At 36.4% G+C, this 288,358-nt stretch overlaps 15 protein-coding genes across 21 annotated transcripts; 4 read left to right on the plus strand and 11 right to left on the minus strand.

The window, feature by feature from the left end:
- Nucleotides 1-5,632: 5,632 nt before the first annotated feature.
- Nucleotides 5,633-15,877, minus strand: LOC106073848 (phospholipase A and acyltransferase 3-like). The gene is made up of 5 exons (XM_056041437.1): nucleotides 15,731-15,877; nucleotides 11,162-11,312; nucleotides 8,360-8,540; nucleotides 6,825-6,954; nucleotides 5,633-5,788 (listed from the first exon to the last, which is right to left on the minus strand). Exons 2-5 carry the CDS (start codon nucleotides 11,274-11,276, stop codon nucleotides 5,651-5,653), a joined length of 564 nt encoding a protein of 187 aa, XP_055897412.1. The 5' UTR covers nucleotides 11,277-11,312; nucleotides 15,731-15,877; the 3' UTR covers nucleotides 5,633-5,650.
- On the minus strand, nucleotides 13,025-14,808 carry LOC129928163 (histidine-rich glycoprotein-like). Its single transcript, XM_056041128.1, has 2 exons — nucleotides 14,769-14,808; nucleotides 13,025-13,896 (listed from the first exon to the last, which is right to left on the minus strand). Exons 1-2 carry the CDS (start codon nucleotides 14,806-14,808, stop codon nucleotides 13,025-13,027), a joined length of 912 nt encoding a protein of 303 aa, XP_055897103.1.
- Nucleotides 15,878-17,096: 1,219 nt separating the features above from the next.
- LOC106052945 (phospholipase A and acyltransferase 2-like) lies at nucleotides 17,097-25,703 on the minus strand. Of its 2 annotated transcripts, none has more exons than XM_013208411.2 (5): nucleotides 25,577-25,703; nucleotides 20,525-20,661; nucleotides 18,935-19,121; nucleotides 18,086-18,215; nucleotides 17,097-17,374 (listed from the first exon to the last, which is right to left on the minus strand). In XM_013208411.2, exons 2-5 carry the CDS (start codon nucleotides 20,637-20,639, stop codon nucleotides 17,252-17,254), a joined length of 555 nt encoding a protein of 184 aa, XP_013063865.1. In that variant the 5' UTR covers nucleotides 20,640-20,661; nucleotides 25,577-25,703; the 3' UTR covers nucleotides 17,097-17,251. The 2 variants fall into 2 exon arrangements, with proteins under 2 accessions (XP_013063865.1, XP_055897413.1); XM_056041438.1 differs by lacking the exon at nucleotides 25,577-25,703 and adding an exon at nucleotides 21,016-21,056.
- A 6,609-nt stretch (nucleotides 25,704-32,312) lies between these two features.
- LOC129928209 (phospholipase A and acyltransferase 2-like) lies at nucleotides 32,313-43,072 on the minus strand. The gene is made up of 5 exons (XM_056041439.1): nucleotides 42,919-43,072; nucleotides 41,548-41,713; nucleotides 40,264-40,450; nucleotides 36,534-36,663; nucleotides 32,313-34,035 (listed from the first exon to the last, which is right to left on the minus strand). The coding sequence occupies exons 2-5, from the start codon at nucleotides 41,660-41,662 to the stop codon at nucleotides 33,925-33,927; spliced, it is 543 nt and encodes a 180-aa protein (XP_055897414.1). The 5' UTR covers nucleotides 41,663-41,713; nucleotides 42,919-43,072; the 3' UTR covers nucleotides 32,313-33,924.
- A 441-nt stretch (nucleotides 43,073-43,513) lies between these two features.
- On the minus strand, nucleotides 43,514-49,225 carry LOC129928164 (phospholipase A and acyltransferase 3-like). The gene is made up of 4 exons (XM_056041129.1): nucleotides 48,986-49,225; nucleotides 48,365-48,548; nucleotides 47,318-47,504; nucleotides 43,514-43,579 (listed from the first exon to the last, which is right to left on the minus strand). Exons 1-4 carry the CDS (start codon nucleotides 49,098-49,100, stop codon nucleotides 43,514-43,516), a joined length of 552 nt encoding a protein of 183 aa, XP_055897104.1. The 5' UTR covers nucleotides 49,101-49,225.
- Nucleotides 49,226-61,110: 11,885 nt separating this feature from the next.
- LOC106052946 (phospholipase A and acyltransferase 2-like) lies at nucleotides 61,111-68,563 on the minus strand. Its single transcript, XM_013208412.2, has 4 exons — nucleotides 68,355-68,563; nucleotides 66,598-66,784; nucleotides 64,425-64,554; nucleotides 61,111-62,466 (listed from the first exon to the last, which is right to left on the minus strand). The coding sequence occupies exons 1-4, from the start codon at nucleotides 68,476-68,478 to the stop codon at nucleotides 62,323-62,325; spliced, it is 585 nt and encodes a 194-aa protein (XP_013063866.2). The 5' UTR covers nucleotides 68,479-68,563; the 3' UTR covers nucleotides 61,111-62,322.
- Nucleotides 68,564-74,204: 5,641 nt separating this feature from the next.
- On the minus strand, nucleotides 74,205-84,007 carry LOC106068629 (phospholipase A and acyltransferase 3-like). Its single transcript, XM_056040338.1, has 5 exons — nucleotides 83,855-84,007; nucleotides 82,166-82,355; nucleotides 79,459-79,645; nucleotides 78,871-79,000; nucleotides 74,205-77,260 (listed from the first exon to the last, which is right to left on the minus strand). Exons 2-5 carry the CDS (start codon nucleotides 82,302-82,304, stop codon nucleotides 77,138-77,140), a joined length of 579 nt encoding a protein of 192 aa, XP_055896313.1. The 5' UTR covers nucleotides 82,305-82,355; nucleotides 83,855-84,007; the 3' UTR covers nucleotides 74,205-77,137.
- A 65-nt stretch (nucleotides 84,008-84,072) lies between these two features.
- LOC106052472 (probable peptidyl-tRNA hydrolase) lies at nucleotides 84,073-93,531 on the plus strand. The gene is made up of 5 exons (XM_056040332.1): nucleotides 84,073-84,367; nucleotides 88,747-88,951; nucleotides 90,747-90,846; nucleotides 91,956-92,001; nucleotides 92,157-93,531. Exons 1-5 carry the CDS (start codon nucleotides 84,131-84,133, stop codon nucleotides 92,565-92,567), a joined length of 999 nt encoding a protein of 332 aa, XP_055896307.1. The 5' UTR covers nucleotides 84,073-84,130; the 3' UTR covers nucleotides 92,568-93,531.
- Nucleotides 93,532-94,732: 1,201 nt separating this feature from the next.
- Nucleotides 94,733-111,580, minus strand: LOC106062173 (cilia- and flagella-associated protein 157-like). Its single transcript, XM_056040324.1, has 11 exons — nucleotides 111,392-111,580; nucleotides 110,710-110,900; nucleotides 109,308-109,429; nucleotides 106,092-106,241; nucleotides 104,236-104,389; nucleotides 101,561-101,828; nucleotides 100,217-100,347; nucleotides 98,344-98,494; nucleotides 97,616-97,824; nucleotides 96,147-96,327; nucleotides 94,733-95,037 (listed from the first exon to the last, which is right to left on the minus strand). The coding sequence occupies exons 2-11, from the start codon at nucleotides 110,856-110,858 to the stop codon at nucleotides 94,906-94,908; spliced, it is 1,647 nt and encodes a 548-aa protein (XP_055896299.1). The 5' UTR covers nucleotides 110,859-110,900; nucleotides 111,392-111,580; the 3' UTR covers nucleotides 94,733-94,905.
- Nucleotides 111,581-116,359: 4,779 nt separating this feature from the next.
- LOC106062986 (putative leucine-rich repeat-containing protein DDB_G0290503) lies at nucleotides 116,360-142,725 on the minus strand. Of its 4 annotated transcripts, none has more exons than XM_056040318.1 (12): nucleotides 142,121-142,725; nucleotides 137,926-138,047; nucleotides 136,719-136,868; nucleotides 133,064-133,217; nucleotides 130,744-131,011; nucleotides 129,921-130,051; nucleotides 128,678-128,828; nucleotides 126,336-127,159; nucleotides 124,425-124,578; nucleotides 119,892-120,103; nucleotides 118,696-118,843; nucleotides 116,360-117,277 (listed from the first exon to the last, which is right to left on the minus strand). In XM_056040318.1, exons 1-12 carry the CDS (start codon nucleotides 142,294-142,296, stop codon nucleotides 117,053-117,055), a joined length of 2,715 nt encoding a protein of 904 aa, XP_055896293.1. In that variant the 5' UTR covers nucleotides 142,297-142,725; the 3' UTR covers nucleotides 116,360-117,052. The 4 variants fall into 4 exon arrangements, with proteins under 4 accessions (XP_055896293.1, XP_055896294.1, XP_055896295.1 ...); XM_056040319.1 differs by having other exon boundaries at nucleotides 124,425-124,566; nucleotides 142,121-142,724; XM_056040320.1 differs by lacking the exon at nucleotides 136,719-136,868.
- A 2,846-nt stretch (nucleotides 142,726-145,571) lies between these two features.
- On the minus strand, nucleotides 145,572-176,237 carry LOC106057287 (cilia- and flagella-associated protein 157-like). Of its 2 annotated transcripts, XM_056040323.1 has the most exons (11): nucleotides 162,280-162,437; nucleotides 160,511-160,713; nucleotides 157,556-157,677; nucleotides 156,211-156,360; nucleotides 154,664-154,817; nucleotides 153,322-153,589; nucleotides 151,471-151,601; nucleotides 149,121-149,271; nucleotides 148,595-148,875; nucleotides 148,072-148,261; nucleotides 145,572-146,988 (listed from the first exon to the last, which is right to left on the minus strand). In XM_056040323.1, the coding sequence occupies exons 2-11, from the start codon at nucleotides 160,657-160,659 to the stop codon at nucleotides 146,869-146,871; spliced, it is 1,716 nt and encodes a 571-aa protein (XP_055896298.1). In that variant the 5' UTR covers nucleotides 160,660-160,713; nucleotides 162,280-162,437; the 3' UTR covers nucleotides 145,572-146,868. The 2 variants fall into 2 exon arrangements, with proteins under 2 accessions (XP_055896298.1, XP_055896297.1); XM_056040322.1 differs by lacking the exons at nucleotides 160,511-160,713; nucleotides 162,280-162,437 and adding an exon at nucleotides 175,920-176,237.
- A 230-nt stretch (nucleotides 176,238-176,467) lies between these two features.
- On the plus strand, nucleotides 176,468-188,695 carry LOC106071362 (rab9 effector protein with kelch motifs-like). The gene is made up of 5 exons (XM_056040330.1): nucleotides 176,468-176,578; nucleotides 177,647-177,922; nucleotides 180,913-181,813; nucleotides 182,596-182,823; nucleotides 183,907-188,695. The coding sequence occupies exons 3-5, from the start codon at nucleotides 180,991-180,993 to the stop codon at nucleotides 184,101-184,103; spliced, it is 1,248 nt and encodes a 415-aa protein (XP_055896305.1). The 5' UTR covers nucleotides 176,468-176,578; nucleotides 177,647-177,922; nucleotides 180,913-180,990; the 3' UTR covers nucleotides 184,104-188,695.
- A 154-nt stretch (nucleotides 188,696-188,849) lies between these two features.
- LOC106071361 (NF-kappa-B inhibitor-like protein 1) lies at nucleotides 188,850-195,022 on the minus strand. The gene is made up of 5 exons (XM_056040331.1): nucleotides 194,539-195,022; nucleotides 193,198-193,310; nucleotides 192,203-192,342; nucleotides 191,057-191,174; nucleotides 188,850-190,009 (listed from the first exon to the last, which is right to left on the minus strand). Exons 1-5 carry the CDS (start codon nucleotides 194,700-194,702, stop codon nucleotides 189,426-189,428), a joined length of 1,119 nt encoding a protein of 372 aa, XP_055896306.1. The 5' UTR covers nucleotides 194,703-195,022; the 3' UTR covers nucleotides 188,850-189,425.
- Nucleotides 195,023-195,348: 326 nt separating this feature from the next.
- On the plus strand, nucleotides 195,349-198,801 carry LOC106071363 (probable palmitoyltransferase ZDHHC24). Its single transcript, XM_013231454.2, has one exon. The coding sequence runs from the start codon at nucleotides 195,521-195,523 to the stop codon at nucleotides 196,391-196,393; it is 873 nt and encodes a 290-aa protein (XP_013086908.1). The 5' UTR covers nucleotides 195,349-195,520; the 3' UTR covers nucleotides 196,394-198,801.
- Nucleotides 198,802-213,579: 14,778 nt separating this feature from the next.
- Nucleotides 213,580-279,405, plus strand: LOC106063610 (fez family zinc finger protein 2-like). 2 transcript variants are annotated; one of them, XM_056040328.1, is made up of 7 exons: nucleotides 213,580-213,856; nucleotides 216,368-216,843; nucleotides 235,429-235,545; nucleotides 268,905-269,074; nucleotides 270,893-271,381; nucleotides 271,686-271,836; nucleotides 279,014-279,405. In XM_056040328.1, exons 2-7 carry the CDS (start codon nucleotides 216,657-216,659, stop codon nucleotides 279,187-279,189), a joined length of 1,290 nt encoding a protein of 429 aa, XP_055896303.1. In that variant the 5' UTR covers nucleotides 213,580-213,856; nucleotides 216,368-216,656; the 3' UTR covers nucleotides 279,190-279,405. The 2 variants fall into 2 exon arrangements, with proteins under 2 accessions (XP_055896303.1, XP_055896304.1); XM_056040329.1 differs by lacking the exon at nucleotides 213,580-213,856 and having other exon boundaries at nucleotides 216,304-216,843.
- Nucleotides 279,406-288,358: the final 8,953 nt, after the last annotated feature.

Consider the following 288,358-nt stretch of genomic DNA (forward strand, 5'->3'; position numbering starts at 1 on the left):
CCGAAGATCCTGAAATTAAAAAATCCCTGTCTTCACCAGGATTTGAACCCCGGTCACCGGTTCGGAAGCCAAGCGCTTTACCGCTCAGCCACCGTGCCTCGAACCATGTAGATGTTTAATTGAATAAAGACTCCTATTTATACAGAATTGTAAAGAAAATAATGAAGATGGTAAGAAATCCCTTGTTTATGTAAATAAATCTATTTGTTTATTTCTTATTGAAAAGCTAAAGTAAAGTTCCACTTGCAGATGGACCTTAGGATCAAGGGCAGTGAAAGTTAATCTCATCTGTTTCTTTGGCCAAAGTTTAACAAGCAGAGCAGTGGCGTAGCTATGACTTTGCCCTTATTTAGGGGCCCGGGGGGCTTGACCTATTTGGGGGCCCATGCATTTTTCGTAATATTTAATATTTAATGTAGAAAACACTCAATTCTCCCCCTCCCACCACCCACCCAACCCAACCAGAGCTCCGCCTCTGGAGCAGAGTTTCAGTAAACCAGCACAACGACCAACCGCCTTTACTTTCCCCAACTTAAGTCAATTACACATTAGAGTATGGTAAACTCAGGGGCGCCATAAAAATCCCGGATTTCAAAATCCCAGTCTTCACTGAGATACGAACCCAAGACCCCAGGTTAGGAAGCCAAGCGCTTAACCACTCAGCCAGCGCGTGTACAGACAGAAACAGTCAGCTGATAAAAGCTTTGTAAAACGTATACACTTAAAAAAACAACACTGACCTATAAAAATACCCCAGTGTTTGTACCAGCCTCTATCAAATTTGACTCGATCGCCAATTCTCATTTTTTTCAAAACGTCTGTGTTGTAAGAGACATTGACAGCCATAACCAGCAAAGTTGGTGTCTGAAAAGTGTGAACAGTTGGGACTTACTGCAAACTGCTTCATTCAGTATTTATATTTTGTAATATGTTGGAACTTAGTTATTAAAAAGCGCCTTCATTATAAAGTTTACTGAAATGATCTATTGTTGTTGTTTTTTTTTTTTTATTAAACTTAAATTGTTATTGCGGAGCTTGGCTTCTGTTTCCCGTGTTCAAATCCCTGGTAAATTAGACATTAACTCTTTCTCTCCGTAATTATTTACCGCATTCTGGTGGAATCAACGCTGGTATCGTCAGTTAGGAGAGAAAGAGTTAACAGACTACTCTAGACGGCTTTAGAGCGAGGCAGCTTTTAATAAACGTAGAGATTTAGCTCCACGAAATTTAACTCTTTCTTCCGTAATTATTTACCACATTTTGGTGGAATCAACGCTGGTATCGTCAGTTAGGAGAGAAAGAGTTAAGAACTTCAAATTTGCATAAGGATCCCCTCGTTTGAAATCAATATCCTTGACTCAGGTTAAATCTATTGTCTGCTCCAGGTCAAAGTCAATTATTTATACGTTCAGTGAGTCTTTAATGAAAGTCTTTCCTAAATTAGTTGCCACTCTCCTTGTGGATGGAAACTCTTCATGAGACCCTTTTAAAAAGTACAGAACAATTGGTAGATGTCTTATTAAAAGCACTGGCTCTGTACTGGGTATAACTGCTACGAACCAGAACGTAATGATTTGCTTTCATTGTCTTGTCACTTTATTCCAAAAGGTGAACACTGTCACAGTCCAGTTTTAGAACCCCTGTGACATGAAGTGACAGTCACCTATTTTAACATTCCGTGCTGGCAAGCACGTGAATAAGTGAATAAGTTAAAGGACTCTAAAATAAGGGTCAATGTTAACCAGTTAGTGAAGAACTCCAGCAGAGAGTGACCGTAATATAATTTTCTCTGTCTGTAATATGTACCATAATGAATTTGATCTGATGTTAACTTGAGAGATTTATTCGGACTTATATTGTGAACATTTCATTGATGTGATTACTTATTCTACATGGCATGAGCAGCCAGTATTTATTGGTTTATATTTTGTGACGGCTGAAGTCGCCAGTATCTTTTGTGAACTATATTTTATATGTAATAAAATTCTTGTCTGCTACAAGAGCGTTTATTAATAATTCGGAACGTTTGTGCTTGGAGAGTTCAGTACGTTAGTGTTCTCACGCACCTGCAAATCTAGTGCGTATGAGAAAGCATTTAATTAAGGAACATTACAGCAATACCTACAACACCCAGAGGCATTCGCGTCGTCACGCCTACAACCAAAACCAGGCAGCGACAAACACCCACAAGAAGTTTAACATGCAGTCTGTAAAACGCTGAATATAGCAGGATACACATTTTAATGGTATAATTCTCGTCTGTCCATTGTGTTCCTCCTCATGGAAATTAAAGACTTAGTAAAAACACGGCACTGTGAATAGACCTTGTTTTTAATGATTTAACTGTATAGAATTTAGCCCTTGTTATATAAAGGGAGAGTGATTCTTAAAGGATTTCGGTCAAGACATAGCCTAAATTGTGCCGATGTGCCTAAACTCAAAACTCAAACTCAAAAACAACGGCACGCTCCAAAGTCTCTATATAGTTTTTTTTATATGGCTGCCCAGCTCTTTCCTGTCCTCTCGGCTTCAGCTACTCACAGCGTCGCCACGTTCTTCTTTGCGTTCCTCTGTGTCTTGTACAATGGGGGTTCCATTCTCATCTTAACTATTACAGACATTACTTCCAAAAAAAGAAGATAATTACGTCCTACGCATTTTAGGTGTCTATCTAGTCATGCATGTTGACCAGTGACTTAAACTCTAAGGCCCGTCTAGCTCTGTTGTTTATTCTTTTCAAAGGGTGTGACCAATCGATCTCCAGTTTCTCTCTAAGATCAGCAGCTCTATATTTCTCTCTCCACCCCTGTCCCACAGTTGGGTGATTTCTTCTTTGTGGTATTTTTTAAACATCTGTTGATGAAGGTCTGACCTGCACCCCATCTTAATCTTTAGAATCGTTGGGCTGGCTACATGACACCCTCGTTAACCGTAGGCCACAAAAACAGATTATCATCTGCCCTATAGACCACAAGGTTTGAAAGGGAAACTTAACTTTTTTCTTTTATGTCGGCAATGTTTGTGAACAAAAATTAGAGTAAATAATGTATTTTTACAAAGCTTATACCAACTCACTCTGTCTGCCTGTCTGTCTGTCTGTCTGGTAAAAAGATTGCACACATTATTTCTTCCACAGCCAATCTTGGATTAAGCTAACATTTTGCACAATTATTTCTTTTAACTGATAACACAAGCATCAAATTAAACAAAAATAGTCAATTAGTTAATTAACTTTTGGTAATTTATTATTTTGTTTGTTATCTTGAACAAGGGAAAGAAACAGTACTTGACAGATGTGGTGGTATAAGTTGAATGAATCCCCTTGAGGACTTTTGAGCCCCGAGTGAATCCCTAACCCTTTTTAGACATTACAAAAAAAAAAACGATCATGTAAACATTCACCAAGATACCCCCCCCCCCTTCTTTCCTCCCCTTACACAGCTGGTCCAGGCAAGTGATAGGATCATAGCGCAAGACAAAGCCAAAAGCTAAACAAAAACAATTGGTATAAATATTTCTCTCTCACAGATTTATTATGTCTAGGTCAGTTATCTATGTAATTACATGGTCCAAATTAATGGATACAATTACGCTTAATATAAGCTTTTATGTTTGTAAAATGTTTTACATAATTCGGATGTTCCTTCAGAGCTGAAGATAGCTTACTCCCTAGTCCAAACCTCCCGCAGGACGACGTGGGATGGGAGCGGGCAGGGTTTGAACCCTCGACCGTCGATAAATCCGAACGACAGTCCAGCGCGCAAACCACACGACCAGGCAGCCATTTTAAACGTCTTTCACTGCGAACAATCTTGCACTGATAGAACTTCCGGTTCCTTTTCGTTCATGAAAGATTTTCATACATGTTTGAAAAAAACTAAAAATTGCAAAGCTTTTTCGTGTATCCAGTGTACAAAATAAACAAAGTGTTCAAAAGCTAAAAGATATCAAATAATGTTTGGATATATTTTTAGAACTGGAAAATTTAATTTTCGCAGCTCCGCCTCTAGTAGCACAACATAATTTCAAAAAGCAGGAAGCACTAGACGTTTAGGAGGCACGGTGGCTGACTGGTAAAGCGGTCCTGGGTTCGAATCCTGGAATCTTTAATTTCGGGGTCTTTAGTGCGCTTTTAGTCCACCCAGCTGTAATGGGTACCTGACATTATTTGGGGAGAAGTAATGGCGGTTGGTTGTTGTGCTGGCCACGTGACACCTTTGTTAACCTTGCGCCACAGAAACAGATGACAGTTATAACATCTGCACCGTAGATTAAATGGAAACGACTTACTTGTCTGAAAGCACTTTCACTCTATGACTTTCAAAACTATACGGGCATCTAGCTAGTGGGGATTAAGGAGACAGTGACTCTAAGAGTAACTGCTAGGAATTAAATCGTTAACATTAGAGCTCATTTCTTTTTATTTTAGTTGGCAACAGTAAAGTTTATGTCATTGATAGTGTTGTGATACACCTAGGAATCTCCAGCGCTCTGCATATCTGCAATTGCGTATTGTCGTAGACATATTGTATTATAAATGTATGGAATATTTAAATTAACACTGGTTCTCTAAATCATAATATTTGGCGTACACAATTTTCTGTAATATTTCATTAACTACCTGGTGTTGTTTTTTATTAAATATAAATTAAAATAATTAAAACATAAATATAATATTTTTTAAAAATAAAATATAAGAAATACAATCAAATTTTATAGCGCATGTTTAAAGAATTTTCGCTTACCTCCCCTCCCCCGTTTCCAATATTTTTTTCTCTGCCTACGTTCAAAGTAATGAAATACAACAACAACGAAAAAAAAAAGCTGAAGACCCTAACCTTACTCACCTCCTCCCGTATAAAAAAATTAGAATACAGTTGGTTTATTTTTTTTTTATATGAAAGGGGGCATAACTAGATTATTGGTCTCACCTAAAGGGTGGTTCCAAAATATATCCGTGTTGTTCAAAGTTCAAACAATCGCAAATCAATAAATCGAGAACAAAGAATAAGTAGTGTGTATGGAATAGAAATAATTATTTCATTTTCGATGTTGTTATTACGTAGTAGGGTACAGTTTTAAATTATTAAAATTCAAAAAGGAATTTGTTATATTACATTGTAAATTTCAATTCATTCATCATCTATGTTTTTTTTTTACATCCTGATGGAAGGACTAAGTGACAGTTGACTTTGAACATGTACAGTCACCTTTCAGTCTCGCGTTTTACTATATCCACTGTCATCCTACATAAATCTTTGGCTATGGGCGTAGTACTCTCTGCAGCTGTGGAAGCGTTTTCATCTTACAATTAAGTTCCCATGTTTATTCCAACATTGTATGTCGTTAAATATATAATTTATCATGTTTATTATCTCCCTTCTACGCCCAAATTAGCACATCACAATTCAATAACAATACGGCTGGTTGATGTTAGCAATAAAAGTATATAGTATAATCAATAAAATCATTAACATTTTTAAAACTATTTAACATCAGACAACATAGATATTCGACCTACGACCTGCTATGCCATCCAGTCTATTGAAAAGTCTGCCCACAATGCAGAAAATCAGTTAAATTAAAAAAATGCTAACATATAATTTTGGATGGACCCATAGCCAAAACAAAATTAAGAATCAATGAATGTTTAATGTCTTTCTTGTTCCTCCATTTTGTCGTCAGACTTCACGACGTTGTAGATGAAGAAAGCAACTAACAGTGCTCCTGCTGTGAACGACTGGCTGGCGAAGGCGCCCAGCGCCCCTAGAATTAGTGTCCCGTTCACCTGGTTAAAGTAGAAGACAAAAAAATGTGTTGATATATTTGTCAACTAAGTTAGACCATCGTTTCATGCTTAACATAGTTCTAAACTGGATTTAACCCCTTCTCTCCTAGTTGACGATGCCAACGTTGATTTGACTCACAAAACTAAATTGGTTTTTGGATTTATAAACTTTAATTTGTGTTGTGTAAAAAAACAAAGCATGCATTCTCCTATAATTCAATACCAAATATAACATTTTCTGATAACTAACAAAAAAGTTATTGAAGTTTATATCATATCAGGATAGTGAAATACAAATGAGCAAAACGAATAATACTATCAGAACGAAAGAAATAAGTTACGAGAGAAAGAGTTAAAGTAAAGAACCCTTTTCAGACCTTGCGGTATGTATGGCAGATAATGTATTGAGGATGTCATGTGGCCAGCACAGCGACCCACCACCTTCTCTTCCCCCAACTCAGGCACCCATTAGAGTTTGCTGGACTCAGTGGTTCCCTAACAAGGACGAAGGTTTAAATTCCGGTCTTCCACGACATTCGATCCCGAGACTCCGTGCACCAAGCGCTTGACTATTCAGTCTCCACGACGTCCTAGACTAGATACTATACAAGTTATATAATTTCTTTAAAAAAAATCATTTTTACTTAATGTTCAATATAGTAAACTAAATAGGCCACTTCCCATTCTCGGATCAAGTTGAAACTTTGCACAAGTGTATTCATTGTACTTTAAGTAATACGTCAGATACCCTAAACAGGTGAGAGTTGGGTACCGAGTGGGGACCAAGAGTGAGCCAAGCTACCCTCAAAAAGAGGGTACGACTGCCTGTCCACTAGAGGTGCTACCCCTCCTAGATACCCCATACACCCCAATACAATAATCGAGCGTAGCTGTAATGGCACGAATGCTGTAACTCGATCCCCATGCACGAACCCAAGCCTCCTCAGTTCGGTAATCACGTGGTCTGTATCACTCAGCTATTCATTCTAGTTTTAACCTATTTACATATAAATGTTTTTTTCTGTTTCCAAGTTACCTGATCACTGATACGTTTCCCATATCGGCACCAGTTAGCGAAGTGCTCACAATTGGAAAAGAAGATGTTGTATTTGATTTTTCCAAGTCTGCTTGTAGCTTTCGCTACTATCACGTTAGGATCGAGGGCTCTAGGAATGACAATATAAATCCTAACAGTAATCTTACTTAAGAGCCATTTTTGTCTAGGTAAGATAAGTTTAAACTAAACTACACAGACCCATTTTAGTTTAGGTAAGATAAGTTTAAACTAAACTACACAGACCCATTTTAGTTTAGGTAAGATAAGTTTAAACTAAACTACACAGACCCATTTTAGTTTAGGTAAGATAAGTTTAAACTAAACTACACAGACCCATTTTAGTTTAGGTAAGATAAGTTTAAACTAAACTACACAGACCCATTTTAGTTTAGGTAAGATAAGTTTAAACTAAACTACACAGACCCATATTAGTTTAGGTAAGATAAGTTTAAACTAAATTAGACAGACCCATTTTAGCTTAGGTAAGATAAGTTTAAACTAAACTAGACAGACCTACTGGTTAAAGACAATCAGGGAGTTCCGGCTCCCGTAACTCTAACGTGGAGCCCCAGCAGAAAGGTAGATAACTCACGTGCCCAAAGAGCTCTGGAAATTAAGCATTTCATGTTCTGGTCTCAGGGGCGGGGATTCAAAAGAGGCACTGCCTCAGCCCCCTACCCCCGAAAAAAAACCGCCGCCATGCAGTTTCTCATAGGAATTATCTTATTTGACTGACAGTCCTCTCTGAGAGGACCTCTCAATAAATTGGAAGGTACCAATATGATTATAAAAGAATTTTTTCCAGGATGGGGGCCCTTCTGCTGTATAGCAATCATGTCCAAACTTTGGATACATAGTGAGACCAAACCATAGCAGGTGTAAAACCGAACGAGAGGTTCCCTGTTCAAATGTTGGTGAAGACCGGGATTTTGAATTTCGGGATTTTTTTAGGACGCACCTTAGTCAACCCAACCTGAGTTTAGCTGAGGAGCTTTGTGCTGGCCACTTGACACCCTCGTAAACCGTTGACAATTGAAAAAGATGACATTTACGCTATCTGCCTTTTAGATCAAAATTTTTGTTAATTATTTTAAATGATTGTTATTGTGTTAAATAGTGTACATAAACTTTTGTTTGCTTTAGCTGAAACGTTAAAGTTTAGAGAAACGCGTGGCGAGTGGCTAAATACGCTTGAACTTGGCTTGGCTTGGCTACCTATGGAGGGGACTGGAGGTTCGTCACCAAATTCGAGCAGAGTTGTGTTTACTGAGCGCCTGAAGGCAGCACGAAAGAACATTCTCCTAGATATCCCCTCCCCCCACTGGTCCACAAGTATAAAAGCTATATTTTTATAGAGTTTAATAAAACTTTAAACAGTAGTTAATATCATAGCCTCATGAAAGTAAAGATGGATAACTTCATAATTAGCACATAGGTTCTATACAAACGAACCAAATGTCTAAGTGCTTTACTAGTCAACTTCACTTGCATATATATTTTCTGAACAAACTTACTTCCACGTTGAATCGGCACTATTGTCTATGTCAGCTTTGTCGTTCCCTGCGACCTTCCAGAAATCATCGATGCGAATTTCAGCTTTGCTGTAGCGTTGACCTCCAATGCTGAAGAAATGTATGCTAGTGGAACCCATACCATCATTGTCTTCGCCTGCCATATGGACAATCTGACCAAAGCCTGGGCGGGAAGATAAAGTTTTATGTTATTTTAAAAAATAACATGCCTACAGTAATTTGTAGTTGTCAAGTTTTACTTTTTCACATTTTTTTTCTAAATTATGATATTGTAATTATTATTGTTATAGCTTTTATATAGCGCCACTTTCATGCTTATAGCATGCTCAGAGCGCTTTTGGTCCAATCTCATTTGTGGACCGGTGGGGGGGAGGGGGTATCTATGAGTTGGTTTTCCATGCTGCCTTTAGGCGCTCAGTAAACACAACTCTGCCCGAGTCGGGTGTCGAACCTCGAGCCCCCTTCTAGGTAGTCAAGCCAAGCCAAGTTCAAGCGCACTTGGCCTCTCGAGAGCTATGCAGGCCTTAGAGTGGAACCCCCAGAGACGCAGAGGAAGACCAAAAATAACATGGCGACGTAGTGTACTCGAAGAAGCAGAGAAGACCGGGAAGAGCTGGGACACCATCAAAAAGCTAGCAAGAGACCGTGGAGAGTGGCGTGTTTTTGTCGAGGCCCTATGTTCCATGAGGAACTCAAAGGAGTGATGATGATGAATAACTTAAGTGAGGCAACTCAACGAGACATAGACGTTTATTTACACGACATCGCAGGTACACAAAACAACATCTATCTTAGGCAAAGTCTCTCCATATTGGCTCTCGACTTGGGCGGAAATCGTTCTCCTCCTCTAATGTTCACATCCTTTCCAGTCTATTCTATAACAGTGCGCCCCACTGTACTGGCCTGGATGGCGGTGCGCATGGCAGAGTTATAACAATATTATAGCTTCCTTGTATGGCACAGTTTTTAGCAAATTGTCAAAACTAAAAAAGTAAATAAAAAAGTAAATAAAAAAGTAAAGTTACCCATGCGTTCTACAGAGCAGATGATGTAAAGGTCATCTGTTTCTATGTCTTATGGTTAACAAGGGCGTCGTCAGTTCAAAACAAAGAACAGCAGCGTTCAGGTACCCAGTAGATTTGGGTAGACTCAGGGGCGTTTTAAATTAATTAAAAATCACAGTCATCACCAAGATTCGAAATTGAGACCTCTCGTTTAGAAGGCCAAGCACTCTAGCCCTGAACCACCACTCCTCAAATCTTACTCAAGATAAATAAAATGAAGCCTTCATTAAACAAATATACCCACAAAAAATCTTAAAAAATATATGGAAATAAATAAAATTTGTAGAGGAACATTACTCATTGGCCTCCTTCAGTTGTAGAATGACTATGGTTCATCTCGAAAACTTTTTTCATGTGGTTGTGGGGCCCTATATTGCATGTTAAGGTGGCTTTCCCTTTGGTGGTAGAGGAGCTGGCCAATTTCCGTGTGGCACGCTTTTCTTCAAGAGCTGAGGCCCATGTTTTCTCGCTGTCCATAGCTTTCTTGGTCACCGTCTCTCTCCAACTAGTGCGGTCTAAGGCTATGTCTCCCCAATGGTCAGTATCAATGTTCACTGATTATAAGTCCCTTTTTATCACTCAACGTAATGGAGGTGGGGGCGACCAGTTTTTCTTGAGCCAGACGCAAGTTGTCCGTACAGAATGATTTTTGGGAAGCGATTGTTCTCCATCCGGCGAACATGTCCGAGCCAGCGCAGGCGGCGTTTCCAGAGGACCGTAAAGATGCTGGGAAGGCCCGTTCTCGCGAGGATCTCAGTATTACACACTTTTTCTTTCTATGTTATTCTTAAGATCCTTCGAAGGCAGCGCAATTGGAATGAGTTTAGTTTCCTCTCTTGCTTTGTGTAGGTAGTCCACGACTCACTGCCGTATAGTAGCGTGCTAAGAACGCATGCCTTGTAGACCTCCATTTTGGTCTCTGTGGAGAGCGTCTGGTTTTCCCAAACTCTTGGTCGGAGTCTAGCGAAGGTTGATGCGGCCTTCCCTGTGCGTTTTTTTACCTTCTCTTCTAGTGACTGGTCACCTTGGATTGTAGACCTAAGGTAGCAGATTCGTTTACGGCATCTAGCTTGTTATCGTCAATGAGGATGGATGGTGGTGCTGTAGCAGTTGGTCCCATAACATTAGTTTTCTTTGTGCTAATGGTTAGGCCATACTCTTTGCAAGCCTTAGAGAAGCAGGAGGAGCATGCAAGTTAATAAAGGAAAATAGTTCATAAAAGTAAAGCCATTGTAGAATATCAAAGATTGTAGAGATCTTGCGTAAAATAGAGATACAGACAGACAAAAGGAGAGAGAGAGTTGTGTGTGCCAGGACTGCGATTGTTCTGGTTCAAACCCTGTCACCACCACCCCCTGCAGCCCGGCAAGAGGTTTGGCAAGAGAAGTAATAATCTTCATGTCTGACGGAAAGTTTACAACCAAAAACACAAACTTAGTTAAGAGTGAGAGAGAGAGAGAGAGACAAAAGAGAGAAAACGAAAGAAAGATAAAGAGATAGAGAGACGGTTTTAAAACGATAGAAAAAAGGAGAGAAAATGAGAATGAGAGGAGAAGGTAGAGCAAAAAAGAGAGAGAGAACGAAAAAAGAGAGCAATATATATAGAAGTAAAAAAACTGGAGAGATGAAATGGCTAGAGACCGGTTTTTGGTAGGAGAGAACCAGAGGAGTTATTTATGGCTAGATAAAAAAGAGAAAGTAACTCTACAAAGCTTTGTACCAAAATAAATGGCCCAGTGCTTGTACACTCCCCTTGAGAACTTCACTCTATCACCGACGTTTAATGTATTGAGAACTTGTGTGTTGTGTTCATAATGATTTGCCACTGATGCCATAATGATCACCAAAGACTGTCTGATGTTACACAAGAACTGAAAAAAAAAAAAGTTAGGCTTCTATTAGACAAAAGAAATAAGTACCAAAAAAAAATTCCCTTTTCAAATCTTGCGAACATTTTGTAACGCTTGTAGGTCTCAATGGCCAACGTTAAACAAGCTCAAGAACAAACCCTTTGTGTCTAGCCCTGGTCTCCAGAACTCTAAATCAGTGTTTCCCAAGCCCTGTTCCGAGGAATCCTTTGTGTCTATCCCTGGTCTCCAGAACTCTAAATCAGTGTTTCCCAAGCCCTGTTCCGAGGAATCCTTTGTGTCTATCCCTGGTCTCCAGAACTCTAAATCAGTGTTTCCCAAGCCCTGTTCCGAGGAATCCTTTGTGTCTATCCCTGGTCTCCAGAACTCTAAATCAGTGTTTCCCAAGCTCTGTTCCGAGGAATCCTTTGTGTCTATCCCTGGTCTCCAGAACTCTAAATCAGTGTTTCCCAAGCCCTGTTCCGAGGAACCCTTTGTGTCTATCCCTGGTCTCCAGAACTCTAAATCAGTGTTTCCCAAGCTCTGTTCCGAGGAATCCTTTGTGTCTATCCCTGGTCTCCAGAAATCTAAATCAGTGTTTCCCAAGCTCTGTTCCGAGGAACCCTTTGTGTCTATCCCTGGTCTCCAGAACTCTAAATCAGTGTTTCCCAAGCTCTGTTCCGAGGAACCCTGGTGTTTTGCGAGACATGACTAGGTGTTTCACGAACTACTGGTGGAATAATTAACTAGACCATCACGCCCGCTCACAAAACAAAACACGATTTTAACACAAAGTAATATTTTAGACTAAGACTAAGACAGCTTTATTGATCCTTAAGGAAATTAGTTGTGATTACAAGGAATCTTTTCTCATATAAAGACAACACAACAGAAACATACACATAAATACTACAGACACAACATAATGAGTTCATTCAGCGACTACACACAGGTAGTCTTAATTCTTGCAAAAACTTCATACACTTTTCTGCTAACCTACTACGTCAATAACACGTTTATATTGCCCTTGAATAGTGTACATGTTGAAAATAAATTACATTCTAGTTGAGAGAAGAAAAACAAAATTCGGAAGTGACCTCATTCACCAATCGTTAACAAACAACATTCAGCCACGAGATTCTGTATCTCTTCTATACAAATTACGATCTACTTTTAATACACAATGGCTATCACGTGACAGTTTTTTCCCCGTTGTTTTATCAATATTATCACGTGACTAAAAGTTGTTTGTTTACCATTGGTGAATGAGGCTTTATCAATATTATCACGTGACTAAAAGTTGTTTGTTTACCATTGGTGAATGAGGTCCATTGGCACCATTAGTGCATTGAGTACAAGAAAAAAAAATAATATTTTACACTATAACACACCCCTCCCCTTTTTTTGTCTCTACACGGGCTGATTTCTTTGAATGGGGCTACTTTAGAGATACAGTCTGCTTCAAAATAAATGTCATCATGTATAGAGATGTTTAAATTATTTATTGTAAAATTATTTATTCAACAAAATTAACAAATTCTTATGTCTAATGACACTTGTCTTGTATCTCTTATCTTATATCTCTGATGTGCTGCTTACACATCACAGGTCTTATGTCGGCTAAAAGTAGGCCTACATCTTTGATAGCCAAACTATACAAACATGTTATAGCCTACTGTCCGTCACATGCGATACAATATGAATACTAACTATACGCCGTTCTCTCATTAAGAAGATTAATGATTAAAGATGTGATGTTCAGTGTGTTCTGGAGTAAGATGTTCAGTGTGTTCTGGAGTAAGATGTTCAGTGTGTTCTGGAGTAAGATGTTCAGTGTGTTCTGGAGTAAGATGTTCAGTGTGTTCTGGAGTAAGATGTTCAGTGTGTTCTGGAGTAAGATGTTCAGTGTGTTCTTGAGTAAGATGTTCAGTGTGTTCTTGAGTAAGATGTTCAGTGTGTTCTGGAGTAAGATGTTCAGTGTGTTCTGGAGTAAGATGTTCAGTGTGTTCTGGAGTAAGATGTTCAGTGTGTTCTGGAGTAAGATGTTCAGTGTGTTCTGGAGTAAGATGTTCAGTGTGTTCTGGAGTAAGATGTTCAGTGTGTTCTGGAGTAAGATGTTCAGTGTGTTCTGGAGTAAGATGTTCAGTGTGTTCTGGAGTAAGATGTTCAGTGTGTTCTGGAGTAAGATGTTCAGTGTGTTCTGGAGTAAGATGTTCAGTGTGTTCTTGAGTAAGATGTTCAGTGTGTTCTGGAGTAAGATGTTCAGTGTGTTCTGGAGTAAGATGTTCAGTGTGTTCTGGAGTAAGATGTTCAGTGTGTTCTGGAGTAAGATGTTCAGTGTGTTCTGGAGTAAGATGTTCAGTGTGTTCTGGAGTAAGATGTTCAGTGTGTTCTGGAGTAAGATGTTCAGTGTGTTCTTGAGTAAGATGTTCAGTGTGTTCTGGAGTAAGATGTTCAGTGTGTTCTTGAGTAAGATGTTCAGTGTGTTCTGGAGTAAGATGTTCAGTGTGTTCTGGAGTAAGATGTTCAGTGTGTTCTGGAGTAAGATGTTCAGTGTGTTCTGGAGTAAGATGTTCAGTGTGTTCTGGAGTAAGATGTTCAGTGTGTTCTGGAGTAAGATGTTCAGTGTGTTTACGCCTGACCTATATCGAAGGTGTCGATTCACGTGTTTCTCAATGTTGTTCTTACTATGTTGTGTCGGTCATCTATCAGTCATCTATCAGTCTTCTATAAGTCATCTATCAGTCTTCTATAAGTCATCTATCAGTTTTCTATAAGTCATCTATCAGTCTTTTTACCTTTAAAGTGCTTTTTAATTGTGGAACATTTCAACATAACATGTATACACGGCAACGTTATATACAGATACCCAACTTCACTAGCTGACTTCCTCTCTTCTTGTTTACACACTCGTCACTTCCCCCAAGTCCCCTAACTCTCCGATACCCAACACTTGACCGTGTGTCACAGTTGACCAGACACAGTAACCGTGTCACCACAGTCATCTATCAGTCATCTATCAGTCTTCTATTCGTGCTAGTACTTTTGTAGTTCTATTTGAAACTTCTGTGCTTGTAATTAAATTATTAGAGATAATATAACAGATAAATACAATGTTTAAAATGACCCAGTTGTGACCTGTCAATATTAATGTCACACTGCAATTTTTAGTCAGGGTTTTGTTTCCTTAGGTCTCAAACATGTGTCCTGTGACATTTGTAAAAAAACTGCTTCCGACTTTTTCCTTTCTCAATTGATAGAACTTAAAATATTATTATGAACCCAAGCGACTCAAAGAAAAGAAGCTAATGTAAACAACTTTTTTTTTTCACTCAATAGAACATGCTGACGAGATGATAAGGAGGAAACTCACACACAACAGTTGACAAGTCCAGGACTTGCCTCAGTCATAAAGTTCTCTGCATAATAAGCAGCTCTTTGTTACTTGATCACATCATAGCCGCCCCTGTCACATAGTACTCTGCATGTTGATCAGCTCTTTGTTACTTGATCTTATCATAGCCGCCTCAGTCAAAAAGTTCTCTGCATGTTGATCAGCTCTTTGTTACTTGATCACATCATAGCCGCCTCTGTCACATAGTACTCTGCATGTTGATCAGCTCTTTGTTACTTGATCTTATCATAGCCGCCCCTGTCACACAGTTCTCTGCATGTTGAGCAGCTCTAGTGACTTGATCTTATCATAGCCGCCTCAGTCACACAGTTCTCTGCATGTTAAGCAGCTCTTTGTTACTTGATCTTATCATAGCCGCCCCTGTCACACAGTTCTCTGCATGTTAAGCAGCTCTTTGTTACTTGATCTTATCATAGCCGCCCCTGTCACACAGTTCTCTGCATGTTGATCAGCTCTTTGTTACTTGATCTTATCATAGCCGCCCCTGTCACACAGTTCTCTGCATGTTAAGCAGCTCTTTGTTACTTGATCACATCATAGCCGCCCCTGTCACACAGTTCTCTGCATGTTAAGCAGCTCTTTGTTACTTGATCACATCATAGCCGCCCCTGTCACACAGTTCTCTGCATGTTAAGCAGCTCTTGTTCCTTGATCACATCATAGCCGCCTCCGCCGTGACAACATAATAACTCGGTACTGTCTCGGGAACTTTTGTCGCACACCTCCTTGGGCGTCAGCTTACTTTAACTCTGGCAATAACACTGCAGCACTTAAGTAACCCAGATAAGTTCTTCTTCTCCCCTTGGGGATTTAAGGAGATTTATGAGTTAAACGCATATCCTTTTGTTACCCTTTCAGATTGTATTTTTTTTTTGTAATCTCCATTGGGTCCAATACTGATCTATATATACTTGTATTTAATAAATACAATTGGAGGTGAACATGACACAGTTTTGAACAAACTTAGTTCTAAATCTAGATCTAGTTCTAAAACGTACATTTCTTAAGATTAAATCTGTTCATTTACCTAGATCTACACCTGGTGTAAATTCGTGTGCTAGAAATGGACATGAAATCATAACAGAAAGAAGTCTCTGGGGACAGCTTGAATACTGAACATCTACTAGTCCCTTCTCGTTCTAGCTAGATCATGACCTAGATCAAAGTCTATTCCACAGCTGTCTTTTAAATGTGCAACAATTGTGAGAGAGATGGCAGTCATGGGGAATCCCCATAATATCGAGTTGTATCAACAATTACTATCTTATTGGAGATTTTCATTCACTGCCGAAAAACTATAAATAGCTCGCATTATGGTGTATCCGGCGTACAAAATAATGAGGCTTGTCATCGAGTTTGAAGGGTTTCATATATATGAGTGTTTATTATATAGCAGTACATCTTATTTTTCAGGAAAATGCTGGATATCAGATACCAGGAAAATACTGATTTTGTTTGTATTTAAAGACATGACTTACTATCAAAAGTCAGCCTTCAAGGAACAGCAGAGTTGGCGCGAAAAAGTGTCGTCCAAAGAAAATCCGGCTGTAAAAGCGTAATAGAATGGACCGACCTCTCTCTTGATATCCTGCTAAGAACAGCTGCTGCCCGGGAAAAGTGAACGGATTGGGTTACGCGGACCGTCACAGCACCCCTGGGACGAAAGTCAAGGGACAGGTGAGACAGAGACAGTTACAAATGAATGGTATTTAGTTAACACACAATATAATTATTAGGCACACAAAATTGTCACAGCCTCGTTTGAGACTCACTGTGACGTGAAGTGATCAACTCGTGTTCTTTTCACAGGAAAGCTCTCGGTCTAAAACTGACCACGAAGTGAAAATTGTTTTTTTTTGTTTTTGTTTTTTACATGTTTCGGATGTTCCTTCAGAGTTGAAGATAATTACTTCCTAGTCCAAACCTCCCGCAGGCCGACGGGGGATGGGAGCGGGCAGGGTTTGAACCCTGGACCATCGATAAATCTGAACGACAGTCCAGCGCGCAAACCGCACGACCAGGCAGCCATCCAACAAATGGCAGTTGTTACTTGGTCTTTGTAGAATGTAGAGTAAGGATGTGATACATTTTCAGCAGGAGTATGAATATTGTGAAGTACTATGACTTTATTCTGAACAAGAAGTTGTAACTATATCTGTGATATTATTATTTGAGTGTACATTGTGCCCTTGCTTTTGCGGCTGGTTCAGCCAAGTTATTTATTCTGTAAATCTATCGTCTGCTGACAAGTGTTTTACTTGATGTTTTCTAATAACTGTTGTGCTACACAAGTTGCAAGATCAACATGACATTCGCATTGACTAAGCAAGGAGACACTAAGAGATGAATTACACACTCATAAATATCAATTGTGTTACAAAAATACTAACGAATTATTTTGTTTGGTCGCTAAAACTTTTAATTTTTAATAACAACAACAACAATAATTTTTTGGTTTCAAATTCAGAAATGTTTAGTACATATGTGTGTCCAGATTTAGAAGTCTAGCTTGTTCTTAAATAAAACTGTTTCACGTCAGGCGTCCTCTTTAGTAATTCTCTTCTTCTTCTTCTTCATCTTTGGCATTGGCGAGTGTAGACAAAGCGTAGATGGCAAAGGCACCCAGCGCTATCCCTGCACCCACTGCAACGCCGGTCAGCACATTTTCTACCTGACGACAGAGAAATAAACTTTACAATAGACTTAATTTAGATGGATGTTGCCTTAAAGCTATATGATACAATTTTTTAGAGTTCTGTCACAAAAAAGCAAGATATATAAAACAAAATTCAATAAAAAATATTCTCAATAATGTAGAATTTATTTCCCTGACCTAGTTTACGAGATCTAAACGGTAATGACAGACGGACGAACGGACAGACATTCCACACAAAACTAATAGCGTCTTTTCCCTTTCGGGGGCCGCTAAAAATGGACATTAATGTTAAAATAATATATAATGGAAATATTCTAATTGGGGGCTATTTCAGTTCATTCTCGGATGTATGGATGAATGGATCGATTCTTGCATGGATGGATGTATGGATGGATGAATGGATCGATTCTTGCATGGATGGATGGATGGATGGATGGATGGATGGACGGACGGACGGACGGAGGCAAATTCCTCGTCCCTTATGCTAGGACAAATTTATACAAATGCTCCTTCTTCCCAAGTGCTATTAGAGCATGTAATGGTTTGCCATTAGTCAGAGCTTGGCAGAATTTAAGTCATTGGTTAACATGCATGACTAGATGAATGACGCGAAGGACGTAATCATCTTTTTTTTTTTGAAGTAACGTAAAGTAAAGATAAGATTGACAGACAGACAGACAGACAGACAGATAGATAGATAGTGTAACCTATCAAAGCTAAACGTACCTGTTCACTTTTGCATTGTCCATACCTGCACCAGTTCGTAAAGTGTTCACAGTTAGCTGAGATAATGTTGTAACCTATTTCCCCGATTTTCTCCCTGGCATTGCGCACTATAGTTTGGGGATGAAAGGCTCTAAAAAAATACAACAATATTATTTGTAAACATATCAATGAAACTCATGAAATATGTTAATGTACATATTATTAAATCGTCAACGTTACTTTGTGGAAAGGAAGGGGGGGGGACTTTTTAAGGTGTAAAGAAGGGGTCAAGAAGGATGAATAGATTTTTAGGTTCTTTATGGACTATAACACGGCAATACGGTTGAGCGTGTATAAATGGCAGCTTTATATTAGGACTAGATATCAAGAGTTCAGATCTAGAGGTTATGTGGATGCAAGGAAATGCAATTGTTTACAAGCAAGTAGAGAAGATTAAATTGTAACAACAAAAAAGGGCCCCTATTAGACTATTGAAACTGTTTCACTGCACGAGACAAAGAAAAGACTAGTTTTAATCTTAACTGCTTCAACGGACGGCATAAAGAAATACTATGTAAGAAGGAAGGGCTACAGTCTGGGAAAGAGGGGGGGTATCTTTAGAATTGTTCCCAGTGTAGAACAAAACAAATCTTGTTGTTGTTGTTGTTGTTGTTATGGGCAACCACAATTCATAGTCTGTAAAGTTTGAAGATAACTAAAGGACTGCTCCGTAATAAAGGTAGTTCATCCTTCAGGGATACTACTATTCACGGGTTAAAATTATTTTTTATTAAAAGAAACTCAAAAGAGTATATTGAAGCCCGGGTATCATTTAGTGTTGCTGAAAATAATTGAAACCCAAAAAAATACCTCCATTTTGTATCTAGACTATTGTCTTTCTCAGCTGTGTCTGTCCCGACGACTTTCCAGAAATCCTCAATTCGTACTTCCGCTTTAGCGAACAGTTTGCCTCCGATACTGAAGAGGTTAGTGCTGTTAAATTTAGCGCCAATGCCGTCATCGTCCTCGCCTGCCAGATGAATAATCTGTCCGAAACCTACATTGGAAGATAAAATTTAATATTCAAATTAATTAAGTTTTGTACACTATTACAATATAGGGCAGATTTGTTAAGGTCTTCAGTTTCTTTGGCCAACGGTTAACGAGCAGGGTGTTATGTGGCCAGCACAACGACCAACCGCCTTTACTTTTCCAATTTAATTCAGATACGTATTTGAGTTGGGTGGACTCAGAGGCGCCCTAAAAATCTAGGAACTCAAAATCCAGGTCTTTACCGAGATCGAACCAGGTTCAGAAGCGCCACCGCGCCCCCCCCCCCCCCCTGTACCTGAGAACAAGGGAGTTAGATTGGCAGTTTCTCAATATCATGATACTCTAACTTGATTACAATGCATTTCTTTATGTTAAGGGATGTTTACTATTGATTTTGTGCCCGAAACTGAGTGGCAAAGCGCTTCTGAACCGAATGGTGCTGATTAAAATTTTGAAGGTTAGGATTTTTTAAAACGTCCCCGAGTTCACCCAACAGTAATGGATACCATAAATTAGTTCGGGAAAATAAAGCGGTTGATCGTTGTGCTGGTCACATGATACCCTTATTAACATTCAGCGATAGAAACAGATGAGCTTCACATCCTCTGTCCTATAGACCACAAGGTCTGAAAGACGTCTGTTTACTTTTTACTTTAAGGCACAGTGATCGCCCCTGTGTTTAGTGCCCTGTTATTTAGATTCCGTTCTACAAGTCTTTTTTAGACACTTACTATAGGGGTGTCATAGGCTAAGCAAAGTCAAGGATTCTGCATTGGAAGAAATGCTATTGCTGATTAATCAACATTACTTCTCAACGATGAATAGCAACTGTTAAATTTCTAGGAAAATTGTTAGCGGTTCTTCGAAGATACGAGTTGAATAGAGATATTGTAAAATTATGCATTATTAAATTATAGATACTTAGTTGCTTAGGTAATGAGACGATTTGTTAATTAAATAATTGAGAGATTATGTTGGAGAAAGAGAAAGAGGGAGAGAGAAAGCGAGGGAGAGAGTGGAGAAAGAAAGAAAGAGAAAAGAGAGAGAGGTAGAGAGAGTGATGGGATATGAGAAAGACAGAAAGAGAAAGATAGAGATACAGCGAGAGAAGGAGATAAAAAGAGACGAACAGAGAAATAGAGAAAGAAAGAGTTAGAGTGAGAGGGAGAGAGAGAGAGATAAAGAGAGAACTATATAGAGAGATAGAGAGAGAGAGAGAGGGGGAGAGAGAAATAAAAAGGACTAAAAAAAATAGGAAGACCCGAGAGAGAACAAAATGTGTGAGAGAGAGAGAGAGAGAGAGAGAGGGAGAGAGAGAGAGAGAAAGAGACAATGTTAAGTCCACAGCAATGGTAATAAAACTTGTCATCAAGTCCAAAGATAAATGAGGAACGCAGCAATAATTACCAGCGTAAATTCCCCAGTGTGTGTAGAGTCCTCTATCAAATTTCACTCGGTCACCAACCCTCAGTGTGTCAAGAACTTGTTGGTTATGTAACTTTACAAAAAAAGTTAGCGCCATATTGACCACCAATGGCTGTCACCTCTATTAGAATAGAATGGACAAGAGAAAGGGAAATAATTGATATCAAATTGTACATTCTTATTTTAAAGACAGTACTTTAAAAAGCAAAACTATTTGACAAAGCTTCTACCGTAAAAGACACATATTTAGGTGCATTTTGCAAATTCACCAACATAAGAGTTACAAGTATAGTAGCTTATCAGAATGACTTATAACTTACTCCCTAGTAAGTCACTCAATAAAAAAAAAAAGTTATTCAAGGGGAAGAACTCAACATTTACAACTATATCAATAATATAGATTTTTTTTCTCTTCATCGATAACAATCTAAATAATTATGTATCAATAATTAATTGACTAATTGGTTAATTACCTATTTGATTAATGTTTTGTTAGTTACAGTAAAAACTTAATCCGAGAATGTAAGCGTGACAAATAATGTGGTCAAAGTTTTCACCAGAAAGACAGATGACAAGTCAGAGTGAGTTGTTACATGTTTTTTTTGTTGTTTTTTTTTATGCTTTCGGGAAATCCCGAGGCCAATGTTACCACCGAGACGCCCAAGATTAGGTGTTCAATTTACAGCCTATGATGTCATTTACGGGGTTTTAAAATTAGGAAACGATAACTAGAGACACAAACAATAAGAGTTTTTTTATATTTATAAATAAAATTACTAAAAACTTTATACACTAGAACTTTTTTTTTGGCTTGTCTCAAAAAATAAATTTCACCGAAAACACACTTATCAGTATGTTTTCTGTTTTATTTCATAACTTCTAATGGCGACCAATTTAATGACTTAAAACAAAACGATAAATAATACTAAAGAAGAAAAGACACTCGCTGTTATTGGGTATTGCGAAATGAATATGCAGTACTAACAAACAAAACCATGAACCATCCAGGCTGTAAAATTATAGCGTTATATCTTTGTTATCTTCATTACACTGTTCCTTGTAGTATGTGCTTATGGTGTGCTTATTGCTAAGTATTCCTATTGCATAGGAATGCAATATCCTAAGTGCTAAATTAAATTATGCTATTTATAAAAAACAATATTAATAATAATAAAAATAAAAGTTACCCTTTCCCTAACCTTTCACAACTTGTAGTCTATACGGGGAGATGATTCTGTGGCCCACGGTTAACGAGGGTGTCAGGTGGCCAGCACAACCCATTCTAGCTGGTGGACTCAAAGACGCCCAAAGATCCCAAAATAAAAATCACAGTCTTCACCAGGATTCGAACCTGGGGCCTCCGGTACGGAAGCCAAGCGCTTAACAGCTCAGCCACCTCACCCTCGAGTAACAACATTAATTTAAATTAATATAGCGCTGTTAACAAAAATAATGTTTGCTCAAGGTGCTGTGATAACAAAAGAAACATAATGTAGGCTCAATGTGCTGTAATAAGCAAACATAATGTGGGCTCAAGGTGCTGTAACAAGCAAACATAATGTGGGCTCAAGTGCTGTGATAACAAAAGAAACATAAAGTAGGCTCAAGGTGCTGTGATAACAAAAGCAAACATAATGTGGGCTCAAGTGCTGTGATAACAAAAGAAACATAAAGTAGGCTCAAGGTGCTGTGATAACAAAAGAAACATAATGTGGGCTCAAGGTGCTGTGATAACAAAAGAAACATAATGTGGGCTCAAGTGCTGTGATAACAAAGAAACATAAAGTAGGCTCAAGGTGCTGTGATAACAAAAGAAACATAATGTGGGCTCAAGGTGCTGTGATAACAAAAGAAACATAATGTGGGCTCAAGGTGCCGTGATAACAAAAGAAATATAATGTAGACTCAAGGTGCTGTAATAAATTAGCAAACATAATGTGGGCTCAAGGTGCTGTGATAACAAAAGAAACATAATGTGGGCTCAAGGTGCCGTGATAACAAAAGAAATATAATGTAGACTCAAGGTGCTGTAATAAATTAGCAAACATAATGTGGGCTCAAGGTGCTGTGATAACATAACACACATAATGTGGGCTCTATGTGCTGTGACAGTTTAAAAAGACTAATTGAAATAAACTGTGATGTTCTTCTTGAATGTAGTGAACCATTTGGTTTGTCTGATATCAGTGGGAAGCGAGATCCCTTCCTTTGGGCAGTGTACTCAACAAGCAAAATATTTTCAAAATGCTTTAAAAAAAAACAACAAAGCTTATCTAAAGGGGAAGTACTCGCCCTTGCAATTATATCTATTAATAATGTACTATTTATTTCCTTTTTCGATATCTAACATCTTTTACCAACACAAAAGAGATACAAGACTTCGATAGCAAAGACAAACAGACACGGTAACCCTATCGTGCCCGTGACTATTTCATAATTAAATAGCAACAATTTAAAATAAACTTTTCATATGTTAATTATGGTTTTATCTGGTGTGAATGTATATTTGTTTATATAGTTATAATGTTTTGTTTGATGTAATGCACAAATTGTAAGACAAATTTCCTTACGGACAATAAAGATTATTATTATTATTATTATGTTAGAAATGAACGAGTAGTCATTCTCTGGCGCTGCCAGGGTCGAGTTTCGCTAAAGAGAAACAAAATTCATCGTAGTCCCTTTAACAGTTTCCACTGAGGAATTTTCTGGTGATGTGGCAGGTCTGCAGAAATACCGCCCTCTGACAGGCAACGAGGATGTTCCTAGAAATGTTAAGGGCTTTGAAGGTGTCTGTGAGGTCAGTTGTTATTATCCCCTCGGTTGATATAACAATGGGGTATATTGTTATTTTGGACAATTTCCATAGACGCTTAATCTCCAAGCCTAGGTTCCCATATTTTCTTTGTTTTTCTATCTCAGTTTTTCTTAAATTATGAGACAGTGGTACGGCGATATCGATCAAACAAAATAATTACCAATAATCAATTGACTAATTGGTTACTTTTTTTAATATAGATTCATGTCTTTGTCTATGCTAATGAATAATGTTACCAAGTTTTAACTTGATCCGAGAATAAGTTTCAGTGGCGTAGCTAGGGTGGGGGGGGGAGGGGGGAATTTGAAAATCCCCGGCCCCCACTAGAGGAAGCCCCCAAATTAGTGTTCAAATTTGTTTACATTCAATATTAAATATTACGCAAAATGCAGGGGCACCCATAATATGGCAAATGCCTAGCTACGCCACTGAGAGGTGTGGAAGAAATAGCGTGTACACACTTTTTACCGGACATGCAGAATTAGTCGTTATAAGCTTTGTAAAAAGCCAGCAAACGGTAACTTTTGAAAGAGCAACGGGGGATAACTAGAAGCGCCGAGTCCTTGGAATGCGAGGCTCTCTGAGAGACATACAGAGTGATCCTAGGAGACGAAGGAATTTTATTATTGTTCATACACTGATGTAACCAATCCTTGCACTCTAAGGAAGCCTAAGGAGTGTACGCAAGAAAGCAGTCTGCAATAGGAACCTGGCAGTTTGTGATGAATAGTAAATCTGTAGGCCTACTAAATTTAGACAATAGGAACCTGGCAGTTTGTGATGAATAGTAAATCTGTAGGCCTACTAAATTTAGACAATAGGAACCTGGCAGTTTGTGATGAATAGTAAATCTGTAGGCCTACTAAATTTAGACAATAGGAACCTGGCAGTTTGTGATGAATAGTAAATCTGTAGGCCTACTAAATTTAGATAATAGGAACCTGGCAGTTTGTGATGAATAGTGAATCTGTAGGCCTACTAAATTTAGGCAATAGGAACCTGGCAGTTTGTGATGAATAGTGAATCGGTAGGCCTACTAAATTTAGACAATAGGAACCTGGCAGTTTGTGATGAATAGTAAATCTGTAGGCCTACTAAATTTAGATAATAGGAACCTGGCAGTTTGTGATGAATAGTGAATCTGTAGGCCTACTAAATTTAGATAATAGGAACCTGGCAGTTTGTGATGAATAGTAAATCTGTAGGCCTACTAAATTTAGATAATAGGAACCTGGCAGTTTGTGATGAATAGTGAATCTGTAGGCCTACTAAATTTAGATAATAGGAACCTGGCAGTTTGTGATGAATAGTGAATCGGTAGGCCTACTAAATTTAGATAATAGGAACCTGGCAGTTTGTTATGAATAGTGAATCTGTAGGCCTACTAAATTTAGATAATAGGAACCTGGCAGTTTGTGATGAATAGTGAATCTGTAGGCCTACTAAATTTAGACAATAGGAACCTGGCAGTTTGTGATGAATAGTGAATCTGTAGGCCTACTAAATTTAGATAATAGGAACCTGGCAGTTTGTGATGAATAGTGAATCGGTAGGCCTACTAAAGTTAGGCAATAGGAACCTGGCAGTTTGTTATGAATAGTGAATCGGTAGGCCTACTAAATTTAGGCAATAGGAACCTGGCAGTTTGTGATGAATAGTGAATCGGTAGGCCTACTAAATTTAGACAATAGAAACCTGGTAGTTTGTGATGAATAGTGAATCGGTAGGCCTACTAAATTTAGGCAATAGGAACCTGGCAGTTTGTGATGAATAGTGAATCGGTAGGCCTACTAAATTTAGGCATTAGGAACCTGGCAGTTTGTGATGAATAGTGAATCGGTAGGCCTACTAAATTTAGACAATAGGAACCTGGTAGTTTGTGATGAATAGTGAATCGGTAGGCCTACTAAATTTCAAATCATCTGATAAATTAAAAACAATGTTATCTAAATGTTTAGGCCTACTCAAAGCGTTCCAATGTTTTAATTTTAATGTCAACTTTTCTATTTGAAGAAAAAACATTATTTATTCAATAATTCAAAAAATAATATCCAAAAAATGTCTGCTTAATTTTCTTTTACAGCTTTCATAACTAATCGATTATAATATACATTCAATAATATAATCATTCTGCTTTTAGAAGTTAATATGAAAATTGTGACTGTTATTATGAATATTATAGCATCTAATGTACTTGTAACGGTCTACGAATTTACCTGAGTTGACACTGAATCAAAATGTCTCTAACAACCGAAAGATTCACGTAGCACCAACACACTGTTAATGACCAAGTTATTTATATATCTTGGTTACCTACCATAGTGATTACTAGGATTCTTACATTATCTAAAAATGTGATCTATTGCACAACTGTCTATGTACCGAAACTGCAAGTACATTTCCGCTAAGTCAAACTAGAGGAGCTGAAAGACAAGGTTCCGAGAGATAATTTAATGTACATTTGAGTTGAGCCCGTAGATTATGTTTGAATCAAATAAGAAGAAGCCAATGAGTTGTTGATATCACATTGCGAATATATGCATATCAATCAATACCAAAAAAACAACAACACAACACTATACGTTAGTTCTGAAAACTGAACACAGCTAACACTGCAGATACTCTACACTTTTAACCTGGAGAAGGTATTAAATCTGAATAGGTTTTTGATAGGGTCTTGAATGAACGCCTTAGTGGATTACGTTTATAGCTTGTCAGTGAAATAGACTTTTTGTTTGTTTGTTTGTTTTTTACATTAAGATTTATAATAATCTACGGCATAGTCTTCTGAGCATTGTAAATATGGGTTGATACCTACAAGATGGCGGAATTAAACTTTGCTAGATTTGGAAACCATATTTTCCTGGCAAACTTTAATTAGTAAATTCGAAGTTGTTGACGTAGGCTGATACCTTTAATAATAATATGGCTTGTCTTTGAGTCCGAAGATGAATGAGGAATGCATCATTTAGGGTGGGGGCGTAGCCCCAGCTGTGACCTACATATTTTGCCACAACCAGCGCAGACATAACCATTGTCTTCCAGTGGTCGATTTAGATTTTCTTTCGCCGTCTACGTCTGTCCTCAGCAGATGATTTTCTTTTTGTCTCAAATGTGTATCCCGCGGCCTTTGTAAGTGATCTCCAGCGGTCTCGTTCTGAAGCCGCCTGCTACCAGGTGCTCTCTTCTATGGTGGGAAGCGTGGTCGAGAGGCCAAGTGCGCTTGAACTTGGCTTGGTTTGGCTACCTAGAAGGGGGCTCGAGGTTCGACACCCGACTCAGGCAGAGTTGTGTTTACTGAGCTGCCTAAAGGCAGCACGGAAAACCAACTCCTAGATACCCCTCCCCTCCACTAGTCCACAAATGGGATTGGGCCAAAAGCGCTCTGAGCATGCTATAAGCATGAAAGTAGCGCTTTATAAAAGCCATAAATATATATACGTTTAATACAGTAAAGTAAAACGAAACTCTCCTTTTAGACCTTGCGATCTATGTGGTAGATGATGTAAAGGTCATTCTGTTTCCACGGTTATCGAGGGTGTCATGAGGGCACCACATTGACTAACAGCATTTACTTTTCCCAAATCAATGCCAGGTACCCATTAGAGCTGGGTAGACTCACAAGCGCCCTAAAGCAGCATTCAAACCCGGGCCCCCTCGGTTTCGAAACCAAGCTTTTTACCACTCAACCACCGCGGCTTCTTGCCGCCGCGCCTCCACCTTTAATAAAGAGGAATTAATGTTTGTACAAGGTCTTTGGGGCTTGCAAAGACCTTCCTTCAGGGAACAGTACCAGGAAAAAACAAGAAGAGGCTGAAAGATGAAGCGATGGGAAGACATCATTAAAAAAAATGGACGGGCCTGCCATTGAAAGAGATTCTATCCAAGGCAAGAGACAGAGAGGATGGAGAAAGACGGTCAACATATCATGTGTGGTGCCCCAATGGTCCAACAGATTAAGGGATAGTGTCACGAGTCGAGTCTGTGACCTATTTCGACCAGTTTCTTCTAGAAGCTCAAGGTCAAACCAGTGCAAGTGTCCAGCGTAAACAAGTTAATTTTAGGTATCCAATCAAAGAAAGAGGTTAAGGGAAAAAATAGCACACGTCAGCTTCTAGAAGATCAAAGTTACTAAAATAAGTTTTCACAGGTGGAGAGACACTAATCTTGAATCGTGTTTATACGGCCCATCGTATACTTTAGTTTGAGATACTCTGAAGTAGGCCCATCAGGACAGTCCCACAGGTTGAGATACACTGGAGAATGTCATGGTTTGGGTATATCTCAACTGATAGCATGACTTCAAATGAACTGATAAACAACCAATTAGAACGATGAAAGAAATCACGTGAAGTGTTTTTCTAAGTAGGAGCTATAAATAGACACAGTCTTACATAATCTAAAGAACAGATAGAAAATAACTAACATTAAAATTGTTTACAGAAAAAAACATTAAAGGCGAAGATGTTAAACACCCAGCAACGCAACACTTTGGATGTTTTTAAGAATCGAAAATCTTAAAACACTATTTTTTTAAGTAGATTATGCTAGGACGAATTTGTACAAATGCTCCTTCTTCCCTAGTGCTATTAGAGCCTGGAATGGGTTGCGTGAGCCAGCCAGGAAAACCAGTGACTTGGCAGAATTTAAGTTATCGGTTGGACGTAATCATCTTCTTTTTTGAAGTAACGTCTGTATCTTATAAGATAAGATAAGAAAGTTAAACAATGGATGAAAACACTGTTAAACATGGAATATTAATATGTGTAAACATGAGATAAAAAAAAACATAGCTAAACTTGGAATATAAAAACACACAAACATGAGATATTAAAAATAGGGGGTAAAATTGAGATATTAAAAAACACAGTTAAACCTAGATTCCAACCACTTGCAGATATCGGGGACATTGCGGATAGGATTTCTGTGGTGATTTCCCTTTATCAGGTGATCGTATACGGACATCAAGTTCACACTTATTACTGTAAGCATTCTTATATTCTAAGCTTTTTCGCAACACTCTATCTCATATACACATTTTTCCTGACCTACTTTTTTAATAGAACAAGTGCAGAAAATAAATTGCAACTACTATTTTGGCTTCGTGGGATAAAAAATACTAGAATACAAAGAAAGATTGTGTATACATGAACTCAGAAGCTTCCGCCGTGACAGACGTACGGACAGACAGACAACACAAAACTAATAGCGGCTTTTCACGCTTCGAGTGCCGCTAGAAAGAGTTCTTTAAACCAACATAATACCCACATTTGTTTTTATAAACTGATAGATTTTAAGAAAGGAAGAAATAAACGGAAAGTTAATCATAGACATGCCAGTACAAAGAACTACAATCTCTGTAGATAACAAAACTGTTTGAAAGACTTCTGATAAGAATTTTTAAATTATTGAAGAGAAATGAAATTGAAACTGATTTATAAAGTGAGGTCTGAATAAAAGAAATAAAGAATTAAGATAGGCCAACCTATAAGTTATAACGAATAAAGATAGGCCAACCTATAAGTTATAACGAATAAAGATAGGCCAGCCTTCCAGTTATAAAGACTCCGATAGTTTCGACAAATTGTGATATAATATGTGTTTTGATTTACAGATAATGAATATATGATTATTTTGTTTTTATTAGCAATAATAACTTAGTAATTGATATTTTTCTGACGTAATTTTATTGCGCATTCAAAACGGTCAGACTTTCACCGGGTTTCTATGTGACGTCATACATGCCTATTATTTTAATCTATTGACTTACTGTATTATACGGAAAACCATTTAGTTACGTTTACATTCTCGTAAAAGAAATATATCTTCGTCTAAGCAGTTAGATCTAGATCTTGTAAGCAAATAAAAAAATGCGTATTAAAAGTAGATTTACATGCTTGACTAACCACGGCAGTGTGAATCTTCTCGCCTGACCACTCAACACACAGCAAACACCATAGCTTGGTTGTCTTGTCATGACTGACTACACGTAGTCTCGACTAGCCTTACACTGACCAGCTTGTTCGAATCAGTCAGACCTGCGATCTAATTACTTCTTGGGACAGGGAGGGGCTTGGATAAAAATGTTACTTTTTTCTCTCGAGTTGGTTGTCCTAATGTTTTTATATCTATCTATCTATATATAACTGTACCATAGCGCCTGACTAGGCCGTCACTAAGCCTTACAGCTACTGTAAGAATGAAACGATAGGACTGGTCAAATCTAGTTTGCCTTTCAGTATTGTTGAGGGAAGTGACGTATGCCTAACCTAAAAACAAAATCTCAATGAACCCCGTTTTTTTGGAGATGTCAAGAATTTACTAACTAATTTATTAAATATAAATGTTTCTAAGCATTTAAATAAAAAAAAATGGTAAAATGTTTACTATTACAACTTTTTACGCAGAATTTAAATATGTCAATAACTCAAATTTGAAAAACCATTGGAGTTCCCCTTTAAAAATTTGTTAAATTTCAAGTTTTAAAGAATAAAGATATGCCTAGGGCAGGCCTTAGATAATTGGAGGTATTGGGCGAAATGAATTTGGTAGCCTCAAATGATTTAGAAAATGTAAAAAAATAATCAAAATAAAATTAGGAGATGTAGATCTATTTACATGTCAGGTTAGTGTTCTCTGACAATAACATTGGGCACAAGTTTGTAGCTATTTCTTCTCTAAAAATAATGTTTAGAATACTGTGCGAGGCCCCTACCAATTAGAGGCCTTAGGCGGCTGACTATTTTGTCTATGATAAAGGCTGGTCCTGATAGGTCAACCCTCAAGATCCTGTTGTATTTTCTACCACAAGGCTTAAGAAAGATAACACAACTCTTATTTATAATGTTAGTAACTTATCATCACTATTGAGACACTCTGTATCAATTATTATTATTTTTTTTATTTTTTTTTGAGTGGCTGTCCATTTAAATTTTTATCTTAATGGAACTCTAACACCAAAACGAACGATGACGTGATTGATAAAACAACGAAAAAAAAAAGCTGTCACGTGATAATCATTGCTGTTTAAAATTAGACTGTAATTTGTATAGAAGAGATAGAGAAGCGCGTGACTCGATGTTATTTGTTTACGATTGTTGAATTGCATACAGTCTAAATCAATATGTCCTTTAAGTAAGGGCTAGTCGAAAGCTGCTGTCGGTTGCGATAAGAGACTTTTTTTTTTTTTAACGGAAATTCCCGATTACGTGGTCATAACTTCCTTGGTCCAATCACTAATTAAAATCAATATTAAACGGATCTAGGTCATGCCTCCATTCCACTTTCACTTTCATTGTCAGTCCTTTTTTTAATTGTAGCTAGATCTGTCTCGTGGTCTTGGGGGCCAACAGTTAAAAAAATGTCTGATGATTCAATTGCTAAATTTACTTCCTAATTATATTATCTATCATTTTTTAAAGCAAATGCCTATAATTTCGTTACTTTTAAATAGTTTCTATAATTATTTCTTAATAGAAATAGAGCGTGTTAAATGTAATTTCTTTTCCTCTAAACATCTTTTCTTATCTTATAAAATACAGACGTTACTTCAAAAAAGAAGAAGATTACGTCCTACGCATCATGCATTAAGTCATGCATGTTAACCAAAGACTTAAATTCTGCAAAGTCACTGGTTTTCCTGGCTAGCTCAGGCAACCCATTCCATGCTCTAATAGCACTAGGGAAGAAGGAGTATTTGTACAAATTTTGTTCTAGCATATGGAACAAGGAATGTGTCTTTATCACTAATACGGTGATTCCCCGCGTATTGCTCTGTTCTGCTCTGTTATGATCACGCATGCGCAGCAAGTGTCTCTGAGCTTGTACATAGTATTTACATTCAGTTTCTTTTATAATTTGATTGTTGACATTATGGAGAAAGTTGTTTCTGTATTATTATTATCAAATACAAAAAACAAACCTAATAAAATACTCAAAACGACTTAAAGATAAAGGCACATTCTTGTCATAATACTCAGTTATACTGCTCAGATCAATAACTAGTATGTGAATGTTGATAGTCGGGACTATAATTGACACGCGAATGTCGATAGCCCAGATGTATAACTGTTACGTGAATGTTGATAGCCCAGTTCCATAGCTGATACGTGCATGTTAATAGCCCAGATTTATAACTGTAACGTGAATGTTGATAGCCCAGATCCATAGCTGTTACGTGAATGTTGATAGCCCAGATCTATAACTGTAACGTGAATGTTGATAGCCCAGTTCCATAGCTGTTACGTGAATGTTGATAGCCCAGATCTATAACTGTAACTTGAATGTTGATAGCCCAGTTCCATAGCTGATACGTGAATGTTGATAGCTCAGTTCCATAGCTGTTACGTGAATGTTGATAGCTCAGATCCATAGCTGTTACGTGAATGTTGATAACCCAGTTCTATTACGGGTATGGAGGTGTTGAAAAGTTGGTATGACACTAGTATTTGAGTGCAAAAATCATTATCTGACTTAGACAATTTTTCGAGTTTTAGCACCAACTAAAAGTACTGTAAATAATGTTGTACTAGAACATCTATGTTAGGAATTTGTATTGAAAGTTACTTATGAAAGTAGATTTTGTTTTCATTGTGTTACTTTTATTTTTAGTTTTGGTGCTGCTGCTTGTGACAGTAGATGCTGTTGTATATACCTTTTAAAGGTAATCATCTCTACTCAAATCAAGCATTTCAATTTTGTATGACAAAGGGGAATTACTATAATTTTAACATTTAAACGATTTCTATTTAGATTCGATTACATTGAGGATGATTCAGATAACAGGCGCAATGCACATGGCAATGGTATGAGTTACACATGTACTCTGTCTCTCTACTTTAATAATTAATATATGCAATAGATTCTTTTTGCCTAGGATTGAAATCTTTAACCCCCACTTCTTCCCCCCCCCCCCCTCAAAACAAAAAATGTCAAAAAAAGGTTAAGTCAATGTAAATTATCAATGTTTATTAGTTCATTGAGTAATTATATATATACTTATATAGTATATCCTGAGAGTAATATATACATGTATATAATGAATACTATGTGAATAATGTCTTATTTAGTGGTTACACAGAATTGATTATCGCTCTCACAACATAGCTCACAACCATTGAAGCAAGACCACAAAAAAAAAGCCAAAAGTCAAAAGTCAAAAGTCAAAAGCCAAAAGTCAAAAGCAAAAAGTCAAAAGCTAGAAGTCAAAAGCCAAAAAAAAAAAAAAGTCAAAAGCCAAAAGTCAAAAGCCAAAAGTCAAAAGCAAAAAAAAAAAAGTCAAAAGCAAAAAGTCAAAAGCTAAAAGTCAAAAGCCAAAAAAAAAAAAAAAAAGTCAAAAGCCAAAAGTCAAAAGCCAAAAGTCAAAAGCAAAAAAAAAAAAGTCAAAAGTCAAAAGCCAAAAGTCAAAAGCCAAAAGTCAAAAGCAAAAAGTCAAAAGCCAAAAGTCAAAAGCCAAAAGTCAAAAGCCAAAAGTCAAAAGCAAAAAGTCAAAAGCCAAAAGTCAAAAGCCAAAAGCAAAAAAAAAAAAAAAAAAGTCAAAAGCCAAAAAAAAAAAAAAAAAGAGCCCACAAAAGAGACAGAAAAGAAGCCACTCGACAACTGATGGCACAAGCGAAAATTGAGGTATCCTATAAAGAAAAGTGTGTAATATGTAGATATGTACATTAAAAAGGCCTTGTTAATTGTTCATAAAAAGATCTAGCCTAATGTTGAATCAGTTTTTAATCTTAGGATGTCTCTACAAAATTAAAACACTCACCTTATTACCAAGATTGTTTCAATTTCTCATTAACTTATGTCTGGAGCTTATCAAAAAAAAATTGATAGCAAACTACGCATATCAAAAAAAAATTTTTCGCTTTTGAATTTTATTGAAATTTTATGTTTCAATCAACACAAAGCTTTTGATTTCATTTACTGAGATGTTAAATACTTCTCTCATTGTGTGTGGTACCCATGTTTATTTTTTTGTTTGTTTAAAGAAATAAACAAAAACAGAAAAAGACAACATAATATCTATGTATTGTTCATGGCCAGGGGCGGACTGTCTATATGGGCATTTGGGCAAATGCCCGGTGGGCCGGTACTCAAATGGGCCTAAAGGGCCTTATGAATGCCACTATGGCACGCATTAAATTGTTAAAGGTTTTATAATATTCTCATATATATAAGGGGTTATATGAGCGTCATGCTAGAAACATCTGTTACAGACTACAGTGTAATACTAATTAAATCTAACACATTTTCAAAAATAATGTAATAGCCTACATCCGTAGACAGTGCTATTAGTAGGCTTCATCCTTTTATGGCCTACAAACATAGCGCTTAAAAAGCAACATTAGGGCCTATATTTCTTATAAAGATATAGAGCGTGCATACAGTTATCAATACATTATAAAAAAAATAACCTAGTGATTTTGAGAACAGATAGGCCTATTATATGATATACATTTTATGGGCTGTACTGTTAGAAATGCCTGGGCCGATTTTGATATCCAGTCCACCCCTGTTCATGGCTGCCCAATGTTCTTTGCTTTGATGTTCAATCCATGGAATAGTGGTTTCTTTATTTTCTTGGCTCCTCCTTCTTCATTGACCTAGATATACCGTATGCAACTGCTCCAGCAAATAACAGTAATCCTCCAGTTACAGCTAATCCAGTCATTGCGTTTTCTGACTGTTGAAATGAGCAACTAATATATGGCAATAAAGTATTTGGGGGATATAAACTCAGAAATAAATAGACAGACAGGCAGAAAGACAGACAGATAGATAGATAGATAGATAGATAGATAGATAGATAGATAGATAGATAGATTAGATAGATAGATAGATAGATAGATAGATTGACTGGACAGATTCTTCTTCTTCTTCTTCTTAAACTGTCAGGTAGAGTTGAGCCTTCGGCTCTTGGAACTCTAGCCCAGCAAAAGTGAACAAGAGCTCCCTCTCACCGGCGGGTGGGTCAAACTCGCGGCAAGAGGCTGCGTATAGATCTGCTAAGAGCCCCGCCATTTTTCTTTCTATACCAGGCTAACCGTGCGGGACCGTGACCTCCGTGACCGAAAGCGCCGGCGGGGCACGCCATTTATTATGTAACGGCCCCTTGAGAAACAGCGCCTGGAATGTGACAAGGTTGTGGGAGCTTTTTTACAACTCCGCACAGTGCAATGAGGATGCTCTCGCACCCTTTTAAGCACCCCCACGGGAGTCTTGTTTTGCTACCCTTTAGCCTAATCGTTTCCTCCTACGATAGTTTCCACCCGGGCGCCACTATGAGGCAGGGTAGCATGCCCGTGGACAGACAGATAGATAGATAAATAAATAGATAGATAGATAGATAGATAGATAGATAGATAGATAGATAGATAGATAGATAGATAGATAGATAAATAGATAGATAGACAGACAGACAGGCAGGCAGACAGACAGACATACAGAGAGGAAGGCAGGCAGGCAGACATACAGAGAGGAAGGCAGGCAGGCAGAGAGGCAGGCAGGAAGGCAGGCAGACAGACAGACATACAGAGAGGCAGGCAGGCAGGCATACAGAGAGGCGGGCAGGAAGGCAGGCAGACAGACAGACAGACAGACAGATAGATAGATAGACAGACAGACAGACATATATATATAAATATGTATATATATATATATATATATTATATATATATATATATATATATATAGAGAGAGAGAGAGAGATAGATAGATAGATAGATAGATAGATAGATAGATAGATAGATAGATAGATAGATAGATAGATAGATAGATAGATCATGGGCGTAGCCATAAATTTTTTTTTATATATATATATATATAGCAATGGGGTCTGGGGGAGTTCGCAGCGCTCCCCCAGCGCGGGGCGAAGCCCCGCCGCCGGGCACTATTTCTGGTATATATTCTGAGGTATCTACAGTGCATTATCTTGCTATTAAAAAGTTTTATTTCAAAAACCTAATGTGCTATTCTTACTGACTTAGACCCTCTCGCGCCGTTCGGCGCATTTTCCAGCAAGCTTTTTCCGCAACTCTTATTTTGCGTAATTCATTTTGTCCCGCAAAACCTCATGCGACGCTCTGTCACAACCTTACTAAAGATTCGACTCCCAGTTCGGCATATGATTTCTTTGATTTAGACCCGATCTCTATTACTGACTCCTTAAATCTGTCTTAGCCATCTTTGTTGAGATACATTTAATGATTTTCAATTTCGGCAGAAGACTATTCACACTTTATTAATGGAGCCCAAGCCACTGGTAGACATTTGTAAACTTTCTTGACTACGCTCTTGGAATTACATGCCTGTATTTCGCTTTAGATTTTATATCGAAAAGGAAAGTTTTTTCGTCAAATCATCTGTTGAGGGGTTTTAAACTAAGAAATCTCTGGAGTTTTTTTGTTTTGTTTTTAATTCAAAACCCCATTTAGCTACGATCATAGAATTTGGTGACTATAGTTTGCTTTAAAATAATATTGAAGAGAGAGGTTTTCAACTCAAAAAGCTCTGTAGGGGAATTTTAAACTCAAAACCATCTGGAGGGGTTTTAAACTTTAAAGAAAAAGCCGTCTGGAGGAGGGGGATTTACACTCAAAACCCCTTTGGCTACGCTCATAGATTTTATAGTGTGTAATTTGCTTTTTTTATTTTGAAGATGGGGTTTATCGTAAATTTTGGAGGGGGTTTTAAAATCAAAATCTTCCTCAACTGTGCTGTTGGAATTTGAGGATTGTTGTTTGCATTTTTGTTTTTGTTTTATATAAGAGGGGGATTTAACTGCAAAAACTTCTAGTAAGGGGTTTAAAATTCAAAACCCCCTGTAGGGGGTTTTAAACTCAAAGCCCCCTGGTAGACGGATTTGTATCTCAAAACCCCCTGATAGGGGTTTTTTAAATCTCAAAACCCCCTGGTATGGGGATTTAAACTCAAAACCCCCTGGTAGAGGGTTTTTAACTCAAAACTGCCTCGGCTGTGCTGTGGTAAGTGATGATTTAGTATTAAAATCTCACCTAAAATAAACAAAATGAAAGCAAAAATCAGTCACTTAATTCCGTTCCCCCCCCCCTACATTTCGGGGGGGGGGGTTTGAACCCCAAGAACCCCCCCCCTGGCTACGCCCATGAGATAGATAGATAGATAGATAGACAGACAGACAGACAGACAGACACCTGAACGTACCTGTTCACTTTTGCTCTCTCCATACCTGCACCAGTTTGTAAAATGTTCACAGTTCGCTGTAATGACATTGTAGCCGACCTCACCAATTTTTTTCATGGCTTGTTGCACAATATCTTCTGGTGACAAGGCCCTGGAATAGTACAGGCTTACAAACATTCTACAGCTACAATGTATATGTAGTGATTTTATAATTGAACTCTTACACCAAAATAACAATGAATACAAAGGAATGAAACGGAGTACAAGTAGCATATAGAAAACAGGGCAATATACACATTCATACGTTCATTTCTTATTCTTAAAAAGTAAAAGTAAAGCTCCCTTTCAGACCTTGTGGTCGTATTCTATTATTCTCTTACTGTAAAGCACCATGATATCGATACGTCTGTCCATTAAGCTTGACATACTTAAGTTCTATTACCGGATGGGCCAATGTCTAGATAAGTCTGTGCGCAAAGTGTTCAAGTACGCCCATGTATTTCTTCTTGTTTCACCTTCTTCTTATTTAATTCTATTGTGGGAAGCGTGGTCGAGAGGCCAAGTACGCTTGAACTAAAAAAATGTTTGTAAAATGTTTGACATGTTTCGGATGTTCCTTCAGAGTTGAAGATAGTTTACTTCCTAGTCCAAACCTCCCGCAGGACGACGGGGGATGGGAGCGGGCAAGGTTTGAACCCTGGACCATCGATAAATCTGAAAGACAGTCCAGCGCGCAAACCGCACGACCAGGCAGCCATCCAACTAGGTTTAGCTATCTATGAAAGGGCGCGAGGTTCGAGCAGATTGGTGTTTACTGAGCGCCTAAAGGCAGCACGGAAAACCCCCCTCTGATCCACAAATGAGATAGGACCATAGCGCTCTAAGCAAAGCTCTAATAATAAAAATAATCATCAAATTCTTATTGAATGTATAAAAATTGTCGAGTGTTACAATTCCTTCTGTAAGCGTGATCAGAATAAATAACACTGGCCTCAAAAACGCCCCAATAGAAAGAAAACTACATGGAGAGACCCCTTGATTTGGAAACCACTGCGCAGTTCATCTTATCTTATCTTATATAATACAGACGTTACTTCAAAAAAGAAGATGATTACGTCCTACGCGTCATGCATTTAGTCATGCATATTAACCAATGACTTAAATTCTGCCAAGTCACTGGTTTTCCTGGCTAGCTCAGGCAACCCATTCCATGCTCTAATAGCACTAGGGAAGAAGGAGTATTTGTACAAATTTGTCCTAGCATATGGGACGAGGAATGTGCCTTTATCTTTGTGTCTTTCAGAGTATTTTATTAAATTTTGTTTTTGTATTTGAAGATTATGGTTCAGTGTTTTATGTATTATTGCTACTTTACTTTTGAGCCTTCTGTCCTGAAGGCTTTCTAAATTTAGTGATTTTACTAAAGGTGTTACTCTAGTCAAATGTGAATATTCGTTTGTTATGAATCGCACTGCTCTATTTTGTGTCTGTTCTAGTTTCTTAATGTTTTCTTGAGTTGAGGGGTCCCAAACAGAGGATGCATATTCTATTATTGGCCTAACCAAGGTTAAATAACATTTTAGTTTTATGTTCTTATTTGATTTATAGAAATTTCTTTTAATAAATCCTAATGCTTTGTTTGATTTTTTTGTAGTTTCATCAATATGTGGATTCCATGACAGTTTTTCATTTATTATAACACCTAAGTATTTTGCGATTTTAGTCTGTGTTACTGGTTTGCCATGAATAAGATAAGTGGAATTAATTTGTTTTAGTTTTTTTGTTACTCTTAACAACTGACATTTTTCTGGGTGGAAAGACATGCTCCAATTTGATTCCCATTTCTGTAATTCATCTAATTCTCTTTGTAAAATATCTGTGTCTTGTGTTGTTTTTATTGTTCTATATATTATGCAATCGTCTGCAAATAATCTGACTTTTGTTCCTGAAGTAATGCAATTTGGTAAATCATTTATGTAAATTAAAAATAGTAGTGGACCCAAGACTGTTCCTTGAGGTACACCTGAGTTTACTGTTATCGGTGTTGATTTAGAACCATTTATTATTACAGTTTGTTCTCTCCCTATCAGAAAGTCTTTAATCCACTGATGCAGTGGACCATTAATGCCGAAATATTTTAATTTTTTAAGCAAACTATGGTGGTGAACTTTGTCAAAAGCCTTAGAAAAATCTAGTAAGATAGCATCTATTTGTTCACTATTATCTAAACCTTTTGAAAAATCATCAATTAGTCCTATTAGTTGTGTTTCACATGATCTATATTTCCTAAAGCCATGTTGGTATGGTGTGAAGACATTATGTTTGTCTAAGTGGTTTATGATGTTGCTACATATTATGTGTTCTAGGATTTTACATGTGATGCTGGTAAGTGATACTGGTCTGTAGTTTCCTGGGTCAGATTTTTCTCCTTTTTTAAATAGGGGGGTGACATTAGCTTCTTTCCAGTCCTTTGGTACTCTGCCCTGGTTAAGTGAAGCCTGAAAGAGTATTTTGAACACTGGGGCTAGCTCATTACTTAGTTCTTTGAGTAATCTAGCTGGAATACCATCAGGTCCAGAAGCTTTATTTGGTTTAGTGTTGGCTAATAGTTTTTGAATTCCATTTTCTTGTACTACTATATCTTCTATGTTGTCTACTTGGTTCAAATTCAGTAATATGTCTTTGTCTCCTGGGGCTGAGAATGCTGATGCAAAGTATTTGTTTAGAATGTTTGCTTTAGTTTCATTATCATTATGTATTATGTTATGTTCATCTTTTAATGGCGCTACGCCTGTTGTTTCCATTTTCTTAGATTTAATGTATGACCATAGGTTTTTGTTGTTATCTTTAGATATTACATTGTTTATGTATTCACTCTGCAGCTGTCTGCTTACTTTTTGGGTTAAGTGTTTAATTTTTATATACTTTTTGTAAACTCTTTCTGCATTAGTTTCTTTAAATTTTCTATATAGGTTTTCCTTCTGTTTACAAAGCTTCTTTAGTCTATTATTAAACCAGCATTTATTTATTTTGTTTGATGTGTATTTAGTTGGTATATGATTTTCTATAATGCATCTCATGTGTTGGTCTAGTCATCTGAACACTCCAACATAACAATGAGAACGAGGAAGAAGAAGAAGAAAAGACTATCAGTGAAATTTAATTTTAAGTAGTTTATATTTTCAATAATTATAGCGGTCAAATATAAGATTACCCTGTAGTGCCAAATAGCTAGTAATTTCTTTCCTAAAGATATATATATAAACTGTATCATTTTTTAAAGAAATCGCTACAGCCGTTTTAGAAAAAAAAAAAAAAAGGTTTGTCTTCGAGTCCGAAGATGAGGAATGCAGTTTTTTTGCCGTGGCTACGCAGCCCCAGCTGTGACCTACATACTTTGCCACATCTAGGGCATGCATAACCATTAGTGGTTGTTTAAAGATTTTTTTTCGCCGTCTGCGCGTGTCCTCGGCAGCGGATTTTCTTTTGGTCTCAAATGTGTATCCCGCAGCCTTTCTGAGTGACCTCCAGGTGTCTCGTTCTGAGGCTGCATGCAACCAGGTGCTCTCTTCTATGTTTGTAAGCTAAGGCAAGTCGGTGCCTAAGCTGGTCTTTAAAGCGTTTCCGTGGGGCACCTCTGTTACGTCGACCAACTTGTAAATCACCAAAAAAGACTGCTTTATACGTTCGTCCCCTATACGGAATACTAAATAAATAGATTAGGCCTAAAAATACAGTAAGCCACACTTACCTCAATTTCTTGTCAAGACTATTGTTGATAATTGCCTTGTCTTCGCCGACTACCTTCCAGAAGTCATCGATGCGAACGAAAGCTTTTTTAAACAGTTTGCCTCCAATACTGAACAAATGAGTACTGTTGGAGTTAGCTTTCACTTCGGCGTTATCGTGAGCAGCCAAGTGAATTATCTTTCCTTGACCTGGATTCCAATTAATTTTTTGTTGAAAACATTTTTGAATTCTTTTATTGAGTTTATTATAATTTAGTACATTGTTATGAAATACTTATTATTTAATCATAAGATTAATATATTTTTTTTATAGTTATTTGAAATTATTCTGTGTCAATTTTGATTAAAAGACAGCGCAATTTAATCAACAGAAAGATGACATACCTAGGTTCCTCCCTCTACTAATGTACGTAAGCTGCCCACCAGTGACCACAAAACAGTGGCGTAGCTAGGAGTTCGCCATCATTCGGGGGCCCGAGGTGCTTAACCTCTTTGGGGGCCCCTACATTTTGTGTAATATTAATATTTAATGTAAAAAAATAAATTCGAACACTCATTTGAGGCCCCCTCAATACCAGGGAGTGCTTTAAAATTCTCTTCCCCCCCCCCACACCCACCCTAGCTACGCCACCGGCTCAAAATTAAGTTTCGCGATGGAAGTGTTTATTTGATCTTGATGGTAAAAACAAAGAAATGTCTTCGTCATGTAACTGTAAAGGGAGGTCATTAAAAACAGAAAATATACCCGCCAACTATACTAGTTTGGAAATCCATTTGCAATCATGCAAGCAATTTCTCAACTCAAATCTATCACTAAAACCTTGCAGTAATACACCTGTACAGAACACTAATGTAATTTGCAATATGCAATTTGTCAACGTCGGACGTACATTTACAGCTGTATAGAAGATCTACTGCAGTACACAGTAAAGACTCAATCTTTCATATAAATATAGGCCTACAGATTAAAAAAAATTATAAATCCCCACTTGAGACAATCATGCATATATATCTACATTAAAAATAGGAATCCCCAGACAATATTCAAGGTCTTTGACCTTGTCAGCAGAACCGGTCTGTTTAGAGAGAAACAAGTTACGGAAACTAGTGTCAGCTTTTCATGAAAATATGTACAGTTTGACAGTAAAAATATGAATTCCCAATAAAGACTCAATCATGAATAGAAATTTACAGGAAAAATATGAATCCACAGTTGAGATAAAAGCGCATATATGGATCCCTAGTGGTCATTCAGTTATAAATACAGATCTGAGATGAGCAAATACCTATGTAAATCCCCCAGTGGGAATAAACTACTCGCTTGAACTCAACACGGTCTCCAAGGCGTAGGCTGTTGTAAACTTGTTTATTGTGTGCGTAGTTCTTGCCATGACCAGACATTGTGTGTGTCTTATCGTAGTCTCAGCCTGTGGTCATCGACCAAACAACGTTCTGTAATTAAAATACTTTATCTTTTCGTTTCCTACTAAAATAATAACAATAAATAAATGAATGCAAACACAAGGGCCGCAACTTTCAATAAGTTTATTTTACTGCAGTTCGCAACAAAGGGAACACTACTAGTATCGACAAAGGTACGCAACTCTAATAATACATAAATCAACACCCTTCCTTTTCTATCCAAGAACTATGTTTACTAAAGCAGGGGGTCCAACCTGAGGAAAAATCATGAGCAGGTGACCCATAGGTAGTTCTTAGTGGCTAAGAACTGCCTGATCGTAAAACCATTGCGTGGTTCATCTCAGATATAGGATTAGGCCTACTGCTCTGAACCCTCAGACATGTAAAATAAGAACGAAGAAGAAGAAAGCCTTGTTTTAGCGAATTCAATGTACACAGCTCATGTAAATTCAAACACATGTGATAATCGGGGACCTAGGGGTAGGATTCTATGTTGGCTTTAATCCCCCAACAAACCTAACTCTACTCTAGTGAATTCTCAAAAAATTATTACGTAAAATCTCCTTCGGGGTCCAAAATTGACCCCCCCCCCCCTCCTCGGTTAGGTAACAAAGCGATTAATTATTTTGTTTGTTATCTCGAACAAGGGAAAGAAATTGTACTAGACTGAAGTCTAGTTTTTAACATCATTGAGTAATATACCATGCAGGCCGGGTCGAATTTACGAATAGGCCAGTGTTTCACAAACTTTTTCCTTAACGGAACACTTCGCACATTCTGAGTATTTAGCGGAACACTTGCTTATTTCTTAGAGAGATTAACTCACGTTGTGACCTACTAGTTAATTATTCCAGTAGCTCCTGCAACACCTATTCCGGCCTTGCGGAACACTCGGGGTCCACGAACACAGTTTGGGGAAAACTGCTGTAGGCAACGCAGGCTATAGCTCAAAACCCATCAAGAAATATTTAGCACTGACATATAATATTTAGACTTATAAGGGTCTCAAAAATAGTTTAGGCCTTTTCAAGTCTAAATAATGCATGCAGGAAACACTGAACACTCATAATAACTAAGACTAAGAGGCTTGAGAGTGAAGCTAACTTAAATCGCTCCGACTTAATGAACTTATTTACAATCGACAGAATTAAAATCTTGCCCTTCATTCACTTATTTGATTTGAAACACTGTAATCGTGGATATATTTTTTAAGCAGTCAACTTTTGGCAACTTACCAGTTTGTAACAACTAAGTTCACCGTTGAAGTATTCTCCCTGCTCAAAACAAAAATCAGTTGCGCATGTACAAACTAATAGGGCTTAGGCCAGTGTATGTTATTCAGGTATGAATTCATAAGAGTAACACCCAAAATGATTTTTTTTATTTTCTCAAGAAACGTCATGTTCTATTTTGAAGGAGATCTGGAAATCCCGATGTGATTGTGTAAGTCAGCCTTGTCATATTGTCAATAATGTGTTTTTAAACTGGAGGGGGGGGGGGGCTTGGCTTCATCTTAGCGGGATGCCATGTTGCCAGCGCAACGACCAACAACCCAACATAAATCAGGTAACCATAACAGTTGGGGGGCGGCGGGATTTGAACTCGAGACCAATCGGTTCGGAAGCAATACGTCTTAGCACTCGACCACCCCTACCCCTCCCACTAAACTAATCAAGTGCCGTTTGTCATGCGGTGAAATAAACTGACATGGGCAAATGAAAGCATTTATTGGTTTAAAAAAAAGCCCGACGTAATGTTACAGTGATGCTTCGAAATATAGGGCCTATGTTGATAACTATTTGTCATGATTATAACACACTGTAAATGATGTTAAATGGTGTAGTGTTGAAGAATGCGAATGTCGTGGAATGCTGGGTTCGTGCTTCCTGGGGCACTCTTAACACGTGACAATTATATACACTATAAACTGACTCAAGTCCGTTTCAGCAGACAAATATAAAGTTTATTTTACAACATAATAATAATACTGCACTCCTTGTTAGCGGTATCAAATGTATCCAATATATTGTAATAACTTAAGTGAGGCAACTCAACGAGGACATAGACGTTTATTTACATAGAGACATGACAAACACAAAGGGCATCTGCCTTGAGTGCAGCATCTCCATATTGGCTCTCTCCTTGGGCGGAAATCGTTAGTCTACTAATGACAACATCCGACTTGTTTAGTCACAGATAGTGCGCACCTTCTTTCTGCACTATCTTGGATGGCGGTGCGCATGGCAAAGTCATAACAATATGTTAAGAGTCTCTACATTACAAATCACGTCCGCATCTCAGCGGGTAACACTGTGCAGAAATATAGATTAGCTAATACATGTCTCAAAAGGACCACTGGCAACAACTGCCCACAAGTTACTTTCTAACTGAAATTACTACAGACTTTTCTAAGTCGCTACTGTCCGTTGCGGACTAAAATATACTAGACTGCCTCCTACGGCTACGGAGGATAACACTTTACTGACCACACGGTCCAAAGTATCCCACTTGACTTAACTGACTTGACTGAACTCAAAGTCAACTTTATTCATTCTACTTCCTGTTTTCTACATCAGGAATTCCACGTGTCTTTTAACCTCTTAACATGACATGAACATTAAATCAGGCAATGTCAACTGAGACTGTGTGACACACATCGACACGTGCAGACAACTCTTTCATTATCTATGCTCGTAACAATTGTTACATGGCCATTTCTAAATGTATAAGAAAGATCTCTGTTGGGAAAGAACTGGTCTAAGAAAAATCTTTCTTTTTTTTTTCTTTTGTAAAGAATTGGTGTAGGAAGATCTCTTTTGGGAAAAAAATCGTCTAAGAAAAATCTTTTTTTTTTTGGTAAAAGAAACGGTCTAAGAAAGATCTCTTTTGGGAAATACCTGGTTCATTTAGGTTCAACGAAGTTCTCTCTAGACAGTGTAGCCTTTTGATTAAATGTTTATTTTACTTCTTAACAATACTGAAGCTATATTAAGAAAATATATGACTTCTTTTTAGAAAAGTTATGTTTTTAGAACGGTTTAGTTAAGAAACAATCAAAGTGACATAATTGATCCTATGGGGCCTATATTTTCATGTTTGTTCAAATTAACTAGGACATATAATATTCTTAGTTGTTTCTATTGATTCAATTATTAAATGGAAACAGACCTACGAGCGCTAATCTTGGGTATTTATATTCTATTCTTTAAATAGTTTCTTTATCTTTTTTTCCCCCTGCTTGCTCCACCAAACAGCCTGCATCAATCTGTATGTAAGTATATGTCAACGTTGGCCTGGGTTGGTTAGCAAGTAACCTTTTCTAATCTTTAGAAGTGGCGGGAATTTCCGAAAATAATTTCCTATTTTACGTGGCAGATTTTTTTAATTGTACGATATCTAAATACGTATCATGATATCAAGATACTTCCCATGATATCAAAATACCTATCATGATATTAAGATACTTACCATGGTATCAAAATACTTATCATGATATTAAGATACTTACTATGATATCAAGATACTTACCATATCAAAATATTTTGCATGATTCCAATATGGAATTATATTAAAATATTTATCACGATATCAAGATATTTAGCAAGTTATCAAAATATTTATCATGATATCAAGATACTTATCATGATATTAAGATACTTAGCATATCAAGATACTTAGCATGATATCAAGATGCCTAGTGTAAGCAAATAATACTTATAAGGATCTTCATGATTAATGCTAATCGTGATAAACTCTTTTGCTTCCTAACCCAGGAATCTCGGGTTCGAATCCCAGTGAAGACTTTAAATTGTCATTCTTAGGACGCCATGGATTTCCTTAAACTCTAATGACATGAGTTGGGAAAAGTAAAAAAAGTTAGGTCGTTGTGCTGGCCAGACTACATTCTCATTAACCCTTGGCCTTAGAAACAGATGACCTTTATATCATCAGCTTTATGGATTGCAAGGTCTGAAAGGGGTACATTATTGCTTTGCACTCCTTTGAATTATAACGTTGTAGTCTATAATAACGACAATGACTCATTCCTTCATATAAGGCTCTCGAATAATAATAATAATAATCTTTATTATTCGTGAGGAAATTTGTTTTACAATTGTGCATGACAAGTAACAATAAATAATCAGAGCAAGCAATTGGTAAGATAGCACACATAATATACGGTCATACCTTAGAAATAAAAACAGGGGTTCTCAACCTTTTAGGCTCGGCGACCCCTTTTTACAATCCCCCACTCTGCCTCGACCCTCCCCCCCCGCACACCTATACAGCAATAGAAGAATGGACAAAAACAATCCATTTTTTTCGATGGTCTTAGGCGACCCCTGGCAAATCGTCAATCGACCCCCCAAAGGGGTCGCGACCCACAGGTTGAGAACGCCTGCCTTAGATACTCCTAAACATTACATGTGAAATTAACAACAGCCGTTTACTTTTGTTTAAGTTTTGTATTAGATCTAGGCCAGTGATATCCAAAACTACGGCCCGCAGGTCTGATATAATATTTGTAAAATAGTCTCAGATTTGAATATGCTTATTACGTATTAGTTTAATCAATGAGTTTTATTTTTAACTTGAAACAATTTCATTTCTATAATGCTGATGATCAAATTTCAGCATTTTTTTCTTCTTCGTTGTCGGTACTTCCCAACTGATGCAGAGCGCAAATGGCCAAGGCACCCAGCGCTATCCCTGCACTCACTGTGACGCCAGTAAACAAATTCTCTGCTTGAGGAGAGAAAAATAAACTTTACAAGAGACATGCGTTACATCATAATATCAGTTCTATGGTAGGCTACATGTTTCTCCATATCATTTTCTCTTCTTTTTCTTTCTCGATGTCTTTTATAACATAAGTGGATTTTAAAAAATGTAACGAAATTGGATATAATTGTAATTATCTAAAGTAGGAACATTCTTAATGAAAACAATTAACATAAATTTTGGGGGGAAATAGGCGGGTCGGCTAGTTATAGACAGTAATACTTCTGGGCCTTCTGGCAAGAACATTGAATGGAAATTACGTCAGGGAAGTGAATTCAAACAATCGTTTTGCTTTATTTTGTTTTTCACTTTAAAACAACTAACAACCAATTATCAATAATTCTTTTAAAATAAAACGAGATCATTTTGTAGGCCACTAAATACGATGAAACCAGATTTTCAAAACGTGACGGACGGACAGGCAAGAAACTTTTCAATATCTCTTATAGTTTTTGACATCTAAACGTGACGGACGGACAGGCAAGAAACTTTTCAATAGCTCTTATAGTTTTTGACATCTAAACGTGACGGACGGACAGGCAAGAAACTTTTCAATAGCTCTTATAGTTTTTGACATCTAAACGTGACGAACGGACAGGAAAGAAACTTTTCAATAGCTCTTATAGTTTTTGACATCTAAACGTGACGGACGGACAGGCAAGAAACTTTTCAATAGCTCTTATAGTTTTTGACATCTAAACGTGACGAACGGACAGGAAAGAAACTTTTCAATAGCTCTTATAATTTTTGACATCTAAACGTGACGGACGGACAGGCAAGAAACTTTTCAATAGCTCTTAGGTTTTTGACAGACTGCACAAAAATAATAGTACGTAGGCTGCCAAATATTACCTGTTGACTTTTTCTTTGTCCATACCTGCACCAGTTTGCAAAATGCTCACAGTTGGCGGTAATGAAATTGTAGCCGACCTCACCAAGTTTGGGCATTGCTTGGTGCACTATAGTTTCAGGACTTAAGGCTCTGAAATAGAAAACTTTGGCACACATTAAGCAGCTACAAAGTCTACAGCTAGTGTATTCGTATCAAAACAAGATTACAAAGATATCACACAAATTCAGAGGCGGCCACTGATGGATCCACCCATGAACAAGGATTGTTTAATGACAGAACTATAAATTCACGCAAAAATATATGAAATACAGAAATTTTCTGTTAGTTCCATAGAGATAATTTTTTGAAAATCAAAATAAGATCGAAATAATTCACATTTCTGAATTTAATCATCTTATGTACATTTAAATAGATTGATTACCTAGATCTTTCTAGAGGATGTATCTAAAAATTGCAAACAAGTAAATATGAGACGAATGTGCTCTTATTTTCGATTACTAGATCTAGATTTAAACATTGAATTATATGTTACATAGGTTAGGGTTGAAAAAAACTTTACTTCTTATGACTACTTTACAAAACAACGCATTGTTTTAGCTTTTTTTTTTTGAAAATTTTCACTTTTTTTTTGTAGTGTTAAAAGATCTCCTTGTCCAGTTTAGATATAATGTATATATGTCTGTGATACTGCTTACCCCGAAAACTTTTATTTTAAAAAGTGTTGTATTTTAACGAAACCAAAACTACTTAAATAATGAATTCACTGTACACTTTTAGAAGGTAAAAAGTATCATCAGAACTTTGCACAATCTAAAATAGCTTGCTTGTTATAACTTAATAACTTAATAATAGCTTTGGCGATTTAAACGTGACAGACGGACAGAGAGACTACAAGAAACTTTTTAAAAATGTAATATTTCCTTTTCAGACCTTGCGACCTATACACGAAACTATTTGCGTCCTATTCTCCTTTATGAGTGTCGCTAAACATGGTTACATGATCAATAAATAATTTTTAAAAAGAAAAGAAAAACACGTGAGCTTACTTCAGTTTCATGTCAAGACTATTATTACGGAAAGCCTTGTATTTCCCAGCAACCTTCAAGAAATCATCGGTACCTACTAGAGCCTTTTTATACATTTTGCATCCAATATTAAAATGTGTACTTTCGGAGTTAGCTTGGATTTCTGAAGCATCTTGTGGAGCCAAGTGAATTACTTTCCCTTGACCTAGATTCGAAATTATTTAAATTAGAAATCTTTTTTTTTAAAAATGAATGAATTTTGTTACTTCTACTAAATTTTTCTTATCTTATCTTATAAAATACAGACGTTAGTTAAAAAAAAAAGAGATGTTAACCCATATCTTAAATTATGCAAAGTCATTGGTTTTCCTGGCTGACTCAAGCAACACATTCCATGCTCTAGTAGCACTAGGAAGGAAGTGTCATTTGTATCAATTTGTCCTAGCATAAGACACAAGGAATATGACTTTATCTTTGTGTCGTTTCGAGTATTTTATTAGGTTTTGTTTTGGTGTTTGAAAATTATGGTCCGGTGTTTTATGTTTAATTTATTAGGATCTCGCCGATAATTATGTGCTACTACTAAGGCTACTCAATCATGCATAGAAATCCCACATAAATATTCAATGATGTGAATCTTACCGATATAAATTCCCCAGTGGGAATAAATTCCTCTGCTAAATTCTACACGGTCCCCAGGACTAAGACTTTCTAAAACTCGTTGATTGTGTTCGTCAATGTCACTTCGACCAGACATTATTGTGCCTGTAATCTCCGCCTCTGTTCATTAACCATACTATTTCTTTGCTATTGTGCTAAAAGAAAAGACGCATACAATGTTATTGAACTAATCTAAACAATGATCAATAAGATTTTAACACGAGCCCCAACGTCAATGTATCCCAACTATTCATGTCACGCAAACACACGGCCTTCAAATACATCAACACTTTAATAGAATTTTTTTTTTTCAAAAAATATACAAACAAATTAATATATATCACTTATGCTTTAAGTTAAAACCATTTCAAATGTTATAATTTTGTAGATATAACGTTGTCAAATCGTGGAATATGAAATACGATACAGTCATGGAGAGTGCGATGGCTTCTGAACCTATTATATATAAGTCTCCTTTTTCCAATTAAAATGTTTGACTTACGTATTTGAACTGTTCGTAGTCTGTCAGCTTAGAAAGTACACATCGCACATACAGGTGTAAGTCAGTGAATTCCCAACAACGCCCCGAGGGTCCTATTCGACCCGTGACTTGGTGCTATCCAGCCCAACAAAGTTATGCCCACATAATGAAGACACGGGGAATCGTTGCCAAATGGACTCGACGATTCTCGTTTTGTGGCACATGTGTCGGAAATTTACATTTCATCCAGTCCAAGAAAGTTGGACCCACCCCACAGTGACTGTCATTAAAGCGCTCACCTTCGAGCGTAATACGTAAAATAAATACAAATTTGTTTCCAAACAAAACAAAACAAAAAAAAACAAGGTGTATTCTTTTAAAGGGAATGTGGGAATCTCAGTGCAGGTCCTCTAGAATCACGATTCAAGACTTGCCTTTTTTAAACTTTCAGCACCAATGCTTAATGAGGGTAGCTGAAGATTGTATATTAAACTAGTTTACAGAGTGCTTTTAAAAATATGTGCCGCTAAATATCAAGACTGCCATGACCTATAATGTCAAGTGTGCAATGCACCGTGGCTGCCAGATTTTGAGGGGAGGTCAAAAACTGTTCCAGGCTTACCGTTAAAAAATTATTTTTTTTTAATTTTAGAGAGAAAAAAAAGATAAAATATTTATGGACAAAAAAGCTGACAAAGAATCGCTAATAGTTAGAGTATCTTGCAAGCAGAGCAGCAGGCTTATGTTATAAAATCCGAAAAAGAATTACAGCAATACAAAATATCTACGATAACAACAAAAAAATATGTTTGATTACGAGTTTTATGATGACACCTGAAACTTTTGTAAAAATCTTTTTCTATCTTATTTTTTATATAATAACAAGGTTACAAAGACAGTTTGTGTGGAAACACAAACTCAGAATCGGCCCCCGAAGTGGTCCACTCAAGCAGGTAAAATGCAGTTTTCAATATTTTCAGAAAGAATTTCAGAATGAAATTCTATCAAAGCCAAATAGATCAATCTTGTGTTCAAAGCCTCAAGAAAAAAAAACATTTCCGTAAAAACAAAAAAATTCCTATAGTCATTTCTCTTTCGGTGCATAGCAACGTGCTGCAGTTCTCGTTATAACATGGAAAACTACTTATTAACTGTTGTTTTAAATTATGTTTCAATTTTATACATATTAAATAGATTTATCTCTTTAAAAAAAAGTAAAATTTATTTGTAAATATATTAGTTAGTATGACAGAACTTACTTAACTTAGCCATACATTAATTTGTTCATTTTTTTTTTTTTAAAATCTAAACCCGTTTATATAAATGTGAAAAATTGTAGAAATAGTAATCTCCCTTACTAAAAAGCTTCTTGTGTTTATTACTATTAATAGTGAATAGTTGTAAAACGGTGTATTTAATGAAAAAAAAACTGCTTGCATAGTTGTTTCAAAAATTAAATTTTTCGCTTTCAGAAAAAAGTAGCAGTTGCATCAGAACTTTGAATGGTCTAAGATATCATAATGTCGGATTTTCAATATCTTTTCTAGTTTCGGGGGTGCTAAAAATGCATTCAATGACAGATTTGAGAACCTGGAAGAACATACAAGCTTTTAAAATGGAAGATACGAAAATTAGCAGAATTATTGTTTCATATTACGCTCGAATGCTCATAAAGAGGCTAACAAGCGTGTAAGAGCTTACCAGGCTAGAGGTCAAGCTGTGTATGTGTACAGCCATGATCAAAACATGGGTCCGACCAAAACTTAGGAAAGTCCTTGAAAAGATATCTTAGAAAATAAGTATGCATGATGTCGAGAGAAAGTTCTAAAAGGGGGGGGGGGGGGAGAGAATAACGTATCTATCTAAAGACTTATTTTTACCCGTAACTTTTCTTTTTACAAAGCTCATATCAACTCACTCTATCTGTCTGTCTGTCTGGTAAAAAGTTTGTGCGCGATCTATCTCCCACACCCAATCTCAGATTAAGCTGAAATTTTGCACAATTATTTCTTTTACCTGACAAAACAAGAATCAATTTTAAAACAAAATAACATTAGTTAATTAACTATTGGTAATTAATTATTTTGTTTGGTATCTTGAATAAGGGAAAGAAATTGTACTTTAAATGTTGAACTCAGTAGCGGCCTTAGGGGGGTGGCAAGTGGGGCAACCGCCCCAGGCGTGACCTTCGTGACCCAAGTCCCAGGCCCCGCGCCTGAGAGGAGCCCCGCGGTAGGAGATTCCCTTGTCACCGTAGAAAACAGACCAGTTCTCATAAGCTAAGACTGTCTGCTTATTACTTCCTGACATCAGGGGCGGACTGGCTATATGGGCATTTGGGCAAATGCCCGGTGGGCCGGTATTCAAATGGGCCGGTAGGACCACAGTAAGCATCTGTATTTTATAAGATAAGGGATGCACGGATGCCACTATTAAATTTTGAAATGTCTTATAGTATTTTATTTTTTCAGGGGAAGGGGCCGCTGAGCGAAGTATTGTTTACAAATCTTTTACAGACTCTAATAAAGTCTACTAATTTAATCTAATATATTTTCCGAAATAATATAAAGCCTACATCCGTACAGCTTCATCCTATTAGGGTCTATACACTTTTTCGATTAAAAAGCAACATATAGCCTTTATTTTTTATAAGGAGATAGTGTTCACTGTAAGCGCGTGTACAGCTATCGATACATTATCAATTTTAAGATAATGATTTGGAGGACAGCTAGAGTGACTGCTAGACCTAGAACTGGATGTCCTTCATAAAATATACAATTTATGGGCCGGAAGGTATAGAAATGCCCGGGCAGATTTTAATACCCAGTCCACCCCTGCCTGACATCTACATGAAACGGTGGTACAAATTACAATGTAAACTTTTAACACGACATATCTATTTGGTTTCGAAATACTGTTCAGTTTTTTTGGTAAAGACAGTTGGCCTATCTTATGGCCTGTACAATTTAAGCGGCTTACACTGCTTAACAGTTCACCTTGGCATAAAAAAAAAAGTTGCCGGAAGCAACCAATCAAAGTCGTTTATTTCGTAAATAAAGAGTCATACAGTACTGTAATGCCACATTACAGTATAAAAAATAATTGGTACGTATACAGTAAATATTCTGTTATTTTACTCCCCAGGGAACAAGACGCATAGGAAGACCAAAAAGAACATGGCGACGCAGTGTACTTGAAGAAGCAGAGAAGACCGGGAAGAGCTGGGAAACCATAAAAAAGCTAGCAAGAGACCGTGGAGAGTAGCGTGTTTTTGTCGAGGCCCTATGTTCCATGAGGAACTCAAAGGAGTGATGATGATGATGATACAGTAAATATACTGCTATTTTACTCCCCATAGAAAAAAATGGAAAGCGGGTGTGTGAGAAGGATTTATTGTTTGATACTGTGACCTAGCTCGTATTTTAGTGTGTTTTTTTAATGTTAATTTGCTATTATAGCTATACAATCAGCATCCAGAAACTTTAACAATGACGTATTGGCATTTTCCCCCAATAGGCTACTGTGTATATACATCGGGTGGAGTGGGAAAACCAGTGTTTCAGTGTTTTAAAAAAACTCGGACTTATTAGAAAGTCTGATCTGCGAAAGTCAATGGACCACTGTAGCTCCTATCGTACACTTTGTTCTTATACCAAAGACTAAAGACAGAATTTTCTTTTCCTAGTCAGTTTTATTGGCCCAACAGCTACTGGAGGCCGTTTAACAAACGAAAGCTGCTGCTACTGGAAACATTTTGGTAATAATTATTTAGGCAGTACGTGTAAATCACGTTCGAATGTTTGTTTTTAAAATTGTTTTGGGTGTTGAAGATAATCTACTTCCTAGTCTAAATCTCCCGCAGGACGACGGGGGAAGGCAGCGGGCAGGGTTTGAACCCGGGACCATCGAGACGACCGAACAACAGTCCAGCGCGCATACCGCGCGGCCAGGCAGCCATCCATACTTATAACTGCGTGGAACAACGGTCAGTTTTTAGTCTTATGTGGGAAGGCTGGACAAATTCGACCCAACCATGCAAGAACATTGTCGACGAATTAAGAACGCCGAGGCTCACAGCCAGAACCTCGGATATTGGATTCAAAACGAGCTTATAGACCTGGTGGCAAATTTTCCCGTCAACCTTGACTGCAAGCTTGATGTTAGTCACAAAGAGCTGATAACTTTTATATAGCGTTTTGATAACGTATCAGATCCAGATATTATAGTGAAGAACACTTCGAGTTTATCTAGTTAAAAGGCCAGTGGTAGTTACAGTACTTACTTAAGTTATTATGTTTTGTAACAAAAAATAAGGCCTTCAGCATTAGAGGCGGACGAGTCCGTCAGCGTGACGTGATACAATATATAGTCTGCCCTTACGGCTCAGGACCCCGCGCACTGCAAAGGCCCCCTGGTTGAACTAGTCCTCATGGGGATTCTTGAGCCCTGAGGGAACACTTTTATGTATTTAAAATAGGATCATGTAAACATTCAACAATGTACCCCCTTCTTCCCACCCTCTTTCCCAACTGGTCCAGACAAGGGATAGTAAGGAACATTGAGAAAGCAAAAAGCTAAAAAACAATTGGTAAAAATATTTCTAATCGCACAGATTTATTATGCCTAGGTCGAGCGCCTATAACACTGCAGTACTGATCCAAACTAATTGATACAATTACACTTAATACATATATTTTTTTTAAGTATTTCTATGTTTTTCTTGTTCTATATTTCTAAGATATTTTTTCCCGTCTGCTCCTCTACATTGCTTACAATCTCTCTCCCAAACTTTGTCAAGTTCTGAAGTCAACTTGACCTCGTTTTTTTTTGTGTTACATTTAGAAGTAGCGGGAATTTCCGAAGGTAATTCACAATTTTACGTGGCTGCAGTTTGTGTATTGATGTTTTGATAATGCAAGCAAATAAATCTCTTGGGAAATGTTCACGTCTGCTCTTGCCTAAGTTTTGATGTTTAAAGACCAGGTTTGGATGTAGATTCTTTACGAAATGAAACACAGTTGGATCTAAACAGAATGGCGGGTGTGGGAAGAACAAAGAAATGTGTTCAACAAGCAAAATGTAACTAGCACTTTTAAAAAAAATATCAAAGGGAAAGAACTATATCTTTCAATAATACTTAGTTTAAACAAAAAGTATTGATTTCTATTTTGTGAGTTTCCCTTTCAGAATATGCGGACTACAGGGCTTCTTCTTCTTCTTCAACTGTCAGGTAGAGTTGAGCCTTCGGCTTTTGGAACTCAAGGCCAGCAAAAGTGAACAAGAGCTCCCTCTCACCGGCCTGAATGAGAACAGTGTACACTGTTCTGTCTGACGGGTGGGTCGGACTCGCGGCAAGAGACCGCATACACTAAGACCCCCGCTACTTTTCTTTTCTATACCAGACTAACTGGGCGGGACACGCCATTTATGTAACGGCACCTTGAGGAACAACGCCTGGATTGTGACAAGGTTGTGGGAGCTTTTTTACAACTCCGCGCAGTGCAATGAGGATGCTCTCGCACCCGCTTAGGCACCCCCATGGGCAGGGGCGGACTGGCTATATGGGCATTCGGGCAAATGCCCGGTGGGCCGGTATCCAAAATGGGCCGGTAGGACCACAGTAAGTATCTTCTTTTTTTGAAATCACGTCTGTATTTTATAAGATAAGGGCCGCATGGATGCCACTATTAAATTGTTAAATTTTTCATAGTATTCCTTTTTCAGGGGAAGGGGCCTCTGAGCGAATTATTTTCTTTAAAATCTTTTGACTCTAGTAAGGCCTACTAATTTAATCTGAACACATTTTCCGAAATAATGTAATAGCCTACATCGGTAGAGCTTCATCCTTTTAGGGCCTATCACTTTACGATTAAAAAGCAACATAAAGTCTTAATTCCTTATAAGGACATAGTGTTCACTGAAAGCATGTGTACATCTATCGATACATTTTCAAATTTAACAGAATGATTTTGAGGACAGGTAGACCTAGAACTGGATGTCCATCATATAATATATAATTTATGGGCCGGATGGTTTAGAAATGCCCGGGCCGGTTTTGATACCCTGTCCACCCCTGCCCACGGGAGTCTTGTTTTGCTACCCTTTAGCCTATTCGTTTCCTCTTACGATAATTTCCACCCGGACGCCACTATCAGGCCAGGGTAGCATGCCCGTGAGACTACAGAGCAGACGACGTAAAGGTCATCTGTTTGTGAGGTTCACGGTCAATATGGGTGTCATGTGGCCAGCACAATGACCAACAGTCTTTATTTTTTCCCCAGGAAAAAAAACAAAAAAACAGCTGGGTGGACTCATAGGCCCCCGATACCCGGAACCCCAATTCAGAATCCATGCACTTTACCACTCAGCTAGTGTGCCTCCTGTTTTTGGTAGGTAAGATAAATAATTTTGTAAAGCTTCAAGTTGATCCGATAGTGGGTGTGGGAGAATATTAGTATCAGAATGACAAACAGATAGAAAGAATTAGTTGATCTAATCTTCTTTTTTTTTAATGAAAGAGGAAGATTGTGTTACTATTTTGAAATAAGTAGTTAAAATAAACATTGTCAAGGGAGTTAAATCGAGAGATCTGCTGACAACTAAATATTCTAAAAGTAAGCATTGATCTTCTTATCTACCCTGATTTATATTTAGCTGCCCATTTTGTTTCCCAATAGCCTACATTTTAGTTGCACCAGTCATAGAGAAAAAGATTTAATAAGAAATGCGATTCCGGACTAGTAAAATAAAAAAGTGTAGGCTACATAAATCATCATATACCACAGACTTATATATATTATTCTGCCTGGTCGTGCGGTTTGCGCTCTGGACTGTCGTTCGGACTTATCGAAAGGCCCGGGTTCACACCCTGCCCGCTCCCATCCCCCGTCGTCCTGCGGGAGGTTTGGACTAGGAAGTAATTATCTTCAACTCTGAAGGAACATCCGAAACATGTAAAACAAACAAACATTTTATGCTGACTTCAACCCCGGTCACTTCATTCCCGGTCATTTCATTCCCAATTAAATATTTTTTCGTAGTCATTGTGTTATGATTAGAATAACTTCAATCATGCCGCTCCTGGTGGCCATCTATCACTTTATTGTTATATGTAAATCGTTCTTTCTTGAATGTGGGCATATCATTTCAAACCCTGACATAACGTTTTATTAATTTTAACAAACCGTGAACAATATAGTATACCCAGACTGAAAAACGGAAACAAAGTCTTATCCTATAATGATCAGATCACAGACCTATATATATACTAAATATATAGATTGTTATCTACGTAACTCTCTTTACGAATCTAGGAAAACCCAAAGACATAAATAAATATAGACTGGCTGATGGAAGTAACTTCATGTAACTTGAAAACATGTATATCTATTGTATTGGGATTTCCGAATTATGAAAAATTGCATGATCTTCATTCTTAGAGATTTAACAAAACTACACTGCCTCCTTATTTACAATATATGTATAGGTGTGTGGCTGAAATAGATATCAATACTTAACTTTTATACTGCTCATAAATGCTGTATAATAAAGTACACAAAATTGCAAGTCACAAATTTTCGTTTCAGAAAACTCTTTAATCGGCCAGTCTATATTTATTTATGTCTATGGGAAAACCGAAATGGATCTTAAGTTTTCAAAGTTTAGAAATGATGCTATACCGTTTTGCGAATTTTAAATCGAATGGGCTATTGATCACAGAATTATAGATTCACGCAAATATATGAAAAAAGCCATTTCCTGTTAGTTTCCATTGAGATAATGTTTCGAAAATCCTAGATCGAAATAATTCACGTCTGTTGATTTTAATAATGGTATGTACATTTAAATAGATTGATTACCTAGATCTTTATAGATTACGTATCGAAAATTGCAAAATAATAATTATGAGATGAGAGTGCTCTTTTTTTTTATTTTCGATGTTCAATTACTAGATTTAGATCTTAACATTAAATTATATGTTACATAGGTTAGGGTTGAAAAAAAAACATTGCTTCTTTTAACTACTTTACAAAAAAACGCCTTGATCCAACTTTCTAAAAAATTTTCAAGACATTTTTTTGTAGTGTTAAGCTTTTTTTAGCGGCCCCCGAAAGGGGAAAAGACGCTATTAGTTTTGTGTGAAATGTCTGTCCGTCTGTCCGTCTGACCGTCTGTCCGTCTGTCCGTCCGTCCCGTTTAGATCTCGTAAACTAGAAAAGATATTGAAAATCCGACATCACAATATTTTAGACCATTCAAAGTTCTGATGCAACGGCTACTTTTTTTTTTCAAGAAAGCGAAAAATCTAATTCTTAAAATCAGTTATGCAAGTATTTTTTTAAAGAGAAAAAGCTAATTAGTATGCATTATAAGTTAGACCTAATTTAAAACAAATAGTAATCTTATAAACGTCATTTTCCTAAATCTTATTTTATATAGCCATATTGACCTTTTTTTCTTATTTCTTTTTTTTGAGGATTTGAATAAGAGATTGAGTCTTCAAAAAATTAGATCAATTATAAGACATCAGTTAGGCCAGGGGAGACGCGGTTTAACCTTGGGTCCCGGGTTCGAATCCTGGTGAAGACTGGTATTTTTAACTTTTGGAATCTTTGGACGCCTCTGAGTCCACTCAGCTCTAATGGGTACCTGACATTAGTTGGGGAAAAGTAAAGGCGGTTGGTCGTTGTGCTGGCTACATGACACGTTCGTTAACCGTAGGCCACAAAAACAGATGAACTTTACATCATCTGCCCTATAGACCACAAGGTCTGAAAGGGGAACTAGTTAGGCCAGGTTCACATCTAACTTTACATTCTCTTTCACCTATCCTTTGATGTGGTGGACTGTTGGGGCACTACACAAGATCTGTTAACCTTCTTTCTCCATTCTTATCTCTCATTTGTCTTTGATATAATTTCATTCGGATGTTCTTTCTGAAAATATTGAAGCCTGCCTGGGTGGACCACTTCGGGGGCCGATTTTGAGTTTGTGTTTCCACACAAACTGTCTTTTGTAACCTTGTTTTGCGACATTTTTGTGTAGTGTTAGAAGAATTTCATGTCCAGTCTAGATATAATATGTATAGGTATGTGTCAAATACCTTTTACACCAGCCAGCTATTAATAGTTACTTAATTACTTAGATCTAGATCCTCCCGCGCGATACGACGCAATGTACCGAAAGATCTATCACTTCCAATGTCTGAAGCCTTTTTCCACCTGGTGTCCACTGCTCTGTGGTCCTCCATGAAGGTGTAGCGTCAAGTTATACGAGGACGCCTCTGTTTGCGCTTTCCTCGTATTGGCCTCCATGTCATCGCAACTCTTGGTATGCGTAATTCATTCTGTCGCTATAAATGAAAAAGCCCATGTGAGAACAACTTGTGAAACCTAACTATAATTTTATATTCACTTTTAATAGATTTACACATTTATAAGGATTTTGTTTAACTTTTAAGGGAGGCAACTCTAATGAAGGGAAATCAAGTTGAGCTAGATGTTTGTTTACATTGACAACAACAAACACAAAGAGTGGTTATCAAGAGTTGGACTCACGTCCTCCATGCTACGCCATATGAGTCCTTGCTACACCCTATTGGTATGTGTTCGGTTCCCTCCAAACTGACTCTTTGTTCCGTCACTGTTGAGAGAGCGTGGAAACAGTGTCGCATAGTTTGTACGAGTGTCCTCAACTCCGAGAGTTAAAGGGGGCGAGACTGGACAGTCACTGATTCAGATGTCCAAATGGTTCGAGGCAAGCACGCTCCTTTTATGAACCATGTGACCCGAGAAAGGCTTTTATCTCGGAGGCCAGGATGAGAAATTGGCTCTTCACCGATCTCTCTGTCAGGAGGCCCACGTCGACTAAGTGATCATCTATTCACACCCGTCTTGGCATGTTGCACGTTCTTCCAAACCTCTGCATGAATTCCTCCTTTCATGTGTGGCTGGAAGCTCAAGCCCCACGTGGGGGCCATCCTTATGCCTATGCTGTCCCATCGTACCCGTGGGGGGACCATCACCACACGTATGGGCCCCTTTGGGAAATGGGCTAATGGGGGATTTGGACTGGTTTAGCAAGCCTTTTTTACATTCCTACCACGTGTAATGTAACCTCGCTAGAGGATACGTGTGGTAGCCTACTTAGAGCTACGTTTGCTACCGGACTTAGCCTATCCACTTTCCCGGGCGGACATTTCCACGGAGGATCCACGCTGAGGCGACGGTAGCTGGAATATCCTCCGGGACAGTCACTCGACTCAGGGCCGGTCCTAGCGATTGCGGGGCCCTATGCAAAACTCATTGAGCGGGGCCTAGTCTGGGTGGGAATAAGGATAATAAGTGAAAATTAAGATTTTATATTAGAAAAAAAAATCGTCTTTGCATTTTATTCATTTTTTTTTCTAAGTACAAAATCGCGATCAAGTTAATTTTACTTTACCAATCTTGCAACCTATGGCATATTTATATGCTAGTGACTATAAAAGTAAATACGGTATTGCAACTTCCGGTTATGGGGAAAATTGGTCTGATTATTACATTTTATTGCATGAAAGCTGACACTGTCTTTTCTTTTTTTATCGCGCGTAGGAATGGCGTTTTCCATAATGAATGACACACACAAATGATAATTTTGTCTATTTTTTATGAGTTTTCAGGAAATTTTAATAAGTGCAGGTTATTTCCAGGAATTTTTCGTATATATTTTGCAATTAATAATTAGACATAAAATCAGCGCGGGGCCTATGAAAGCGCGGGGGCCCACTGCGACTGCATAGGTTGCAGTGGCCTAAGACCGGCCCTGGAGGCGCTACACCTGACAGCCCAGTTTGTTGCCGGAGCACTACGGGAGGACTAGTTCCTTCCTGTTCTATTCTCAATCGGAGTTCATCTCAGGGATGTGTCTAGTTTTTCCATTGTAAAGCACAACGTAAGATCATGACGTTTTCAGAATAGCTAAAAAAAAAAAATCAAAGTAATACTAATCAAGCTTGTTTTGAAATGCAGTGAGATGCTTGTGGTCTGGAAGATCTCAATAGGAAGTGAGCTCTAAGCTATTTGAGAGAAAAACGCAGCACAACTTTACATGAGCTAATGGTGCACAGGGATTACTGAGAGACACATGGAATGATAAGTCCACTAAGATACGCGGGCATCTTGTCTATATATAGGCACTGGTGACAACGTGTGGCCACCTTGCCATCGAGTCACTCATTCACATGCGAATATTTACAAGCTCGATTACTTCCACAATCTTTTCATTACACCAGGTGACGAGATCGAGATAGCCAGTGGTCAGTACTCAGACATTACATTAGAAACAAACTCACAACCATCAGGCCACAGTAACCAATGGACCTCATTCACCAACCGTAAACAAACAACATTTAGCCACGTGGTGCTTTATCTCTTCTATATAATCTACGATCTCATGTTTAATTCATGATGGTTGTCACGTGACAATTTTTTTCCCCATTGTTTTATCAATAAGATCACGTGACTAAATGTTGTTTGTTTACGATTGCTGAATGCGGTCCATTGAAGGTCTTGGATTTATGCACAATTTTCAAAGTTGAACAGGAAGTATGTAATAAAGAAAAAAACAACACATTTATATGTGGTTGTAATGTCTAAATTACCTTAGTTTTATTGTTGTATATTCTGTTGTTTATAGTTTTAAGATGAGTCTATGCTGAAATGAATACATCATTCTTAAATAATATAAACGAACTTTACATGTAGGCCTACAATGGAAAGTAAAAGGAATGTTTTTTTTCCTTCCATATAAAAGAAAAGTCTGAAACAAATCTAAAACTAATTCACTTGCCCTATGACAAAATATAATAATTTAATAAAAATCTAAATACAAATACATAATACATAATTTGTAAAATACATGTAACATTGTATGAGGTTCAATGTCTAGCTTTTAATAGTATAGACCTACAGTGGGATCTGGTTCATTGGATCAACTCGGGACACGATCATTTCGGTCCTGGTTACCAGCTGACCCGATCAACATAATAGAATCTGTTTCATTACTGTAGGTTATGGTCCAATTAAGCTGTTGGTCCAATTAACGGAATTCAATTGTATTACAATTCAAAGGTATGTACATATTTATATTTCTTTTCTTAATATGAGCACCAGATAAATATTGAAAACTAGAATCAAGTCAGAGTAGTTTACAGTTTACACTATTTTAACATCGATGAAGTATCACCTAGCTTCAACAGTTTTAAAAAGGCACAGGATATTCAAAAAATTATTGTCGCCGTGTCAATAGATTCCAAGTTTGTTTTACGTCAATGGAGATATATGACTTGCCTGTCAATGCGTAGGTCTCTGTTCCCAAAGAGAAAGTTTCAATAGGGAAACATCTTCATTGGAATTCCCGAAAAGGCGTGTGAGAAAGAGAGCTGGAGGGAGAGAAAAAAAGAGAGAGAGGAAGAAAGAGAGGAAAGATAAGCTTTCAACAAGTAGGTCTATCAGCTATAATTGTAGATCAGCAAACTTGCAACACATCGTTTTGGAGTTTAGTTTTCTATTGCATTGCATTATGAATACAACAGCACAGAACCGGGTTCACTCCAGCAATGCATTGCAATCTCCTGGGACTCAATCACATTTATTTATCCATTTTATAGTATCTATGCATCAAAAAGAGGGGGAATTAAGAATAACTATACAAGTTCTATGACGAGTCATCACTGTAACATTAAGATTAAAAACGTCTTCAAAACAATGTAAGGGACTTCACAAACATACTGCACAGGGTCTCCACTTGCTGACATCCGGCCTTGCAGAAATTGATATTATTATAAAAACTCCATTGATCAATAGTACTGCAGTGTTTTCTCTGATTTCTTGGATTTCACTTCTTTTTCTTCGGTTCCAAAGTACTTCACGAGCCCATAGATGAGACCAGCTGTTACCCCTGCAGCCACTGCTATGACCATACCTGTCACCGCATTTTCAACCTTTGGACAAATAAAAATTACTATTATATGGCGCCGCGATTTGGATGCCAGGGAGATAAGCAAGACATGGTGACAGTTGGAGAGACTCGCCAAGAACCGAGATGCCTGGAGGAAGCTGGTTGGTGGCCCTATGCTCCAGAAGGGACCACAGGCAGAGATGAGATGATGATTATTGCCCCTTGTATTCTTGTCTTATTTTATCTTATCTTATAAAATACAGGCGTTTCTTCAAAAAAAGAATACAATTTCGTCCTACGTTTTTCATGTATTAATCTTGTCCTGCATGCTAATCATTGACTTAAAATATGCTAAGTCGTTGGTTTTTCTGTCTGATTCAAGCAACCAATTCCATTCTCTAATGGCACTGGGGAAGAAAAAGCACTTGTACTACTTTCTCCTAGCATATGGAATAAGAAATGTACCAACCTTGGGCACAGGCAAACCTGGTAGCCGCCTAGGGCTTCCGATTGGTGTGTGTGGGGGGGGGGGGGACTCGGAAAGAACTCAAAGGACATTTTTAGAGAAAAAAATGCCAAACATGAATCAAATCTCAAACATAGCAGAACTCTATGGCTCTGTGTCTACTAGCCTAGCTCTAAGTCTCTACTGGGATTAAAGGTCTATTCACAAATGTTTAGATCTACTTGTTAGATTACATATGCTAGAAGACCTTTGTTTCTTACTTTTGGTGAAATGTCGAAACGATATTTCTAGTCTGGTGATCATGTATAGTCAATTTGGTACATTCATGATATCGGCACTATATGAATTTAACTTATTTGTTGATTTAGATATAGATATAGGAAATTTTTTAATCAATTGCGTTTTTTTTTTATTTTAATTTATTAGTTATACAATTTCATTTGGGAACCACACTATTCACTTTACCTAGGGCCTCCGATTACCTAAGGCCGGCCCTAGGTGGGAAGGGAATCGGCTACTAGTTCCGCATATACAGAGCCATGACACAGCTTATCTTAAGGATTAAACATGAAAAGGGAAGATACTGTGTCTTATAGACCCAGGTCTTGATCTAAGTGTAAGATAATATCTCCTTGAAGAATATTGCCACACTTGGCCATTATGTCAATAAGAGCATTTGATTTGAAAATATTTCGAATACTACTAAAAGCTTAAATTCCATGAAAAGATATATGGCTCTAACAAATTAACTGCCAGGTCTTGAATCCAATGGTGTTTACGAATTTTAATTCAAAGATTTTGATCCAGACTTTAACTGGAGCTAAAATTTATTTTTTTTAATCTCAACGTAACTCTCTCCTTAACACCCCCTTTTCCCCTTCCTCCTCTCTGAGTCTCTGACACGACAATTTAAAAGCATCTTCCTGTTTACACAAGTTTATGTTTCCACTAGCTAGAATGACGTCACCCCTTGATGACGACTTTTAGACGTGTTTCCCGCTCTTGGGGTTTTTCAGGTAATTTTACCAGGAGTCATCTTCATTTTGCTGACATGTTTGTTTTTAAAACCTGGTCTGCCTTCTTAAAGCAATAAAATATAGTAACATAGTAAGACCAGACAAATCGACGTGACGAAATGTGGTGCGTTATCACTCCAACAGATATGCAAGTGTAAAAAGGGAAGATTGATCGAGATGTTTAAAATAGGTTGACCAACTTGTCAATGTCAAGGACGCCATACTGAAAGATCAATGTCGATGATTAAATTTAAACACAATAATACTTTAAACACTTCCTTATTATTTCTCACTTTCAAATTTCGTAAGTATGTCCTGTAAATGAAGAGTGATTGTTAGTTCTGCGTTTAGTTTTGTTGTTGTTGAATATTTACCGATTGCTTTTTTAAACTTTGTTTTGTTATTACAAAACCATTTCTCCCATTAACTTCACTTCCGGCAGACTTTTAACCCTGGGTTCTTAAAAGAAGTTGTTTTTAAGTTTCCTAAAATTGTCGTCTGCTCTAAAAGTATCTTTACCTGATCACTTTTGCACTTCCCGTATCGACACCAATTGACAAAGTGTTCGCAGTTTGAATAAATGAGGTTGTATCCAACTTCACCTAGTCGCTGGGTTGCATTGCTGACCACAGTAAATGGGTCATACGCTCTGAGGGCAAAGAAAAAGCAGCTATTAAAATAGGATAAAAGATAGATAGATAGATAGATAGATAGATAGATAGATAGATAGATAGATAGATAGATAGATAGATAGATAGATAGATAGATAGATAGATAGATAGATAGATAGATAGATAGATAGATAGATAGATAGATAGATAGATAGATAGATAGATAGATAGATAGATAGATAGATAGATAGATAGATAGATAGATAGATAGATAGATAGATAGATAGATAGATAGATAGATAGATAGATAGATAGATAGATAGATAGATAGATAGATAGATAGATAGATAGATAGATAGATAGATAGATAGATAGATAGATAGATAGATAGATAGATAGATAGATAGATAGATAGATAGATAGATAGATAGATAGATAGATAGATAGATAGATAGATAGATAGATAGATAGATAGATAGATAGATAGATAGATAGATAGATAGATAGATAGATAGATAGATAGATAGATAGATAGATAGATAGATAGATAGATAGATAGATAGATAGATAGATAGATAGATAGATAGATAGATAGATAGATAGATTCTTAAAGAGAGAGGGAAAAGAGAAAATAAGAAAAAAAACTTTGTTGCAATGGTTTTATTTTGAAATTTAAAAATGTTTTAAACGGTCATTATGGAGACCATGATTCGAGCATTGATCCGATGTGATATATAAGGCTACCTGATACTGGTTTACATATCTCAAACACTGAGATAATTATTTCATAACTTTAAAGGTCACACTTTGGGTTTCTATATTTAAAGATGGAAATGGGCGTCATTCTTAGGCCTACGATTTCAACTACATCAGTGTTTCCCAAAGTGTGGTTCGCGTACCCACAGGGGTACGGGAAGACTTTGGAAATACCCATTTTTTATGTTCTGTTAATCAATTAAAGTATGGGCGGGAGTGGCCAATCGAGGGGTACTCAGCATTACAAAAATTATAAAAGGTGTACATATAAGTCAAAAGTTTGGGAAACACTGAATTGCATAAAAGATTCTCATTTAAGAAAACGGGCTAGAGGAAGCCTGATTCAAATAGCTAACATCAAAACTTCAAGCTAAATCTGATTTGCTACGCCCACGCTAAAGTAAAGTTCCCCTTTCAGACCTTGTGATCTATAGGGCAGGTGATGTAAAGGCCTTCTGTTTCTTTGGCCTACGGTTAACCAGGGTGTCATGTGGCCAGCACAACGACCAACCGCCTTTACTTTTCCCCAACTAATGTCAGGTACCCATTAATGCTGGGTGGACTCAGAGGCGTCCAAAGATCCCCCCCCCCAAAAATATATCTCACGTTAAAGTAATCAGCTTAAAATAATTTGTTGACCCCAAGCTAGTTCAGACTTGAATGATCGGGACATCTAGAAAGTCTTTTATGACGGCCAGCTACACTCTAAAAAAAAAAAGCAAAATATGAAAATACTTTTTTTTAAGTCTATCCATCTATCTATCTATCTATCTATCTATCTATCTATCTATCTATCTATCTATCTATCTATCTATATCTATATCTATATCTATATCTATATCTATATATATATATATATATATATATATATATATATATATATATATATATATATATATATATATATATATATATATATATATATATATATATATATATATATCCATCTGTCTACCAATCTATCTATCCATCTTTCTATCTATCTATCCATCTATCTATATCTATCTATCTATCTATCTATCGATCGATCTAAAGGGAAAAATCCACATTTACAACTATCTATCTCAATATTGTAGAGGTTATTTACCTTTTTTGATATCAAACAAAATCATTCATTACCAATTTTTAATTGACTTATTAGTTACTTTTTGAAAATTGATTCATGTTCTTTAGGTACAATCAATAATTGTTTTAAGTTTCAAATTTATCCGAGAATAGGTGTGAGAGAAATAACGAATTCCTATTTTTTTTACTAGACAGACAAACAGACAGACAGAGTGGGTTGATGTAAGCATTTTAATTACAACAAGACTTCAAAGATTTACTCAAGTTTTGAATCAAGACTGTTATCAATATACGCTTTGCTGTCGTCAACAACGCTCCAGAAATCCTCTATACATATCTCTGCCTTGCTAAACTGAACGCCAGCGATACTGAAGGAATAACCTATGTGTACGTTGGCGTTGATACCGTCGTTACCTCGACCTGCCAAGTGAACTATCTTACCCCGCCCTGAAGTAGAATAAACGTTATACATCATTAGAGTATATACACATCATAAGAGTTGTAGATCACAACATATACATCATTAGAGTTATAGATACAAAATACACATCATTAGAGTTATAGATTTTTAAAAATGCATATCATTAGAGTTATAGAATTAAAATACACATCATTTGAATTTTAGATCACAGTGTACACGTCATTTGAGTTGTAGATCCCAACCTAATGGTGAGACAATATTTGCTTACAAAGCTTCTATCAACTCACTCTGTCTGTCTGTCTGTCTGGTACAAAGTTTGTACACATTATTTCTCACACACTCGATCTCGGATCAAGCACACTTTTTTACCTGACAACACAAGAATCAATAATAATAAAAAAAACAATAACTTTATTGTTTTTAATTATTTTGTTTGGTATCGAACAAGGGAAAGAAATTGTACTTGTACTTGATGTGGTAGTATAGGCTAAATTAGCCCCCTTTATACTTTGCTTTAAGGTTTGAAACTAACGAGAGATAACTATAAAACCTTCTACTTTCGTAAGCACGTCTTTGGTACAGTGGTAAATGTTTTCTCTTAAGGATTCTTGAGGAGGCCAGAGCCCTCTAGTTCGAATCCAGGTCGTTAAACTTTTTTTTTTTTAAGACTTTTTTTTTGTGATTTTATTTCATATTCCGATCTTAGGCCTTATCAGTTGCTATTGTTGAGCTTATGTGCAGGGCTGAAAGAAAAATCTATATTTTCCTATAGTTTATCATAACTTTCATTACTTACGAAGGACAGCCCTGTACATTTGTTTAGTAGCCTACCTCATAACTTCATAGCGCAATATTTAAATTATATTTCTATTTCTTAGGCCGAAAAACAAATGTTTAAGAAAACTTAAGAATTGTTAAGACTATCAAACATTTAAAAAGTGCTCTAGTTTAGAACATTTATTTCTGACACCAATTATACCATCCTTAGGCTGGTTGCCTGGTCGTGCGGTATGCGCTTTATATTCATTCGGTTGTCTCGGTGGTCCCGGGTTCAAACCCTGCCTGCTGCCATCCCCCGTCGTTCAGCGGAAGGTTTGGTCTAGAAAGTTGATTATTTTTAACTCTGAAGGAACATCCGAAACAAATAAAATATTTGACAAAATCATACAAATAAAGCAAAATGATAAACCTCATAATATACTCCTTTGTAAATTACTTCCTTCTAAATTACGAACTCTGTTTATAAACAGTAAAACACAAGTCTGTTCTGTTCATTTACATGAAAACAAGAAAATAAAAAAAAACAACCTTTGTATCTCATATCTATCATAGGCCTATATATCTGTCATGTATCTCAAAGCTGCAAGATTCATCTCCCTGTTTCTAAATAAAACACAATTTATTAAATTTGATAATGTTTTTATTGATTGGTGTATTGTCATTGACAATGACTAATTGTACAAAGTTTCAGCTTGATCCGAGAATGGGAAGTGGGAGAAATAACGTGTACAAGAATCCACCAAGACACAGTGAAAAGAATGTGACTCTAAACATTAAATTATAATTATAAAGATAAAAAAAAAAACGTTTGCTTACCTATGTGTATTCCCCAGTGTGAATAAAACCCTCGATCAAACCTCACACGATCTCCAAGCTTGAGTCTTTGCAAAACTTCTAAATTGTGTTGATAGTTAGGCCTACTTTGTTGAGAACTTGCCATCTCTAAAACAGAACAACCTCCAATACAACTTGTCAGCTGCTCGCTTTTATACTTTAAATTTATGTGAGCTCAGATAAGTCTTTTACTTCTTATATGGAAATAAATGTCTATTTTTATCTTGTTACGTCACAGGGAAAGTCGATCGTTATTTTTAGAATGTTTCGTGGAGACCCGTAGGTATAATATATCTATAGGTCTATGTGTAGAACGCTTTGCCAACGTTTGTACCATCTGTGCGTAGATCTAGGCCTATACACAGTGGCGTAGCATCCATGGCGGTTCGTGCGGTTTGCTGTCGTTCAGATTTATCGACGGTCGAGATGAACCCTGCCCGCTTCCATCCCCCGTTGTCTTGCGGGAGGTTTGGACTAGGAAGTAAACTATCTTCAACTCTGAAGGAAAATATGGAGTTGAAGCTAGGTGAATTACAGAAATGGGAATCAAATTGGAGCATGTCTTTCCACCCAGAAAAATGTCAGTTGTTAAGAGTAACAAAAAAACTAAAACAAATTAATTCCACTTATCTTATTCATGGCAAACCAGTAACACAAACTAAAAACGCAAAATACCTAGGTGTTATAATAAATGAAAAACTATCATGGAATCCACATATTGATGAAACTACAAAAAAATCAAACAAAGCATTAGGATTTATTAAAAGAAATTTCTATAAATCAAATAAGAACATAAAACTAAAATGTTATTTAACCTTGGTTAGGCCAATAATAGAATATGCATCCTCCGTTTGGGACCCCTCAACTCAAGAAAACATTAAGAAACTGGAACAGACACAAAATAGAGCAGTGAGATTCATAACAAACGAATATTCACATTTGACTAGAGTAACACCTTTAGTAAAATCACTAAATTTAGAAAGCCTTTAGGACAGAAGGCTCAAAAGTAAAGTAGCAATCATACATAAAACACTGAACCATAATCTTCAAATACAAAAACAAAATTTAATAAAATACTCTGAAAGACACAAAGATAAAGGCACATTCCTCGTCCCATATGCTAGGACAAATTTGTACAAATACTCCTTCTTCCCTAGTGCTATTAGAGCATGGAATGGGTTGCCTGAGCTAGCCAGGAAAACCAGTGACTTGGCAGAATTTAAGTCATTGGTTAATATGCATGACTAAATGCATGACGCAATAATCTTTTTTTGAAGTAACGTCTGTATTATATAAGATAAGAAGGTGCTGAAACAAATGTGATACATAAATATATTAGACCTAAATGGATAGCAGCACCTGGGACCAAGTTTTTAGAGAGAGAAAGTAGTGAATTAAAATGCTACGAATGCTCCGACCGAGGCTCGAACCCGTGACTCTGGACTCGACACCACCGCCTAGCGATAACGCACCAAGCGAACTTAACCTCTAGACCATCGGAATGTCCAAAAAAGCATTCTTCTGATCCCGAGTCATTTCGCCCGTATGCAGAGTCACGGGTTCGAGCCTCGGTCGGCGCATTCCCTTATTTCCGTAGCATTTTAATTCACTACTTTCTCTCTCTACAAACTTGGTCCCTGGTGCTGCTATTCATCTGTCTAATATATGTATGTGTCAACTCTGAAGGAACATCCGAAACATGTAAAACAAACATTTTTTTTTACACTTAGTTTGGCGAGGCAACCATGATTGTGTTTGAGCAACAGGAATGACTGAGAATATTATTAGCTTCCTTATCTGACTACAGCAAAGAGACAACTTAATACGCAGAGACAACTCAAAATCTTGTGTTTTACTGGACTATCGATGTCATTGTTCTCATTGACATGTCAGATCTCATGGGCATAAAAACATTGTTATGTTTCAGCCGTTAATGCACAGTTTTCATTTCAAGTACCGATATGATGCCAACACACTTCTAGTCTCATCTGACCCATGATTTTCCCATTTTATATTGTTCAGAGATGTAGTCCTTCAAAGAAGCCTTTCATTAAAACACTTTTTAAGTCGAGATTTGGCTGTTTCTTTTTTATCAATTTTTACACAATTGTCCCAGCATGCACTTTGTTCAGCAGAGCGGTTCACGACGTTGCAATTGACGCAGTTATGACACAGAGGGGGGGGGGGCGCGGTGGCTGAGTGGTAAAGCGTTTGGCTTCTAAAACGTGGGTCCCGGGTTCGAATCCTGGTGAAAACTGGAATTTTTAATTTCAGGATCTTTGGTCGCCGAGTCCATCCAGCTCTAATCGGTACCTGACATTAGTTGGGGAAAAGTAAAAGTGGTTGGTCGTTGTGCTGACCACATGACACCCTCGTTAACTGTAGGCCACAGAAACAGTTTACCCTTAAATTATCTGCCCTATAGATCACAAGGTCTGAAAGGAAACTTTACTTTTTTTTATGACACAGAGCAGTTGGGCTTTCCATTGAGCGAGAAACAGCCAAACTCTAGTAAAAGATGCGCTGTTCTTATCTTACATATAGGCCTACAAGTTACTACAAAAAAAAAAAAAGATAATTTCGTCTTGCATGTTTAATCAATTACTTAAACTCTGCTAAGTCATTGGTTTTCCTGGCTGATTCAGGCAACCCATTCCATTCACTGTGACACTAGGGAAGTCCAGAAATATGAAAATTTAGCAAATAAATTATTATTGATTTATTTAAATGTTAAATTATTTAGGCTAAATATGAAAATTTAGCAAATAAATTATTATTGATTTATTTAAATGTTAAACAATGGATACATTATCATCCGAGCATTGTTTTTATCTTCTATAATTTGTCTGCATTCGTCCTTACACCCCCCCCCCCCCCCCCGCGTCTTCTTTTGTTTAAATCCAACCACCCATAGTTCAACGGTGGTCATAGAACTTAGATTATATTTGGTATAAATGTTTAATAGTGATACACAGAGAAGTATATTCGGAATGTATAATGTGTACTAATAAACCATTTGTTGGTTAATAATGTTAAGATGTTGTACAACATTGAGTCATTATTGCAGGGGTTCTTAACCTGTGGGTCGCGACCCCTTTGGGGGTCGATTGACGATTGGCCAGGGGTCGCCTAAGACCATCGAAAATGTGGATTGTTATTGTCTACTCTTCTATTGCTGTATGTGTGTGTGGGGGGGGGGGGTCGCGGCAGAGTGGTGGATTGTAAAAAGGGGTCGCCGAGTTTAAAAGGTTGAGAACCGCTGCATTATTGTGTTATTATTACTTGCATGGAGTCCTAACTAAATCAAGTATAATGACATTACTTATAGAAAAGTAGCCTACACTGCTTGCGTTGGAATGACTTTTTGTTAATATACAGATAGGAACAGACTACTCGATTTCTGTCACACGCCCATGGGCGTCTTCACTCATGAAAGTTCCTGATGTAGATTTAAAAAAACAACTTAAATGTGTACTGCTGGAAGGACTTTAAAAAAAATATATTTATTTGGTCTAAATCAATATTGATTATTATCAAATCAATTATTTTTGTGCTAAATACTAATTCGTAGGTGAACCAGCAACTTTCTGTACATTTAAAAATAAGTAAGTGTATTGTATCCAAATAGATTCACACAAGCCACGCGAATGCCATAATTCATAAATTAATTTTGTGTTGATCCATGTAAAAAAAAAAAAAAGTATAATATATATTATATATGCAATGTCAAAGGTTAGTACGCCGTACACGTGACGAGCAAGTGTGTATAGAACAAATATGTCTTTTGACATATCGCTTAATGATCTCCTTCATTGTATGGATCACTGTGCTCTTCATGCTTCTCTAAGGGTCTCACCAGCCACACATGGAGGAACAAATCTGCTGTGCAAAGCCCTCAGCCCTCCTCCCCTGAATGACATCGTGTTATGATGGGCGAACTATGTATCTGGCTGTGCTATTTATATTTCTCTCTGTTTCTAGAATTTCTTTTTACCTAGGAAGTATTTGGTTGACCTAGTTCCGTCATTCCCCCTCCTCCTATTTTTTTTTAACATTCGTAACACGTTCCTAGAAGTCTCACAATCTTTTTTTTTTCTTTTTTCTATAGTTATTTTTAGTTTCAGAGTCTCTCTCTCTCTCTCCAAGTTTGATTTTTTTTTTTTTCGCGTTGTCTTGTCCTGTACCTTCGCCCAGGCGCTCGCTGAGTCATGTTTGTAAAACTGTCTCAACCAAAAGTGAACAACTTCTCAGGTGTGAGGAATGAAACGGTTGCCACGGCAACGTTACAAAAACAGTCCAACACTGGTCACATAGAACATGTACTGAAACATTGAGCTCTAGAGGAAAAAAGCAAAGATGACAGAATGGACATGGACCCAGCTGGGAAAAAGAGGGGGGGGGGATACACAGAACAGTCAGATGATGAATTACTGTTGCGGCCATATGTTCCACTGGGAATCAAAAAGACAATCTAAGCATGTTTCCTAGGTATCCATTAAGACCTACTTGTTTAAAACTTTTTTAGATTAGTTTTTGATTTCTATTGTCGTGTTTGTGTTTGTAATGTTATTTCAGCGCCTTGAGCCTACATTTTGTTTGTTAACAGCGCTTTATAAATAAAATTATTATCATTATTATTATCCATAAATGCGTACTGTAAGAAAATAAGATAAAACTATTTTATTTCTTTTTATCCTACAACTTATTTCTTCTTCTTCTAGACAGATTTTTGCTGCTGAGCTGTAAGCTCTTTTGCAGACTGTGCCAAGGAAATATAGTGTGCTGTTCTATCCACAGTTCACAACATCCACAACATAATGGATCACAAAATAACACAAATAATCACTGTACAATGGATCCTTAAACAACAAATTACAACATAATGGATCACAACATAACAGAAATCATACATGACGGAAATCATAACATAATAGATCACAACATAACAGAAATGACAACGTAATGGAACACAACATAACAGAAATCACAAAGAATCACAACATAAGAGAACCGACAACCCGAACGGATCACAACATGATTACAGCAAGATGGATCACAACTTAATGGACCAAAACATAACATCAATGACAATCACAGACATATATATATATGTATATATTTATTTATTTATATAAGTATGTCTGTTATCACAATATAATGGATCCCAACATAACATGATTAGAGCTTAATGGATCAAAACAACTGGTGACAACATAATGGATCCCAACATAACATGATTAGAGCTTAATGGATCAAAACAACAGGTGACAACATAATGGATCCCAACATAACATGATTAGAGCTTAATGGATCAAAACAACAGATGACAACATAATGGATCCCAACATAACATGATTAGAGCTTAATGGATCAAAACAACAGATGACAACATAATGGATCCCAACATAACATGATTAGAGCTTAATGGATCAAAACAACAGATGACAACATAATGGATCCCAACATAACATGATTAGAGCTTAATGGATCAAAACAACTGGTGACAAAATAATGGATCCCAACATAACATGATTAGAGCTTAATGGATCAAAACAACAGGTGACAAAATAATGGATCCCAACATAACATGATTAGAGCTTAATGGATCAAAACAACAGGTGACAAAATAATGGATCCCAACATAACATGATTAGAGCTTAATGGATCAAAACAACACAAAATAATGGATCCCAACATAACATGATTAGAGCTTAATGGATCAAAACAACTGGTGACAACATAATGGATCCCAACAAAGGATGACAACATAATGAATGAAAACATGGCTGTGCTTCTTCTAAACACAAGAGACAAATTTCACAACAAAGGACACAATACTACAGGTGTTTAATTTTAGTTTAATAATAATAATAATCATAATAATTTTTTTTAAATGTTGCGTCATAGTAGGTATGAATATAAACTTAAGTGTTTAATATCAACGATTGTTAAAGTATTTTAGAATGAAATAATAATGAAAAAAAAAAATCCAAGAAAAAAACTTATTTACAAAAACAAAAAAAAAACTGTGTGGAGATATAAAATCTTTATGAAAATGTATAAAATCAAATTTATAAACAGTATAGGGCATAGATTGACATTATTTCTTATGCATTCATATGTTGATATTGAATCAACAACAAAGAGAAAGATATTCTGAATTCCTTTTAACAAATCTGTGTATCTTTAGATCTCAAGAATTTATTTCAACTTCATATGATTTTTAAATGTTTGATTTAAAAGTGGTGGAACATTATGTGTGGTGCCCCAACAGTAGAACATACTAAGGGATAGGGAAGGCATTGAAATAAGAAATAATATTAGATCTAATTATGCTTTAGTAAACAATTTTTATTAGAATAAAATTTCCTTGAAAAATAATATTTGTTTATGCATAAAGTATACAAACGAAAAAAATTATTTGATATTTTTGTGACATAATATCTAAGACTTTTAATTTTCATAGATGAATACTATAACAACACTAAAGAAAGAAAACAATGGTTTGATATGTAGATTGTATATACCGGTATTAATAAAGCTTTGAAAATATTTTAATACCATAAAGCTAGAAAGAAATTGGTTAATATACATATCACAATTAAAAATATGTTTAGTGATGATGGCCCCATCTGCACTGGGGGAAAAAAATGAGTGACGGAGTTGAAAGTTTTGGTTAAGTCTTTAGATGAAAATGAAGGTATCATCACTATAATTAAAACCTACTAGCTCCTACCATTGTATGATATTTTGTTTATGATATAGATTTAATGCGTTAGAATGTGTAATTTGCGTTGGGACGCTAGAAGCATTTTTTTAAATACTTTCCTATTAGAAGAGCTAATACTGTCTTATTCAGAAAGAGAACAAGAGCATGGTGACTATTTGTTTGGTAAAAACTAGTGTATAATTTTTTCAGTTTTCTATCTGATAATTTTTTTAAAAATAGGTGTCCATGCCCCAGTGTATAAGCCCCTACCCTGGAAAAGGAGTATTTTTCAATCTTTTTTCAATTTTACAGATATTAAAAGTATATATTTTGAAACTAGACTGTTAATTTATTTAGCATTAGATCTAATCTAAATTTTTTTTTTTGACAATTATTTCTTTGCGTAGGGTTTAAAAAGAGCTAATGGATAAATGTGGGCATGGTGGCTGAGTGGTAAAGTGCTTAGTTTCTAAACTGAGGGTTTTTGGGTTTAAATCTCGATGAAGACAGTGATTTTGAATTTCGGGATTTTTAGGATGCACCTGAGTCCACCCAAGTCCAATGGGTACTGGTTCCTGACATTGGGGAAAGTAAAAGCCGGTTGTGCTGGCCACATGATACCCCCCATTAACTGTTGGCCTTAGAAACAGATGACCTTCACATCATCTGCTCTGTAGATCACAAAATCTGAAAGGGGTACTATCATTAACAACTAGCATGTAATGGTTCAAATAAATTTCTGTAAAACCATCAGCTACTGAAAAGAAATGTATTTTTGAGATAAAGTGAGAGTTTTTAAAGAATTCTGTAATTTGAGGCTTTAGAAAGTACGGGAAAAGTTCTGAGGAAAACAGTCTATTCTAATGGACAAGCCTAAGAAAGTCAGAAAACATGGCATCACAGGGAAGTCTGAAAAATAACTGGGTTTTTTTTTAATTCAAGACATTGTCTTAACTGACAATAAAATACAATCATTTTTCTTAATAAATGTAATCAATATTCTACTTATTTTTTTTTTATGTAGAAAGGTCTAAATAATAAGACTAGTACATAGCTCCAAGCAATTCAGTTGTTATTGGCTAAACAAAAAAGAAAAATTTCTCAAAAATAATTTGAATTATGTACTTCAAATGCAGCTACAGCTTTTCACATTTTTCTTTTACATTAAAAAAAGAATATATATATATATTTATATACCATGGTACATTTAGCTGCAGTGTCATAAGGTTTCAATAGCCCATAAATGAGTAAAAAAAAAAATGGTTTGGAATTATCGTATTGGAATTGTATAAGTATTTTAAAAAACAACTGCGAAAATGTAATTGAAGCACTTGAAATTAAAATATTTTTTACAAATCTAAACATTATTTAAGTGTAGTACTTGTCTAGATTTTGTTCTCAATACGAACATTGTTGTTCTTATTCTTTACAGTGTATATAGTTTATATCACTTGTATGATTGTAAAGAAAGCACCCAAGATAAAAAAAAATGTACAAAAGATTTTAAATAAATATTAATACCGGTAATTATCAAGAATATTGCATTGTCAATTTTATCAAATATCATTATAAATAAATTAGAAAAAAAGTTAATTTTAGTTGTGTCCGCTGATATGAAAGGTTTACAGTGAATCAGGGTTGGCTAGAGCAAAAGTGTGAGATTACTTCCTCTTTCTTCTAGATATTTCACCAAAATAATAAAAAAATATTAAATCCCATAATCTCCATCACCACCAATAAAAAATTTCAAGGAGAAAAAAAAATGCAAATAATACAAATAAGAACCCCAATAACATCCAATACAAAAGAAGAAGCCTAAAAAATACAGATAGTTATAGATAATTAAGTTGTCATTTTTAAATTATTTTAGAAAACATCATTCGAGTATATCAGTTGTCCATTATTTTCAAATATTTATTGCTTTACTTATTTATTTTTTCAAAATTTTAAAATATGTATCAGCTACTGGGGGAAGTTATCTAAGCATTCCCTTTTCAGGTTTTAGAAATTAATTTCTCTCTTTTCTTAATTAATATCTTTTGATTCCTACATAACTTTATAATCTTTGAACATTCTTATCTCTGTTTTTATCTTTAAAACTTCTGGCAAGGGCATACACAAAGGCCAAGGCCAATCCTGTCGCTAAGGAAGCTGCTGCACCAGTCAAAAAGTTGTCTACCTATAAACAAAACAAAATTAATAGTGTATAATAGCTTTGAGCTATGTATCACCATCTTTGGATTTGGCATACAACTAAAATTGTTTAAAAAAAAAAAAAACAACCAACTACTGACAGATCTTATGCTATTAGATCTAAGCTTTTCCAGCATTTTCAATAAGGAACATAATGTTATAAACCTGGTGGTGGCACAGATGGGGGTAGTGGTGTAAGTGTAGTCAGCCGACGCAAATCGCCCCAGGCAAGCGCTAGACGAGCGGTCAACCGTGACGAGTTACGACGATCGGCCGTGACGAGTGTCAACAAGAGGGTTCGGGAAGAATCGCCGTCGTGAACAGAGCTCAGTAGCGTCACGAGAATTGTAGTCATCTGACCACCTAGAAACGCCGAGCGGCGTTCTGTCCGGTTCGAGAAGGCCAGTAGGGACCCTATATAAGAGCGGAGCTGACGCAGTCAAGACGGTTCAGAAAGCGGGTTCACGACAGGAGTTCAGAACACGGTCGACTACAGCACAGTTCAACGGTGTGGTTCTGTACGGAGCATTACGACGGTTCAGTGCGGAGTACTGTCAAGTACAGTTGAGACGAACGGCGTCTTGATCTTGGTCTGTGATCGAGTCCGACACAACGAGCCCAAGTGTGTGAAGTCAGTCCCGAACTGTTGAACCCAGTGCAAGCCCGGAACAGGACGGAGAGGCCAGTGCAAGACTTGATACGGCGGAACGGTGTTATCGGAGAGATATTTGTTATCGAAGAGCTATTTGTACTGTTCTACGTGCTGCCAAAAATAACAGTATTGGCTGTTATTTATTGACATTAAACCTTTACGTTATTTTGGAGCCCTGAGTTGTCAAGTTCTTTAAGTTGGTGGTGTAAGGTGCAGTTTGCAGAGAGCCTGGATAGTGAGATTCATAACAATAATTTCATTTTTCCCAACTTTACTAAGATGGCTTTACAAAATAATGTACCATTAGGGCATGACTAGGCTGGGGCTTTTTTTTGGCTTGGTTAGCATTTGATCAAGACACTGTTGTGCTTCAACATTAGTGAAGTCCACAACAGCTTGAGTAGTAAACACCAAGAATACTCTTGACATCTTTAGTAAGAAGGTTTTATTCACTCTGTCAAATGTCATTTGGTAGCACCAAATCTAAATCTTTCTCTCTTGTTTACAAACAATCCTATATTGTCACAACTCTATTGGTTCTAGATTTCGGTCTTAGCTCAAGATATCCCATGCTATTGTTATTGTGCCCTTATAGTATTTTTATACCCATTGTGTTGGGACAATCTAAAAATTGCTTCCAGCTTGCTTAAGTCTTATTCTTACCATCTATATTAAATATACAGTAAGCCATAATCCAGGATGATTAACAATTTGAAAATCAAATCCTAATACCAGACAACTACCCAGTCAGAAGCAGAACTAATATTTTTGTTCAAAAAGTTCAGTTCAACTAAAGTTGTTTCTTTTTCTTCTTTATTCTTTTACCATTAAGTTTCATATTTTATTGTGTTTTATTTCAATCAGTAGTCAACAGTGACTCAGTGAAAAAAAGCTGCAAAAACTGTATTTAAAAAAACGCAGAAAAACTTTAAATCTAATAATACCTGATCACTTTTACTCAATCCATAACGGCAAAAATTCGCAAAATGTTCACAGTTGGAACAAATCAGATTGTAACCTTCCTGGCCAATTTTCTCGAGGGCATTTTTGACAATGATATCTGGCTGTAAGGCACTGGACAAAGGAAACAAAGGAATGCAAATAATTAGTCAGAGTAAATATGTAATAGAAAATTAAATTAAACACAGTGTACTAGACAGGAAAGAAATGGGAAGCCATTAAAAAACTAGCAAGAGGCAGTGGAGTGGCGTGTTTTTACTGAGGCCCTATGCAGGGGTGTTCATTTGGGGGCCCGGGGGGCTTGACCTCTTTTTGGGACCCCTGCATTTTGTGTAATATTTAGTGTAAAAAACAATCATTTAGGGAGGCCCCCTCAAGTGGGGGCCTGGAGGAATTTTCAAATTCTCCCCCCTCCTCCCCCACCCTAGCTATGTCACTGGCCCTATGTTCCACACATACAAATACAGGATAATTGTAGATGGGCCAATAGGCAAGTCAAATTAAAGCTAATAAAGAAGGAGGCAGCATTTGCCGAAATTATTCCAGTTAATAACAAACTACACAAGAGGTACCTCCACTTCTTGTCCCTGTCGTTGTTTATAAATGCCTTGTCCTCTCCCACAACATCCCAGAAATCATCGACTACAACTCGAGCCTTGTTAAACGTTTTGCCTGAAATAGTGAACACATGTTTGGCTTGGATATTGCCATTGATGCCGTCATTGTCTTCTCCTGCCAGATGAACTATTTTCCTATCACCTGTGGAGACAGAATATATGGACAGAATGTAGTGTTGGTTACTAGGGGCTTTCTTTTAAGGTTTTTATTTTTTTCTTATTTGCTGATTTTTTTACAATAAAGATATCTCTGCAGTAAAAAAATACTGGACTAAGCAAACTATCTGGCGCTCTAAGGCATTATCTCTGCACAACAAGATACGAATCTATAATACAAACGTTAAGTCTGTCCTCCTATACGGTTCAGAAACTTGGAGAGTCACTAAAACAAATATGGAAAAGCTCCAGACTTTTGTTAACAGATGCCTACGCTGGATATTAGGAATTAGGTGGCCAGAAAAGATAACTACTATCGATTTGTGGGAGAGAACTAGACAAAAGCCCATAGCTCAAGACATCACAAAACGAAAATGGAGCTGGATAGGACACACCCTGCGAAAACCAGCTACCAATGTTGCAAGGCAGGCACTTGACTGGAACCCACAAGGAAAGAGGAAAGTGGGCAGACCCAAGCAAACCTGGAAGAGGTCAGTCATCAGTGAATCTGAGGGTACTGGAATGACATGGGAGCAGATGAAGAAAGCTGCTCAAAACCGAGTTCGGTGGAGAGGTGTGGTTGCGCCCTATGCTCCCCTGGGAGTGCACAGGATTAAGTCAAGTAAGTCAAGCAAAATAAATTTATTCTAGAAATGTTCTGATTGAAGATCCACATGAAAAGTCTTATACAAAGAGCAACAAAAACCACACACACAACCTAATCATATCTGAATGCACTTTTTCAACAAGATGTCTCAGAAAAGAGAAAAATCTTAGAAGACAACCAACACCTTTTCCTTCATACTTTATGTGAAGAGAGAGACTTCTGTTCATTAAGGCAAGAAATAAATGGTACAAATAATCCTTTGTTCCTTATTCTGTATCATTACTACTCATTTACAAGGGAACATGAACAAGATTAAAATATCTGTGTTTAGTGACTCAATGATTTTCTGTGTGTTGTGTCTGTTCACTTTTGTAGAATGTGGATGTTTTTAATTAAAAAAGAGAGTCCTTGTAATCACAACAAATTTCCAATTTGGATCAATTAAGCAAGTCTTAGGCTTACAATAAGTATTGAATATCTTTAGAATTTAAAAAGAACATCAGGATTTGAACAAAGTAATAAAACGTTATTCAAGACTTTTGTCACTTTCAGCATGTGAATGCAGGGCATATTAAATTAGTAGAGATTTGAGCGAACATTATTTTTGGTGTCATTGGTCAATTTCAAACAATAACAATTAGACAAGAAAAATGGCTTCTTCTCAGCATGCACACTTATTTATCATATAAATTAAATAACTTCTTTCAAAGAAGATGATAATTAGGCCCAAGGCGTACCTATTTACATAACACAACAATAATTTTAATACAATAAAATGTAAAGTTTACTTGTCCAAGTTCAGTAATTACAAACAGAAAATAAAAGAACAAGTTAAAAACTACTTTTATATTTTTTTTTATAAATAAATTATGCACACTTAGGAAGATATATAACTTTAAACATCATTTGCTGTAAATTCTACTCATATAATAAAATAGATGAAAATATTACAAGCATTTACAAGCTAAGTACTATACACTTTATTTTAACCCATAATCAGTTGATGTTTATAGGGTGTTTATCTTATTCCATGTGCTAAGACAAATTGTAACAAATGCTCCTTCTACCCTAGTGCCATTAGAGCAAGAAATGGATTGCCTGAATAAGCCAAGAAAACCAATGACTTAACATCCACGATTACATTGACACATGGACGTAATTAGCTGGAAGGAAAGTTTGTAATTTGTAAGATCGAGAAGATAGGATGTAAGTCATTACATGGAATTGCTCGAATGTTTGTCGGAAGTGGCTTCACAAAGAATTTCAAGTTTTTCCAAAGGCTTCAAGATTTAAAAGTCTCTATACCAACTAGCCGTTTGAGCTTAACATCATCTGCTATAAAGATCTCAAAGTCTGAAAGGGGAACTTTACTTTACTTTACCAACCAGCTATATTTGGGTATCTGATATCTATTAGGCTGACTCAGGCTGAGCTCAGATGACTCGATGATTGTGTTGGTTACAGAAGCATACTATGAACACCCAACCAACAGAACATATCAAAAGGAAAATGTTACTAATAGTCTAAAAAATTTAATTATAGCTTTTATATAGCGCTACTTTCATGCTTATAGGATGCTCAGAGCGCTATGGTCCAACCTCATTTGTGGATCCAGTGGGGGAGTTGGTATCTGGGAGAGAGTTTTCCGTGCTGCCTTTAAGCGCTCAGTAAACACAACTCTGCTCGAGCTGGGTGTCGAACCTCGAGCCCCCTTCACAGGTAGCCAGGCCAAGTTCAAGCGTATGTAGTCTCTCAACCACACTTCCCACAAGACTATAAACTTAGAGATGTGACCAGATGAATGAATCTAGAAAATAACTTATTCAACAATGCATGGCACTTTAAGTCACTTATGATCTTATCATTAATATAACTTTAAAAAAAAAAATCATGGCTAACCTATATAAACACCCCAATGAGAGTAAACTCCTCTTTTGAACTGTACTCTGTCTCCTGGTGTGAGCTGCTCTAATATTTTTAGATTATGTTCATAGTTTCGCCTTTGCCTTTGTTCTGAACAACCAGCGTGACTAGCCATTTCTCATCTAGATCTAATTGTAGACTCGAGTTGTAGAACGTCTAGATATATCTAAAGAAATAAGACAATTATAAAAAAAGTATATTCATAAGCAATATTGCTTAAACTTAATTTGTCTTATTATATGATAACTTTAATTATTATCACTTGATATTTTTATTATTATTATTATTGGATCTTATCTTATCTTATATAATAGATAAGATACTTCAATAAAGAAGATGATTACGTCCTATGCGTCATGCATTCAGTTATGCATATTAACCGATGACTTAAATTCTGCCAAGTCACTGGTTTTCCTGGCTAGCTCAAGCAACCCATTCCATGCTCTAATAGCACTAGGGAAGAAGAAGTATTTGTACAAATGTGTCCTAGCATATGGGACAAGGAATGTGCCTTTATCTTTGTGTCTTTCAGAGTATTTTATTAGATTTTGTTTTTGTATTTGAAGATTATGGTTCAGTGTTTTATGTATAATTACTACTTTACTTTTAAGTCTTCTGTCCTGAAGGCTTTCTAAATTTAGTGATTTTACTAAAGGTGTTACTTTAGTCAAGTGCGAATATTCGTTTGTTATGAATCTCATTGCTTTATTTTGTGTCTGTTCCAGTTTTGTTTTCTTGAGTTGGGGGGTCCCAAACAGAGGATGCATATTCCATTATTGGCCTAACCAAGGTTAAATAACATTTTAGTTTTATGTTCTTATTTGATTTATAGAAATTTCTTTTAATAAACCCTAATGCTTTGTTTGATTTTTTGATAGTTTCATCAATATGGGGATTCCATGACAGTTTTTCATTTATTATAACACCTAGGTATTTGCGTTTTTAGTTTGTGTTACTGGTTTACCATGAATAAGATAAGTGAAATTAATTTGTTTTAGCTTTTTGTTACTCATAATAACTGACATTTTTCTGGGTGAAAAGCATGCTCCAATTTGATTCCCACTTCTGTAATTTATCTAATTCTCTTTGTAAAATTTCTGTATCCTGTGTTGTTTTTATTGTTCTATATATTATGCAATCATCTGCCAATAATCTGACTTTTGTTCCTGAACTAATGCAATTTGGTAAATCGTTTATATTTATGTAAATTAAAATAGTAGTGGACCTAAGACTGTTCCTTGAGTCTGAATTTGTGATAGTCATAATCATAATTTTTGTTCACCTCCCTACATAATAGTCTATAATGACTCTATATTCATAATAATTATGATAATTAAATATTGGTCTATTAATTAATAAATTAAGTCTATACTAAACTAATACTCTATACTCTATAGTAACTCTATATATAGTCTATAGAGTTTAGTAAGTCTACTATTACTAGTGACTAGTCACACTAGTCTATTCTTAGTTTCTAGTTCTACTCTTAGTTACTCTAGATAATCTTAGACAATCTAGAAATAAATCTAGATCTAGTCAGTCTAGATTATTTTTAGTAATTATAGACTCTAGATTTAGTAGATTGACTAGTTGTGTAGTAGATTTAAGATTATATTAATTTTAACATAATTTTTTCTAAATATAAAAACGATCCATTATTGTTACTTGTTTTTTGTATGATTCAAATGACAGACATAGAGTAGATATCTAATTAGATTTAGATCTAGATAGATCTAAATTATTGAGAGTATTCTGAGTATTGTTGTAGATCTAGATCTAGTAGTCTACTTTTAGATTTTACTTAGCAGTGTTTGTATACAATTTCACAGGAAATACGTCACTAAAATGAAAACAAATAGATTTTAGATCACAGTAATCTGCTCTTTGTTTACATTTCTTCATTAGCAATACAGAAATGTATACTTTTTTTTTTCCAATGTGATGCAAACCATGGGTCAGGTGAAGCAATCTGTTTTATCTAGAACTAAGTCTGTCATAAACAGTAATTTACCCAGTAATTATTTCACATGGACAAAGAATGTCCTAAATGTGTTCGTAACTCGAATTTCCAGTGTATTTTATCATCAAACTAGTCAGAGTCTTACTTTTGAAATGCAACACTGTACAAGTACAACTAAAAGTAAAGGCACTAAAGCCACTAAAGGTAATCACTTTCTGGTAAGTTACGAATTTTAGTTTTATACTTCATATACTAGACTATATGATATAGATCTCTAGATCTACTTGTTATTAGACTAGACTCTAGATCTAGAGTAAGAATGACAGTTTCTAGAATCTATAGTATAGATCTATTCCATATTTCCTAATATAGGTAGAGAACAAACTGTAAAAGTCAGATTATTTGCAGAAAATTCAGACAATTGCATAATTAAAGAACAATAAAAATCACAGAAGACCACTGAAATTTTACAAAAAAGTGAAAAAGGATTAGAAGAATTGGGGAATTGGGAATCAAATCAGAGCATGTCTTTCCAATAAAAAAAATGCCAGTTATTAAGAAAAACAAAAAACAAAATTTAAAACAAATAAAACTACTTATTTTATTCATTGTGAATCTGTCACACAGACAAAAATCTCTAGGTGTGATAAATGAAAAGTTGTTATAGTTATGAATGATCATTTCTTTTCATTTTAACTTGCTGTATATTTCAAGTCCTGTTTGTCAAAATGCTTCTTCCAGTTTTGTTAAAAAATTTAAGTTTAATGGATTAAAAAAAAAGGACCCAACCAGGCTATTTAGCTGTTAGTTATGTTATTTTATATTTTAAATCTAATGTTATGAACGGCTAACCAAGACCAAGGATATTAAGACACCTTGGCCTTGCTGACATGATTCTCCCCCCTCTAAGATGTTGCAGACATTAAAAAAACATGATGCTGGCAAAAATTTTGTTGTACTTTTTGTTTATAACACAAGTAAAATGAAATCTGCGTACATTGATTGAAATGGCATTGAATGAGCTTTTACAAATTAATGAGTCGAATTACACTGCAAGGGAAATAACTGAATAATATGGTTATCCTACAGACAGAGTTATCTCTATTATTAGTGAAGTCCCATTTATGTGAGGTATCTCAGATTTTATGTCTGAGATTAAACATTTCTTTTCAAATGGTTTGGACTTGATAAGCTTATAGACATAAACATTTAGAGTAGAATTTTGTAAAATTGAAATTTAAACAAGGTTACAAAGACATGCAGTTTGTGTGGAAACATTAACTCAAAATCGGCCCCCGAAGTGGTCCACCCAGGCAGGTAAAAAGGCAAGTATCAATATTTTCAGAAAGAACATCAGAATTAAATTCTATCAAAGACAAATGACAGAGAAGAATGGAGAAAGAAGGTTGACAGATCTTGTGTGGTACCCCAGCGGCCCAGCAGACCGAAGGATAGGTGAAAGTGAATGTGAAGTTAGATGTGAACCTGTTGCACTGCAGTTTACACGATAATATGAAAACCTACTTATTAATTGTTGTTTTAAATTATGCCCAACGTATATGCATACTAAATAGATTTTTTTCTCTTAAAAAAAAAGTAAACATTATTTTTGGGTAAATGTAGTAGTTAGTAGCACAGAACTTACATAACCTAGCAATACAACTGTAAAAAAAAAAATATTTTTTAACAAAAAGTCTAATTGTGTGCATAAATGTGTTACAAATATGGTAAACGGGCATCTCCCCTACTAAAGAGCCTCCAGTGTTTGTTACTATTAATAGTGAATAGTTGTAAAAGTGGTATATTTTATGAAAAAAAACTGCTTGCATAAGTGATTTAAAAAAAATTTGATTTTTTGTCTTTAGAAAACAAAAAGACTAAGACTAAGACTAAGACTAAGACTAAGACTGCTTTATTGATCCTTACGGAAATTTGTTGTGATTACAAGGACTCGTTTCTCATATAAAGACAACACAACAGAAAAATACACATAAATACAACAGACAACATAAAGAGTTCATTCAGCGACTACACACAGGTATCTTGGTGCATTTCATGTTCCCTGATCAATGAGTGGCGGTGATAGAGTCTGACCGAGTGAGGTACGAACGAGTTTTTGTACCGCTCCGTTCTTGTTTTGATTGACAGCAGTCGCCCACTTCGCGACGACCTGGCGTAGTTCTGATGGAGCGGGTGGCCGTTGTCTTCCAAGATTTTTTCGATTTTTCTTAGGCACGTTTGTTCAAAAAGTTCCTTTAAATGTGGTAATGTTGTGAGTGTAATTTTTGATGCTTTTTTAATGATGTTTTCTAGACGTTGCAACAGTTTAGATGAGGCGTTGCCTTGCCAACAACTTATTCCGTATGTTAGCAGATTTTGTACAGTCGCGCCGTAAAATGTCTCAAGGATCTTCTTGTTTAATTTAAAACTGTTGAGTTTGTATAGAAAAAAGAGTCGCTGGGCTGTTTTCTTTGTCAGAGTTCCAAGGTGGTCTTCCCATGAAAGCTTGTTGTTGATGATAACGCCTAGATATTTATATGCCTTTACTTGTTCTATAGATATAGTGTTTATTTGCAGTTCACGTATAGTTTGTTTTTTCTTTCTAAAATCTATTATAAGTTCTTTAGTTTTTGTTACATTCAGTTCTAGAAAGTTGTCGGTGCACCAGTTTGTAAACTCTTCTATCGAGCTTCGATACTGAGTTTCGTCTCCTGAAATAAGACCGACTATGGCAGTATCATCAGCGAATTTAATGAGTTTAACTGAGTCATAGATGCTTCTTATGTCATTAGTGTAAAGAGTGTATAGTACAGGAGAAAGTACACAACCTTGTGGAGCACCCGTACATAGTACTCGAGTTGACGATTTGGTGTTGTTGACTTTAACATACTGGGGCCGTTGGGTTAAAAAGTTTAGAACCCATGCTTGCAAGTAAGGGCTTACATTTAAGTTACTCAGTTTGTTTATCATTAGATGTGGCTGTATGGTATTGAAAGCCGAGGAGAAATCTACGAAGAGGACTCGTGCATATGTTTTGGGTATATCGAGATGCTTATAAAGCTGGTCCAAAAGCAATAGAATGGCATCCTCAGTTCCTCTAGCTGCTTTGTATGCAAATTGGTGAGGGTCTAGGCTGTTATTGACTTTTGCTACAAGTTGTTTAAGGATATATTTTTCAAAACATTTCATAACAATAGGTGTTAGTGCTACTGGGCGGAAATCATTTAAGCAATCTATTTTTGGTTTCTTAGGCACTGGTATGATTTCTGAAGTTTTCCAGATGTTTGGAATTACGCACGTTTGCAATGACTGGTTAAAGATATGACAGAAGATAGAAGAAATTTGCTCCGCACATAGCTTGATCAGCTTGCCACTAATTTTGTCTGGTCCACAAGCTTTTGTTACGTCTACTCTTTTAAATAACAATGTCACTTCATCCTCCGTTACAAAATTGACGTAGGGCTCTTGTTTTCCTTTGGACAGAGTGTTGAAAAGTTCTTTGTGTAGATCAACAAAATTTTCTTTGTCAAAACGAGAATAAAAATAATTTAGTTCGTTGGCGAATTTCTCATCATCAGCCACTAAAATTTGTTTTCGTTTTGAGGCGCAGCCCGTTATTTTCTTTAATCCCTCCCAGCATTGTTTTGAGTTGTTCTTGGCAAAGAAATTCTCAATTTTTTCTTTGTATGTTTTTTTCCCTTCAATTATTGCTTTTCTCAGTTTATGTTTAGCATTTATAAACTCTTCGTTGCTAGCCTTATACTTTGTTTTCTTTTCAGTAATAAGGTGTTTGATTTTTTTGGTCATCCAGGGCTTATTGTTTCCATAGACTTGTATTGTTTTTGTTGGAATTGTTAACTCCTCGCAGAATGATAGATATGAGGTAACAGTTTCTGTTAGTTCGTTTATGTCTGGACAGTTCTCAATAAAGATTTCCCAGTTAGTTTTCTCAATGCATCCTCGTAGTTTTTCTACAGCCTCTTCAGACCACATCTTGACCGTTTTTATAACTCTCTTTGTAGTTTTAAGAGTAGGTTTGTAATTTGGTATAAGATGGAGTAATACATGGTCAGATTCTCCAAGTGGGAACAAACTTTTACATTTGTAAGCCTGCTTAATGTTTACGTAGCATTTGTCGAGCGTTCTGCCCTGCCTTGTGGGGAGGGAGACATACTGGCAATAGTTTGACAGTGTGTTGTCAATATTTAGGTTGTTGAAATCTCCAGTTACGATGCAAACAGAGTCCGGGTGTTTTGATTGTACATTGTGTAACACATCAAAAATTATTTCCGACGCAGTCGCTGTGTCAGCCGTCGGTGGTATGTACACAACAACAACACACACCTGGGTGAATTCTCTAGGCAAGTAGTAGGGCCTAAGTGCGACACACAAAAAAAAGTAGCCGTTGCTTCAGAACTTTGAATGGACTAAAATATTTTGATGTCGGATTTTCACTTTCTTTTCTAGTTTACGAGATCTAAACAGGACGGACGGACAGACATTCCACACAAAACTAATAGCGTCTTTTCCCCTTTTGGAGGCCGCTAAAAATTAAAACTCTACTCATATGTTTTAAAAAGTTGTATTTTTACTTTAGATTGTAGGCCTTGGTAACTATGGCTTTGACAAAACACGACACAGTGTTGGTATGAGAGCTGTGGAAATTCTGGCCAAGAAGCTTGATGTTAAGTGGGAACACCATCATGGGTTTATTGGCTCTATCAAGCTGGATGATATCTACCTCACTTTGTTTAAACCTAAAGCTTTAATGAACATCAATGGACGAAGTGTTGCTAAAATAGGTAATTTTTATTGTTTCATTCTTTGGTTATTGTACTAGGTATGCTAATGGGGACATGGTGGCTGAGTGGTTAAGCGCTTGGCTTCCAAACCTGGGGTCCTGGGTTCAAATCTTGGTGAAGACTGGTATTTTGCATATTGGGGTTTTTAGGGCGCCCCTGAGTCCACCCAGTTGGTCGTTGTGCTGATCACATGACACCCTGCTCATTAACTGTTGGCCAAAGAAACAGATGACCTTAACATCATCTGCCCAATAGATCGCAAGGTCTGAAAGGGAATCATTACTTAACTAGATATGTTAAGTCATATTTTTAAAATTTGATAAATTACCTTTAAGTAGAGCCAGGTTCTATTACGCCATCAAAATCATAGCTATTTAGTACTTAATCTTTAAATGTTAAAAAAAAAAATTAGTTACAAGTGCTGGTCTTAGATTATTCTAGGTACTATAATGGTTTAGGGTTACCAGACATCTGGCATATTGAGAACATGCCCTCCTTTTTTTGAATCATGTTCTCCATCTGGCAGACATTCGCCTCAATATATGTTTGTGCCATTGATGTACCACTACAAAAAGTAATATTGTCTAAGAAGTAAAATACTTCTTACAGTAGTTTTACAGCATTTGATTTACAGACATTTTGTATCGTAAGCCTAGATTTTTAAGTTTACTTTCTTTATGTCATCCTTTGTGAGATGTGCTCCTTTTTTAAGTCTTTTGGGCGTGCAGATTTCTGGTAACCTTATTAGGAAAATGGAGGAGTCTCTCATGTGCTTAGCCTTCAGTCTTGCCAAGATGGTGGAACCCAGGTGGGGCTCAAGGAGCCATACATGTCTCACTATAGGCAGATGTGATTGAATGATCGCCTAGTTGATGGGAGACCTCTGGACATACGGGTTAAAGTAAAGCAAAGTTCCCCCTTCAACCCTTGTGATCTATAGGGCTGATGATGTAAAGGTCATTTGTTTCTGTGGCCCACGGTTAACAAGGGTGTTATATGGCCAGGACAATGACCAGTCTCCTTTACTTTTCCCCAACTTATGCCAGGTACTTATTAGAGCTGGGTGGACTCAGAGGCACCCAAAAATCCTGAAATTAAAAATCACTCATCACACACAACCAAACCATTTTGGATACATTCAAGGACTCAATCTGAGTCTGTTGATGATAGTCCTGTTACAGGAATAAAAAAAAATGTTGCGTATATTGGCATACTTGGTGTTGGTAAAGTGAACTTATCATTGTCTATGCAGAATACATTTCTGATATACCAGCAATTAGTCTCACACTTTTATATTTAGTCCCAGTGGCTCAGGGCATCACTATTACAGTATAATAATTTCCCACACTTGTATCAGTATGCGACCTCAGAACGAGACAACTGGAGATCACTTACAAAGACCACTGGATACACATTTGAGACCAAAATAAAATCCACTGCTGAGGACAGACGCAGACAGCAAAAGAAAATCTTAATAGACCACCGGCGGACAATGATTATGCTTGCCCTGGATGTGGCAAAATATGTAGGATACAGCTGGGGCTGCGTAGCCACGGGAAATACTGCATTCCTCAAGCCTTAATATCAGTATTTGTAAGAGTCAGTTGCAGGTGCATAAAGATGTGCATCACTAAGTTTACACTTTTATAAGTTACCATTTCAAGTAAGATGTACAATTAAATCTTTGGTGTTAACGTATTAGATTTTAAGTGACTGGATACTTTTTTTTGTATATAATTTATATTTAAAATGCTTCAACTTTTAGCAAGACTTATTTATTTTAAAACTGTTTCAGCTCACCAACTGTCAGTAAAGTCTAATTGCATCTATCTCATCCATGATGAACTGGATCGTGTCCCTGGAAAATTTCATTTGAAAGAAGGGGGCAGTGCTGGGTAGGTACATGGGATCAATATTCGTTGTAATTATCTTTATTGTTGTTACTGCTTAGTTTAATACTTGCAACAGTATATTCGTTAGTTTATTTTGTGGCATTAAAACCCAGCAATGATTTCTGAACAAATTTGTTAGTTTATTTTGTTGCATTAAAACCCCACAATGACTTCTGAACAGATTTCACTTTGGTAATATCTCTTTTGTAATAAAAGCTGTTTATCAACTTTATATTGAAGACATTAATAGACACATTGGATGAATAATTTAAAAATACATTTTATTTACTCTTAAAAATCTTATAATAATTTTAAACATTTTATTTTTAAACAGAATCTCTAGTTTGAAGTTATAGTTTTGCTGCTAGCAACATAATTTACAACTTTATTCAAATGTTGAAGTTTACAGGCCATATGAATGTCTAATTTTTCTTGTTTATAAACATCAGCCTGTACGTTACAAACTTTTCAAACATGACCATTTAAGCTAGTGCAATGGTACTTCCGAATGTGATAAGGCTCAAAGTAGTGTTGAAAGCAAGTAGCAGCTTAGGAAGAAGCTGATTTCTTCAGCTATAGTCTATGAAGCATTACCAATTAGATATATTACTCTTAAATATTCTCAAATAAGACCATCATGCTGGGGTGTAACATAATGCAATTATATAATTCTATTGGATCATCAGGTTTTAAGTCACAAAATTATTGTCTCAATATGATCAGAATAACTGGAATCAGATTATTGCAATTACTATCTTATGCCCATGTTTTTACTGTCAACAAACACTAGTTTGTTTTTTATTTCATTTTAATCATCAGTCTATTTCTAGTTAGCTAATTAGTAAGTTCCCCTTTCAGGCATTGTGGTCTATAGGGCAGATGATATAAAGGTCATCTGTTTCTGAGTCCAGCACAATGACCAACCGCCTTTACTAGTTTCTAATGCCAGATACTCAACTAATGCCAGATACCCATTATAGCCTTCACCAGGATTCAAACCCAAAACCCCCGGTTCAAAAGCCAAGCACTTTACCACTCAGCTACCGCACCTCCAGTTAGCTAATTAGGAATTTTTTATTTCAACCATGTAATAATTATACTACTTGTTTCAGGGGACATAATGGTGTACTATCATGCATGGAAACCCTCGGATCTAAGGTACTTAATTTTGCAGCTTTTTGTTCAAAGTTTTCTGTCAGTAAATGTTGTATTAGTGCTATTGCTGTTTTGTTTTTCTTATGCATTTTACTGACCAACTTATTGCTTAGACATGCATAAAAAAATATTTTCAAGTTCAACAATTTGTGTTTTAGGACATGATGCGGTTAAGGATTGGAATAGGCAGACCTAGTAGCAAGGCCCTTGTGGTACCCCATGTTTTAGGCCAGTTTTCCAAGGAAGAATCCTCTCTTGTTGAACTCTCCATAAACCAGGGATTGCAATGTCTTTTAGATCATATCAAGAAAAGGTCGGCCTCTGTGACTCATCAGGTTGAAAGTGGCTCCCCAACAGCAGCACCAGACCCAACTGTAGCTAAAAGAGATGGTGCTAAAAATAGTTCACCATCAGAAGACACTTTACAAGCAAAAGATCCAACTCCAAGCACAAATGACTGTTTACATTCAGAGCATGATAAATCTAGTTATTGGGTTGTGGACAGACAGAAAAATATAGAAGTGGGTGAAAGTAAATGTGCTAACTCAGAAATAACTCCAGAAAGATGATATTCTTTGTTTTAGTTTGTTTGTTGTTTCTGTTTAAATATTATTAAGTACAGGTCACATGCTGTTTTCTCTCCTTAGTCTTGTAAAATGTTTTGTTTTTTTATTATTTAATTGTTGGAGACGCAGTGGCTGACTAGTAAAGCCTAGGGGTCCCAGGTTCAAATCCTGGGATTTTTCATTTTGGGATCCTGCATTAGTTAGAGAAAAGTAAAGGTAGTTGGTCTTTGTGCTGGCCACATGACACCCTCATTAACCATGGGTCACAGAAACAGATGACTTTACATCATCTGCGCTGTAGATTGCAAAATCTGAAAGGGGGAGTAAATATTTATTTAATCTTTTGGACATAAATATGCTGCAAAAGAGGGATGATTGTCTAATAAAGTCATATTACTACAGAGGGCTAAAATACTAACTAGCAGTCAAGTTACTAGATGTGAAGAAGCCAAGTGCATTTATGCATTCTACCATGCACTTATATTTATGTGTGCCAGATCATTGTCTTAAACACATGGCTGCATTTTTATATTTAAACGTTTGGAGTGAGCTTGATACAATGATTGAAGTTAAATGCCTAGATCTAGACCTACTAGATAGATCTAGATTTATATAGAGAGAATATAGAGGATTCAGCTATTTAGGCAAAAATGGCCTTCTTAGCCTGTACTTTATTATTAAATGTATTAAATGAATAAACAAAAAACAGAAACACACATCTAATCATGCAAACATACAATAAATCTAAAAGTCAGTGACCTAATTTTGGTTAAATAAGTGTGTTCATATTTTTATTTTTTTGTGTTCGTATTTATGCATAATGTGAAAACATCTTAATAATTTCATGTGAGGGGCTATGCCTAAGGATCTTAAAATTTAGTTAATGTTAATATAGAATTAAAATCTGAGTTTATTGATGTCAAAATATATAGACTGTCTGAAATAAATTATGGTGTCTGGAATCAAATTGTGTGTGTCAAATCTGTCTGAATTAAATGAAAACACATTGCCTCTTTGACCTTAAATATAATAACAAATATAGGTTAGGGTTACAAATATAAGTAGTCATCCTTATTCTCCTTAGACTAAAGAAGATTTTGATTCTTCATTTTCTTTTCTATGTCAAACCATTATCAAATAATGCACTGTCAAAATCAAACTTTAAAATTTTGGCCTATACGTGTCCAAATAGCATAAACTACTCTAGTAAGTTTTCACTTTTTTAAACTTAAGAAGTTACTATCAGTTACTATCTATTTATAACAGGCAAAACGAAAATAACTTTTTTTAAGCATTTTTAAATATTTCGATACACTAAGAGAACAAGAGAACAAATTATGTTAACAATATTTTCTACTAATTCAATCAAATAAAGAGGCCAATTATTAAATGGCCCACAAAATTTAAAGAACATTACAAAGTTATGCATTTTTTTATGCAGATATTTAAATTTCTTTTATAAATGAAAAACAAATTAATTTACTGGCAATGTTTTGCAATTTTACATAAGCTGAGGTTATGAACCATTTTATGTTTATGGCCCATTATCACATATAATGCAAGATTATTTACTGAGCAAAGAACCAAGTGTCAGTATATTAACATCAGTCGAAGAGCTAAATTTGAAAAGTCATTTAAAAACTAATTATGTATGACATAAAAAAAAATTCCAATGAGTTTATACAATTTTTGATAGAAATATTTACTAATTGAAAACTGAAGTTTTTGTGAGCCCTTTATATTATTCTTCACTTTCACCTATCCCTTAACTCTTTCTCTCCGTAATTATTTACCACATTCTAGTAGAGTCAACGTTGGTATCGTATGTTAGGAGAGAAAGCGTTAATCTGTGGGATAGCATGCGAAATTTGTCGACCATCTTTATCTATTCCTCTTTGTCTTTTGCCTTGGATAGAACCTCTTTCAATGGCAGGCCCGTCCATTCTTTTATGTTATCTTCCTGTCATTTTCTCTGTCTGCCTCTTCTTCTTCTTCCTTGCACTGTTCCCTGAAGGAATGTCTTTACAAGCCCCAAAGCCCTTGTAATATGGTTTTATTGTTATTATGGACAAAACATGTTTTAATATAAATTGCACTTTCAGAAGTTAGTTTCTAGATTACAAAAGAGCTGTAACAAGTCAAACAAACTAATAGACCAACACAACAAGCACATTTGGAACAACTTTATTTTTCGCTGCAAGTAATTAGTTTAGTCATTAATAGAATTCCTACAAAATATGAATGTATAATCTATATAGTATCAAATAAATGTATATACTGATATAAAAAAAAGAAAGAAAAAGTACTTAAATCTAGACATGGTTGGTATCTTAAATATAAGTCAGAAATTACTAAAAAACCTTTTTGGCTTGATATTGGAACCAGACTCCATGATAGGCTTCTTCATTTCCTGTTTGCTTGTGGCCTGGTGTATGCTTTCTTGTCCAAACACATGTCCAGTATACAGTAGAGACTACAGCAAGAAGAAAATTATATCCCTTAGTGTTATGTCCAATCAACAGACTAAAGCAACAAGAAAATTATATCCCTTAGTAAACAGAAGAGACTTGGACATCTATTCAAAAAAGATTCATAAAAAGCTTTAAACATAACAAAAACACCCTGGTTCACGATTTTAAAATTTTTACCATCACAAAGAAGATACAAAATACTGGACACTTAAACAGACACAAGAACTCTTTTGTTCCCTTAGCAATTAAATCATTGAATAAAATCCAATCCAACTATCTGATGTAAACTTCACAAATAATGTTAAAGTGAAACTGTGAAGGAATATTTTGTTTGCTTTTCCATAATTTACAATGTGTGCATTATACCAAACAAAACATTTTAACTTAACCAAAATATACATTCACACCAGACTCACTCGTAATTTACATGTGAAATGTTTATACCGGTATCAGACAGTTGAATTTTATTCAATAATTTGATTGCCAGGGGGACAAAAGAGTTTTTGTGTCTTTTTTTTGCTATCAGTGTTTTGTATCTCTTTTGTGATTAATAGAATCACAAAATCCTGACCCAAAGGATGATTTTTTATTTCTAAAATCTTTTTAGCTTTCTTATGAATGTTTGTCTCAAACAGCTGCCCAAATGGAGTTTGTTTTTTACCAGCAACATTTAGGATTTCATGAAGTTTATTTTTATTTTTGATATTCAGATTGCCTTACTAGGCAGTGATATTAAAACTTAAAATATTGCAGATGTGAGTGTGATAAAACATAGCCAAGGCCTTTTTGATAACATTAAATGAGGACATTTTTCTAAGTAATCGTAAGCTTTGCTGCCCTTTTTTGCTGATATAATCAGAATTTGCAGTAAAATTTAATTTATTGTCTAAGATAATACCAAGGTATTTAAAAGTTTAAACTATTTCAATGTCCTCTCCAGCTACAGAAACAATATCTTTTTCCTGCTTTTCCCTAGGAAAATCGATTATCATTTCTTTGTTGTTGTTTTTTTTGTTGTATTGTTATGTATAAAGCATAATAAAATTTTAAGACAAATTTCATCAAGGTTTATAAAGATTAAAATAATGCTTGTATAAAGTGTCTTACTTACTATAGGTGTACATTCGGTCTGGGTGCCATAGGTTTTAAGCAATATGCTGCGGTATTTGCTGTACTCTACTGATCGACTTATCTTCTTCATTTTGTCCAGTGCTGTAGGAATTTGATCAAGTGGTCCAGGTATCAGTCCTAAGTCACCTTTTAAATAATGGGGCCTGACATTTTTGCTGGTCCTAAGGAAATAGAAAAGCTTGAATTTACTCTCTTCTGTTTTTTGTTTCTTTAGGATTAAACCTGATCTTAAATATTTTCTGTTGGGCAAAGAGTCGAGCATACTACACTCCAGATGTATGAAAATAAAAGAATATAACATCAAGGAATTGATGGCTCTGTTGATTCATTTTTTGCTTGTGAGCCCCCCCCCCCCCCCCTTTGTCTGAATGAAAAAAGGCACATTTGTGCCCTCCCCTCACCATCAAGCTAAGAGTCTCAGAGAGCGCCATTAGCTTCCCCAACAGATCTGGAATGGAGTCCCAGAGCCAAATGATTTCTTGCATTTCAAGCTTCAGAAAAGCATCCTGCTAGCATCTACTGCACACACTTCATTATAGAAAAAAAAAAGCACAGGTCAAATAAGGACCAGGTGGTGAAGAGTGAGAGATGTCTGTAATGTGTTTGATTACCAAAAGATCCTAGCATTAAAAAATATTTAAAAAAACAGGTCTTTTCATGGGCTTGTTTAGGTCTGGAAAAAGATATCAACAGAACTATGGTATGACACTTTGTACTAATTCCACTATTCCAACAGGAATGAAACATTTTCAGTCAAACTTGTTGCAGGTGGTATACAAGGTCATATTTTGAAGAAGAGAAATTGTATCTTTATTTTGAAAGATATTTTCACACATTAGCCTTCATGTCCTTATTACTTCATCCACTTTCATCCATAGATGTATAACAACTATTCAATTATAACTTCACCTTTTTTATTCCTTGAAAAATAACCAGCATCACGCCCCTCTTATCACTATGTCTCACCCCACTAATTAGAAACACTGCCATAATTAGTCTACTCTACCATGGATATGTCAAGGCAGTGTATTTTTGTATCTAAAAAAAACAATAGAGAATGGTCAGTATCAATCTTGTTGACTGTTTATTAACATAAAGTGATTACTATATATATGTTGAGGTCCAATACATACTGTCACTTCGCTATAAACATGTTTTTTTCTTCTATGTCACCACTTTAGTTTATTTCAGCTGGGTCATTATAATATTGTAATATTACTATGACCTCCTTTAATCAAGAAGGGACAATAAATAGAATGAAAGCCCAGATATAAGCTTTGGTCAGAGCAATTTTACACACACACAGCAGTTCCCCCCATCTAATGAGTTGAAAGGAATGGTAGGTATCTGTTACAGTATGGGACCAGGTTGTTGCAGGTTGTGGCAGATAAAAACCCTGGGTAGTACAGATGAGGAATGACGTGAATAAGAAGTAACAAAAAGCTTTACCAGTTGTGTTTGGCTCCAGGTATAAAGGAAATAGTTTTCTTGGGAAGTGGAGTCTTGTCTTCAATCTGCTGTGTGAAAGGTCTGATACCCAAAGCAGCAGAGCTCTTTAGCAGCACCACTAGACTTTCCAACATATTTTGTTTCAATAATTTATAGTCAACCGCACGTGCACTGTAGTCTTCAGTAGAGTCTGTGTCAGAATCCATCATCTGCGGGAATAGTAGAATGTTGTGAAGATACCAATTGTCTGGCAACCAACAAAGTATTCAATCACCACCAATGTAGAGCTTTAAAAATATTCACAAACACAACAATAACAGACTCGAACACTACAACCACAGACACAAGAACTACAATTACAGACTCAAGCAAAACAACCACATACACAAGCACTACAATCACAGATTCAAGGACTACAAACTCATAACCAAATGCAGATTTATTAATAATATATTCAGTGTTTGCTGATCTAACGATACCCTATATTTTTCATTTCCCCAAGCTTCAAACCATTCCTTTCTATAACCCATAAGTGTAACTAGACCCTTTCAACAGTGTGAAAAATCAAATTAATAAATAAAATCAAATTAAGTAAAGGTCACACAGCATCTATTATTTCACAATGGATTCTTAAAAAGAAGAACATGAAACAGACATAAATTTGTAATACTTTAGAAAATAGATGAAAATCGTATTATATGTTTTGGACAATGATAAATCTACAATACCATCACAGATTCCTTGATGGCATCAACAGCATTAGCAAATAGTTGCTCCATCTCAGTTCTTGAGTCTGTGTCAACGAGACTGGAAAGCCGGAAGCGGAGATTTTGCTGTGTCAGGCCTTCATTCATCTCTGACTGTCGTTTCAGTTCTTTACTGGAGAAAAAAAAAATAAGTATTCAAAAAAACAACCTAGGAATAGTTTTGAGAACTTAAATCTGAATTTTATATGCTGGCTGTATGTTTCAAATTTATGACTTAAGTCAAATTTTTTAATTGACTTTTTCTAAACAAGCTTAAGCTCATTTAATCACATTAACTCTTTCTCTCCTAACCGACGATACAAATGTTGATTCCATCAGAATGTGGTAAATAATTACGGAGAGAAAGAGTTAAGGTAACAGAGTTTCATGGTTCAATGAGAAAGTATGCCTGTATGATATTGTTTTCCAAGCAAGTCCTAATACTATGGAGTTCCCTCCTGTTTGGGGATCAGTCAGCACCACTTTCAAGAAAAACATCTGGACCTCCTACTAGTAGTTCCACATTCCTTTCCTCAGTTCATAAATATTGTTTCCTTTTTTCTTCCAAATATTTGTATGCATTTTTGTTGTAGTAAGAGCTAAACACTATTCTAAGTGTGAGCACAATGTTATCCCCTTCACTTTTTGTCATTTTTGTTAAGCTTACAGGGGAGCGGGGTTCGAATCCTGGTGAAGATTCTGATTTTTAACTTCAGGATCTTCGGGCGCCTCTGAGTCCACCCAACTCTAATGGGTACTTAACGTTAGTTGGGGAAAAGTAAAGGCGGTTGGTCGTTGTGCTGGCCACATGACACCCTCGTTAACCATAGGCCACAGAAACAGATGACCTTTACATCATCTGCCCTATAGACCACAAAGTCTGAAAGGGGAACTTTACTTTTTTTTTTACAATATGTTCATTGATATTACATTATAAAATTATGTTAATTTTTTTTTTATTGTATTATTTCCTGTTCTATAACTAGTAAAAGCCAACCACTTGAAATTGTTGATTATTTTTGTAATCTTGGCTCCATCATCTCCGTCCATGTTCTACTGGATAAAGACGTCAACAACTGGATAGCCAAGGCAATGGGCACCATGTTCTGTAGAAAAAAGTGTGTGACAATACCATGCTGACTACAAAACCAAAGCCCTAGTCTGATGGAACTGTGTGATAACCACTCTGCTATACTGTAGTGAAACATGGTCAGCAGAAAAAAAAGCTGAATATCTTTTACCTTGTTTTAAATGTTTCAGATGTTCGATGCTTATGGTGTATTTTTAAAAGAAGATAAAATAACCAATGAATAGAGCAGAGTACCAGGCATCTGTGCTATTATCTCAGTTTGTAGAATGCAACAAGGTTGACTCCCACAAGACATTCTGTATGGTGATCTCACAAAAGGTAGAAGAGCCACTGGTAGCCCACTTGTAAGGTATACCGATGTATGCAAACACAACATGAAGCTCTTCAAAATCGACACTAACAGTTTGGAAAAAGAGACACAGAATAGAGACACATGGAGAGCAAGAATAAAGGAAGGGTCCTGGATCGCAGATGCCATACACAACAGTAGTAGAAAGAAGGGTGAAAGTACAACAGTGCCTGGTGATAACAGATGCCCAACCTATGACCGCAGCTGTTTATTAATAATTGGCCTCTTTAGTGACATGAGAAGTTACAAAGGGAAAAGATAGTCTCTCGAGATGTAAAATGCCACAGACAGATAAAAGCCACTTTTCTATGTATGAGCCCAATGCTTGCCCATTTTGTTTTTGAAAGTATTTTAAGCTTACGATTTTTTCATGAAAATAAAATTATATTTTAAGCAAAAAAAAAAAAAGTTGTTACTTTAATATGTCAATGCGTGACTTGAGCTCTTCAACGTCTGTATTCATGTCTTCGTAACTTCTGAGTTTGGCTTGCAGTGTTTCAATGAGATCTTGTTGTTCTTTACATTCATGTTTCAGGGTGTTCAATAACTTCAAGCAAAACAAAACAACATCTTGTAATGGTCATGACAACAGTGGAACAAAAGTGAGTGTCCCAAAGTGCAGCACTTTTGTCACAATTCCATTAATCCCACTAATCTCATATACATATATTTATTGTTGGGAATTAGTTTGTATAGTGATCTTTCATGCTATATCTAGGGAAGCGTGGTCAAGAGGCCAAGTGCGCTTGAACTTGGCTTGGCTTGGCTACCTAGAAGGGGGCTCGAGGTTCGACACCCGACTCGGGCAGACTTGTGTTTACTGAGCGCCTAAAGGCAGCACGGAAAACCAACTCCTAGATACCCCCTCCCCCCCACCGGTCCACAAATGAGATTGGACCAAAAGCGCTCTGAGCATGCTATAAACATGAAAGTAGAGCTATATAAAAGCTATAATAATAATAATAATAATCTAGCTCCTATCTTCTCGTGGACTTGTGAGAAGGGTGGGGTATCTGGGAGAAGGATTCTGTGCTGCCTTTAGTCACTCAGCAAACACAACTCAGTTTGTAACCAGATTTGAATCCAACCATCCATGATGCAAAGCCAAGCGGTCATACATATTTTGAGCAGCGGCTTTCTTTCAAACTAACTTAACCCTTTAGATGTGTGTGGATGGAAGTTTAGCCTATAAACACTAGAACTTATTCCATTTTGTATGCACTCTTGAAAACAAGCTCAGCACTTTAAGGGTTAAATATCTTGGGGCAGCCTTCATTCAGGGCAAGTCAACAGAAAAGATATGTGTGATAACGGTTGCAAATAAACTTATATACTTATATATTATTAAAATATTTGTAAGCATTTACTTAGTAGTTTATTATTAAAGATCAAATGTATATTTAATCTACAGAGACAGAAAGAACTGTTAGAGCATTTATGGAATTTACATCATTTTCATTTCAATTGTATTTCTGGTATTTTGTGTTCAATGTTTTGGATGCTCATTTAGATTTAAAGATTATAACATCCTAGGCCAGACCTCCAGCAGAACAGGTGGGGATGGTGCCAGGCATGGATTCTAACTTAGGACCATCCAGAAGAATTCCAGAGTGCCTATCAGGCAGCCATTATAATTTGTTAACGTTTGATGTTAAAAGAGAACGATGCATCTTTCAGTCGTCTGGTACTGATACAATACTAAAAAAGTTAAATGAGAATCAAACATAAGAGACAAGAACTAATGTGTCTAGACACAATACCTTAAGCCCCTTTTGAAATCTTTTAGTCAGCAGTTTTTCATTGGATTCCAATAAATTAATCTTCTGCTCCAGCTTGATTGTGTTGGCACTCTGTCTGTCGTTCTCTTCGATCAGTTCCACTGTTTTGTCAGACATTTTGGCCAACTGGGCCGAGACCATGACATTCTCATTCAGCGTTCGTTTGATTGTTGTGTTCAAAGTTTTCTCCGTCACTCGTCTAAACTCAGCAGCAACTTTTTTAATTCTAGCAATCATTTCTGCTTTCAGTCTGTGGGGGAGATAGTGGGCATTAACTGAACCGATCTTGACTATTACAAGCAATGAAATCAAGACAACCATTCATTTGAAAATGTTCTGAATCTACTATAATCATCTTATACTGAAAACTTTTATCTTGTCTTATAAATTATAATAATCCAGATTTAAAAAAAAACAAACAATTAAGCCTGATTTTTCTAATTTCTTTTAATTTCTTTTTAATTTCTGGACCATCAAATTAAGAATTACATGCACTTTCCTCTATCCAGGTGGATTGTTTCTTATAAATATTACAGGAAAATTCTGAAGAGGACTATAAAGGAACTTACACAAGGTTGCATTTAGTGGCAAATTTAGATGGTCTGTACGGAATCTTGGACTCTTTAACAGCAGAGCTTGTCCTAGAATCTAAAAATAGATGATTGGGCTTCTTGAGGGCCTTCTGATTATTGTAAAAAAAAAATGCAAATTCAATGAAGCGACTATAATTCCTAATTCTGCTGTTAAAGAGTCCAAGATTTGCAGAGCTATTAGAATGTAGCCATGCTGAAGGATATCATCAAACTGAACTTTGTGTGTGGGTCATATTGTGGTTGTTCTTAACTTGACTTGAGTTGTCTCAAAATGACTAGCTTAGAAGTTCATATCTAGAGCTTGAAGATGAACATTTCACAACGTTAACATTATCACTTAAGAAAACAAAGGAAGCACTTCACAAATAAGCTTGCCCTAGAATCTAAAAATAGATGATAGGGCTTCTTGAGGACCTCCTGAATATTGTAAAAAAAAAAATGCAAAATCAGAGGAAGCAACCAGTCTGAAGACCTTCCTGCAAGAAACAAAAGCAAGGAAGAGAGATAAGAAACATTAAAGAAATGTTTAGACCAAGAACTGGACATGCATAACACTGAGTAGAAACCCAAGCACAAAAACAGAAACAAAATATGTCATTTTGATTATCTACATTATATAGGCCTATAACGAAATATGTGATCACTGTAAGAACATAGACTTTATTTATCAGATGAACATTTATATGAATAGATTAACTTTTAACAAGGTCATGACTTTAACTTTTAACAAGGTCATGACTTTTAAAACTTAAAGCAAAGGTACAAGAGTGGATGAAATCAATTAGGATATAGAAAACTACATTGCATTGTATGTATTTGTGTTTTACATTATTTGACGTCAACAAGCATATTATCTAATTAACAAAGATTCAAATGCAAGGAAATTTTTTTAAATATTTAAAATCACATGTGATAATGTTAGCTTATCAATTTTAACTCTTTCTATGCGAGTGCTGTGTATTATTTATATTATTATATATTTATTACACTATTCTCTTCTTTTATTTAACGTACGTGGGAGTGATAGTTCTGTTTTATCTTAGTGCAGTTGTTCATCTTTTATGGGGTCAAAAGAGATGGAATGTGTTGAGTTTTGTGATTTTTCAATATTTATAAATTTAATGTATAACTAAAGGTTAAAATCTCTCAGTATACTGATTTTTTTATGAATTTTTTAATAAATTCCCTTTATCCGTATTTAGTTTAAACATTAACAATATTTTCTTGAAAAATTTATTTTACTTATTACACTTGTGTAACCAATTCATTTTCCTTTAATCAGTTATGTTATATTATATAATAAAATACAAAAAGTGAAGTGAGTTTTCCCTCTTGCACATTTTGTTTGTCTTGAAAACTCAGTTTTTTTTATGAAGACAGCACACACTGAAAAAATTAAATGAATATATTGTTATGATTGTGCCATGCGCACCGCCATCCAGGCTAGTGCAGAGATGTACACTTCTGGTGACCAGACTAGAAAAGGATGTTGACATTAAGAGACAAACGATTTCCGCCCAAGCTGAGAGCCTAGATAAAGATGTTGTGATCTATACAAGTTGTTCTACATGTATTTGTGATGTCCTGTAAATAAACATGTGCCTTGTTGAGTTGCCTCACTTAAGTTATTACAATATTGTTAAGACGTGGGGTTGAACTAAAGAAAATAACTCACAGATTCTCAGATCGCTGGTATCTCTTCGGTTGCAGAAGCACAATCCAACTATGATCAATCAATATCCCCGATAAAAAAGTAAAAAGAAATAATGTCACAATCTCCAAATCAAATTTACATATCCCGATTCAGTAACACAATAGAAAACAATCCTCAATCCTCAGTCAAGAAATCCAAAAATCATAACTAAAATTTCTTAACACATTAACAAACTAGTCAGGGTCATTTAAGCCCAACAGCATAAACAAAAATCACCCTACTTTGCACATGGAAAAAAATGGTTAGTCAGGGAGGAACGGGGTTACAACAATATCTAGTGTTGACTAGACCTGAAAATTAGCCAAAAGTTAATTGGATGCTCTCCCCTTGCAATCCTAACCACTCTTTACCTCTCTCTATCAAACACAAGCTTTTGTTCCATGGAGGCTATGATCTCATTATATTCCTCATTCTTGTTGGCCAGCTCTTCCTCTAATGATTCCAGTTTAGCAGTCATCTGATCTTTCTGAATTCGAAATTCTTCAAGGCTTGCTAACTTGGAGTCTTCAAAAGAAAAATATTAGAGTCAACTAAGATACATTTTAATACACTTTTATTTCATAATGGTACAATTCAACAAGTGGTAAAAGATTGGCTTTTAAACTGAGCGCTAAGACTAGGACTTTAAAATTAAGGAATTTCAGGATGTATATTAGTCTACCAATTTCAAAAGTTAGGAATTGTGAAGTAGTTAGTCAAATGACATCCTTGCTAACATCATCCATAGAATTCAGGCATTGGCCAATGTTACCCATTTGAATCAATAATTAAAATAATTGTATCATATTCAAAAAAAAGAGATCATTAATTAAGTCTTTTATTATAAAATTTATAGTTTAGGAAAAATATACATTAAAAAGACAAATATTCTTCCATTGTATGAAAATCCTGTTGTCAGTAAAGCATTATACTTCAATGAAATTAATACAAAGATATTTGCTTTATTCCTATAACAAGCTAATTAAACTTTGTATTACTGATATTTTTTGTCCCTACCCCTCCAAATAATACTATATGACTTTTTCAATTTCTTGCACCCATAATGCAATGAATGATAATTTAATTAAAATGTAGCCAAAGTTACCAATAAAATACTCTTGGAGGAATCTGCTTAAGAGGGATGGGTGAGAGCTAAGGTACACGAGAAAATTTTGTTTTCAGTTCAGTGGTGCCAAACCTCTTTCTACTCAAGTGCCAATACATTTGCTACAGATATGTTATAGGCCACGTCAATGCTCAAAATCTCTGTATCTAATGAAGCTGAGCTTTCACAGCATAATTAAGCACTGTGGGAATGAGTTTCAAGGGACCGGATAGCTACGCATCACTTGCCATACATCACAGGCCAATATGGCCAGTGGCCCATAGCTTGGGCATTACTGTTATAGTTCTTATTATGTTAGGGACATTAATCTTAATTTTAGCTTGAAAAAAAAAAGTTTTTTTTTTCCTTTTGGTCTTTCTTTTCCTAAAATGGAATTAGTACTACATTATGCAATGTATTTTTTTTTTATTAAAAATAGTGCAGCCAAATATATATATATATATACATAAATAATATATAAATATTATATATATATATATATATATATATATATATATATTGAGAGAGAGAGAGAGAGATTTATTGTTTTACAAGTTTGGGACATGTCTTTAAAAAGGAAGATTATTATGTCCAAGCCTAAATCTTCAGAAGGATAGTAGACAATGACTATGGCTTTGAACTCAAGACCATTCTGATGGCAGTTTGAAGCCCATACCACACAACCAGGTAGCCATGCCATACATGTAAATCATAATCATTGTTCTATATGTAAAACACAGCAATGATGACTGTGATCACAAATTATGATTAATATTTTATTTATAGAACAAGAGATAGGATTTCTAAAACCATTATATGGTCAAAATTTACAGTACTTGAACTAATGCAATTTGGTAAATCGTTTATGTAAATTAAAAATAGTAGTGGACCTAAGACTGTTCCTTGAGGTACACCTGAGTTTGCTGTTATTGGTGTTAATTTAGAGCCATTTATTATTACAGTTTGTTCTCTCCCTATCAGAAGTTATTATATTATTATTATGTGAATACACAACCATTATTATGTGAATAGTAAATCATGAATATAATTTCTTTTTTCTATAGACAAAAGTTTTGTTACGATCATGTGTTGAGGAAGAAATGCTCAGAAAAATGTTAATACTTAAGGACATATTCTCTGCCACAATCAAGCTCTGGGTTTCATCTGCTTCTCGTCTGATATGTGCCATTTGTTTCCGACAGTGCTCTTGCTCATTCTCCAGTATCTGTTTCAGTGTCAGGAATTTGTCATTTATATCATTGTAGGCATTTACTGAGGAAAACATAATGTCAGTGTAGGCATTTAATGTGGAAATAATTATGTCAGGGTAGGCATTTACTGAGGAAATAATTATGTCAGGGTAGGCATTTACTGTGCGAAAACATAAATGTCAGTGTAGGGATTTACAGTGGAATACAAATATGCCAGTGTAGGCATTTACTGAGGAAATAATTATGTCAGGGTAGGCATTTACTGAGGAAATAGTTATGTCAGGGTAGGCATTTACTGAGGAAATAGTTATGTCAGGGTAGGCATTTAATGTGGAAATAATTATGTCAGGGTAGGCATTTACTGAGGAAATAATTATGTCAGGGTAGGCATTTAATGTGGAAATAATTATGTCAGGGTAGGCATTTACTGTGCGAAAAACATAAATGTCAGTGTAGGGATTTACAGTGGAATACAAATATGCCAGTGTAGACATGTATGGCTCCTTTTGTCTCGAAAGGCAATGGATGCGCCCAAGTGAGTCACTGGTTTTGGCTTAATCTTGAGACGGGGCAGAATCTGGTGTGGCTAATCAAGCCAATTCTAGAACGGCAGACTTTGCCACAATTCGTACATTTGTATGCCTCTGATTTAGGGCTAGCAGACAGGGCAGCTTTCTTTTTTTCCCTCTTGATTAAAGCCGCTTCAATTCTTTTGTTCTCAGCAAGGGTTGTCCCAGCACGCACAGTCTGTCTCCATGCACTCCGGTCTTTGGCTATGTTTTCCCACATGCTTTCACTGATGCCTGAGGCTCTCATGTCTCGCTTGCAGACATCTCTATATGTTAGTCTTGGGCGGCCCTTGGGTCTGACTCCTTCCACAAGTTCAGCATATAAGATATCTTTCGGGATTCTACCATCTGGCATGCGGGTGACATGTCCGAGCCAGCGTAATCTCCTTTGTGTCAGGAGAGCATACATGCTGTTCATATTGGCCAGTCTCAAAACTTCCTGATTGGAGACATGGTCCCTCCAAGAGATGCCCATTATGCGTCTCAGGCAGCGCAAGTGGAAACTATTCAATCTGTGCTCTTGGTACATGTATGTTGACCAGCTTTCACTGCCATAAAGGAGAGTGCTCACAACACAGGCGTTGTAGACTAGGATTTTGGTCGCTGTGGTCAATTTACCATTTTCCCAGACGCGCTTGGAGAGTTTTGCCAATGCTGTGGTAGCTTTTCCTATCCTTTTTGTCAGCTCGATGTCTAAGTCTAGGTTACTGACAATTGTTGAACCCAAGTAGGTAAATTCCTGCACCACTGAAAGGGTGTGGTTCCCAATTTGTATTATAGGTATTTCTGCAACGTCTTGTGCCAGGATTTCGGTCTTAGTGTAGACATTTACTGAGGAAAACATATATGTCATTGTAGGCATTTGATGTGGAAATAATTATGTCAGGGTAGACATTTACTGTGGAAAACAAATGTGTCAGTGTAGGCATTTTATGTTGAAAACATATATGTCAGTGTAGGCATTTAATGTGGAAAACAAATGTGTCAGTGTAGTCATTTTATGTTGAAAACATATATGTCAGTGTAGGCATTTAATGTGGAAATAATTATGTCAGTGTAGGCATTTACTGAGGAAAACATATAAGTCAATGTAGGCATTTACTAAGGAAAACATGTATGTCTGTGTAGGCATTTACTGTGCAAAAACATATGTCAGTGTAGGCATTTACAGTGGAATACTAATATGCCAGTGTATGCATTTACTGTGGAAAACATATATGGCTGTGTAGGCATTTGCTGTGGAAAACAAATGTGTCAGTGTAGGCATTTAATGTGGAAATAATTATGTCAGGGTAGGCATTTACTGAGGAAAACATATATGTCAGTGTAGGTATTTACTGTGGAAAACAAATGTGTCAGTGTAGGCATTTAATGTGGAAAACACAAATGTGTCAGTGAAGGCATTTTATATTGAAAACATATATATCAGTGCAGGCATTTAATGTGGAAATAATTATGTCAGTGTAGGCATTTACTGTGGAAAACATAAATGTCAGTGTAGGGATTTACAGTGGAATACAAATATGCCAGTGTAGGCATTTACTGTGGAAAACATATGTCAGTGTAGGCATTTAACTAAGACAAACATTTCTTGTAGGTCAGCGTTTAAATCTTCAAACTTTGCATTCATAATTGAAGTCCTGAATCTTGAAGCTTTTCATATAAATGCTCAAAAAATTAAAATGATGTAGTAATATTAAATGATCTCAGTTTTTAAACTGAGATATGCATAACCTGCAAAGTTGGGTGGACTCAAAAATCTGGCTGATGCAAAGTAGTGAAAGAAGATGCAGGGAATATTTGTTTTGTAGACGAAGTATCTGACAAATTTCTTTTTAGGAATTCATGAAATAAAAAGAAAGCTGAGATGAAATCAGATCATCATGATAACACAGAATACACAGCCAGGTAACTATCTACTGTTCACTTCCAAATAATGCCTTTATACCTATAGGTCACTAAAATAAGAATAAATTGAATAAATTAAATATAAATGTCACGTAGAAGAATGGGCAAATTTATTATATTCTACCTGGATGTCTATTAACTAATCCTACCACCCCTCCAACAGTTCAGTATTGAGCATCGCCTTTCTGAGAATTCAATATCCACCACCTTAAAAGGCTATCCTAACAAAAATGAGATGAAGAACAGCAGTGAGGTCAAAGTTGAAGAGGCGGGACTTGTGTGGGACAAGAGAGCTGGGCATCAGAAGCTCGTCAGTTGGTAGATCTTAAAGAGACAAGTCGCATAATTTTCAGTTGTAGAATTAATATATTTGTTTGAATCTATTTGATAATGAGCTCAGAAGAAGATATTCAATTGATACAGTTTCATTTGTACATTTTGAAATATTGTGAATCCAAGTTCCAGAATTATTTGAATTTCTAAATATATTTAGATCTAGAGCCTATATATACTTAAGAATCTCCGGCATCACAGAAACCATACTGGGACAATAAAAAACAAATATTTTTCCTTTCTTAATAAGTGAGATTGCATAAATGCCTAGAAAGTAGTCTGTAGTTTGAAAAAAAAAATTAAATTATGTAACTTACTTTTGGCGTCTAATTGATTTTTATAAAAATTGATGATGTCATTCTTGTCTGCGATACACTGATCAAGTTTGTCCTGAAAGTTGTTACTAGCCACAATAAGCTCATCATTTTGCTTTTGATACCTGAAACAACAAATAATAAACATTTAAGATCAAATTTGCATGGTTAGTAATATTAAGTTACTTACTTAGACTGACATCCTCCGATGCCATTTGGCGCATCGGGCGGTGAGCTGTCTCCTCAAAGATCTGTCCCTGGCAATGTCTGAATCCTCTTCCCATCTGGTGTCCAGTCCTCTGGGGTCCTCCATGAAAGTGTGGCGCCAAGTTATACAAGGACATTCCTGTTTTCACTTTCCTTGTATTGGCCTCCATGTCATTGCAACTCTTGATATGCATAATTCATTGTTATGGACATTATTATTATTATATTATTATAGCTTTTATATAGCACTACTTTCATGCTTATAGCATGCTCAGAGCGCTTTTGGTCCAATCTCATTTGTGAACCAGTGGGGGGGAGGGGGTATCTAGGAGTTGGTTTTCCGTGCTGCCTTTAGGCGCTCAGTAAACGCAACTCTGCCCGAGTCGGGTGTCGAACCTCGAGCCCCCTTCTAGGTAGCCAAGACAAGCCAAGTTCAAGCGCACTTAGCCTCTCGACCATATAGTTATAATAAAAGCATTTTAATTTTTAATAAACTTTACTTCATGGTTTAAAATTTAAATCTAGACTACATAATTAGATCTTAGTCATAGTTGACGCCTTCTGTGTTGATCATATCTCTTGGCTTTATGAGATTATTTACTCCTTATCTAGATCTTAACTGGAAAAAAAAAAGATATAATGTTAGTTTGTTTTAGATGTTCCTTAAAATATGAAGATAATTGCCTCCCAATCCAAGCCTCCAGCAGGATGACAAAGGACAACCACAGGCAGAATTCAAACTTAGGACATTTGAGACCACTGAATGCCAGTGCAGAGCGCATACCACAAGGCCAGGCACGACCGGGTGTTTTCTTTCAGGATTGAAGATTATTACATCCCTGCTTAGTCGTTGGTTTCCCTGGCTGATTCTGGAACCCATACCATGCTCTAATTGCACTATGAAGAATGTATAAATACTTTTACATATTTGTCTTAGCATATGGAATAAGCAATTTTTACAATGTAACAGTTGTCTATATATAAGCTAAGCTAGACTAGATCTATAAATGTATAAACTGATAGTTGTCTGGTTTTGTGTTATGCACTCTAGACTGTTCTCTTGATGGGTTCGAACACTGCAATCTGCCATCCCCCACCATCCTGTATCAATCTTCAATTCTGAAAGAGCATCCAAAATTTTAATTTTGCACAAATAAAAGTCTAAAGATGTAGAATTTTTTTTAAGTTTTTTCTTTACCTGATAACTTTTTCCTCGAGAATGTTTATTTGCCAAACAAAAAACTGTTTTGTTGCATCGTCCACAAGGGCAGGTTGTTTAGCACTAGGTTGTTTCCCCTTTTTCCCCTGTCCCTTTCCTTTCCCACTTTTGCCTCCTTTCTTACTCATGACTCTGGATGGTCGAAGAAATTGATATCAACTACAGTAGATCTAGAGCAAAAAAAATAGAAATCTAGTATAACAAATATAACATATAGACTAGATAAGTAATATGATAATATTATGATCTATCATACAGATGTATAAATAATAATTCATAATATGGATTTCATCTCTATATAAATCTATATAAACTAGTCTATAGAGGTCTAGATCTATTCTATCATCTAGAGATAACATAGACTATAATTAGTATAGTATAGTTTTCTAAGATTACATCTAGATCTAGTATGATCTAGACTTGATCTATTATAATAATTATACTATTATTATTATGTCTATAATCATAATGAAATCTAGATAATATAGTAGATATACATTTAATAAATCATAGATTTTAATTTAGATTATTTAGTTCTTACTAGATGATCATGATAGAATCGATAGATCTATATTTATTTACTATGTAACTATATATTTCATAATATATAATAATACTAGATCTATAATCGTATCTAGACTTTTAAGTTTTAGGCTATTACTTTTATCAGTCGCGTAAAATGTTGTGAAGTCAAATTATAGAGTGTTGGCAACCATACTTTTGATCTCAAGTCAAAATTTACGGTGCCCTAGTTATGAAAAGCGTTAAAAGCAAACGTAAGGAAAACAAAAGTAGTTCAGTAATATAGTGGACCATTTCAACTGTTTTCTCAATTTCAAAATCTGTTGCTAAGCAACTTAATATTTAAAAAGTAATCTAGGTATATTTTGAATTTTAAGGACAAATTTAGAATAATGTTGCATTTGCTTGGTAACAAATAAAAATTTTTACAATTAATTTAAATTATATTTTTTTGTGATTTAGACTTAGATCCATGCTCTTAATCTAGACTTTATTTCTATCGAATTGATTTTCATTGCAACCAAAAATGATTAGTACATTTAGATCGAGTACCATTTTTACACTTGCAAATAGAAGAGCATCATAGTCATTATGCATCGTCACTGACCTATATAGCCTACAGAATCACAGTAATTAAAATGAACTTTTCATTTAACTCATTTAAATACCTAAGGTCAAACATATGGAGGATCATTAAAAGAGATTTAAAAAAATACCCTGCTTAATCTTGCCATCCGCTACCATGAGCAAACAGGAAAATCTGTAAGAGTAACATCAGTAAAATTAAAAATATTCTTTGCTAGTGGTCTCTGTACACATTACTCCTGTATAGTTGTGAAAGTTGGACACTGAACGCTGAGGCTGAAAGAAAAATTCAAGCCTTTCAGTGTAGGCCTAAGCGTTTGAGAACAATGCTAGGTACCAGTGTCAGATACCTAAAAAAGAAGACAAATGAGTTTACAGCTCTGGCTGGCAAAAAGGGAGGATCGGATACTGCGAAGAGAGCTGTGCTGGTTTGTAAGATATGACTCACTATCAAAAGTCATCCTTCAAAGTAGGCTACATTGGAGAAAAGATGGCTGGATAACATAAAAGAATGGACCAGCCTCTGATTAGAACAGCTGATGACCGGGAAAAGTAGAAGGATTTGGTTACGCGAACTGTCACAGCACCAGGGGCGGACTGGGTGTCAAAATCGGCCAAGGCATTTCTATACCATCCGGCCCACACATTGTAGGCCTATATCATATGACGGGCATCCGATTATATGTCTATCTGTCATCAAAATCATGAGGTATCTATAACTGTATGCATGCCTACAGTGAACTCCATAGCTTCGGATGCGATATAAGCCTTATGTTGCTTTTTGATAGCTAAGTGTGTAGGTCCTAAAATGAGAAAGCCTAAAAGTAGCACCGTCTACGGGTGTAGGCTATCTCATTATTTGGGAAAATGTGTTAGATTAAATTAGTAGTACACTGTAGAGTCTGTTAATTTTTCTTTAAACACAACTCTCAAAGGGTCACTTTAATCAGAAAATAGTATAAAACCTTCATAGTGGCATCCATGCGGTCCTTTCTGTGGCCCTGCCGGCCCATTGGGGTACCGGCCCCACCGGGCATTTGCCCGAATGCCCATATAGCCAGTCCGCCCCTGCACAGCACCCTTAAGACTAAAGTCAAGGGACAGATGAGATGAGACCATTGGATTTCGTAGTTCTATAGAGGGTAGAGAGTTAAAATGACTAACTTGTTGGTGTACTCTCGGGGGAGGGGGGGGGGAGAGATCTGTTTTGTTTATCTCTGAATGAGAGGGGGAACGTCAATACGTTTATAGCATTAATTAAAAACTCGACTCATTTAAGGAAACGAAATGGAATTATGAAACATTTTGTGACAGAGCGTGACCTGTGGGACTGTATCAGCGGTCAAGAAAAGAAGTTTATCTGAAACGTTTTTCCAAAACACCAGTAAAGAAGATTACGTCATCGTTTACAAAACAAATAGACACAACAGCTCCTTTGTTCCCATGGCAATAAAAGCATTTAATAGAATTGATGTCAACATTTCACATGTAATGCTTGAGTGAAACTAATGTAAACATATATTTAAAGGCCTATTGTTTCTATAGTTATAATGTATTGTTAATGCACAAAGTGTAAGGCAAATTTCTTCATAAAGATGATTACTATTATTATTCCTCTCTATCTTGTGCCAGGATTGTATAAAAGTGTCCCTCTGAATGACAGGCTTGTCTATTCTTGAATATCGTTCTCCCCTAGTTTCCTTTGCCTGCACAGCCTTCTGTCCCCTAGTAGGCCTGCGTTATGGCTGTCTGGTCGTGCAGTTTGCGCACTGGACTGGCGGTCAGTTGTCTCGATGGTCACGAGTTCATACCCCGTCGTCCTGCTCGAGGTTTGGATTAGGGAGTAGGGTAGATAATCTCTAACTCTGAAGGAACACCCGAAACATGTAAAACCTTTTACAAACAAAACCCCTGCACAAGAGTTTTTCTTGACCAGGGGCGGACTGACTATATGGGCATTTTGGGCTAATGCCCGGTGGGTCGGTAGGGTCACCTAAAAGACTTCTTGAATGCCACTATGGCACGCATTAACTCGTTCTCTCCTAACCGACGATACCAGCGTTGATTCCACAAGAATCTGGTAAATAACTACGGAGAGAAAGAGTTAAATTGTTAAAGGTTTTAGGCCTATAATATTGTTATGACTTTGCCATGCTCACCGCCATACAAGATAGTGCAGAAAGAAGGTGCGCACTATCTGTGACTAAACAAGTCGGATGTTGACATTAGGACTAACGATTTCCTCCCAAGTGGAGAGCCAATATGGAGATGCTGTGCTCAAGGCAGATGTCCTTTGTGTTTGTCATGTCTCAGTGTAAATAAACGTCAATGTCCTCGTTGAGTTGCCTCACTTAAGTTATTACAATATTCTCATATATAAGGGGCAATCCGAGCGTCGTGTTAAAAACATCTTTTACAGACTACAGTTTAATACTAAATTAATCTAACATATTTTCAAAAATAATGTAAAAGCCTACATCCGTAGACAGTGCTATTAGTAGGCTTCATCATTTTAGGGCCTACAAACATAGTGATTAAAAAGCAACATTAGGCCTATATATTTCTTATAAAGATATAAAGCATGCATACAGTTATCAATCTGTGGCATATTACGCTCTCGAGAGACGATCTTTTCTCTTTGCAACTTCTTGTGTGACTAAAGAGGCCAATCCTTGATACACAGCTGCGATCGCTATCAATATATTATAAAAAATAACATAATGATTTTAGAACAGATAGGCCTATAATTGGAGGCCCATCATATGATATATATTTTATGGGCCGTACTGTATAGAAATGCCTGGGCCGATTTGGACATCCAGTCCACCCCAGTTCTAGACCCTCGAATTTTACCGTATGAGCGTACAGACCTATTAGAAGGATCATTCTGTCTAATTCTGCAGTCCATGATTCACAAGTTGCCATGACCGAGGAAGGCATCAGTTTTATTTAGAAATCAGTGCATTTAGGTCTAATTACAATTTGGAATATGGATAGTTATCCCTCTTTGATTGTAGACTGGTTTCTTTTATGAGTTTTGAATCACAACAGCAGTATTTAAAAATATAATACACCTTTGTTCTTTCAGCAGTTATTTTAAATAGTTAGATTCAAAATTAATAGTTCACAAGAGATAGGTTTAGGAATTTCTAATTTGAGATTAAACACACCTGAATTGCCTTAAAATTCTTGAGTATCTGTTAATAAATATTTGTTCATGATAAGACAGAAGGGAAAATACAATTAAAAGCATCAACTGCCTATTAAAAATATGACATAGAATTACCTTTGAGATCCTAAAATTTGCTAAGAAAATTCTTATTACCTGTTAGAGAGTGGTATAGCTGCAGATGTGCTAAATTGTTAGAAAATTCTTCAATGGACACAGTTAAAGGGAGACTACAATAAATAATTTTTTGTTTCCTTTAAAGAACTTCAATACTTTCAATGCCAGAGAATGACTAAGTTATTTTATATCATAACAATGTCTAAAAAATTAGAACAATAAATTCACATGTCAATTCAGTGGCGTAGCTAGGAATTTTCCATTGCTTAGGGGCACAGGGGCTTGAACTCTTGGGGGGGGGGGGCTGCATTTTGCGTAATATTTAATTTTTAATGTAAAAAAAACACGCATTTGGGGCCCCCCTCTCAAGTGGTAGCTCGGGGGATTTTCAAATTCTCCCCCTTATCCTGTCACCCTAGCTACGCCACTGTATTCATTTAACTAGTGTTGCCACTTCAAAACCAAGTTTACAGTGATTCTTTTGTCAGGTACCCATTAGAGCTGGATGGACTCAGGCGCCCTAAGTATCCCAAAATTAAAAATCCCAGTCTTCATCAGGATTCAAACCCAGGTTCAAAAGCCAGGCACTTTACAACTCAGGCACTGCACCTCAGCTGAAACAAATCACCCCAAGCTAGCACTGGACGGGCAGTCAACGGTGACAAGTGTGTCACGTGTCAACATGACAGTTCAGGAACAATCTGTGTTATGAGAAGAACTCAGGCCAGTCAGGAGAGATGTGGTCATGTAATTAACCAGAAGGGTCAAGTGACGTTCCGTCCGGTTCTAAAAGGCCATTAGGGACCATATATAAAGAGCATAGGTATCAGCCGAGTTAGTCACAACTTCCCGATCTATGATTCAGTACGTTGCGACAGAGTTCAACAAAGTACAGCGAAACCAGTAGAGTTCTTGCTACAACAGTACAGACTCGATACTGTGGTTCAGATCTCCAAGGCAGAACATTGTACAGTCAGTGTTACATGTTGGTAATTGTACAGTTTGGCTTTGATTTATTGGACATTTAAGTTTTCATGTTATTTTGGAGAACTGAGTTGTCAAGTTCTTTAAGATGGTAGTGTCGTGTGGTACAGTTGCAGAGAACCTGAATAGTGAGATTCGTTACAATATTTTCAATTAGGCCGAAAAATTGTATTTTAGTAGTTGTTTGCTTTTGTTCTAAATCATCTACCTAAATCATCTTCTAATTATCAAATAAATCAAACACATTGTATGTAACCAATTAAACAACACAAAAATGCTTCTTTAATTTTTGAATTGTAAATGTATTAAAATTTTGCCATGCACATTAATCCAATGTAATAAAACTATACAAAATAGAAGATATAAGTACCTCAAAAATAAAAAACAACAAAATATAAACAGAAATGAATCGAAGAGATTGCAATCATTTTTTACCCCGTAGATAGTGTCTTTGTACAGATAGTATAAAGCTAGATGGTACAGAGAATTCTATGAAGGAGCAAGAAAATTACTCTAACCTATCTTGACTTTTGCAATGAATAACTTTTCTCAATGTATTAGCTGAATAGTTTGTATATCAGAAATCAGCTCAATTCAATTACATACATATTCAAATTAGTTTATATCCACTTTATTCAACTAAAAGAAAAATTGTACCTAACTGAAGCTAATCCATATTTTCATGTCAACTAAAAGTTTCTCTAAACTGTGTAATGCCATATTGTTCCGCGAGGCCATATTAGGTGTTCCACAAACTTTTGGAATAATTAAAAAATAAGCTAAGTGTTCCACTAAATACCCAGAATATGCGAAGTGTTCAGATAAGGAAACATTTTGGGAAACACTGATCTAAATTATATGATTTTTTTTCATTTGTTTTAAACTCTAATGATGGAGTTGACACTGATGTGTTATTATGATGATAGAGTCGACACTGATGTGTTATTATGATGATAGAGTCGACACTGATGTGTTAATCTTTGAGCAGGAGAGCTGATTCTCCATGGGATCATTAATTGTTTCAGATTCAGATTCTACAACAAGGTGCGATATGTCCTCTTTGTCAAAGTGGATGGACTTAACAGGCTGCTGAGTTACCATGCAAACACCTTGGTCACCCATGTATTTGGCATCACTTTTAAACTCATGTAACTTTGATGTTGCCAAAGTCTGAGACAGAAAAACACAAAATTGGTTCCTGAACAATGAATAGTAGTGTGGCAGTAGCTCTAATTTTTTAACTATTAAATTTTTCCTCTTAAAACAATTATCGATTAAAATCTTGGACTCGGTGTAACAATGTAAAATACTCTCATGAGAAATGATTAAAAAAAAGGATATTGTTACATTTCTCTGGTTGATGTATTTTCGTATGATCTTACAACTCTATGATTAATGATTTTAAACCAGCAAAATACTATGAAGTATTTCACAATAATCAGTTTAAGAACAGGCAAAATAACATTGAAGTATTTAGTAAAATAATCAGTTAATCTGGTAACTGGTTATTCACAATGTCAACGTGGTTATATTTTGGTTTATTAAGAGTCTGTCTATATTTTATGTATACCTTACATAAATAGATATAGTCTATGCACCAATTTTTTTCTAAGCTATATTAAGTTCATAAAGTCATAGCAAGTTTGTACACACTTTCTTGTTTAAATTTAGAAAATACTCATCTAATAGTATAATGAATGAATGAATTCGAAATATTCTCTATTTTAGGAATGCTAGCACTGTGAGTAAGAACAAAAAATTAAATACCCCTTGTCATTTTTAGGGCAGATAAAGGTCATTTATTTCTATGGCCAGCAAGCAATGAGGGTATCATGTGGTCAGCACAACAACCAACCACTTTTACTTTCCACAAGCTAATATCAAGGTACCCATCAGAACATGAGATCAGGAGCATCCTAAAAATCCCTAAATTCAAATTCCCATTTTTCGGAGATTCTAACCCAAGAACCTCAGTTCAGAAGCGAAGTGCTTTAGCACTCAGCCCTCAAGCCCCAGATGTTAGTTAAGTACAAACAAGGGGGATAATTATCCAGATGTTTTACAAAGCTTATATCAATTCACTCTGTCTCGTAAAAAGTTTGAACATGTTTTTTCTCCTGCTTCCCATTCTCGAATCAAGTTAAAGCTTTGCACAATTATTCTTTAAACATGACAAGAATTTGTTAATTGATTGTTGGTGATTAATTATTGTGTTTGTTTTCGAAAGAAGTAGATTAAATGCTACTTAACTTAATGAGAGGTGTGGATATATATTTATATATATGGATTTAGTTCCATTTTTAGTTTTTGACACGTTTAATCTCCCACTTCCCATTCTTGGATCAAGTTGAAATTTTGCACAATTTCCTAGTCGATAACAATACAGGAATTGATCCAAAAATTAACTTATTGGTTAATCACTTAGTACTAATTAATTAATATTGAAATAGACCGGATAATTTTCAGATAAATGGCAGTACTTAGCAGTTCTTTTCCTTAGATAATCTTAGTTCTTAAGAAGGTTTCTTTTTTCAATGACTTGTTTAAAAGAATAATTTGAAACTTCAGATGTTCACTACCAAGCTTACCTCTGCTACAGTCGCAGTCTGAACAGTTTTATTACTACATCTGAGCATGTACGTGTTATCCACCTTTTGTTTCCTTGGAATGTTTCTGTTTAGAACTGGTTTTGGAATCAAGCCTAGATCTCCTGGTTTGTAATGGGCTCTGGATGGCCTAAAATAAATGTGTTAAAAAAATATCAAGTAAAAATGTAATACAATTTACTGTGGTCCAATTTTTGTGTGCCAGTATTTACGTAAAGGGCAAGGAGAATTTTTTCTCCTTTCATTTAACTAATAGCAAAGAAACGACAGGGGTTTTGTACTTGTTTTTTAAAACACAACATATTTTTTAATAAACTCCATTCACAATGTTGCATTTCACTAAAGTAGAGAACAACTCAAGTGTCATGGATTCTAAATTTTGTCAGCCAGAGTAAATAGTTTTCTTCCTTTAAATTTAATTAAGTAATTAGAGGAATGGGAAAAAAAAAATTTAACTGAACAAATTTATTGTCCATCAGTAAGCCATGCTTATAATATAAATAAACTTCAAACTTCTCTACCAGCAAAACTTCATAATGTTAAGATAAACTTCACAACAATGTTTGGAAATGTGGCATCAAATAGATACCATCAAATGATTTGATGTGTGATGGCTGAGAGGTAAAGCACTTTGCTTCCATCCAGGGGTCCCGGGTTTGAATCCTGATTAAGAATGGGATTTTTTATTTCGAGATCTTTGGGCACCTCTGAGTCCGTCCAGGGGTACCTGACACCAGTTGGGGAAAAGTAATGGCGGTTGGTTATTGTGCTGGCCACATGACACTCTCGTTAACTACGGGCCACAGATACAGAAAACCTTTACAACATCTGCCCTATAGATCACAAGGTCTAAAATGGTAACTTTAATTTACTTTGTTTGATCCCAATAAGAAATGAGTGCCAAACCTTTGGTCCCTTGTACTAATGTGGCATGCAAACATTACATTTTGAAGGAAAAAGTAGCACAAGAAGAGTTGAGTGTACGGAGCACTAGATTCTCCGAGGGAGATATAAAGTAATCAATTCACTAAGGTACAAGGGCATTTTATCAGTATAGATGCACTCATGACAGAGAGTGGCCACTTAAATTTACAATATTAATGTTACTTTCAGGATATACTCAGAAATTGGCTGATTGGTAATCCAATGAAATACTCTGCCCCATGCCAGGCCCTAACCTGTTCACATATTGTATCTCAGGAGCAGACGATTCTCCAGTAGCGTGCTGCCACAACACTTCCAGCTGCTTCTGCTGAACTCCCACACCAAGATGAGCGGCAGAGTCCAACAAAACGAGGAGGTACTCCATCATGTCTTCTTTTGTGTACAGTTGAGCATCTTTCAGACCAGACATTGAACTCTGCTTCACACTGGAGATGTCATGTGATTCCTGGTGTGATGATTGCATTAGATGTATAAAGTGAGATGTCATGTAATTCCTGGTGTGATGATTGCATTAGATCTATAAAGTGAGATGTCATGTAATTCCTGGTGTGAAGTTTGTATTAGATGTATAAAGTGAGATGTCATGTAATTCCTGGTGTGAAGTTTGTATTAGATGTATAAAGTGAGATGTCATGTAATTCCTGGTGTGAAGTTTGTATTAGATGTATAAAGTGAGATGATGTCATTTAATTCCTAGTGTGATGTTTGTATTAGTTAGATCTATAAACTTGGTTTGATAGAAGTAAGGAAGTTATAAGCTAGAAGCAATTTTTTTTTTGTTCTTGTGATTCAATTGGTTTGTTTTTTTTAGGGTGGGAAGTTACTGCCTTTGGGTCAATATCATTATGGTTAGAGGCCTAAACCTCAAGTAACAAAAATAGAATAAACCATTTATCTTAGTAAAGTATAGTATGTTTGTTTGTTGTTGTTTTTTTTGCAATGATAATTAAATTAGGCATTGTAAACCTTAAACTAGATTTAGACTAGACCCCTTTAAAAACTAAAATCAACAACAGTCATCATGAAATTGCTCTGGCTATTTATCCTAATAATTACTAAATACACACTAGCTGAACACAGAACCAGATCTACCTTAGTCAACACTAAACTTAAAAAAGAAACAACAGTCATAATCAATCATCACACTTTAGATCAAAGCAACTTAAAAAATAACCTAACATACACATCCATAACACTAAAGAAGATTACCCATCACAAATGGAAGTTCTCAATCAGACACAGCAGAAATAAATACCTATCACTGTTAATATTAATAGCAGGAGATGTAGAGTCAAATCCAGGGCCTAGATCTAAAGATAGATGCAACATCTGCAAAAAAAGTATGCACCATGAAACAGAAAGCCATTCAATGTGACACCTGCAATGAATGGTACCATGCATCATGTCTCCATATGAATACACCTGTGTATTATGCCTTAGGCAACAAAGATGCATCATGGCACTGTGTACCGTGTGGGTTACCTCAGTTTACATCAGGACTGTTTGATTCCTTTGATGTAGACACTTCTAACCCATACAACATCCTAAACACCATCCCAAACCAAACTCACCAACCACTAGCCAGATCCACTCCTGTTAAACCTAAATCTACTAAAATTAATACAACAGCCTCACTAAACAAACCTACTAAAGAAGTAACACCAAAATACCTTAAAACCTTAGTAATAAATTTTCAAAGCATTAGGAACAAAACAGCAGACTTAGAAATTTTATTAGAATGTGAGAAACCAGACATAATTGCAGGCACAGAAACTTGGCTACATCCTGAAATTTATAATGCAGAAATTTTCAATAGTAATTATGAAATTTTTAGAAAAGATAGGGCTGATAATCATGGAGGAGTTCTTTTAGCAATAAAAAACACTCTTATAGCAGAAGAAATTACCTTACCTAACTCAAAAAATATAGAATCAACATTTTGTAAAATTAATACCACCTCAACATCCCTAATAATAGGCAGCATTTACAGACCACCAAATTCTAGTTTAGAATACATGCAGGAACTATGTAATCAGATTACTACACTTAAAGAGACAAATAAAAATGCAGTTTTTTGGATTATGGGTGATTTCAACCTACCTGATATAAATTGGAAAACACTAACCATAGATAAACACCAAAACCTTAAGGACATAAATGAGCTTTTCATAGAAACTTTACACAACCTAAGTTTAGATCAAATCATTAAAAAGCCAACTAGATTAAACAACACATTAGATCTCTTCTTAACCAACAGACCTGGATTAGTAGTTGATTATGATATTATCCCTGGTCTATCAGACCATGAGATCATAAAAATACACAGATAAAAGCAGTAGCCAATACAAAACCCAAAAGAAAAATCTTACTCTGGAATAAATGTAACCTAACACAACTACACCAAGCTGCATTAAACTTTCAACAAACATTCTTATTAGAAAAAGACATTAACCAACCAGTCGATGACCTCTGGAATTTCATTAAAAACCATCTTAAAAGCATTATAGAAAATCATATACCAACTAAATACACATCAAACAAAATAAATAAATGCTGGTTTAATAATAGACTAAAGAAGCTTTGTAAACAGAAGGAAAACCTATATAGAAAATTTAAAGAAACTAATGCAGAAAGAGTTTACAAAAAGTATATAAAAATTAAACACTTAACCCAAAAAGTAAGCTGCAGAGTGAATACATAAACAATGTAATATCTAAAGACAACAACAAAATCCTATGGTCATACATTAAGTCTAAGAAAATGGAAACAACAGGCGTAGCGCCATTAAAAGATGAACATAACATAATACATAATGATAATGAAACTAAAGCAAACATTCTAAACAAATACTTTGCATCAGCATTCTCAGCCCCAGGAGACAAAGACATATTACTGAATTTGAACCAAGTAGACAACATAGAAGATATAGTAGTACAAGAAAATGGAATTCAAAAACTATTAGCCAACACCAAACCAAATAAAGCTTCTGGACCTGATGGTATTCCAGCTAGATTACTCAAAGAACTAAGTAATGAGCTAGCCCCAGTGTTCAAAATACTCTTTCAGGCTTCACTTAACCAGGGCAGAGTACCAAAGGACTGGAAAGAAGCTAATGTCTATTTAAAAAAGGAGAAAAATCTGACCCAGGAAACTACAGACCAGTATCACTTACCAGCATCACATGTAAAATCCTAGAACACATAATATGTAGCAACATCATAAACCACTTAGACAAACATAATGTCCTCACACCATACCAACATGGCTTTAGGAAATATAGATCATGTGAAACACAACTAATAGGACTAATTGATGATTTTTCAAAAGGTTTAGATAATAGTGAACAAATAGATGCTATCTTACTAGATTTTTCTAAGGCTTTTGACAAAGTTCACCACCATAGTTTGCTTAAAAATTTAAAATATTTCGGCATTAATGGTCCACTGCATCAGTGGATTAAAGACTTTCTGATAGGGAGAGAACAAACTGTAATAATAAATGGCTCTAAATCAACACCGATAACAGTAAACTCAGGTGTACCTCAAGGAACAGTCTTGGGTCCACTACTATTTTTAATTTACATAAATGATTTACCATATTGTATTACTTCAGGAACAAAAGTCAGATTATTTGCAGACGATTGCATAATATATAGAACAATAAAAACAACACAAGACACAGATATTTTACAAACAGAATTAAATGAATTACAGAAATGGGAATCAAATTGGAGCATGTCTTTCCACCCAGAAAAATGTCAGTTGTTAAGAGTAACAAAAAAACTAAAACAAATTAATTCCACTTATCTTATTCATGGCAAACCAGTAACACAGACTAAAAACGCAAAATACCTAGGTGTTATAATAAATGAAAAACTGTCATGGAATCCACATATTGATGAAACTACAAAAAAATCAAACAAAGCATTAGGATTTATTAAAAGAAATTTCTATAAATCAAATAAGAACATAAAACTAAAATGTTATTTAACCTTGGTTAGGCCAATAATAGAATATGCATCCTCTGTTTGGGACCCCTCAACTCAAGAAAACATTAAGAAACTAGAACAGACACAAAATAGAGCAGTGCGATTCATAACAAACGAATATTCACATTTGACTAGAGTAACACCTTTAGTAAAATCACTAAATTTAGAAAGCCTTCAGGACAGAAGGCTCAAAAGTAAAGTAGCAATCATACATAAAACACTAAACCATAATCTTCAAATACAAAAACAAAATTTAATAAAATACTCTGAAAGACACAAAGATAAAGGCACATTCCTCGTCCCATATGCTAGGACAAATTTGTACAAATACTCCTTCTTCCCTAGTGCTATTAGAGCTTGGAATGGGTTGCCTGAGCTAGCCAGGAAAACCAGTGACTTGGCAGAATTTAAGTCATTGGTTAATATGCATGACGCGTAGGACGTAATCATCTTCTTTTTTGAAGTAACGTCTGTATTATATAAGATAAATTATATTGGATGGCTGCCTTGGCGTGCAGCAAATAAAGATGATTAAATTCTAGCCCAAATCTTCTGCAGGACCATCATGATAAGTCTGAAGAGCATACCACATAACCGAGCTACCAGAATACGATCGCTGCCTTGTATGCGCGATGGACTGTTGCTCCGAGTTCTCAATGATCCCCCTGTTCATACCCTGTCCGCTGCCATCCTGCGGAAAGTCTGGACTAGGACGTAAACTATCTTCATCTCTGAAGGAACATTCGAAACTTTTAAAACTCTATATGGTTTGACATACTTGTGATGTTAAACTGTGATGTTTTAACCGACTACTCAAAGCATCTCGAAGTCTAGATAAATTGGCGGCAGTTTGATAATCCATATCGGATAATTTTAAGCTTCGTTTCTTGGATGTTGTTGACGAATCATGACTGGAAAACCTAAAAACAAAGCTAAAGTTAATGTTAATTTCTGTAGTGGACAGTGAACGAGGGTGCCATAACCATAATTATGTCAGGGTACCAGGCTAATAGTACAGGGATATATTTAGTCATCAGCAGTGCTTTTTTTTTTGTAAAAAAAAAAATAGGTACCGGTACTCAGTGATTAGGTGCCAGTAGGCCTACTAGGTGATTGACTGCCTAACTTTTAACTACTAATAAATTAATAATATACGTTAAAATACAGGAAAAGTAATAATTTTTTCACCACTTTTAAAAAAGTGGCTGTACTGGTGCGTACCGTCACAAAAAAAAAGCCCTGGTCATCAGTAATCTAATGTCAAATTTGTATGTTTTGGACAGAAACTGACGACATAACAGTTTTAGAGTAAAGGCTAGAGAGGGTTGTTAAAAATAATAAGAATCATAAGGAAATTTGTCGTATAGACATGAAAACCATTTGGTCCCCGACTTGGAAAGTTGTAGACCTTTCTTCAGAAAAAAAGATTATTAGGATCTGAACTCAGAACAAGCATGTCAAAGCTCAGGAGTGCACAGCAAATGTGTTAAATAAATCTTGTTATTTTTTCGACATCTTGAGTACTATTTTTTTCCCTTAGATAGTTGCTCAAACTCATTATTATAATCTAACGATATATATATATATATATATCAAAATTATAACCTTACTTCTTTTCTTTACCTAAAATTATACTGAACATCATAATTTTATTAATAAAGACTTTCAGCAGGATATACTTAAGACCCTCCTCCCAAATCACGAGCATTACTATTGTACCGTTTTCCCCACTATAAACCAGTTTCGATGTAAGAAATTTCAACTAGAAAAACTCAAATGTAATCAACAAAAGTAGCTTCTCAAAATTTTCTTTTACTATATAAAAACAACCACCAAGATTATAGATAGTCCTCTCTTAATGACTGATCCTCTTAATAATGACTTCAGGTCACAAAGGGGTTGACGGCTGACTTATTTATTTTTATTATAAACTATTTTTGATCTGGGCCATAAATATTTCTATTCTACGATACAGTTACACGACCTGACTACAGTAAGGGAGAATACTCCTGCAGACTAATAAGAAGCCCACAAAACTGATTGAACAATGAATATCATCAGAGAGGACAAAGTTGGGTTAAAGCACTAGCCATAACTACTAGCATAAGTTTATCACATTCCATTAGTAACATGGGCTTGTCTCATTCCAATAGTGATATGGCTTATCACATTTCACTAGCAGTATAGGCTTATCACATTCCACTAGTAGATGGGTTTATCCCATTCCTCTAGAATGCATGGGCTTATATAACTTCACTAGCATAGACTTGTCACATTCCACAAGTAGCGCAGGCTTATCACATTCATCTAGTAGTAATGGGGAATTCACATTCCATTAGTAACAGGGGCATATCATTCTCAACTAGTAGCAAAAACACATATTAATTACTGTTATGAATAAATTAAGAAGTTAACCCTCTTTGACCTGGCAGTTTCAGCAGTTCCTTCTGAAATAAAGATTAATATGTCCTAGCCCAAAGTCTAGCAGCAATGTAGGGGATGAAAGTGGGCAGGGCTAAGCCCTGGACTATCTAGACAACAATCTGGCAAACATACCACCTTCACCCCAAATCGATGCTATAAAATACAACTATAGCCTCTTCTGTCCTTAGCATGTCATAATAGATGAATGTTCTTTAGGGCATTAAATACAGATCAGAAATGAAACTAGATTTAGGGAAAACAATACCTTTGTTGTTCTAAATCAGGTACAAATGTCAGGGTGTGCGGCTCTTTCTCTGTTTCATCAGAATATGAGCTCAACTCAATCCCGAGGCTGGTGGCAGCATGAACCAGAATCGACAGACTTTCCAAAAGATTCGATTTTATTCTGTCTAAGTCTTCCGGCAAATCACACTTGCATACTATGACTTTTTCTGCCTGATGGGGGTTTTCTTCAGTAAAAGGATCAAAGAGATCAAGCTCTTTTTGATGGTACTTGTACAGAGAGCTAAGCCTCCTCTTTGAGAAACTAAGAGGTTGAGAATAAGTACTTGACACAGAAGGAATTCTTGTACTTGTCGCAGAAGATACTCTTGAACTTGTTACAGAAGGTATTTTTTCTTCCCTCTTTGACTTTTTCATCTCAATGGAAACTAAGGAAGAAAGGCTTGGTGACTGAAGAATGCTGGAGCGTTTGTTCTGGTCTGCCCCCCCAGTGTGTACTTCAGGCTTGTGGCTTGACTTTCTTGGTTCAGTTTTATCTAAGTTAAAGACAACCCGGGACTTTAGCCTTGGGCGCTTGACAACATTCTGGGACATGCTTATTAATGGCTCTGTTTCGTCAATGGATGATAAAAATGTTTCTGGTACTGAAGAGTCTATGGATGCTGGCTTTGTCAACCTATTGGGATGAAGCTTAATGGTGGCCTCGGCAATGGAACCGGATGAAGAGACTGTAACAGCCGTGTCTTGTATCTCCAGACATTTTTCTGAGCTTGACTTTGTGAATGATGACACCTTCTGATGCAATTTAACCTCTTTTGTTAAAGAGTGCCTCTCTGGAATTAATCTCTAAAGAAAATACAAATGATTTTTTTTTTAATTTGATTCAAATTTAAATTAAATAAAAAAATACAAAACACATTGTCATAATTAGAAAAAAAAGAACCGAAAATAGAGTTTTTTGGTCAATTTGTCATCTATTATAGAAGGGTTCAGGGGACCGGGGTTCGAATCCTGGTGAAGACTGGGATTTTTAATTTCGGGATCTACGGGCGCCTCTGAGTCCACCCAGCTCTAATGGTAACCTGAAATTAGTTAGGGAAAAGTAAAGGCGGTTGGTCGTTGTGCTGGCCACATGACACCCTTGTTAACCGTAGGCCACAGAAACAGATGACCTTTACATCATCTGCCCTATAGACCACAAGGTCTGAAAGGGGTTACTTTACTTTTTATAGAAGGGTTCAAGGTATTAGTCAAAGACTACACGACAAATGGAGAAATCAAAAACTAAATAACATCTGTGATCTTCAGACCATAAAATAAAATCAGATAAGATTGTATGGCCATGCCACAAAATCCTCATAGCTTGCAGAGACCTTACATCAGGGAACAGTACCAGGAGAAAAAAGGAGAGGCAGACAAAAGAAGCAATGGGAAGACATCAAGGAATGAATGGGCCTGTCAATCAATGAGACAAATGATGGCAAAAGACAAAAAGGAATTAAGAGAGCTATAGTCCAAAAGATTAAAGGATTGAACTGAAATGAAGCAATATTTATGTTTATTCCAAAAAAAGGAAACGTTATTTATTCTGATCTAATCAAATGAGATCACTTGCAACGCAAATTATTTTATGTTTTGTTGTCTTGTTCAGATATCAGCTCATCTCAAGTGGATGGATAAATAAAACATAAGATTCATGTCACTTTCACTCAATGGCCGTGTGGCATTTGCTAAGAACTGTTGTCCTGATAGTCCCGGGAATGAGCCCTGCCTACTGACCCTCACGTCCTGTAGGAAGGCTAATCATCAATGTCTTTGTCAGTCCAACAGCATTATAAGCATGCAGGCCCTCATATAACTTGCTGCCGACCTCAGGGCAGTGGACTACAGTTGAGAAGAGGTTGCAGGTATAGCTGGAGGATGTATAATGCGCCAGCATGAAAGGGCATCTGAGGATCTGAATCTAAGTAAGTAAATCTGATACATCCCAAACATGCAAAACAAAACAAAGGAATGACTTAAAATGCAAGCCCAGTATCCCTCCAGGATCGACATTATCAAACAGTGTTTTGGAGTGTTGGAAACTTATTTGTGAATATCAGACCACGGTTCAGACTCGCTACTGAGTATAACTGGATTATATCATAATACTTCCCAGATGAAAAACTTTCATACAAATCCAGCACAGGAGAAGGTGGGGCTTGCTGGTCAAGGACAGCACTTGCTGGTCAAGGACAGCACTTGCTGGTCAAGGACAGCCCATCTATATGCATCTTCATGAACTCAGGATCAACATTATCTCACCAGTACTCACCCACCCCATTCATACTTCTAGCTTAGCTTAATGTTAAGTAAACAACTTACAGCTGTTTCTTTTCTGATGGCAAATACAGCATTTGAAAACATTCTTTCAAGCTTCTGTCTTTTTTCATGGTCCAAAACACGGATAACGCCTTTACTCAGAGAATCTTTCCTAAGCTGCTTGTTAACTTGCAACAGTTCTTCAAGCTTTGATCTAAGAATAGAATCATAAAAGTATTTTAGTTTAAATACAAATAGGTCAATGTAAAACATAAATAGAATTTTTGCATGATGCAGTGCCAGTAAATAATAAAAAGGTTGGAAGCCAACACAGAGAAAATGGGTAAACATGATCTTATCTGCCAGGATACTAAATGCTTAGATTGGTGTCACTCATAAGTAAAATCAGCAACTGTATCACCTTGAAGCAATTTAGGAGCTAGACAGACTCAAAATGCTGGTACTGTTACATAGAGCAAGGAAGCAGCCTAATCTTATAGTATTTTCTCAGAAAAACAAATCAAAATCTTAATGCTTGAGTGTTACATAAACATGTTGGACCATGAAATTCCAGGTGGTCTTTACATCATAACTCAATAATGAGTTGGCTTCTGACCTTTGAACCACATTTATAATTTGCGCAATAAAACATGGAAGAATCAGGCGACATTTTGTACGTAGATCAGATGAATAACCAATTATTTCCTTATAACACAATTGCATGCAAAAGGATAAGGTATTTGTTACAACCAACTGAATGAATGTTTAGATACACTCAAACAGTGAGGTTAAGGATTTCAAAGCACCTGAAGTTAATGAGTAGGCATAATTTAGTTAAGACATGCAAATGTTAATATCCTAACATAATTCATAATGAACAACTTAATAGTTTTTAAAGTAATATAATTTTTCTTCTCATTGCTAATACATCTTCTGTTTGCTTGCTTTCACAACTTGTTTAAAGATAGAAAGTTGACTTTGTCATCTGGTGTCTGCTACACTTTGGAAGAATTCTTTGTTAAGTTGTTCACAAAATCAATTTATATCACTGTGTCACTTTGTAGATACAAACTAAGTCTAAGAAAGAGCAGACTTAATTATAAAAAATCCTTATAAAATGGTCATTATTTTAAATTATTTGCAAGTTGATTATAATTTGTAGGCGGGGTGAACAGTTATAAAAAGTTTACTGCATATAATTTGAGTTTCAAAAGAAACTAACAAACTACTTTACTTGGCTTCTTTACTATACAGCTATTTAACATACTTAAGTTAGGCTATGTTACTAGCCAGCTAATTAACATACTTTAGTTTGGCTATTTCACTCTCCAGTATCACATTTTCTGCCTTGATTTGGTGGTAATCCTCAATGTCTTCTTCCTGTTTGACCACTGTATTTTGCAGATCTGAACATACAGTTTTAGTATCACGCAAGACCTGAAATGTAGGTCACTAGTATTAGCAGGGGTAATAAAATGTTGACAGAGTTCAATTACAAAGATGGAGAGAGCATTAAAGAAACATGTTAGTGCTAGCTAGTTCGCTCTAAGGATGGTGGTTAAAATGACTAGCTAAGTAGACTCATATCTTTTCAAGGGAAACAATCAACAAATCAGATAATTGCAAAACTGCAATTGAGTGGTTTCATTGAGTGGTACCTACTTTTGGTTATTTGTATTAGGCACCAACATGGACATATGGGTTAAGAGTTTTAAGTATATTCAAGCTATCATTTCAGATGAAGAACCAGACCTGAAGTACTAGCAAAGATTGCTCAGAGTATGGAATGGATTATCTTAATCAGACATAAAAACCCAGGATAGAATCATTTTAAACCAAGACTAATATAGCTGACTAGATTTACAGATGGATACAAAAGATGTACATAATAAAATAAAATAGAATCCATAATTATGTTTGTTTTTTTGCTCTACATGTTTTGGATATCCCTTCAGATTTGAAGATTATTATAACTAGCCCAAAACTCCCACAGTACAATGAGTTTGGGCATTGTTCAAACTCAGGACCATTGAAGACCACATATAATATGGCCAGTCAATTTTTGATAAACAAATCAGGACACTTTCAATCAAAATTACTCCGTAAAAAAAAACTGTGCAAAAACTTACACCTAAACAGTTGTCTAATCTCTTGAACAATAAGCCCCTATCTGCCTCAGAAATATTCATTGAGTTTGTGGCTTTCGTCAGTTGTTCTTTTAAGCTGTCGTTCTCCTCCATCAGAGACACATTTTTGTCCGAGATTTTGAACAGCTTGGAATTGATCTCCATGTTTTCTTTTAAAGTTCTTTCAAATGTGGCCGGCATACTTTTCTGAGTGGCTTTGTGGAACTCTAAAGCAACATTTTTCAGCCTATCAATCGATTCTGTCTTCAACCTGCACAAGAAATCATTAGTAAACAAATTTCAGGTTTTAATTTTCCATCACAAAGAAATAATGGAGATCAATTTTACTCATGGAGGTGTTTAACTCTTGGGCATCAGTGAAAGTTACATCATCCATTAGTGTATTTGAAAATACAGTAAAGTTACATCATCCATTAGTGTATTTGAAAATACAGTGAAGTTACATCAGCCATTAGTGTATTTGAAAATACAGTCTCTTATGGGTACGTTGCTATTTTCTTATCCAGATATTGAAGAAAAAAAAAAACAAAAAAGCCACCAGAACTAAATCATTGTAGGAGAGTTAGTGTCTGGACTCACTTTTTAGTAGGAATAGAAAAGGTATGGGATATTTAAGGGGTACACTGACAGCCCCCCCCCCCCCCCCGCCAAAAAAAAAAAAAAGAGTGTGAGCATGAATGTGAGTGTGTGTGTGCATGAATGTGTGTGTGTATGTGTGTTGGGACAGAGAAGCTTTTAAAGAAGGGAGTGTTCCACTCAAAATGTTGTATTATCTTGATGATCTAGCAACTGATCTACAAAAGAAAAGTGTGTGAGTTTGGTTGTTGTAAACGTTTCAGAAAATCCTTCAGAAATGATGATCAGCAGGGAATAGAAGCGAGCAATGTTCGAACTCAGATCATCATGACGACAGTCCAAGGCGCATCCACACAACCAGGTAACCAACCAGTGATAAATAATTAAATGGTATCTTATAAATTACAGATTTTCTTTTGAAAATTAATTTTAGCATGTCCTATGGGTATCCATGTGTCTGAATAGCTGTTCGTGTTAATCAGAGACTTTAACTCTACCAAGTCATAGGTCTGCCTTGACTAATTCAGACAATCTGTTTCTTGCTCTATGGTACTTAAAAAGAAAGAATACTTAAACTATCAAACGTTTCCATTAGAGGAAACTAAGGATATCTTATTAAGGTAAAGGCCCAAGAAGTGTATGTGTGTGTGTAACAGCAAGTTTCCATGAAAGTGTGTGTGTGCATATGCATGTAATCTGTGTAGTCCTATAAGAAAGTGGGGTTCGGACATCCATCCATCCTAGTGGCACTACAGGCCATGGAAGCCCCTAGCCTGCTTTAGCACATCTCTCCATTCCAATCTTTCCTGGGCTTTACGTCTCCACGCAAAGACTCTTAGCTGTTGTAGATCTGCCTCTACGTTATCAAGCCACCATACTTGTGATCTGCCTTTGGGGTGCCTGCCTTTTGTTTTTTGTCAGTGAACAATCTTGGCTCCTTTGTTCTCTGGCTTTCTGTTAAGGTGACCTGCCCCCAAACGTAATGTTCCCTTTTACTTCCATCACTATGGAGGGGTCTTCATGTAGTTAGCATATTTCTTGGTTAGTGCAAATCCTTCATCCAGTTTCCTCGTGTATGGCACGGGGTTCGGACAATGCATGACATTTATTTGTTTCTTTATAAGGGTCCCAAAAAGTCTTAGTGTTTATAAACGAGGCAGCCAAGGAAAACAGATGTACAAACTAAGGAAATGCTATTGTACATGTCAGGAGAGAGATTGTGGGCATGGGTGCCCCTATCAGATTGCTCCATATGAGGTGACATGTGAGGATGGCTGCCTGGTTGTATGGTATGCACTCGATCTGGACTGTTATTCGATGGTTCCAGGTTAACACCCTGACATCCCCCCTCTTTTCCTACAGGAGGTCTGGACTAGGATGAAAATCTCTTCAACTCTGAAGAAACATCTGAAACATGTAAAACATTTTACAAGTAAAGATAGCTACAAATGGCAGGCCAACAGTGTGTATGTAAATGGTGAGGTACAAATTGTATCAAACTGTTTTCCTATAAAAAAAAATGCATGATCAGCCATTACAACTTTGTAAAAACTAATTGACTATTACATAAAAAAAAAATCTTGTATGTTCATGACTGTCCCTTCAGTTCACAAATGTAAAACTAGATCTAAACCATGCATACTTAATAAATTCAATCTTAATACTTTGGAACATTTGTAGATGATTTCATATAAAATGAGCAATAAATATGTACATTTCTAATTACCTTTGCTTATAGATAACATAGTCTTTTTCAAGATTGACAATATCTTCTGTATATTTGTTCCTTATATGTGATAGCTCAGACTCGGCCTCAGCCAACCTTTTTTCTAGAAAGTGTTTTTGTGCAAGAAAATCTTCTACGCTGGCCAGTTTGGAGACTAAAAAGAAACATTAAATTCAAAGTTATTTATATGTAAATGATAATATCCTTTAGTGAGTGCTTATTATTAGAGATTCGGTGTCAAATATCTTGACTATGAAGATACTCCAAAGAGTGGGACAGCAAAGCATCTGCACAATCCTGAGGCAGTCTCAATTACAAAGGTCAGAATGGACAACTGCATCTATAAAGGCTCCTTAACAAAAGGAAAGAGATCTTAAGATGGACAAAGAAAATGTTTCAGGGATGTCCTCAAAGCATCCTCTATGATAAGGACCTATAATAATAACCCGGGAGACAAGGATCAACACTGGGAGAACTGGCACAAAAATGTAGAAGACAAGATTCTTTTTGTGCTCAAGTGGACGATTGTGGCATCTTTAAAATCTTGTGGTAGTGACTCACATAAGTAAGAACAGCATATGAAGTCTTTAAATCAGAAAATGCTTCAGGGACACCCTCAAATCTTCACTGAAAGCCTTTAGCTTTGACCCTGCCACCTGGGAGACTATGCTGAGGCAGTCTGTGAGAACTGGCGCAAAGATGGAGAGGGCAAGAAAGACGAATTCAAGCCTTTGAGAGTAAATGCTACAGAAAATTGCTGGGTTTAAGCTAACAGGAAAAGAAGACGAATAAGTTTGTACTTTACAAGTCAACACTCTGGCTGACAAAAGGAAGGAACTCTTCAATACTGTGAAGAGATGAAAGCTGAGTTGCTTTGGACATATTGTAAGACAAGACTCACTGTCTAAAGTCATTCTTCAAGGTCCAGTGGAGGGAGCACAAAGGGTCATCCAAAGAAAAGCTGGCTGGACAAAGTAAAAGAATGGACCGGCCTCTCTCTTGATATCCTGCAAAGTACAGCTGCTGACCGGGAAAAGTGGAGGGTTTTTTTTTTTTTTTTAACTGTCACAGCACCCCTATAACAAAAGTCAAAGGGTAAATGAGATATATTCTATAACTTGTTTACTATAAATTTATTTCTACAGCACAAATTTGGAAAGCTGGGTTTAAAACCTATTTAGCTTCATATTCTCTCCTAAAAGTTGGGTTTAAAACCTACTTAGCTTCATATTCTCTCCTAAAAGTTGGGCTTAAAACCTACTTAGCTTCATATTCTCTCCTAAAAATTGGGTTTAAAACCTATTTAGCTTCATATTCTCTCCTAAAAGTTGGGTTTAAAACCTACTTAGCTTCATATTCTCTCCTAAAAGTTGGGCTTAAAACCTACTTAGCTTCATATTCTCTCCTAAAAGTTGGGTTTAAAACCTATTTAGCTTCATATTCTCTCCTAAAAGTTGGGTTTAAAACCTACTTAGCTTCATATTCTCTCCTAAAAGTTGGGTTTAAAACCTACTTAGCTTCATATTCTCTCCTAAAAGTTGGGCTTAAAACCTACTTAGCTTCATATTCTCTCCTAAAAGTTGGGCTTAAAACCTATTTAGCTTCATATTCTCTCCTAAAAGTTGGGTTTAAAACCTACTTAGCTTCATATTCTCTCCTAAAAGTTGGGCTTAAAACCTACTTAGCTTCATATTCTCTCCTAAAAGTTGGGCTTAAAACCTACTTAGCTTCATATTCTCTCCTAAAAGTTGGGCTTAAAACCTACTTAGCTTCATATTCTCTCCTAAAAGTTGGGCTTAAAACCTACTGAGCTTCATATTCTCTCCTAAAAGTTGGGCTTAAAACCTACTGAGCTTCATATTCTCTCCTAAAAGACTGGCTTAAAAACTACTTAGCTTCATATTCTCTCCTAAAAGTTGGGCTTAAAACCTACTTAGCTTCATATTCTCTCCTAAAAGTTGGGCTTAAAACCTACTGAGCTTCATATTCTCTCCTAAAAGTTGGGTTTAAAACCTACTGAGCTTCATATTCTCTCCTAAAAGTTGGGCTTAAAACCTACTTAGCTTCATATTCTCTCCTAAAAGTTGGGTTTAAAACCTACTTAGCTTCATATTCTCTCCTAAAAGTTGGGTTTAAAACCTATTTAGCTTCATATTCTCTCCTAAAAGTTGGGCTTAAAACCTACTTAGCTTCATATTCTCTCCTAAAAGTTGGGTTTAAAACCTACTTAGCTTCATATTCTCTCCTAAAAGTTGGGCTTAAAACCTACTTAGCTTCATATTCTCTCCTAAAAGTTGGGCTTAAAACCTACTTAGCTTCATATTCTCTCCTAAAAGTTGGGTTTAAAACCTATTTAGCTTCATATTCTCTCCTAAAAGTTGGGCTTAAAACCTACTTAGCTTCATATTCTCTCCTAAAAGTTGGGTTTAAAACCTACTTAGCTTCATATTCTCTCCTAAAAGTTGGGCTTAAAACCTACTTAGCTTCATATTCTCTCCTAAAAGTTGGGCTTAAAACCTACTTAGCTTCATATTCTCTCCTAAAAGTTGGGTTTAAAACCTACTTAGCTTCATATTCTCTCCTAAAAGTTGGGCTTAAAACCTACTTAGCTTCATATTCTCTCCTAAAAGTTGGGTTTAAAACCTACTTAGCTTCATATTCTCTCCTAAAAGTTGGGCTTAAAACCTACTTAGCTTCATATTCTCTCCTAAAAGTTGGGCTTAAAACCTACTTAGCTTCATATTCTCTCCTAAAAGTTGGGCTTAAAACCTACTTAGCTTCATATTCTCTCCTAAAAGTTGGGCTTAAAACCTACTTAGCTTCATATTCTCTCCTAAAAGTTGGGCTTAAAACCTACTTAGCTTCATATTCTCTCCTAAAAGTTGGGTTTAAAACCTACTTAGCTTCATATTCTCTCCTAAAAGTTGGGCTTAAAACCTACTTAGCTTCATATTCTCTCCTAAAAGTTGGGTTTAAAACCTATTTAGCTTCATATTCTCTCCTAAAAGTTGGGCTTAAAACCTACTTAGCTTCATATTCTCTCCTAAAAGTTGGGTTTAAAACCTACTTAGCTTCATATTCTCTCCTAAAAGTTGGGCTTAAAACCTACTTAGCTTCATATTCTCTCCTAAAAGTTGGGCTTAAAACCTACTTAGCTTCATATTCTCTCCTAAAAGTTGGGCTTAAAACCTACTTAGCTTCATATTCTCTCCTAAAAGTTGGGTTTAAAACCTACTTAGCTTCATATTCTCTCCTAAAAGTTGGGCTTAAAACCTACTTAGCTTCATATTCTCTCCTAAAAGTTGGGCTTAAAACCTACTTAGCTTCATATTCTCTCCTAAAAGTTGGGCTTAAAACCTACTTAGCTTCATATTCTCTCCTAAAAGTTGGGCTTAAAACCTACTTAGCTTCATATTCTCTCCTAAAAGTTGGGTTTAAAACCTGCTTAGCTTCATATTCTCTCCTAAAAGTTGGGCTTAAAACCTACTTAGCTTCATATTCTCTCCTAAAAGTTGGGCTTAAAACCTACTTAGCTTCATATTCTCTCCTAAAAGTTGGGCTTAAAACCTACTTAGCTTCATATTCTCTCCTAAAAGTTGGGCTTAAAACCTACTTAGCTTCATATTCTCTCCTAAAAGTTGGGCTTAAAACCTACTTAGCTTCATATTCTCTCCTAAAAGTTGGGCTTGATTATCAGTTGCTTCCCTCCTCATTTGACTAATCCTCTCCCGGTTCAAATGTTGCTCTGTATCCAGTAACTGCTGACATGTGCTATATTTGTCTTGTAGGTCATTATAGGCCTCGACTGAAGCAATAAAAAGAAACTCAATACTATATTTAAGCTTTACTTTTCTGATGTTGAAGAGAATAACTTTATTTTTTACTAACATTCGCCTCAATTTTGTATGAAGGTTTCTTTTTTTTTTTTTGCTAAATAACACAAAATACAATCAAAACCTTACCTAAAATTTCACTTTTATTGCATAAAAAAATGTTTAACAAAAAAAAAGTTATTTAAAAAATTCTTTAACAAAAATATTATATTTGAACAAGTAAAATCAATTATTATGCATTCAGTAATACAAATTAAGTCCAAACAGCAAAGCAAGCTAATAAAACTATGACATCAATGAAACCAATTATAATCACAGAAATGAAAATGATCCATTTGTATCATTTAAAGCACATTACTACACACAAATAGAATGAAAGGGATAAAAGTCATAAAACTAGAGTGGGTTCCTGTTAAACAAAAGCTCCATTAAACCAATATTCAAACTATTCCACAATGGGTCCCTGTTAAACAACAGCTCCATTAAACCAATGTTCAAACTATTCCACAATGGGTCCCTGTTAAACAAAAACTCCATTAAACCAATGTTCAAACTATTCCACAATGGGTCCCTGCACATATACAAATAGAGGGAAATAAAAAATCTGACAAACTGACCAAATGCTGGAGAATGAGCAAGCAATACCACTAATTCCAAAAAAAGGTGAGGAAAATTCTAGAAAGTAACATAACCTAAAGATGGACCAAAAAAATTGGAACTGGTAAAACAAGTGCCAGTGGAGTGTCATCAGAGAATGCTGACCACATTCTTCAGAGCTGCATACTTTATCAAGTAGCCTGAACAAGATTTATACCCCTTTACAAGACAAACTCTTTTGTAGTGCCTTATCAGGACAGTTCATGTCAGATATAAAACAGGTCTCAATGCTCTTTCATAATGAGAATGAAGAAGAAAAAGAAGAATATCCAAACAGCACTAAACAATGCAATTCCAAAATGGCTAAGTTAATTGTTTAGATACCAACTGTCATCAACATTTTCAGCATCAGCCTCTAGACATTTCACTTACCTCTTCTTTGCAACTCTTCTTTAAAGAATGTAATCAGATCATTTTTATTCGCAATACTTTGGTGGATCTTGTCATGGTTTAAAGATTCTTTGACAGCATTATCATCAAGTAGCTTCTGATAGCTTGAAACCAAAAAAAAAAATGGTTTGAGGGTCAGAATGAACTAGTAAAGGTTTATTGTAACAGTAATGACATTTTAAAATACAAAAACAATTTGGAAATATATAATTGATCTAGTAGTGAGTTATGAAGAATGAGATTATTGAAACAATAATTACATGGATATTATGCAATGTGAATGTAAATCTTTCTAAAAATAAATTAATCTGAATCTCTTTTCAAAATTTGTAATTTTCTTTGCTCCTTTTGTTTTTGTCCTGTATAAAGGATACAATCCTCAAATATTTTTACTTCAGTTTGGACTATTCAACTATTGCCACAATAGATGTTCTTTTGGAGAGCTCAAAATGATACCTTTTATAATTTTTGTTATTCAAATTTGAAATAGTTTTTAAAAGTATATTTTTAAGTATCTAACAAGTGGTCTAATTGAACATCTTAAATAAGAGTTGAATACCATAATTATTGCATTGTTTCATCCTTAAGCAAACCCATTTTTGGTGAACCAGTTGTCAATGAACCATTTTTATAGGAACAAATTATAAAGTCAACCAATTGCTGGGTAAAACATTTGTTGGATTAACCAATAGTCTGTAATGCATTGTCATTGAACTAGCTCTTGACTAGTTTCCTTTTTTTTTTTGCTCAGATGGAAACTTTAAAGTCTAGTGGTATTGACTTTTGTTCTCACTTAAGTAAGAACATCTTGTGAAGTCTTTCCATCAGACAGAAAACACTTCACTGACAATGTTTCTCTGAAAGCATTCAGCATTGACCCAGCCACCAGGGAGACAGAAGGACGCGACAGAACATCATGGCGTCACGCTGTGAAAACTGGCGTACAAATTGCAGAGGACAAGAGAACAGCACTGGCAGAAGAAAAGCTTCAGGGAAAATAAAACAAGGCCAAATTCACTAGCTCCAAGAACAACCTGCCCATTGTGCAGCCAAACATTCAGGGCTCACATAGGTCCCAACAGCCACACAAGGAGGAAAAAAAAAACTGTACAAACCTGTAGACAGATTGGTGATACTTCAAACTACAAAGCAATTGCTTTTTACATTTAAATTTGCATTCACATTTTCTAAATCCTTGACCACTACCATGAGACTGTTTTTTATTGCTTCTGGATGTAACGATTTTTCTACACAAGGGACATTTTTTACCTTTAAAAATCTCTCTTCACCAACACTGAGGTCCGATTTTGCAAACATTTGTCTTAAAATATCTTTTTCAGTACTTACAAACCACAGCTTAAATTGAACAGGCATCAGTTTTTTGTTCAGGCACTTTAATTCTTACAGTGACATCTTCATTGAAATTTAGGTGCCTTGCATTAGAAACTGCAAACAATTAGCTTGCTTTTCTAAACCTTAATTGGCCTCATCACACTGTATTTTCTGATCCATATTCTTTTTTCAGATGTTGCACAACACATTCTGATTACACAATTTCTCTATAGGATCTATTTCCCCACAAAGTACATTAACGAACATATCACACGATGTGACATCTTCATTGACATTTGGGTGCCTTGCATTAGAAACTGCAAACAATTAGCTTGCTTTATTTTCTAAACCTTAATTGGCCTCATCACACTGTATTTTCTGATCCATATTCTTTTTACAGATGTTGCACAACACATTCTGATTACACAATTTCTCTATAGGATCTATTTCCCCACAAAGTACATTAACGAACATATCACACAATGTGACATCTTCATTGACATTTGGGTGCCTTGCATTAGAAACTGCAAACAATTAGCTTGCTTTATTTTCTAAACCTTAATTGGCCTCATCACACTGTATTTTCTGATCCATATTCTTTTTACAGATGTTGCACAACACATTCTGATTACACAATTTCTCTATAGGATCTATTTCCCCACAAAGTACATTAACGAACATATCACACAATGTGACATCTTCATTGACATTTGGGTGCCTTGCATTAGAAACTGCAAACAATTAGCTTGCTTTATTTTCTAAACCTTAATTGGCCTCATCACACTGTATTTTCTGATCCATATTCTTTTTACAGATGTTGCACAACACATTCTGATTACACAATTTCTCTATAGGATCTATTTCCCCACAAAGTACATTAACGAACATATCACACGATGTGACATCTTCAATGACATTTGGGTGCCTTGCATTAGAAACTGCAAACAATTAGCTTGTTTTATTTTCTAAACCTTAATTGGCCTCATCACACTGTATTTTCTGATCCATATTCTTTTTACAGATGTTGCACAACACATTCTGATTACACAATTTCTCTATAGGATCTATTTCCCCACAAAGTACATTAACGAACATATCACACGATGAGACATCTTCATTGACATTTGGGTGCCTTGCATTAGAAACTGCAAACAATTAGCTTGCTTTATTTTCTAAACCTTAATTGGCCTCATCACACTGTATTTTCTGATCCATATTCTTTTTACAGATGTTGCACAACACATTCTGATTAAACAATTTCTCTATAGGATCTATTTCCCCACAAAGTACATTAACGAACATATCACACGATGTGACATATTCATTGACATTTGGGTGCCTTGCATTAGAAACTGCACAATTAGCTTGCTTTATTTTCTAAACCTTAATTGGCCTCATCACACTGTATTTTCTGATCCATATTCTTTTATACAGATGTTGCACAACACATTCTGGCTACACAATTTCTCTATAGGATCTATTTCCCCACAACGTACATGAACAAACATATCACACGATGTACATATGTGAGTACCTGATGCTGCTTTGGAGCAAACAACATGAGAGAGACTATGTTCTTAACCTTAACAGTGCAGAAGCCGTTTATATGCACATTACCTAGGTGAATGTGAAAAACTCTTGGTTCCCCACATTAGGGGGAGCAAATCTGTTAATTTGAAGAACAGTTAGGGAATGTGCACATTAACTGATTAGGTGCTTTAGCTTAAGAAACATATATACCAGGTATTTATCAAGATTTCTAGATAAACTCAATTCTGTTCTACTAGATATAGAATCTATTGATCTCAGACTACTATCATATCTAATAAATTGCATGCATTACTTCAAACGAGAAGATAATTATGTCCTAGTCATTTTATCTGTCAATCTAGTCATGCATGTTAATAAGTAACTCTGCTAAGTCATTGTTTTCCCTGGCTGATTCAAGCAACCCATTCCATTCTCTAATGCACTTGGGAAGAAAGAGTACTGGTTCTAATTTGTCCTAGCATACAGAATAAGAAGTATGCCTCTATCTATGTGTCTTTATGAGTATTTATTAGTTGTTGTTGTTTTTTTTTGTAAATTGTGATTCAGTGTTTTATGTATTTTTCATTACTACTTTACTGTGATTTAGTGATTCTGATTTAAAGATGTAGATAAAGAGACATTTTAGTCTTAGCTAGAAGTAGGTCTAGTAGATATAGACAGTATATCAGCGGTTCTCAACCTTTTAAGCTCGGCGACCCCTTTTTACAATGCCCCACTCTGACGCGACTCCCCCCCCCCTTGCTCACATACACGGCAATAGAAGAATAGAAAAAACAATCCATTTTTTCGATGGTCATTGGCGACCCCTGGCAAATCGTCAATCAACCCCCAAGGGGGTCACGACCCACAGGTTGAGAACCCCTGCAGTATACAGACTTATAGTTATAGACTATATATAAATCTACATCTAATCTTAAGTTGTCAAGTAGATGTAGTATTAAGTAACCTAGATTAATAGAGCTATAATGATAATGCTATATATAGATAACTATACTATAATGTTACTACATAATAAAAATAATGCATATATTTATATAAAATAGATCTAACTAAATAGCAACTAGATCTAGATCTACTTGAACTAGATTCTAGAATGCTAAGAATCTATTCTTGAGCATTATTATAATTATTATATCATTATAATGATCATAACCATGCTATATAATATATAGATAACTATACTATAATGTTACTACATAATAAAAATAATGCATATATTTATATAAAATAGATCTAACTAAATAGCAACTAGATCTAGATCTACTTGAACTAGGGTAAATGTATGTACAGTTACCTTTCAATTCGATTTTCAAGTGTCTTTATCTGCCACAAATAAAACTCTTTGGTGTTTTCATCCAGTGTTTTATTTATATTATAGTAAACAGGCCTCGCCCTCTTTTCTGATTTCAAAACTTTATTTTTCTTCTTAACTGTTGTTACATCCTTTCCTTTCTTCGCCTTTTTACTCATTATGCAGATTTAATCAAGTAAGGATTATTGATTTTATTTTTTTATGTTTATAGATCTATGTTAGATACTAAGATAGACCTAGAATTAATTATGGTAAAATATCAAATGTTTTATTCTACTATTTCTAGTTATAGATCTATGACAAATTTATTTAATTTGTGTAGTCTATTAAATGATTAAATTTAAATGTAGTCAAAATAGATTGACGATTCCTGTTAGAGATTAAATCTAAAATGTCAGTGACCCCTGTTACTGTTAGAGATCTACTGACTTAAGCTTAAACCTAGGCTTTTATAGATCTAGATCTATAGTTTATTTATTTTTTAAATCATTTTTTTCTACGTTAAACAGAATCTAGACTACAATCTAGAACTAATTTTTGTGCTAAATATTATCATTTCCACCGGAAATCATAATGATAATCATAATTTGGTTGCTGAGTTACATGCGCTAATTTGTCCAATTTTTAAAAAGTCTCCATGCTTGTTTTAACAGAACAAACTAGTTTAAATAATTGCTGTATGGAGGACATGTCTATGATGGAGGATTTTCAGACATGGCGGAAAACTTTAAATAGCTAACTTTTTGGTGTCTCAGGTGTATAGGTACAAAAATTAAAATAGAAAAAAAAAGTCTTGATACGCAAGTTTTTTTTTTAAAGGTAAGCATATTGAAGACATGCGCAGAAGAAGAAAAGAAATATTAAATAGACCTCCGGTGGACAATACATAGATATAAAATAATCTAAATCTAGTAGCCTATAGTGTATATATAGGCCTAGTTCCCTCTGTTTTGGAGGAAAATGTATGCGCCCAGATTTAATGATATCGAACTAATCTTTTGTATGTCGATGATAGTGTTTTGATAGTAGGTTATCATTTTGCGCATGTCGTAAGACTAGGCTGAATTGATTAGGCCTACTGATATAAGCCCTACTCATTAGTCTGACCCAGACTTTTCTATTTTATATTTTAATTTAAAAAATTCTGAAGATTCAAACATTGCACAGACTTTTTGACCATGAGATGTCCTAAAGTCAGATATCTGGATTCCATTTGAAACTCTTTCTGGAAAATTATTTTAAATGATAATTAGATCGACGTTCAAGTAACTTGACTCAAGCATAGTTTAACAAACTTCTCCATCACAATGAGTTTAATTACTTCTAGCGACAGGCCTATTGTTCACTCCAATTTTAACTAACGTGATTAGCTGATCTATCATCATCATCATCTTTCCTTTGCGTTCCTCGCGGAACATAGGGCCTCAGTAAAAACATGCCACTCTCCACGGCCATCTCTACTTCCTCTCCAAGATCTGCACCTCTATATTTTTCAGTACACTCATCTCCTACAGTTTGGTGTTCTCTATTTTATCGTACAGTGTATTTTTAAGATATTTCTCAGACATCTGTTGATGAAGGTCTGTCCTTTTTTTTTTTTTTTTTTTGGTTGTTGCTTCAGTTGTTCTCAGGGTTTCAGAACCATAATCGGCTCTATGAGAAGTAACAACTTTTTGCTACAGATTCTTCTAGCCTGATAGTGATAATTCTTTAGGCCTAGATAGATATTTGTCTGTTTAGTTTTCTTCTGAAATCGGTCTTGGATGCATAAGATGACCAGACGTCCTGACTTAGGCGGGCCAGTCACGCTTTAGACCGTCTATCGCGTTTTTCATAAAATGTCCGGACGGATATTCTTTCATTCAGATCTTTTCTGAGCTTTTCCTCTCCATGGGTTAATTTGTTGTAGACCTGCCCCTACATCACCAATCAGCGCCTCTTTTTTTTTTGCGGTATATTATTTTAGTTCCTTGGTTCTCTTTTTTTCGAGGTGGCCTGCCCATCTGTTATGATGTGTGTTTCCTAGGTGACATGGAAAGGGAGTATTTATTGTTAGCATAGCGAGATAGGAAGTGCTACAAAGAGCAGGGTGAAAGGAGAACCGCTCTGTTATCAGCAGCAGACGCCTTGGCTGGCTTGGCCACGTTCGTAGAATGCCAGTAGGTCGACTTCCACAGGACATCCTGTATGGCGATCTAATAGAAGGCAGGAGAGCCGCTGGTCGCCCACTTTTACGTTATACGGATGTATGCAAACGCGACATGAAGCTCTTCAAAATCGACACTGGCAACTGGGAAGAGGTGGCACTGGACAGATCCACATGGAAAGAGAGCATAAAAGAAGGGTCACGGATTGCAGATGTCATACACAACAGAAGCAGAAAGAAGGGTGAATATGCAACGGCACCTGGTGATTATATATGCCCAACCTGCGATCGCAGCTGTGCATCAATGATTGGCCTCTTTAGTCACACAAGAAGTTGCAAAGGGAAAAGATCGTCTCTCGAGACGTAAAATGCCACAGAGAGCGAGAGAGATAGAGAGCATTAATTTGATTTTAGTCCTGTTGAATGATGCAAGATGAGCGGCGCTGTGTTAAGCACGCAAGACAACCACAGTATTATAATGTCGTGTTTTGATAGCGAGTTAAACTTGTTGAGCTGTCTACCAGCAGTTTGGTGCTACAACCCAACAACCGTCAACACCACCAATGATGCCCGCTATTTTTTAAATGTCCCTCTTCCTTTTAACTGGTCTACCTTCTGGTTAGTGCGTGTCCTCCACATAGTTTCCTCTTGAGTAACACCATATTTTTTTTCTAAGAATTTTCTATTGTTTTCATGACAGGGATTCTGAAATGAGTGGTCTGGGGTTCGAATCTCGGTGAAGACTGGAATTTTGAATTTCAGGATTTTTAGGACGCTCCTGAGTCCACAAAACTTTAATGGTAGCTAACATTACTTGGATAAATTTAGGTAGTTGGTTGTTGTGCTGACCACATGAAACCCTCAAGGTACTGTTTTCCAATTAGGGGGCTGTTGTAATGCTGTGTAGTCTATATTATGAGTACACAGTATAGTCTACACGTTTAATACTCTACATGTTTATTAAGGGTGTCCCTTTCAGAACTTGTGATCTTTGATGTACATCTCACCTTAACAAGGGAGTCATGTTGCCATCACAACCACCTTTACTACACTTAAGTAAGTATCCATCAGGTTTGGATGGACTTAGGGGCATTCTATAAATCCTGAATTAAATCAGTCTTCATCAGGATTCAAAATTGAGACCCCCTTGGTTTTTAACCCACTCAGACACCACACCCACAAAAAATTTACTAAAACAAGCAAACAAACAAACAAATTTGCCAAACTAAACCAAAACTATTTTGAATCATATACAAAAGCCAATATAAAATTTAAAAAACAACAATATTTACTCAAAGAATTCTGCCAATCATTTATTAACAAAGTAACTGAAACATTAGTGTATATCATCTAGTGAGATCTTAGAACACAGATATTTCATAAATATAATCATTACAATAGATTTTCCCTGGTGAACATGCTGGTCAGTATTGAACAATAATTATTTTTCAGTTACCTGGATGTTGGACTGCAGTTATCAGCAGATGAAATGTCTTATCACCTTCTTTATTAACTCTTTCTCTCCGTAATTATTTACCGCATTCTGATGAAATCAACGTTGGTATCATCAGTTAGGAGAGAAAGAGTTAATGATGTACCTTAATTAAGTCGATGTTAGCATAAAATGGCTAAGGAGACAACACACCAACTAATCAAAGTAATCTATTATTAGCATTGAAAGCTTAAGGCATAAATCGGCGTACAGAGGACCATGTTTTCATTCAACTATTTATAAGTTTTTGAAAAGAGGATTAACTCAAAATAAGAAAAAAAATAGGCCAGCTTGTTTAGACTCCAATTCAAATGAAATATAAAGTAGTGAGCAAAAGAAAGAAAGAATTTAAAGTTGTGACAAACTAATCATAAATCTGCTTCACTGAATTCAGACTCTTATTCCCAACTTTTGTGGGTTTTTCCCCCAAAATTCCAGGTATTAAGGGAGAATATCTCGTATCTATGTTATGTTTGCAAAATCACAACCCTTAAAAAAATGACCCCAAATGTGTAACTTATTTACAGAAAGAGTATGATGACCTTATAGAGAAATATAATTCTTTCCCTTTACATCCTTTATTTCCTTTTTTTATATTTTATTCACTAAGAATTAATCTTGCATTTTATTAGTAACAAGAAAATTGCAGTGACCAATTCTAAAATGTGAACAAAGGTCTATAACTACATTATTTCTACATCACATATTTACAACTAGTCGATGGCACTGGGCAATAATCATGATGTGCTACAAAAATAATTCCAATTCTTGGACTAGGAGCTCTAGTGTTTAAACTATATTTTAAGCCAGTCGTCAATAATTTGAATTATGTATTTTGTATGTACCCATTTAGTATGAGGTTTTTGAATTAATATCCATAAAAAAAAGTAACGTACTTACATAATATATTTTACATCAACTACATGAGTGACACAGTATACAGCTTTGATATTTGCAACAGATGTCCATATCTGTTACCTTCACAGAAAATATTACATCTTAGTGAAATCAATTCAACACACACATCAACAATGCAGTTACAATTTTTGATCACATCTCTCGCAGATTTAGAGTTAAACAGAGAAAATTGAATTAGTGACTCGTTATTTTTTTAGGTATTGGAGGTGGGGCCATACCAAAAGGCTTGTGGCTAGATCTCAGAATCTCATGTTCTGGGAACTTGGATAGAATCTGGTTGGCATACAGAACAGACTGTTAAGGAAGACAAAAAAGTTTTAAACATAAAGAAATATACCATAATATTTGGGTCTATATTTTTACACTTGTTACAATGTACTAAAGGGACATATCACTCAGATTAAATTATTAATTAATGTTTGACCAGAGGTTTAAATCATAGAACCTTTCTCAAAAGCCATCAAGAGGCTTGTAGTTAATAAGCATTAGTTTCTTCTCTTGTACTTGTAGAGAATGGATGGAGATCAAAACAAAATAGAGCTTCCATTATTAACATAATTGTAAAAGTGTATTCTTTATAGATATCTCTGCTCCTGCACTGAGGCATATGGTACACAGATGAGTGTATTGTTGAAGGCGAGTGATGAACAAGATGGTTGACTGTTGATCCCAGTTTAGTATATGTAGAAACAGAACTAGAGATAGGCTAGAACCACCTGAGTTGTAGAAAGGATCATTGCCAGTGTGGTGAGCAGGTGAGAAGTTGTCTGGTCAAGAAGAAGTCTTGTGAGGAAATTGTGGAAGGGGTCATTCCTGTAAGTGGAAGACGTTCCTGGTAGTTTATTATGTAGACTATCGTTCTAGAGATAATGAGAAGATAGCAGCATGTACTGTGACCCTGTGTTAGTGGCACAATAGTGAACCCTGTAGGAATTGTAAGACAGGCTGCAACAGTGAACCTTGTATGTTAGTGGAAAGCAGTGGTGGCAAACAGTGAACCCTGCAGGCCAGAGCTAAATGAGCTCATAGCTAACTTAAACATTTATTTTTGTTTAATCGTTTCTCATCTGTTGTCAAGAAAATAAAGATCACTCATCTCTTCACCTTGATCCCTCATTGATTATTTGCCCTAGATTCATTACATTACAATAAAGAAGGACTTGTTATCATTCCCCACAACTTTTTGTTTCCAGAGTTTTTAGAAGTGGGTGGTAGATAATACCAGACAGACAGAGTGAGTTAATATAAGCTTTTTTTTAAAACAATCACCATATTCTAAAGTATACCTGTCAGTTTTGTAATTGAAATGTGTTTCTTTTGTTTTGAGCTTAAGTAAAAAAAAAAAACTGGTTAAAGAAAATGTAATTATAAACTTACATTGGCCGCATTCATTGTCTGCGTGGAGACTGATCGGGACAACACACCATGGAGAGCACCAAGTTTGGTAGTCTTCGCGCTCAGTTTGGTTTTTTCTAAACTTGTTGGAACATGTTGAGAAGGACGTGGAACAAGTCCCAGATCACCAAGACTATAATGAGGCAAGATGCCTTTCATCGAAGGAAATTCACTGAAAAAAAAAACAACAAAAAACACATTTTTTAAGCATTATGTAACCAAGCTTTCTCATTTTTAAAGCAAAAAGTTGAAATCATTTCATTAAGGTATGTAAATTACTGGGTAACAAATTGAGTTACAAGCATAAAAAGTTGAGTTCTAGCAAATTGAAATGTTACAATTTTTTACGACGAAACTGTATAGTTTGCACAAGTTTCTAATCTTACAGATGTCGTATTTTTTAGTGAATGTGGATAGCAATGGAAGCTTAGACAAATATTAAAGACTTGTAGTTTTAATCTAAATAAGTACACTAACTTGTTTTCAATACCTAAGCTAGACTTACTTTTTGATAATACCTTTCTTGGTACTTGGGCTATTGCTCAAGGTACCAACAGATGATAACTGTCTTTTGCCCAACTCATCTGGGTTTGGACCAATGCCCAAGTTGGCAGCACTGTCCATCAGAACCAGCAGTTTTTCAAGCATGTGCTCCCTGCCATACACGACATCAGTGCCGATGTTGTCACTGGTATTCGTCTCTTCACTTTCATCGACATCATCCACCATGTCAGTCTGAGTGCTATTGACACATTTAATCAGCCGATCTTTGTTATCTTCTTTTTCCTGCGGGTAGAGGAGTAGACAAAAAAAAATGTGCGAATTTGTAAATCAATGGTACATTTATAGCACTGATTTTTGTTCCTTTACAAAGTGCACAGATGACACAGCGCTGAGAGAGCTCAGACATAATTATTATTTTATTTAATTATCTCAATGGAATAAGCATCAGTGAAAAATAAGATAAATAAAATTGAAATATATTATTATGTATGTCAAATAATATGAAATGTTATTACCCCAGTACTTACAATTAAAACCTCTTTGATTGCGTCAGCAGCTTCCGCAAGCACTTGTTGAATTTTGTTTCTTAGACTCACTTCTGTGTGCACATCAGACCTGACCTTCTCAAGAGTATCTTCCAGCAGCGCATTATTCTGTGACATCATTCCCATCTCATACCTGGCAGTAGACAGATAAGTTAGATAGTAAACAACTGTTAAATACGTCTTTCTTTTCAACAAAATGGAACAGCCAGAAATGACAAGAAAAACTTTTTTTTAAAGCAAAGCTTATACTAAGTGCAGTTGCATCAATTAATTAGATCTAGACCAACAACAATGAATTTGGGTGAATATTTTTACAAATTGTTTTTTGTTTAATGCTATTTCATGCTTTTAGATTTATCAAAGATTTATCAATGCGCTATAATCCTATCACTTACCCGGACCAGTTGGGAAGATGGGAGGAAGAGGGTGGATACATTAGAAAGTATTTTTAGTAGTATAGGTATTTTTAGTAGTATAGGTTCAGCAAAGGCTTTTCTCTGTGTCTCAAATGTGAATCTTACATTTTAAGCAAGAGTTCTCTAGCTGTCACTTTCAGAAGTTACTACTAGTCACCAACTGTTTTCTTCTATGCCAGTTAGGGCAAACTGATATCTGAATGGATAATTTTCAGGTGGGTACCTCTGTAATGCTTTATCTGCTTCAGATGAGACAAAATATGCAGGTCGAAGAAGATTCTGCAGAGCCAGTTGAAATGATGCACTCTTCCTTAAATCTCAGTTTCAAAAGCAATGTCTTTTTTTTTATTAGTATTGGTGTTGAGTAAAAATATTCCTTTTATTAGTCCATTTTTCTTTGTTACAAGAATATTAAAAATATAATAATTGGCATATAATTTGAGCCCTTGCTACTCTAGCATGCTGACTGCTCTCTGGTCCAATCAATTTGAGGAAAAGGATGATTCTATGCTGCCCTCAGGTGATAAGCAAACCCTAATCAGATCCAGTTAATAGTCAAATAAAAAATGTCAATTCTAAACCAAGTTTCAAGCTTGAACCTTATTGTTTTTTGTTTCAGATGTTCCTTCAGATTTCAAGACCATCTGGGTAACGGTCCAGAGCACAAACCACATGACCAGGCAACCATCCAGTGACCAGTATGAAAACAAATATTCTTTTTTTTCTTTCATTATGTTCCTTTGTGTAGGAAATGCAGGGGAACCAGAGTCATTTATTTCATAACTAATTAGCTCAGTCTACAGCTGTCCTAAACCAGTCTGTGAGAATAGGCCTATGTATTCCCTGTCTTTCACTCACTCACTCATTATGTCTACCGTGTTTTCTTTCATTTGCCACTGTTCATTGTTTTTAAAAAACTGACCTTGTGACTATTTCTAATATTAAGACAATAATGGTGCAGAGAAAGTTGACAAATCTGTTTTTAATTCTTTTAGAGGCCTTCAAGCTTCATATCCATACCTGTTCAGATTGTGTTCTTTGACTTGAATATCTGCAATTCTGTTTTCATGACTGTTATCATCTTTGTTTTTTCATCCCTATTCTCCATTAAGAAAACTGCCAATTTTCTGTCCAATCTACTAACTCAGGGGGTGCGATGGCTGAGTGGTTAAGCAATGGGCTTCCAAACCTTGGTCTTGGGTTTGAATCTTGGTGAGGACATGAATTTCAGGATTTTTAGAGCACCCCTGAGTTCCCTCAACTTTAATGGGTACCTGACTTTAGTTGAAGAAATTAAAGGAGGTTGGACATTGTGCTGGCCGAATGATAACCTGCTCATTATTAACCGTTGGCCCAAGAAAGAGATGACCTTAACATCATCTGCCCAATAGAAGAATGCAAAGTCTGAAAGGGGAACTTTAACTTTACTACTAACTCAGTCAGGTTCTTTAAATAGTCAGCTAAATGTAGGCCAACATAAATATTCTTTTCTCATGCTCTTTTAATGTCATGGAAATGATCCCTTCAAGATTGATATTTAAGAGGAAGAACAAAATAATCAACCTTGTCACCAAATGTCTGTTATTGAAGATTACAGCTATGATTACTTGGTCAAATAAGTAATTTAAAAGAATACATGTTAAAGATCTCTTTGGTGTTGAGATGTTTTTCAGACAATATTCATCATCGTCATCAAACTCCATTTGATTGAGGGCTTGAAAGGCTCAAATCCTCTCTCGCAAAAGCCCAGGACAGAAACCCTGCTGTCTGGCGTAGTGCATACATGTCACCATACAGGTAGAGAATTTGTGGGCTTCCAGACCTGTCGAGGCGGAGATCAGCAAGTCTGGGGCAGACAAAAAGAATATCATGAGACAAGGTTTAAGATTTGATCTGTTGTAGAGTTGGTCCCTCACCTCAATGAATCATTCTGTTGTTTCAAGATGTCTATTTCAGAGTCCAGTTGCATGAGTTCATTTTCTCTCTTTTCATACTCAGCAATGACAGCTTCTTGACTCTGGCATTTATCAGTCATAAGTTTGATGACCTGAAATAAAGTACGAGATAAAAAGCATGTACGTAAAGAATCAATAGGCTTTATTTGTTCTTATTTAGATTATAAATTATTATTAGATACAATTTATGAACTAATTGAAATACATGTGCAATTTTACAATTTAGACAAGGATCTATATTATTATTATTATATTGTTTTCTGATCAATATTAATTTGATCATAATACAACAAACCAATATGTAAATAAATTAGGCTGGTGAGGATATGTAAGTAGTTTATATTGAGAGAAACGCTGAACATAATATTGATATAAGATAATGGACAAGTCTGTGTTTTATTTCTCTTCTCTGGGAAGTTGTGTATATTGTGTTTCCATTATTTCTATTTAAGTGATTTATCTATAGTTTGTCCATCATGGTTTGATGATGACCACTTTTGTCATCCAGGGGGTTGAGGGCTTTGCACTGGGGTTTTGTTCCTCCTCATTTGACTGGTGAGACCTATGTGAGCCCAAATTGGATCAACACCTTTTGGCACATTAATGTTTGTAAAATGTTTTACATGTTTTGGATGTTCCTTCAGAGTTGAAGATAATTTACTTCCTAGTCCAAACCTCCAACCGGACAACTGAGGATGGGAGTAGGCAAGGTTTGAACCCGGGACCATAGATAAGCAAGTCACAGTCCAGCACACAAACCGCACAAATAGGCAGCCATCCTGCATGAGAGTCCAATGTCAGAGTGACATTCTATGACACTCAAGTGACTGACTTCAGGTACTTGTTATTTTATATAGTCTCAGAATCTGTCCTATTCAAGTATTGTTAGGTCAAGGAAGCCATTTACTCTTTTTACACTTAACCTGCATGAGATTATTTATGCATACAATGAAACTGAAGGCATTTTTATTCATTGCTTTTAAAAAGGAAGATTTGAGTCTCTAAAGCCTTCACTGAAATAGTTTGATTATTTGTTGTATATTTCAAATTCAAAATAGTTTCTTCTAATGTTCTTTGCCTTGAACTTGTGTGCACCCCAAAGTAACCAAAAAAAAAAAAAACACAGTTGTAGCAGAAGGCAATCCTATTCAGTCTAAAGCTCAATCTGCAGCCATGTTGCCAATCAGCTGTTATATATTAGCACTTCGTCAACTGGTTTGTAAGTATGAGATACTGAGTACAATGATGCAGATGTGTGTACGATGACCCCAATCTCCATTCCTAAGAAACTACGATGACCCTAATCTCAATTCCTAAGAAACTACGATGACCCCAATCTCAATTCCTAAGAAACTACGATGACCCTAATCTCAATTCCTAAGAAACTACGATGACCCTAATCTCAATTCCTAAGAAACTACGATGACCCTAATCTCAATTCCTAAGAAACTACGATGACCCTAATCTCAATTCCTAAGAAACTACGATGACCCTAATCTCAATTCCTAAGAAACTACGATGACCCTAATCTCAATTCCTAAGAAACTACGATGACCTAATCTCAATTCCTAAGAAACTGAAGATGGCTATGAAGTCAGTACTGCCTGCTTTTGTTCTGAAGCTTTTTGGCTTTGGTCTGACAATTATCAAAAAGTATTTTATTTACTTGTACTGAAGCAAGGGAGGCTACAATAATAAGTCTTAACTTTATGTTTGATGGAGAGAAAAGAGCCCTGCTGATTCATCAGTCTTTCATTCCAGACTTCTGCTGGACCATATATTTGAAACAAACTAATTCAAACTAGGGCAAACCTTTAAATTGCTTTGATTTTTCTTTCCCATTTCTCTCTCATTAAACTCCAGCATCTCCACCTGCTGCTTCAACTTCTTGACCTTGTCGTGAAGCTCGTCATTCTCCTGTATCATCTCAATGGTCTTGTCGGACATTTTGGCCAGCTGAGCTGTAATGGATACATTTTCTCTAATGGTTCTCTTGGTGGTCTCTGCCATCTGCTTGTTGCTGACTTTACGAAACTCCGCTGCCACCTGGTTCACTCTCAAAATCATTTCCTTCTTCAATCTGTGGAGATAAAAATAGTCATGTAGGCAAAAGGCGCACCCAATGGCATTATAATCTATCAATGGCATAATTATTTAAAAACAAATTCATATTGACATATGCAGTAAGAACTGTATTTATAAGTGAATAAGGTATATTGGAAAAAAACAATAAGAAGAGATACTATACTGAAAGAATTCACATTTGTCCATCTAGTAAACATGGTAATCTAATTTATTTGTGTAAATAATTTATGAGTGTTATTGAGTGTGTGTGTGTTTCTATGGTGATAGTGGGATGAGGTAAATGATTGGTTGTGAAAGATGCATCATATGTGGCATTGTCGTCATTTGGTCTGAGTTAGGACAGACGGCTCTAAAACGTGAGACTGAAAGGTTGTGTTATTGTAATGAATTAGACTTCATTAAGAAATATTACTAAAATCTAGAACATTTATTTTATTTAATATCAACTTGATTTTAGTCTATGTTATAAATAAAGTTATATTTAGTAGGCCTATTGTTCACAAGGAATTTATTCAGGTTATTTGAAATTTTATTAGTTAAAATATAGTATGTGTACAACGGTTTAGTTGTCTACCAGCAGTTTGGTGATACAAGTCAACGACCGGTAATAACTTCTTCTTCGTTCTCATTGTTATGTTGGAGTGTTCAAATGAGTAGACCAATACATGAGATGAACTGTGCAGTGGTTTCCAAATCAGGGAGCTCTCCATATAGTTTCCTTTCTATTGGGGTGATTTGGGGCCAATGTCTTATACGGGCCTCTTGGTATAGAGAGCACTTTTGGAGGACGTGGTCTGCATTCTCTGGTGATACTCCACATGGGCAGATTTCACTGGTTCCAATTTTGAGCTTCCGATACATGTGTTGTCGCATTCTGTTGTGTCCTGTCCTAAGTCGAAAGATTAGACGTTGGTCTTGTCGGGATAGCTTATAGTAAGCGTCATCTTTCTTGTGATTTGGATGAGAGCTTGTCCATTTCTCATTTATTTTATTTACGATTAATTTCTTCAAACCGGTAATAACAATAAGATCTTAGTTTAAAATACAGACTAAACATTTGTTTACTTACCTGTCTTTGTCAATCACAGCTTTCTTTTCCAAGTTGTACAGGTTCTCTTTATTTTCTTCTTCCTTCCTTGCCAGCTCAGCTTCCATTAAAGCAAACTTAGCCATCAGTTCTTCTTTTTGAACTTTAAACTCTTCTAATGAGGCTAGTTTCCCGCCTAGTTGGAACACACAAAAATAGGAACATTTTTAGAATTCCGCTAATATGTGTCAGTGATGGAATGCTGCCTGGTGCAGGAGGTTAGGGGTTAGGTTGTTATAATCTTCAAATCTGAAGGAACATCAGAAACATGCAAAACAAAACAAAACTTTCATTGTGAAAAAAAAAAAAGTTTTGCCGCACTCTTTAATCTAAATGCAGAATGTACTAAGTTCAGGTAAACCCTTACCTACTAATTACAACACAGGCTTACAGTCTATAGGAAGTGTCAGAGGCAGGGTTGGAGAGATTGAATATATTGTTTATTTGTTGTAGCTTTAGTATGAAAGAGTTATATCCCTTTGTTCATGTATTCTGTCAGACACTTAGTTACTATAATTAGTTTGTATAGAGACGCACCATAGCTGATGGACTTTGAATGCAACTTTAGTGACATCACGACTTAGTTGGGTTAGAGATTACTTATGTGAATAAAGTCAGTTGGTGTTAGGATTTCTTAGGGATAATGTGATTTATAAACAGAGACTTTTGGACTTAGTTTCTCTAATGGTTCTCTTGGTGGTTTCTGCCATCTGCTTGTTGCTGACTTTACGAAACTCTGCTGGGTAGGTTTCTGTTCTTCTTCGTTGCATTGAATACACCCGCACAAGAGTAATCTGTCGAAGTCAGACTTGTATCAACAACTACAAGTAAACTCAGACATCTCCTGAGCAATCTGTCGAAGTCAGACTGGCATCAACAACTACAAGGTCAAGGTCTATCACAATGCCACGGGTAGGATTGTGAACAGTCTGCACGCGATATGAACTGAATGTTTTGATTCTGGATATGACGGGGAGAGCTTAGTCAGTTGTTATTTTGTGTTGGAATAGGACGTTAATCCAATATGATTACACGTGTGTCTGAGTTATTTGATATTAAGAGTTCCTATTTCTCTGGATGGTTGGAGTTATTGTTAAGTGTGTTTAAAAGTAATGTTTGGAGTTTTTTAGGGACGAAATCATATAGTTTTTAAATCCCCCCTTGAGGTAAGTAACAGAACATGACAACAGAAATAATAAAAATTGACAATGCTGAATATAAAAACTATAAAACTTTAACTTGTATTTTAAAAAATTTATTCTACAACCAATTTTATGAAACAACTCTCCATCTAGATTTAATGACAAAAAATGCAAAATACTAATGCAAATGTTTATGATTTTTTTTTTATTTATTAACTTTTTTAAAAATTAACAATGCAGGGATTTCCATTAATCAACAAGAAAACTATTTTTTCTTTATCAGTGTCATAAGCAACATAGTTTGAGATGAATACTATATCCAGCACCATATATTCTGACTTGTAACAATTTCTCAAAAGACACACATGACTTCATTAAAACCCTTACCTAACATCATGTTCTCAGCAGTCAGCTGGTCTTTCATTTCCTGATACTCCGAGCGCTGTTCTTGAATCTGCTTTTTAAAGGCTTCTCGCTCATTATCTCTTGCTTGCTGGAGACCAATATAACGGTCATTTAAGTCGACTATTTCATCCGCTAGAGAAAAAAGAGCAAAAAGCACTGTCATTTGTTACTTTAAAAAAAAAAGAGTTTTAATCTAGCAATAAATTACTTTATTAGAATTAAATTGCTATTGGATCTGATAACAATATAATCTAAATTTCTATTATATGTTACAATGAAAAGAAAAGAGATGGAGTTATGTAATAAAAGTTCTGATCTGGATTTGATACAAATTCTACTTCACATTGAAAGTAGATGTAATTATTTAATAATTTGTTAAGCTTATTCTCAAAATCATTGCAATTAGACATAGCTCATTGTTACTCTGTAAAAAAGTGTCAGAATAATACAATTCAACCTGTCTACAATATCTAGCTTCCGAAACAGGAAGATAGTTTTTTAGATTTACATAAAAGCTCATTCTCTCAAATGAGTGCAGCTCTTTTTCTGTTACTTTTAGCTCACTTTATTTTACTTTGGCACACTGCTATAGCTGGCTCCGAATGTTTGGCACACTGCTATAGCTGGCTCCGAATGAGAATTCAGAACATAAAGGAATTAGTTTCAAGAATACATGTGTGGAAAATCGCAGTATCTAACAGGTCAAAGTAGCTTATCAATCAAAAGTCAGAGGATCAAAGAGCACAATTAGCCAGCAAAGTTCACAGGTATCCTACCAAGCTGGGCATTCCCTTCTAATACCCTAGATGTTTTCCAAAAAAAGGAGAGGCTCATTGCAGCACTGACAAATTACATAACAAAAAAAATCCAGACTTTGTCAAGATTTGAATTCAATGTTTTAGCACTTATTCTCAGCCAACACATTAACATTTTTTAACACTGATCTACACAAAACTTAATTTTTCAGATCAATTAACTACATCTAGATCTCAAGAACTATTTTTCTTTGGCACAGTCTGCAAAAAAGCTCACAGCTCAGCAGCAAAATCTGGCTAGAAGAAGAAGAATCTCAAACTCAATAAACATTTTCAGCTTTTAACAAATAATATAAAGTTGTCTTTTGGGCTGTAAACTATAAAGTCACATATTTTTGACATTTTAACCACTTACTGAAGGTATTATAAATCTAATATTATAATAGACCATATCTTACAAAATATCCTCAGCTGGTCTCATAAATTTGAAAAAGGGGTCGACTGACTAAGATTGCAAAATCAGAAGTAGCTGGTAAGTTAACAGTTAGTAGAGAATACAGTTAATTATTTACCTTTCTGTTCCACTTGTTTCTTCCAAAAGGAAATAATCTCCTTTTTGTCCGAGGACAACTGGTCAAACTTCTCTTGAAACTGGCCATTAGCAACTTCCAGTTCATCACAGCGCTTCTGGTATCTGCAAAATGGAACAAAAAAAAAAAGATGCTTAAATTTGAATTTACAATACCACAGGTTGAAAGTAAATTTTTGTAATGCACCAAGATACCTGTGTGTAGTCGCTGAATGAACTCTTTATGTTGTGTCTGTTGTATTTATGTATTTATGTATTTATCTGTTGTGTTGTCTTTATATGAGAAAAGAGTCCTTGTAATCACAACAAACTTCCGTAAGGATCAATAAAGCAGTCTTAGTCTTAGATAAATGGGAATTTGAACTTAAGGATTTTTAGGGCGCTCCTGAGTGTAACCAACTCTAGTGGTACCTGTCATTAGTTGGGGAAAAGTAAAGGCGGTTGGTTATGCTGGCCACATGACACCCTACTTAACCATAGGCTACAGGTGGCCTTGACTTCATTTGCCATATAGATCACTATGTAAGGTATACTTTACTCAAAAGACTATCCTTGGTTCATTGAAACCATAAATGTGTTTCCTCTGTTATATAACTGCACACATACACACACCACAAAAAATCTTTAATAATCTGATCCTCAGTGCTTAAAATAATTCCTTAGTATTTGACACATTACTTGCTACTGTAATAGGGCTGCTTTATTTATGCATGGTAATGTTTTATATAGTTTTACTATAGGATTTATGAGTAGGATAAGTGAATTGTTTTTGTTGAGAATATCTTGCTGACATGCAGCATTCATAGATAGTTTATGTCAACTGTGTGATACACAATTAAACAGTGGTCTGCATTGTAGGCCTACACATTATTCAGTACAACTTTCCACCAATAAATGTTTAATGTATAATAATAGCCAAATAATGATAAAAGTTTTGAACAACCACAAAGGACATAAAACTAAAATGCTAAAAGGCCTATACTAGAATATGGATCTTTTGTCATGAATCACACTAGAGAACAATTAAGATGTTTAAAAATCCAAAATCACATTATACTGACATTCACAGCTAATGAGATAAGCACCATAAATAAGGTCACTAAAATTAGCAGCAAATTGTAGGCCTACTGAAAAACCTTTGAACTTTTGTCCCTATTGAAGATACACATCTCTATGAAAAAAAAAATTTTCAAATTTAAGAATCTCTAGATGTTGAGAGGCAAATGTTTAAATGGAGTCAAGCAAATCACTTCAAGAAGACTGGAGCCTAAGTTCCAAAACATTATTCAAAAGTATGAACAACTTACATCCTACTCTTTAATCATGATTTTTATTTTGGTCAAATCTGATCTCAAATTTCATCTTCTTAATTGCTATTATAAATGACAACCTTTTATTTACTAATTGTAAAATGTTACATGAATGGCAATGTCTAAGATTCTGAAGATTAAGGATGAGTGCAATGTTTCACATGACTACACAAACCCAGTTGTGACCTGCATATTTTTCTGCAGCTTATGCAGACAAAACCATTGTTCATGAGCGGTCTATTTAATTAAAATAGTAATAAACTGCCCTATTGTAAAAAGTGATTATTGTGTGTAATATATAGTGAATTTAAAAATAACCAGATAATAAAAAGTTATTTTTCCTCAACCATTGCAATGCAAATAGACATTTTGTAAAGAGTTATGCTATCTCCCAACACCAATATTATTTTCAAGGGGGCCCTCTATAAAAAAAATGTTTTCCATTCCAAAATTTATATTATGGAAAAGAATATCTGTAGATTCCAAAAAAGAAGATAAATGCATTTTTGAGTTTACATTATATTTACTACTAAAAGCATGGGAAAAGACAAATATGCAAAATATACAAATCTTTTTTAAATAAAAAAACAAACAAAGTGTATCTAAAGAGGAAGAGCTTCGTCCTAAAAACAATATCTACCAATAATGTAAACGTTATTCAATATCAAACAAAATAATTAATAAACAATAACTAATTGATTAATTGAGTATTTTTGTTTCATGATTAATGTTTTGTTAGGTACAAAAATAGTTAAATATTTTTTTTATGTATCAACTTGGTTGGAGAATTTATGAGGGAGAAACAGCGTTAACAATTATTTATGAGGACTAAACCCAACAAATTTAGCCATAGCTGTGAATAGTTTCCCTTGTTGTTATTAAACAAAATAATTAATTACAACTAATTAATTGTCTAATTGGTTACTTTTTTTTTTATTTGTGTCTTATCTATGTCAATGAATGATTTTGCAAAGTTTCAACTTGATACTAGAATGGGTGTGGAACAAATAACATGTACACACTTTTTATCAGACAGACAGACAGAGTGAGTTGATATAAGCTTTCTTAAAAAATTCAGAGCATTACTTAGTGGCTGAGCGGTAAAGCGCTTGGCTTCTGAACTGAAGGTCCCTGGTTCAAATCCTGGTGAAGACTGGGAATTTTAATTTCGGGATCTTTGGGCAACTCTTTGATCACCCAGCTTTATTGTGCATCTGATGTTAGTTGGGGAAAAGTAAAGGCAGTTGGTCGTTGTGCAGGCCCCCATGACACCCTCATTGTCCGTGGATCACAGAAACAGGTGACCTTTGCATCATCTGCCCATTAGATTGCTAGGTCTGAAAGGGGAACTTTACTATGCAAAAGATATTTCTAACAGGGTTAGAAATGTGCCATTATCTTTGTTTAAAAAAAAAATAGCTGTGTTTATAGCTTCGCATGCAAAGGAGGAGTTTCATATACTTATTAACTCTTTCTCTCCGTAGTTATTTACCACATTCTGGTGGAATCAACGCTGGTGTCGTCAGTTAGGAGAGAAAGAGTTAAAAGCATCATTGAAATTATCTATAACTCAACACAGTGGACATTGTATAGAAACAGCACACAATGTCAAGAACATGGCCACTCACTTATTTAACCGTCTTTCTAGATTATCAATGATAGTTAGGAAATGCTCTTTGGTCTCTATATCTAGTGGTGGTGGCCCTCGCTGTAAAGTTGCGGGAGGGACGTCTTGTTTCACTTTAGCTAGGAAAGAGTTTGTTCCTTTTCGACTCATTTAGGTTTGGTGTGCTGTCTTTATGATGAGAACTTAGCCAATCGATGACATTTCCTAATGTAAATTCAAACATATCAGAGTGTATAAGAATGTATCAACACTTGTTCGATGATATTTTTCTAATTACAATGTGGATCTCCTTGACAGCATTTTTTTTTCAGCACTTGAGGAAATTTCTGAGTTAACTGTGGGCAACAGAAACAGTTGACCTTTACATCATCTGCCCAATAGATTGCAAGGTCTGAAAGGGGAAATTTCTGAGTTGACCCATCTACATAATGTATTTAAAAACTCTGGTTGAGGTATAGGTACATAGTTATTGAATGTATTGGTAACGAATAAAATGTACATGAAACAGTACATATGTTTTGAAGACTTTATATGTGGCTTATCAGTTACTTGCTTAGCCTTAAGCATATTCTATAATCCAAAGGAGTTAATGCTATACTGAATAAAAGAATATAACAAATAAAATAAACTATTAGTATTATCTGTGAAATAAGAAGAGTAATATTAATACTATCACGCTTAAGATTAGAGCCAGGCTTTCTTTATTACTTTATGTATCATTTGTGATAATATACCTTTATTATATAGGCCTAGTCTCTAATAAAATAATATTAATAAGACTCATTAAGACGTATATTATCTAAATCTGGTTCATGATAATCCATACTCTAGATCTATAATTCTATTCTATAGGCTACCTTTTTTTGGGGGGAATATATATATATATAAGATAAGATAAGATAGCTTTTATTGATCCAATCAAATGGAAATTCAGTTTGACTACGATTGACAACCTCAGCGTAACTACTGTACAATAACAATATAGATGCACATACGAACAACATTCACACACGAAAAACACATACACATAACCAGCGCTTTATAAATAGACTTCTATGTACTTCTCGATGATGACAGAATGTTAATTTTTAATGTTGGTCATCCAGGGTCTATTATTACTGAATGTTTTAATTTTCTTCTTTTGTACAATCATGTTTTCACAGAAATGGATGTACGAATTAACAGTTGTGGTAAGTTCATCTATGTCTGGGCAGTTGTTTACAAACATGTCCCAATCTGTTTGCTCCAGACAACTTTGTAGCTGTGAAACAGCGTCGTCAGACCATGACTGGATGGACTGTACTTCGAGTTTTGTATTTTTTAAACCGGTTTGTACATGGGTGTAAGATGGATCATTGTGTGGTCTGACTCTCCTAGGGGAAATAGCAATATTGAGCTAACGAAAGATTGAAATCCCCCATAACTAGTCAGGCAGCATCAGAACTTTTTATCTAGATTATATGCACAATGTCTAGTATATATATATATATATAGCCTAATATAAAATACACAGAGAGAGAGAGCGCTACATCCCCCCACCCCGTTTTTTCAGCCCTCTTTTCTTCACTGACTGATCTACTCTAGTAATCTACTACTAGGACTATAGGCTCAGTATAGGCCTACTACTAGTACTAGTAGGCCTAATAAAGGCTAATAGAGTAATAATAACTAGTATAATAATTAATTATTAATAATAATACTAGATCACTAGGTCTATTAGATGACTATATTAAATATTATATTTATATTTAAAACAGAACGAATGTTTACTAGATCTAGATATCGCGAGAAATTCAAAGTTAATGTATTATATTAATGATATTAAGCCATGATGTTTCATCTAGTCGAAATCTAGACACGATGTAGTGTAGACTAGATTGGCTAGATAGATCTATATAGGCATTCTAGATCTAACTCTAGACTCTAATTGATTGAATCTAGCCAAGTACTTCCGTTTATTCTAGAATCACATGTTGCCATGGCCAACAGCGCACCCGCACTAATATATGAATTTATAAAACAGAATTTATCATTCTTTTACCTTTAAATTTACATATCCCTTAGTCTGTTGGACCGTTGGGGCCCCAAGCAAGATTTGTCGACCGTCTTTCTCCATTCTTCCCTGTCTTTTGCCTTGTTTAAAACCTCTATCATTCTATCTATCTTTTTAAATAGGCCTAAATATATACACAAAGATAAAGGCACATTCCTCGTCCCATATGCTAGGACAAATTTGTACAAATACTCCTTCTTCCCTAGTGCTATTAGAGCATGGAATGGGTTGCCAGAGCTAGCCAGGAAAACCAGTGACTTGGCAGAATTTAAGTCATTGGTTAATATGCATGACTAAATACATGACGCGTAGGACGTAATCATCTTCTTTTTTGAAGTAACGTCTGTATTATATAAGATAAGATAAGTAGGCCTACCAGGTGACAGCAGAGCCTCGCTCGTTTGAATAGTTTGTTTATTTAGATCAGTGGTTCCAAAACTTTTTTGTCTCGTAGACCCCTTGCCATTTTTTCTGGCTTTCGGTAGACCCTCCTACTTAACTTGTATTGAATTTTTGCAAATTCATCAAAACATTTTTAAAACTAATTTCTAACTGTAGTCAGTTAAAGGGTGAAAAACTAATTTAAAGCTATAAACAGCGTTATAGAGATCTTTTTTTATTGATAAAATTCTAATTTAAACTAATTAAAATAACAATTTATATTTATTACTGGAATCACCAAAAACACTGAAATTTATTTATTTTTTTTGCACCTCTATTATCCGTTGCTAAGGATATTATGTTTCATGTAGGAATTTTTTTGTTCTATGAAGTAGTTCTCAAACATTAAATAGTAATCAATCAATTAATTAATTAGGCTTATGTATCATTTTAAAAGTTTTCGCAAAGAGCAGTTTCTTATGTATTTTTTGATCTTTCACGTCTGGCTCAATTATTGGGTGCGCAGAACTGTTTTCACTAACAAGAGAAGGTGTGAAGGTACCTAGTGAGTACCTAAACCAGCAAGCTTTCGGCAGGAAGGGCTCATTAGACTTGGCTTGCAGCCCACCTAGCAGAAGGAAAACTGAATTCAAACTGTGCTGCCTTGCAGCTATACCCGAACATGGGAAAGGTTTCGTGGGTCAACCCTGTTAAAAATAAGGAGCTGGCGACCTTTAGGCAGTTTGCAGCACACAGCGCTACACCCTGTCAGAGCCTACGACGCCTCTGATCCCAAACTGTATATATGTCGTTTGGAAAGATTTACAAAAGAAGCTTTTAATTTTATAACTCATGCCACAGACGTGACCCTGAACTGTTGCTTAAAGAAATTCGTTTTATAATATGAAATAGATTTATAGATTTGTGTAAAACAGTTATTGAATACAACGGTGGGTACAATCAATGTTTTACCTTTACTAGAGTGTTTTCCGTATTTTGCTATACATGTATTTAAAGAGATTTTGTAAGACGCTCACAAACTATTATCTTCTCTATATGATGTCGAAGAGAGATTTTGTGGGTCTATTCTGATCTGATACGAACGTTTTTCATATCATTATCTATTTTGTCAGGTTGCAGGCATTGTCTCAAATGATCCTCCAGCATAATTGATTTCATATCGGTATAAAAATGCACTTAGGCAACCGCTAGTATGACAAGGAAGGAGTAATTACCAATTTTCCATAATCAACGCTGTACAGTCTACATTCTTTTTGTTAAACATTGGTTGCATGTAGAAATTGAAATTAGATACAACAATTTTTCGTTTGAATGGCAGGATAAATATTTAAAGGATTAACTCGGGTACAAATCATATATTAGTCTATGAAAGAATTGCTTTAATTTGATGTTAAAATTAATGTCACGACTTTAATTTAAATGATATCTATTATCGTAGAACCCCGTGGACATCTCATAGACCCCCAATTTATGTTTTCCCTTTCGTAGACCCCTTGGAAGTCTTCGTAGACCCCTGGGGGTCTATATAGACCACTTTGAGAATCACTGATCTACAGCTCATCAGTGGGGCCGACGCCAAAAGTGTTTTTTCTTTCATTCTTTACTGCTGAAACGCATTCTCCTGACGTCTACAGCTCATTACTCATCCTATTGAAAAATAGCATTTTCAATAATGTTTTACTTAAAAAAAATATTCTAATATGAATTAGATAGGCCCTTACTACACTGGAAATAAAACGATTTGAAGCTACCCCACATGTTTAGATTAAGGCTTTGAAGATCACCGCCGAAAAAAGGTTTTGAATTTTTTTTATTTTTTTTGAAAAAAGCTCATTTGCAATTGATAGATTTTGTTCAATAGGCATGTTTGTAACTTTTTTTGTTACGTAACTATAATTCAAAGCTCTAAACAAACATGGTTACAAAAGACAGTTTGTTGGAAACAAACAAACTCAAAATCGGCCCCCGAAGTGGTCCACCCAGGCAGGCTTCAATATTTTCAGAAAGAACATCGGGGTTAGGGTTAGGATGTTCAGAAAGAACATCCGAATGAAATTATATCAAAGACAAATGAGAGATAAGAATGGAGAAAGAAGGTTAACAGATCTTGTGTAGTGCCCCAACTTTCCCGCAGATTAAAGGATAGATGAAAGTGAATTTAAAGTTAGATGTGAACCTGGCCTAACTAGTTCCTCTTTCAGACCTTGTGGTCTATAGGACAGATGATGTAAAGTCATGTATTCGCTTCATAATCTTAAGGCATAGCACAAGTACCGAGACACTCGCTGCTTGGAGTGGCGAGTACTGAGACACTTGCTGCTTGGAGTGACAAGTACCGGGACACTCGCTGCTTGGAGTGACAAGTACCGGGACACTCGCTGCTTGGAGTGACAAGTACCGGGACACTCGCTGCTTAGAGTGAAAAGTACCGGGACACTCGCTGCTTGGAGTGACAAGTACCGGGACACTCGCTGCTTGGAGTGACAAGTACCGGGACACTCGCTGCTTGGAGTGACAAGTACCGGGACACTCGCTACTTGGAGTGACAAGTACCGAGACACTCGCTGCTTGGAGTGACAAGTACCGGGACACTCGCTGCTTGGAGTGACAAGTACCGGACACTCGCTGCTTGGAGTGACAAGTACCGGGACACTCGCTGCTTGGAGTGATAAGTACCGGACACTCGCTGCTTGGAGTGACAAGTACCGGGACACTCGCTGCTTGGAGTGACAAGTACCGGGACACTCGCTGCTTGGAGTGACAAGTACCACACTCGCTGCTTGGAGTGACAAGTACCGGACACTCGCTGCTTGGAGTGACAAGTACCGAGACACTCGCTGCTTGGAGTGACAAGTACCGGGACACTCGCTGCTTGGAGTGACAAGTACCGGGACACTCGCTGCTTGGAGTGACAAGTACCGGGACACTCGCTGCTTGGAGTGACAAGTACCGGGACACTCGCTGCTTGGAGTGACAAGTACCGGGACACTCGCTGCTTGGAGTGACAAGTACCGGACACTCGCTGCTTGGAGTGACAAGTACCGGACACTCGCTGCTTGGAGTGACAAGTACCGGACACTCGCTGCTTGGAGTGACAAGTACCGGGACACTCGCTATTTGGAGTGACAAGTACCGGGACACTCGCTGCTTGGAGTGATAAGTACCGGGACACTCGCTGCTTGGAGTGACAAGTACCGGGACACTCGCTGCTTGGAGTGACAAGTACCGGGACACTCGCTACTTGGAGTGACAAGTACCGAGACACTCGCTGCTTGGAGTGACAAGTACCGGGACACTCGCTGCTTGGAGTGACAAGTACCGGGACACTCGCTGCTTGGAGTGACAAGTACCGGACACTCGCTGCTTGGAGTGACAAGTACCGGACACTCGCTGCTTGGAGTGACAAGTACAGGACACTCGCTGCTTGGAGTGACAAGTACCGGACACTCGCTGCTTGGAGTGACAAGTACCGGGACACTCGCTGCTTGGAGTGACAAGTACCGGACACTCGCTGCTTGGAGTGACAAGTATCGGACACTCGCTGCTTGGAGTGACAAGTACCGGACACTCGCTGCTTGGAGTGACAAGTACAGGACACTCGCTGCTTGGAGTGACAAGTACCGGACACTCGCTGCTTGGAGTGACAAGTACCGGACACTCGCTGCTTGGAGTGACAAGTACCGGACACTCGCTGCTTGGAGTGACAAGTACCGGACACTCGCTGCTTGGAGTGACAAGTACCGGACACTCGCTGCTTGGAGTGACAAGTACCGGACACTCGCTGCTTGGAGTGACAAGTACCGGACACTCGCTGCTTGGAGTGACAAGTACCGGGACACTCGCTGCTTGGAGTGACAAGTACCGGGACACTCGCTGCTTGGAGTGACAAGTACCGGACACTCGCTGCTTGGAGTGGCAAGTACCGGACACTCGCTGCTTGGAGTGACAAGTACCGGACACTCGCTGCTTGGAGTGACAAGTACCGGACACTCGCTGCTTGGAGTGACAAGTACCGGGACACGCGCTGTTTTGAGTGACAAGCACCGGGACACGCGCTGCTTTGAGTGACAAGTACCGGGACACTCCTTACACTTGCAAACATCTACGCACCAGCAAAGAGCGCGGAAAAACAGGGTTTTTATGAAAATCTAATCGATATACTAAACAATAATTATAGAGAGGATACGCTAATCATAGGGGGGGGGGGGATTTCAACAACATAACTTCTGCATTAGATAAACAGACTACTTTGGCAAAAAAAGATGAAAAATCTCTTGAAAACCTTAGTTCAGTAACTAGTTAGATTTGAATGAGGGAAGATATGAGAAATCTCTTGAAACTCTTATGGAATAACTAGTTAGATTTAAATGAGGGAAAATTTATAGTTCTATTTAAGAAAGTTCCACCATAAATTATATTATTTTTCTATATTTTATTTTAAGTAATTCTCTTCTACGGCGTAAAGCCCCTATTTCTCAATGTATGCAAGCATTGATATTTTTTTTTTTTTTTTTTTTTTAAGAGGGAAGACATATTAGGAACTCCATTTATTACGTATTAAGTGAATATTACGTGCATATATTGTATTTGTACGAAGTGACGGTGGTTGCATATGGATGTCTTCAAAACCTTTTATTTTCAGCTTTCCATTTTTACATCTCAACATAATTTTTTTTTTTCTTTTATTTATTTATTTATTTTTTTTTTTTTAAAGGAAACCTCAGAATTTGCGCTATTCAGTTTTAGCTTTATCATCATAGGAATCCTTGGGCTTTATGCCTCTTTTCTTTGCCTCTTTTTTGGGCTTTATATGCCTCTTTTATGGGCCATCTTGCCTCTTTTGTGGGCTTTTTTTTTTTTTTTTTTTTTTTTTTTTTTTTTTTTTTTTTATTAATATATTTTTATTTGTAAGTTACCATAATTCACAAGTATTAAATCATAAACAATTGAAAAGTGATTAACCTAAAAATATAATAACAGTAATAGAAATATTATTTAATATCAAAGACATACTTCCTAGCCAATGAACCCCCTAAAGACAGAAAAATGATACAAGTATACTCTACTCCAGAACAATCAACACAATATCAGATATCCCTGACCCCCAACACCCTATTTCTGAAAAACTACATGAGCATTATACAGGTATATGAAAATCAAACTAGATAATTCTCTACCCTAAAGTCCATTATTTTTCTAAACGTTAATTCCAAGTGATTAGGATCAAACACCTTATTATTATGTAGACATTTGAGCCAGGTAGCCCAAACAAGATTCCTGTATTCGGAAACAATAATCAAGTTAAAGTTATGTATCATTTTATTTTTTAGTTTTGGCAGCTTGTTTAAAATAATAGACAAGTTAACATTTACATAATTGCCACAGTTTGCTTCCAATAGGTCCATTACAGTACTTCTAACTTGAAGGAATAATGGACATTCCAAATACATGTGTTTTTCGTTATCAGCATTTTCAAGGTGGCATAATATACATTCACGGTCATTTGCCCGTCTTCTAACCATAGGGGTCATCCCAAAGATAAGTCTATAACTAATCTCTCTAGCTTTTGGTGGGATATGTTTACTGTGTAGGTTTATGAATGTGTCCTTGAATTCTGTCACCCCAAGAACTCTCCCCCACTTAATCCTATTCACTAGGCTTTCCTGTAACAGCTTTTTAAGTGTTATGTATGATTCTTTGGGTTTTTTTCTAACCCACCCACACAGACGTAGCAGTAAGGCACTTCAAATAAATAGGGCCTACTGGATCGGACTTCAAAGAAAACATCTTTTATTTTTGAATCTAAATATGCTATTTTACAGTCTACAATACACAATTAACATTAATTGCATTTCTGGGGCAAAATTTATTAAAACTTTATGGTGGGTCAGTATGGACATGTGCTACATATAAGAAAAAAAAGAAATACGCTATTTTTAATATTCTTTTCATGGGCGTAGCCAGGATTTTTTTTTGGGAGGGGGGGGGAGTTGGGGGGATTTTTTCGCTCCCCCCTTGAAAAAAATATACATCTATGTATGTATGCATGCATATATATATGTATGTATGTATGTATGTATGTACATAATTAATCTTTATTACATTCTGACCATTTAGGCCCCTATTCCTTCGGAAGACGCTTATTGTGCCCTAGAATATGTTCAACCTGTAGTTAGTGGGAAAAATTGTAGACTCCCTGTCACATTATTGTTTGTGACATGAGTTAGTGGCAATCACGAAGTATATAACTTTTTGTTATGTTTCACGTGAAAGTGAAACCTAATCGAGCATTATGGGCAGGAAATCTCGTTCTGAGAGTTAACCCCATGGTTAGAAATCAGTAGACACCATTTTCTTAAAGTCATAAGTAGTTACCATGATTTTGAAAAGAGAGGATGCATAAATATTTAATGTAAGAAGTATAAACAGATATGTGCTTATTGTGCTTTTGCCAGTATGTTTATATTTTATGTCAAAATAAAAAAATTGTGAATTCGTGTCTATTCAGACACATATTCACAGAGTAATATATATAGAAAGATATATATATATCTTAGAATAGTATATATTAACATGTCACTCATAGGAGGATAGACTACATTTGCGGTGTATTAAAGTTTTTTCCACTACAAATGCGTTTAACATTGTTTCAGTTGCCTAGGAAACACTCCAAGAAACAATGGTTGTACTAGAAAAAATAAAGAGCTCAGAGATTGAGTTCTATAGTGCACAAAGAGTATTATATTGTAGTTGCTCTTTACCGAAATTTATGGTATAGGTGAGCAAACACTAGCGGATCCAGAACGTTGGAGTGGGGGGGGGCGATTTTTTTTCCAAACCCTAACCCTAACGCCCAGTAAACCTTAACCCTATACATAAACGTGCGTACAGTATATATATATTCTCTTGATACCTTGGGGGTCTGGGGGAGCGCTGTGAGCCTCGTCAGTGGGGTTCGAGGCAAAGCCCCGACGCCAAAAGCGTTTTCCTGCATTCTTCACTGTAGAAACGAATTCATCTACACTTTTTAGATCTACTTGTTTTGGATCGGCTAAAGACTTCCAATTCGAAAAGTTGCTTTCGTGTTCTTTTAGTTCTAAATGTCAATGTAGGCCTACACGGCGATTAGAAAAGAAAGTCTCGTAAGCCCCCATACAGGCGTAGGACGTAATCATCATCTTTTTTTTTAAAGTAGGCTAACGTCTGTAGGCTATTTCATAAGATAGACTACAGTCAAGAAAACCGCAGCTCACGTCGAGTCGTTTACATTGACTAAAAGTATTGAGCTATTATTGGCTTGGACGAAAGTCTTTGCAGTGTAACCTCTCAAATGAGTACGTTCAGACATTAAATATTGCTATTCATTAAGTCTTTAGTACGAAACATCAAGTGACGCAAAATTTCAACGTTATAGGTTAAAACATGCACTGTGTAACAAATTAAAATGGCGCATTTTTTTCAAAGAGACTTTAAAACATTGCGTTAGTATTCTAAAGAGGCGTTTCCGTTACGCCGACCAGCCTTCAGCTCACTATAAAATATTGCCTTAAGCATATGTTCGCCCCCCATACGGGATACGTGCCCTGCCCAGCGTAACTGTGGACTCTAAAAAGCTCTCGGTATTAAGGTCTGCCTCTTCATCTGCTATCGTTCCCTTTTTACTACTCGCACTGCCTGTCTGTTTAGTAAAAAGTGTGTAGCCTACACGCTATTTCTCCCACACCCATTCTCAAATCAAGCTGAAACTTCGCACAATTATTCATGGATATAGACAAGACATGAAAAAAAAATTAACCAGTTAGACAATTAATTACCGTACTGGTAATTCATTATTTTGTCTAACAACAACAATGGAAACTAATCCTTCAGTATTCACGGATATCACTAAATTTTTAGGGTTTAGTTCCCTTAAATAATCGTTAACGCTATTTCTCCATCACGCATTCTCCCATCAATATGATACTTTAAACAATTATTAACAAAAACATGAATCAATAAACAAAAATATTCAATTAGTCATATATTTATAGGCCTAGGTGATTGATTATTTTGTTTGATATCGAATAAAGGAAATAACTAGTACATTATTAGTAGATATAGCTTTAAGGACGGAGTTCTTTCCCTTTAAATAAGCTTTTTTTAAATGATTTTATATTTTGCTTATTAAATATATGCATCGTTTCTTTTTTAAAAAATAGCATCTGTTACATAAGTGTAAACACACTTTGCGAGCCCTGACCTCACAAAGACCTTCCTTCAGGGAAGAGTACCAGGAAAAAGATGGGAAGGCAACAAAAAACATTGGACGGGCCTGTCATTGAAAGATATTCTATCCAAGGCAAAAGACAGAAAGGAAAGGAGACAGACGGTCAACAGATCTTGTGTGGTTACCAACGAGATCCAACATGCCATAAAAATTAAGAATAGCATCATTTCAGCCTTGTATTTTTGATTATTCGTACAGTGTCGTGCATTCATGCAATTAAACAAACACGCACTGATATGAGGGTCTATATTGTGTGTAGATGTGTAAGAACTAGCGTGGAATTAGCTGACAGAAAAAAAAAGAGCCTTGGCAGAAGGAAATGGCCTAAAAAAAAAGTCTTCTTATCTTATAAATTACAAGCGTTCCTTCAGCATTATGAGGCACCAAAACGGTGATCCAAACCCTTGACTCTCTAGATAACAAAAGTGCTCATCAGCGATATCAATGCATGAACATATTAGTAGATGTGTAATCAGGGGCGACAGCAGGATTTTTTTACAAGGGAGGGGATGTAAGGTATACTGTAAATGCTTGTTTCATGAAATGGAAAAAATACAGCTGACCAAGTGAACAAGCTATTTACTATACACTTTGTTAAGTTTATCCATGTGGCCCGTGCCTCACTTTGGTCGATCAAATAAAAACTGCATACTTCGACTGTGGCTGCCGAAACTGTGAATATCTTTACTGATAAATCGCTTCTCGTCGCGGTGGACAAGTTGGCGATAAACGCTTATCATGCACAGTGCTAAAAGTATTGATGGACAAGTTGGTGATAAACGCTTATTATGCACAGTGCTAAAAGTATTGATGGACAAGTTGGCGATAAACGCTTATCATGCAAAGTGCTAAAAGTATTGATGGACAAGTTGGTGATAAACGCTTATCATGCACAGTGCTTAAAGTATTGATGGACAAGTTGGCGATAAACGCTTATCATGCACAGTGCTAAAATTATTGATGGACAAGTTGGTGATAAACGCTTATTACGCACAGTGCTAAAAGTCTTGATGGACAAGCTGGCGACAAATGCCTATCATGCACAGTGCTAAAAGTCTTGATGGACAAGCTGGCGACAAATGCCTATCATGCACAGTGCTAAAAGTCTTGATGGACAAGCTGGCGTTGTTGACCGTAACCAGGTTTTGATTTGTCGTTTGTACTGAAAGATCGTAGTGGCCAATAAAGTTAGCCCGATCAAAATCGCTTCTTTAACAGCCGAAAAAAATCTCAGTGTTTCAGTCAACAGTCTCTAACGTGGCAACGCCTGCAACCTGTGATTGTGAATACCAGTAATTGAACCGGTTCATCGTCTTGCATTCGAAATTGTCGATACCGGTACTGTGGTGACGTATAAGATACCGGTACTGAGGTGACATATACGATATCGGTACTGTGGGGACAGATACAATACCGGATCTGTGGGGACAGATACGATACCGGTATCGTGGGGACAGATACGATACCGGAACTGTGGGGACAGATACGATACCGGTACTGTGGGGACAGATACAATACCGGTACTGTGGGGACAGATGCGATACCGGTACTGTGGGGACAGATACAATACCGGTACTGTGGTAACAGATACAATACTGTGCATTTCTGACAGCAAGCAGACTTCTGAATTCTTCAAGTTTCAGCTCTTACATCTTTTTAGGATGCAGACAAAACAGATTGAACTGAACATTATTATTGCTAGAAAACGAGACGTTAATGAAGAAAATAACAAACCAAGACACGAAATGTTTTCTGTAATAGCTCTCAAAACCCAAGCGTGTGGCGTTTTCTTGGAGTGTTCTTTGCTGCTAATCTTCGGCAGCGCCATCTCTATACCAAATTTCTCTGCCAGCGGTCTCGCCTTACTCATGATGTCCTCTCTGAAGTGTTCCTCAGTATGGTCATATTTTTTTTTATCATTTCAATGAGACTGCTGATGTGCTGTTGAGCGGCCACTATGTTAAAAAAAAATGGACAGACTGCAACATCTGGGCAACTGGTTTAAGAACGTAAAGAGTAAATGGCAACAATGAAAAGACAAATCAGAAACAAGTGAGAAGCAGGTACTGTGTAACAGGTGTGTAATTCGTTTGGTTAGACCTGCAGAAATTATTTCAAGATTCGCCAAACAGTCAAAGATCATCTCAAAGTTGTGACTGAAAACGCGAATGGATTTGTACTTCTCAGCCCATCGTGTCTCATTCAAAAGAAATAAATTTGGTACCAACACTCGTCGCTTGGGACGGTCATGGAAAAAAAAAATCTTCTCGATGACACAGACATGATTACGTATATCAGAAATGTTATTCAGGTAATTGACAACAAAATTAAGTTCTGTCTGTTTTAATGTAAAGGTCCTAAATCAGCTTTTCGGTATGCAGTTTCTCGATGCTCCAAAGTTGCAGTAGTAAATGGGGTACCAACAGACCCAGTAAATGCAGTTTATTCATGATGATGATGCTAGAATTTTGGTGCTGTGTTGATCCAAATCGCTGGTTTGACTCGGAAGATGGCCTGTGAAGATCTTTCTTATATCCTCTGTCATTAGCCTCTTATATTAATAACTTATCCTTACAACTGTACTTCAGTTGAAACACTGCTTAATTATTTGCAACTTAGAAGGGTTTAATTGATTTGGTGGTGCAAAAATTTGCTAGAATTCGGCTACTTAGAATCCAAGGGTGCATGAATACCCCCTTGCACCCCGTCCCCTTAGGCGTCCATGTGTGTAACTGTAGTTCTATTTCTGCCACACACACATATTCAAAAAGGAAATTGACTTAATGAAAGATTTCATCTACTTAAACAAGGTGTAATGAAAGATTTCATCTACTTAAACAAGGTGTATACAATAGTTGAAACTTTAACAATCCTGATTGCTGACTGGATTAGTCTCTGACACACTCGTATTTATTTATATTTAAAATCAATTTTTGTTAAATTTTCTATATGCTGTGCTTGTTTTTTTTTTTTTTAACCAATCAGATTGTTTGTACTTGGACCTTGTAATTAGCATAGCTTGATGAAAGATGTTTGACACACTCATACATGTAATGTAATGTATACTGTAATTTATAGAGCACACACCAGATTTACCACATACACCAAATGGATGTCAGCACAAGACAAGAGAATCACATACAAGTACATGGTAGTCATTGTAAGGTGTTTTTATTGTCTGAACTCTGGTTTCCTTTTCTTTTTAATTAAAGTCAAAGGGCTATGTAAAATTTTAAAATTTAAGCAAGTCGATTGATAGTAAAATAAAAATGAGTACTCCCTGAAACGCCAGCATTGAGAAGGAGGCTGTAATGTAAGTAATAAGGAAATTGTGAATATATGACAGAAAATAATGGCATGAACATCGACTAGCATTTGAAAGTGATAATATTGAACAAGTCATACTGGAAGAATATCGAATTTTTATCATCAATGGATACTAAATAATAATTATAGATTATGTCAATGCTATAAAAGTATATTTATAACATTACAATCATTAAAGACTAAAACTTTTGGGTTAAAAATAAATCCTTAAAAATTGTCTCCCTTATTTTGATAACGTAAGCAAGAAAGAAATCAAGGTCAGCAAGAAGAACACACACTGTGGCCTCACAACAAAAAAACAACAACAGTATATTGAAGCTATCTGGATAGGATGGTATAGAACAGAGATTTTCTGCTAAAAAAAAACATTTTGTATTTCTCTGAAACTTATGTAGGCTACCCCATAGAAGGCATATATTTTTTTAAGGCTCTTTAAAATTAAATCTAAAAATGAATGCTCATTAACTAAAAAAAACAACATCTGAAAACATTAAAAGATTAAAAAAAAAACATTTAATACCTTTTCTTTCCTTGTCAATGAAGAACCACAAAGTGAGCAATCAAAATTAACATATAGGGCCTACATACAAGCTTACATACTATTATAATCTCAAATCATCCTTGAGGACTGATAAAATATGTATACTATATAATGAATATTATTAGGACGGCTAATATAAATTTGATAAATTAACGATCTTACTTTCCTAATTAAATTTAGAATCAAATGTATATTAATTATTACTTAATGTGAATATATATAATATATAGGGTTAGGGTTAGGATATATATATATCATGGCATGACACACTTTATTCCAATTTGTTATCTAGATTAATGCCCCTTACAATTAGAAACATCCCTTTGTAAAGCTTAAGCATTATATTTCATTATATGAGCTATGAGAAATAAAATGATAAGTATAGTTTTAAAAAAGCAATAAAAATTATAAATTATACTAATACTATTAATAATGGCTGCCTGGCCGTGCAGTAATACTGCAGCAGTAGCCCATGCATGCTCTATGGTCTTGGGTTCATACCCTGCCCCTCCCATCCCCTGCTGGAGGTAGGCTACATATTGGACTAGGAAATAGATTATCTTCAACTCTGAAAGAACATCCAAAATATGTAATACATTTTTACAAACAAACATTTTATAAACAAATATTTTTACAAACACATATAAATCTAGATCTATAATAGTCAAATCTAGAGAAATATATTAATTATATGATAACTGAATAAATGATATAACAATTTAATAAACGTCTGTGCTCCATATGTTGAGAAGTACCTATCAAAAAAAGATCATTCACTTTGTTAGCAGTATAATATAGCTAGATATTGTTCTACAACTTACCTTGAAAGTCTATTTTCTAAATCTTTAATCTGAACAAGAAAAAACTCTTTGGTTTCTTCTTCAACTTTAGGTACTGTTTTGGGGGGCACCTGCTTTTTGCCACTTCCCTTTTTCTTTCCTTTTTTGCCGCTACTTTTCTTTTTAGGAGGCATATTATTAATATCTTAAAAATTTCTTAAATACGATTTAATGAAAATAAAAGAATACAACACAGTAATTTTTTATCTTAAAAATTTAGACCCAGTTTTTTAAAGAGGCGATTTCAAAATATTTAGTTCGCCATCTTGCTTACAGGTCTTGTATCCTGGCAACGTTAAAATATAAAACTTAAAAGCTGATCTGACTTTTCAAGTGTTTCTGTGAAATAGATCTACGGCATAGTCTATAGATCTAAACAAATACTTAAAATTCTAGTGTGATTTAGACTAGATTTATTTGATCGATTTTTTTTCTTCTGCAAACTAAATCTATAGGTCTAGATCTAATCTTGAGATCTAGATCTAGATGATCTAATAAGTCATATAGTTTATAGTTCATATTTTTAAACGCAGCAGTACTCCGTTTCCTGTTTCGCTTCCTATGATTCCATTATTTACTTGCCTAATGGACAATTTAACTGATTCAGAAGCTAAAAAAATTGACAGTCCAGACAGCAAAACGTAATTTTATTCAGCACTACATCTAGAATCTAGTTATGTTAGATCTAGAACTCTTAATGAGGCTACTAATTATCTAGATCTAATATAGATTCTTGACCTGTTTAAATAATCTAGAAAATGAAAATTATCCAAAATTAAAATACTTTAAAATAGACTCTAAAATAGATTATTTGAAAAAACTAAATACTAAAATAGACTTTTATAGATAGTCATTACTAGAGTCTAGATCTAGACTCTAGATTCTACAGTAGTCAAGAGTAACTCATCATTGAACACTTAGTCTTAAATCTATTCTATACACTATACTGAATCACAGTGATTTCAGTGAATCAGTCTCTTCTGACTTCTGGGATTAAAAATTAATAATCTATGTCTATTCTAATCTAGATTAAAAAATAATTAAATTCTAGATCTATATCTAGAATGTCTAGATTCTAGAAAAGATAGATGACTAAGTGGAAGACTCTAATTACTCTAAACTCTAAGAAAAGTAAGATACTTCTAAAGTAATCTAAATTTTAAGATATCTATAGTCTAAGACAAGATGATATTCTCTACACTAGTACTAATAGTGTAGATTCTAGACCTAGTAAATATAGTACTTAAGTACTAAGTAGTAAATCTAGTAATACTAGATTCTAGTATTACAAACTTCTTAAAAGTAAAGTAGCAATTATACATAAAACACTGAACCATAATCTTCAAATGCAAAAACAAAATTTAATAAAATACTCAGAAAGACACAAAGATAAAGGCACATTCCTCATTCCATATGCTAGGACAAATCCTTCAAAAGCTCCTTCTTCCCTAGCGCTATTAGAGCATGGAATGAGTTGGCTGAGCTAGCCAGGAAAACCAGTGACTTGGCGGAGTTTCCCCCCCCCCCCCTTTCAATATAATTTATATTAAGGACGCTCTCCCCTGCCATTGCTAAATCTATTTATGGCATTGACTTTGCCTAAATTTTGAACTATCACTGTGGCACGTGTATGGCAATTAGAATCTAGTCTTTTCTTTGAAAATGTGTCAACTCTCTTTTATATATATTTATATGTATATATTTATTAGGAGGCTTTGATGAAACTCCAATCTGCACAGTTTTTCCAAATGAACCACATACCACCTTACCAAGACTCAACGTATGCTGTCCATCAGCGCTATGAAGACACTTCTTACATTATATTTCATCAAATACAAAAAAACAAACCAAAAGGCAGGCCCCAGGGCAGTTTAAATGGATCACTTGCTGGCTCGCAGTTGAGATCACAACAAGGGGGCATCGTAGCTGTTCGAAGTGACCGCAGTGCAGTAAGGTCACCTGAGCACAAAACGCCTACAAGCAAGGTCTGCGTGATAACTTAGAAAAAAAAATATACCAGGTTAAAACAAGATGTGGCTGCTTAAATTTTTGTTTCATCCTAGTATTTTGAAATATTAAATATTAATTTTACCCAAGCTTAGTTTCTATAGCTGTAGATAAAATTTTCACATTTACTCAATATAATTTTTTTTTATTCATTTGCAAAAAAAAAAAAGATGATTAATATTTACAATTTTAAGAGTTAAATAATGTATTTGTTCGATTTTCACCTTTTTTTTAAGCAATACGCATCAAAGTTTGATTGTTTTTAAATAGACTTTAAGCAAATGATATTTTGTGTCATTGCTAAAGTTTATGATTTGATCCAATTCTATTTATTAAGTCAAGCAATTAAGTGTGTGATAGTCAAAGCTTGTTAACCTGGTCTTGCATGTTTAGTTCTAGCTTCATTATGTTTATATTTGTGATAATGGCTTTAGAGTGCTACTGAAGTATTTAATTTGGTAAAAAAAGTCTAAAATCTTCATGATGAGCTACAATGTCACTCGTGTGAAATTGGAAATGTTTCTAGAATAATTGGAATTTTAAAAAAGTACCTTGCTATAATTATCTTTTTTTGCATATATGCTTTAATTTTGTAATGTTGAATCGATAAGTAATATTTACAATAAAATAAATACCACATTGGCCAGCCAAAGTACAGTATTTACAGTACAGCTAAAAATCACATTTGTTAAACTTCTGTACAATTCTAAGGCCATTATTCCAATTTTTTTAAAGATTTATTTTCTTCTCACTCAATGCTAGTTTGTCATTTATTCTGTATATATTGTTTATTATTGAGTTTCTTCATATACTTAGTAGTTTTTTTACAAAGTATTATTTGTTTATATATATATGTTACCGGCAAATTGCGAAATGCAGGCATTCTATAGAATGCCTAGGCATTCGGCCTGGCATTTTTTGGCAAAGTATGAAATGATCATTTCTTATTTTGCCTAGGCACTAGGAATAAATATTATTCCAGGAAATTTATCTAAATTTCACACATTGCCTGAAGCATTTCTAGTCATTCTATAGAGTGCTTAGGCTCAGGAACCCTATACATTTCCTAGGCAAAGTAGGAAATATAGAAATCATTTCTCACTTTACCTGGAATTTTTAGGCATTTTATAGAATGCTGGTAACATAAATACATTTCTCCTTTGTTGTTTTAAATGTTTGCATAGCTAGAGATTGTCTGCATCTTTACTTCTGCTTTACATATATACAGTAAGAGTCCTGAAAACTTGGCTCTAGATAACCTTTGAGTCTGGATAAAAAAACTTAGCCCTGGCAAGGCAGGAAAAACCCAGCACACAGACTCGTTCAAGTTTTTAATTAGTCTCCAAAAACATTCTGATATCCTTTTTTGTTTTTCATTCCTACTATTAGCTCACATTTTTCATGGACGGATGGTGGAATGTGGAAGTTGGTAAAAAAAAATGTGAATCGATTATTTTAAGCTAAAATTCTGCACAATTTCAGTTGGTAGAGTGTTACTAATAATGCAGATGTCATTGGTTCAATTCCCATACTGGTCTATTTTTTTTTTCTCAAGCAATTAAGTGTGTGATAGTCAAAGCTTGTTAACCTGGTCTTGCATGTTTAGTTCTAGCTTCATTATGTTTTTATTTGTGATAATGGCTTTAGAGTGGTACTGAAGTATTTAATTTGGTAAAAAAAGTCTAAAATCTTCATGATGAGCTACAATGTCACTCGTGTGAAATTGGAAATGTTTCTAGAATAATTGGAATTTAAAAAAAGTACCTTGCTATAATTATCTTTTTTTGCATATATGCTTTAATTTTGTAATGTTGAATCGATAAGTAATATTTACAATAAAATAAATACCACATTGGCCAGCCAAAGTACAGTATTTACAGTACAGCTAAAAATCACATTTGTTAAACTTCTGTACAATTCTAAGGCCATTATGAGTCTGGATAAAAAAACTTAGCCCTGGCAAGGCAGGAAAAACCCAGCACACAGACTCGTTCAAGTTTTTAATTAGTCTCCAAAAACATTCTGATATCCTTTTTTGTTTTTCATTCCTACTATTAGCTCACATTTTTCATGGACGGATGGTGGAATGTGGAAGTTGGTAAAAAAAAATGTGAATTGATTATTTTAAGCTAAAATTCTGCACAATTTCAGTTGGTAGAGTGTTACTAATAATGCAGATGTCATTGGTTCAATTCCCATACTGGTCTATTTTTTTTTTCTCCATTTTTATTTTTCAACAATGATGTTCAAGGTCTCACCCAGATCGCAAAGAAAATAAACTTTGGTCAGTTTTGAGGGTCTGTAAAGTAATTAAGACTAGTCACTTGCTTGTTCCTGAAAAAACTCTTTGATCACAAGAAAAATTAATTTTTGTAACATGATGATGCAGAAATATGTCAACTTACTCGACTTTCTGAAAAGAGCGGATGTGCTAAAGCAGAGATGAAATGGTGCCCTTAAACACCTTGGAGCTATTGTCTCAGATGAGGGAACGAAACCTGAACTACTGGCCCGAATAGCACAGTCCACAGCAGCACTTTAAAAAATTAAAATAATATGGAAAGACAAAGGACCATATGCTATTTATACAAATATACATAGTCTATTTTTGGCAGTTAAAAACAATTTTTCGTATCAGGTGAATTATTGCACACTCTGTACTGTATTAGTTAATTTTTATTAAGTAAAGGCTCTATGCTTTCAAAAAGCACATACTTTCTTTTGTGTAAAAGTAATCAGGCAGTTTATTCTCTCTCTTAAACAATACGTGCAATCCCAGATTTTTCTTTTTTATCTCGATTCCTGATAACTTTTCATTTTCCCAAACTCATCCACCCTTCTGCACAAATTAGTCAGCTTTCAGGACTCTACTGAATAGAGATAGATAGATATTGTAAAGATTGTATAATATATATATTTTACTTCAGCTAATTTAAGCCTATTAAAAAAATTTTTTTTCTTTTTTCAGAAAAAACTCTTGTGAAAGACTGTATATTTCAAAGCATTCCTTCTTTTTATTAAATCATTTCTCTTGTTGACTATTGCGATGGAGCTTCATCCCTTTTTAGACAGTAATGTTCGACCAGCCCCATATTGGTGGTACATATTACTGATGACTGGAGAGACTCCTTCAATGAGAGTTGGTCATTCTGCTACATTTGTTCCTGCTGTACACACCAATGAAAGTGATAGGGTTTTTGTCATTGGAGGCGCCAACCCTAGCCAGATTTTTAGTGAAGTCAATGTTCTCGATTTAAAGACTAAATCTTGGGATACTTTGGAAGCGCCTGGTTTTCGTGGGAGATATGAGCACTCTGCTTTCTGTGTGGACAACCTTCCTGGCCAGTTGTTTGTTTTTGGTGGTGCCACGCAGTCTGGAAGTTTGAATGACGTCCAGAAACTGGATCTGGCTACAGGAGCTTGGACAGATGTGAAAGTGGCTGGGACAGCCCCTTCTCCGCGGACTCATCGTAGCTCAGTTGTGATTGGCGCCAAAGTATATTTTTACAGTGGGGGACACAGTGGACAAGACCCTGTTGGTGATCGCAGAGTACACTGTTTGGACACCGTTTCAATGACCTGGTCTACTCTTGCCCCACAGGGTGAGTCTCCGAAGCCTCGCCACGGTCACATCATGGTGGCCATCAAAAACAAAATTTACCTGCATGGTGGGATGGCTGGCTCCACTTTCTATGATGACCTTTATGTTCTAGATCTAGAGCGCTGCTTGTGGTCTTGTGTGAAGAAGAAGAAAACATTCCCACCTGCTCGAGCTGCTCATGAAGCCATTCTGTTTGGGGATGAGATCATTATATTTGGCGGAATGAACAAAGCAGGAGCACTTAATGACTGCTACAAGTTAAATACTGGTAAGTTTATTTCATTCTTTCATTTTTATACCTATAATAGGAACATTTTCTTACATTAGAGCGTAATGTGCTTTTAAGTTTAAAAAGATATGACGATTAGATAGATCTCTCGAGTTTGATTACTTAAGGAGACTAAAAGGATTTTTTAAATTTGAAATTTAGCTTGAGCAGAGCATTTGTTGATGCTCAAATAGGAAAAAAAACAAATAAACTCCCTGATGTCCACAAAAAACAAATTGACCTAGCAACACAGATATTGCTATAGTAATATTGGGAAATGAGATAATAAACTTATAAGAGTAATTATGGTCTTCAATCAAAATTTCCTTAAAGTTACAATAATTTCATTTTTGAAGAAAATTTCTAAAAAATATATTTTATTAATAAAACAAGTTAATTTTAAATCTTAAACATATTACAAAACATTTTTTTTTTTAAATTAAATTTTTCTTACAAAATTTTATTAGATAGACATTGAATTAATCTTTAACATCTCTGAGCAGATAACCTTTTTTTTTTAAACTTCATATTGTCTGCCACATCAGTGAGGTCTTACAAAAGTATGTGCTGGTGCCTCCTATGATTTCATAACTTTTTTTACAATTTGTACTTAAGAACAACCAATGTTATTAATGTAAGATTTGAATTTGTCTGTTATGTTCAACCCTAAAGGTACTCATCAGAATTTTAAAAAAAATATAATATCTGTTATTTAATGCACATCTTAGTTTATTGCAACTGGATTTTTAAATTGTGTTGGTTTTTTTACATGTTAATTGTAGAGAAAAACACTTGGACTAAGCTAGACTATGAAAGTCCTGCACCACCGAATCGTTTAGATTTTGCAATGTGTCTCATCAAACTGAAAGTTCCACTTCATAGCTGCCAGACCGAATCAGACACTCCAGCAGAACTTTCAAAGACCAGTGTCCAGGCCAAGCAAATACTGGAGAGAGAACTTAAACCTGGCAGTGCAAGTTCTCGAGATTCTTTATCAGACACTAGTACTGGTAAATTTTGAATTTTTTATTATACTAGCTGCATAGTTTGGCTCTGTGAAAGTTCTTCAGATTCTTTATCAGACACCAGTACTGGTAAATTTTGAATTTTTATTATACTAGCTGCATAGTTTGGCTCTGTGAAAGTTCTCCAGATTCTTTATCAGACACTAGTACTGGTAAATGTTTGTTGGGGTAGTGCAAGTTATTGAGATTCTTTATAAAGCTGACTTTTAATATGAAGAAATGCTCAATATTAGTCAGCTAAGTTTTGTCCTATTTTGTTCAACTTCACAAGTGTGAAGTTGACTCTTCATGTGACAAGTGACTCTGCATGTGACAAGTGACTCTGCATGTGACTACTGACTCTGCTTGTGAACACTGACTCTGCACACTCTTTTTTTTTTCTATCCTACTCTCTAAACCAGCTGATCAGAGATTTATGTCATTTCTGCTCCTCATAGTTGTCCACCTTGCCCAATCTCTGTCTACTTTCACTCTCTCTAAATTGTTTTTGGGTTAAATAAATACATATTCATGAGGCCTCTTCTCTCATTCAGCTAGTTTGGAGCACACAATTAGTGCAAGTCACTTTTCAACACTTTGCAACAGTTAGCACCTTTAAAAAAAAAGTATCTCTTTCAGACGTTGTGATCTATAGGGCAGATGATGTAAAGGTCATCTGTTTCTATGGTGATGGTTTCATTTGGCCAGCACTATGACCAATAAGTTTGGTGGACTGAGGGGCGTCCCTAAAATCCACAAGTTCAAAATTCCTTCCTTGGCCAAGATGTGAACCTAAGACTCCAGGACGTTTAAAACTTAATATTTGTTAAGTTTGAGCAGTAAAGCCCTTGGCTTCGTTCGAATCCTGGTGAAGACTGGGATTTTTAATTTCAGGATCATTAGGTGCCTCAGAGTCCACTCAGCTCTAATGGTTACCTGACATTAGTTGGGGAAAAGTAAAGGCGGTTGTTATTTGTGCTGGCTGGCCACATGACATCCTTGTGACCTTTACATCATCTGCCCTATAGACCACAAGGTCTCAAAGGGGAACTTTAATTTACTTTTTATTTGATAACATTTTTTTTTCAGCTGATGAACCTCTTTATGCGCTAGAAGCAGACGTAACCCATGGGGCACAACCCAGTGCTTTGGTGAATGACTCTGACAGAGGAGACAGTACAACTAGCTCTCAGGAGACAGTCGAGATCTCTCTCGTAATGATCAACGGTGGAATGGATACAGAAGGGGAGATATTCGATGATACTCTGGTTCTGTGTTTGACTTGAAGACACTTTGTTATTTTTACTTCTTATTTTTCGGGAAAATATCTTTAACATTTTTTTTTCAAATATTTATTTTTTGTTTGCTAATTACAAACCTTTTTTTTTTTTTATTTCATTTACCTTGTTAGTTGTTGCTTAAAAACAGTAATTTGTCTCCAGAAATTCCATAGATCTCAGTGATTATTAATTTAATACATGGCATCCTCTGTACATATAAAGAGTTCTGTGATTTTTTTTTTTTTAAAGTTCAGCTTATGGTGGCTGTTAGGATGTTATTTTTAAGCAATTTGAGTTTTACTTCTGGCCTGGCTAATGGTTCTTGTGCTAGCCATACAGAGTTAAGATTTACCATTAGTTGTAGAAAAAAAAAGAAGGTTTAGCTCTGCTGATTTATGGACTGCATTGATGAATATTGGGAACTAATTGAATTTTTTTTTTTTGTATTGCTGGCACAAATTAACAGTTCATTACTTGCCAAGATCAATAAAGTTAAAAGTTTTTTTGTTTTTTTTTTATGTGAAAAAAACATACATTTTTTGTCAGGCTTAATAAATATTAGTCACAATACTAATACATTTTGTAATACCTTAGTTTTATATTATGTTAAATAAATAAATATTAGTCACAATACTAATACATTTTGTAATACCTTAGTTTTATATTATGTTAGACGCTTCACATCAATCTTTTTATTATTCAAGCTGTATTTTATTATATATTTTATTATTAATAATTTTGATTGGCTTGTGTTCCCAGATTCACTACATTATTTAACCTAGACTGCTCCTTTGAGAAATCTAAGTGTACATGGTCTAGTAAGTTAGAAAAATTGTTTTGAAATTTGAAAAGCGCTTTTTTTAATCATTTTTAACATTGACAGTGAAATATTTCTGATTGTGAGATCAATATTGCTAAAAGTAGAGATGGTGTGTAAACTAAATCTTGTATTCAAACAACTTTGGTATATCATCACCACTGAGCTCTTGTGTTATAATATTGCAATCCACTTAACTAAGGTTCTTCGTTCCTTTCAGAAGCCATCTTATTGAAAGTGTTGATGTACAACTCAGACATTATATGTCTCAAGCTGTATCCAAATTTTCTTAGCTTATGTCATTAGACAGTAGTGAAGAGCAGCTCTTGTCTACTTACTAAATCAAAGAAAAAAAAACTTATTTGAGTTGTTCTCCTGGTTTTGCAATCGTAGCATTTTTCTGTAGCATTTACTCTGAAATTGGGAAGCGTGGTCGAGAGGCTAAGTATGCTTGAACTTGGCTTGGCTACCTATGAAGGGGGCTCAAGATTCGATACCCAACTCTAGCAGAGTTGTGTTTACATACTGAAAAGCTGATCTTATTCTGAATTCTCCATAGCTTGCCCAGGATAGAACAGTTAAGTCTGAGATATTTCTTTTAGGGACTCTTTGATATTAATGTACACTTCTACAACAGCTGTTTCAGTGTGTTATCACTCTGATATGTTAGTTTTTCAAATAGGAAATTGAGAACAATATTTTTACCTTGTTTGCAACCGAATAAAGTCAAATGTTATCACCCATGTATGTATATCTATCTTGTATACAATAGAATCAAAAATGTAATTTTGTATGAATTTTTTCTATTTATTTAATTAAAAAAAAACTTTTAAAGACTTGTTTAAAAAATGGCTTTTTTTTTTTAAATACATGTATTTTTAGTTTTGTATACCGGTATTAGGTTATTAGTCTATCATTTTAACTGATTATTGAAATTTTATTTCTTATGTATTTTAAAGGGGAAGAAAATTTGTGAAGGAATATGTTCATGCAATTGAAGCTTCAGAATTGGTTTTGGAGTGAGTTTGGTTCGGCTAAAAATCCTATTTTATGTGTGCTGTTGTTGCTGATTGTAATTTTTTTTTCTTCTTAAACAGTTTAATATGAAGTTGAGTTGAGAAAGTAAACAAAAAGAAATATGTTTGATCTCTTTGCATCCCAGTAGCCTTCACTATGCAAACATTTTGTGTATATTTTTGTTTTCACAATATTTGTCTGAACAGCATGCATATTTAATATTTTCTATCAGAACGTTGGCTTAGCTATCAAACCACTAGTTTTGTAGTAGCCAAATATATTTGCTACGCCTTTTCTATGACCTGAATTTAATTCAATGCTTCACCTCTTACTCATTTTTGGATTGAGCCTTTTGTTCTCCTTTCATGATGATCGTTATTTGTGGCATACCATTTGTGTTTATTTAATTATTAAAACTTAATTATAGATTCTTAAGGAGAAACAAGAGATTTTTTAATCTAGAATTTTTTTTAAATGTCTTTAGAATTCATTATTAATCAATGCTGATTGTTACTGTTGCATTGTTTGTTTAAATAAGCTCATGATGAGTCTTGCCAGTTGTGTTAACTAAGCTGTTATATTCTATCTCCTGATTAGGCTTGTCATTTAAGTAGATATGTTTTCAATTAAACTTTCAGTTTACTTTATAAGCCAGTATATGCAGAGCTAACCCTTAACTCTTTCTCTCCGTAATTATTTACCAGATTCTGGTGGAATCAACGCTAGTATCGTCAGTTAGGAGAGAAAGAGTTAAGTCTTAGTGAAATCTAGGAAGTAGCTAAGCAAACAAATGTTGCCTAAATTTTGTCTACAAACATAGATTGTAAGCAGTGTGAGGTAAGCAGTGTGAGACGTGCTGGGCAAACTGGTGATCTATTTTGTTTGTTGACAGAAAATTCACTTTAATGTGTGGCTGGATAGCCAAAACTGCTTGACTACCTAACAATAACAAGGGGGCTCGAGTTCAAATCCAGACTCAAGGAGAGTTGTTTGTACTGAGTGCCTAAAGGCAGCACGGATACCTTCTCCAACTGATCCACGAAAAGGATTGGCACCGCACTAAGCAGTATGCTGTACGCATGAAAGATGTGCTAGATAAAAGCAATAACAAACACACAAAAAACTTCACTGTCAAAAAAAAAAAAAAGATTACAAAGTTCCACAAGTCTATGCCTTTGAATGTTTGTTGTTAATTGAAGTGTTAATAACATATTGTGATATAGCCTACAGTTTGCCTGTTTCGTGTGGTATTGAAGTAGCTTTCATCTGTGTACCAGTACTTGATAATATATACATATCTCATTGTCAGTGTTTGTGCTCTAAAACAAATAGAGAATGATTAAGTATTGTGTGCATTACATACAGTGTGCATCAAGAATCTTAGGTCAAGAGTGCATTGATGAGTATTTAGTATTTTATTGAAAACAAAGCCCAGCAATGATGTATCTTTAAAACATCTCTAAATCTAAGCCAGTGTTGTTTTTTTTTGTTGTTGTTTTTTACAAAGCTTATATGAATCCACTCTGTCTGTTTGGTTATTTCTCCCACACCCAATCTTGGATCAAGCTGAAATTTTTTCACTTTTATATTTCTTTTACCTGAGTATACAAGAATCAATTTTTAAAAAAAGTTAATTAACTATTGGTAATTATTATTTTGTTTGGTATTGAACAAGGGAAAAAATTTGTTCTTGACTGATGTGGTGGTATAAGTTGAAATAGGCCCTTAATAGTTTGCTTTAAAGTTTGAAAATAACAATACATAACTATAAAACTTTCTATTTTCATAAGCACTTCTCTAGTACAGTGGTTTGTGTGTTGGATTGAAGAGGCTAGAGCCCTTGAGTTTGAATCCAGGTCATTCAAATTTAAAAATTATTCTAATTGCACTTATTTATTATTGTTAGTCAAGATCTATTACAAATTTAATTACATGACTGATCCATAATAATTGATACAACTATGCTTAATATAAGCTTTGGTTTTTAAAGTATTTTAAAAATATTTTCTTGTTTTAATAATTTATTTACCAGTAATTTTTTTTCTGCATGTATAAGAAAAATATTTAGGATTATTGGGGAAAATAATGTTTATTTGTTATCTCAAATTTTATTATTTCAACAGTTTTAGTCTTGACACTTTTTGTTTGTGAGAAACATATATCATTTATATAGGCTACCATTGCTACTTTCATCAATGTAACATTCATTTATTGACGAGAAGCTGTGCAAAATAAAACAAGTCTCTAACAGTAATGATTGTCAGTGCTCTAAATATTTACCGTACCACATTTTCCCTTTTTTAAATAAAATAAAATGGTTATATTTATCACATAATAATGTTAAAAAAAAAAAAATCCTGTGAAAATTATGTTTGTTTAAACCTGTCATGTAATGCAATGCATTTAAAGCTGGGAAACTTAGAATTAAATGATTAAAAATCTTTTCTTCTAGATTACCAAACTGGTTCTCTTAAAACATTTTACATGTTAAGTAGATAATTATTTTTAAATGGAAGCATATAGGATTCAATGTTTAAATTTAAATATGTTTGCGCTTCACGCATTGCAATATATAACTTATAGTTTTGAATTCATTGCTACTATGTTATGTTATTTAGAGCAAACTAAATCTTGCAATGTTCTCTTGTTGTTGGATTGATACATATTCAGCTCAAGTATATTCAGTGCACAAATTATTTTAAAGTTTCCAACTGATATATACATTACACTTAGAGCTTATGAACAATAAATTTCAAGAACACAATTCGCTTTGTTGTTATTTCTATGTTATAAATTATTATTGATACACACCAGTTTTTCCCCTAATGCTTTTGCTGTATTGTAATACTGTCCTAATGACATATAGTACTGACTATGTATAGTACAGGAATCATTTTTCCCTTTGAACAAATTTTTAATAATATACAGAGGCTGGCAAAAGATTGAATTATTTTATTTTAATTTCAATACTGAAAATAGTTTAGCCATAGAAATAAATTTTGATGACATAGTGAGAGCTACAGTACTGTCTTTGGTGGCACTAACCATAGGTACTACACCCAGCATGTGAGAATAAAAAAATATAGACCACCACTTTATTTGTGGTATACAATAATCTTGAGGGTTTTACAAAACTAAATATACAGTGTACATGGTAGGATCCTGATTGTAGATATAAAGAAGAAAAGACATTTAGAGCATACATTAACCTTCATGTTAAATTTATCTACAAAAAATTAATTGTTGTAACTTTAAAGTTCAACACAGCCATAAAATCACAAGAGATAATATAAATGATTTTCATTAACAAGCTTTTTTTTAAAATAATTTATTATTTTCAAAGTTGACAAATAAATATTGTTAGGGAAACATTCCTGGCATAACGTAGGATGGCTTTATGTCTCTATGTCATGTAAATCTGAAGTTTGGGTTAGTTTAGAGGTTTAGAATAGCCTTATATCTCTGTAAATCATCCTAGAAACTGTAAAATGGCATTATGTCTCCTTGTCATGTAAATCTGAGCTTAGTTTGTTCAGAAACTGTGAAATGGCCTTCACCTTGCCCATGATCTTAGTCACATGATCAGGATGCATATAGTCCTTGAATTTCTGGGTAAATTTATCTGGATGCCAACGTACTTGCTGAGAGCGAAGATATTTACGATAGTCAGGGCCTTGTTTGTCTTCAAAGTCACTGAAGAGAATGTCACCAAGAAGAGTCAGGTCTAAACACGGCCAAGGTATACAGCCAAAAGTCAATGTTTTTCCCGCCAAATGGCCAAGAAGGTAGCTGAACTTTCTTTCATAATTCTCCTTCTGTGATTTATATCTGTTCAGCTTGACCTCAACACCGGGTTTGAAATTCTTCTTCATTTGTTCCCTGGCAGCCTTTAATTTCTCGTCCTCGCTCTCTTTGTGAGGCTTCTTTGTTTTTTCACTTGAGTCATCACTCTCCAGCTTTCTCTTTCTGTCTCTCCAAAATATATGCTGCCGGTCCCTCGTTGCTTTAGCTGCATGTTCATTTCTGATTCTTTCAGTAAATTGATCAAATGTTTCTTTTGTTGATGTATCTTCATATTCTGGGAAATAAAAAAATAAAAAAAATTACCTAGCAGCAATACAAATGTGAGCCTTTGACTCGATGTCACATTAGTTGGTAAATTCATTTTTAAACATATGAAAACTGTCCCTTTTTTTTTTAGCAATTATAAATATATAAAAGTCATAGGATTGTCTGGGGCAACACGAGCAAAGTGCAAACAGGGACGTCCTGATAAAACTTGGCGCCACACTTTACGGAGGAGCTCATAGCAGTTGACACGAGGTGGAAAATAGCTTCAGACATTGCCAGTGGCAGATCTTAATGGAGACAGCTTACCACATAATGCACCAAAAGGCAAGGGGTGTTTAAGTCTAAATAAGTAAAGGATTTTTCCCCTAATGCTTTTGCTGCATTGTAATACTGTCCTAATGAAATATAGTACTGAATAAGTATAGTACAGAAATCATTTTTCACTTTGAACAAATCTTTAATAATATATGGAGGCTGGCAAAAGATTGAATTATTTTATTTTATCTTAATTTCAATACTGAAAATAGTTTAGCCATAGAAATACATTTTGATGACAGTGATTTACATTTTTATAAAACAAAATATGAAAAAAAAAGTAAAGTTTTTTTTTAAATCTTTCCTAGATTGTTCATTAACAAGTTAGAAAAATGGAAACCAAACAATTCCTACGATAAGAGGAAAAGAGAATGAGGGCTACTGTGGTGACATTTTAATGTGCATACCATTACAATTAAATTTGTTTTTTACTATCCTTTTTCTCAACTCATTTTATTAAACTATTACATTTTCTTATTCAATGCTGAATGCAATCTGATTCGGATTTGTTTGCAAAATGAATGTGGGGTGTTTGCCGAGTGGTGAAAGGGCTTGGCGGCTAGCTGACAAGTTGAGAACAAATTCTATTTTGAGAGATTTTTACTCCACCTTTGTGTTTACTGAATGCCTTTCGAAAGCAGAAAAAGTTTGTTTTATAGAATGAACAGATGGCACTTAGCATGCTACTGGAACATGTACAATGCGCTTTACAAAAGCAATACTACTACTAATAACTCACCCTCTCCACAGTCATAACGAGGTAACTGTTCTTCATATTCAAATTCTGCTTCCTCTGCGAGCTTCTTTCTCCACTTCTCATCCTCGCCGTCTTCACTATCGGGAGTCTCATTCACAGTCTGTTAGAAAAATTGAACGAACATTAATTAGGTTTCGTTTTATAAACAAGATACAGTCAAATCTGTTTCATCAGACCACAGTTTAAGATGATCATTCAGAACTAATCCTATTGAACAATCAAATCCAGTTAATCAGAGGAGCTAGTTATTAGGATCAAAACAATCACATCCCAATGTGGTCCAATACGACTATTTAATCTAATAAACAGAACACATATACAACTAACATAACCAGCCTAGCAACTGTATTCAACACGGCTTTATGTTTGATGAAAACAAAAAAATAGAAAGGAGTAAAAGTTAAACAGACCAAACCAAGATAAAACAAAAACTCTGTCAGGCACATCTTTTTCTCTCAAAGGGTCAACTGATATCCTGGTCATGGGATTCATGTTCAATAATATTTACAAAAGTCTTTGTAGACATCATAATACACTGAACCATAATCTTCAAATACAAAACAAAAACTAATAAAATACTCAGAATGACACAAAGAAAAAGGCTCATTCCTTGTTCCATATGCTTGGACAAATTTGTACAAATGTTCCTTCTTCCCTAGTGCTATTAGAGCATGGAATGGGTTGTCTGAGCCAGCCAGGAAAACCAGTGACTTGGCAGAATTTAAGTCATTGGTTAATATGAATGACTAAATGCATGACACGTAGGACATAATCATCCTCTTTTTTGAAGTAATGTCTGTATTATATAAGATAAGCTAGTTTAAACTGTATGAAATTATAGTGATATAAGAATTTAAAACTGCTTTTGTCTTTGACATTTAATAAAGATAAAGCCACAAATCGTTATTTGATTTAAATTTTTATAAAATAAAATCTGAAAAAAATAAAAAAAAAGAATTGCCATTTGTTATTTAGAACTGAAGGGATTTCTTTTATAATTAAAACAAAGCTTAAAACGGTGTAATATTTATTCATTTATCACACAACTATTGTTTTGCAACCAAGAATGTTTTGAATGTATAACAAATAAAAACAGTTTCAAAGCGTTATCTACATTTAGTGAATTACCTTTTTAGTTTGGGCATCGGCAGATTTAATCTTTTTCTTTAGTTTCTGTAACAAATCATAGCCAGTTTCACCATATTTATTTTCCACATCCTGTCCCAAGCTGTAGGCTTGTAAAAGTGGTGTCACAATGTCCAATAATGCTGAAAAATAAAATCAGAAAGCAAAGAGGTCATCAATGGATGAGAGCACAACGTGATGCTTTGAACTATTTATATGAAGTTTTAGCTCAAAATAAATATTTAAAAAAAAAGCATTCAATTTCTATTAAAATAATGCTTTAGATTTAGGGAAGAGATAGTCTCTATTCTTGTACCATATGCTAGGACAAATTAGTAAAAATGCTACTTTTTCCATAGTGCTATTTGAGCAAGGGACCTTGCGATTTATAGGGCAGATGATGTAAAGGTCATCTTTTCTTTGGCCCACGTTAACAAGACTGTGAATGAGACTCCAAATAGTGAAGACATTGAGGATGAGGGCAGAGTTTAAGTCAATGATTAACATGTATGATTAGATTGACCTAGCTAGGGACATGCATAGGACTAGGAAGAAGATTATCTTCAACTCTGAAGGAATATCCAAAACATCCGCTACTCAGATTTTATTAACTGCTATCAAACTACCACTAATTAGTCTTAGAACCCATATTTTACTGTTTGCTTTGCAAACTACTGATAACTTACAATACAAAAACAACCTGAAAAAATTCTCAGAAAGATACAAAGATGAAGGTACATTTAATAAATTCCATTGTACACTGTGGCCAATTTGTACCAGTTCTCTCTCTTTCCTAATACCATCAGATAATGGAACAGGTTGTCAGGAAAACCAATGACTTGGAAGAGTTTAAGTCTCTTAATTAACATGCATGACTAGATTAACACAAGTATACATGTAAGGCATTTAATTATCTTCTCTTATAAAGAAACGCTTGTAATTTATAAGATAAGATAGTGTGCAAAGCTCAACACAAATAATATTATGAGTACACATACTTTCTCTTGCTACCAAAACATCTTCTTGTAAACCTCTGTACAAAGCCAGATGTAGAGGAAGATTACCATCTTTGTCTTGGATGTTTACTTTATGGCAAAGTTTCAGAATGACTCTGTTGACAGAGAAAACAACTTGGAACTCAATCAAGGCTTATTAAGATATTTAATGACTTCAAATATGTTTGATATAAAATTAATAGCAAAAATATTTGTAAAACTTTTTCATGTTTTGGATGTTCCTTCAGAGTTGAAGATAATCTTCTTCCTAGTCCGAACCTCCCGCTGGAAGATGGGGGATGGCAGAAACCAAACTAATGCACATACTGCACAACCAGGCAGTCATCAGTCTTAGCTAGTGAGCATTCCACTGGCACATAGAAGAACGTATGTACCACTTAACATTTTGTAAGTGACAGTCTGAACGTTTAGTTGAAATTTCATACAGTTACGGTATTATTAATTCTTTATATTTGTTTATTTTTTTTTTGCTTTGATAAAAAAAAATCCACTTTGGTGCCACCACTGATGGATGCCAGCAAGTGTATTCTCTATCCCTAAAATGTCCTCTAGAGAGTCTAGAGTGTCTAGTAGTAATTCAGGCCACATGTACATCCATCCCAGTGGCGCTAAAGTCCTCCATTCAGATCTCTCCTGGGCCTTTCGACTCCAAGCCTGAAGCCCAAGCTGTTGTAGATCTGCCTCCACACCACCAATCCATTGCATTCGGGTCTGCCTTTGGTTTTTGCCTGTATTGTTTACAATTTTCGCTCCTCTGTTCTCTGACATTCTTTCAAGGCCCAACATAGTCTTTTCTTAATTTTATTTCTGTAACTATCGTGGGTCTTCATATAGTGATAAATTGGTTTAATATTAATAGTGCCATTTCATTTATTTACATTTAATACTCAGACACAATTATAGAGGCACATAATTTTTATTCCATATTATGCTAGGAAAAATTTGTACAAAAGCTCCTTCTTCCCTACTGCAACTAGAGAATAGAAAGGGTTGCCTGAATCAGTCAGGTAAGCCAACGACTTCTAAAGCAGAGTTTAAGTCGTTATGTCTAAGTCAATGATTAACACGCATGACTAGATTGACACATCAAATGCAAAGGACATTTTATAACTATAATATTAAATTGAAGCAACATCTGTAATTTATAATTTATAAGAAGACACTGTAGTGTATGTCATATGTCTGGGTAAGTAAAATCACAGCTGTCAAATAGTAATTGTATTTAATTTACAATCCTATACTTTATAAGTATAAGAACCTACTAGCCATGTATTAAATCTAGATTTTTAGAATTAAGAGTAGATCTAAATAGAGACAGCCGACCTTAACATTTCTGGTGATCCTTTCTCTGAACAATAATGCACTATATTCCTTTGTCGACTGAACTTGACTTTAGTCAACTTCACGTCATGAGATGATACATAATTTTGCAATGTAACAGGCCTGTCATCTTTAATGAATGACTTCAATTTTGTTCGAACACCCATGATGGATCTTAAAATGAGGGCTTTTCTTTTTTAACTTAATTTTAAGATTAAAATGAAATCTAATCTAGATCTAGATGATGGAGTAGAGTCTAGATCTTTTTATTTTTATAAGAGCCCCTCCTAGCCCTAGTCTAGAGTCAAGTAGAGTACTAGAGTGCCCTAGCCTAGCGATGATAGTAATAGATACTATTCTATAGACTAGATCTATAATATTAGTAATTAGTATAATATAGTCAATGATGAATATAGACCTCTTAACCTCTAGAGACACTCAGACAGTACTAGACTAGAATCTAGAGTAGTAGAGAGTTAGAGTAGTTTAGTTAGGATTAGTAGTAAATAGTAGAGTAGAGACAGAAAGTAGAGTGAAGACGAAGAGTCTCAAGACACTCAAGAAGTAGAGACTAGTCTGACTAGAGAGTCTGCACTTTGACTCAAAATTGAAAGATTACGGGAATTATGGTATAGATCTAGATTAAATATTAGTAGTGTCAGTGTCATTAGATTTCATTAGATCTAGAGTGAGTAGAGAGAGCTCTAGCGTATTTTGCGATTTATTCATTAGATCTATTTTATAAAAAGTTTAAAAGAGAGTTAACTCTAAAAAAAATAATAAAATCTTATATTTCACTTCCGGTATATTTCGCATTATACATAGATACCGGTATAGGCGTATATATCTAGATTTATATCATATTATTTAATACAAAAGTGAACTGTCTAGATCTAGTAACATTTCAATCCTAGATCTATAATTGGTATATACTGAGTAAAAAAGGTCACCAAATAGCTCGTCTAGATCTATATCAACGTTTAAAATGTTGCTTCTCTTAAAATGTTTGCCCAAGACCAAAAGTGATATTTTTGCATTCTGTTTTTTGTTGGGAGCTATCCACAGCATCGGTTTCTTTGAACTGTTAGTTGTTTTACCCTCCATCTACTCCACCCCTGCACATCATGGCGATGGTAAAAACTTTACATTCTACTATTTCCATGTCTTCATTGGAATTTACCTCTACTGCAATGTGATGCACAATTTATACAAAGTAATGACCACCCCTACAAACATCAGCTCAAGCGGTAAAATACTGCCTTCAGTTTTGAAACCAGGGTGGCATTTTTGCTCAGTCTGCGAGTGCAATGCCCCACCAAGATCATTTCACTGCTTTATTTGTAAAAGCTGCATTCTCAAGCGTGATCACCACTGTACATTTACAGGGAATTGTATTGGATTGTACAATCATCGTTACTATATTGGCTTAGTTTTTCATATGTTCCTCGCGGCAGCATACTCTTGTTTTCTCAATTGGGACTTTATGTACCATCTGTTGGGTAGTATGTCTCTGAAGTCTATCATCGTGATACTACTTCCGATGGTTTCGTGGATATTTTTTCAGTCTGACTCTATGACTACATTCCAGACATTGATGACATCACTTTGCGTTGTGGGACTTTGCCTCTGTGGAGGTTTAGTAGTTTATCATCTGATCAATGCTATCAACGGTCAAATAGTTCATGAAAGAGTTTATAAGGTTAGGACCTATGATTTGGGGTGGAAAGAAAACTTGGCACTTTTGCTTGGTACTAACTGGAAAGTGGCTTGGTTGTGTCCTATGATTAAGTCACCTATACCATGTGATGGACTGGACTTTGTTACAAGAGATCAGTACGAATCACTCAAATCTATGTAAACTAACTAATACTAACTTTAATGTATTGTAAATTGCTTCTGTATTGATAATTGATAATATTCTTTTGTTGAATTTTTTTGTGATTTTTAAATATAAATACCTTTAAGTAAATAAATAATTATTTTTTTTAAAGTTAGTAGTACAATAACTTTATTGTTTTGGCATAATATTCCTTCAGTTTGATTTTTACAAAGTTTTTATGTTTTGTAATTGTTTTTTTAAAGTTACATTAAATTTTATTTATAAATCTAATTATTGTAACTGTATACATGTATTAATATACATGTATTAAATAACCACATGACCAGGAAGCCATCATTAAATTATGAAATCGGTATATTCACATAAATGTCAGTGCAGTATAACCCTTAATTAACATTAATACTCATGAGTAGGCCATACATAAGACAAATCACTAGTATTTACTGGCAAAGAATGAAATCCAGTAGTCTTATAATTATAGCTGTTAAGAGAAGTTAAATTAACCATTTAATTTTATTATTATTTTAATAGATATTTCTATTTAAGAGTTATTGCTTACATGGATTCTTTTAGATATTGAAAACAATTTTACTTCAAATGTCAATTGTTTTATAGCGATTCTATTGGTTAAAGCTTAAAGAAAATTTATTAAATTATATAGGCCTTAATTGTTTGTTTGTTTGTTGTTTTAACATAAAAAGATGTTTTTCAATATTTTTTTTTAATTATCACAAATTTTTTTTTAGATTTAAAAAAAATAATAATAGTAATTTGATATAGTTATTGTATTAATATTCCTACAGGGCATTTTTAAGAAATTAAAGAATTTGAATAATAAAAGTTACTTATTGATGATTTTATCATAAATAAATAAATATTAAGGAACACATTTGATTGATGATGTTACTAATATTTTTTTTAGAGAAAAGAAATGATTTTTAGAAGAAAATAAAATAAATAAAAATGTTTTAAATTAGACATTTAAAAAATAAAGTAACAACAATATAAACAAATAATAATTAAAAAGAATAACATTAAAAAATTAACTCCAAATACAAAAACATAAATGTATGAAAATACTTGGAAAGAAACAAAGATAAAAGAAATTGGCTTATTATTTTTGCTTGGACTAATTTATCTAAGATTTCTTCCTAAGTGTTATTAGAACAAGAAACAGCAGAGGATCAAATGGTATGTCCTATGTGGCAACTAATGAATTAAATCTCTTATTAATAAAAAAAAATTACCACATTGAATGAATTGAGGCATATTGTAATGATTTTTTACTTTTAAATAATGTCTGAAAAAAAAAAAAAAAAAGTGAAGCAAATATCTCATACCTTTGGAAACTACAAAGGATAATAAGTTGTTTTTTTCTTCTTTACATGTGAATAATTCTAACTGTAGCAGGGACCTCCTTGCATTGTAGTGGCCACATAAGACAATCATAATTGTTGGTCCAAGCTTAACACTGCCTATGGCTAGGATGATGAACCATTACAATTAGGCATATTGTGCTAATATGTTTATATTATGTCATTGTTTGTTGTGAATGTTTTGTGAGAAAGTAATTAACTGGAAGTGAGGCAATAAGAAAAGAGAGTCTTCTATGTCTACTTGTATAAACACAAAGTCTCTGTTATTATTATTGTTATTATTGATTAATGTCTACAGTATGTTATATATTTATCTGTGACAACAGAACACATATATATATCCTTTTAAAATCAAAATATAGTTTGGAAATTTTAGAAAGTTATTCAACTTACTTGTTTTGAGTTCAGCCATAAGACACAGACTTCAAAGCCTCTTTTCAGATATGCATATTTTGTAAACGAAAGAAAAAAAAAGTACTTTTAATTTGTAGTTAATATTTTTTTTTTTAAATCAGGAAAAAAACTGTAAAAAAAATAATAATTTAGTATTGTATATGAAATTTACACAAGAATATTTCATGGAAGAAAGTAAAAATTGGTAAACTGTATAAATATATATATGTAAAATGTTGTTATTTTCAAACAGTATCTTTCAAATGACAGAAAGTAATGTAGGTAATATGGATTATTGGTTTAGTTGATCATTTTGAGAAAGGTGATTGTTTGGTACATATTAGCATAATGGTCATAACTCTTCATGGTTATTATTTCTGTTGACAAAATGTGATATGAAGAGCAGTTGATTATATATTTAATCTTGCTGATATTGCTCAACAAAATGTGTTAAGTCCATAGTAATTGAATACAATACCAAGCATTGTTGAACTACTGTTGTCCTTGCATATATTAATTTTATGTTTTCCAAAAATGTTTTTTTTTTTTTACAAATTTTATAAATACTGGTATATATTATTTGTTTAATAAGTTCTAAACATTTTTTTTTAGGTACGGTTTGTTATATATTAATTTGAAATACAAATTTTTACTGTTGTATTTGAGTTTTTGTTTTTTAAATGCTTATCAGCTAACAAAGTAAAAAAAAAAAAAGGAAAGCTCCCTTTTCAGACCTTGCTATCTATAGTGCAGATGATGTTAAGGTCATCTGTTTCTGTGGCCCAAAGTGAAACACAACTAATAGGACTAATTGGTGATTTTTCAAAATGTTTAAATAATAGGGAGCAAGTAGATGTTATCTTACTATTATTTTATTGTTCTATATATTATGCAATCGTCTGCAAATAATCTGACTTTTGTTCCTGAACTAATGCAATTTGGTTAATCATTTATATAAATGAAAATAGTAGTGGACCTAAGACTGTTCCTTGAGGTACAGCTGAGTATTTGCATTGTACGTTGGCTTTTAAATCCTAAGGTGCTGGGTTCTGATTCTCAGAGAGCATATTCTTTTCATAAAAATTAAAAATTAAAACAAAAAATAGGCCAATAATAACTTGTGTTTACCCTAAAATAACCACACAACCACAGCTGTAGCAAAAGGCAATCTTATTCACAGTCTAAAGCTCAGTCTGCAGCCATGTTGCCAAGCAGCTGTTATATATTAGTACTTCATCAACTGGTTTATAAGTATGAGATACTGAGTGCACTGAAGAAGATGTACTCTTGGAAAAAGTCATTGATGAGAACATAAAACTAAAATGTTATTTAACCTTGGTTAGGCCAATAATAGAATATGCATCCTCCGTTTGGGACCCCTCAACTCAAGAAAACATTAAGAAACTGAAACAATAGAGCAGTGAAACTCATAACAAACGAATAATTGACTAGAGAAACAGCTTTAGTGAAATCACTAAATTTAAAAAGCCTTCAGGATAGAAGACTCAAATACAAAATCTAATAAAATACTCAAAAAGACTTAAAGATAAAGGCACATTCCTTGTTTCATATGCTAGGACAAATATGTACAAATGCTCCTTCCCTAGTGCTATTAGAGCATGGAATGGGTTGCCTGAGCTAGCCAGGAAAACCAGTGACTTGGCAGAGTTTAAGTCATTGGTTAATATGCATGACACGTAGGACGTAATCGTCTTCTTTTTTGAAGTAACGTCTGTATTATATAAGATAAAAAGATAGGATTTAGTACCGATTATATGCAGAATGCTTTTGTTGGTAAATGCCTGCATATAGTCTGCATTGCTGTTTGGTACCTGTACTGTCTAGATCTCAGACCGCGTGGTCTTGGGCGGTTGCCGTCCGTCTTGTGCCGTGTCTACCTGGCATTGTTTCTCAGTGTTTCCCAAACTGTTTTCAGAGGAACCCTAGTGCTTCGCGAGGCGTGAATAGGTATTCCACGAACTAATGGGAAAATTAACAAGTAGGCCACCACGTGAATGAATCTCTCTAAAATAATAAGCAAAAGTCATCCGTTAAATACTCAGAATCTGCAAAGTGTCCAGTTAAGGAAAAAGTTCGGCAAACACTGGTCTGTCTAGTTCCACTTCTAGGCGTTTCCAAGGAGGCGCCACGCTGAAGATACGGGAAGTTGATACCTCCTAGGAATGAAGAGCTCCCGATTTGCTAGATAAAAGCAATTCCAGAGATCATCGGGATGAATCTACTTGACATATTGAAGGTGCCTGTAGTATGCAGGGATAAACTAATGTAATATTTATGTCATACTTCCGTTACAAATAACTCTATAAATCGCGCCTCAGGCAGCATTCTTATTAGGCGGCGTCGTAGTCTTAATATATTTATTTATAAAAGGTAGACAACTTAAAATTACACTAAAGCTACTTTTTATAAAGTTACCTCCCTCAATTTTTTTTTTTTTTTTTTTCATGATCTAGCCAACAAATAATTTTTAGTTGCACATTCATTTTCTTATGGTCCGTAAACGTTCCACACTAGCGAGCATTGTGTAGGGCGTTGTCTTCTATTTAGCAGGGGCGGCTTAATGAAACTGGCGAAAGGGGTAACCGCCCCAGGACCCCCGCACACTGGTAAGGCCGCCTCTGGATTCAGAAGATGAAAGGATGAGTGCAGTACTTCACATGACTACCCAATTCCAGTTGCGACCCGCGTATGACTTTACGAAACAAGAGTCTTTATATCAGGAGCGGACTGTTTGTCAAAATCGTCCCCGGCATTTCCATACAAGCCGGCGCATAAATTGTGTATCACGTGATGGACTTTCAAGTTCCTCAAAATCAGTATGTTAAGTTTGATAATATGAACATAACTGTATGCATGCTCTATATCCTTATAAGGATATAAGCCTTATGTTTAATTGGTATGTGGGTAGGCCTTAAAAGGATGAAGCCTAGTGGTAGTCTACAGATGTAGGCTATTACATTATTTCGGAAAATGTGTTACATTAAATTAGTATTGCACTGTAGAGTCTGTAAAAGATTTATTTTAAACACGAAGTTTAGAGGGCCCCTTTTATAAAAGAACTAGTCGACCCACGGCGTAGCATACGCCGTTATTTTTCAGGGCCGGCCTTAGGCCAATGCAACCTATGCGACCGCAGTGGGCCCCTCACTTTCAAAGGACCCGCGCTAATTCTAGGTGTAAATTATTAAATTAAACCATTTTATAACTTATAGCAGAATTCCAGCAGCCTCCCGATTTATCAGGAGCTCCTTGAAATCTCCTGAAATTGCAAAATATACGAAAAAGTCATGGAAATCTCCGGAAATTATTACAATATTTTGAAAACTCAACAACAACAAAATTTCCTGAAATATATAGACAAAAAATTGTCATTTTAGTGTCATTCAGAATGAATGTCCATATGCTAGGACACATTTGTACAAATACTCCTTCTTCCCTAGTGCTATTAGAGCATGCAATGGGTTGCCTGAGCTAGCCAGAAAAACCAGTGATTTGGCAGAATTTAAGTCATTGGTTAATATGCATGACTGAATGCATGACTCGTAATCATCTTCTTTTTTGAAGTAACGGCTGTATTATATAAGATTAGATAAGAAAACGCCAATCCTACGCGCGAAAAAAAAACGGCATTATGCAATACCCGTAATTGTGGAATCTGGTGAAAGAAGCTTCTCGGGCCTCAAACTAATGAATAATTACTTGAGGTCAATAATTCTCGAAGATAGATTGAAACATTTGGTAATTCTTGCTATTGAGCGTGATCTATGTAGGAGACAAAATTTTTATGATATACTGTATGACTTATTATCCGTATCCCTACCCTAACTTGGCCCCGCCAAATCCATTTCGCATAGGGCCCCACAACGGTTGAGTCCAGCCCTGCTATTTAGTGACGGGTGAATACAGAGTAGATTACTTGTTCTCCTCCCCCCCCCCCCATTTCAGATACCAATATCATATTTTGAAAATTGTTCTTTGTTTACACTGGCCAGTTCGTGTGGTCAGTAGGCCTAATGGTATCGTTCATCGGCGTAATAAAACTCGGGATGTGGTCAGTGCAAAGGCTGGAGGAAGGGGCGAGCAGTTAATCTGATTGTGGTGTTTCTCAAGTCCCTCAACTCTACTTGCGGGAACATAAGCCAGTCATTGTCTCCCGGCTAGGGCATAGAGAGTAGCGTCCCCTGGCGTGGGTCTTATTTCCCGACTGGTACTATGAAGTCAATTATTATTTTCACCAAGATGGAGCGGAGTTTATAAATAGCGCTAGAGTTCTATGTTGTTCTATGACATGTGTTCAGTCACTGAGGAGACTGCTAACTTTAGTGGCTGTATTGTGATAGCAGACGCCATTTTAAATGTGGCTTTTAGGTGTATGCCCTAATTGTGAATGATATTAAGATAGGCAGAATTATTGCTCCTGTAAGATTATAGGATATGCTCTAAAAAGTCAAAATAGTTTCAAAGTGTCAAAAATTAAAAATGAAACTATAACAATCAAATTATATTTTTTAAATCCTTTTTAAAAAAGCAAAGGCTATATATGTGAAAGAACTGCACATTTACAGTCATTAATTAATTCTGTAAGATTTATTTCCCCTTTCTCTATCAAAATTAGTTAATTAATTACCGCTGATTGCGTGATTATTTTTTTTTTGATTAATTTATGTTTTGTTAAGGACAATGGATTACTGTGTAAGGATTCAACTTGATCCAAGAATGGGAAGTGGGAGAAATAACGTGTACAAAATGTGTACCAGGCAGACAGAGGGAGTTGATAGAAGCTTTGTAAAAAAGTGAGATGCAAACCTTTAATTACATTTTATTAAATCAAATGGTGCAAAAAAACGGTGTGAGTGGTTAAATGAATGCGACACACAAAGAAAGAGAAATGACGTCAGAGAGAGGGTGGAAACAAGATGACGTCAGAAAATGAAATTCCGCCAAAGACAGGACATCAGACTTCATCAGAAAGACAAAAATGACATAAGAGAGAAAAATGATGTCAGAGATAAAAAATAAGATGAGAGAGAGGAAGAGAGAGGGAGAGAGAGAGAAGGAGAGAGAGGGAGAAAGAGAGAAGAATAGAGAGAGAGAGGAAGAGAGAGAGAGACGGAAAGGGAGAGAGATGGGTAGATAGAGAGAAGGAGAGAGAGAAGGAGAGGGCGAGAGAGAATGAGAGAGAGAGGAAGAGAGAGAGGGGGAGATATAGAGGGAGGTTGAGAGAGGGAGAGAGAGAGTAAGAGAGAGAAGGGAAAAAATACGGCCAGCAGGTCACATCCGGCCCGCGACACACTCCTATCCGACGCGATGAAACTTCTGTGCAAAGAGGAGAAAGTCGGTTCTAAAAATAAACTTCAAAATATAACTTATGATCATATGGTTATGATATGAGTTGAACCGCAGAATATTCATGGACTTTATTACCTAAATTTTCTACTCTGCAGGTAAAATATACATTTATTCAAATTTTAAATGCTGTCAAAGGGTCAAAACAATTATACGTATATCTCTAATGCCCCATTTTAGTGATACCTCCACCAATGCCACCAACTATAGCTCTCGCCCCCCCCCCCCAAATGCCCCTTACTATCTCTCTCCACCCTCCCATAATGCCCCCAACTATTGTTCCCCTTTACTTATGCCCTTCACTGTTTCTCCCTCACCCATGGAAGCCATATATTACTCTTCCCCTCCCCATATGCCCCCTAATATTGCTCTCCCCCCTGTGCACAAAGCCCCCTACTATTGCTCTCTTCACTTATGTACTCTACTGTTGCCACCCCCCCCCCCAATACCACTGCTCACCACTGCCTCAGTCTGCTCCTACCCCAGCCTCCGATCGATATCAAAACAAAATAATCTCAAATTTTTATTTTCATTCTATCAAAACAAACAGAAAGTCTCTCTCTCACACACAAAATATGATTGGCTGAGCCAAATTGTTGACAATGTTTTTTTATGAAGACAGAAATCCAATTTCCTTGCATATTCTGAAGTTTAGTTTTGTCTTGTCCGCTTGTCAGACAAGAGGCGAGATGGTTTATTTCAAGGCTAACAAGGGGAGAAAACTATGGATCCTTCCCGAGTCGAATCTTCGACGAAATCCCGGAGAGTGACATCCCTTGGGTGACGCCCTCGCGCTGCCCGGCGGGAATTTCTCGTCTCGGCTTAATGGAGATTGTTGCAACAGTTTCTCGGTCTCTGTGGAATTAAAGGGGGCTCTGACTGACTGGACTCAGATGAGCATCGGGGATACGCACGCTGCCCAAACGATTCCTTATTTAAAAAAAACGTTTTCTTGTATTCTCTCTCTCTCTTTCTTTCCTCTCTCTCTGTCTCTATTCTCACTTTATTCTCACTTTTTATTAGTCTCTTTTTCTCTATTTATCTCAATCTCGATTTCTCTCTCACTCTCTCTATATCTCTCTTTTTCTTTTTCTATATCTAACTTTCTCTCACTTTCTTCTCTCTCCCTCTCTCTCATTACCTATATATCTGTCTATCCTTCTTTCTATCTCTTGGTAATATATTACAATTTATGCTAAATACGTCAGCTATTGAAATCATTATCTGAAGTGAGAATTCTATTAATTGAAGTCGAATCTCAATTTCCTTTTCGCGTGTCTATGTCACAGACCTTGACGCGAATATTTTATATACCACAATAGCCGCTAGATTCAACGTGGGGAGAGCTTTCTCCATCCCTAAATGTTAGTGTGTCATATTGCTTCGTTGGAATATTAATTCAGGTTATGAGTTTCCTTTTAAGTTCGACTCTTAAGCAAAGGGATGTAACTCTGATATAATTTACAACACTTAGGCAGACGAGTAGGTAATAAGTAGATTTTTAAGGACTTGAAAGTGTTCCAGCAGCGGGTCCCGGGCCGGCCTTAGGTAATTGGAAGCCCTTGGCCAAGTGAATTATGTTTCCCGAATGTAATATTAAAATAAAGCATTAAGACCGAAAAATAAGCAAGGATTAAAAAACCTTCATGTATCTATATATAAATCAATCAAATAAATTAGGTTCATATATTTCCGTAGAGATTTTTTTCAGCTTAATCCAAGGGCCGATAACACGAATGTAATTCGTGTACGATTCATGACCACCAGACTAGAAATAACGTCGCGACATTTCACCAAAAGGAAGAAACCATAGACACAAATAAATATAGACTGGCCGATTAAAGAGTTTTTGAAACAAAAATCTGTGACTTGCAATTTTGTGTACTTTATTATACAGCATTTATGAGCAGTATAAAAGTTAAGTATTCATATCTATTTCAGCCACACACCTATATAAGTATTACACATAGACATAAATAAATATTGACTGGCCGATTAAAGAGTTTTATGAAATGAAAATTTGTGAATTGCAATTTTGTGTACTTTATTATACAGCATTTATGAGCAGTATAAAAGTTAAGTATTCAGATCTATTTCAGACATAACCCATATAAGTATTACAATATTTTCACTAGTGATTTTTTTAAATCTCTCAGCGTGAAGATCATGCAATTTTTCATAATTCGGAAATCCGAATACAATAGATATACATGTTTTCAAGTTACACGAAGTTACTTCCTTCGGCCAGTCTATATTTATTTATATTATATATATTATTATTATTATATTATATTTAACTGCCCACAGGTTGTGACGTTGCCGGTCAGTGTTCAGGTCTTCTACAGTGATTGGTCTCTGTTCTGCGCGCATACCGCACGACCAGGCAGCTAAGTCAGAAAAAAAAAAACGGATTTGGTCCGTTATATTATTATAAGTAAAAGAAAAATGGGAGAGTTCCATGGCCAAAAATAAATAAATAAATAAATATTATAAACAGTATATAGCTGAGAACAAATAAAGGGTGAAGCCTTTAGATATTGTTAGTGTCTATATATCTACTAAAATCTATATTATTGGAGCAAAAAGTAGGTATTGATTTTTTCAAGAACATATTGCGAGTTTGTTTTTTTTAAGCAACATTCAAGTTGTCAGGTTGGGTAAGAAAGGATGCTTGCTAGGATTGATTCATATTTTGACAGATTTGGTTCACGTTAAAAAAAAATCCTGGCCATGACGTTGGTATCACGAGCTCATTTGAAAGTATGTGATTGGACAAGCTACATGATGACGTATGTCGTTTGGTCTTAGATCAGGACAATCAAACCTTGACACCGGTCTATCAATCTTGTCTGGTATTCTTTATCATTTGTCTTCTTTCTTTGTTGCCATTAAAACAAGGAGAAACAAAAAAAAAAAAAAAATAGTGACTCTTTTCTCGTAAACATTTGATTCAACTTTTTAAGATTTCTCATAGCAGAAGTATCGCGCAGATTTTTATTTGACAATAATATTTCTTTTATTTATTTATCCAGAAGCAATTTGTTGTATAAGTGTTCGTCTTAGACATACTGTAAATAAGACAGAACAAAACTTCAATGATATGTTAATATATTTACAAATGACTTGTCATTTTTACAAAATTATGTATTTATTTGTAATGGCGTCTATGTGGCGATCATAGACATAAATAAATATAGACTGGCCGAAGGAAGTAACGTCATGTAACTTGAAAACATGTATATCTATTGTATTCGGATTTCCGAATTATGAAAAATTGCATGATCTTCATTCTTAGAGATTTAAAAAAAAACACTAGTGAAAATAATACTTATACAGGTTATGGCTGAAATAGATATAAATACTTAACTTTTATACTGCTCATAAATGCTGTATAATAAAGTACACAAATTTGCAAGTTACAAATTTTCGTTTCATAAAACTCTTTCATCGGCCAGTCTATATTTATTTATGTCTATGGTGGCGATAACTTTTGGCGACATCTTTATAATGACGTGTATCTCATAACGACATTATGATAACGTCTTTGTAATGACGTTTCTGTGATAATGTTTGGAAGTTTTTTTTCTGGTGGTGTCTTTGCTGTGTTAAAAAGATCAAATGGACCTTAAACAGGATTTTAATTATTTAAAATATCTTAATTTTTGTATGCATGTTTGGACATTAAACACATAGGCCTAATTAAGTATTAAAATACAAAGTGTGAACACTCTAACTATTATAGTTTCAGAAAAAAAAAGATTTATAGCAAGCTCTTAATTTACACCCCCCCCAAAAAAAAAAATCACTAGGGACAATTTAGCAAATAATTTTTTTTCTTCTAAACATGCCGACGTAGACTTCTAGTAATACTTAAAGCACACTTTTATTGTAAGAATATGAGAAATAAAAAAGGTCTAGTAGGTAAATGACCCCCTTAATAGGATGGGGTATCTGGAATATGGTTACTATGTTTCCTTTTAGGCGCTCAGCCAACTTAACTCGAGTCGGGATTCGAGCTCATCTCATCTCTGCCTGTGGTCCTTTCTGGGGCATAGGCCACCAGCCAGCTTCCTTCAGGCATCTCTGTTCTAGGCGAGTCTCTCCAAACGTCAGTTGAAGAATTAAGGAGTACTATTTAATCAACAACAATTTTACTGATACAAAAGAGATCTTTCCTAAATGGTTTCTATAGCGGACTATCGACTGTTTTGGTGTACGGTCTTCATTTCGTGTTGTGATTTGTGGCGCGGCCGCATTCTCGTCTTCTCACTGTGACGTCGTAGAAGAGTCTGTCTGTCCTTTGATTGAACGGTTGACAGGAGGGAAAGGGAAAAGGGGGGGGGGGGGTCCATCCAGGTGAGGGGAAATAACAAAGTTCGGGAGGACAGCAGTCAAGGGCAGACAATTCATCACTTCTAAGGTCGAGCGTGACTTTGGCCAAAAGAGAACAGAGTTCGACCACCATATTTTCCTTTTTATCTCCCTTGTCTTGGTTTTCTTTCTTGACTTTGATTTAATACTTTTGTAAATCCTTCATCTAGAAAAAAAAAAAAAAGAGCAAATTTACTCCACTTTTTTTTTTATTTATCTTTCCCTCCACAAACATCAGTCATTCAAAGATTTACGATGGGTCGATCGGTACTAAATCTACACCCCTAAAGGGAAACAAAAACAACCATCCATTCTTTTTACGCCTATCTCTCTCTTTTTTTTTCTCCCTTCACCTCCTGTCTCTCTATAAGTCTCTCTCTCTCTCTTTCTCTCTGGTCCACTTTACTGCGGTCATCCTAATTTTCTCTAATAACTAAATGATAAAGCAGAGAGAAAAAAAATCACCTGAGTTTGGCTCGTAACTTTTCTATGCATTCACACTTTTCAACAAAATCTGGCAACACGTGCTTCCGTTCCACGAAGGCAAGTAGGGAAGGGAATAAAATAAAGCCCGCATGTTGCTTCACTCCCTTTTCTCCATCTTTTGTATTCATCCAGATAATGTCCCCTTGATATTTGCATACGTTTCAAGAGGCTTAATAAAGAATTTATCAAAATTAAACGCGAAATTAAAGCCGACCCCCATCTGTATAATCTTGGAAATGGAGATTCTTCTCTGAGCGGCGAAGATTTTTTTTTTTTTTGGTTAGCGTTTCGATTTCACACAAATTATTCGGGGTACTAGATCTATCTACCAAATTGGCAATACATTTGTGTGCTTGACGCGTGCCAGGTTTTCGGAAGCGTGAGCGACCAAAGAAAAAAAAGATGAAAGGATTACAGAATCATTTGGTCTAGAGTTCTCGGTTTTAGTTTGATATATCCGAGGCAAGTGCAGATAACTGGTATAAAGTCTTCTAGGTGGCGTTCGTGTGAGAGAAAAATTAAACATGGGATTCTGGTTTTTAATTTGTAACATTTTATAACAAAAGGAGACATCAGATAAAGAATGAAAATCGGATTTTATTTTCAAAATTCGCTATTTTTTTGTAACATTTTTTTTTTGGATAGCTCATATCGAATAGGTCTGTCTCGTAAAAAGTTTCTACACGATATTTCCACCACAACATATCCCAGATCAAGTTGAAATTCTGTACAATTTATTCATTGTACCAAACAAAAGAAGAATATTAAAAAAAAAAAAGCAATCAATTAGTTAATTAACTATTGGCAATTAATTATTTTTTTTTGGTATCGAACAAGGGAAAGAAATTGTAATTGACAGATGTAGCAGTTATGACTTGAATTAGTCTCCTTTATAATTTATGTAGAGAATTAGGTCGTCTTTTTATTCTTCTATTTTTATAAGTACTATGCTGGCACAATGGTTAGTGTATTGGCATGAGGAGGTTTGAGCATTCGAGTGATAGGATCAAAGCGTATTAAGAATGTTAAAAGCTTGAAATCTCGCAACTGGTAAAAATATTTCTAATCGCACATATTTATTATAGTTAGACTAAATCTATTACAGATTTAATTACACGATAGATCCAAACTTATTTAACACAATTACGCTTAACATAAGCTGTTTTTAAAGCATATTTTTTTTTATTTCTTGTTTTTCAAGTTGTGCATGAGTGGAAATGGCAGCGTTTAATGCTGCGCTAAGCTTGTGTCTTCTATAGTGTTCACATTTTCTGTATTATGACATAGGGACGTCCTTAGGTGTTGAGACGAAAAGCACCTGCAACTTCACAAACTGTGGGCAGTTTAGAGCAATAGCTCATTGCCAAGTCGTACAGACCTACGTACACCAGTTGAACATAAATATATGGATTTAGATCTAAATTTAGAAGCTAGATTGTAGCTGTAGCAGTGGAGTTCCGAGGTTGCAAGGCGCCAGGAGCAGCTAGACCTGCTCCCCCAACTTCCAATAGTGTACGTAACACATCTTTGCATAAAAACAATCACCAGTAAATAAATACGAAATCTTTAGCGACAGATGCATTTTTTAGAGAAGCAACGTGTCGTGAATGTGTTTATTTGATAGTCACCCCTAGTGTATGTTTACATTTGTAAGACTGTGTACTGACCATATTTCGTCTTCCTGGTCGTTCGGTACGCGCGCTGGACTGTCGTTCGGCAGTCTCGTGATCTTTACTATGCGTGTAGTTGTTTGTCATTCTGTTTAATAAAGTTTTAGACGTAACATGTTTTTTTATGTTGTTGTTATGTTAAAGTACGACACAATGTTTGTTATTTGGCACTTTCCAAGTTGTCGATGAGATCATCAAAGTGGGTTGTTCCCAGCAGCTCCTTCTCTATGCCTTGCAATGCCAAGTCAGACACGCCAACATCCTTTCCAACTGTAGCCCTCAAATAGATTCAAACGAGTTTATTTAATATTTATGTAGAGTTTTGATACCGATGTAGGCAGCTATCCTCCAGCCGCCATCTCAATACGCCACTAAGCTATAGAGAGCTCCAGACAGCTAGTTCAACTTTCCCTTAAAGGCGTGTAACTCAAACCTTGAATACAAATCTTCATTGAAACTTCAAAACTCTGTAAATTGTCTGTGTAACTCTTTTAACAAAGCTTATATTAACTCAGTCAGTCCGTCTGTATGTCTGCGTTATTCCTCCCATATGAATTGTCTGATAAAGTTGAAACTTGTAAGCTGTTTGTTCAGGTTTAGTCTAAGTCCAGGGTACTATCACATAGTATAGCGATGCCTTGGTGAGCACTTGGTGCACTCACTATCAACCCTAACGTGAGTTGACATTACTTGTGGTGTCTATTTAAACAGAACTCTTGAAATATGGTGGAGGGGGGGGGGGAGTAGTGAAGCAGACACACGTAGCACAATCAGATGTGACCCATTCGATAAGATGGAGACCAGGGAGGTCACTAACATACATAGCAAAGCACATCGATACAATTAAAAGAAATAGAGGGGGGAACAGTGGCGTAGCTAGGAATTCGCCATCATTTAGGGGCCGGGGGGGGGGGGTTGACCTCTTTGGGGCCCCTACTTTTTGCGTAATATTTAATAGTTAATGTAACAAATCAATTTTGAACACTGATTTGGCCCCTCTCAAGTGGGGCCACGGAGGATTTTCAAAATCTCTCCCCCCCCCCCTTTCCTCCCCTCCCCTAGCTACGCCACTGGGTAAAAAAAGTCTAATGGATCTAACTCACTGAATTAGTGAGGAGACTCAACTTATATTTTATTTACAAAGCTTATATCAGTTAACTCCGTCTGTCTGTCTGTCTGTCTGTCTGTCTGCTACACATTTTGTTCACGTTATTTTTTTCCCACTTTCCATTCTCAGATCAAGTGGAAATTTTGCACAATTATTCACTGCCCCTTATAAAACATGAATCACTTTAAAAAAAAAGGGTAATCAATTAATTTTGTTTCATATTGAAAAAGAGAAATAAATATTACAATATTAAGATATAAGGCTTTAGATATGCAGTTCTTTTCTTTATATAAGCTTCGTCTTTTGGACAGTATTTTTTTTATTTCGCTTCTTAATATTAAAAGCACATATTTTTTAAAATAACTTTTGACTTAAGAGCAAAGTCTAGAAAGAAACGAATCAATAATGTATAACTATATTCTTGCCCTTTTTCTTTCACAACAACACCACGTGATTCTAAAATTAGTCCTCCTGCTCTGTTTGTAGCTTGCTTCAAGAAGTTATGATTTACTATTTTAGCGAAAATACGCACTGCTCGTCTGCTAGAAATGACCTCTGGCCTTTTAAAACAGTCGTTGTCATATCTCACCTGCAGACCTTTCTCCTTACGTTCGACTGACTCATTAAAACTTTCCGGCGGTCACGTGGTACTCATTACCATAAGAACATTGTCGAGCCCAAGAGAACCTAGCTTTTACAGCTCTAGTGTTAGCAGAGGCTTCTTTCTTCTTCTTCTTCTTCTACTTCTTCTTTTACTTCTACTTCTTCTTCTTCTTCTTCTTCTTCTTTTACTTCTTCTTCTTCTTTTACTTCTACTTCTTATTATTCTTTCTTCTTTTACTTCTTCTTTTACTTCTACTTCTTATTATTCTTTCTTCTTCTTCTTCTTCTTCTTCTTCTTTTACTTCTACTTCTTCTTCTTCTTCTTCTTTTACTTCTTCTTCTTCTTCTTCTTCTTCTTCTTTTACTTCTACTTCTTATTATTCTTTCTTCTTTTACTTCTTCTTTTACTTCTACTTCTTATTATTCTTTCTTCTTCTTCTTCTTCTTTTACTTCTACTTCTTATTATTCTTTCTTCTTCTTCTTCTTCTTTTACTTCTACTTCTTATTATTCTTTCTTCTTCTTCTTCTTCTTTTACTTCTACTTCTTATTATTCTTTCTTCTTCTTCTTCTTCTTTTACTTCTACTTCTTATTATTCTTTCTTCTTTTACTTCTTCTTTTACTTCTACTTCTTATTATTCTTTCTTCTTCTTCTTCTTCTTTTACTTCTACTTCTTATTATTCTTTCTTCTTTTACTTCTTCTTTTACTTCTACTTCTTATTATTCTTTCTTCTTCTTCTTCTTCTTTTACTTCTACTTCTTATTATTCTTTCTTCTTTTACTTCTTCTTTTACTTCTACTTCTTATTATTCTTTCTTCTTCTTCTTCTTCTTTTACTTCTACTTCTTATTATTCTTTCTTCTTTTACTTCTTCTTTTAGCCTACTTCTTTGTTGGTGAAAGTGACTTCTTTAGTCCTAGTGACTGCTCAATCTGTCAGAATAAAGACAAGTACACTAGTACATTAAACAAAATCGGATATATTATAAACTCTACTGATACAGCAAACAATTAAAGATTGTGTCTGACCCCATAGCCTCCTTAGAGCTTCAACAAAAAACAAAAAAAAAAAAAAAAACAATGCAAGAACAAACTTCAACTAATAAAGATATTAGGTCCTTATGGGGAAGAAATACAGCATTGAGTTTGACAACACTTGTTCGATGTTGTGATTGTAGTCTTATTTGAAGTTTTCCATGTCTATGGTATAAGGTCTGTTTTCAGAACAGCTCTTTCAGATCTCATAAGATTCAGTTTGCTAAGAAAATAGTTCGTTTCAATCTTTCTCTGCTCACTTCTGACACCATTTATTAAACTATTGCCCAGAAATCTGCCCATTAAAAATATTTTTTTTTTCAACATTTAAAAATCATTTAACCCTATCAACACATTTTCATCCGAACGAATTAATGTGATTTTCGATCAGGATTCATCCCCCCCCCCCTCCTTTTTTTTCCCCCAAGTGTTGGTCGTATCACATCTCTACAGGTAGTGTCATCACACAGACTGCAGACGACAACAGGTTGTCTTTCCCTGACTCGCTTGTTTATTTTTGTTCTTTTCGCTGCTTGCCAAGCAGTTACCTCCCTCAACGTTACACCTATCAATCAATGCTCGGAAGCCACAGATTCACCAGGAGAAATCTTAACCACGCCTACTCGCGCGGCTAATGTCCTGAGAGGGCGGTACTACGCAAAAAAATCTCGCGCCGTGTGTCAGGCGAGAGAGGAATAGAACAAATCTTGTCGGATTTTTTTTTTTAAGGACGAAGTTGGTACGGGGGGGGGGGGGGGAATAGAGATAGGTTTCATACTTGTTTAGAAAGGGAGGGGAGCTGATTTCAGCCACACGGCAGTTGAAAAAGCTGTTATTTTGAGCGCAATACAGGGACACCGGTAGAAAGATAAACTTACTACTCTGAAGAGTAACCATGCTTTGAGTAGTTTGAGCTAGACTGAGAGTGTTGTAATTAGTGATTGATCTGGTGGGATTTCTTGTTCCGAGTGACAATTTCTTTTATTCAGGAACTTTAACCAATTTGTATTTCATTTCAAAATCTCAATTTTCAAGTGTTTCCCGACAGTGATTATTTCAAAAACAAAAAAAAGTTCGTTCTTTAAGTGTAATAAGCTTTAGTTATTGAATGATGTAATATAAAACATTATCTTATACATTGGTTAAACAGTCAACAATGTGAAATAAATAGTCTTTTATTATTATGCCCCTTTTTCATAATTTACGTTTTTGATTTGGTATTGATCAGTCTGATTAAAAGAATCAGCACAGTTAGTTATATTGTAATTTGGAAGTAATTTCTTCTTTTTTTTTAAATTATCACCCTTTTTGATAATATATTTTGTTAAATTGGTATTGATAAGTATGCATTTTTTTTTACTTAATTGAAAAGATGCAAAAGTAAATGAATACAACGGCTCTTCAGTAAGACATTTGCGCTACTTTTATAGGTTTACGGACGTAGTCCTTGGGTGGTAAAGCGCTTGGTCCTTGGTTTCTGAACCAAGTGTCTCGGGTGCGAATCTCGTTGAGGACTGGGAATTCGAGCAGGAATCTTGAGGACGCTCCTGAGTCCACCCAATTCTGAGTATCTGACATTAAGTGACATTCGCTGGGGAAAGCAAAAAGTGGTTGGTCGTTGTGCTGACCACATGGCACCCTCGCTAATTGTCGGTCATAGACACAGATGGCATTTACACCATTTGCCCTAGAGGTCTGAAAAAATGGAATATTATTTTTTTTTGTACTAGAGTTGTTAAAGAAAAAAAAGAACACGCGTCTCTAGGTATCAAAGTAAGGGCAGTTAGAACTGTTAGAGTGTTTTTTTGTAGAGAAAGTCAACCTAAAATAAAGGTTTTATTTACGAAACCAGAGACATCTCGGCTTGGAAGCCAAGCGCTTTACTACTCCGCCACCGCTCCTCTCCTCTGTGGTCGAGAGGCCAAGTGCGGTTGAACTTGGCTTGTCTTGGATACCTAGAAGGGGGCTCGAGGTTCGACACCCGACTCGGGCAGAGTTGCGTTTACTGAGCGCCTAAAGGCAGCACGGAAAACCAACTCCTAGATACCTCCCTCCCCCCACTGGTCCACAAATGAGATTGGACCTAAGCGATCTGAGCATGCTATAATGCTGAAAGTAGCGCTATATAAAAGCTATAATAATAATAATAATCTTTGTTACCGGAATTGTAAAAATTCTGAAAATTTGTCTCAAGAATCGGTCGACTTTTTTTTTTTCAACATTAAACTGGAAAAGAAATTAATATATAAGATAAAATCAAATCATTTTAAACAAGACTTTCACTGAGAGAGAAAATGATCGATAATTGATTCATTATTTATTTATAGGTCAAAATCAATTAATTATCAAATAAATCAAATAATGGCTGTCTGTTGGTCAGAAATGCGCCACGCATAATCCATATTTGTAATGGCTTGCTAGTTGCTATCCTGAACAAGTTTGTTTCTGGGTTAGAAAGTATTCATCTTCATTTGTTTGTTTGTAAACATGTTTTACATGTTTCGGATGTTCCTTCAGTAAAGTTCCTCATTCAGACCTAGTGGTCTATAGGGCAGATAATGTTCCGTCAAAGTTGAAGATTATCTACTTCCTAGTCTAAACCTCCCGCAGGACGACGGAGGAAGGCAGCGGGCAGGGTTTGAGCCTGGGACCATCGAGACAACCAAACGACAGTCCAGCGCGCGTCCAGGTAGACATACATAGTAGCTTTCTTACTCTGAAACAAACAATATTCCGCGCAATTACAATAACTCCCCCCCTCCTCTCGCGATGGCTCAGCGGTATAGCGCTTAGCTACCGAACCGAGGTCCCGGGTTCGAATCCTGCTGAAGATGGTATGTATAATTTAGGGATCTTTGGGTGCCTCTGAGTCCATCCAGCTGGACCTGATTTTAGTTGGGGAAATTAAAGGCGGTTGGTCGTTGTGCTGGCCACATGACACCCTCATAAACCTTGGGGTCACAGAAACAGATGACCTTTACATCATCTGCCCTATAGATCGCAAGGTCTAAAAGGGGAACTTTACATAATTTACTCTCACTTCCCTCCTCTTAAAACACGATCACATAGGCTACCAAAGGGCACTATAATCCCCCCCCCCCCCCCAATCAAATCCGACACTAGGTTTTATAAGCACCTATTGATGTGGTGTTGTTAATCTCAACTTTTCAGTAGGATTATATTTGGACTTGTGTTTAATTTATTTAATATCCACACCCCACGTTTCACAGATATATCTTGTGCGAGTTAAAATGTTCATAGACCTACAGTCCTGTGGGTTCTATTCACGTTATCAATGTAACTCAAGAAGTAAGCAATAATAATGGCACAATTATGCTATTCCACTGAATACGTTATATTTATTCCTAAATTAGATTACCTATTTTAGATTTGTTCCATTCCACTCTATATTAGACTTTCATGCACAATTTTTAATGCTATATAAATGCTTACATGTAGCAAGGGAAAAAAATGTTGATTAAGTATCACATTAGTATCGACTTCTTACTAATTAGCTTACACTTGGCAGCAGTCAGTCAATCAGTCAGTATTTAGCTTAAACACATTTCCATGTCTTTAAAAGGTGAACTACAAACCGAAGTGATAATATTCTGTTTTTGACGCTAAACTTTTCAATTCGACACTTAGAGTTTCAAGACTCCATCCACCGATTAACTCGTTCACTTCACAACATTTATTGCTATCTTTGGTTCTCTGCAAAACCCAGATTCTAGAGTAGACATGTGTAATGTGCAGTGACATTTTTCTATGAGGTGAAAAACTAAGTCAACTGGTTTGGATATAAACCAATACTTGGTGGGAAAAAACCCAGCTCGTGAAGACTTAGAGAAATAAAACTGGATCAACTGGACATGCCTCGGTCATTCATGATCAAGAAGGCCAACAAAAGATACTGTCGGCCCTGGGAGAACGACAACGATGACGTCACTCCCGCGCCTGATGATGATGATGATGATGCCACAGATCACCAGGAAGATGACCAGTCTCCCAATTGTCCATCAGATGATGGGTGTAGCCACAGTGGACCAGGCCATCTGGGTAAGTTACACAACATTTTTTTTTTACAAAGCTTTTATCAACTCACTCCGTCTGTCTGTCTGTCTGGTACACATTTTGTTCACGTTTCTTCTCCCACAGTTGTCATTCTCGGATCAAGTTGAAACTTTGCACAATTATTGAGTGTCCCTTACAAAACATGAATCATGTAAAAAAAAAAAAAAAAAATATTTAATTAATTAATTAATAGTGTTTGATATAGAACAAGGGGAATTAATCGTACAGTATTAAGAGATGTGGATGTAAATTTGCAATTCTCTCCCTTAAATAAGCGTTGTTTTTTTTTTTTAAAGAACATTATTTATTTTTTGCTTGTTTGTCATTGAGAGAATAAACATTTCCTCCAACACGTGTTCTATCAAGGACTGAATTATATAAAAATGAATCAAGTGGAACCAAGGCATAATTAAGTATTATGAGCATAAGTGTCCAGTGGGCAGTGTGGGTCTGTAGCTTTGACTTCCTACATGTAGTGCACGCCGGAAGCTTATTTTTTCTCTTTGACTTTAACCGCAGTTTTCCTGTTCTGAAAGCGGTGATAATAAAGAGGAATATTTAACCGACATTTCCTCCTTATTTCTCACACGACAAAATTAACATTTAGCCTCCGCAGGGTTCAGGTTCCTTTAGGGACGGACGTAAGCAAGGTTTTTCTAACTTCTAAATCACAGGTCTGCACGACGTGGCAACGAGCTATTGGTCTAAACTGCCCACAAGTTATGACGTTGCAGGTCAGTGTTCAGGCCTTCTATAAGAATAGTCTCAGATCGTGATATGATTATTTGAAACATCGACACACTTAACTCTTTCTCTCCTAACTGACGATACCAGCGTTGATTCCACCAGAATGTGGTAAATGATGACGGAGAGAAAGAGTTAAGGCCATGCCACCTAGGTTCATGATAGTTGTAATTATGACAAACGAAAATACTACTACATATAACAATTTTTATTTTTTTTTTGTTAGCGGTTCCAGAAAGAGGAAAAGCCGCTTTTAGTTTTGTGGTCTGCCTGTTTATATGCCAAAACACTAGAACTCCAATATCAGCATACTTTCGATTTTTACAAATTTCTATACAACGGCTACTTTTTTTTTTTTCTGAAAGCGCAAAGTTTAATTTTTAAAATTCACTTTGTAAGTAGCTTTTGCAAAAAAATATGCCATTTTTACAATTCTTCACTATTGATAGTAAAAAAGGAAACTATTGACAAGGGAGATAACTTTAAATGAATTTTAAACACATTTATTCAAAGTTTTTTTTTTTCTAAAATAATGTTATACAAATATGTAAATAAGAAATTAAGTATTTCTGTCACAACAGCTACTCACATTTTAAATAAAATTGTTTACTTTGATTTTAAAAGAGAACGAATCCATTTACTTTGTATATTAGTCAAATTAACAATTAAATAGGAGGATTTCTTATTATACAATAGAGACTCAGGATATATATTGCAAATGGTAGCTAAAGACAAACGTATGTATATTAAAACCATGAATGAGACATTGGCCCTTTGCGAAACAACTACATAAATTAGATAATCATAAAATAACATCAGTTAGTAACTATCATTACATGAATATTTACAATGTAATAACACATTAATAAATCTCCGTATCGCTTGGTATCATGTCTTCAGTTGGACTAACAATGCAATAGAATCGGCAACACCTTCAACATGCACTTACGGATTGTCTATTGTATCGACGGATATAGGGCTATAGTTGTTGATAGCTTCTGATACTTATGCATAAAACAATGAAACTTGTTTTTTACCTGATTGAGTGGACCACTTTGGGGGGGGGGGGGTCGACATTGAGTTTGTGTTTTGTTTTACTGTTTAGGATGTTCAGAATTTAAAATTTTTCAAGAGCCCAAACCTCATATAGGGCGGCGTGGGATGGAGGCGGGCTGGGTTCAAAAGCTGGACCTTCGAGACTGTAGTCCAGAGTTCATACCACACTACCAGGCAGCAGCCATTCATCCATATTTTTGAATTCACGTGTCATAAAAAAACAAAACTCTCCGAAACAACAGCTATTAACTATAGTGGATTCTCATCTGGTCTTTGATTACGTTTTTGAAATTTTTTAGATCGGGTTTACGTTGGTTGTACAATAAATTAAAGTAATAGAGAAAAAAAAAAGAGAAATCGATTTGAAGATATAAAAGAACCTAAAAAAAAACATAGGGTGTGGTTAAGCTCTTGAATCTGGAGTCCTGGGTTCGAATCTCGGTGAAGACTGGGATTATGAATTTCGGGATTTTTAGGGTGCCGCTGAGTCCACCTAACTGTAATGAGTACCTGACTTTAGTAGGGGAAAGTAAAGGCGGTTGGTCGTTGTGCTGACCACACGAAACCCTGCTCGTTAACGATGGGCATAGAAATAGATGACCTTAACATTATCTGCCCCTAAAGATCGCAAAGTCTGAAAGGGAAACGTTACTTACCTCCCTTTAACTCTTTCTCTCCTAACTGACGATACCAACGTTGATTGCATCAGAACGTGTTAAATAATAACGGAAAGAGTTAAAATCAAAATAGAGTCTGAAAAGTTTTTCTACTTGCTTGTTTTCAGCTCAACCATAAGACACAGACTTTAAAGCCTCTTATCAGATGTGCATATTTCGTAAAGAAAAGAAAAAAAAAGTTTAAAAAATAAAAAATAAGTAGAAAGAATATTGGAACTGATTTTGGAATAAACAAAAACACACTCAAACTCAAAGTTGGCCCCTCGAAGTGGTCCACTCAGGCAGGTAAAAAAAACAACAACACGTTTCATTTTTTTAAGCATAAGTATCAGAACCTATCAACAATTTAGAGGACGCCATGTTAAAGGTGTAGTCAGCTAATAATACGATTTTCTTTTCGCTATAAACAAACAAACACATTTTTTTTTCATACAGTAGTAGAATGTTTGTCAAATGTTTTACATGTTCCGGATGTTCCTTCAGAGTTGAAGATAGTTTACTTCCTAGTCCAAACCTCCCGCAGGACGACGGGGGATGGGAGCGGGCAGGGTTTGAACCCGGGACTATCGATAAGTCCCAACGACAGTCCAGCGCGCAAACCGCACGACCAGGCAGCAAATGTGTATTCGCTTCTTAGAATGTATAGCGCAACTACACTTCCGTATTGTCATTTCTTTACACCAGATACACCATGATAATTCCACCTAGAATTGAGTTTAAAAAAAAAAGAGTTATGTTTTTTTCTATAACTAATATATAAGCAAATTTATAAAATTAACAATTAAATCAGGTATATGTTTTACTATTCAGCTAATGGTTGTTTCACTTTGTAAAATAATGTAGGCAGAGACCATATGGTGAATGCTACTAGGAGAAACTAATTAGATCTATCTTTCATTCACTTTGCAACGTGGTACATCGGTTGATGGCTCTTGCCTGAAGTGGAGCATACCATGCAGGGTCACCCCCCGGGCCATTAATTCGGACTTTGTGTTGAAATCAAACCCGCATAGATATAAAGTTTTATTTTTTCCCCTCATGGAAGCTAACGGGCAAGTCCTGTAACTCTTCAGTGTCCCCTGGTGATGCTAAGAGGGAGATAACTCTCACATCTACGTTTGAATAAATTCATTTTTAAAAACTGTATGGGCGCCCAGTCTAATGTCTCTAATGCCTGAGATGTGGGCGAGCACTTCACACTCTCACAAGACTTTAAAAATGCGTCGAACACGGCCAAATATCATCTTTAATCAAGCCATGCTCAGCTTGTAACCATTAAGTTAAAAGTATAACATGATCGCTTTGGTACTAATAGCCAGCTGGTCTGATGAAACGGATTAAGACCTATTGAACATAGATCTATTTCGATATTTGAGGATTCGGATTCTAACAAGAAGCTGATTCGATTAACCGGATTCGACTATTTAAGTCAATACAAGCTACACAAGTGACCTACTAACCTATCGAGTTATATCAAGACAGAATCAAGACAGTTCCAATGTTGAGGAATTTGTGCGTTTATGGAATGATGAAATAGTTTGTAACCTCTAGGGGCGGAGCTTGCTGATATGAATCACGTGACTGAATATTTAAAACATAAAAAGGAATTGCTTGAGACTGATGAAGAAAGTAAAAAAATTTTTTTTTACTGCTATTAAATATTTCCCACAAATCCAGGATTCCATCCTATCACAAGGTCTCAATACCTACACAAACTCATACATAAATAGCAGAATGTTACTAAATTCCTTGACTATTTCCTTCCAGAACATTCCTATAGTTAGAGCTTTTAAAAAAAAATGCTATCCGTCCTTCTTAAAAGCTGCGATTGCTTCAATGACATTCTTATTACAAATGCTAGGACTAATTCGTACAAGTGCTCCTTCTTCCCTAGTACCATTAGAGCATGGAATGGGTGGCCGGAATCAACCTGGAAAACAAACTTCTTCTTCTTCGTTCTCATTGTTATGTTGGAGTGTTCAGATGACTAGACCAATACATGAGATGAACTGCGCAGTGGTTTCCAAATCAGGGAGCTCTCCATATAGTTTTCTTTCTATTGGGGTGATTTGGGGCCAATGTCTTATACGGGCCTCTTGGTAAAGAGAGCAGTTTTGGAGGACGTGGTCGTCATTCTCTGGTGATACTCCACATGGGCAGATTTCACTGGCTCTTCACATGGCTAGATTGACACATGAAATTCGTTGGACGTAATTATCTTCTCTTTTGAAGTAACGTCTGTAGTCTATAAGATAAGCTAATGCTAAAGTTGAGAGAATTATTGTGATAGATCAACGCACAAGGGGATAACAGATAGAAATAGGCGCTACGATAACTCACTTAGAAATAAGCTCTATGTTAACTCACTTAGAAATAAGCTCTACGATAACTCACTTATCTTATCTTATCTTATATAATACAGACGTTGCTTCAAAAAAGAAGATGATTACGACCTACGCGTCATGCATTTAGGTCAATATAGACTCTACGATAATTAACTTAGAAATAGGCTCTCGATAATTCACTTAGAAATATACTCTATGATAATTCATTTAGAAATCTATGAAAAATCACTTAGAAATTTATGATAACTCACTTAGAAATATACTCTATGATAATTCATATAGAAATCTATGAAAAATCACTTAGAAATTTATGATAACTCACTTAGAAATATACTCTATGATAATTCATTTAGAAATCTATGAAAAATCACTTAGAAATTTATGATAACTCACTTAGAAATATACTCGTTGACAACTTAATTAGAAATAGACTCGATGAAAATTCATTTAGAAATCTATGATAATTCACTTAGAAATCTAGGATAACTCACTTAGAAATCTATGATAACTAATTTAGAAATCTATGGTAACTCACTTAGAAATAGACTCGATGATAACTCACTTAGAAATAGGCTCTAAGGCAACTCACTGAGTGGCATTAAAAAAATGGTGGATGAAGCATTATACAAATGTTTAGTAAACATAATTTGTTTCAAGTTGTACAGTTAGTTTATAGACACTCCCATTGGATGTTAATGCCCTGGTCCGCTGCACAGTTTAAAATAAATTGCATTCATACAATGCGATCTAGATGATCAGGGCCGGTCCTACAGGTTGCGGGGCCCTATGCGAAACTGTTTGCGCGGGGCCTAATTTGGGTTGTAATAATAAGTGAAAGTTAAGATTTTGTATTAGAAAATAAATTCGTCTTTGCATTTTATTCATACTTTACTAAGTTAAAAATCACTGTCAAATTAACTTTACGAGCCATCTACAGTAGAATTTAAGTCATTGGTTAATACGTATGACTAAATGCATGACGCAAAGGACGTAATCATCTTCTTTTATGAAGTAACGTCTGTATTATATAAGATAAGATAAGATAAGATAGTAGTTTTCCATCAAAAAGTCTATAAACATTCAGATCTGCCTTTTAGATTTACTATCGACTCGCAAAATATCGCTTTTGTTGTTTTTTTTTTATATAAGAGGTCGAGATAGATTTAGATCTATATTTGTATGCTAATGACTATTGAAGTAAATTAAGTGTTTGAAGTTCTTGTTTTGGTTAAAATTCAGCTTATTTTTACATTTTTATTGAATGAAGGCTGACAATGCCTTTTTTTTTTTTTTAATCGCGAGTAGGATTGGCGTTTTCCATATTGAATGACACATCAAAATGACAATTTTGTCTGTTTTAAGATTTGCATCAGTTTTCAGAAGATTTTAATAATCTCATGACATTTTCATGACTTTTTCTTATATTTTATACTTTCAGGAGAATTCCAGGAACCCTTTAATAATAAGTTAAAATGGTTTAATTTAATAATTTACAACTAGAATTCGCATCGCCTATGAAAGTGCGGGGCCCACTGCAGCAGCCGCATAGGTTGCAGTGGCCTAAGACCGGCCCTGTAGATGATGTACCGGTCAACTGTGTCTATGATCGACGGTTAACGTGAGTGTCATGTGGCCTGCGCAAAGGCCAACAGTTTTACTTTCCCCAACTAATGTCAGGTACATTAGAGTTGGGTGGACTCATGGGAACCCTTACAATCCCCAAATTTAAATACCCAGTTTTCACCGAGATTCGAAATCGGGACCCTTCGGTTCGGAAGCTAAGCGCTTCACCACTCAGCCACCACACCTCCTGGCTGCACAGTTTACATAGGCGTATCCATTCCTGGACAGTGCAATACAGAAATATCTACATCAAAAAAAATTCTCCTCCCTCCCTCCATGTCTCCAACTCCTCTACTCACTCGCCTCTTCCTTTCTACCCTCCATGTTAATTAATCCATTTAGTTTGTACATTTTGTGTTTCCATGTGGTATGCGTAGCAGCCTACATCATTCTATGTTGATCACTCGCTCTTCATCTACGTCAGTGGTAACTGAAGTCGTAAATGTTGCTACCTAATTAAGATGTCGTTACAGCCAGCGGGCTACCCACATTGCTAACGGCGACTTGAGTTCGGTGTTGCAGTGGTAACTACACCGTGGTTGTCTATGACCGTAACTCTCTCTTTGAATGTGACGCACAAAGGATGGTTGGTATGTCTGTCTTTGTAATGTATGTGTGTGTGTGTGTTTGTGTGTCGAAGTGCGGGTGGATGTTTGGCCCATTGGCGTTGCAATGCTAAAGGACTAGAAGACAAAACAGACAATTTTTTACTTTTAAACTATCAAATACAAATTATGCAAATGACTTATCCCCTTTGCACTTTTGTGTGTGTACCGGTATGTGTGTGTGCGTGTGTGTGTGTGTGTGAGAGAGAGAGAGAGAGAGAGATAGAGAGAGAGAGAGAGAGAGAGAGAGTAGGCTATTCATTTATTCTGTATTACTTCCTTTTCGAAATGAAATCTAGTTGTTGAGTGTATTGAGTATGAAAAGTCGGAGCTGTAGAGGCTAGTGAGTGAAATTCAGTAGAAAAGAGAAGAATGAAGATAGAGAGAGGGATAGATAGCAGGGCCGGCCTTAGGCATAAGCAAACAAGGCAGCCGCCTAGGGCATCTGATAGGCGGAGGCATGAAACAAGACTTTTAAAGAATTTTTTTTTTTTAAGAGAAGAAATTGCGAAACTTGTCCACAAAGTTCTTTTTGGAGTACACTAGGTTTTTAACAAATTGCGTGATTTTATTTTGTTTTTCTATTTCATTTGGGGGCCACCATATTCACTTCGCCTCGGGCCTCCAATAATCTAAGGAGCGAAGAAGAGTGGGTTTGACAAAGTTGCTGCGTCTTTATGTTCGTTGGTATTATTTGTATACTGTTTACATTTGTCTATTTGGCACACTTGTTCTTTGTGGCAAAACAAAACTTGTTCAATTGCTAGAACAGTACTTAGTTTTTCCTCTTCCAGGTTAGTAATAACGACAGACTCAATGCATAAAAACAAAAACCTCGAACCATATGAAGTCATGTATAGTGAGTTTTTTTTTTTTCTTAACTGATAATTATAAATTGTATCATTATGGGGCATCGGAATCTGGAAAAATCTGTCTTAATTGAAACAAGATTACAAAGAGAGTTTGTGTTCAACATCAACTCAGGTGCGGCCCCCGAAAGTCCACCTATGGTATAATAATATTTATTCTTCATAACACTTTTTATTCATTTGATAAAATAACATGCAAGAATGTTATAAAACTATTTATTATTTAATTTGCAGAATTTTAATTTGTCCTCCGCCTATTTTAAAATGTTAACAGCAAATATTTTTAAAAGGGTGTAACTTTATGACATATTCTATTTTAAAAAGATCCCTATCAAAAGGAAGAAAAAATAGTAGCCGTTGCAACAGAAGTTTTAAAGTTGCAAAATATCATGAAATTGAATTTTCAATATCTTTTCTAGTGTTTGAGATCAAAGCTTGTCAGACGGACGGACGAAAGTACAGACAGACCACCCAAAGTATTATTGGCTTTTGCCATTTTTTCGGGGCCGTTAAAAATGTGTCACATTTCTATGTTTTTGTGTTTGCGTTAAGTTGCACGTGAATTTTGGAGTTTGCCGAATTCATTTCTGAATTATCTATAGGTAACATCAATTCTAGCTTAGTGTTCCCACTTGCCTGCTTCCCCCCCGCCCCCCCCCCCCAAATTTTTCTAGGGATAATTGCAAACTTACAATCAATTTGTACATTATGTTGATTACAAATAGCTTAGGGCCTTATCAAATCTAAATCCGGTCCTGGGTGTTTGCACATGACCAAGTAAAAATGTTGAGCACCCAAATTCATGAAATAAAGCCATTTCCTGTTAGTTTCCATTACAAAAAAATCAGTGATGCACAAACTATGGCTCGCGGTCTATATCCGATCCGTTACGCGATGCTATTTGCTCGCTCTAGACTCCAAATTTCAGTACAAAATGAAGCCTAAGAAAATTAGTTCCAAAGCTCTTAACTTTTTTTCAGTGAATCGCCCTGTTACATTGGTGTCAGAATTTGTCTCCCCCCCCCCCCCTTTCTAGGTTCTAAAGGATTGAGCATCACTGACCTAAATTGAGAGCGATAAAATCGCCCCTCTCTCCTATCGTTCTCTTTAACATATCTCTTCTGACTTTACCGATCTCCACGTAATAACGCCCTATTGTATAAAAATAAAAGTGTATCTCTATGACAACCTGTCTAATGGACCGTGAAGTCTTATAATGGAACACATACATTTGTTCCATCTTCCTCTAGAAATTATTGAAATGATTCTACACAAAAATCCGACGAAACGAATCCCTCGGTCTGAATTATCTTAACAATTTGTTAGGAGGCCGAAAAGAGACAAAGAGAATACATGATTTCTTAAGAGAAGATGTAATTGAAATGCTATTTCCCCGACTTAACTTTTGGATCAATAATGATAGGAAGAGCTTGATGCAAAGAAAAATTACGTGTGAATAGCAGACGAGAGGCAGAAATAAACACGGTTACATTTGAATAGACATCTCAGCCTCATTGTGAATTTAAAAAGGAAAAAAATAAAAGAAGAGAAGGGTAGAGAAAGGAAGCAGTGTTTTGAATCAGGGAGAGACCAGTGATTGGACACTTCTGCTTACAAATCGACCATTGTCTACGGGAACAGAGCATAACGTGACATTTCCTACAACATTTACTTTCCAATAGAGAGATCTAGGTCTCAGCAGCCAGCAGACGTCTACGGAGCACTTCCCGCCAAGTCCTTGCACGGACGGTGTAATAAAACAAACTATCAAAATTTCATGAAAATCTTTCTAAAAAATTGATGCTCGCCGGAAAATATTGACGAAACGAAAAAAAAAATACTGACAATAAAAAGACTAAATATTTTTTTCCCCTTTTCTTGTTAAGATTTTTTTAGTAGAATTTTTTTGTTAGCTATCGACTCAAAGAAATAAATAAAAGGGTTTGGGGAAAGAGGGGGATTCTTTGAGTGAAAAATCGAATGTTCGATCTGAGATTGGTCTGGAGTTATGGTTCCTTGCCGTGCTTGGCTAAGCCGAACAGATTTCAAAGTGTTGAATAATAGATGACTGCACTTCTGAACACAACCTTTTTTTGAATTGTTTCGCTCCCAAAACAGGCCATTAGTTTTTAGAAAACAAAAGCAAGGCTAAAAGGTTGGGTTGACTTGAGGGAAGACACACACACACACAAATAGAAGGGAGAGAATCAAGTTTTAAAAAATGTGATTGCGTGGAGACGTAAATTAATGAAGTTAAAACAATCGCAATGTCTGGAGGATAGAGGATTTTCATAATGGCTTATCCGGATCCGGATGCATTGAGAAGCTACGTTATTGTAAAAGCATATAATCACAGACCTATATATATTATATCTAGACTGGACATGGAAATCTTTTAACACTACAAAAAATGTCGTGAAAAACTTTTTAAAAAGGCGTTGTTTTGTAAGGTAGCCATAAGGAGTAAAGTTGTTCTTTTCAACACTAACCTATGTAACATATAATTTAATGTTTAGATCTAGATCTTGTCATTAAACATCAAATATAAGAGCGCTATCGTCTCATAATTATTATTTTGCAATTTTTTGATACATGAAAACAAAATCAATCTATTTAAATATACATAAGATGACTAAAATCAATAGACGTGAATTATTTCGATCTAGGATCTGTGTGTGTTATCGTAATGGAAACTAACAGGAAATGGCTTTATGTCATGAATTTGCGTGAAAATATAGGTCTGTGATTAATACATAACAATATATATATATATATATATATATATATATATATATATATATATATATATATATATATATATATATATATTCCTTTTCGCTTGTATAAATGAACAATTTTGGCATCTTTAAAGTCTTGTGGTATTGACTCTTTTTCCCACATAATTAAAAAGAGCTTATGAAGTCTTTCAATCAAGGCTAATCCACCTTTTTTGTAGACCTCTGCGGGAATGGAGTCAGCTCCTGGGGCTTTTCCGCTTGCGAGCTGTTGAATGGCAAGATCGGTTTCCTTTAGCGTAGGTGGGTCATCCATTTTTTCATTTATTGGTACTTGCTGTAGCCTGTCTATGGCCGCTTCATTTATGATGGAAGGTGTATTGAGAACCTTTTCGAAGTGCTCTGCCCAGCGTTTTAGGATTTCTTCCTTATCTGTCAATAGGATTGTCCCATCAGCATTTAATAGAGGGGATGAGCCTGACTGAGCGATGGGCAGGTCACGTCTACAGAATGGAAGACCACCGCATCCCAAAACGACTCTTGTATGGCCAACTAAGCGAAGGAAAGCGCTCGCAAGGTGGGCAAAGAAAGCGCTTCAGGGACACCCTCAAAGCTTCTCTGAAGGCGTTCAGCATAGACCCTGGCACCTGGGAGACAGAGGCACACGACAGAGCATCATGGCGTCACGCTGTGAAAACTGGCGCACATGTTGCTGAGGAAAAAAGAACAACGCAGGCAGAAGAAAAACGCCAGAAAAGAAAAGCAAGACAAACGACACTAGCTCCAGCTGGAATAACCTGCCCAGTGTGCAGCCGAACATTCCGGGCTCACATAGGTCTCACCAGCCACATGAGGAGGCATAAAACCCCAGTGCAAAGCCCTCAGCCCCCTGGATGACAAAGTGGTCATCATCGAACCACGATGGACGAACTATATATATATATATATATATATATATATATATATATATATATATATATATATATATATATATATATATATATATATATATATATATAGGTCAGTGAGTTGATCACTCGCGGATAAGAATTTGTTTCCGTTGTCCAGTCTAGATATAATATATATAGGTCTGTGCATATAATACAATGGTGTGCACTATGTAGTACCTGCAGAAACAAATTTATTTTATTTTCTTGAAGAATATTTAAAATTATTTCGTAGGCCCGTTTAAGACACTGGCCCCAAAACACCCCAATAGAAAGAAAACTATATGGAGAGCTCCCTGATTTGGAAACCACTGCGCAGTTCATCTCATGTATTGGTCTAGTCATCTGAACGCTCCAACATAACAATGAGAATGAAGAAGATTATTATTTCCTAGGCAACAGTAAACACAAAGTAGAGCGTTCTCCGTTTATTTTTACCTCTTCCACTTTTTCATTTTCTTTCGTTTTCTTTAGTTACCATTATATCTCCACCACATTTCTCAAATCGCTTCTTCTTCTTCTTCTATTATTTTTTTTTTTTTGTTTTGTTTTGCTTGAAAGAGCAGATAACTGTGATGAATTAACATAAGCCTGAAAACCCTTTTTTTTATATTTACGCGGTCGGATTGACTGCATTGAAATAGTTTTGTAAATGCCAAAAGACAAACTTGTAACAGCTTATATCCACTCACTCTGTTTGTCTGGTAAAAAATGTTTTTACACAAGCATTCTCGTAATAAGTTGAAACTTAGCACAAATATTTATTGGCATAGTTGAGACATGAATCAGTCATTAAAAAAAATTGTCAATTAACTACTGGTAATTAATTATTTTGTTTCATACCGACAAGGAAAGTTAAGCCTTCATCATTCAAAGATATGCCTAAATATGTAGGGTTTGGTCCCTTAGATAATCGTTCCCGTTATTTTGCAACACACCTTTTCGGATCAAGTTAAAACTTTCCACAATTATTATTATTATGATTATTTTTTTGTAGCCTACAAAATATAAATCAATTTAAAAATTAATCAATTAGTCAATAAATTATTGGTAATATTGTTATAAATGAAATTATATATTGAAAAAAGGAATACATTCTACACTATTGAGAGATATACAAAAACTGTGTTTTCCCTCTTAGATAAGACTTGTTTTATTTTATTTTAAGAATTTTTTTTACAATTTTGCTTGTTGACACAACTTAAGTCATTATTATTTATCAGACCAAGGCTCTAGTTTTGCACTAGACTACTTACTGAGCCTCCATTTGCAGCTGGCACTAGAACTCAACAAACCAAAGACGTATCGTGACCAAATGTAAACCACTGTGACAGCCTAGGTTAACAGAGAAATTATAATTCGCCTTTTTAATTTAATGCGAAAAAAAAAAAGCATGAATGGAAGTTATTAAACTAAGTGTCAACCATCAAGAATGTATTTTTTTAAGTAAGACATATGATTGACCTAAGTTGTGATTGTATCAGTGGCGTAGCTAGGGTGGGGGAGAGGGGTGGGTCCAGTTAAAAAATCTCCCCGGGCCCCCACTTAAGCCCCCCAAAAGAGAGTCCGAAATGTGTTATGACATTAAATATTACGCCATTATCTCATGTTATGATGTCGAATGTCAAAGTGCAGACATGGATGTCAAGTGCCAGGGCCACTAAATCTTTGCACACGCCACTGGATTTTGGTAAAACCACCTGACCATGCATTAAAAATACAGTTACTTCCCTTCCTTTCATTTTTAATTTCTGCCAACACATTCGCGAACACCAGATACACACGCACACACACACCAGAAAGACTCAGAAACACATTTGCATACACGTTAGTGGGCAGACGATCCACGCGTCAACCTGTTGCACTGCTCACCTTTGCACAACACACAAAAACCAACAACAACACATCTGTATTAGTGTGAAGTATTGAACAAAGCGGGGGTGTAGATGGTATGCATCATTGGGAGAGGAGGAGAAGAAGAGCGAAAGAGAGAGAGAGAGAAAGTAAAAGACGGACAAAAAAAGAGAGAGTAAAAGAGAAACAAAGAATGTAAAGAGATTGAGAGAGAGAGATGAATTGGAACATCATGAGGTGGCCTTTTTTTATTTGCTGATCGTAAAAAGATTGAGGGAAAGGGGGAGTTGTGGCGCCATTTTCAGAAGCCGCTATAAGGCGCTTAAGCTCATAGGGGCAATAATGAGTGATCAAAGAGACATAGGGGCTCCAGTCGAGAAACAATTGGCCTGTTATTGAATAAATGTCAACACGGGTCAGTGCGTTGAGGTGGATAACTACACTTTTCAACATTACAGTTATTTCCCTTAGATCTCCAAGCAAATGCACATTTTGAATATTGTGTAATACACAGAATACATAGAGCAAAAAAAAAATGACGCCAGTATTTACTTACTTACTTAGGTTCTTCCCGCGCTGTTCGGTGCATTGGGTGTCAAGCTGTCTCCACAAAGATCTGTCACTGATATTGTCTGAAGCGTCTTGCCACTTGGTGTCCACTGCTCTGAGGTCCTCCACTGCTCTGAGGTCCTCCACTGCTCTGAGGTCCTCCATAAAAGGACGTCCCTGTTTCCGCGTGGCATGCGTAGTTTATTCATAGGAGGACATGTCCCCCAAACCTCATGCGCCGCTCGGTCACAACCTCATGAAGTGCTCGACTCCCAGTTCAACATAGGATTTCTTTGTTTGAGACCCGATCTCTTTAACTGACTCCGAATTATATAATCCAAATGGCTAAGACGGATTTTAGGAGTCACAGACGCCAGTACAATATTATGCAAACTGCCATTCACCCTTTTAACTTTACGATAACCAATGTTCATTAGTTTGGGGATACATTCAATAGAGAGGACCATCGCAAGCAATGTAATGTTCGAGTGGTTTAGAACTAAGTCTCCAATCCGAAGGAAACGGGATCCAGTCCCGCTTTTTTGAACAAAGTCTGAGATCGCCCAGTTCCAAAATGGGTTCAAATTCAAAGCACATGATATGGATAATGCTGCCTAATTAATATTAGATATGGAAATAGTTTATCTTAGAAGCAACGCTAAATATTATTTTAAAAAAATCATTTTAACGTTATAGATGCGACGAAGAAAATAAAGAAATGAAGCTTAATTATTCAAGTGATAAATACGATGGTCACTTTCAGATTAGGTAACGGGTTGGCCGGGGTTGGTCAAGCGGTTGAAAACTTGGTTTAAGATTCGAATTGCAAGTTAGAATTCTGACGGAGGCACATTGATTCATATTCATGATTAGGGGCTTTAGTTCTTCAAGCGGATGGCTTCAAATGTTGAGAGTAAAAAGGCTTTTGTTTGATTGTTCCGCTGGCCGCACTATTCTATTTCACGGCCTCCTACAGTCACGAAGCAACTATGGATCATCTCATAGAAATAAGACGAATGCCTGGGCAATAGATTTGGTAGGGACGGTGTTGCCCATACAGCAGTTCGCCCCTCTTTACGCACCTGATGTATCCAAGGTAACGGCAAGTGCAGATACGATTTGTGGTCAAGGGCGTCGCAGGCTGTGCCAGGATCGCCGACACTGATTTAGAGTTGACCCCCGTAACCTTTCCGATGTTTTGGGCATAGCTGCATGACAGCAGAGGTTTGAATTCAGAGTTTTTCCTTCTCCCCTAGGTGGATAGCTAGCTAAAGCTAACGAGCCCCTCCTGCCCGAAGCTTACAGGTTTAGGCCACATTATAATGATAAGGCTTGTCTTCGAGTCCGAAGATGAGTGAGGAATGCAGTATTTCCCGTGGCTGCGCAGCCCCAGCCGTGACCTACATATTTTGCCACATCCAGGGCAAGCATAACCATTGTCCGCTGGTGGTCGATTTAGATTTTCTTTTCGCCTTCTGTGTTTTTTTCTCGTCAGCGGATTTTCTTTTGGTCTCAGATGTGTATCCCGCGGCCTTTGAGAGTGACTTCTAGCTGTCTCGTTTTGAGGCCGCATGCAACCAGGTGATCTCTTCTATGTCAGCTAAGGAAAGTTGACGCGTAAGCTGGTTTTTTGAATCGCTTCCGTGGGGCGCTTCTGTTACGTCGACCACCCTTTAGCTCACCAAAAAAGACTGCCTTTGGCTTACGTTCGTCCCCCATACGAGATACGTGCCCTGCCCAGCTCAACTGTCACATTACACAGTCATTAACCCAGCGGACAATAACTCATTTAAATCTAAACCCAAATCCAGTTGTACTAATGACTTTATAAAGGCGTGCTCTAGTTGACATCATCATCATCCCGTGACTATGTCCCACGTGCCAGCGGTGGCTTTAACAGTACGTTGGATCCAGGGCGAGTGTCCGTTAACCACAAGCGTAGGCTATATATACCGTACCACATTACACTGACGGGCTCGTCCGCCTCTAACGGTGTAGATCTTATTATTATAACAAAACAGAGCGCCTTACGTAGGTACTGTACTATTGGCCGTTTAGCTACACAACGTACTGCATTGTAATTGTTCCTCCGGTATGATTTTGTCCCCGGCACTGTAAAATTGATTTAATCTCTTTTAATCAACGTAACTAAAGATTTAGAAACATTCTGTATGAAAAATCAACAAACAAGATAACAATTACTTCTGTTATCGCGGGGCCCCCTTAGGCTCAGAGCCTGGGGCGTCTGCCCCACTCGCCGCCCCCCCCCCCAGGTCGCTTCTGCACGTGCCCACCTGACTTTACGACGATTGTCTTTGTCATTTGTTCCGCTTCTTAAGGCTCACTAAACATTTCGTAGAAAATGCCAGGTTTTTAATATATTGAATAATGTGATGCTTATTTTGATTAGCTTCATATAGTAATGCAAAATTTCTTAAGGGTCCCGGGGGGTGGGGGGGAGATGATATTTGCAACAGATCATCTGGGCGCTGATGCGGGACAAGATCTTTGATCATTCTCAGGTTGGGATCACGTGGTCTCTGGAGCATGGAGGCGGGAGGGGCGTTAAGTTGATACATACATTCTGTGTTTTCCGAGGAATTAAATCGGGATTAGTTTTCGAACCACGGGGGTGTGGGCGCCCTGAATGTTAGCGCCTTTATCTGGCGATAGAAAGTTCGCGAGCTTTGCAGATGGGTGGTGTGGAAAGATGGAATGAAGATTGAGAGATCTTGGCAGAATGGATAAGTGGGGCTGGCGGATAGGGAGAACAAGGGTAAAAGGGGGGGGGGGGGCTCACATTATCTTTTATCTGATGTTACTGACACGTGTTACAACTTTGTGCTAAGGTTCGGTCACTCTTGACAATGCTTATTCTAATGTAAGGGAAGCAATCTAACCAAATTTTGAAAATATGATAATGCAAATACAATATCGTTCGTTTCCCCCCCCCCCCTCGGTTGAATAAAGTAATTTTAGGCGCATGGTGGCGGGGTCGGATTGGGGGCGCCTCTGGGTCCACCCCACTCTAATGGGTACCTGACATTAGTTGGGAAAAGTAAAGGCGGTTTGTCGTTTTGCTGACCACGTGACACCCTTGTTTACCCTCAGCCATAGAAACAGATTGCAGATTACTTTTACATTATACGCTCTTTAGATCGCAAAATCAGAAAGAGGTAATTCATTTTTAAATGATTCGGCATTGTCACTAGGCCTCTTAGGAAGCGAGATTCTGTGACATATCTATTTACACTGTGTTGTAAAAATGGTGGCTGCACTTATCATTTAGAATTTAGATGAAAACCCGATTCAAAACCAATAAAACTCCATTTCATCTGCTGTAGGCTTGAGCTATTGGAGATATCCTTACATAGAAAAAAAAAACTATATAAATAGCTAGACTTCTGGTTATCCGGGTACAAAAAGCTTGTTTTCGAGTTCAAAGATTAAAAAACAATGCAGTATTTTACTTGACTATTTAAGTTCAATTGTAACCTACATAATTTGTCACACATCACGCAGACAAACCCGATTCAAGTTCTTTTTTTTTTTTTTTAGTGCAATGCAATTGTCTTCAGTGGAAGCTCTTCCTTTGTGTCTTGTGTAAGATAAGCTCTAACTCAAATAACAAATTTTCACAGGCGAATGCAGAAAATACTCGTTGTTGATGACCAACATGGAATAATACATTAAAAATATATTTAATACGCAACGAAGGGAACTATCGTATGTTGTCCGTATGTTGTTCAGCTTCTCAAATATCAGAGAACTAAAACCTGCCTCGTACTGAAGTCACCAAAAATATTCTGTGTTTACTTTCGTTACAACCCAAATTCTAGTTCTTGTTTTTCAATTGATACGTCATTGTCGTCAAGCCAAAATCTTAACCTTTTAATGAAACAAACAATTTTTCGCGCCATAAATCGTGACCTAACAGTAGGTGTGAGGTTTTCATGATATTAGAACTGGGGTAAGTTTTTGTTAATCCTGAATGCTTCCGGAAGCTAGTTCTATGGTGGAATGGAATACTTTTATTGACAAGCAATATTGTATGTTTACATTTGATATAACAATTGTTTTAATTGGATTGTATTTAAAGAAAATCTTTAGAACATTTAGAATGATACGGTCGACCCTCATACATGCTATCTGACTTTTTCAAATGTAATTTAAAAATTTTCTGGCGACTATTTTTTTTTTTAAACATTGATCTATAGCAGTGATGACCCATCTCTTTAATTTTTTTTTGCCTTGGGGCCATGTAAATATCCTACTGTCTGAAGAACCACTTTACCGAGGGAAAAAATTAAGATAGTAGATTCCAATTGTTCCTCCACTCAGAGACACATAGTATGTTTACAATGTTGTATGATGACATGGGGATGTATGAAGACATGGTCTGGTATGATGACATGGTCTAGTCTGATGCCATGGTCTAGTATGATCACATGGTCTAGTAAGAAGAAGTGGTCTAGTATGATGACATGGTCTAGTATGATGACATGGTCTAGTATGATGATCTGGTCCCGAAGTTTCCTAAACTTAACCATTTTCTTATGATTTCAGAAACTTTTGATATTCTGAAAGTTCCCAGCGGGTTCAGAGGTCACGCTGACGTCATGGGGCGACTCACACCCCCACAAGAGATGGACACGATCCCAAGTTTACCTGTTAGTTTTAAAGGTTGGTAGTTTGTTTGACGTCATCTAATACCATCGTTCATTTATCCATCTCTTTCTCCTTCTGTATTCCATTGTATTTTCATATCGTCTCTCTAGTCCATTGTTTTCAACATTATTTCTCTTTTATTCTTGTATATCTTTTTTTTCTTCATATTTTCTCTTATTTTCGACTAGTTCTTTCTTATCTTAGTTCATTTCGTGTCCTCTTATAATTATCTGAATTTTTTATTATATTTTGATAAATCTTTCATTATAGTATTTATTAACATATGGGTTGTCGATATTGTTGATATTGGTGTCAATCTAATAATTCAAGTGGACTACTTAAAGAGAATTTTGGATGGCTTCCTGATCCTGCGGTAAGCGCGCTGGACTGTCGTATCGATGGTCCCGGGTTTATAACCTTTCAACTGCCATCTCCTGTCGTCCTGCGGGAGGATTGGACTAGGATGTAGATTATCTTTAACTCTGAAGGAAGATATGAAACTTGCAAAACATTTGACCAAACAATTTAACAAAATAGATTAAGTATGTTTGTTTCCAGGGTTAGTTTCAGCAGTCTTGAACAGTAGGACAAATATTTCTATAAATAGCTTTATAATGCAAACAGTTTTTAAGCGGCCCCTGAAAGGGGAAAATCCCGCTATTAGTTTTGTATGGACTGTCTGTCCGTCTGTCACGTTGAAATCTCAATAAACTGCAAACGATATTGAAAATCCGATTGCATTAAATTTTGCAGCTTGCAAAGTTCTGTAGCAGTGGGTAGTTATCTTCTGAAATCGAACAGTTGTTGTTTTTTTTAAATAAGTAAGGCGGGTTTTTTGTTGTTGTTTTATTTTGTATTTTTACAAAACTTATAGATCAACTTTGTCTATGTGGAATATTGTACACGTTATTTCTCCAACTTCCCATTCTCGGATCAAGTTGAAACTTTGCACAATTATTCATTGTCGATGACAACACACGAATCCATCCAGATAAAAAAAATATTTAATCAATGAATCGTAATTGATTAGATTTAATTAAAAAAATGGACAAAGCTAAATTTAGGGAAGTTGTGCAGAGCTAAAAATTTAAAACTAAAAATAGATAACTACAAAACCTTCTATTTTTATAAGTGCTTGAATGGCTCAGTGACTAGCGCGTCAGCCTTCCATCATGGAGGCTACAGTCCTCAAGGAACTTTTCTTTTTAAAATAGATTTTTGAAAAAGGAGCAGGGAAATCTTATCGCAGATACCCCCCTCGCCCCCAAATAGTCTACAAAAGTGAATGGAGCATAGCGCACTGGGCATGCTATTAGCATGAAACTTTATGTTAAACAAAAACAATTAATGAAACTATTTCCAAACTCACAAATGTATTACTATTAGTATCTATCAGTGATGCCCAACCTGTGGGCCATTTTAATTTCTAACACTAGTGTCGCGGGCCACATGATCGAAAAGAAACAAAACTTAATGAAATTGACCTGAAACTATTTTATTAGAGACCCCGGGATCTACTCACATTAATTATGGGGATATTTGAATTTTCTTTAAACGCGTTAGAGAATTGTGTAAGATGTTAATGTTAAGCTGTTGTTGTTGTTTTTTTAAACTGCCACACTTTCTTTATAAAGCAAACAATTTGGCTAACCTGTTATCATGTCTAACTAAAAAAAGTAAAGATCCATTCACTTTTCCTGGTTGATTCTATATTGAGTCCTACATTATAGACGCACAAATGTTAAATGCCTTGGTAACAATCATTAGGAAAAAACGAGGACCCTAACTTAGGTAAAGATCCATTTTCAACATTTAAAAAAAAAGGGGGGGGGGATTTTCTATATTTTGTGCTGATGTTTCGGCGGGCCGGATGGAATAACGTCATTGGCCGGATCTGGCCCGCGGGCCGCATTTAGGGTATTACCGGTCTATATCTATTTAAAACTTATTACTCGGTTAATTCAAAATTTTAATTGATGCTGTTTCACTTGATATAAGTTTTTTTTTTTAAACATGGTTTTTGAAAGTATTTTTAAAAATAGATATTTCACTTGGTTTTATTAGAATAGGCCATTTTAAAAACTGTTTACAATTAATAGTATTCTTTTGCTTGGTATCTCAAACAATAGTATGTAACCCTACCCTCACTAGACTAAAGTGGTGGTATAAGCTGAATTAGTCCCCTTTAAAGGTCGTCGTCAGAGTCTTAGTGAACACAATATGAAAAATAAGACAAGACTATAGAAACAATACATAACTATCCAAACTTCCGTATTTATAGGCTCGCCACTAGCAGAGTGGTTACCGTGTAGACTTAAGAAGCCCAAGAAGTCTTGAGCCATATGTTCCAATTCAGTGCTAGATATTTATATGCTTTGCATATAGGTAAATAGGGCCCTGGGGCTATGCATTTTTGTTTCTTTTGTCGAAAAAAAAATTTGTTGAAATTTAAAAGGAATTTAATGATCGTCTGCTGATTTCATAGGCCATAATAACATCAAGCTGAGGACAGCGAGATTCGGATTAAGTCACGTGGGCTAACTGGACAGTCTAGGGACGTCTATGAACTTAGCGCCAGGGATAGAGATTTGACTTCACAAGTGGGGGGGGGGGGGGGAGATGGTCTTTTGCGTGATTCATAGATTTTTCATGTATCCCCCACCTCTCTCTCCCTCCCCCTCTTTCCAGCCTTCTGTTTCAGTTATCACATCGCCAATTCAACTTCATCTCAAACAGAAAGAAGAGTAAAAGAAAATGCAGGAGAAGGAGGGTAGACTGACGAGATGATGAGGGTGGAGTAAAAAGGGCGCCAGTCTTTTAAACCGGACCCACTTTTCACAGAATCGCTCTTCTCCTAAGGGGATTCCCCCCCGAAAAACATTGGAAAATAATATTTATTCCGTGGCTCCGGGGAATCCCCCAGCGGCTCGAGATTATTTAATATTCAAAGTTTGGGGGAGAAAGCGGTCCGCGCGCTTCATCAATCAGAGGGTGAGGTCCTGGGAAAACTTTCGCTCACTCCCTCAAGTCGTTTCCAGAGTTATAAAACAAAATAAGGGCTGCGGTGGTCTAGTGGAGCTGGTTGGAGTTGAGACGGGGCGTTGCCAGAATTAAAATGTCCGAAAAAAAAAAAAAAGAGTTAGCTTGTAAAAAAAAATGAGTTATAACAAGATGGGGGAAATGTGAGGGGGTAGGGGGGTGAGAGATTGAGAAGAAAAGGGGGGGGGGGAGAGAACGATAGGAACAATCCCCGTAGACCTGTATCAATCTGAGAAATGGTATTTTCAAGAGGTTTAAATCATGATTTAAATACGCATAATGGAAGGGGGAAATGTGTTCATTAACCACGCTAGTGATTGAACAACATTTTGGCGGTCTCGAAAGCGGAATGTTCATTGATTAGATTTGAACCATCTAATTGAATTCACTTCCGCATTCATTGAACATCATTTGGTTTTTACGACCAGATTTTTTTTTTATAGCTCTAGTTGCGGCGTCAGTGCTAAGAATGAATGACTTTATCTTGAAGTAATTTGATATAGGGAGAGAACAAGAGAAGACAAATATTGGGAGAGTTTAAAGAGGAGTATGACAATTACGTCCCTTTTTGCTTTGACTAAAATTGGTTGTATTTTATCAGTCAAGAAGTAGAGTATGAAACTTAGACTGGACTTTCTGAAATGAAGGATTGACAAGTTTAGTTTTTGATTGGACACGTCACAAATAACTGTGACATAGATCTATTTGACGAGAGAATAATTATCTCTATCTATCTATCTATCTATCTATCTATCTATCTATCTATCTATCTATCTATCTATCTATCTATCTAATCTATCTATCTATCTATCTATCTATCTATCTATCTATCTATCTATCTATCTATCTATCTATCTATTTATATCATATATCTCTGCGTTGCGCCGCTTTGCTTTAGCTAACAGTCCTATTGGGACTGACGTACTTGACTTATTCCTGTGTTTCCCCAGGTGAACAAAGGACCCCAACCACACCTCTCCACCAAACTCGGTTCTGCTCCCATGTCATTCCAGTATCCCCAGCTTCTCTGATGACAGACATTTTCCTCTTTCCCTGAGGATTCCAATCAAGTGCCTGCCTTGCAATTTGCAACCTGAGTAGTTGGTTCTCGCAAGGTGTGTGTCCTATCCACCTCCACTTTCGCTATTTAATGTCTCTATGGGTTTCTGCTTGGTTCTCTCCCTCTATGTGTTTCTGCTTGGTTCTCTCCCTCTATGGGTTTCTGCTTGGTTCTCTCCCTCTATGGGTTTCTGCTTGGTTTTCTCCCTCTATGTGTTTCTGCTTGGTTCTCTCCCTCTATGTGTTTCTGCTTGGTTCTCTCCCTCTATGGGTTTCTGCTTGGTTTTCTCCCTCTATGTGTTTCTGCTTGGTTCTCTCCCTCTATGGGTTTCTGCTTGGTTTTCTCCCTCTATGTGTTTCTGCTTGGTTTTCTCCCTCTATGGGTTTCTGCTTGGTTCTCTCCCTCTATGTGTTTCTGCTTGGTTCTCTCCCTCTATGTGTTTCTGCTTGGTTCTCTCCCTCTATGTGTTTCTGCTTGGTTCTCTCCCTCTATGTGTTTCTGCTTGGTTCTCTCCCTCTATGTGTTTCTGCTTGGTTCTCTCCCTCTATGTGTTTCTGCTTGGTTCTCTCCCTCTATGTGTTTCTGCTTGGTTCTCTCCCTCTATGGGTTTCTGCTTGGTTCTCTTCCTCTATGAGTTTCTGCTTGGTACTCTCCCTCTATGGGTTTCTGCTTGGTTCTCTCCCTCTATGGGTTTCTGCTTGGTTCTCTCCCTCTATGGGTTTCTGCTTGGTTCTCTCCCTCTATGAGTTTCTGCTTGGTTCTCTCCCTCTATGAGTTTCTGCTTGGTTCTCTCCCTCTATGTGTTTCTGCTTGGTTCTCTCCCTCTATGAGTTTCTGCTTGGTTCTCTCCCTCTATGGGTTTCTGCTTGGTTCTCTCCCTCTATGGGTTTCTGCTTGGTTCTCTCCCTCTATGTGTTTCTGCTTGGTTCTCTCCCTCTATGTGTTTCTGCTTGGTTTTCTCCCTCTATGGGTTTCTGCTTGGTTCTCTCCCTCTATGTGTTTCTGCTTGGTTCTCTCCCTCTATGTGTTTCTGCTTGGTTCTCTCCCTCTATGTGTTTCTGCTTGGTTTTCTCCCTCTATGGGTTTCTGCTTGGTTCTCTCCCTCTATGTGTTTCTGCTTGGTTCTCTCCCTCTATGTGTTTCTGCTTGGTTCTCTCCCTCTATGTGTTTCTGCTTGGTTCTCTCCCTCTAAGTGTTTCTGCTTGGTTCTCTCCCTCTATGTGTTTCTGCTTGGTTCTCTCCCTCTATGTGTTTCTGCTTGGTTCTCTCCCTCTATGTGTTTCTGCTTGGTTCTCTCCCTCTATGTGTTTCTGCTTGGTTCTCTCCCTCTATGTGTTTCTGCTTGGTTCTCTCCCTCTATGTGTTTCTGCTTGGTTCTCTCCCTCTATGTGTTTCTGCTTGGTTCTCTCCCTCTATGTGTTTCTGCTTGGTTCTCTCCCTCTAAGTGTTTCTGCTTGGTTCTCTCCCTCTATGTGTTTCTGCTTGGTTCTCTCCCTCTATGTGTTTCTGCTTGGTTCTCTCCCTCTATGTGTTTCTGCTTGGTTCTCTCCCTCTATGGGTTTCTGCTTGGTTCTCTCCCTCTATGGGTTTCTGCTTGGTTCTCTCCCTCTATGAGTTTCTGCTTGGTTCTCTCCCTCTATGAGTTTCTGCTTGGTTCTCTCCCTCTATGTGTTTCTGCTTGGTTCTCTCCCTCTATGAGTTTCTGCTTGGTTCTCTCCCTCTATGGGTTTCTGCTTGGTTCTCTCCCTCTATGGGTTTCTGCTTGGTTCTCTTCCTCTATGAGTTTCTGCTTGGTACTCTCCCTCTATGGGTTTCTGCTTGGTTCTCTCCCTCTATGGGTTTCTGCTTGGTTCTCTCCCTCTATGGGTTTCTGCTTGGTTCTCTCCCTCTATGAGTTTCTGCTTGGTTCTCTCCCTCTATGTGTTTCTGCTTGGTTCTCTCCCTCTATGTGTTTCTGCTTGGTTCTCTCCCTCTAAGTGTTTCTGCTTGGTTCTCTCCCTCTATGTGTTTCTGCTTGGTTCTCTCCCTCTATGTGTTTCTGCTTGGTTCTCTCCCTCTATGTGTTTCTGCTTGGTTCTCTCCCTCTATGTGTTTCTGCTTGGTTCTCTCCCTCTATGTGTTTCTGCTTGGTTCTCTCCCTCTATGTGTTTCTGCTTGGTTCTCTCCCTCTATGTGTTTCTGCTTGGTTCTCTCCCTCTATGTGTTTCTGCTTGGTTCTCTCCCTCTAAGTGTTTCTGCTTGGTTCTCTCCCTCTATGTGTTTCTGCTTGGTTCTCTCCCTCTATGTGTTTCTGCTTGGTTCTCTCCCTCTATGTGTTTCTGCTTGGTTCTCTCCCTCTATGGGTTTCTGCTTGGTTCTCTCCCTCTATGGGTTTCTGCTTGGTTCTCTTCCTCTATGAGTTTCTGCTTGGTACTCTCCCTCTATGGGTTTCTGCTTGGTTCTCTCCCTCTATGGGTTTCTGCTTGGTTCTCTCCCTCTATGGGTTTCTGCTTGGTTCTCTCCCTCTATGAGTTTCTGCTTGGTTCTCTCCCTCTATGAGTTTCTGCTTGGTTCTCTCCCTCTATGTGTTTCTGCTTGGTTCTCTCCCTCTATGAGTTTCTGCTTGGTTCTCTCCCTCTATGTGTTTCTGCTTGGTTCTCTCCCTCTATGGGTTTCTGCTTGGTTCTCTCCCTCTATGTGTTTCTGCTTGGTTCTCTCCCTCTATGTGTTTCTGCTTGGTTTTCTCCCTCTATGGGTTTCTGCTTGGTTCTCTCCCTCTATGTGTTTCTGCTTGGTTCTCTCCCTCTATGTGTTTCTGCTTGGTTCTCTCCCTCTATGTGTTTCTGCTTGGTTCTCTCCCTCTAAGTGTTTCTGCTTGGTTCTCTCCCTCTATGTGTTTCTGCTTGGTTCTCTCCCTCTATGTGTTTCTGCTTGGTTCTCTCCCTCTATGTGTTTCTGCTTGGTTCTCTCCCTCTATGTGTTTCTGCTTGGTTCTCTCCCTCTATGTGTTTCTGCTTGGTTCTCTCCCTCTATGTGTTTCTGCTTGGTTCTCTCCCTCTATGTGTTTCTGCTTGGTTCTCTCCCTCTATGTGTTTCTGCTTGGTTCTCTCCCTCTATGTGTTTCTGCTTGGTTCTCTCCCTCTATGTGTTTCTGCTTGGTTCTCTCCCTCTATGTGTTTCTGCTTGGTTCTCTCCCTCTATGTGTTTCTGCTTGGTTCTCTCCCTCTATGTGTTTCTGCTTGGTTCTCTCCCTCTATGGGTTTCTGCTTGGTTCTCTTCCTCTATGAGTTTCTGCTTGGTACTCTCCCTCTATGGGTTTCTGCTTGGTTCTCTCCCTCTATGGGTTTCTGCTTGGTTCTCTCCCTCTATGGGTTTCTGCTTGGTTCTCTCCCTCTATGAGTTTCTGCTTGGTTCTCTCCCTCTATGAGTTTCTGCTTGGTTCTCTCCCTCTATGTGTTTCTGCTTGGTTCTCTCCCTCTATGAGTTTCTGCTTGGTTCTCTCCCTCTATGGGTTTCTGCTTGGTTCTCTCCCTCTATGGGTTTCTGCTTGGTTCTCTCCCTCTATGTGTTTCTGCTTGGTTCTCTCCCTCTATGTGTTTCTGCTTGGTTTTCTCCCTCTATGGGTTTCTGCTTGGTTCTCTCCCTCTATGTGTTTCTGCTTGGTTCTCTCCCTCTATGTGTTTCTGCTTGGTTCTCTCCCTCTATGTGTTTCTGCTTGGTTCTCTCCCTCTAAGTGTTTCTGCTTGGTTCTCTCCCTCTATGTGTTTCTGCTTGGTTCTCTCCCTCTATGTGTTTCTGCTTGGTTCTCTCCCTCTATGTGTTTCTGCTTGGTTCTCTCCCTCTATGTGTTTCTGCTTGGTTCTCTCCCTCTATGTGTTTCTGCTTGGTTCTCTCCCTCTATGTGTTTCTGCTTGGTTCTCTCCCTCTATGTGTTTCTGCTTGGTTCTCTCCCTCTATGTGTTTCTGCTTGGTTCTCTCCCTCTAAGTGTTTCTGCTTGGTTCTCTCCCTCTATGTGTTTCTGCTTGGTTCTCTCCCTCTATGTGTTTCTGCTTGGTTCTCTCCCTCTATGTGTTTCTGCTTGGTTCTCTCCCTCTATGTGTTTCTGCTTGGTTCTCTCCCTCTATGGGTTTCTGCTTGGTTCTCTCCCTCTATGGGTTTCTGCTTGGTTCTCTTCCTCTATGAGTTTCTGCTTGGTACTCTCCCTCTATGGGTTTCTGCTTGGTTCTCTCCCTCTATGGGTTTCTGCTTGGTTCTCTCCCTCTATGGGTTTCTGCTTGGTTCTCTCCCTCTATGAGTTTCTGCTTGGTTCTCTCCCTCTATGAGTTTCTGCTTGGTTCTCTCCCTCTATGTGTTTCTGCTTGGTTCTCTCCCTCTATGAGTTTCTGCTTGGTTCTCTCCCTCTATGTGTTTCTGCTTGGTTCTCTCCCTCTATGGGTTTCTGCTTGGTTCTCTCCCTCTATGGGTTTCTGCTTGGTACTCTCCCTCTATGGGTTTCTGCTTGGTTCTCTCCCTCTATGGGTTTCTGCTTGGTTCTCTCCCTCTATGGGTTTCTGCTTGGTTCTCTCCCTCTATGAGTTTCTGCTTGGTTCTCTCCCTCTATGAGTTTCTGCTTGGTTCTCTCCCTCTATGTGTTTCTGCTTGGTTCTCTCCCTCTATGAGTTTCTGCTTGGTTCTCTCCCTCTATGGGTTTCTGCTTGGTTCTCTCCCTCTATGGGTTTCTGCTTGGTTCTCTCCCTCTATGGGTGGATAGAAGATATCTTTTCGGGTTACCTCATTCCCAGTATCCAGCGTAGACAACTGTTGGCAAAGTTATGGAGTTTTTCCTTAGATAAGATAAGATGAGATAATTTGTATTGATCCAATCAAATGGAAATTCAGTTTGACTACAATTGACAACCTCAGCGTAACTACTGTAACAATAACAATATAGATGCAAATACGAACAACATTCACACACGAAACTTTAGTCCTAATGGAAAGGAGACGACCACTTCTTTCAGATCTTATGTAACAGTGGTTTAATGGGTGCAGGTTGTCTTTAAAAATAGTGAGTGTTTTGGAATGGCATCTTTCATGAAAAAGCTCTCCAAGAGATGGTAGTTGTATTTGGGTGACGTACGATGCTTTTTTTTAATTAGTCTATTAAGTCTATGTCTTTGTGCCAGTGAAGTGTTACCATACCAGCAGGTGATGGCAAAGTTAATTAGACTGCTGATGGTTGCTGTATAAAAAAGTTTATTGATTGTTTTTTTCGATGTTAAATTTCCATAGCTTTCTAAGATAGAAAAGTTATGGAGTGTTTATGTGTTTCTATGGTGACGTTGAGAAGAAGATAAAGACTGGTTTGTGAAAATGCAGTGTGAATGATGCAAGATAGGCGGCGTTGTCGTAAGCTGCCTTGGGTACGCCAGACGACTTCAGGATGCCAAAGTGAAAAGACGTGCTTTTGTAGTAAGTTAGATTTTGTTCCAAAAAATGCTATTTTATATTATTACTAGAGTCTACTACATTTATTTCATTTCATCTCAAGTTGAATTTGCCTTTCCCATGATTGGGTATAGCTTCAAGGCAACAGAGGTTTGAATTCAGAGTTTTCCTTCTCCTAGGTGGGTAGCCAGCCATGGCTAACGAGCCCCTCCTGCCCGAAGCTTATTGGTTGAGGCGCCAGTTACTCGCCTTTGACCCATCTCCTGTTAGTAAGAACAGTTCCGCCGGACTCAATATCTGAGACACGCGTAAAGGCCAGGATGGACTGGTTGTCAGAGGCTATTTGAGACACAAGCCATAAGGAAGCATTTTATAGGTAATGGAGTGCTTACATCCATTACCACTTCCGGCTATGACAACCTTATCTTATCTTATATAATACAGACGTTACTTCAAAAAAGAAGATGATTACGTCCTACGCGTCATGCATTTAGTCATGCATATTAACCAATGACTTAAATTCTGCCAAGTCACTGGTTTTCCTGGCTAGCTCAGGCAACCCATTCCATGCTCTAATAGCACTAGGGAAGAAGGAGTATTTGTACAAATTTGTCCTAGCATATGGGACGAGGAATGTGCCTTTATCTTTGTGTCTTTCAGAGTATTTTATTAGATTTTGTTTTTGTATTTGAAGATTATGGTTCAGTGTTTTATGTATTATTGCTACTTTACTTTTGAGCCTTCTGTCCTGAAGGCTTTCTAAATTTAGTGATTTTACTAAAGGTGTTACTCTAGTCAAATGTGAACATTCGTTGAGTAACCAATTGAGTGTGTAAGTATTAAGACATATAACTCCTTCTCTCATGCTACAAGCTCGTAGCGGACTAATTGGCTGTGACATGTTTGTTATTCAGACACAGAAGGAGACTATTTTAATAAAGTATACCCCAAGTATACTCAACTCTATAGTTATCTTAATGTTTATTGAGCATTTTAGTCTAAACGTTACTAAAAAACCAAATCTGCTAATGACGAATTCTGAAATTTTACCCATTAGGGAATGAACTAGTATAAGCTACAGCCATTTTGCAAATGTGTCGTTACTATTCCTCGCTGTTATCATAAACACCTTGGATGCTTTCAGATAGCGCCATTTTGCCGCTGATTCAGTTAGTGAATTGAAATTGCCCCCCCCCCCTTTTTTTGTTTTTTTGCATTAAGAGCGCCCCCATGTATCATCCTGGTGACCAGATTTCTCCAAAGATTGATCATATTCACAAATTAGGCGCGCACACCCGCCGCCACTGTGACCTCGTTTTACATAATGGACTTGACTTCTAGCCCAGACAATTGGACTCGCCCAAGGGAGGGAGAGATCTTTTGATTGGTGGACTTTTTCACTTGATCAAGCATAATACGCTCGCGCAGCAATCCCAGAGTTCTAGAGAGGCGTTCGCCGGAAATCAATTGGCTGGGGGAAAAAAAATGACAAGAGGAATAGGTCCTAAAATGAGAGTTAATTTAAAATTTAAACAGTCATAACTACGGAGTACAGTTACAGAACTAAAAGAGGCTTAATTAATTAGATATTTCTTTAACAAGAATTGAATGCACACCCAACGATGTAAAATAATGACACAATTTTATTCAGTAAAAAAATAATAATTTACAAAAAAAATAATTGTATTAAGCGTAGGCCTACTTGTATCATATCTTTTGGATCAGTCATGTAATTAAATCTGTAATATATCTTGACCAACAATAAAAAAAAAACATGTATAAAAATTAAAAAAAAAAGGACTTGAGTTCGAACTGATTGCTCAAGCCTTCTCAAGCCAACACACTAACCACTCTGCTAGTGGAGAGCTAATGAACATGGAAGAATGTATAGATGGTAACAAATGGATACCACTGATAAACACAAGCTAAAGAAATAAGTAACAATCGAAACGTTATCTAGTCGCAGTGGCGTACCGAGGAAGCCAGGCACCGGGGGTCACAGTGGCGTGTCCGCCCTTCCTCCATTATCCAAAAGTGTGGATAATTCCTATTTACGTAAGAGCAATTCCTTGTATGCAGTACATGACTTGTATCCAGATATGCGTAAAAAGGAAATGAAGTTCACGAACTTAGCGACAGAAATATAGGATACGAGCCGACCCGCGGCGTAGCATACCCCGCTATTTAGTGACGGGTGAAAGTCGGCGGGCGGGCGGGCGTGATGTCCCGCATAGTTGGGCGACGCAGAGAATTGTATATATATATAGAGAGATTTTATGTGGTGTTTGAATTCCCATTTCGGTGAACCCTACGCCACAATGCTTGGGGCGGTTGCCCCACCCGCCCTCCGCTAGATAGGTCATGGCCTACTTGTCCTACGTTAAAATCTTAATAAATTTAAAATACTATTTGGAAAAGTTTGTTCCCCCCTCCCTCCACCTCGCCTATCGGGTCCTCGCTCTGGGAGTACTGTTGTCATTATCAGGTCCGGAAGAAAACGCTTGTTGGCTGTCAATCATCTCCCAAATGAAATTCAATTCTCACATTTCATTAGGATTTAAACTTGAAACCTCTTGATTTCAAAGAATAAATGTTTAACTTTCGACCACCAACGCCTGCTTATCATGATATTATGTATTTAGAAAAGCAGCAAAGTATCTACATACTACACCTCTTCTTTTTGCCTGTATAATCTTAATTATCTTCTAGCCTCGTATATTTCTATATTCTCACTAAGTATCTTCACTTAGAAGCTTCAATAAGTAGCTTAATTAGGTATTCTCTATTAAGCATCTTCACTAAGTATCTTCACTAATTATCTTCATTAAGTATCTTTATCATCACTAATCATATTCACTAAGTATTTATAATAATAATAATAATAATAATAATCTTTATTATCCGTAAGGAAATTTGTCTTACAATTTGTGCATTACACCAAACAAAAAACATTATAACTATAAGAAACCAAAATGTACATTCACACCAGACTCACTCATAATTTACATGTGACAAAGTTTATACCAGATTGTTCTTATTTAAAGATTTGATTGCCAGGGGAACAAAAGAGTGTTTGTGTCTGTTTTTGCTATCGGTGTCTTGTATCTCTTTTGTGATGGTAAAATCACAAAATCCTGACACAAAGGGTGATTCTTTATTTCGAGGATCTTGTTAGCTTTTTTATAGATGTTTGTCTCAAACAACTGCCCAAATGGGGTTGTTTTTTGCCAATGATTTTGTCAGCAGCATTTAGGATTCTATGAAGTTTATTTTTATTTTTAATGCTCAGATTGCCATACCAGGCAGTGATATTGAAACTTAAATTTTATATTATATTAAATATCTTCACTAAGAAGCTCCCTTGAGTAGTTACACTAAGTGTTTTCAATATATCCTCACTAAGTAGCTTCACTAAGTGTTTTCAATATATCCTCACTAAGTAGCTTCACTAAGTGTTTTCAATATATCCTCACTAAGTAGCTTCACTAAGTGTTTTCAATATATCCTCACTAAGTAGCTTCACTAAGTGTTTTCAATATATCCTCACTAAGTAGCTTCACTAAGTGTTTTCAATATATCCTCACTAAGTAGCTTCACTAAGTGTTTTCAATATATCCTCACTAAGTAGCTTCACTAAGTGTTTTCAATATATCCTCACTAAGTAGCTTCACTAAGTGTTTTCAATATATCCTCACTAAGTAGCTTCACTAAGTGTTTTCAATATATCCTCACTAAGTAGCTTCACTAATTATTTTCAATATATCCTCACTAAGTAGCTTCACTAAGTGTTTTCAATATATCCTCACTAAGTAGCTTCACTAAGTGTTTTCAATATATCCTCACTAAGTAGCTTCACTAAGTGTTTTCAATATATCCTCACTAAGTAGCTTCACTAAGTGTTTTCAATATATCCTCACTAAGTAGCTTCACTAAGTGTTTTCAATATATCCTCACTAAGTAGCTTCACTAAGTGTTTTCAATATATCCTCACTAAGTAGCTTCACTAAGTGTTTTCAATATATCCTCACTAAGTAGCTTCACTAAGTGTTTTCAATATATCCTCACTAAGTAGCTTCACTAAGTGTTTTCAATATATCCTCACTAAGTAGCTTCACTAAGTGTTTTCAATATATCCTCACTAAGTAGCTTCACTAAGTGTTTTCAATATATCCTCACTAAGTAGCTTCACTAAGTATTTTCAATATATCCTCACTAAGTAGCTTCACTAAGTGTTTTCAATATATCCTCACTAAGTAGCTTCACTAATTATTTTCAATATATCCTCACTAAGTAGCTTCACTAAGTGTTTTCAATATATCCTCACTAAGTAGCTTCACTAAGTGTTTTCAATATATCCTCACTAAGTAGCTTCACTAAGTGTTTTCAATATATCCTCACTAAGTAGCTTCACTAAGTGTTTTCAATATATCCTCACTAAGTAGCTTCACTAAGTGTTTTCAATATATCCTCACTAAGTAGCTTCACTAAGTGTTTTCAATATATCCTCACTAAGTAGCTTCACTAAGTGTTTTCAATATATCCTCACTAAGTAGCTTCACTAAGTGTTTTCAATATATCCTCACTAAGTAGCTTCACTAAGTGTTTTCAATATATCCTCACTAAGTAGCTTCACTAAGTGTTTTCAATATATCCTCACTAAGTAGCTTCACTAAGTGTTTTCAATATATCCTCACTAAGTAGCTTCACTAAGTGTTTTCAATATATCCTCACTAAGTAGCTTCACTAAGTGTTTTCAATATATCCTCACTAAGTAGCTTCACTAAGTGTTTTCAATATATCCTCACTAAGTAGCTTCACTAAGTGTTTTCAATATATCCTCACTAAGTAGCTTCACTAAGTGTTTTCAATATATCCTCACTAAGTAGCTTCACTAAGTGTTTTCAATATATCCTCACTAAGTAGCTTCACTAAGTGTTTTCAATATATCCTCACTAAGTAGCTTCACTAAGTGTTTTCAATATATCCTCACTAAGTAGCTTCACTAAGTGTTTTCAATATATCCTCACTAAGTAGCTTCACTAAGTGTTTTCAATATATCCTCACTAAGTAGCTTCACTAAGTGTTTTCAATATATCCTCACTAAGTAGCTTCACTAAGTGTTTTCAATATATCCTCACTAAGTAGCTTCACTAAGTGTTTTCAATATATCCTCACTAAGTAGCTTCACTAAGTGTTTTCAATATATCCTCACTAAGTAGCTTCACTAAGTGTTTTCAATATATCCTCACTAAGTAGCTTCACTAAGTGTTTTCAATATATCCTCACTAAGTAGCTTCACTAAGTGTTTTCAATATATCCTCACTAAGTAGCTTCACTAAGTGTTTTCAATATATCCTCACTAAGTAGCTTCACTAAGTGTTTTCAATATATCCTCACTAAGTAGCTTCACTAAGTGTTTTCAATATATCCTCACTAAGTAGCTTCACTAAGTGTTTTCAATATATCCTCACTAAGTAGCTTCACTAAGTGTTTTCAATATATCCTCACTAAGTAGCTTCACTAAGTGTTTTCAATATATCCTCACTAAGTAGCTTCACTAAGTAGCTCATTACATAAGTCATCGCTACGTTATTGAGTTTACTCTCAGTTTAATTGACTACAACAGCTGGATGTCTACTTGAGAGGTGAAGGGGAGAATGGGGTCTATCAAAGGTCAGATATATATATGTTCTGGAGGCCAATTAAAACGTATAGTGGAGATATTACAAGAATATATGACAGAAATTAAGACACGCGACTTGTTTTTTTAATTGTCCCAAATGAACCAATCTGGGCAACTGTGTTTAGAACACAGATTCTATCAAGATAACAAGGAATGTACATTAGCTGTTTCATTTTCTGAGCTCTTCATTTGGAGAAGTTCAAATACAATCAAAATAATTGGCTATTAAATACGAGATTGCTAACAGCCTTTTGCGTGGGCAAGATGATGGGCTGGCTGGGGGGGGGGGGGGAGGGGTGCTGAAGATGGAATGGCGGAGGTGGTAATAGCTGTGTTCGGGGGGCGTGGAGTTGTCATGCTTTTGTTTTTTTTAGTTTTTGCTTTGTATTGAAAACATTTTGACATTTAATTGCAATTGGATTCAGTGATGTAGCTAAAGATTTGGCGTCGGGGATGGGGGGGGGGGCTTGACCTCTTTAAGGGTCCTTGCATTTTGACATCCGACATCATGACATGAGATAATGGCGTAATATTTAATGTAAAAAACAAATTTCGGACACTCATTTGGGGGATTTTCAAATTTAGCCCCCCCCTCCCTTACTCAAACCTGGCTACGCCACTGGTTTGAATAGACCTAGATTGTAGTTGCTTTTGTCTTTGTAGCTTGAATACAACCATTCCTTTTTCCTTTTTTTTTTTGTTACTTGGCTTTAAGGTAATGGCGGAGACATTTTATTTTATTAAAGTTTAATTAGCTCATAAGACATTGACATTGATTTTTTGTTTTTATTCATATATTTTTATTCATATTATTCATATATTTATTTATTCACGGCAAAAAGGGACACATACAGTTATAGCTCTGTACTCAAGAATGTAGGAAGACAGTTATGAAGACGCGCAATGTTAATACATAACAGTTTATTTCATAGTTTTATAACCAATGATAAGGCTGGTCTTCGAGCCAGAAGATTAATGAGGTGAGCGGTATTTCCCAATGGGTACGCAGCCCCTGCTGTGACCTACATATTTTGTCTCGTTCAGGGATATAATAACCATTGTTCGCCTGTGGTTTGAACACATAATAAGTAAATTAAACATTTAAATTCTGAATTAGTATTAACATCTGACAATTAATTCTCTTATCTTTAGACAAATTTTTTTTTTTTTAAAGGAAACCTCAGATTTGCGCTATTCAGTTTTAGCTTTATCATCATAGGAATCCTTAGGCCTCTTTTCTTTGCCTCTTTTTTGGGCTTTATGTGCCTCTTTTATGGGCCATCTTGCCTCTTTTGTGGGCTTTTTTTTTTTTTTTTTTTTTATATATATATGTTTTTATTTGTAAGTTATCATAATTCACAAGTATTAAATCATAAACAATTGAAAAGTGAATAACCTAAAAATATAATAATAGTAATCATGGGCGTAGCCAGGATTTTTTTTCGGGGAGGGTTTTGGGGGGGGGGTGAATCCCCCCCGACTCCCCCCCCCCCCCGCGAAAAACAAATTTTATGTGTGTGTGTGTGTACATAATCTTTATTACATTCAGACCCTTCATTCTTTCGGAAGACGTTTATTGTGCCCTAGAATAGGTTCTTCCATGAGTTAGTGAAAAAATTGTAGATTCCCCGACATTACTAACAAAGTGGGTCTGGGGAAGCGCTAGGAGCTCCCCCAGCGCGGGGCGAAGCCCCGCCGCCAAGCACTATTTCTGATATTGAAAACCAACAAAATGCATATTCTGAGGTATCTACAGTGCATTTTCCTGCTATTAAAAAGTTCTATTTCAAAAACCTAATGTGCTATTCTTACTGACTTAGACCCTCCATCGTCGTTCGGCGCATCTGCCATCAAGCTGTTTCCATAAAATTGTGGACTCCCCGCCATTAATAGCAAGGGGGTCTGGGGGAGCGCCAGGAGCTCCCCATCGCGGGGCGAAGCCCCGCCGCCAAGCACTATTTCTGGCATTGAAAGCCAACAAAATGCATATTCTAAGGTATCTACAGTCCATTTTAATGCTATTAAAAAGTTTTATTTCAAAAACCTAATTTGCTATTCTTACTGACTTAGACCCTCCCACGCCGTTCGGAGCATTTGACGTCAAGCTGTTTCCATAAAAATCTGTCACTGGTAATGTCTGAAGCCTCTTTCCACCTACCATGAGGACCTCCATGAATGAGTGGCGTCAAGTTGTACTAGGATATCATTGCAACTATTCTTATGCGTAATTCATTTTGTCGGAGAACATGTGCCGCAAACCTCATGCGTCGTAATCTTACTAAGGGGTCGACTCCCAGTTCGGCATAGGATTTCCTTGATTTAGATCCGATCTCTATAACTGACTCCTGAAATCTGTCTTAGCCATCTTTGTTGAGCTATATTTAATGTTTTTCGATTTCGGTAGATGACTATTCACTGCAGTTTATTAATGGAGCCCTGCCACTGGTAAAAATGTGTAACCTCTCTTGAATACGCTCTTGGAATTAAGTGACTGTAGTTTGCTTTAGATTTTATATCGAAAAGAGAAGATTTATCGTCAAAATCTTCTGTTGGGGGTTTTCCACCTCAAAAATGCTCTGTAGGGGGATCTTAGACTTAAAACCATCTGGAGGGGTTTTAAACTTTAAAAAAAAAGCCATCTGTAGAAGAAACTCAAAACCCCCGATTGGCTTGGCTACGCTAAAATAATTTTAGTGTGTAATTTGCTTTTTTTTTATATTGAAGATGTATTTTTAGCACCAAACCCCTCTGAATGGGGGTTTAAACTCAAAACTCCTTTCGGCAACGCTCATAGCATTTTGAGTGCGTAATTTGCTTTTTTTCTTACACTGAAGATGGCGGGGGGTTTAAACTCAAAACCCCTTTGACTACGCTCATAGATTTTAGAGTGAGTAATTTTCTTTTATTTATATTGAAGAGGTACTTTTTAGCTTCAAACTCCACTGGAGGGGAGTTTAAACTCAAAACCCCATAGACTACACTCATAACATTTTTAGTGTATAATTTCCTTTTTTTTATTATTAAAAAGAGGTATTTTTTACCTTCAAACCCCACTGAAGTGGGGTTTAAACTCAAAACTGAGTCAAAACCCATTTAGCTACGCTCATAACATTTTGAGTGCGTAATTAGCTCTTTTTATATTAAAGAGGGGGTTTATCGTAAATTTTAGACGGGGTTTTAAAATCAAAATCTCCCTTAACTGTGCTCTTGGAATTAGGGGATTTTCGTTTGCATTTTTTTTTTTGTTTTGTTTTATAGAAGAGGGGGAGTTAACTGCAAAAACCCCAGGTAGGGGGTTTAAAACTCAAAACCCCTAGTAGGGGTTTTTAAACTCGAACCGCTCTGGTAGGGGTTTTAAACTCGAACCCCCCTGGTAGAGGTTTTTAAACTCGAACCCCCCTGGTAGGGGTTTTTAAACTCAAAACCCCTTTGGTTGTGCTAGGGCAAGTGATGGTTTAGTATTAAAATCTCACCTAAAATAAACAAAATCAAAGCAAAAAATCAGTCACTTAATTCCGACTCCCCCCCCCCCCGGGGGGGGGGGATTTCATTTCGGGGGGGGGGTTTGAACCCCAAGAACCCCCCCCCCTGGCTACGCCCATGATAGTAATAGAAATATTATTTAATATCAAAGACATACTACCTAACCAATGAACCCCCTAAAGACAGAGAAATGATACAAGTATACTCTACTCAAGAACTGTGGCATTTTACGTCTCGAGAGACGATCTTTTCCCTTTGCAACTTCTTGTGTGACTAAAGAGGCCAATCCTTGATACACAGCTGCGATCGCAGGTTGGGCATATATAATCACCAGGCGCCGTTGCATTTTCACCCTTCTTTCTGCTTCTGTTGTGTATGACATCTGCAATCTGTGACCCTTCCTTTATGCTCTCTCTCCATGTGGATCTGTCCAGTGCCACCTCTTCCCAGTTGCCAGTGTCGATTTTGAAGAGCTTCATGTCGCGTTTACATACATCCGTATAACGTAAAAGTGGGCGACCAGCGGCTCTCCTGCCTTCTATTAGATCGCCATACAGGATGTCCTGTGAAAGTCGACCTACTGGCATTCTACGAACGTGGCCAAGCCAGCCAAGGCGTCTGCTGCTGATAACTCCAGAACAATCAACACAATAACAGATATCCCTGACCCCCAAAACCCTATTTCTGAAAAACTACATGAGCATTGTACAGGTATATGAAAATCAAACTAGATAATTCTCTACCCTAAAGTCCATTATTTTTCTAAATGTTAATTCCAAGTGATTAGGATCAAACACCTTATTATTATGTAGACATTTGAGCCAGCTAGCCCAAACAAGATTCCTGTATTCGGAAACAATAATCAAGTTAAAGTTATGTATCATTTTATTTTTTAGTTTTGGCAGCTTGTTTAAAATAATAGACAAGTTAACATTTACATAATTGCCACAGTTTGCTTCCAATAGGTCCATTACAGTACTTCTAACTTGAATGAATAATGGACATTCCAAATACATATGTTTCTCATTATCAGCATTTTCAAGGTGGCATAATATACATTCACGGTCATTTGCCCGTCTTCTAACCATAGGGGTCATCCCAAAGATAAGTCTATAACTAATCTCTCTAGCTTTTGGTGGGATATGTTTACTGTGTAGGTTTATGAATGTGTCCTTGAATTCTGTCACCCCAAGAACTCTCCCCCACTTAATCCTATTCACTAGGCTTTCCTGTAACAGCTTTTTAAGTGTTGTGTATGATTCTTTGGTTTGTTGTGTATTAAATGTTCATTACCAGGTAAAATTCTTGAAATAGATCTGTAAAATGGATGAGTGACTGTACCAAAATAGTGAGGAGTATCATTGTGTATTGGAAGAAGACTACTTAATCTTAAACCATAATAGTAAATTGTCAAGGGAAAGTTTGTTGGGTTCCTAACCACTTGACCTACAAATTTTAGCCTTAGCGAATGTATTTTTGTTTTAACATCTTGCAAGTTTATCCCCCCATCCTCTTTGTTTTGAATGAGTGTAGTGTGCTTAATGCTCCTAATAGTGTTTTTAAATATAAAGCTTCTAATTAACTTGTTCAGCTTGTTTATGAATTTAGGAGGTGGCTCTGTAATGTTAGCTAAATAGACAATCTTTGGAATGACCAAACTATTTATCAATACAGCTCTACCAAATATTGTAGAACCTGTGTGCTGATAAAGTTTAATTAAGTTTGAGGCTTTGACAAAAATATTCTCCCACTGGTCTTTACAATAGAACAAAGGATTACAGGTATAGACAATACCACAAATCTTGATTTTATCAACAATTCTGAAAGCGCAATTCTCTTTGAATTTCCATTTCCCTAGTCACATTACAGAGGATTTATTTATATTTATTTTTGAACTACTAGCTTCTCCAAAAAGTGTAAATTTCTTTAGTATATTCTCAATATCTTGCTCTGAAGATGGAAAAAAGGTTGTATCATCCGCATAGGCTTTGACTTTGATGGTTGAGAAGGAACGACCCGGTATGTTTATCCCAATAATAGAGGGGTCAGATCTTACAGATTCCAAGAAGGGTTCCAAGCAAAGGATATACAAGAAGGGGGATAAGGGACAGCCCTGTCTGACAGACCTTTGTATGAGGATACTCCTACTGAGAGAATGATTAATTATCAATCTACTTGTTGCATTGGTATAGATAAACTTTATATATCTGATTAACAGGGAACTTATTTTACATTTCTCAAGCACCTTGAACAAGAAGCTATGGCTTACTCGGTCAAAGGCTTTTTCTTGATCTACAGATAAAAGAGACACATTGAGGTTTTTATCCTTACTGTACATGATAAAATCCCGTAAAAAATGCGTCATGCCGTCTATATTTCTGTCCGTGATACAACAGTACTGGTCATGTCCGATAAGTTGGTTTATGAGTGGTTTCATTCTTAGGAAAATCATTTTTGTGAGAAGTTTATAGTCCGTGTTGAGAAGTGAAATGGGCCTATAGTCGCTAGGTGAAGTGTTATTTTCAGGTTACTTAGGTAAAAGTGTGATGTATGCTTCGTTAAAATTTGGAGGAAATTGTCCCAGTTTAATGGCGTTGCTATATAGTCGCAGTAAGAGAGGACCAAGCAGGGGGAAGAAGGTTTTATAGAGTTCAAATGTTAAGCCATCTGGACCGGGTGATTTATTGTTCTTAGTCGAGACCAGAGCAGTCCTGAGTTCGTCTAGCGTAAATGCACTCCCTAAAAGATCTTCATCTGTCTTGTCCAGCTGATTGCAAAATTTTAGAAAATTATCTTGAGCATCAGTATATACTGGCTCTTCACTGTATATAGTAGTGAAGTGTTTTGTAAAAATATTTTTAATATCTTCATAATCATCTACTTTATTCCCCTCACTATTTATGATGTTGCTTATTATTTTACTTGATTGTACATTCTGTTCAAACGATAGGAATAGTTTACTAGGACCTTCATTACTTAAGTAATTTTTACACCTAATCTCAGCACCCCTATAAGTATACTTGTTAAATTCTTCTAGTTTTAAAAGAGTTTCTGTTTTAACGATTTCATCATCCGTGTGTAATAATGTGTATTTGAGTTGTTCATATTCTTGCCTCCTACGTCCCTGAGCTAATGTAGATATTAACTGGCTTTGCTGCTTGATAGAACTTTTTAGGAGTGGCCATGTCTGTGTTAAATCGAAATGTGGATCTTGTATATCTTGTAAGTAAGAATTTAGATTAGTAGAAACTAACTCCACGAAAAGGGGAATTTCAAACAGAGAATTGTTAAATTTCCAGTGGGATGACTTTCTTTTAATTTCTTTGTTTTTTATGTCCAAAGTAACTAACACCGCTTTGTGGTCTGTGTATTCTAGTGTTTCTTCCAGATGTGACACCCGACTTATATAGAAATGATTAGGAGCATACACTCTATCTAAGCGTGTCGAGACGGGGTATGACCTATGCACCATGGTGGTGTCACGACCCATAGGTTCTAGTGTCCTGTAAGCATCAACTAAATTAAAATTCCTCTCTATCTCCTCTAAGAAATTAAGATTCGGAAAGGTTTTACGAGAGGTAGGGCCCACTGCCAAAGTAGTCTGTTTATCTAATGCAGAAGTTATGTAATTGAAATCCCCCCCCTATGATAAGCGTATCCTCTCTATAATTATTGTTTAGTATATCAATTAAATTTTCATAAAAATCCTGTTTTTCCGCGCTCTTTGCTGGTGCGTAGATGTTTGCAAGTGTAAATGTTTGATTTCCTGATTACTATTCTTCCCCTGGTGTCATTAAATGCATGCACTACTTTAAACCTATCTGAGACTAGAAAAATAGCTACCCCACTACACTCGTTACCTAGGCTAAACCAGCCCTCTTTCAGCCCTATGTCGGATGTGTATTTGCGTGATTTATAATGTGTGTCTATATTTGTTTCTTGAATGAAAATGAAGTCTTGCCTGTATTTTCTGGATAGGTGAACAATGTATTTTTGCTTATTTCCAAGACTACATTCTCTTGCAATTTAACAACAATTTGTTTTAGGGTAATGATAAATAATAAATAATTGCTTTAAACTAGGTCGAGGAATTATTATTAAAGGGCGGTAATTGTAGTTCGTCTTAAGCTCAAGCCTTGTTTAAAAAGCGCGTGTCGTCCAACCGATCGCTGCTGACATATTCAGAATACGAAGGTTTGGTTGTGATAGGACAAAGAAATTGTGAATATTTTACAACAGATTTGTATTAAATTAACAAATTTTTACTATTTCTAACCATCTGAGCTGGGAATGGACCTTGTTTTAAATTATTTAATTTAACTGTAAAAAAATTAGTTTTTCAATTACGAAAGGGGAACCACCCTTGTGGGACTAGGGGCACGGCATGGCCTTAATTGTGCCAAAGTGCCAAAAACCCAAAATATCAAATATCATAACTTTAAAGAAGTCACTTTACTCCTGTATGGTTGTGAAAGTTGGACACTGAACGCTGAGGCTGAAAGAAGACTTCAAACCTTTGAGAGTTAATGCTACAGAAAATGCTGGATATCATCAATATTGACCTCCTTCAGTGGTAGAACGACTATGGTTCATCTCGAACACTTTTTCATGTGGTTGTGGAGCCCTATTTTGGGAGGGACACTCCCGTCCACATATATTGCAGATCAAGGTGGCTTTCACTTTGATGGTAAAGGAGCCGGCCATTTTCCGTGTGGCACGCTTTTCTTCAAGAGCTGAAGCCCATGCTTTTTCGCTGTCCATAGCTTTCTTGGTCACCGTCTCTCTCCAACTAGTGCGGACTAAGGCTATGTCTTCCCAATGGTCAGTCTCAATGTCCACTGATTTGAAATCACGTTTTTTCACATCTACGTAACGGAGGTGGGGGGCGACCAGTTTTTATTTTAGAGTCAAACGCGAGTAGCCCGTAGAGAATGATTTTTGGGATGCGATTGTTCTCTATCCGGCGAACATGTAAGACCCAGCGCAGGCGGCCTTGCCTGAGGACTGTAAAGATGCCGAGAAGGCCCGTTCGCTGGAGGATTTCAGTATTGCAAACTCTTTTTTTCCTTCGGAGGGAGCGCAAGTGGAATGATGTATGGTTGTGAAAGTTGGTCACTGAACGCCAAGGCTGAAAGAAGACTTCAAGCCTTTGAGAGTAAATGCTACACAATGATGCTGGGTCTCAGATACCAGGAAAAGAAGACAAATGAGTGTGAAATGTTACAAGTCAAGACTCATTCTGGCAAATGTGACAATACTGTCATGAGACGAAAGCTGAACTGGTTCGGTTATAGTGTAAGACATGACTCACTATCAAAAGTCATTCTTCAAGGTCCAGTAGAGGGAGCACGAAGAGATGGTCATTCAAAGAAAAGATGGCCGGATAATGTAAAAGAATGGACCGACCTCTCTCTTGATATCTGATAAAAACAGCTGCTGACCGGGAACAGTGGAGGGATTCTACGCGAAGTGTCACATGACCCTATGACGAAAGTCAGATGATGATAATGATGATGAGATGACTATACTGCGATAAAATGTCAAAGATTTTTCAAAGGAATAAAAAAGTAAAAAATAAAAACATATAGGGCTACACTTCAGCTCTAGCAGTAGACCTAATACGTTGGAAGAGATTGTCTGAAGCTAAGCAAGACGTCGGAAGTGGAGTCCAGCCATGTTCTTTCTTACTTAACAAAATGGATTTTAGAATGTCCAGGATTGCCCTGACACATAGAACTTATATACCAACACTTAAGTACCTTGATCACCTAGTTATATGCTGAGTCGCCTGAATACCTGTCTACATTGTAAGCAGCAAAGAAAGTATATCCTATTAGGAGATAATGCCGGACTTCAGTAAGTTGAGGCTTCCATATAAGTGCTCTTGATAACATTAATACATCTATATATATGTCAAATCTGTGAGGACAGAAATAAGAGTATTAGTAGATTCAATCTCAATTCCATTATTGTCTTATATATCCTATGTGTGCCTTGCTGCAAAATTTAATATCCTTAAAATGAGGAGGCCCCCCCCCCATTTTTTTTTAAAGGTAATGTTCTAGGGGGAAGCAGTCCTAAATCCGGCCCTGCCTATCACAAAACGACACCATCACTTTCTTGTACCTTAATGACCTAGTTTCCACTATGTCGTCTGCGACGTTTCCCGCCACTGTCAATGCTATTACATCACGTCAGCACCAGTTATCTTTGCTTATATCTTCGCCAGAACTGCATTGTAAATCTACCAATAGCGCCTTTCTTCCCCCTCCGCCAGGCCGTTGTAACCAGGTCACTGGACAGGGCGATAAAAAGACCAAAGCTCTGGAACACTTTATAGTCTGTGCAGCATTGTGACTAGATCATTAACATAAGTTGAAGCACGTTCTAAGGGGGCCTTACATTTTTAATGATTCCTTCTGCATATGAATCGCTTTTAGAACTCATGGCTTCTCCCCCCTTCCCCTTTTCATGGTATCATGTTTCTTTTCGCTTGTAGATTTTAGGGATTGTTTCAGACTTGAGTTTGACTTTAGACCTTTGTGTGTGTGTGTGTGTGTGTGTTTGAGTGTGTATGTGATAATAGATGATTTAGATTAGCGCATTCATTATTAAACTGCTGTTGCGCGCGTGCGTGGTGGTTTGATTGTAAGAAGAATTTATATGTGTGTCCTTCACCTACCGTTGGGGCACCACACAAGATCTGTTGACCCTCCTTCTCCATTCCTCTCAGTCTTATGCCTTGGACAGAATCTCCCTAAATGGCAGGCCCATCCATTTATGTTGTCATCTCATTGCTTTCACTGTCTGCCTCTTCTTATTTTTTCCTGGTAATGTTCTCTGAAGGAAAGTCTCTGCTAGTCCTGACGACCTTGTAATATGGCAGTAGTTAGTAGGTCATCGTGGTGTCCAATCTCTGTACTAGTCTCTTCGTTAGGTGATCGGTTTATATTCAAATGAGAGAGAGAGAGGAGAGAGGGAAAGAGGGAGGAAGATAGAAAGAAATGATATAGAGAGACAAAGAAAGAGGATGGTAAGAAAATAGATAGATAAAAAAAATATCATAAAATACTCTGAAAGACACAAAGATAAAGGCACATTCCTCGTCCCATATGCTATACAAATTTGTACAAATGTTCCTTTCTTCTCTAGTGCTATTAGAGCATGGAATGGGTTGCCTTAGCTAGCCAGGAAAACCAGTGACTTGGCTGAATTTAAGTCATTGGTGAATATGCATGACAGAAGAGACTTAGTGAAAAGAAGAGACTTAGTGAAAAGAAAAGACATAGTGAAAAGAAGAGACTTAGTGAAAAGAAAAGACATAGTAAAAAGAAGAGACTTAGTGAAAAGAAAAGACATAGTGAAAAGAAGAGACTTAGTCAAAAGAAAAGACATAGTGAAAAGAAGAGACTTAGTGAAAAGAAGAGACGTAGTGAAAAGAAAAGACATAGTGAAAAGAAGAGACTTAGTGAAAAGAAAAGACATAGTGAAAAGAAGAGACTTAGTGAAAAGAAAAGACATAGTGAAAAGAAGAGACTTAGTGAAAAGAAAAGACATAGTGAAAAGAAGAGACTTAGTGAAAAGAAGAGACGTAGTGAAAAGAAAAGACATAGTGAAAAGAAGAGACTTAGTGAAAAGAAGAGACTTAGTGAAAAGAAAAAGACATAGTGAAAAGAAGAGACTTAGTGAAAAGAAGAGACTTAGTGAAAAGAAGAGACGTAGTGAAAAGAAGAGACCACCTGAAGTGAAAATATAGACAAGAAAAAGAAAGACAGTGAAAGAGAGAGCGAAATAAAAAAAAATTGACATAAAAATAAAACTTGATGCAGCCTGAGTTGTTCCTTCTTCAGGAAGCTAAACATCATAAAGATATATTCTGAAATCTCTGAAGGAGATGGAATATATTATACTATCGAAAATCTCTGAGTTTTTTTTTTTTAAATAAGTATATCTTCATTTCTGATTTTACATAGGTCCCCTCCCACCTTCTCTCTGTCTCTCGCCCCCTCTCCACCCCACAATAATCTCTTCTCTCTACAGTCTAGTGTCATTAATGGCCAAGAATGAATTAGGGCCGTGAATTAAAACAAAAATAAAAAGCTGGGGGGCTGGGGAGGCTTGCAAGCCTCTAACTTACAAGATAAAACAATGACCTCAACTCTGAAGTTAAATAATATCTGAGCCCGCACGCTTGAATGGTCTCCCTTGATGTCAGCCTCGCGCTAGCATTCGCTGCAGGAAGGCGGGAACTGTGACGCCCGTTGTGTCCGAAGGCCTGCCAACTGGAGTAATTCTTGCATAACAAAGAAAGTCTTGTCGGCCTTTTGTTGTAGTTTCTTTACCTCTCCGCTAATGTCATTTCGCTGCCAACTATGGAGATCTCATTGTCTCTGCAGACGTTAGGCTGGTGAATGTTTGATCATGGGCTACATTATTCATGGGTCTTGATTGTAGTCATAGTGTGATTGAGAGAAATAGTCTATGATTTAGTGATTGCTGCGTGAATTTAGTCATAGTGTGATTGAGAGAAATAGTCTATGATTTAGTGATTTCTGCGTGAATGTAGTCATAGTGTGATTGAGAGAAATAGTCTATGATTTAGTGATTGCTGCGTGAATGTAGTCATAGTGTGATTGAGAGAAATAGTCTATGATTTAGTGATTGTTGCGTGAATGTAGTCATAGTGTGATTGAGAGAAATAGTCTATGATTTAGTGATTGCTGCGTGAATGTAGTCATAGTGTGATTGAGAGAAATAGTCTATGATTTAGTGATTGTTGCGTGAATGTAGTCATAGTGTGATTGAGAGAAATAGTCTATGATTTAGTGATTGGTGCGTGAATGTAGTCATATTGTGATTGAGAGAAATAGTCTATGATTTAGTGATTGCTGCGTGAATGTAGTCATAGTGTGATTGAGAGAAATAGTCTATGATTTAGTGATTGCTGCGTGAATGTAGTCATAGTGTGATTGAGAGACATAGTCTATGATTTAGTGATTGGTGCGTGAATGTAGTCATATTGTGATTGAGAGAAATAGTCTATGATTTAGTGATTGCTGCGTGAATGTAGTCATAGTGTGATTGAGAGAAATAGTCTATGATTTAGTGATTGTTGCGTGAATGTAGTCATATTGTGATTGAGAGACATAGTCTATGATTTAGTGATTGCTGCGTGAATGTAGTCATAGTGTGATTGAGAGAAATAGTCTATGATTTAGTGATTGCTGCGTGAATGTAGTCATAGTGTGATTGAGAGACATAGTCTATGATTTAGTGATTGCTGCGTGAATGTAGTCATAGTGTGATTGAGAGAAATAGTCTATGATTTAGTGATTGCTGCGTGAATGTAGTCATAGTGTGATTGAAAGAAATAGTCTATGATTTAGTGATTGGTGCGAGAATTTAGTCATAGTGTGATTGAGAGAAATAGTCTATGATTTAGTGATTGGTGCGAGAATGATTTTTTGTTGTTGTAGATGTTCTGTTGAAGGCTTGGTAATAGTTGTTGCAATCAGAGGCGTACACAGGGACGGACTGGGTGTCAAAATCGGCCCGGGCATTTTTATACCATTCGGCCCATAACTTGTATATCATATGATGGGCTTCCAGTTCTAGGTCTACCTGTCCTAAATATCATTTTGTTAAGTTTGATAATGTATCGGTAACTTTACTCATGCATACAGTCAACTCTGATATCTTTATAAAAAAATAGATGCTTTAAGCTTATGTGTGTAGCCCCTTAAAGGATGAAGCCTTCTAGTAGCACTGTCTACGGGTGTAGGCTATTAACGGAAAATGTGATAGATTAAATTAGCGTTACACTGTAGAGTCTGTTAAAGGTTGTTTTGTTTTTTTAACTCGACGCTCAGAGGGCAACTTTTACAACAGAATACTATATAACCCTGAACATGAATTGATTAAAATCTTGAATGAATGTGGAAATATCGGAAAATATCGTTCAAGATTAATATTTTCTCGTTTCCAGGCCAAATTTAATTTTTTAAATATTTTTTTTTACTTTGATAAATTATCATTCGTTCTTGAGTATGGAATAAGAAATATGCCTTTATCTTTGTGTCTTTCTGAGTATTCCTTCTTCCCTAGTGCTATTAGAGCATGGAATGGGTTGCCTGAGCTAGCTAGTTTTTCAGTTTGTAAATTATAGTTCAGATTTTTTTTGTATTATAGCTACTCTACTTTTTATTCTATTGTACGAAAGTGTCTTTATGTTTAGTGATTTTACCAAAGAAATGCTTTTTATTTTAGTTCTCGTTTAGAATGTTTGATTCTGTTGCAGCATTGAGTCTACTCTAATTTATAACTGAAATAAATGCACCAATTTTCCTTACATATTTCTAGGTGTCACTGTCAACAAATCTTTGATAGACTTTTTGATTGAACTCTTAATGTTGGAAGTCCACGGTATATGGAGATAAATTCTTTCCCCCTCTCTGCCTAAATTTGATGAGTTCCCATTGGATAGTGACTTAACTCTTTCTCTCCTAACTGACGATACCAACGTTGATTCCACCAGAATGTGGTAAATAATTACGGAGAGAAAGAGTTAAAGAGGTTGACCAACAGGAGAATTGTAATCAGACGTAAAGTCCAAGCACCCAGTTGTTCTCTTAATCTGTTTGGACACAGGTCTAAGTGAGAGATGCCGGCAGGAGAGAACATCGCAGAAGTCCTCCGGTCAGCTCAAGTGATCCAACAATAAGTCTCATCCTTGCAAGGAACCAAACACAATGGCAACCGCGCGCTCGCGCTAACCCCCCACCCCCACCCCCCACCACTTCTTTTTGCAATTGCCTTCAATTATCTTTGAGATATTATTCTATTAGCCCGGGCCCACCTCATGGGGCCCCGCAACTCTTTAATGGCGCCCGCAGAGGGACCCCGAGACATGAGGACTTCTGACCGCAGGAAGAAATTAGCCGAGGAGTAGGGATGCGGCTGAGACAAGCAATTATTGAATAACGACGGACGTTTTGCTTCTGAGTCGGACAATATTAACCTTATAGTTAGCGTGTGTGTGTGGGGGAAAGTTTGAAGACAGTTTGTGTGGGTGTGTCTGTGTGGGTGTGTCTGTGTGTGGGTGTGTCTGTGTGGGTGTGGGAAAGTATATTACTATATGAATGTGCGGTAGGTTAAAGCAAGATAGAAGTAATTGCATTATTTCGTTTTTACTTGTTCTTAAACAAATAAGACAGACATGAAGACTATTAACAGACTTCTCTCTCTCTCTCTCTCTTTAATTGACACTTTTCTCTCAATCAATTCATTCTTGCTTATTTTCCCCTTTCCCCACCCCCTCTCTATTATTTTCTTTCTTTCTCTCTCTCTCTTTCTCTCTCTCTCTTTCTCTCTCTCTCTCTCTCTCTCTCTCTCTAATCGACACTTTTCTCTCAATCAATTCATTCTTGCTTATTTTCCCCTTTCCCCACCCCTCTCTATTATTTTCTTTCTTTCTCTCTCTCTCTTTCTCTCTCTCTCTCTTTCTCTCTCTCTCTCTCTAATCGACACTTTTCTCTCAATCAATTCATTCTTGCTTATTTTCCCCTTTCCCCACCCCCTCTCTATTATTTTCTTTCTTTCTCTCTCTCTCTCTCTCTAATCGACACTTTTCTCTCTATCAATTCATTCTTGCTTATTTTCCCCTTTCCCCACCCCCTCTCTATTATTTTCTTTCTTTCTCTCTCTCTCTTTCTCTCTCTCTCTCTCTCTCTCTCTCTCTAATCGACACTTTTCTCTCAATCAATTCATTCTTGCTTATTTTCCCCTTTTCCCACCCCCTCTCTATTATTTTCTTTCTTTCTCTCTCTCTCTTTCTCTCTCTCTCTCTCTCTCTCTCTCTAATCGACACTTTTCTCTCAATCAATTCATTCTTGCTTATTTTCCCCTTTCCCCACCCCCTCTCTATTATTTTCTTTCTTTCTCTCTCTCTCTCTCTTTCTCTCTCTCTCTCTCTCTCTCTCTAATCGACACTTTTCTCTCTATCAATTCATTCTTGCTTATTTTCCCCTTTCCCCACCCCCTCTCTATTATTCTCTTTCTCTCTCTTTCTCTCTCTCTCTCTCTCTCTCTCTCTCAGATTGCATCTTTGTCTTTGTACTGGGTCGGCCTTACATAATTGGAGGCCCTAGGCGAAGTGACGTTGGTGGCCCGCAAACAAAATAGACAAATAAAAAATATCAGCGTAAAAATGAGACGCAATTTATTTAAAATCTAATGTACGTCAACAATACCGTTACGCACAAGTTTCGCTGTTTCTTCTCATTAATCGTAGGCCCTGGGGCGGCTGCCTAGTTTGACTATGCCTAAGGCCTGCTTTGTCTCTACCGTCAAATGACGCTCCGTGATTGTCTTTTTTTCTCTTTCGTACTTATTCTCTCAGTTTCTCACTCTCTCTCTCTCTCTTTCTCCCTGATTGTAAATGTGTTAATGCAAGTATCGCCATCAGAATCAGTACATCACTGTTCTTTATTTGTTTCGCTAACTATCACAACGAGTGATCCTACAACTTTTTGAAAAAACCGGCCCATCTCGATATCATCAGGAGTTCTCACTGTACGACTTCAGGCGGAACCCTCATCGTTGTTCTGTTCACTATTTATTAACTTGATTTTAGACTAATTTAAAGTGGTTTAAAGACAGTACAGTAAAGGCCAGAATATTCTTCTTATCTTATCTTATATAATACAGACGTTACTTCAAAAAAGAAGATGATTACGTCCTACGCGTTATGCATTCAGTCATGCATATTAACCAATGTCTTAAATTCTGCCAAGTCACTGGTTTCCTGGCTAGCTCAGGCAACCCATTCCATGCTCTAATAACGCTAGGGAAGAAGGAGTATTTGTACAAATTTGTCCTAGCATATGGGACGAGGAATGTGCCTTTCTTTATCTTTGTGTCTTTCTGAGTATTTTATTAAATTTTGTTTTTGTATTTGAAGATTATGGTTCAGTGTTTTATTTATAATTGTTACTTTACTTTTAAGTCTTCTATCCTGAAGGCTTTCTAAATTTAGTGATTTTACTAAAGGGGTTACTCTAGTCAAATGTGAATATTCGTTTGTTATGAATCTCACTGCTCTATTTTGTATCTGTTCCAGTTTCTTAATGTTTTCTTGAGTTGACGGGTCCCAAACAGAGGATGCATATTCTATTATTGGCCTAACCAAGGTTAGGTTATTCTGTTGTGATTCATTGTATACAAAGTGAAGTTCCCCTTTTCAGACATCGTGGTCAATAAGGCAGGTGATGTAAAGGTCATCTGTTTTTGTAGCTTACGGTTGACAAGGGTGTCATGTGGCCAGCACAACGACCAACCTTTTTTCTTTTTCCCCAACATTAGAGCTGGGTGGACTCAGAGGCGCCCGAGGATTCCGAAATTAAAAAAAATCAAAGACTTAACCAGGATTCGAACCCCGGACCTATCTCTTTGGTTAGCACATCACTTGCCCCTAGCTTTAGCCAATTCACACATATCTATTTAGGCCCGATGCTGATATGTACACACTTGTGCCTATGTATAACCCGCATAGGCCATCTGGGATGTCATTAGAATTTCAAGCTTGGTTCATGTCATTATCCTACCTTTTGATAAAGAGATGACGCTAATCTCTACCTGGGCTCAACACAGGATGTCGGGGTGAAGTGGGGCTGCAGGGTGGGGGGGGGGGGGTAACGGTTGGGGCGACGAACAGATGTCAAGTGTGAAACCCAGTGGTATGGGTAAGGTCGAAGACATGATATTAGAGGAGCTGATAGCTGTGTCTTGTTTTGTTGTCAAATGTTGCAATCTTTAGACACATCGCGTTGATAGAGATGTCGATAAATCCGTTGCAAAGTAAAGCTTCCCTTTTTAGACCTTGCGATCTAAAAGGCGGACGGTCTGTTTATTTGGCCGAGGGTTAACGAAATTTCAAAATCCCAGTCATCACCAAGACTTGAACATGAGAATCCTCGGTCCGGAAGCCAAGCGCTCTAACCACTCAACCACCACGATCCTCTGCCAAATCTTTTGAATCAACCGGAAGTGAGTTTGGGCTCAGACCATGTTGGATGAGTGTAGATCATAGCCAATGATGATAGGTTGTTTTGGAACATGATAAAACAAGCAATAGAAAAAAGGATACTTTTTTTAAAACGAAGTTTTTTTCTGAGGAAAAGAACCGCTAATTAGTGTCCTGTACATTGCAGGATTTAGCTCCATTTCTGCTATATAAAACACAATTAATTAATTAGTACTAATTTATCACCTAATTGGTTACGTTTTGGATTGATTCGTGTATTGCCATCGACTATGAATAATTATGCGAAATTTCAACTTGATCCGAGAAAAGGAAATGGGAGAAAAAAACCCACGTTAAAACGTTTTTACCAGACAGACAGACAGACAGACACTGTGAGTTGATATAAGCTTTGTAATAAAACCATTAACAAAACATTAATAATAACCCTAATCCTAATTTTAACCTTCTGTACTTCAGTTGACAACGTGAAATCTCAGTCGTACATCAATAGCTTTGAACCCCTTTTGCTAGAAAAATTGCTTGAAAAATGTATATGTATTAATAACACGTATTGTCATTGTATCAAAGAAGACTATCCGCGTTGAAGCAATGACAATGGTATACTAGCAGGGCGATTTAGAATGCAGTTGTAGCTCAAGTAATTCCATTTGTTGTGTTTCAGGTTTTTCACCGGCGGCGTCAAGTTTAGCACCGCACCAGTTGAAACACTCCCAATACCTCCGAGACTTTCTTGGCGACTTCCTGTCTTGGCTGACTCTTGATCACGACATGTCTGCGCAGGCGCATGCGTACTCTGTGATGAAATCAAGCTTCTTTCCTAATCTAATTCAGGTCAGTTGGGGAGCAATGAAATGTAAGGGGCTTCTGCAAGGTCTACCCAACCTATGGATTGCGCATTTACTCAAGGGAGTAGCTAGGAATTTTCCATCGTCTGAGGGCCCAGGGAGCTTGACCTCTTTGGGGGCCCCTGCATTTTTCGTAATATTTAATTTGTATGTAAAAAACGTTCATTTGGGGGGGGGGGGTTTCAAATTCTCCTCCTTCCTCCCCAGCTTAGCTAAACCTCTGGCATTACTTGGGGGTTCTTGGTCAACATGTTTCACTGAATGTGCATTACTAAATAAATTGCAAATTAGGCCTAATGAAAACAATCTAGTTATTCTTATTTGCATAATTTAGTCGTAGCTTTTATTCGAGGACAAATTCGAGGTCCTGGGTTCAAATCTCGGTGAAAACTGGGATTTTGAATTTTGGGATTTTAGGGCGCCCAAGAGTCCAGCCAACTGTAATGGGTGCCTGTCATTAGTTGGGGAATGTAAAGGCGGTTGGTCGTTGTGCTGGCCACATGTCACCCTCGTTAAACGTGGGCCATAGATGAACTTGACATCATCTGCCCTAAGGTTTGAAATGGAAACTTTCAATGTTGTCATGAATATTAAGTTCTGATCTGCGTTTTTTTTTTCAGATTTAATGAATACTAGAGTACAGCTAACATAATATTTCTAAATCTAAAATACATTAAATTTAAAGCTTGTTAATATCTTTGAAAAAAATCACGTCAATGTCAATAGTGAGTACATAACACACAATATACTGATTGGAGGCCCTATATATACTTAAGAAGAATATTAACAAGACCGTAGGTGGACAAAATGTAGTAGTCAGATAGTAGGAAGGAGAAAAAAGTGAAAGAGAAGGAAAGAGTGAAAGAAAAAGAGAGAGAAATAAAGATAAAACAGAGGGAGAGAGAACCAAAATGAGAGAAATAGAGATAGAAAGAGAGAGAAAAAGAGAGATGGAAATAGAGAGAGAGAAAGAGAGAGAGAAAGAAAGAGAAACAAAGAGAGAGAGAGAGAAAGAGAGATAAAGAGAGAAGAGAAAGAAAGAGAGAGAAAGAGAGAGAGAAAAAGAGAGAAAGAGAGAGAGAAAGAGAGAAACAAAGAGAGAGAGAAAGAGAGATAAAGAGAGAGAGAGAAAGAGAGAGAGAGAAAAAAGAGAAAGAAAAAAAGAGAGAAAGAGATAAAGAGAGAAGAGATTTGAATGCAGCAATGTTGGAAAATAGCTTAATTGTGTATAAGGTCAGTCATTCTAGTGTAGAGAGCAAAACATCAGAGCAGTTTATGTATTAAAACTGGTGTGACATCTTTCTGAATGATGTTGTTCTCAATTTTACAAAGCAACTCACTCTGTCTGTTAAAATGTTTGTACACGTCATTTCACCCACATTCATTCTTGGGTCAATTTTACATTTGCACAATTATTCATTAGAAATCAATTATTTAGTTTGATACCAACAAGGGAAATTAATCCTCAGTATTCACAGATACGGCTAAATATATAGGGTTAGGTCCCCTGAAATAATTCAAAACGTTATTTCTCCCACACCCATTCTCGGATGTAATTGAAACTTTGAAATTTTTTTTTCATAGTAACTAACAAAACAGGAGTTTATTTTTAAAATTAATCAATAAGTCAATTAATTCTTGGGGAAATTAATCTTTTTTTAAAAGAAATCGAATGAGGGATATAACTTCTACATTATTGAGCTTTATAATGTCAATGCGGAGGTGTGTTTTTTTTTTACCCTTAGATAATATTTGTTTCTTAAAAAAAGGGATTAAAAAAAATATTTCGCTTGTTTGTTTTCAGTCGCATCCGTTTTACTTCAACACAAGGTTTGACCGGAAAGAGGATTTCTTCCCTTGCCAATGTTCCAAATGTCTCAGCAGAGCTCTGGCCTTCACCAGGGGCTCACTACCAGACATCGCCCCGACAGCTTTGAGAGCGTTGTCTCTGCCGCTGACGCCCCCGTCCCCCACAGAGCCTCTGTCCAGCCCGATAGCCTCGCTGGCCAGCATGACGTCATTCCCGATGACCCACGTCAGCCCGACCCAGATGACATTCGTGAGCCCCTCGTCGTTGACGCCCATGGGCCACGTCAGCCTCCCGCGCCCGACTGGGTCGCCAGAGGCTCGCAGGCTGACCTCTCCGCTAAACGCCAAGCCGGACATGCACGTGCCGAGTGCCCCTGTGTCCAGCAGTGGCAGTAGTGACACGTCAGACAATGTTCCCCTCAACCTGTCAGCCAGTGCCAGCAACGGCAGTGACAACAGTGGCATAAAAGAGAGAACATTCCAGGTAATAAATGCATTCAAAGTATTCCATACAAAATATCTACTATAAAATTATTAATTGTTATCGCCATTTCTCCCTCACAATTATTAATTGTAGCTATCAAAAAATGAATCAATAAAAAAACAACCAATTAGTCATAAATTATTGGTAATTGATTATTTTGTTTGATATCAAATAAGGGAAATAACTTGTACGTATAAGATTAAGGGAGGAGTTCATCCCCTCTAGATAAGCTTTTTAAAAGGATTGTTTTATATTTTGCTTGATTTACAATGTAATTATCTATATTGTATTTTCCCCCTTCTAGTGCAGGGTTTGTGGGAAGCGGTTCAAAAGGTCATCCACACTCTCCACGCACATGTTGATCCACAGCGACACCAGACCTTATCCATGCCCATACTGTGGGAAACGTTTCCATCAGAAGTCGGACATGAAGAAACACACATACATCCATACAGGTTGGTTCTCCGGACAGCCTCGCTCTCAGCTATACTTTTTAAACGGAAGTGGTACACGCAAGGCCGGATCTAAAGTAGCCAACGCCCTTTAGAAGGAAATTTGATCTTAAATTTCAAACTACAATAGTGCAAAAAGACAATCGAAAAAAGGTTTAAAGTTTTTATAAAGCGTATATCAACTCCCTCTGTCCGATTATCTTGTACACATTTTGGGATTTGTTATTTCTTCATTCTCGGTTGAAATTTCGCAAAATTATTCATTGTCCCAAACAAAACATATATGAATACAAAACAAAACAAAACAAAACAAAACAAAAAATAAAAAATAAGCCAATTAATTAATTAGTGAGAATAAATTAGTTTTGATTTTAAAAAAAAAGGAAAACATCTTACAGTATTGAGATATAAGGATGTAAATGTGCAGTTCTTTTCAAGTTTATAAAAAAAAAATTATTCTTGTTTCAAAATACCACAGAATGTGATAATTGATTAGAAACCTGCGTTCATTTACTTTTGTGAATACGGCAATGTGTGTAAGGTGGCTTACCTTTTATTTGTGGGTTATTGTGCGTACGCTAACATCTAGAACGTTGTGAATTATAATTTATGGCTTAAAAGAAGGTGAAAGAAATTTACATGAAAATATGTCAGCCCTACATTATCTCAGACATTTTCTAGAGCCAACAGAGTGCAGTTTCTATTTATCTTCTAGAGCCAACTGACTGTTGTTTCTATCTTCTAGAGCCAAATGAGTGTAGTTTCTATTTATTTTCTAGAGCCAACTATTTATCTTCTTTCCTTGCACTCTTGTGCCTGCTATCACGTTTTGGGAACCTTCTGGAGCCAACTGATTGAAAATGTATCACAATTAAGCCCCCCTTATTTTTGAAACCTCAGATGTAAAATTGATTGGACGGCGAGCCTCGATCTGGCTGCCCAGCAGACGTCTCACCTTTTAAGATGCCGGCAGCTTTCTTTCACACCCTCGCCCCAGCGCTGTGTTCATTATTGATCAGAAAACTTTAAGTGTCTTCTTTTTCTTCTCCCTGCTTTTCTGAGACTCGTTTTATTTCCCCAAATCTCGATTTCACCCGCCCCCTTAGTTTTAGAAATGGGAGCATCACGTGGTACACCGTAGAAAGGATAACGTGATGAAATGAAAATGAGGCTAAGCTAAATTAGGTCTTGCGGGATTCCCCGATGTTGTATAATATGGGAATCGTATTAATGACTTATGGTGCCACGAATGCACTGAGCATACAAGTGTGTTAATTAGTTTTATAGAGATAATTAAGAAGATTCGGTAGGCCGAAATTAAATTTAAATTGAGGACATACAATTGAAACGATTGTTGGAACTATAGTAGACTGATCTATATATGAATGAACTACAGTAGGCTCAACTATATAGTAGACAACACTACAGCCTACTAAATTATACTATATTATATTAGGCCTAATTTTATTAGACTTAATTTTGATAGCAAAAATTAACCTAAGTAACCTAAACTGCAGTAAACGTAGCTTAAAGCACCTCAATTATAAATGCTCTGTCACGGATGAATGTGTATACGTGTTGTTGATGCTCTGTTTTGTTGATAATTATAGATTCTAGATGTCGATAAAATGTAATAATTGGGCGAATTTTCACCTTTATCGGAAGTTCCAATACCTTATTTACTTTTATAGTCACTGGCATATAAATATGCCATAGGTTGCAAGATTCGTAAAGTAAAGTTAACTTGATCGCAATTTTGTACTTAAAAAAGAATGAACAAAATGCAAAGCCGAATTTATTTTTTAAAACAAAATCTTAATTTTCACTTATTATCCTTATTCCCACCGAGACTAGGCCCCGCGCAATCAGTTTCGCATAGGGACCCGCAATTGCTATTTTTCCACCTTGCGATCTATAGGGCAGAGGATGTAAAAGGTTGTCTGTTTCTGTGGCCGACGGTTAACGTGTGTCATGTGGCCAACATAATGACCAAAGGCCTTTACTAATGTCAGGTACCCAATAGAGCTAGGGGAACTCAGGTGGGGAACTCAGGTGGGGAACTCAGGTGGGGAACTCAGGTGGGTCCTAAAGATCACGAAATTAAAAATTCCCAGTCCTCACCAGTATTCGAACCCGGGACTCCCGGTTCGGAAGCTAAGCGCTTTACCGCTCAGCCAATGCGCATACATGACTAGGTATAATCTGGAACAAATTCTTTTAATACACACTTTCTTTTATATTTGACATTTTAAATAGCAAACATGTATATGTTTTAATAGAAGGAACTATTATCACAACATATTTAACTAGAGTTCACACCAATAGTAAAATCTCAAAACACTTCCGCACAGAAGGCTACAAAAGTAAAATAGCAATAATACTTAACAACATGAAGCAATGATTTACAACTAACACTTCCGCACAGAAGGCTACAAAAGTAAAGTAGCAATAATACTTAACAACATGAAGTAATGAGTTACAACTAGACCTACAAAAAAGCACAGCCTAATAGAATACCCAGAATGGCACAAAGAAAGGCAGATATTTATTCCATATTATAGGACGAATTTGTACAAGTGCTATTTTATTACGAGTGTCTTTATTGGGAGTTTTTCATACATGGCGGAAAAAAAAAACTATAAATAGCAAGCTTTTTGGTCTATCCGTTGTGCAAAATAAAGGAAGTGCTGATAAACTAGGTTTTTAAGTGGTTAAACGAAGATGAAATAGCACAATTTAGCAGTACTTTTAGTTGTAACTTTTATTTAGTTGGCAACTTTGAAATTCAGTTTAGTGTCCTTGACATTGTTTAGTTCATCGTGAAAATCTAGAATAGCGCAAAATAGTGTAATGCCATGGACCAGTAAATGGAGGCGCGGTGGCTGAGCGGTAAGGCGCGGGTTCGAATCCCGGTGGAGACTGGGATTTTCATTTCGGGATCTTTGGGCGCTTCTGAGTCCACCCAGCTCTAAATGGGTACCTGACGTTAGTTGGGGTAAGGTAAAGGCGGTTGGTCGTTGTGCTGGCCACATGGCACCCTCGTTAACCGTAGGCCACAGAAACAGATGACCAATACATCATCTGCCCTATAGACCACAAGGTCCGAGATTTACATTGTAGTACTGCCCAGCAAAACAAATCTGTGTTTGAGTTTAAGTCTCTAGCAAACGTACACGACTAGGTTTAGCGTAAATGAATAATTTCTTTTTTTTTTTCTAAATAAAATCCCAATTATGATCCCGAAATGATCTCTGATCGACATGAGTTTTTAGCTAATTAAGTTACAAATTTATGAACTAGTTAAGAACCGAGTAGACCCAAACAGTTGAACACAGATCTATTTCTAGAACTTTCTGTACCCCAAAATACCCAAAATAAGGCATCATCATTTATTTACATGCTGTACTCGGACCTTAGGTCATTGAGGATCTGCGACTACTTGAAAGATTGTTTTCATGTTCTAAAAATAGCTTCCAGGCGTTTTAAGTCAAAGTAGAACGAAACAGATCATCATTAAGTAATGAACTACTCAACTCTATTAATAGAAACATTAATTAGGCTTCCTGTTTTTACCTTCAGTAGGTACATCAGTTTCGCACACCCCCACATCTATCTATCTATCTATCTATCTATCTATCTATCTATCTATCTATCTATCTATCTATCTGTCTGTCTGTCTGTCTGTCTGTGTCTGTCTGTGTCTGTCTGTCTGTCTGTCTGTCTATGTATGTATGTATGTATGTATGTATGTATGTATGTATGTATGTATGTATCTATCTATCTATCTATCTATCTATCTATCTATCTATCTATCTATCTATCTATCTATCTATCTGTCTGTCTGTCTGTCTGTCTGTCTGTCTGTCTATCTATATATCTATGTATCTATCTATCTATCTATCTACCTATCTATCTATCTATCTATCTATCTATCTATCTATCTATCTATCTATCTATATTACACTGAAAAAATATTATAAAAATTATAACTGTCAAACTAGAGTTTTCCCCGTGTGACTAGTCATTCTTTTCTCAGCATACACCAACAGTTACATTTCTATGAAAATCTGTCTGTCTGTCTGTCTATCTATCTATCTGTCTGTCTGTCTGTCTGTCCGTCTGTCTGTCTGTCTGTCTGTCTGTCTGTCTGTCTATCTATCTATCTATCTATATAAATTATAACTGTCAAACTAGAGTTTTCCCCGTGTGGCTAGTCATTCTTTTCTCAGCATACATCAACAGTTACATTTCTAGGAAAATCGTTAGATCTTTTTATGCAAAAACTCAAACTTAAACTCAGATCTTCTTATGAGATCAGCTTCCATGCAGAATACAGGTCCTTGGACACCGACGCTTAAATAGAAGTATTGTAAAAAAAAATGAAAATAAAAAGCCGATTTGTAAGAGATATATGATGTTGAATAGAATGGAAAGAAATGAATACTTTGAGAACCTTCTTTTAATCAGTGTTAGGTCACCAGGGTTGTAAAGCCAAGGAGATGGTAGCAGTCTACGCAGAGGGTAGCATGGGGTAGATGTAGCACCGGGCGCCTCGAGAGGCTCTTAATTAGCAGCACCGGAAGTGAGGAATCTCCGCCATTATGTATGCCCGCTGAAATCAGGTTTTCACTGCCGCCTAGCTGACCCATCAACACCTAGCCACTTCTCCGTGCCGCCCCCAGCCTCTTGAGCACGCGCGTACGCTGGTCACGCATCAGGGGCTTCCTGAAATCCGTCACGCGACACTGGGTGCGTCGGGTACGCTGACTCACGGTGTTATAGCCTCAAAGACTCAGAGATCCTGCACCGTCGCAGCTCACACCTTCACTCGGCTTCAAGAGGTGGGGAGAGGGAACAGGGCGGACCAGACACGTCCTACCAAATACAAACATTTGCTCTATCCCATAATCCTTATTGGGGGCAGAAAGCAGAAGTATTTTCTTTTGACTCTTTCACTGCAAGAGATGTTTATGCAGGTCAATGAGTAATCACCTTACTGAGGGGGGTGGGTGGGCAGTCAATAGTTAAAACGTGTCTTTTTTCAAGAGAATATCTATAAGTCAATCCACCAATCAATCAATCAATCAAGCAATCAATCTATGTATGTATGTAAGTATGCATGTATGTATGTATGTATGTATGTATGTATGTATGTATGTATGTATGTATGTATGTATGTATGTATGTATGTATGTGTATGTATGTATGTGTATGTATGTATGTATGTATGTATGTATGCGTATGTATGTATGTATGTATGTATGTATGTATGTATGTATGTATGTATGTATGTATGTATGTGTATGTATGTATGTGTATGTATGTATGTATGTATGTATGTACGTACCTACCTACCTACCTATCTATCTATCTATCTATCTATCTATCTATCTATCTATCTATCTATCTATCTATCTATCTATCTATCTATCTATCTATCTACCTTTCTATCTATCTATCTACCTTTCTATCTATCTATCTATCTATCTATCTATCTATCTATCTATCTATCGATTTCTGTGGCGGCTCTGCATCGATTCGTACTATTTTCTTACAGATTAATTAACTAAAGTCCTTCGTAAGTTTCCCTACTGATTAAAAAGATTAGTGAATTAGTGAATTAGTGTGAAAAGTGAGTAGCTCTATTGTCTTGTCTTCGCATCATTCAATAAATCAGTTGGCACACTTGGACACACACATTTCGCCTTAAACATGACCTTGTACCATGACCTTGGTAAGCATCTTAGAATCGAACCCAGCGCTCTGTGACGACACTCTCATTACCCGTAAAACATAATTAGTAGCCTACCCGAAGCTCAGTTTCTCTGTTACAATTCTGACAATGAAGAGTAAGGCCAACCAAATGGTGTATTCTTTAGTTACAGACCTGGTCACATAGTCATTTATTTACAACCTTCCTGGCACTTGGTCATTGACTTCCCAGATAGTAAAGATTTACCAGAATCGGCAAGTTGATCCGGTACAATTAGCAATCATGTGTCCAGCGAAGCGTTCAAAACCTGGGCCTATTAAGGACTTGCTTGATAAATAAATGATTTGCCCGGTGTAAGTGACTTGACAGGGTATTGTCATAAGACTGTTCGAGTTAATGGTGGTGATATACCGTAAGTGTTTTATTATGGGAAGAGTTATGGATTTTTTGTTAAAATGTCTAAAAGAAAAGAGACAGAACGGGAGAGACAGAGAGAAAGTAAAAAGTGTAGAAATAGAGAAAGTGGAAAGGAAAGAAAGAGAGATGTTGAAATGGAAAATAAGAGAGAAAGTGAAAAGAACAAGAAATATAGAGGAAATATAAGAGATTGAAATGATAGAGAAAGAGACAGAGAAAGAGAAAGAGACAGAGAAAGAGAAAGAGAAAGAGACAGAGAAAGAGACAGAGAAAGAGACAGAGAAAGAGACAGAGAAAGAGGCAGAGAAAGAGGCAGAGAAAGAGGCAGAGAGACAGAGAAAGAGACAGAGAGACAGAGAAAGAGACAGAGAAAGAGATAGAGAAAGAGATAGAGAGACATATAAAGAAAAAGAGAGAGAGAAAGAGACAGAGAAAGAGACAGAGAAAGAGACAGAGAAAGAGACAGAGAGACAGAGAAAGAGACAGAGAGACAGAGAAAGAGACAGAGAAAGAGACAGAGAGAAAGAGACAGAGAGACAGAGAAAGAGACAGAGAGACAGAGAGAAAGAGACAGAGAGACAGAGACAGAGAGACAGAGAGAAAGAGACAGAGAGACAGAGAAAGAGACAGAGAGAAAGAGACAGAGAGACAGAGAAAGAGACAGAGAGAAAGAGACAGAGAGACAGAGAAAGAGACAGAGAGAAAGAGACAGAGAGACAGAGAAAGAGACAGAGAGACAGAGAGAAAGAGACAGAAGAAGAAAAGAGACAAAACAATTACAGAGAGATAGTTGTAACATAAATACAAAGGGCCATTGAGATTATTCAATCTTTAGAGCGCCACCTGGTGTCCTCCTGATCTCAAATGCACGCCAACCCAGTATTGCGTTAATGCATCATTTCATAGCTCTGTTCACTTCGTACGCATACAAACATTTGTACATAGGATTAGGGAGAAGTAATTAATGCTAAGTTAGTCCAAGACAAGTTGATCTCAATTATTCATTTCTCTTTCTTCTCTCCCCTCCCCCACCCCTTTACCACGTGACAGGAGAGAAGCCTCACAAGTGCAGTATATGTGGCAAAGCCTTCAGCCAGTCCTCGAATCTCATCACGCACAGTAGAAAACACACCGGGTATAAGCCCTTCTCATGCAACAAGTGCGGCAAGGCTTTCCAGAGGAAGGTCGACCTCAGGCGGCACGCGGAGTTGGCCAACCACTACTAAGGATTTAAGGTTCAACTGAAAAAAAAAAAAAAGAAACGCTGGAGAGACAGATCAGAGTCTTTTACGATTAGTGACGGATTTACGATAGTTTGCGGTGTGCAGCCGACCAGTGCTTCATCCTCAACGGTAGACCTCCGCTAATTGAAATTCAAAAAAACTTTTGAAAATATGCATACTAAATACGGTATGATAACTAAAGAAGGAAAATGAGATGAAATAATCAAAATTCTCATTGCCTTTGCATTAAATTAGTTCCTTTAGTTATTAAAGGGGGGGGGGGGGTTAGAAACTTTCACTTGCTAGAATCCGGTGCCGTTTACGACATTGAAACAAAGATTGAGTGTTTTCTTTTAATGGCCGCATGTCCAACGCACCAGCGGTGCATCAGACAATGTCGTAAATAAAAAGTTTGTGTCCGAGCAACCAAGCGAACAGCCTGAAAGTAAACGAAGCGAGATGAGGCTTTGTTTACACCACAGCTGTGACATAACAACGAGGATAACACCCCCCCCCCCCCGTACCTAAACTCACCCACAATACTGGCTTACATACTAAATGCATGGATCATAGGCTGTAGCTTATATTCATACACAGCGAAACCTTCTACAAGTCATACAACAAAACTGGATGTCAGGGACTGTGTTAAAAAGGAGACATAAGGAAACTAACAGTGCTGCAATACTAAGTAAAAGCAGCAATATTAAGTACATGCGGTAATGCTGCGGTAATACTCAAGTAAATTGCCACAGCTTTACCTTTAAGTGTATATATTTTTTTATTACAAAGCTTATATCAACTCACTCTGTCTGTCTGTCTGGTAAAAAAAATGTGTACACGTTTTTTCTCCCACACCCAATCTCGGATCAAGCTGAAATTTCTTTTACCTGACAACACGAGAATCAATTTAAAAAAAACAACAATTAATTACTTTACTATTGGTAATTAATAATTTTGTTTGGTATCTCAAACAAGGGAAAGAAATGCTACTTGACTGAAGTGTTGGTATAAACTGAATTAGTCCACTTTATAGCTCGTCGTCAGAAAAAAAAAGAAAGGCGACACTATAGAAACAATAGAGAACTATAAATTCCATGTTCATAAGCACTCAACTAGCATAGTGGTTAACGTGTTGGCTTGAGAAGGCTTGAGCCAAGAGCTCGAATTCAGGTCGTTCTCCCTTTTTTTATACTGTTAGTCTAGAATCTAGATGTATAACAAAATTTAATAACATGACTGGTCCAACTAATTGATACAACCATGCTTAACATAAGCTTTGTTTTATATTGTTAGTCTAGAATCTAGATGTATAACAAAATTTAATCACATGACTGGTCCAACTAATTGATACAACTATGCTTAACATAAGCTTTGTTTTATAATGTTAGTCTAGAATCTAGATGTATAACAAATTTAATAACATGACTGGTCCAACTAATTGATATAACTATGCTTAACATAAGCTTTATTTTATAATGTTAGTCTAGAATCTAGATGTATAACAAATTTAATAACATGACTGGTACAACTAATTGATATAACTATGCTTAATACAAGCTTTGTTTTATATAAAAGTATTTTTAAAAATATTTTCTTGTTTTTCAATCTGTGACATTAATTTTTTTTCTAAAACTGGACTGTTGTACACCATTTTCAGTAAACACTCTAATAGTAAATACTTGATTTTTTTCCCACGTCCATATGTAAATACTTGTTCTCTTATTTAATAGCACATCATGTGTATAGCTTCCATGGGCGTAGCCAGGATTTTTTTTCGGGGAGGGTTTTGGGGACCCCCCCCCGAGGAAAAAGATTATATATATCATGGGCGTAGCCAGAATCCCCCCCCCCCCCACACGGAAAAAAATTATATATATATATGTGTGTGTGTGTGTACATAATTAATCTTTATTACATTCTGACCCCTTCGGAAGACGTTTATTGTTTATTGTAGACTCCCCGCCCTTGCTAGCAAGGGGGTCTGGGGGAGTTCGCAGCGCTCCCCCAGCGCGGGGGGAAGCCCCGCCGCCGAGCACTATTTCTGGTATTGAAAGCCAACAAAATGCATATTCTGAGGTATCTTCAGTGCATTATCTTGCTATTAAAAAGTTTTATTTCAAAAATCTAATGTGCTATTCTTACTGACTTAGACCCTCTCGCGCCGTATTTTCCGGCAAGCTGTTTCCGCAACTCTTATTTTGCGTAATTCATTTTGTCGGAAAACATGCCCCGCAAAACCTCATGCGACGCTCTGTCACAACCTTACTAAGGATTCGACTCCCAGTTCGGCATATGATTTCTTTGATTTAGACCCGATCTCTATGACTGACTCCTAAAATCTGTCTTAGCCATCTTTGTTGAGACACATTTAATGATTTTCAATTTCGGCAGAATACTACTCACACTTTATTAATGGAGCCCAAGCCACTGGTAGAAATTTGTAACCTTTCTTGACTACGCTCTTGGAATTACATGCCTGTATTTCGCTTTAGATTTTATATCGAAAAGGACAGTTTTTTCGTCAAATCATCTGTTGAGGGGTTTTAAACTAGGAAATCTCTGGAGTTTTTTGTTTGTTTTGTTTTTAATTCATAACATCATTTAGCTACGATCTTAGAATTTGGTGACTGTAGTTTGCTTTAAAATAATATTGAAGAGAGAGGTTTTCAACTCTAAACGCTCTGTAGGGGAATTTTAAACTCAAAACCATCTGGAGGGGTTTTAAACTTTAAAGAAAAAGCCATCTGGAGGAGGGAGATTTAAACTCAAAACCCCTTTGGCTACGCTCATAGATTTTATAGTGTGTAATTTGCTTTTTTTTTTTATATTGAAGAGGTACTTTTTAGCTTCAAACCCCAACTGGAGGGGAGGGGGGTTTAAACTCAAAACCCCTTTGGCTACGCTCATAGAATTTTGAGTGTGTAATTTGCTTTTTTATATTGAAGATGGGGTTTATCGTAAATTTTGGAGGGGGTTTTAAAATCAAAATCTTCCTCAACTGTGCTGTTGGAATTTGGGGATTGTTATTTGCATTTTTTTTTGTTTTGTTTTATAGAAGAGGGATTTAACTGCAAAAACCTCTGGTAGGGGGTTTAAAATTCAAAACCCCCTGTAGGGGGGTTTAAACTCAAAGCCCCCTGGTAGAGGGATTTGTATCTCAAAACCCCCTGATAGGGGTTTTTTAAATCTCAAAACCCCCTGGTAGGGGGATTTAAACTCAAAACCCCCTGGTAGAGGGTTTTAAACTCAAAACTGCCTCGGCTGTGCTGTGGTAAGTGATGATTTAGTATTAAAATCTCACCTAAAATAAAGAAAATGAAAGCAAAAATCAGTCACTGAATTGCGTCGCCCCCCCCCCCCCTGCGGGGGAGGATTTCATTTCGGGGGGGGGGGGGTTTGAACCCCAAGAACCCCCCCTGGCTACGCCCATAGCTTCACATAAGTAGGCTTTACATGTACATTGTATCAAAACTATTGTTGACCTCCTCCAGTCGTAGTATGACGACTATGGTTGATCTCGTAGAAAACTAGGTGAAAGCCTGGACATTAGTTATGGTCCAAACGATGTCGCCCACACAGCAGTCTCCCCCTCTCTCTCTGCAGCCGATGTGTCCAAACTTGTTGCAACGTCGGGCAGACCTGTGACGTGACAACGAATTATTGGTCTAACTTGCCCACAGGTTGTGACGTTGCAAATCAGTGTTCAGGTCTTCTGTAACGGCTGGTCTCGGTCCAAAGGAGCGGCAAATATCCGGTACAGTTTAAGATCTGTAGCATCGCAGGTTCCGCAAGGTTGAAGCACTGAGCGCCACAAGCTGCCCAAGGTTTGACTCGCGAAGCCTTGCCCATGTTTAGATTCATCTGCAAAGCAGTGGAGGTTTGGATTCGGGGTTTTCCTTCTCTTAAGTGGGTAGGCAAACAAGGCTAACGAGCTCCTTCTGCCCGAAGCTTACTGGTTTAGGCGCCAGTTGCTCGATTTTGCCCCTTCTCCTGTTGGTGAGAACAGTTCCGCAGGACTCAATATCTGTGCCACACGTGAAGGCCAGGAGTCGGACAAGTTGTCAGAGGCTATTGGAGACGCGTGCTATTAGAAGCGTTCTGATGAGCTTAAAACCATTACCACTTCCGGCGAAAACAATCTCGAGAAACAAAAACTGTAACGAATTGTAACAACTTTAGAAGTGGGAATAAACAAGAAGTAAATATAGTCCATAATATTGTCGCACGATTGTTAGCGGTATAAAGTCTCAGGACACATTTCATGTAACTTGCTCCATATCACTGCGCATGTAAAAAATAGCTCCATGCATTTCCTTCTAGTCCTTTACTTCCTCCAGACAGCTAGAATCTTAGATCCCCCGGGGTTATGGGTCGTGGCCGAGTTGTCACTCCAGACAAGTCCAACTAACCCCTGTATGAGTAATAAACATCCTTAAACATTTAGCCATTGCTCTCACACATAATCTACTTTAATGTCTCCAGACAAACATTGCATTGCTGCTTTGTTTGAGATCCGTTGAGCACATTGTCTCCAGGTTCCTTGAATGGCTGCCTGGTCGTGCGGTATGCGCATACCCTGCCCGCTGCCATTCCCCGTCATCCTGCGGGAGATTTTGGACCAGGAAATAAATTATCATCAACACAGGAGGAACATATGTAAAAATTTTAAAACATTTTACAAACAAACAAACTCCCCCCTTCACCCTCCATTCAACAGGTTATGTAGTTATATGGACAGCCCCACCACCACACACACACACCATCCATTCAACAGGTTATATGGACAGCCCCACCACCACACACACACACCATCCATTCAACAGGTTATATGGACAGCCCCACCACCACACACACACACCATCCATTCAACAGGTTATATGGACAGCCCCACCACCACACACACACACCATCCATTCAACAGGTTATATGGACAGCCCCACCACCACACACACACACCATCCATTCAACAGGTTATATGGACAGCCCCACCAACACACACACACACCATCCATTCAACAGGTTATATGGACAGCCCCACCAACACACACACACACCATCCATTCAACAGGTTATATGGACAGCCCCACCAACACACACACACACCATCCATTCAACAGGTTATATGGACAGCCCCACCAACACACACACACACCATCCATTCAACAGGTTATATGGACAGCCCCACCAACACACACACACACCATCCATTCAACAGGTTATGTGGACCGCCCCACCAACACACACACACCATCCATTCAACAGGTTATATGGACCGCCCCACCAACACACACACCATCCATTCAACAGGTTATATGGACAGCCCCACCAACACACACACACACCATCCATTCAACAGGTTATATGGACAGCCCCACCAACACACACACACACCATCCATTCAACAGGTTATGTGGACCGCCCCACCAACACACACACACCATCCATTCAACAGGTTATATGGACCGCCCCACCAACACACACACCATCCATTCAACAGGTTATATGGACAGCCCCACCAACACACACACACACCATCCATTCAACAGGTTATATGGACAGCCCCACCAACACACACACACACCATCCATTCAACAGGTTATATGGACCGCCCCCCAACACACACACACACCATCCATTCAACAGGTTATATGGACAGCCCCACCAACACACACACACACCATCCATTCAACAGGTTATGTGGACCGCCCCACCAACACACACACACCATCCATTCAACAGGTTATATGGACCGCCCCACCAACACACACACCATCCATTCAACAGGTTATGTGGACCGCCCCACCACCACACACACACACCATCCATTCAACAGGTTATGTGGACCGCCCCACCAACACACACACACACCATCCATTCAACAGGTTATGTGGACCGCCCCACCAACACACACACACACCATCCATTCAACAGGTTATATGGACCGCCCCACCACCACACACACACACCATCCATTCAACAGGTTATATGGACCGCCCCACCAACACACACACCATCCATTCAACAGGTTATATGGACAGCCCCACCAACACACACACCATCCATTCAACAGGTTATATGGACAGCCCCACCAACACACACACACACCATCCATTCAACAGGTTATATGGACCGCCCCACCAACACACACACCATCCATTCAACAGGTTATATGGACCGCCCCACCAACACACACACCATCCATTCAACAGGTTATGTAGTTATGTGGACCCCCCCCCCCCACCAACACACACATACACACACTTTGCCATACAGACACACTTTTATAATATCAAAAAAGTTGAACAATTGATTTTTTGTACTTGTATATTTAATTTTGCTAATTTTGAGCAAAATGATGATTTGAATTCGAAATAAAGATTTATTTGTATTCAATATTCTTCACTTTTTTTTTTATTTCAACATCATGTTGAACAGTATTTGATTATTTAATAATCTTCGTCTGCATTATTACATAATTTTCGGCTACACTCCTCCTTAATCTTCTTCTGCACTCCTCCTTAATCTTTTTCTGCACTCTTCTTTAATCTTGGGCTACACTCATCCTTAATCTTCTTCTGCACTATTACTTAATCTTCGGCTAGGCCTCAACACTGACCTGCGACGTCGCAACCTGTGGCAGTGAAGACCAATAGTAAACAGGTCAGTGTTTAGTACTCTTCAGGCCTACTATGACGTTGGTCTTGGTCAAGCTGTGTATGTTTCTGGTCAATCGAAGAATCAGGAAGTCTTTAAAGAGAAATGTTCATAAACAAATTATCGGGTCACAGAAGAAAAAAAGAGAAAGTTTATTATTTAATTATTTATTTTGTAACAACCTTCAGGACATGTACTATACTCCATCTATTATATGCTCTTAGTGATTTAGTTTTTTTTTTTAAGTTTCCTTTTTTTTATTCTTCGTATTTGTGTCAGAATATGTTTTCTAGAAAAGACTACACGGTAATACACAAGACAGCAGCTCGCCCTCGGCACGACCAAGACCGCCTGAATACTAATTTAAAAGGACTTCCGAGACTCACGAGTCACACACAAAAAAAAAAAACATAAACAAATTAAAGTTAGTTCTATTTCTATCATAACTTTAGATCGGTCTCAAACAATGAAATCCTATGCCAACTGGGAGTTGACCACTTAAAGAGGTTGTGACAGAGCGTCGCATGAGGTTTGCGGGACATGTCCTCCGACAGAATGAAACACGCATACCAAGAGTTCCGATGGCATGGGCCAATACGAGGAAAGCGCAAACAGGAACGTCATCGTAAATATAACTTGGCCGCGACTTGGCGCCACATCTTCATGAAGGACCTCAGAGCAGTGAACACCAGGTGGGAAGGGGCTTCAGACATTGCCAGATCTTTATGGACACTGCTTGTCATCCACAGCGTCGAACCGTAGGTCTGCCGTAACCTAGACTATCCTGCTAGTCATCAATAATCGAAACAATGCTACTTAACATTTACTACCTATTAAATATTGTTTTTAAAGAAGTGTAAATGTATATGCATATAATCTGTTTAGTAGTGTGCTACAAGAAGAACACACTCTTTAGAAAATTATAAAGTAATCTCTGCATCTGGGACAGTGTTTCCCAAACCTTTTTTTTGAGAGGTTAATTTACGTGGTCGCCTACTAGTGATTTGTTCCAGTAGTTCGTGGAACACCTTTTTTTAGGCCTTGCGAAACACAAGGGTTCCGCGGAAAACAGTTTGAGAAGCCCTGGTCTAGGAAAATGTGTTTAATATTTTAACTTTTCAAAGATGATTCTCTTAATTATGGTACAGAAGACATACTTTTTTGATAGTAATAATAATAATTCATTTATATTATAATAAATCATGTAATAGAGAAGGCTTTGTTACCGCAGTTCAGGATTAAGTAATCAGGATTAAAATTATGAAAAGTATAACCTGAAAAGTGAGACATTGACAAATGCCGTAAGACCGAAAGCGTCCGAGATACAATCGAATTTATACTAGCAGGGTGTCCAGCGTTGTTAGAACGTACCTATCTAGGTCACCAGAACCGAAAGTGGAAGAGTAAAAAATCAGCACCTTGCCTTCACGCATGACCTGAGAGAAATGCGCCCCACACAAAATGTCTGCTTAAAACTGAGCAAATCAACGGAAACAATGTTCCTGGACATCACTCAGTCATCATCACGTCTTGTTTAAGTCGTATGTCCTCCGCCATTGTGTAGGCTTACAGGCTGAAAGGTCTAAAGGAACTTCATTGATATATTTGCATACAATCTGCAAAAGTGTGTTAACAACATAATTGCACGCTTAGAAAAACTATAAATAGATTTTGCATCTACGAAAATATGTTGAACATTAATTTCGGAGGTTATTACCACATATGACATTTATAATTATGTTCGGATAACTTTTGGAGAAAACATTTATAAGGTAGGGTTAGGGTTGAGGAATAAAATCTTATCTTATTTTATATAATATAGACGTTACTTCAAAAAGGATGATTACGTCCTACACGTCATGCATGTTACTCAAGGACCTAAATTCTGTCACTGGTTTTCCTGGCTAGCTCAGGCAACCCATTCCATGCTCTAATAGCACTAGGGAAGAAGGAGTATTTGTACAAATTTGTCCTAGCATATACAGAACAGGTCACGCCTTTATCTTTGTGTCTTTCTGAGTATTTTATTAGATTTTGTTTTTTGTATTTGTTATGGTTCAGTGTTTTATGCATAATTGCTATTTTACTTTTGCGTCTAGCGTATTGGTGCTGCTTTTCTTCTTCTAGTCAGCTTTTTTTTTGTTCTGCTGAGCTTCAAGCTCTGTTGCAGATTGTGCCTAGGAAAATATTGTTTCGGTACATTCGATTGCGAGCCAGAGGTCCTGGACATTTGTAGTACAAGCTGATGATAAGAAAAAAATCTCCTTATAACGGAGACCTCTCAGCCCCTGTTCACCCCCACGAAATGACGCCTCTGAGACAAGATGAAAGCCATCTCAAGCGCTTGGTCTTGGGCGTTCGCCAAAGAAACCCTCTGAGACAAGAAAGCAAATTCACCGTAAATCGACAAAAATAATAAACACATTTTTTTTTTAAAATTAAAAATCCCATTTTGATTATTTCAACTCCAGAATCTTGAATATTCTAGTGGATACACTGCAAGAGATCTAAGACAAAG

Source organism: Biomphalaria glabrata, chromosome 9 (assembly GCF_947242115.1).
Source record: "Biomphalaria glabrata chromosome 9, xgBioGlab47.1, whole genome shotgun sequence".
In the NCBI taxonomy this organism is placed as follows: Eukaryota; Metazoa; Mollusca; class Gastropoda; family Planorbidae; genus Biomphalaria; species Biomphalaria glabrata.

Excerpts from the sequence above, each read along its gene's own strand:
- LOC106073848 (XM_056041437.1), bottom strand. The coding sequence starts at position 11,276 with ATGGCATCAGTGGCAAATCATTATGAACACAACACACAAGTTCTCAAT. Across the intron at positions 8,541-11,161 it reads GCACTGGGCCATTTATTTTG|GCTTTGGTCAGATTGTCCAT; the intron begins GTACAAAGCTTT and ends CTTCCCGCCCAG. Across the intron at positions 5,789-6,824 it reads GGAAACGTATCAGTGATCAG|GTGAACGGGACACTAATTCT; the intron begins GTAACTTGGAAA and ends TACTTTAACCAG.
- LOC129928163 (XM_056041128.1), bottom strand. The coding sequence starts at position 14,808 with ATGATAAGATCAAGTAACAAAGAGCTGATCAACATGCAGA. Across the intron at positions 13,897-14,768 it reads AGAGCTGATCAACATGCAGA|AACACACTGAACATCTTACT; the intron begins GTACTATGTGAC and ends ATCTTACTCCAG.
- LOC106052945 (XM_013208411.2), bottom strand. The coding sequence starts at position 20,639 with ATGGCGCTAACTTTTTTTGTAAAGTTACATAACCAACAAGTTCTTGAC. Across the intron at positions 19,122-20,524 it reads ACACTGGGGAATTTACGCTG|GTTTCGGACAGATTATTCAT; the intron begins GTAATTATTGCT and ends CTTCCAATGTAG. Across the intron at positions 18,216-18,934 it reads AGTCTAGATACAAAATGGAG|AGCCTTTCATCCCCAAACTA; the intron begins GTATTTTTTTGG and ends GTATTTTTTTAG.
- LOC129928209 (XM_056041439.1), bottom strand. The coding sequence starts at position 41,662 with ATGTCTGGTCATGGCAAGAACTACGCACACAATAAACAAGTTTACAAC. Across the intron at positions 36,664-40,263 it reads AGTCTTGACAAGAAATTGAG|GGCCTTGTCACCAGAAGATA; the intron begins GTAAGTGTGGCT and ends GTACTATTCCAG. Across the intron at positions 34,036-36,533 it reads GAGAGAGCAAAAGTGAACAG|TCAGAAAACGCAATGACTGG; the intron begins GTACGTTCAGGT and ends TCATTTCAACAG.
- LOC129928164 (XM_056041129.1), bottom strand. The coding sequence starts at position 49,100 with ATGTCTGGTCGAAGTGACATTGACGAACACAATCAACGAGTTTTAGAA. Across the intron at positions 48,549-48,985 it reads CCACTGGGGAATTTATATCG|GTCAAGGGAAAGTAATTCAC; the intron begins GTAAGATTCACA and ends TTTCGAATCTAG. Across the intron at positions 43,580-47,317 it reads GACAAAGAAAAAGTCAACAG|AGTGCCCCAGGAAGCACGAA; the intron begins GTAATATTTGGC and ends TCACGTGTTAAG.
- LOC106052946 (XM_013208412.2), bottom strand. The coding sequence starts at position 68,478 with ATGGCAAGTTCTCAACAAAGTAGGCCTAACTATCAACACAATTTAGAA. Across the intron at positions 66,785-68,354 it reads ACACTGGGGAATACACATAG|GGCGGGGTAAGATAGTTCAC; the intron begins GTAAGCAAACGT and ends ATTCTACTTCAG. Across the intron at positions 64,555-66,597 it reads AGTCTTGATTCAAAACTTGA|AGCGTATGACCCATTTACTG; the intron begins GTAAATCTTTGA and ends CTTTGCCCTCAG.
- LOC106068629 (XM_056040338.1), bottom strand. The coding sequence starts at position 82,304 with ATGGCTAGTCACGCTGGTTGTTCAGAACAAAGGCAAAGGCGAAACTAT. Across the intron at positions 79,001-79,458 it reads GACAGGGACAAGAAGTGGAG|TGCCTTACAGCCAGATATCA; the intron begins GTACCTCTTGTG and ends TCCTTTGTCCAG. Across the intron at positions 77,261-78,870 it reads GATTGAGTAAAAGTGATCAG|GTAGACAACTTTTTGACTGG; the intron begins GTATTATTAGAT and ends TTTTGTTTATAG.
- LOC106052472 (XM_056040332.1), top strand. The coding sequence starts at position 84,131 with ATGCAAACCATGGGTCAGGTGAAGCAATCTGTTTTATCTAGAACTAAG. Across the intron at positions 84,368-88,746 it reads CTAAAGGTAATCACTTTCTG|ATTGTAGGCCTTGGTAACTA; the intron begins GTAAGTTACGAA and ends TTTTTACTTTAG. Across the intron at positions 90,847-91,955 it reads AAAGAAGGGGGCAGTGCTGG|GGGACATAATGGTGTACTAT; the intron begins GTAGGTACATGG and ends TACTTGTTTCAG.
- LOC106062173 (XM_056040324.1), bottom strand. The coding sequence starts at position 110,858 with ATGAGTAAGAAAGGAGGCAAAAGTGGGAAAGGAAAGGGACAGGGGAAA. Across the intron at positions 106,242-109,307 it reads AAATCAATTAGACGCCAAAA|TAAATGCCTACAATGATATA; the intron begins GTAAGTTACATA and ends TGTTTTCCTCAG. Across the intron at positions 100,348-101,560 it reads GATTTCAAAAGGGGCTTAAG|TTATTGAACACCCTGAAACA; the intron begins GTATTGTGTCTA and ends TTTTGCTTGAAG.
- LOC106062986 (XM_056040318.1), bottom strand. The coding sequence starts at position 142,296 with ATGAGTAAAAAGGCGAAGAAAGGAAAGGATGTAACAACAGTTAAGAAG. Across the intron at positions 138,048-142,120 it reads CTTGAAAATCGAATTGAAAG|CTATCAGAAGCTACTTGATG; the intron begins GTAACTGTACAT and ends TTTGGTTTCAAG. Across the intron at positions 128,829-129,920 it reads AGTGAAATAGCCAAACTAAA|ATCAAAGCTTGAAGAACTGT; the intron begins GTATGTTAATTA and ends TTCTATTCTTAG.
- LOC106057287 (XM_056040322.1), bottom strand. The coding sequence starts at position 176,071 with ATGCCTCCTAAAAAGAAAAGTAGCGGCAAAAAAGGAAAGAAAAAGGGA. Across the intron at positions 157,678-175,919 it reads TTAGAAAATAGACTTTCAAG|ATACCAGAAGCGCTGTGATG; the intron begins GTAAGTTGTAGA and ends TCCATTTTGCAG. Across the intron at positions 156,361-157,555 it reads GAAACAAGTGGAACAGAAAG|CGGATGAAATAGTCGACTTA; the intron begins GTAAATAATTAA and ends TTTTTTCTCTAG.
- LOC106071362 (XM_056040330.1), top strand. The coding sequence starts at position 180,991 with ATGGAGCTTCATCCCTTTTTAGACAGTAATGTTCGACCAGCCCCATAT. Across the intron at positions 181,814-182,595 it reads CTGCTACAAGTTAAATACTG|AGAAAAACACTTGGACTAAG; the intron begins GTAAGTTTATTT and ends TGTTAATTGTAG. Across the intron at positions 182,824-183,906 it reads TTTATCAGACACTAGTACTG|CTGATGAACCTCTTTATGCG; the intron begins GTAAATTTTGAA and ends TTTTTTTTTCAG.
- LOC106071361 (XM_056040331.1), bottom strand. The coding sequence starts at position 194,702 with ATGGGTGTTCGAACAAAATTGAAGTCATTCATTAAAGATGACAGGCCT. Across the intron at positions 192,343-193,197 it reads TGTTTTGGTAGCAAGAGAAA|CATTATTGGACATTGTGACA; the intron begins GTATGTGTACTC and ends TTTATTTTTCAG. Across the intron at positions 190,010-191,056 it reads TCGTTATGACTGTGGAGAGG|AATATGAAGATACATCAACA; the intron begins GTGAGTTATTAG and ends TTTATTTCCCAG.
- LOC106071363 (XM_013231454.2), top strand. The coding sequence starts at position 195,521 with ATGTTGCTTCTCTTAAAATGTTTGCCCAAGACCAAAAGTGATATTTTT.
- LOC106063610 (XM_056040328.1), top strand. The coding sequence starts at position 216,657 with ATGCCTCGGTCATTCATGATCAAGAAGGCCAACAAAAGATACTGTCGG. Across the intron at positions 271,382-271,685 it reads TAAAAGAGAGAACATTCCAG|TGCAGGGTTTGTGGGAAGCG; the intron begins GTAATAAATGCA and ends TCCCCCTTCTAG. Across the intron at positions 271,837-279,013 it reads ACACACATACATCCATACAG|GAGAGAAGCCTCACAAGTGC; the intron begins GTTGGTTCTCCG and ends ACCACGTGACAG.